Here is a 288358-nt window from a genome sequence, read left to right as displayed (position 1 = left end):
CTCTGGGTCCTCACCTGCATCTGAAACCAGATGAGATTATAGTAAAGGCTTTTATACAACCGTGCCATGAATTGTTAACGATGCCAACAATGGTTGTGACCACCTTGGGTTGGAGTAATGACTATTTAGTTTAGTTTACTTTAGAGATATAGTGCAGAAACAGGTCCACCAGATCCATGGCAACCAGCGATTTCTGTACACTAACACTATCCTACACACACTAGGGGCACGTCACAAATATACCAAGCCAATTAGCCTACAAACCTGTACGTCTTTGGAGTGTAGAATAAAACCGGAGCTCACGGAGAAAACCCATGCAGGAGAGAATGTACAAACTCTGTACAGACAGCACCCGTAGTCGAATTGAACCCAGGTTTCTGCCATCGTGCTGACACTTATTTTGGCAATACTCGTGAACAGCCTATTACTAATTTCCATATCCTAACCCTATTTGTAAAGAATACATAAAGAACTTGCAGTGTTTCGACACAATGTCCTCCGGATGTGCTGAGGTACTTTGCACCCAATTAAATGCTTTTGAATTAAATGACCATTGATACATGGCCAAACCTGGCAGTATCTGCACAAAACAATTGACTAATAATAGAGGTGAAATAGTATTCAGTTTTGTAACCGCTTTACTGGCAAATGGTGTTCTGGCACCTCTTTTAATGTGGATAAAATTCGAGAGAACACTTGAAATCACCCCCCCCCCCCCCCCCCAAATGTGATGCCTAGGAACGTGGGTGTCTGATCTCGATCTCATTGGGGCATGGGACTTCCGCAGCTAATTTGGGTCTCATTGGGACTTATTCTGCTCGGAGTGGGACTTCCACAGCTAATCGGTGGGTTGAATTTGCCCCCCCCCCCCCCCCCGGAACAAGCCCGACTATGGGGCAGTGTCTCAACACCCTCCCACCTCCCAGGCCATGACCTCTGTGGGTCCAGTAAAATGGATAATATGGCAAGGTTCAGGAGCCAAGGGTGCCGGGAAATCAGTGGTGGACCTGAATTTTTGGGCAGGTTCAAATATTAGCCACATTATTGGGGGAAGCACCCTTCGCTTTTCAACAGCACTTTTCACCTGAGAGCCAAACAAGATCTAAGTTTGATATTTCATCTGCAGAGTAGAACATCCAATAATTATAATGCCAAATGCAGAGCTGAGACTCGATGGGGACGCTGGTCCAAGTTGCCGAGAGTATTTTACACTCTTGTACTTAAGTATGATTGTGCTTATGTACAGTAAAACTTTTACTGAATTGTGTGAAAATTTCACTGTATATGTTCACTGTACATGTGACAATAAACTTCCATTGAACCAATTGTGTGTTGCCCCGAGCTTTGATGTGGGGCTTAAAACCATTTCTTCTTATTGAATGGAGACTGCTACCTGGGTCAAAATGAAAGTTGAAAACTTTGACCTTACTGAAGTACATTTTTCTATCTATGGTATAATTTCCGCTATTTTATTGAAAAGCTACAAACACATTGAATTAAAGGAGATAGAAACAAAAAACTGGATTAACTCAGCGGGACTGGCAGCATCTATGGAGAGAAGGAATGGGTGATGTTTCAGGTCATGACCCTTCTTCAGACCTGGAGTCCTGATTTTAATCTCAAGGAATCATATTTGGGCCAAGTAATTTTGGCCTTACAAAAGAACAGCAGTGGTTGTATATTATTTGTCTCATTCCACCATTCAACATCATGGCTGGTTTCACCTTGGATTCAATTCCACTTTCCCTCCTGATCCCATTACCATAGTCTAATGCTCCATCTACAGTTTAGAAATACAGCGTGGAAACAGGCCCTCGGCCCATTGAGTCCACGATGATCATCGATCACCAGTTAACACTATTTTATCTTATCGCACTTTCTCTCCCATACCGTATCCATAGAGGCGAAATTGCAGAGGAGTGTTGAGGAGTGTTTACCCGACGCCGAAGTTCCAGCTTTCCGGCAAAGAGGGCCTGAAAACATCGGACTGGCTGCGGAGGCCACAAATAGGCCCCGACCTCGGGTGTTTCACAGGGGAAGAGGACTGAACCTTTTGATGCCTTTCCCCACAGTGGAAAATTTTGATTCTGTTGTGGGGGGGACGTTCTTGTTGAATTCTATAATGTGTTGTGTCATTTTTCTGATTTTTAATTTTTCTATGGATGTACGGAAACTTTATTATTTCTTTTTATTATTTCTTTTATGTAAAACACTTTGGTTTCAACGCGAGTTGATTTAAACGTGCTATATAAATAAAATTTACTTACTTACTTACTACTTTCAAAGACACGTCTTTGGGATATAGGAAACCCCTGTGGTCACAGGAGGAACGTTCAAACTCCACAAGAGATTATTTAACTTTTCTTTTGTTTATAATATTATCTATTGAGTACAAACCTGTTGGTCATAAGTCATAAGAGCAGAATTAGGCCATTTGGCCCATCTGGTCTACTCTGTCATTCAATCATGGCTAATCTCCCTTTTCCATTCTGCTGCCTTCCCTCTGTAACCTTTGACACCCTTACTAATCAAGAACCTGTCAATCTCTGCTTTAAAAATACCCAATGACTTTGCCTCCACAGCCGCATGTGGCAATGAATTCCACAGAGTAACCACCCTCTGACTAAAGAAATTCCTCCTCGTCTCCTTTTATTCTGAGGCAGTGCCCTCTGGTCCTCAACTCTCATTCAAACGCTCTCACTGTAAATAATAATTTTACTCTTCTGTTCCAGTGCATATGACAATAAAACACTCTTGAAATAATCTTTAAACAGATTATTTTGCAACCCTGTTCAATACTAGTCGGCCCAACTCACCCACAGTGGCCAACATGTCCCAGCTACACTAGTCTCACCGGCCTGCTTTTTGTCCATATCCCTACAAAGCCGTCTATCCATGTACCTGTCTAACTGCTTCTTAAATGTTGGGATAGTTCCTGCCTCAACTACCTCTGGCAGCTTATTCCATACACCCACCACTCTTTGTGTGAAAAAGTTACCCCTCAAATTCCTATTAAATCTTTTCCCCTTCATCTTAAACCGATGTCCTCTGGGCCTTGATTCACCTACTCTGGGCAACAGACTCTATGCATCTACCCGATCGATTCCTCACTAAATTTCTAAAGTGAGTATACCCACTAAATATTACTAAGTGTTTGAGCTATGCATTTAGATGATGTCTCAAATGGTCCCCTGCATATTAACAGTTGGCTGATTGAGCCTCAAAAGTGCGAGTGAGACTTGATTTTGGTCAGTTTCTGTCATTTCTGACAGTTTACACATTTTTTTGGACAAATAACGATCCAGGGGAAAGACCTGCTAGTCACAGAGTTTCTGCCTCAGACTGGGCCTAAACATTTGGGAACAATAAATGTATCCTTTTAGCTCCATAAATAAAATTATTAGTCGTACCTCGAGGATATTGTACATCTACTTCTTAAAAGTACTTTAGCCTTCCTTTAAATGTGTTGATTGGCCTAGATGAATCATACTTTCACACTCTCCTGTATACTTAAAGAATATTTAGTTTACAGAGACACCTAAGATATTCTTTGATTGTTCACCAGTAAGAGAAATGATCGAGGCTACTCGGTATTGCTACCAGCAGCGCCTGTTGCAACAGCGAGGCGGGGTCTGTTTCCCCATTGCTTAAAATGTGAACGTTTTCCTGGGTGTGGTGTCACATTCAGACATTCACGTTCCGTTAGCAGAAGTTGGACTTGTGCTTCATGCTAAATTTAAGTAGCGACCGTTCTCAGCGTGTGGTTTAACGCCGCTCCAGGTCCTTTTTTCCTAACTGTCTGCTGCGTCCGAGAACGTGTAATTGATCCGGTTTGTGGTGATTTTGCATTCGGCAGAGCGGCGAGCAGCCGATGGGCGGAGCGAACATCTGGCTTTAAGCAACAACCAAAAAAAAGCGGCGATTTGTAGAAAAGAGGAAAAAAAAAATAAGTCTCGGTTGGACCTGGCCTGGGAGTACATTAATACAAAATGCCCAAAACGGTAAGAAGGCAACCATTTGTATAGACGTGACATGGGTGTGCGCTGCCTTGCGTATGGTTGAATGTTAGTTTGGCTAAAGTGAGCGTTATCGGAGTGTAATCTTTATGGAGGCTTTGCATTTGTGAGCTTAGATCTTTGCTATTTTATTGCAAGTTTCTTCTCTTGTTCTACCCCCCCCCTCCCCCTCCTTCCTTTCCATTTACTTGCTCCACCTCTCATCCCCCTCGCTTCTCCCCACATTTCTCTCTCTTTCTCTCCCTCTCTCCTCACTCTCCTCACTCTCACTCTCCCTCTCTCCTCACTCTCCTCTCTCCTCACTCTCCCTCTCTCTCACTCTCCTCTCTCCTCACTCTCCCTCTCTCCTCACTCTCCTCCTCACTCTCCCTCTCTCCTCACTCTCCCTCTCTCCTCACTCTCCCTCACACCTCACTCCCCTCACACCTCACTCTCCCTCACACCTCTTCTCCCCACACCTCCACTCCCCCACTTTTCTCTCTCTACCCCTCTCCCCTTCTCGCTCTCTTTCTCCCTCTCTCTTATTCTACCTCTCCTTTGCTCTCCCTTGTTCTCTCTTATTCTACCTCTCCTTTGCTCTCCCTTGTTCTCTCTCCCCTCGCTCCTCTGCTCTCCCACCCTTTCTCACTCGCACAGACCTTTTTCCGCCGTCGTTATTAACTGTGAAGGCTGGTGTATTTGGCCGAGAGGCAGCGATACGGGCCGGGCTTCGGGCCGCTGTATTTGGCCGTGAGGCAGCGATGCGGGCCGGGTTTCGGGCCGCCCTCCCTCCCTCTCTCCCTCCCTCCGTCCCTCCCTCCGCTGTGTCCACGGCGAGACCGCGATGGGCAGCGCTGCCGTGCAGTGGCGGGAAGCGGCCGAGCGTGTTATTTCTTCTCAAGCTCGTTCTACATACATTCTCCCTGCTTCTACCAAATCGACTGGCACGACTTGTAACAGCCCTCATTCTTTAAAAAAAAAAAAAAGTTTGCATTGAGTCGAGCTAATTTTACATTTGTGGTGATTAGTGCAAGTTTTTAACTGCAGTTTCCTTTTGCTTTGGGAAGTGTATTAATATTTTAACAAAGCTCTTAATTCTACACTTTGGCCGTTGTCCAACTTATAACGGAACTCAAATGACTCAAAGCTTCCTGCAATGCGTCATGTACGGGATTCTTTCCTAACAGTAGTCTGGTGGGTAATGGAAGAACCTTATTTGGCATTCGGACTGCTCTGGGGTCACAGCCTCGGGACAATGGGTCTGTTTTATCTGAGTCTAACTTTGGTATAATCATTCTCCCCACCCTTGGCCACTCGCGTTTACTCAAGTCCCCGCTTCATTGCAACAGGGCAGTTTCTTGTGATCCACCCATTCTCCCTCACTTCAACTTTTTGGTTAATATTGGCAACGTGTACTACTTATGAACTGTTTCCGACTAAATAAGGTGAAGTTCGACAAGTTAATTTGAAGTGATGTAACTTACTAAGTTAGGTTGTGTCCCTGTTTTAATTATAGATCCGCGCGATCACCATGCTTTCATTGGGGTGCCAATTAAAAGTGCAATATCGAAAGGAAATTTAAAAAAACCTGCTACTTTAACGATTGTAAATTAACAAAGTGGCTTTATGTATTTTCAGTTGGCATGTCTATCATTTGGCTCCATAACTTTAACTCTGATGATAGAAGGGAAATGTTGCTAACATTTTAACCCATGTCGCAACAAAGTTGCAGTTCTCTTAAGAACTGGTTGTTGGCATCAACTATAATACTCGTCTGCCCGAGAATTTGCTTACCATTTCCATCACTACCTGTCTCCCTGTCAGGAAATGTAGCACTCTCCTCGTCCCCACCCCGCCGACTCATTTGTTTAAAAGTTGATGGGCCTCTTCCGTATCCTTCCCGAAGGTGCTGATTCATGGTCGAAATACCCAAGCAGCCAGACTTGTGTAAATCTCTCATTTGAGTGTGGATAGCTGAAGCTAGTTGGTAGCCAAATGTAGCATCATAAACGGCTGGGCAACAGGCCAGTTGAGCACTTTTCCATGAATCTTTGTGATTGCCATTGAAGTATACTGTTTTGATCAACTACTCTTTTGATTGATTCTTTAATATTGTCCCAAAGGACATGGCATTGTTTTTGTTACATTTTAAAAAATATTAATTGGATGAGTGCAGGACTGAGGAAGGTTTGAATTGCATTGTACATAGTATGACTATGAGGGCAATCTTTTTGTCTTTTGCAGTGGGGAATATAGGAAATGGTAGTGGGTGACAGGACATTGACTGCAGACTTGTCATTTGGCTTTTATCTGTCATCTTGAGGTTTTTCCCAACACTGTTAGGATACATTGGTTATTTTAAAACATGCTTTGCAAAGGGAGGTCCTATTTCATGATTGGATGATATCCACCACCTTTTGCTTTGCAAAATTTGAATTCTCTCCCACCAACATGTTGAACGGATTCCATGTTCAGCAATGAGTGGTAAATTCTTTCTTTACTTTCAGTGACACACCCAAAGTACAAACTGTAAAGTTGCTGACCACTGTGATAACATTTAGAATTGGTAATCTTGAAGCTCGGTGGCCCTATTTTCAGTTCTTTCCCAATACCTCTGTTCCAAGAACATAGAAACATAGAATTAGGTGCAGGAGGTAGGCCATTCGGCCCTTCGAGCCTGCACCGCCATTCAATATGATCATGGCTGATCATCCAACTCAGTATCCCGTACCTGCCTTCTCTCCATACCCTCTGATCCCCTTAGCCACAAGGGCCACATCTAACTCCCTCTTAAATATAGCCAATGAACTGGCCTCGACTACCCTCTGTGGCAGGGAGTTTCCAGAGATTCACCACTCTCTGTGTGAAAAAAGTTATTCTCATCTCCCTAATCTTCCTGCATCTAGCCTGTCCAACCCCTTAAGATTTGTAAGTTTCTATAAGATCCCCTCTCAATCTCCCTAAATTCTAGAGAGTATAACCAAGTCTATCCAGTCTTTCTTCATAGACAGTCCTGACATCCCAGGAATCAGTCTGGTGAACCTTCTCTGCACTCCTCTATGGCAATAATGTCCTTCCTCAGATTTGGAGACCAAAACTGTACGCAATACTCCAGGTGTGGTCTCACCAAGACCCTGAACTGCCGATAGTTTCCAGAACCACATATTACCATGCCATTCTGTGCCCTGTTTTCAGTCAACACTCTTGAAAATGCAGCTTGTCAGTCAGTCATTTTACACAAGCTAATGCTACACAACACTTGTTGCACCAGAACAGATTTCCATCATTTCCTCTCAGCAGGCTCTTAAACCTGAGGTGAGGAAATACAAATTAGTTCTGGGAGTGGTATAAATCATACATCTGCTAAAAAAGAAGACCTTGCGAGTAGGGGGCGTACGTACTGCTATTTCCTCCCAATTCCTGTTGCTTGATAGATGCAAATGCTGGAGTAATTCAGCGGGACAGGCAGCATCTCTAGATAGAATAAATGTGTGACATTTTGGGTCGAGACCCTTCTTCAGATTGAGAGTCCGAGGAGAGGGTGGCACAGAGATAAGGAAGTGTAAGGTGTGAAAGCTAACAGTCAAAGGGGATGATGGTCAAGGAAAATGTAGAGTAGACCATTGTTAGCTAGGAGAAGGCAAGAAGAAGCATACAGAGGTAAAATTAAACCAGTGGGACAGTCAGATTGGTTGCAGAACTGGGGGGGGGGGGGGGAGGAATGGGGAGAGAGGGAGAGCATGGATTACTTGAAGTTAGAGAAGTCAATATTCATACAGCTGGGATGTAAGCTGCCCATGTGAAATAAGAAATGCTGTTCCTCCAATTTGTGCTAGGCCTCGCTCTACCAATGGAGGAGGCCCAGGACAGAAAGATCAGGGTGGGAATGGGATGGAGAGTTAAGCAACCGGGAGATCAGGTAGGTTTAGGTGGGCTGGGTGGCAGTGTTTGCTCAGGCCAGTTTGGTGCTCCTGTTTTAGCTGATCTCACTCAGCACAAATAGTCGAGTCTGAGTGCTTCACCATTTCTGTTACATTTCTATTGATTGGGGTAGTGGAATTGATACTAAGACTTTTAATATCTTGCAGACCTATAGCTAGACAAAAGTGCTGGAGAACTCAGCGGGTGCAGTAGCATCTATGGAGCGAAGGAAATGGCAACGTTTCGGGTCGAACCCCTTCCGAAAGGGTTTCTGCTGCACCCGCTGAGTTTCTCCAGCACTTTTGTCTACCTTTGATATTCCAGCAGTTCCTTCTTAAAGACCTATAGCAAGCCTGACATCCTAGAGTCTCCCATATCATCACTTGCCATTATCACAAAGTAGTTGATATCCTTTGTAAACAGCTGAGTGATGCGTAATCTGCATTCTGTTTTTTTTATATATACAGGCGAGGCAAAGTTAGTAGATAGATTCCCAGCAAACTGTAGACACTGGGACGCTATAGTACCAGTTTATCACCAGCTTCTAATTTTGCACCTGAAATGTAGAAAGGTATCATCCGAGTGGGATATTGGCATAAGATTATCGTTTGAGGTAGTTGCAACAGAGGGGATTGTTTTCCTCATTCACAAGTGGCCTTAAAACTGCTTGCTCAGGTCCTCGAATGCTTGGAGTATTTATTCTGAAATAAATTATTATTTAGCAACTACTGGAATCTCTCAACGGGTCAGGCTGAGGAAACCAATTCAATTTTTAACCAAAATTAACATTTCTAGTTTAAGACTTTGATTAGAAATGGCATTTGTTTCGAATTACTTGTGATAACGTGCCTGCATCACTTGTATAGAATTTACATGTGGTACTAGTAAGTGTTAGGGCAGCATGGAGGCAAGTTCAAGTGAGTTATTGTCATGTGTCCCTGTATAGGACAATGAAATTCTTGCTTTGCTTAAGCACACAGAAAATAGTAGGCATTTACTACAAAACAGATAAATGTGTCCATATACCATGATATAAATATATACACACATGAATAAATAAACTGGTAGTGCAAATAACAGAAAGTGGTTGCTAATAATCAGAGTTTTGTCCGAGCCAGGTTTAATAGCCTGATGGCTGAGGGGAAGTAGCTATTCCTGAACCTGGTTGTTGCAGTCTTCAGGCTCCTGTACCTTCTACCTGAAGGTAGCAGGGAGATGAGTGTGTGGCCAGGATGGTGTGGGTCTTTGATGATACTGCCAGCCTTTTGAGGCAGCGACACAGAGGTAGAGTTGCTGCCTTACAGCGCCAGAGACCCGGGTTCGAACCTGACTACAGGTACATGTCTGTACAGAGTTTATAGGTTCTCCCCGTCACCGTTGTGGTTTTCTCCCACACTCAAGTTTGTAGGTTAATTGGCTTGGTGTAATTGTAAACTCTCCCTAGTGTGTGGGATAGTGTAAATGTGCGGGGATCACTGCTTGGTGCAGACTCAGCGGGCTGATGGGGCCTGTTTCTGCAGCGTATCCCTAAACTATAAATACTGGAAGGTACTATTTTTTTTTTTGTCATCGTATTTTGTTTGAAAATTAGTTGGATGCATTGAATAATCAGTCTGAAGAAGGGTTTCGGCCCAAAACTTTGCCTATTTCCTTTGCTCCATAGATGCTGCTGCACCCGCTGAGTTTCTCCAGCATTTTTGTCTACCTTCCTGCACATTTTCCAGCATCTGCAGTTCCTTCTTAAACGCATTGAATAATTAGTTGGATGCTGTCTTTTTTTTGCTCCCATTTTACTTTCTCCACCTTGGTATTAATCAAGGGTAAATGTCAATTTGTTGATGTAGTCCTCCTGTTATTATCTATGCTAACCCAGCTTGAGTTATCAGATGTTTATTTAGAGTAGGAATTCCTGGCATAGTTCTGGCATTTTACTGATTTTGGCCTCATCTGCTAAACCGACTGTCAATTAAATACGTAACAATAATCCTGAGGTCGTCCAGTTCAGAGGATCTGGTGGAATGTAACTCAACTGTACAATGTATTACTTGAACACAAATGAAAGATCAGTGAAGTTTTTGTTGTGTCACTTGATATGGTGAGGCTTGGTTAGAATCCATGTGACTTTATTGCGGGATTAAAGATTGCTGCAGGTGCTCTGTACGGTTTACCGATAAAATCAGGGAATAAATTGCTGTTAACTTTAGATAGCATCCACAAACTAAAGTATTTGTCAATAAGGATGTGAAAAAGGGTTCTGTCACCTATTCCTTTTCTCCAAAGATGCCGCCTGACCCACTGTTACTCCAACATTTTGTGTCTTGTCTTTGGTATAAACCAGCATCTGCAGATCACTTTTACACCCCTTCTCTGTTTCACTGTGATAGCTCCTCAAGCTATGCCTACTTTGAAGAAGTTCTCATCTTCTCTGAGTTCTGCAACACCCTCCCTCGCTGCTCCCCCTCTGTGAATCCTACTGCAGCAATCTGCAGAAGGCTTCTGACCCAAAATGTCAACTATTCCCTTTTCTCTAGAGATACCTGACCTGCTGAGTTACTCCAGCATTTTGTGTTTATCTGTGGTATATATCAGCATCTGCAGTTCCTTCCGACACACTGAGGTATCTGTCATCTGATATTGAAGATTTATAACCCTTCAATAAATTTAGGGTTTATAGTGGTCTTAGTTTTGACCTAAACCTTTGTGTTAAAGCTCTCTGCCTGATGATGTGGTTCAATGCTACCCTCCATTTTAATGAACTGTACTCGTACGCTACTGAAGATAGACACACAATGCTGGAGTAACTCAGCGGGCCAGGCAGTATCACTGGAGAGAAGGAATGGGTGACATTTCGGGTCGAGACTTCTTCAGACCAAACTCGAAATATTGCAACCCGAAATACCACCCATTCCTTCTTTCCAGGGATGTCCTGCTGACTTTCTCCAGCGTTTTGTGTCTATGTTCAGTGTAAACCAGCATCTGCAGTTCCTTCCTACCCATAACACTACTCTGTGCAGACCCACTTTAGATTACACTAACTTCAAATAGCCCTTGCTTTCCCTCTCTCTGCATCCCCCTCTCCCTTCCCAGTTCTCCCACCAGTCTCACTCTCTCCGACTACATTCTCTCTCTGTCCCGCCCACTCCCCTGACATCAGTCTGAAGAAGGGTCTCGACCCAAAACGTCACTCATTCCTTCTCTCCAGATATGCTGCCTGTCCAGCTGAGTTACTCCAGCATTTTGTGTCTACCTTCACTTTAGATTATAATGCAAATCCCAGTCAAGTCGAATGGATAATTTGAATTGGTTTAGACAATGGACAATAGGTGCAGGAGTAGGCCATTCGGCCCTTCGAGCCAGCACTGCCATTCAATGTGATCATGGCCCAATCAATACTCCATTCCTGCCTTCTCCCCACATCCCCTGACTCCACTATTTTTAAGACCCCTATCTAGCTCTCTCTTGACAGCATCCAGAGAACCTGCCTCCACCGCCCTCTGAGGCAGAGAATTCCACAGACTCACAATTCTCTGTGAGAAAAAGTGTTTCCTCGTCTCCGTTCTAAATGGCTTACTCCGTATTCTTAAACTGTGGCCCCTGGTTCTGGACACCCCCAACATCGGGAACATGTTTCCTGCCTCTAGTGTGTCCAAGCCCTTAACAATCTTATATGTTTCAATGAGATATCCTCTCATCCTTCTAAACTCCCGAGTGTACAAGCCCAGCTGCTCCATTCTCTCATTGTGGCACTGGACAGCATTATTTTGTGGCACTGGACAGCAGCCAAACAATGTTGACTTTTGCTGACTATACTTTTCTATTTTTCAGTTAAGATGCTAGACCACATCACACACCAATTTCCTTCCTACAATGTCTCTTATTGAGTGATTATATTTGAGAAATTACATTTGAATTGTTGGCTTGCATTTGCTTTCCCTACTCTTCTGTGTACTTCATGAAAATTTGTAACCATGACACATCAGCTAATGTACAACCAGACATGCAATCATCCATGATGCTACATTCTCAACACTGACCAATCTTTGGCAATATTTGTGCCGGTGGCCAACTTTATTACATTTGAACCAAACCATTGTTGGAATATTATTCTTCTGGTTGTGCATTTTACTAAAGATCTACAAGCAATACCAATTAAATGGTTCATTATAGTCGTTCAGTTTATATTATTTAAAAAATGAAAAAAAAAAAAAATGCTTTTATCATTTATGGACACATTTAAGTTGATCCAACTAATCAAAGGTTGTGATAAAAACACCATTGAGTTAACGTTGACATATGATGGTTTTAACCTTTGAGATTGTTCTTTATAAAATTCATTTACCTCAATTATTACTAATATTGCTGAGCATGTTTCGTCTATGTTTACTTGTATGTGCTTGGAATCCTCAAGGCTAACTAATTAAGTAACTTCATTTGAAACTTCCAAAAGGCTCCTTAACAATTCAATTTCTTGTCTGGTGTAATTTGTCTGCAGATGTATTTACTTAAGCTGTTATTTAATGGAGTGGCAGGGCAGCTAACTTGAACATATTTTCATTTCCTTGCCATATGAAAAGCACCCATTCAACTAACCGAGTCTCTGCAAGTTTACAAAGGAATCCCAGCTGCCCCATAAATGTTCCGACAATTTGTTCTCCCTATTTTCCCATCCCACCTACACTCAATTTACAGTGGTCAATAGATTTGCAAGCCTTGATGTGGGTGGAATTGACGTGATCGCAAGGAGAAATTCCACAAAGAGAGAACCGGACGTCACAATAAAACCCAGTTTGCTGGAGCTGTAAGGTTGAGACCGAGGCCCCATAACTGTGCCACCCACATCTGAGCATCCTTTGTACCTGGTATCCAAAGCAGACTTGCAACTAAAACTAAGGTTGGCAAAATTATAGCAGCTTTGTGTTAGGCATCCAAAATTATAATAGAGTTCATCAACTGTAGAATTATTATTATTTTTTTTCAAAGTATGTATGTGGTAGTAATCTTAATTTTGAGGAATGTGAATATTAAGACATGCATGTCAGGGCCCATTTTTTTTCCATCCTTCTACACCAATGACAGACTGCTTTTAAGTTTTTTTTTTTCTCTTTGCCTTTTAAAAGATAACATTTGAGAGAAGTTATGCTTTGCCTAACCATGCACATTAGAGTACAATGTTTACATTTCTACTTTGCTGTTGTAAGAAAGATTTTAATTGTTCCGTTTCGGGACATATGACAATAAAACACTCTTGACTCTCGAATTCAGTCTGCTATTCCTTGCTATCCCATGTGAGACCAGCACGTCCTAGATTAAGTAGTCCTGGGATCTTGAGTCAAAAATTCTTCAGAATGACATGCTTGATTACAGGGTTCCATTTCATTTGAGTTCTGGGTAGATTTTCATATTGTGGACAGTTGGATGGCTGTCAAGAATGAAGGAGGGGACCCTCATTTAGAAGAATGAGGGGGGGCTTTGAAACATACAGAATAGTGAAAGGCTTGGATTGAGAGGATATGAAAGGATGTTTCCAATAGTGGGAGAGTCTAGGACTAGAGGTCATAGCCTCAGAATTAAAGGACGTTATATTAGGAAGGAGATGAGGAGAAATTTATTTAGTCAGAAGTGGTGAATCTACAATACAAATTTATTTGTCATTTGAGCCCCAGTGAGACTCAAACAAAATTTTGTTTCCACAGCCATACAAACAAAAACAATGTCCTACAGACATACACACAATTAAGTTCACACAAACATCCATCACAGTGACCCACTGTGATGGAAGGCAAAAGTCTTTCTCTCCCCTGCTCTCCATGTCTCTCCCGATGTCCAAGCCCCAGGCGGGCGATGATAAGTCCCACGGCCATTTTAGGCCGTGCCGGGCGATTTACGGCCCCGCTCCCGGTCTAGAAGTCTCGAAGTTGGAGCCCCCGGCGGGCGCTGTAATGTCCCACGGCCATGAAGCCGTGCCGGGTGATGTACTTCCCCGCTCCGGGTCGTTCCAAACCCCGCGACACGGGCTGGAGAAGTCGCGTTGCGGGAGCTCCGCAAAGCGGTCTCTCTCTCTCCCCCCGGACCCGCGAGCTCCCGATGTCCCAGTCCACCGGACCTGCGGCTGCGTTGCTGGAGCCTCCGAGCCCCAGGAGTCGAGTCGCAGCAGCGAGTCACCACCGCTCCCCACGTTCCGAGGCCGGCCAGCCCCACGATGGTGAGTAGTCCGCAGCGCAGTCTCCCGAGCCCCCGGGTCGTTCAGGTTGGAGGCCGCTCCACGGTGCTAGGCCCCAACGACAACGGAGACCCGACAGGGAAAAGGTCGGGTCTCCCGGACAGGGAAGAGATTTTAAAACGGTTTCCCCCCTCCCCCCCCCCCCGCCCCCCACATATACACATTTAAAAACCAGTATTTAAAAAACACCAAACACTACATTTAACTAGACAAAAAATAAAAAAAGACAGACAGGCTGTAGGAGCCGCTGCAACGAGTCGCGCCGCCACCAGAATCTGTGGAATTCTTTGCCACAGAAGGCTGTGGAGGCCAAGTCAGTGGATATTAGGGCAGAGATAAATAGATTCTTGATTAGTACAGGTGTCAGAGGTTATCGGGAGAAGTCGGGAGAATGGATTAGGAGGGATCCAATCCAATCCAACTTTATTTGTTAAGCACTTTAAGACAACCAATGTTGACCAAAGTGCTGTACAGAAGAAAAAAACAAGACATCATAAACAGACAACATAACAGAACATAACATAACAGCTCACATAAGGCGCATAAATCACATATGAAATACTTTATTATCACATGTTTAAAAGAGGGAGAGGTGGATCAGCCATGATTGAATGGCGGAGTAGACTTCATGGGCCGAATGGTCTAATTATACTTCTATTCCTTATGCCCTTAGGACGTGGGGGGGGAGGGAGGGGGGGACTGCGGAAAACAAAGGGGGACTCAGGAGGTGGGGAGCGGGGCTGCTGCCACGTGCGACGGCGGACAGTAGATGGGTTTCTTCGGTGGACTCTTTGCAGCTTTGTTGGCGCCAAAATGTGGTGACACTTTTGAACTGTCTTGGTGAAGTCTGCTGTATGATTTTACTGGGTTGTATGCAAAACAAAGCATCTCGCTGTACCCAGGTACATGTGATAATAAAGTATCATTAAAGAATATGAAACCATTTTAAATTAGGTATGGTAGCTGAATAACATGGGAGGAAAGGGGGAGAGAAATTTATTAACAAATTCGATACTTTGCTTCTAAAGGAGGAAAATATTTAAATACTGGAATTTTTTTTAATGACAATATCAATGAACTGCAGAAAACAGATTTGATTGCTGGTAGCGCCTTTTTATTTAAAATCTCCAAGCTTAAAATCCTGTGCAAATAAGGTGATTGAAAACCTTTTGTGAGGTTCATGTTGAGACCAATTTAAGGTCTGTTTTAAAGCTTGATAGATTTTCATGAAAGTCAGTATATTGACGTTCCTGTCAAGTGACTTCAATCCTAGGTTTCTTTTGAGAGCTAAAGATTTTAAAACGGTGTTTCCATTAATTGTGAACGAGAATAAAACTGAACTGATGTTTAATTTAAAAAAATGTTTAGGATGCAATGGAGCAGTTTTTAACAACTCTTGTTTTATCACCTTTTTTCTTCTCCATCGTTAGAATCAATATCACAAGGTAAGAGATTAAAAAATAAAATAATAATATCTCGTAACATCTGAGAGTCCAATGTCCATGCAGTCTGACTTGCATTTAGGTGCTTTCAGAGTTGGGTTCTCACCTTCCTTTCTCAGTAGACTTTAGCTTGTACATAATTTTACCAAACATTTGAACTCTTCCTCATTTCAATGATATAAATCAGTGGTTCCCAACGTGGGGCGTACGCCCCACAGGGGGGCAATTTTATTTTTAAGGGGGGCAATTTGATTTTTCTTTTTTTTTTTAACAGTTTTTTAGTAATTTCTTGCTCAGAACTTTAATTGTCTTTTGTTTATTTCATTTTTCTTTTTCATGGATGCCATGTTCTTTTGAAGCTTGTTTAAACCAAGGTATTGGCGTTTTAAGCTTCTTCAGCTGAAACGGAGTTCACTTTTTAAATGATAAGAATTATATATCACCACATGGGGGGGGGCATCAGGATTTTAGAGGTGATTAGGTGGGGCATGGCCAAAAAAAGGTTGGGAACCACTGATATAAATGGTTGTAGTGCAAGAAGCAACCTTTAAAGATTTAAGGGCCTGTCCCACGAGCATGCGGCAAGCGCGACTAAACTGGAAGCGTGGGCCGCGCGGAGGTCGAGTGAGTGATGTGAAGTTTGAGCGAAGTCAGCGGGAGGTTCAAGCGTGACGTACGGCGTCAAGACGCTGCGTCTGGCGTTGAGACTCTGCGTATGCCCGTCGAGGGGGTGCGTATGGCGTTGAGGCGGCTGTGGGCCGGCAGGCCGTTGCCGAGCGGAATTTTTGAACACTGCCAGTTTTTCGGAGCCCCGCGCGATGTCGGGACCAGCTCCGCACAACTCCACACGGCTCCGGCGATCGAAGTGGGACCGCTCCCGCGAGGCCGTACGGCTCAAGCGACCACGTTAGGTGGCACTTGCCGCATGCAGACGCATGCTCGTGGGACAGGCCCTTTAGTTGCTGCTTTTCAGAATCGGTGGTTTGCAGAGAAGCTTATTTATTGTGTCTCTTTGTACTTGTTCATTGAGTCTGATCTACTTGCTGGGATTTCCTAATATGCTGATATGTCCTCATATCTTCCTCCGAAAGCTGTGACAGGGTGTTTGTTATCTGCAAGCTGCATATCGGTCTATCCTCCCCCCCCCCCCCCCTTGCTCCCCTGACACTTCCTTCTTTGAGCACCTATTTATCATACACCCTCATCTCAGAATTAAAGTTTGTTTCTCTCACCCATTCAAATCTGCTTGAATGTTTGAGGCAGCATCATGGATTCTAGATTAGCAAATGACAAATGGGTAGATGGGAATATAGAGTTTAGATGAGAATCACGATCCTCTTAAATGGCAGGACTTGGGCAGGGGGGGAGGGGGTGGGGAGAGGGAGGTGAGTAGCATAATTCTGGTTCATGTGTTTTATCAAAAAAGAACTTGTTATCAAATAAGTTCTCTTTCTGATTTCAGCTTCAGATCTCACTTATTTCCTTTCATTGTTTTCCTATCCTCTCTAATTTCTCCCTCTATGTAAGATCCCAGCATATTTATTCTACTCCCTCCTCCTAACATTGCTATCTGCAAGGCCTCGAGTCTATGTTCTCAACTGCTGTGGCTATCTCTGCTCACTTCCTAATCCTAGATCCTTCTTTGCACGGCCCAGAAACGCGTTCTCGATTCTCTGCTGCATTGCCTAACTCCTGAAGTGTTCAATTATACTGTGAGGATATGAATGGATGCTGCGGCATTAAGTTTGTTTCTCGTAATATCGGTAATGAATGAACAGAAATGCCATCCCATTAAGTATTGGGAAGACTAAAGGCAGTACCCTCTCTCTGCCTCCTTTAAGGTATTTCCTAAAATCCTCCTTCATGGGTCAGCTCTCCTTGTATTTAGTGCGACTTTGATGTACTTCAAGGAGATGGTGATCGAAAAAAAGCGCTACACATACCCCAGTTTACATTGATGGTGCCGAAGTAGAGATGGTCGAAAACTTTAAATTCCTAGGAGTCAATATCACCAACAACTTCTGGACCACCCATATTGAGACCAACGCCTCTACTGCCTTGGAAGGCCTGGGAAGTTTGGCATGTCCCCAACAACACTTACCAACTTCTACAGATGTGCCATAGAAAGCATTTAATCTGGATGCATCACAGCTTGGTTTGGGAGCAGTTCCACCCAGGACCCCAAGAAATTGTATCGAATTGTGGAGCAGCCCAGACCATCACGCAAACCTATCTTTCTCCTCTTCACTCCATTTATACCTCACGCTGCCTCGGCAAGGCCAGCAGCATAATCAAGGATGAGTCGCACCCTGGCCACTCCCTCTTCTCCCCTCTCCCCACTCCCATCAGGCAAAAGGTATAGAAGTGTGAAAACACACACCACCAGATTCAGGGACAGTTTCTTCCCAGCTGTTATCAGGCAACTGAATCATCCTACCACAACCAGAAAACAGTGCTGAACTACTATCTACCTCCTCGGGCTATCCTTGATCGGACTTTGCTAGCTTTACCTTGCACTAACCATTATTCCCTTGCATATCTATACACTGTAAATGGATCGATTGTAATCATGTATCGTCTTTCTGCTGACTGGTTAGCACGCAACAAAAGCTTTTTACTGTACCTCTGTAGACATGACAATAAACTAAACTAACTTCCTTTTATTGTGATGTACATTAAACTTTGCTGTATTACAGGTACGTGTATCTTTCCTTAATTATATATTCATACAGCATTTCAGCACAAAGTGAATGGGTGAGGGGGTCAAGAATTGTGGTGCTGAAAGCATTTTTTTATTTAACCATTTCCTTGATTTTAAAAGAGCTCACCTTGGAAGCTGTCAATTGTATTTTTTTCCACTTGTGGAAGTAATGACTATTAACAAAAAGGAATCACATCATTGTTCTTCCATTTACGTTATGTTATCACTAACATTTTTGGATGTGACTTGTTTCTCCTTCCCATTAGCCATCTAATGTTATTGTGATGACTTGTGATAACTACATTTTTTTTGTTGTTCATGCTCGGGGATAAAACCAAACCTCTCTTTAAACCTGAAAAGTGGTTTCTCATCAGGATTGCATTAGAGAATGTTTTGGGAAGCAGTGAAATCAAAAATGCTTTAATTCTGAAATGCTATTTCTCCATTCTATAAATGGACAAAAAGCACCAATTCACACTTTATGTGCATGCAACTATTGTTGTCTGAAGTTGTTTTTTGGCTAATCATTTCAATAACTACTTTCAATGTTCAATTGCTCCTTTATCCTATGTACCAAGGTACAGTGAAATTATTTTTTGCAGACAGATCAGTAAGATTATTGCCATCCATATGAGTGCACTCCCCAGTTGAGTACATAATGCATAGAAACAGCCCACTGAGTATATGCTAGAGTCACCAGGTTTTGGCACCATTTCGTAGTCATAGCTGCAGCTGGCCATCTAGGTTTGTTGGACCCATCACCTCCATCCAGTCAACCCATGAACCATCGTTCCTTGCCCTGCCCAATCTTCTTAAACCTTTGTGCCCTGGGCGTGACTACCACAGCTGACCTTGAGGGTGTGGGGGATACAACCCCCCCCCCCCCCCCCCCCCCCCCGTCACATAGAAACATAGAAAATAGGTGCAGGAGTAGGCCATTCGGCTTTTCGAGCCAGCACTGCCATTCAACATGATCATGGCTGATCATCCAAAGTCGACCCAAAACATCACATCTTCTTTTGCTCCATAGATGCTGTCTCACCCGCTGAGTTTCTCTAGCAATTTTGTCTACATCCAAAATCAGTAACCTGTTCCAGCTTCTCCCCCCCCCCCCCCCCATCCCTTGATTATCTTAGCCCTAAGAGCTAAATCTAACTAACTCTTGACAACAGGGGGACGACAGATGGCACAATGGGCTAAGTGTTCGGCTGGCAACCGGAAGGTAGCTGGTTCGAATCCCGCTTGGAGTGCATACTGTCGTTGTGTCCTTGGGCAAGACACTTCACCCACCTTTGCCTGTGTGTGTCCTTGGGCAAGACACTTCACCCACCTTTGCCTAATTATGTGAAGCACTTTGGGGTCAATGCAAGTTGACTAAAAATGTGCTATATAAATAAAGAAATTTAAATTTAAATTTAATTTAACATGTTCCATTACCCCCTCCCCCAGTTCCCTTTCTTCGGCGGCAAATGGGTGCCAGGCTCAACGGCATTCCTCTCCTGGTTCCATGATGAAGGTCGAGTGTTTTGTTGATAAACGGAACACTCGACCATCAACGGCCATTCGTGGGTCCAGTTGACGTTGACGTTATTAATTTGACGATCATTTGTTTGTAAACTGTCAGCATAGGCAGTCTTTGATTGTGTTAATACTCTATGTTTATTTTTATTTTTTGAATAAAAGTAGTTTCATAATAAAAAAAAATTAAAAATGGTGGGCAAGCCAGGCCGTGGCCCGCCGGGACCTTGTTTGCCTGTTTCCACGATGAGTGACTCTGATTCATAAGCCACCTATTTTTCTCAAAGGCAGGTTTCGATTCGGTGCCGGTGAATTACTTTCAATTTTCGTTCAGTTTCAGTGTTGTTGCAAGGGTAGGCTTTCCATTTCCTGCTGTAGCAGGACATTTGGGAATTGAAGCTGAACACAATAAATCCATTAAAGAAAGCGAGAAACTTGCAGCACTGTCCAAAAATGATTCTTGAAGTGTAGCACTTCAATTAACGATTGACTTTGTATCAATTCATAATCTTGGAACTTGGTCTTTTTTTGCAATCAAGTTGTAGCTGGGGAATTGCCTTCTACTTCCAATCTCATCTAATGGAATTGATCTCTCGCTCTTTGACTCTGATCTTAGCTTCGATCATGATGTCTTTCTGATGTCTGTCCACAGCCACATTCCCTTATTTCCAAAAAAACCCCCACCAATTCTGCTCTGCCTTTGCTCCTGCAGTTCTGAAATTAGACTTCCTAATTCTGATAAATTACACAATCGGTTCACTCTGGCTCAGATATTTAATATGGTCATCTGCTCTTCTGGTCAGCTTACCAATTTGTATGTACCATAAACTTTGCAAAGCCCTGTCCATATGCTAACTTGGCTACTGAAGAATATGCTTCTCGACTGCAATATCGGATTCTTGTACAAGTCTCATTCTTCTCTTCAAATCCACGCATGATCCTTTATCTGCAATCTCCTTTGATTTAGTTTTAGAGATATAGCATGGAAAGGGGCCCCTTCAGACCACTGAGTCTGCGTTGACCATCGATTCTCCTCCCCCCCCCCCCCCCGTACCCTAATTCTACCGTACACTCTAAGGACAATTTATAGAACCCAATTAACCTACAGACCTGCAGATCTTTGGAATGTGGGAGGAAATGGAGCACCCATAGTCAGGATTGAATCTGGGTCTCTGGTGCCGTAAGGCAGTAAGTCTACCACTGCACCACTACTGTGTGGCCCAGCAATGGTCCTCCAATCCTGACCTTTTTGGACATCCCTGAACACAACTCTGCTGGTCAACATCTATTGGATGTAACTCTTGGATTTTTTTTTTTTTCTCCTGTTTGTCCTTCTTTCAAAGTCTTTATGTAATCTTTTTTATTTTGCACAACTCAATGTAAAATCATGCTTAACTCCTGTGAGGTGTCTTGGGGATATAGTAATGCATAAAGGTGATGCATTTGCATTATGCAAATTTTTTTCTAGAGTGGTAAAATGAAAGGAAATGGTTTTGGTTCTGACTTGTGCAGCTTGCAAGTTTTTCTGTTTCTAAAAAAAAACTTACTCCGATCACTGTTTAATTTTGACTGGCTAATGCAAGCTTTGTCTTCCTTTCAAGATCTGATGGCAAAAGCCTTTTGAAGACCTTAAATAATGGATGGGAAAAGGGGCAAACCCTTCTGCATATATTGCCAGAATCTCCAATTTTAAAAAAAAAATGCATGCCTGTATTTGTTTTTTTTGTGTTTTTTTTAACCTCATCATAATGACAGCCTGTTGATCAGTAGCAAAATCCCCTTTTTGATACCGAAGCAGAGATAATTTGGTTCTTGTGCACTATACATTAGACTAATGAGTAACAAATTATCATTGAAGTATCAAACTGGATTTCAAGCACGCGGACTTGCAACATGGCTGTGTTTCATGGATGTGGTTTTTGAAGGCCTGATTACTCATTAATCGATTGTACAGTGTATACTATTTTGTTAAGAAATAACTGCAGATGCTGGAAAAATCAAAGGTAGACAAAAAGCTGGAGAAACTCAGCGGGTGAGGCAGCATCTATGGAGCAAAGGAATGAGTCGTGTTTTGGGTCGAGACCCTCCCCCCCCCCCCCCCCCCCTCCCCCCTCTCACATCAGTCTGAAGAAGGGTCTCGACCCGAAACATCACCCATTTCTTCGCTCTATAGATGCTGCCTCATCCGCTGAGTTTCTCCAGCCTTTTGTCTATACTATTCGGTTGCTCAGTCTGAGAGTAACAATGCTATATTTTATAAGATAAACTTAATTTGTTCCCATCCTGGTGCCAAAAGGGAGAAAGCAGGTGATTAATGTGCATGTTTCTGCGTTAAACAAGCCCAGGCACTAAGTCTGAACATAGTCCCATTCCGTACAGGGAAGGTTCAATTTTATACAATGCTCCAGGCATTTTTCTCTTCTGACGGCACCGTATTATATGCCATGTATCAGAAGACGTGCTCCCAGTACCAGCATATAGATAAGTATAAGCAGGAAAAAGCGTCCCACTTAACTGCTGAAACCATGTATCCAAGTTCCTACATCATCACACTTTCTTACAAGGGACTCGATTGTTAGAACTGCATATGTTGTAATGAATTTGCCATCTGGCTGAAGCAGCTGTTCTGCCATCCAGCAACACATTTTTTGCAACATCCTTGCCTACAGTAACATTGAACTTCCATTTAGATTTTATTTAAACTTTTTGGGTGGATAACTTGGAGTATTTTTTCTCGATTGCCATTTTCGTTTTGTGTTTACTAATTTCTGTACCCATTGTGTGCTTTTATTTTTTGCTGAGCAAGGGTTTAAATTAATGCAAGGATCAACAAATGGAGTTTTATTTTGGAGGAGGTGGGAGAATGTACAGCAGTTCTATTCTTTCGGTGTAGAGATTAGTCCTGAAGTAGTATTAACGGAGTGCCAAGTTGATGGTTTGCATAGTAAGAAGCAGTAATACCACCATACAATGGCAGTTTGGGATTTTAGCAGAAGAACACTATTGCTTAAAGTAAGCTGCTTCTTGGCACATGTAATGAAACTCTAACTCCAGTAGCTGTGGATATTTGCCAACTGTTCATGCAGGGCTTTCAATGCTCTGGTTCTGTGTGCGGTCTATAATTTGCTACTTTATATTGTGTTCACTTTAAAGTGGTCTGATACACCATAACAATGGCTGTTGCTTTGTATACAACAAAGCACTTAAAGGATGCATTTTTAATAGGCAACTCCCATGAAAATGCAAGCACTCCTGAAGGTTTGTTTATAGATTTGCTGTTCAATTTGGGTTATAAATGACCTTTTTAATGAATGTTTTGCATCAAAATGGTACCTTTATACATTTTAACGGTGTGCAATTGGATATTCCTATCCAATTTTTTTCAATAAAGTCACAAAAATAAGAACGTTTAGGTCAATAAATGCCATAATATTTGGCCCAATACATATCAGGCAATCTAGGTAACATATTAAACTCTTCTATTTTCAAACATTCAATGGGCGTGATCGGTTTAATGATCTAACGGGTAACCAAACAGTATTATATGAAGTACAAAGGTACACAAAATTGCTGGAGAAACTCAGCGGGTGCAGCAGCATCTATGGAGCGAAGGAAGAAGAAGGGTTTCGGCCCGAAACGTCGCCTATTTCCTTCGCTCCATAGATGCTGCTGCACCCGCTGAGTTTCTCCAGCAATTTTGTGTACCTTCGATCTTCCAGCATCTGCAGTTCCTTCTTGAAAACATTATATGAAGTACAAACCTGTGTTCTAGATTTTTTTTTTTTTTTACATTGAATTTTTGAATATTATACCTGCTTCCACTACCACCACTGGCAGCATGTTCCAGGCACCTACCCCTCTCTTCAACTTGCCCCCAGCATCTGCATATTTACTTTAAACTTTCCTCCTACAACCATCAATTTGATTATGGCCTGATTTTAAACTGAATGGACCTGGGTCAAATGCTGTTTGTGGAGAATGCGATGCTTCAGGTCAATGATCTTTCCTCGTGGTTTTTTTAATGAATGGTTTTGGTTCATTGACCGGTTGTTATTTTTGCTCTTTCACTCCAACCTGACCTGATTAATTTTCCAGTATGTGTGCAGTATTTAGCTTTTGCAAATTATCTTTCTTGCCTTGCAACCAAAGATAAATTTATCGGCCTCAAATATGTGATCATATCCTTTGCGCATTATCACTAAAGACACAACCTCTTCCCTAGGCCCGCCTGTTGACTGACGTTTCATTGCTTGTAAATATGTTGAGATTATTCATGATATGGAGTAACTTGGCAACAGTATGTCTGTCCCTTCTTTGTTGTTTTATAGTGTGGGGTAAATGTATGTTTTAGTGTTCTTTAGCTTGTTTTGTGTTGGGGGGGGGGGGCTTTTTAATCCCATACCTCGACGGAGATGAAATTCTTCCCCCCCCCCCCCCCCCCCACCCCATATCGTACCTCCGTCCGCACTGTGGCCTAGCGTCGAGGAGTTGACTGCTTTGGGAGCTCCAACCATGGGAGCCTGCTGGACTTAACATCGTGGAGCTCGCGGCCCCTGTTTAGAGACCGACTTCGGGAGCTCCAAGCATTGACCGCCGGCTGCGGGGGCATCGATCATCCCGACTGCGTATGGTTCGACTGCCCCGACCGCGGGAGAATAAAGAGGAAGAAGATTAGACTTTATTGCCTTCCATCACAGAGGAATGTGGGGAATCTGCTGTGGTGGATGTTTATGTCAACTTTTATGTAATTGTGTCTTGTTGCTCTTTTTAAGTATAGTTGTATGGCAATTCGAGTTTCACTGTACCTTAACTAGTGTACGTGACAATAAACAGGCCTTAGAACATTTGACACTCCACCAACACTGTATTTTCCAATGTGCTACTTGGTTCTGTGGCAAACTTTAGCAAGTCATTCAGCAAGGCCCTTTGCCCTTCTGTATCCATGGTAACCATAGGTTACCTCATCCCATTTTCCAGAACAATTCTAACTTTGGAGACACAATGGTTTTTATTAATATTTTTTAAAGATATTTTTAAGGTGGAGATAGACAAATTCTTTATTAGAATGGTGTTAAGGGGAGAAGGCAGGAAAATTGGTTTGGGAGGCAGAGATCAGCCATGATTGAATGGCGGGGTGGACTCGATGGGCTGAACGGCCTAATTCTACTCCTAGAACTTGTGAATGAATGGCAGATGCTGAAATCTTAAGCAAAACACCAAGTGTCTGAAGAAAGGTATCGACCTGAAACGTCACCCATTCCTTCTTTCCAGAGATGGTGACTGTCCCGCTGAGTTACTCAAGAATTTTGTGCCTATCTTTGCTGGATGAAGTTGCAGGCAGCATCTATGGAGGGAATGGGGAGATCGTATTTTGGGTTGGGGGCCCTTGATTCAACATTGATTGGCAATTTTGTTTTTGGAGGATCTGTTAGGATAATTTATTTTTTGGGGCTCACTTTCAGGTAAAGGACCCAAATTTATTTTCTCCCTCTGCCCCAAAAAGTAGAGTTAATAGTTAGCACTATTGATTTTTTTACATATTTCTGAAGAGTAACTTTGTTGGAACCTCATCTACATAGGTAATTAAAACATAGTACTGGAAATACTCGGGGCAGACTGTCAGAATTTATTGTTATTTTGCATGAATATTAACAGCTTTAAATTCCAATCATTGTATGAAGCAAAGCATTTATTGTCACTACTGGGGAAAAGAAGGTCACTGAGTCCGTCTACATTTGAGTACTTTCTGCACAAAAATATGGCGGAGGGAAAATTTTGCATTCTTAATTTCCTTCACAGAACACGCAAGGATAAAACAATTATATTTTTGCTATATATTGCAAATTGAACTTCACACCTGTGGGGGCAACCGATTTGTAGAATAACCGTAACCGAGTCATTCGTCGAGCAAAATACTCTGCATCAGAAGCGAATGGATGTGGAGGAAATCACCTGAGACTGAGCATTTGAGGGACCTTGCAGTCTAAGACTGTGGTCAGTGGCCAACCAAAGCAAGCAAGTAATTATTGAAGCCTCTAGAAAAGCTAATAATACACCCCAAAAGGTTGAACACCAGCGGAGGAGGCTGTGCCCAAAGGTTGCTGTTGTATTTGATTTGTTTTTATCCTTTTACCAAATGGCCTCCTATCTGCTGTCAGAACGTTCCGAAGATAGACACAAAAACCTGGAGTAACTCAGTGGGACAGGCAGCATCTCTGGAGAGAAGGAATGGGTGATGTTTCTTGTCGAGATCCTTCTTCAGAAAAGTCGGGGGGAGGGGAAAAGGGAACCGAGAGCTACAGATGATGTAGAGAGATGAAGAACAATAAATGAAAGATATGCAAAAACAATGTATGATAAAGTAAACCCTATCGGTCTCATTCTCCTACTTATATCTGACACATGCCTTGACTTCGCTGCCACCCACCCATACTAGGAGTACAAGCATGTTAACCTACTGACAAGTCTATTTGAGTTGAGGGGAAACAAGTGTGCTGGAGAAACCCATGTGACTGCTGGGAAAATGTGCAAACTCAATTCATAGCTCGCGAGGTCACAGTTAAACCTTGATGAGTGATGTGTACATGTATCACCCTGATGTATGTGCCATCACCAACATCACAGTATGCGATGGCACATCACCCACTGTGCCAATGTGCTCTGCTGCTTATTCATGCCCCAGTGCACCATTGTGTCACCTAATTTCTGTCGCAGGATACTGCCATTGAAATGGTTGACAAGTACAATGAAGAACAGTTTAAGAAAGAGCTGCAGATGCTGGAAAAATCGAAGGTAGACAAAAATGCTGGAGAAATTCAGCGGGTGAGGCAGCATCTATGGAGCGAAGAAGGGTCTCGACCCGAAACGTCACCTATTCCTTCGCTCCATAGATGCTGCCTCACCCGCTGAGTTTCTGCAGCATTTTTGCCTACAATGAAGAACAGGCTCATTTCAAAAGGACACAATGTGCTGGACTAACTTGACAGGGCAGGCAGCATCTTTGGAGAACATGGATATGTGACATTTCAGGTCAAGACCCTTCAGTCTCTCTGAAGAAGGGTGTTGACCAGAAACGTCGTGTATTCATGTTCTTTAGTGATGCTGCCCAAAGATCATAGAGCTCTCTATGATCTTTGATGCTGCCTGACTCGCTGAGTTACTCCAGTATTTTGTGTATTACCAGCATCTGCAGTTTTTTGCTTCACCCTAATATCAAAAGGATTGGCATTGAAGGACCGTCAACCGCCAACATTCCTAGCCCACCGCCAAAGTTCATAAGTTATAGGTGCAGAATTAGACCATTTGGCCCATCGAGCCTATTCCGCCATTCAATCATGGCTGATCTAGCCCTCTCAACCCCATTCTCCTGGCTTCTCCCCATAAACCCCTGACACCCTTAATAACCAAGTATTTTAGGCCTGGTAATAGGACAACACTGAGCTAGGTGACTTTAAATGGAATGTATAAAGTAAACTAAGGATTTACAATTGAGTGAACTGCAGTCTGGAATTTTGGACCAATACCAGCAGTAAGTTTTCTTTACAGGCTGATCAATATAAATAGAATAGGCTCCAGATTGCAGAGGTTGAAACTGAACTCAAATGAACACTGTGCCATGGATGAATGAATGAATAGACTTGCTTGAATAAAAACCGTAAATATTTAACTTTGAGCCAGGCCCTTTAAGGTGTTGGTAAAACAAAGACTTCTTAACAAAACAAAAGGTACTTGAAGTATGCTTCAAGCAGTGTGGAGTGTTTTTTTTAAAGAAAAGGATGAAACCTACTAAATTCATCAACCAAGATGGTGCTTGATAAGTTCAGGCATTTTTTAAAGCATACCCGGTCAGCTGTGTACAACTCGTCCCGATGTAACATTATATTTTAATCCTAAGAAACGTAATTGTGTCAATGGTATTGGCAAGGGGATGTTAAAGGCTGGTGATTTTCAGACTGAACAACAACGTTTATTTTTCCCACAGGATTTTCAAAAGGTGATTATAATAGCTATGTTTCTTTTATTGCTGCCTTTAACATTGTTCAATAGAGTATGTTTACACAAATATCAATATAAATGACTGCTTTTGTCAATTTCCAAAGTAACACTTAAATAGCATCCTGTTCTTAAGAGGCAATGGTGTCTGATTATTGCATGTATAGATTTTTTTTTTTCTCCTCCAAATCCACTTTTCACTACCTTTTCAATTTCCAAAATAACTTTCACCTCCCATGGTAAAACTGGCAGCCTGTGTCTAATATAGTGTGGGGCTGATTCCCAATCGAAACCTTTAAAAAAAAAAAAAAAAAAAAAAAAAAAACCCCAAAAAAACACATTTTCAGCCCAAGTAACACTGTTCGAGAGTCAAGAGTGGTTTATTGTCTTATGTCCCAGATTGAACAATGAAATTTTTACTTGCAACAGCGCAACTGAATATGTAAACATATACATACATACACATAAAAAACAAACAATAATAGCCTACGTAGTTCAGAGCTTATTTGAGGTTGTAGTGTTTCGTAGCCTAATGGCTGTAGGGAAGAAGCTGTTCCTGAACCTGGACATTACAGTTTTCAGGCTCCTGTACCTTCTTCCAGATGGCAGGAGTGAAATGAGTGTGTGGCCAGCATGGTGCGGGTCTCTGAAGATGCTGGCTACCTTTTTGAGGCAGTGACTCTGGTAAATGGCTTCAATGGTGGGGAGGTCACAGACAGTGATGGACTGGGCAGTGTTCACAACTTTTTTCAATCTTCTTCGCTCCTGGACATTTAGTTTGCTGAATCAGTCAGTATGCTCCCTACTGTACTCCTGTAGAGAGGCAGGTGGGACTGGCGTAGATGGGGGCATCTTGGTCGGCATGGATGAGTTGGGCCAAAGGGCCTGCTTCCATGCTGTAAGACGCGATGTATACTTTGTAGACCAAGGCATTTCACTTCTTGCCTTGTAAGGAAATGCTTTCCACTTCCAGACGTAACATGTGATTTTTAAGCTTTGTGTGATATTTTTCTTCATCTGTACTAGTCGGGATAATACCAAATGCTGGAGTAATTCAGCGGGACAGGCAGCATCTTTGGTGAGATGGAATGGGTGGCGGTTTCGGGTCGAGACCCTTTAGTCTGACGAAGGGTCTCGTCCCAAAACGTAGCCCATTCCTTCTCTCCAGAGATGCTGCATTGTTCTGCTGAGTTACTCCAGCATTTTGTGCCTACGTTTGATTTAAACCGGCATCTGCAGTTCTTTTCTACACAAGATGGAAAACGTTTTGTTTAAACGTTGCTGCTTTCACCTTTCACCTATTATTTCCTCCTGGATTGCTTTCCTGTGACTCCGTTGTTTGCTCCACAAGCTTTGAATATCTGGACTTGGAGTATTATTGAGAACCTTTCCTGAATCCTAGCAGAGAGAAATCAAAACGCATAGTATCTATACTGAAGGCGTATAGTTTTAACGAAGGAGGTTTGTGTCTGGCAGAATCCTTCACTTGATCTGGATTTGTAGGAATGAATAGTTTTTAAATCGAGCCAGAATAGGCATGGCTTTAATTATATGTAATCCTCACAAAAATTGAAAGCTCTTTCATGTGACTTAATTTGAGATTTGAGTTGGTCTACAAGCCTGTGTACTTCTGGAAATAAAAGACCAAGCGTCCCAAGGTTTGGCAGGGTATATATGTCTTGGAACACATTTGCGGAAAAGAAGTGACTATTTTAGTGGCTTTCAGTACTGCCATCTTTGGTAATCAAACACAGCAGTGATGATGGAAAGGGCGGGGGGGGGGGGGGAGAATCGTGGCAGAGACGAGAGTTGAATGTTATATATAGTGGCTTAGTAATTCTTGGCAGAATCAAGCTACTTGGTCTCCCCGCCTTGTCTACTTGCTACATCAGCTTCGATCGTCAATTGACGACTTGCAGAAAGCTGGCTCTAACCTGTTGGCAAGACTCTGTGAGGAGCAACCGTTTCCCGTCATAAACTAGATGGGCCTGAACAAAACCCATCGATAAAAGTTGAGTAAACTTTGATGTTAAGTTGCTTTCAGGCTTAGCCAGCTTTCAAGGATCTTGAACGTTCTTTATATTCACAAACCAGCATTAATAGCAAATTTAATCTCAAGCTATTAAAACAAAACAAATGTGAAGAGTTGTAAAATTCATGTATTTCACTCATTGTGGATCTTTACAGACGCGATCAAACTTAAACTGACACTGGGTTCGGTGACTAAATTCCATAGCTGACCAAAGTGCACGTTTGATGATCCTTTGGCAAGCATCTTCAGAAATTATAGACTGCCCATGGGCTTGCTCTGAGCTTCATGACGCTTGTGTAGAAACTAGTGGCATTTCTCAAACTCTCCATTTGGAAGGGACGTCAAAGCAAGCTGGGCGCTTGATAGCTCTGACCTCAATGTTTCATGAAGAAATGGGGTAAATAAATGGTGGTGTGCACCAGAATAGTCTTGGAAAATGTAATGTGAATAAAGATGAAAAAAATGTAATTTGCATAGAGAAGTCAGACTAATGTTGATAATCTACAGATAAAAATGCAATTAGGAAGTTGGTTAAGGTGTGGAGTGTTTTGGCTGCTGCAAATTTTAATTTTGGTTGGAAGAGTTACTAGGTTGAAGGGAGAGAATTCCTTCCATCAACAGCCAACCAAAATACTTTCTTCTGGAGAAAGTATAGAGCTGCTGAGCTGTTTTTAAAAGTAGAACATTCAAACATTTACAATCGTAACAAAACGCTGTTGGCAAGCTCGACCTTCGAAATGGGTTGGAGAATATTTTTTTTTAAATGGTGTGGAGGATTAAACTCTGATGTCAAATGGATAACATTGATGTACAGTGGTGTTGGAAGCAATGACAAGTCTAATAAATTATTTAACAAAGATTAGAAAAATACACTCCACTCAACACCAGGATGAATAAAGATCTATGTTGAGGAGAAAAGGATAATGAGGGACTGCATGCAAAGACACTACATTATTTTTTGTGATAAAATTGACCTTGAAATATTTTGATGCATTAACATTAGTAAAAACAATGTAAAGATGTAAAAGGCCTATGAAGGGATTGGCATGATAAAATTGCAGGCAAAGTGGCAGAACTATTTGGTAATTAGACAGATCCCCTCAGTGTTCATTTCCAATGGTCCTGTCTATTTCAACCAGTGACGGCTCTTGCAGTCATCGTTTCCTGGTCTATCTGGTTACAGAAATACTGGTTAAACCCACGAATGTGCAGCCGGAATATTGTCATATTAATCATCTGCCAGCTGTAGAAATCTAATTTTCCAAAATAGAAAAAAATAATTTAACAGTTGTTCTAATAACTGCATTGTTTTTAAAAACCCAACTGGATTGCTGATTGTCAAAGAAATGTGCTAACATTGCCAAGTGCAACCTATATGTGACTCCAGACTTTCCAAGAGAGGCACAAAATGCTGGAGTAACTCAGCGGGACAGGCTGAGTAACACGGCGGGACAGGCAGCATCTCTAGGGAGAAGGAATGGGTGACGTTTTGGGTTGCCATGTAGTTGACTATTATTTGCTCCCCCAATTTGGAGGTCAGGGGATAGACAATGAGAATCCACATCTCAAGACCACCGGAGGAAACATCTGGGTATTATTTACACCAGTCACGAGAAAAGTATCCTTTTGAATGAATGAGAGAGTTGCCTGCTGGAGGGAGAAGTACTTCTAACACTGAAACAAAAATCCAAAACTCTAGCATGTGTGAGTAATGTCTAATGTTAAATGTTCCCTTGGAGGCAGCTGTAGTACGGACATTTTGACAGCCACTGGGGCTGTGGTCTTGCCTGGTGTCAGAGTGGTTTTCTGCGCTGTGACAGCCCAGGTGCTGTGGAAGATTAGGACCACTTGCTGGAAGCTGTGGTCTAGAAAGAATGTGCTGGGACCACTAGTAATGATCTAGGATGGACTCAAAAAGTTGGAGTAACTCAGCGGGACGGGCAGCGTCTCTGGAGAGAAGGAATGGCTGACTTTTTATTTCACAGCTTAACAAATGAACTCCACAATTATTATAGATTAGAAATTATAACATTTTAAAATGGCAAATATTTTAATTAAATCATAAATGCACAAAACTAATCCTCTTTTGTGATGTTTACATCAGTGCATTTTGATAGAGAAGTGAAATGGAGAAAATGCTGCCTCACTGTGAAGTCCGATGATACTTTTGTTCATAACCTTATCCAAAAAAAACCTCTGAGCATCTTTTTGAAAGAAGAAAATCCCTGAAAACTGCTCTCTAAAGGTTTATCCATTCTAGCACCATTACATAGAATAGTGATTGTGTTAATTATCACCAGATCTGCAATGTAAAGTGTCAAAGATTGGGTAGTCTTGTACAATAGCAATTAATGCACCTGCATGCTGGGCCCTATTTAAGAATGTACATGCCTCACTTCCACTGGAGCTTCAAAGGCGCCAGTATTGCTCATTTAATAAGTTGGGTGGCTGATTTTCAGCAGAACCTGTGCACGGGCATAATTATCATTAGCTTGGCTAAGTCAGACATACGGCAAGAAAGCAGTCCCATGACTTTATGTCCATGCACCAATCTTCATCATCAGATTTTATTCTTCGACTTTTCCCGTCAACCCTTCTTGATTTGAACATTCACTTGGGGGGGATTGAGTCTCCATTCATTTCAACTGTGTGTCTGTGTACACAATTTTCCCATTTCTGAACATTTCTGAATGGTTGATGGGAACAGTGTTTAATCCATTTGGTGTTACAACAGCAAACATCGTTTCTTGTGGTTCCGTTGTTACTATGGCCCTGTACGGGCGGCATCACATTGAGCAGTAGCTCGACAGTGTGATCAAACACTGGTGATCTGCTATGTTACTGAATTTACTAGGATTAACCACTTCTGACATCCTGTGTGAGGTTATCAGTTCAACCACCTGTGCTCTTATCAGACATTATCTTTATGGAAATGTGCAACAAATTTGTTTCTGAGAGATGGAATATAGAAACATAGAAATTAGGTGCAGGAGTAGGCCATTCGGCCCTTCGAGCCTGCACCGCCATTCAATATGATCATGTCTGATCATCCAACTCAGTATCCCGTACCTGCCTTCTCTCCATACCCTCTGATCCCCTTAGCCACAAGGGCCACATCTAACTCCCTCTTAAATATAGCCAATGAACTGGCCTCAACTACCTTCTATGGCAGAGAATTCCATAGATTCACCACTCTCTGTGTGAAAAAAGTTCTTCTCATCTCGGTTTTAAAGGATTTCCCCCTTATCCTTAAGCTGTGACCCCTTGTCCTGGACTTCCCCAACATCGGGAGCAATCTTCCTGCATCTAGCCTGTACACTTAAAGGGCCGAATGGCCTAATTCTGATCCTATCACTTAGGAAGTTTGTTTCTTGCACCTTTTTTAATCTGGCTTCATGGACAAATGGTGGCATTTCTCAACTTTTTGGTTATGGGTCTGTGTTTTATTAGCAGGAAAGGACACGACTGTGGGGTAAAATTGCTCTTTTTAATTTCAAATATAGGTTTTCGAGATGCTGGAATTTTTTTTTGGGGGGGGGGGGGAGTGTTCTTGGTGTTTCGAGTCTTGGTGTGAGTTCCAATCTCGTGGATCTGGACATAAACGTGACCAGTGTACTAACTCAGTTTCGTGGAGTACTCTAAACTTCCCTTGAACTCTTAAAACTTTTAGGGTAAAGTACGAATAGATGTGAAACTGCAGGTTAATGTTTCAAGATTTTTGAATCTTAATTGGTGGTTTTTATTTCTATGGCATTCTGTAGCTTCAGGCTTGAAGTTTGTCATTCTGTAGCTTCAGGTTTGAAGTTTGTCATTCTTTGGAGATGTGGTATTACATAGAAACATAGAAAATAGGTGCAGGAGTAGGCCATTCGGCCCTTCTAGCCTGCACTGCCATTTAATATGATCATGGCTGATCATCCAACTCAGTATCCTGTACCTGCCTTCTCTCCATACCCTCTGATCCCTTTAGCCACAAGGGCCACATCTAACTCCCTCTTAAATATAGCCAATGAACTGGCCTCAACTACCTTCTGTGGCAGAGAATTCCACAGATTCACCACTCTCTGTGTAAAAAATGATTTTCTCATCTCGGTCCTAAAAGACTTCCCCCTTATCCTTAAACTGTGACCCCTAGTTATTGAATGAGGGTAATCTGTTCACTGCCCTATTACTGAAAATGAACACCACAAAAGGCCAGCCCTTTATTGAAACTAAGTGAAACCATAATTAACTTGACCGGAAGCTGCCTGGGTGTGGTGAAAGAAACACAAGTGAGCTTGCCAGCAGTTCTCTGAAAGTCATTTGAATAACTGATGCCATTGATAGCTGGACCACACTTCACTTACAAAAATACTACACGATTTAGTCATGGATGATTCAAACCTCGAAGGTCCATTTAGTTTCAGTAGATTATTAATGAATTACCATTTAAAATTGAGGCATTGTTTTTCAGTGATTGATCACAAGTAGTCTTTTTTCCTGATTTCTTCACATCCTTTCCTCGGGGCTGCCCTCATTGATTTAGGAGCGTTTACTGCTGAAATATTTTACTCCCAGGCACTACACAGCAACTTGGGTAATTTAATATCAGAATACCGTGGGAGGGATTGACAAGCACTTTATCTATTTTATTATTTTTTTCGAACAGAATAAAAGAATAAAAAGCAAGTGTGAAACAGCATACAAAAAACAAAACAAGAATATTTATAAAGTGTCATAAACAATATCTATAAATATAGCTGATTAAATATGAAATCTCCACTGTAGGTGGATACAGCAGAGTTGTCCCACTGTTGATGTGTTAAAAATGCGCATAGTATTTGAAGCAGGCCTGCAATGGAACAATTTTTGTCACTTCAAATCTGCAACAAAAAAAAACCCTGAGTGCTGCATTTACTTCCTGTTTGAATATAAAGCCGAACAAGTGATTTCCTCAACCTAAATTAAACTTGTCAATAGAAAGGAAACTGTCAAGCTGAGAATGCAAAAGGAAATGGCCACATTTTGGGGTGGAGGAAAAGTCCCCTTTGTGACCTTGCAGGTGTCTGTTGTTTAAGTTAATAATCGTTTTTGTTCTCTATTCTATCGATTCCAAACTATTGTATTGCAATTCCAGAGACCAACCATCCATGAACGCTCAAATTGATCTATTGATTATGGTGGGTTCGCTTCGCTGTCTGATTTGACAGCATTACTTCATTCAAAATGGAAGGGTTTTTTTACGGACCCTACCAAGCAATGTTTACTTTTCCCTCTGACTTGGAGTCTTACTTCTCCATACTTTAGTGAAACATCTAAGACTAGAGTATAGCTTGAGTGAGAGCTCACTATATGAGAGCGCGAAACAAAGTTTAAAGGAGATGTGCGGGGCAAGTTTTTTGTTTTTGTTTCCCCACTGGGTGGTGAGTGTCTGCAATGTACTGCCCCATGCTGATGGTTGTTGAAGCAGATATTTGGAGGTAGTGGTCATAATATGATAGGTTTTAATCAGCAATTTGAGAGGGAGGAGGTAAAATCATAAGTGTCAGTATTACAGTTGAACAAAGGGGACTATGGAGGCATGAGGGAGGAGCTGGCCAAAGTGACTGGAAAGGGACCCTAGCAGGGATGACGGTGGAACAACAATGGCAGGAATTTCTGGGAATAATCTAGAAGATGCAGGACCATTTTCATTCCAAAGAGGAAGAAAGATTCTAAGGGGAGTAAGAGGCGACCGTGGCTGACGAGGGAAGTCAAGGACAGTATAGAACTAAGAGAGAAGACGTATAACATAGCAAAGATGAGCGGGAAGCCAGAGGATTGGGAACATTTTAAAGAACAACAGAAGGTAACTGAAAAGGCAATATGGGGAGAAAAGATGAAATACGAAGGTAAGCTTGCCAAGAATATACAGGAGGATAGTAAAAGCTTCTTTAGGCATGTGAAGAGCAAAAGATTAGTTAAGACAAATGTGGGTCCCTTGAAGACAGGAACAGATGAATTTATTATGGGGAACAAGGAAATGGCAGACGCGTTGATCAGGTCCTTTGTTTGGTTCTGTCTACGTTAAAGAAGACACAATCTCCCAGAAGTACTACAGGACTGAAGACCTAGGGTGATGGAGGAACTGAATGAAATTCACATTAGTCAGGAAATTGTGTTGGGTAGACTGATGGGAGTGAAGGCTGATAAATCCCCAGGGCCTGATGGTCTGCATCCCAGGGTACTCAAGGAGGTGGCCCTAGAAATCATGGACAGTAGGCGGTGAAGAAAGCTAATGGCATGTTGGCCTTCATAACACAAGGATTTGAGTATAGGAGCAAAGAGCAACTTCTGCTGTTGTACAGGGCCCTAGTGAGACCACACCTGGAGTTTTGTGTGCCGTTTTGGTCCCCACATTTGCGGAAGGACATTCTTGCTATGGAGGCAGTGCAGTGTAGGTTTACGAGGTTAATTCCCGGGATGGCGGGATTGTCATATGATGAAAGAATGGAACGTCTTGGCTTGTATTCACTGGAGTTTAGAAGGATGAGAGGGAATCTTATAGAAACATATAAAATTATTACGGGATTTGACACGCTAGATGCAGGAAACATGTTCCCGATGTTGTGAGAGTCCAGAACCAGGGGTCACAGTTTAAGGTTAAGCGGTTGGCCATTTCGAACTGAGATGAGGAAAAACTTTTTCACCCAGAGTTGTTAATTTGTGGAATTCTCTGCCTCAGAAGGCAGTGGAGACCGATTCACTGGATACATTCAAAAGAGAACTAGGTAGAGCTCTTGGGGCTAGATCAAGGGATATGGGGAGAATGCAGGAACGGGGTACTGAACTGATCAGATTTCACATCTACTGATATTGGACTATCAGCCATGAATGGCGGTGCTGGCTCGAAGGGCCAAATGGCCTACTCCTGCACCTATTTTCTATGTGTCTATATGTTAATGGAATTTAGAAGACTTTTGGATATTTAGGGAATAGTGGGCTATGGGTTATGTACAGGTCTTGGCATCCTGTTCGGCACAGACATAATGGGCCGTAAGGCCTGTTTTTATGATGTCACTGCTTGAGATTCTCAGAATTCCTAATGCAATCTCTATACCCTGATGGAATTCTGTATGATTTGTTAGTACCATCATCTTTAAACCAATTAGACTATTGTGGGAAATTGTTTTGAAAATAATTAATTTTGGAGTGGGTGCGTGGACCTGTTTAGTGGAGTGGCAAAGAGCACTCCATTGACAAAAAAAATAGCTAAAATATCCTTTTGCATTTGTAGCTCTGAAAGATGTCGAGTTCGAGCAATTGCTGATTTAATTTTAGTTTCGAGCGACAGCATGAAAATGGACCCTTCGGCCCAGCGAGTCCACGCTGACCATCAATCACCTGTTCACATTAGGTCTATGTTACCCCATTTTCGCATCCACTCCCTACACACTTGCGGCCAATTTACAGAGACCAGTTAATCTACAAACCCAGATATCTTTGGGAAGTGGGAGGAAACCAGAGCACCTGGAGGAAACCCACACTGTCACCGGGAGAAAGGCCACCCTGGCAGCCTGAAGTCGGGATTGAGCATGGCTCACTGGCGCTGTGAGACAGCAGCTTTACCAGCTGTGCAAGCCTGCTGCTATGGTGGGGCAATTCAGGACTGGCAATCGGAATTAATCTGTTGTCACGTATGATTTAACATGAAGAATATTAATGCATCGATCATGCCAATTGATTCAATACCTATCGAGAGAACCCTGTTATGATGCTCACTATGTTGAGAACATTGTATAATTTGAAAACCTGATCTTTGCCAACAATTGTTTTTAAACTGGACGTTCATAATCTGTAAATGTCTGATTTGCTGAATTTGCCCAAATTTGTATTGCAAAGTTTGTGAAGCACTTTGAAGTGATTTGATTTGATTCGGTGTAAAGTATCCATTCTTAATTTTTTTTTCCAGTTCATGTTGCGTTTTCTTTGCCCAGTAGGGTTGAGAGGTAAAGATTGATCCGCCATGATTGAATGCGGAGTAGACTCGATGGCCAAATGGCCTAATTCTGCTCCTATAAACTTATGAACATTACTTCCACCAGGTGTTCACTGTAGAAACAATGTCCTGGAGGACAGTCATGAAATGTGTGGGAACTCTGGGGGACCTTCTTTGTCAGCAGTTTGACCAGGAGGGCTAAATTGTAAAATTCCAGTTGAAGGTCAGGGCTTCAGTGCAGTGTGCCCGTTGCTTCAGAGAAGAGATGCCCTAATATTTGGGACTAGGGAAATCATTTTAGGTCGGAGTAGAAATCTGGGCAAAAATTTATGATGATGGTGCTTCTTTGTATTGTAGTGTCCTATGAAGATGTGTAGTGACATTAACTAGTGCACAGCAAGCAATTGGTGCAAAGTATTACCTGCCCTGGCAGGGCCTGCAAGAAAATATAAATTGGGCCGTAATCAGAGATTATCGCCTGCTTTGTTCGTTGGAATGGTTCCTCTGAAAATAAGGGAAGGGATCCCACGGCAGTGGGCCACATGAGTGGCAAGGGTGGGGACAGATTCGTGAAATTTGAGCAATATATATATATAGACTGTATTGAACAATTTGTATAGCCTCCGAAAATGTCGGATGAATTTTTCGCACGGTTCATGTATTGTATATATTTATTACCTGAATAAAGTCTATTTTGAAATAAAATTTAAAAAAATCTCCATTCTTAGTTTTTTTTTCCCAGTCATATTATATTTTCTTTGCACACTAGGGTTGAGAGGTAAAGATAGATCAGCCATTATTGAATGCAGAGTAGACCCATATCAGTCAGGTAGTGTTGTGTGCCCATTTTTCTTTAAAAAAAAAAAAATATATATATTTCTAATGTTACACTTCGCACCTTGAACAACTAATGCTGATGTTATCAGCACGTTTCCCCCTTTCCTGCCCTTCGTCACCTTTTGAAGCCACCACCATTTTATCTCACCATCTCTCTCTCTCCCCCCCCCCCCCCCCCCCCCCATGACTTTACTGCCCAACACAGCCATTTGAGACTCCACAATAAAGGGAGGTTGCAGGGGAGGGCATAAATAATTGCATTGGCTCCTGCATTTATCAGAATATCAACATCTTTTGTACAATCCAGCAGTGTACAAAAACTGCAAAGCTTTGTTCTTTATGTGGTCACTGTTGCCAAATGTGTTCACCAGGCATACATACAGCCTTTACTTTTGTCTCCAATCCCATTAGTAACTATTGGCAGTGTCAACCAGTGCTTTTTAGATTTTTCTTCCCACACTTTATTTAGTATTTGAACCATTTCCAAGGAAGCTGAAATTCCTTGTTAATTGAACTGATCAGATTTCACATACTTGTGGAGATTTGCATAAAAAGATAAGCCCCTTCAGTTTCACGCACTGCGATAGCAAAACTGCAAAAGGCCTAGTCTCAGGCTTTGTGGTAGGAATATGACGGCTTTAATTGACCACTTAAAATGGCAATTCATTTATGAAAAAACTGTCAGCACTAGATTGAACTGTGAGGTAAATTTATATGTGTAGGAAGGAACTGCAGATGCTGGTTTTAACAGAAGATAGACACAAAATGCTGGAGTAATAACTCAGTGGGACAAGCAATATCTCTGGATACATAGAAAATAGTTGCAGGAGTAGGCTATTCGGCCCTTCGAGCCAGCACCGCCATTCAATGTGATCATGGCTAATCATCTACAATCAGTACCCCGTTCCTGCCCTCTACCCATATCCCTCGATTCCGCTAGGCCTAAGAGCTCGATCTAACTCTCCAGTGAATCGGCCTCGACTGCCTTCTGAGGCAGAGAATACCACAAATTCACAACTCTGGGTGAAAAAGTTTTTCCTCATCTCAGTTCTAAATGGCCTACCTCTGATTCTTCAACTGTGGCCCCTGATTCTGGACTCCCCTAACATCGGGAACATGTTTCCTGCATCTAGCGTGTCAAATCCCTTAATAATTTTATATGTTTCTATAAGATATCCTCTCATCCTTCTAAATTCCAGTGTATACAAGCCCAGTCGTTCCATTCTTTCATCATATGACTGCCCCGCCATCCCGGGAATTAACCTCGTGAGCCTACGCTGCACTCCCTTAATAGCAAGAATGTCCTACCTCAAATTAGGAGACCAAAACTCCTGTAGACTCAATGAGTATAGTTTGGATCTTTTTTTTGTATTTTTTCAGTGGGAGACCCTGGGGGTGGGGGGAGAGCGGGGAGGAGAGAGGGTCTCGCCTGAGCTCGGCCTCCTCTGTCCCGGCGCTCGACTGTGCCGTGCTTCGGGCAGCCTTCAGCCACGACCTGGAGTTGCTGGCCCAGACTCTGGGCTTGTGGCTGGACAAGGGATGGAGAGGAGGTTGCTGCTGCCACCAACACCAGGAGCTCCAGTGGGCACCTGGCTTGCCCATGACCGGCAGGAGCCCGTCCGCAGACTCTCTCTGACCAGGGCGACTCCAGGTCACTCGTCTTCGAGCAGGGCCGGCGGGTGCCCATCTTCAGCAGGATCGCGGTGTCGGACTGAGGGGAGGGGGGTGGGGGTGGAGGTGGAGGGCTGCCTGCCAACCCGGCGAGACAGGCAGAACCGAGCTGTAGCCAGCGGCTGCATCTAGGGACGCCCCGCCAGCCCAGGGCCACCCCGGACACCTCCGGACAGGGACGGGACGGGACATGGGGGACTGGGATGGCTCACCAACAACCGAACAGCACCCACAGCAATGGAGAACTGGCCCTGACTACTGACGAAATGCAAGCCTGCACTCAATCCAGCACCACCGTTGCCGAGACCTGTTGTATATCTAGTGATCTATGACCTGGGCATGCGCAGTCGGAATACCGAACTCGCTTATACTCCAGGTGTGGTCTCACCAAGGCCCTGTACAACTGCAGAAGGGCCTCTTTGCTCCTATACTCATCCTTTCGTTATGACGGTCAACATGCCATTAGCTTTCTTCGCTGCCTGCTGCACCTGCATGCTTACTTTCAGTGACTGATGTACAAGGACAACCAGGTCTTGTAGCATTCCCCTTTTTCCTAATCTGACACTATTCAGATAATAATCTGCCTTCTTGTTCTTGCCACCAAAGTGGATAACCTCACATTTATCCACATTATACTGCATCTGCCCACCCACCCAACTGATCAATTCACCCTGCATCCTCATAGCATCCTCTTCACAGTTCTTACTGCCACCCAGCTTTCTGTCATTGGCAAATTTGCTAATGGTACTTTTAATTCCTTCATCTAAATCATTAATATATATTGTGAATAGCTGTGGTCCCAGCACTGAGCTTTGCAGCACCCCACTAGTCACTACCTGCCATTCTGAAAGAAACCTGTTAATTCCTACTCTTTGTTTCATGTCTGCCAACCAATTTTCTATCCATGTCAATACCCTACCCCCAATATCCTGTGTTCTAATTTTGCCCACTAATCTCCAGTGTGGGACCTTATCAAAGGTTTTCTGAAAGTCCAGATACACTGCATCCACTGGCTCTCCCTGATCCATTTTACTTGTTATATCCTCAAAAACATCTAGAAGATTAGTCAAGCAAGATTTCCCCATTGTAAATCTATGCTGACTTGGCGCAATCCTGTTACTGCTATCCAAATACGCTGCTATTACATATTTAATAATTGACTCCAGCATCTTCCCCACCATCGATGTCAGCCTAACTGGTCTATAATTCCCTGCTTTCTCTCTCCCTCCTTTCTTAAAAAGTGGGATAACATTAGTGACCCTCCAATCCACAGGAACTGATCCAGAATCTATAGAACATTGGAAAATGATCACCAATGTGTCCACGATTTCTAGAGCCACCTCATTGAGTACCCTGGGGTGCAGACCATCAGGCCCTGGGGTGCAGACCTTCAGGCCCTGGGGTGCAGACCTTCAGGCCCTGGGGATTTATCATCCTTCAGTCCCAACGGTCTACCCAACACCATTTCCACACTAATGTGGAAGTGGCGGCGCTGCCTTGCAGCTGCGGCTTGCCTGCAGTCCGTTTGTCTTCTCTGTTTTTTGTTTTCTTTTGTCCTGTTTTTACAGTTTATTTCGGTTTATTTAGCTGTGTATGTGTGGGAGGGTGGGTGTAACATGTTTTTTGACTCTTCCTTCGGGGGGATGCGACCTTTCCTGCCGTATCCCCGTCTCCGTGTCCGTCTGCGCTGAGGCCTATCGCGGAGCTGGCGGCCTCCAACTGCGACCGACCTCGAGGCTGTGGAGGCAGAGCCAGGACTTACCAACGCGAGGCTGGCCGACTTCGGGGCTGAGGTTGCGGGGCGACACAGCTTCCGACCCGACTTTGGAGCCTCGGAGGCTCGGCCGCGGGCCAGTGGACGACATCATCGGGAGCTCGAGTTCTGTTTTCCGGAGCTCCCGCAGCTACAGCTGCGTCCGCTGGACTGGAGGACGGCAGCTTCGACCGCCCCGGGCCGCGGAGTTTGAACCGGCCCATTTGCGGAGCTCGGATTCAGCCGCGGGACTTACCTACCATCATCCGGCAGGGTCACAACATCGGAGGCTTGGATTGCCTCAGCGCAGAGGGAGAGCAAGGAGGGAAGAGACAATGACTTTGGGACTTTAAACTGTGTTGAATGTTTGTTATTTATTCTATGTTATGACTGCAGGCTAAACCATATTGTTTGTTTTGTTTTGTTTTGTTTTTGTCTCTTTTCTTATTGATTGATTGTGTTGTGTGATGTGTTTATCTTGTTTACCAGAGGGACTAAAGATGGAAATTAGCTACTGGCTACAATCTTGCGTATTACATGTAAATGTTTATTAATATGCACTGTCCATATACAAATAAATCAATTACCAATTACCAATTCAGTTCCTCCGTCACCCTAGATCCTTTGTCCCCTAGTACATCTGGGAGATTGTTTGTCTCTTCCTTACTGAAGACAGAACCAAAGTACCTGTTCATTTTGTCTGCAATTTCCTTGTTCCCTGTAATAAATTCACCTGTTTCTGTCTTCAAGAAATGTTTCTGACCCATATTTGTCTAGACTAATCTTTTCGTTTTTGCATACCTAAAGAAGCTTTTACTATCCTATATATCCTTGGCTAACTTACCTCCGTACTTCATCTTTTCTCCCCATATTGCCATTTTAGTTACCTTCTGTTTTTCTTTAAAAGTTTCCTAAATCCTCTGGCTTCCCACTCATCTTTGCTATGTTATACATCTTCTCTTTTGGATTTATATACTGTCCTTGACTTCCCTTGTCAGCCTGGTTGCCTCTTACTCCCCATAAAATCTTCCTCTTTGGAATGAAATGATCCTGTATCTTCTGGATTATTCCTAAAGAAATTTCTGCCATTGCTGTTCCACCGTCATCCCTGCTAGGGTCCCTATCCCGTCAACTTTGGCCAACTCCTCCCTCATGCCTCCATAGTCCCCTTTGTTCAACTGCAATACTGACACTTCTGATTTTACCTTCTCCCTCTCAAATTCCAGATTAAAACTAATGGCCCCTTTACCTTTAGTTCCCTTATCAAATCCGGTTCATTACACAATTGTAAATCCAGACTTGCCTTCTCCCTGGTTGGCTACAATACAAGCTGCTCTAAGAATCCATCTAGGAGGCACTCTCCAAACTCCCTTTTTGGGGGTCCACTCCCAACCTGATTTCCCCAGTCTACCTGCATAATGAATTCTCCCATAACCACCTAAGCTTTACCTTTGTTACATGCCAATTTAAACTCCTGATGCAACTTGCACCCTATATCCAGGTTACTGTTTGGGGGCCTATAGATAACTCTCATTAGGGTCTTTTTGCCCCTACAGTTTCTCAGTTCTATCCACAATGATTCTACATCTTCTGATTCTGTCACCTATCGCAAAGGACTGAATTACATTCCTCACCAACAGAGCCCCCACCCCAAGTTTGTTGTAAAGGAGAATGATTTAAGTGACATCACCTGGGAAGGGGGCAGGTGAAGGAGCTGATAAATGATGACTGTCAGGGTGATTATAATTTATTTGTTAAAGGGCAACAATTTGCGTTTGAACAGTAATTTCGGCACCATATAGAATAGATTGTTGTGGAAAGATTTCACTAATGTCTTGTAAAATAACTTGGATGTGGGATCTACATTGTGAATTGCAAGCACTTTTAACCATTTTAAATTGCACTGTAGTTCATATCCTACAGGTTAATTGGTTAGGACCTAATTTATCCCTGTCCTTTTAAAAAAAAAAAGACACAAGGTGCTGGAGTAACGGCACGTCATATAGCATCTCTGGAGAATGTAAATAGGTGACATTTTGGGTTGGATCCCTTCTTCTGGCTGAAGAGTCCCAACCCAAAACATCGCCTATCCATGTCCTCCAGAACTGCTGAGTTACTCTACCACTTTGTGCCATTTTGTGTAAACCAGCTTCTGCAGTTCCTCATGTCTACCTTTTCCCTGTGCTTGGCAGGCTGGCTATTACTACTGATTTTCTATCAAGTTAAATTGTTTAACAGATTACTAATATCTGTGGAGAGCCTCTGTATTTCGAAAGACATTTTTGTGCCAAAAACTGACTGACAAAATGCAGACAGGAAGACCTGCCGATGCTGATTTACAGACTTAAAAATAAACGTGCAAAGTATGGCAGGCGTGCAGGTTCAATGTATAAAAATCCTAGCCATGAGTGACCATTTTTCATGCAGGAGTCTAAGACAACACCAGTAATTGTATTTCCACACCTGGATCATGAATGTTGACCTCCCCAAGATCGAAGGGATCTACAGGAAATGCTGCCTCAAGGTAGCTAAAATTAATGAAGACCCACAACAGCCTGGCCACTCTCGCAACCAAGAGCAGAAACCTGGGAGCCATGATTTCTAGGTTTAAGAACAGCTAGTTCCCATCGGCTATCAGGCTTGTGTACCAAACTGCATCACCCTACCTCCAAAACTACCTAGTATGGACTTTATTTTGGTTGCAATATGTGCTTTGTCTCGCACTATTATGGGCTGGTTCCCTAGTATTCCTGACCATTTATTATATTATTGATTTTTGTATATTTATTTGCTGTGTTATTTAATGTGCTTGTAATGCTGCAGCAAGATTTCTCAGATTGTTCTCTCATTTCAAGTAACTCCTGCATTCTTTCCCCACCCCAGTCTGCCTACTGTTAGCATCCTTGTATCCCTGTTGATATCACATCTTACCCAGACATCAATGCACCATTATGGACTCTACCCTTCCTGAGATCATCTGTTGTCAGCCCTGTTTAGTTCTGGCATTCTATATCTTTCAGTCTGAAGAAGGGTTCCAACCCAAAACGTCACCTATTCCTTTTCTGCAGAGATGCTGCCTGACCTGCTGAGTTACTCCAGCATTTTGTATCTATCTTGGGTCTAAACAAGCATCTCCTGTTCCTTCCTACGTAAGAAAGAATTTCATTGTTTGTTTCCTGGTGGACATGTCAATGAAATACTCTTGAATCTGCAGAGGGTGCCTGCTCAAGTATTTACAGCAATTTAAACTGATTTACAGCATCAGAAATATCTTGTTGTATAACTTGACATGTTGGCTAGCAAAACAGAGACAAAAGAACTGGAGTAAAGGGCATATCCTACTTTGTGATTTTTTTCGGCAACTGCCGGTGTCATTGACTGATGCCGAAAAACCGTCTAGTTGTACGATAAGCTACGACACAGTTGACGACAAGCTGCAACAATTTACGTCAACTGACGTCATCATTTTTCGGGACCCGGGACGACCACAACAGCGACAACATATGACACCTACGACATCATGCGACCACACAGACATCAAACAATGACAACCGAGGTCAACATACGTCCACCCGCGACACGATTCGGCAAGATACCACACCGTCTGCGACATCTGAAGCCAAGTAACATCATTGTGATCCGTATCTTGACACGGGAACTGTCGCCGGTTGACGTATGATGACGCAGGTTGCCGCAAAGGGAATTCGCCGAGGTCATGACCTTGCGACATCGTACGTCATCTGACATCACCTAGCGCCATCCTGGCAACAGCCTACGACAGCACCTACAACAGGAGGCGACAGGCAACATTAAGCCCACTGTCGCTGCAAGGTTTTGAACATTTCAAAATCCAGCAGCGAGCAGAAAACAGTGACGACACTTGCGGAGACAGCTCACGACAACACGGGCGTCAGCTCGGGTGATGCCGCGACCATGAGGCGACAGCCTATGTTTCGGCTGTTGCTGAAAAAAGTCGCCAAGTGGGACAGGGGCTTAACTCAGTGGGTCCAGCAGCTTCTCTGAAGAGCATGGACAGGTGACGTTTTGGGTCTGGGCCCATCATCAGACTTCAGAGCGTCACCTATCCATGTTCTCCAGAGATGCTGCCTGAACCGCTGAATTACTCCACTGTATATTTTTTCCAACTAGCACATGCAGTTCCTTTCTATGTTGGCGAGTAAGACAACTTTAATTTGGTGATTCCATCTATTGAAACCTGATCCTATGCAGGAGGTTTTATAGAATACATTAAATGTTAGCTTACTAGGGCCTTGGCAGTATGACATTTATTGATGATTTCTGTTTGATAACCCTGTTTCTCTTTTTGGGAATTAAACAAGTCTCTCTTATTTCAACAGATTAATGTTCGGGTTACCACTATGGATGCAGAGCTGGAGTTTGCAATTCAGCCCAACACCACTGGCAAGCAGCTGTTTGACCAGGTATGTTGAACTTTGCACCTTGTTCTGCTTGGATAACCTGTCCTGTATCCGAGAACATTGTCTGAGGACATTGGTGCATTTCACTATTTGTATTCATTCTACCGAGGCAGAATCAAAATGGTTTGAAGTTCCGAACTATATCATCCCAGTTTCCCCTGAATTCAAACCCACCTTTGCTGTTTCCACCTTGTACTCCCTCCATGCTTTGAACCACTAAACTTGCAATACATGGCGTGTCTCATAATTGAATGTGGCTGACCTTCCAAACTTTGACAGTTATCAATCACTTTTTGGTGTACAAATTAATTTTTCAATTCAAAATCAATATATTTGATAAGCTGTTGTGCAAAAATGTATCTGATTTTTCTTTGACAGCAAAGTTACTTGATGCACAAGATTGCATTATGACTGGGAGTAGAGGTGAGATTTTGTATAAGAAAAGTAAAAAATGTTTGACATGTATTCTGACAACAGAACAATGAGATTCTTGCAGCAGCATAACTGGCCTGTAACACGATACACAGATAATATTTAATGTTAAAAAAAATCTGTAAATTAATAATCCCGATACTAGCGCATTGAATCAGTATTCAAAGTGAGTCAACACCATCTCTTTGAGCCTAAAGACCTAGACAGTTTTTGAGTCATCATGTTAGTTACCTTTTCTGAGTCCGGTGATAGGGATTTGGGGATTTTTAAAGTGGAGAACAATACATTTAAAAGTTCTTAATTTCTAATGCTGGAAATGACAAGGTATACAATTTGTCTCCAAAGCAATTGTCTAAATAATATCGGGTAAGCTGAATGTGTTGATTTCCTTGGTATAGTTTATTAACATTGCTTCTGGACTACTGCTTTCAAATAGCTGCTTTTATGGCACCTTTACTGCTTTTGTGGCACTTTATGTTTCAAAATTGGTTAGGTTAACTTTAAAAAGGATTTTTAAAAAAATCTTAATTCTGAAGCTGTGTAAAAAAAAAAATCATCATGGTTCAGGTACGACACTTAATTGTTCGATTATGCCATTATGCTCTTGCTTTTTCTAAATTGGGGTGGGATAAGCTAAATACTAAGTGTGCCAGTGGCCTGTACATTTGACAATTAATCTGATGCAACGTTAACTCATGTGGTAGTTTAAGGTTGCAATGGGGTTTCCCTCTTGCCTCTCAGTCAAGGGCAGGATGTGAGGATTTCCGGTGTATTAGGACTGAGTGGGGCCACGTTCATGCTAATTGTTGTTATCTTGTGTTAATAAGTTTAACATCCTGTTCTATTACAGAAACACTCGCGTTGTTCAACACATCTTTGTTCGTGGAAGATGGGGGATCTGTTACAGAAATTGGCCAGGACACCAAGTTCCTTGCACTGCACTTGAGAGAGTCAGAGTACTATTATCAACATTTAAAGCAGGTTGCATGCTGATCTGAAGAAGGGTCTTGGGCCAAAACATCAATCATTCCCTCTCTCCAGAGATGCTGCCCATCTTTGTACCAATTCAACTTTTTTTTCCCCTCACTATGTCTCCCATTTCTAGGATCCAAATCAAATGCTCTTTTTTAAAACTCTTTTGTCTCCAATAATATCTATTTTACATTTTTGTCTCTGGCTTGGTGGCCTCAATAACTTTTGGCATTTTGGAACAGTTGGGTGGAAGACATAATTATCAAATGCAGTCATACACACGATCTTTTGTCCCAATTTCTTCAGCCAATCTGTTCTCCCTGTATGTATTCAGGATGTCCATTTAATTGAAAATTACAAGTATCTGCACATTGGATTTTGATGGTGTCCTATCGGCATATTTGTCAATTCCAACACGGTGAAAATCACTCTGAACAATTTGGTTAACTTTTCTCCCTTGGCTCATTGAGAAATTAAATTTTCCGTTCACCATAGTTTTAATTTGGTTATTTAAAATCCTCTTTGGAACTGGCACAATGCCTGCCTGTCCTAAGAGTGAAGATCAAGTCTGGATTATCTAAAACAATGCTAGATTCTGCTGTTGCCAAGGACACGGATAGGCAATCTACAGCTGGCACCCTGGGGTCTGGCCAAGACATTTTCTACCAGTGCAAGGGACTGTCCATGGCTATTTCTGAGATCCATTGTTATATGCCGAAGAACATGCTGAAGCCTTAGTTTTGCAACCACAAAAGCTTATTGGGAAAGTGCACTGTTCAGGGCCCTCTTGTTGGAATTTGAGGTTCTCGAGAGGATGCTTTCCATTTTAATCTTTTATTTTACTTACGTATTCTCCCCTAGTCCCATATACCTGCGCTCAGACCATAACCCTCCATTCCTTTCCCGCCCATATAACTATCCAATTTATTTTTAAATGATAAAAACGAACCTGCCTCCACCACCTTCGCTGGAAGCTCATTCCACACAGCCACCACTCTCTGAGTAAAGAAGTTCCCCCTCATGTTACCCCTAAACTACTGTCCCTTAATTCTCAAGTCATGTCCCCTTGTTTGAATCTTCCCTACTCTCAGTGGGAAAAGCTTATCCACGTCAACTCTGTCTATCCCTCTCATCATTTTAAAGACCTCTATCAAGTCCCCCCTTAACCTTCTGCGCTCCAAAGAATAAAGCCCTAACTTGTTCAACCTTTCTCTGTAACTTAGTTGCTGAAACCCAGGCAACATTCTAGTAAATCTCCTCTGTACTCTCTCTATTTTGTTGACATCCTTCCTATAATTAGGCGACCAAAATTGTACCCCATACTCCAGAATTGGCCTCACCAATGCCTTGTACAATTTTAACATTACATCCCAACTTCTATACTCAATGCTCTGATTTATAAAGGCCAGCACACCAAAAGCTTTCTTTATCACCCTATCTACATGAGATTCCACTTTCAGGGAACTGTGCACAGTTATTCCCAGATCCCTCTGTTCACCTGCATTCTTCAATTCCCTACCATTTACCATGTACGTCCTATTTTGATTTGTCCTGCCAAGATGTAGCACCTCACACTTATCAGCATTAAACTCCATCTCCATCTTTCAGTCCACTCTTCCAACTGGCATAAATCTCTCTGTAGACTTTGAAAATCTACTTCATTATCCACAACCCCACCTATTTTAGTATCATCTGCATACTTACTAATCCAATTTACCACACCATAATCCAGATCATTGATGTACATGACAAACAACAGTGGACCCAACACAGATCCCTGTGGCACCCCACTAGTCACTGGCCTCCAACCTGACAAACAACCATCCACCATTACTCTCTGGCATCTCCCATTCAGCCATTGTTGAATCCATCTTGCTACTCCACCATTAATACCCAACCATTGAACCTTCTTGACCAACCTTCCATGAGGAACCTTGTCAAAGGCCTTACTGAAGTCCATATATACAACATCCACTGCTTTACCCTCATCAATTTCCCGAGTAACCTCTTCAAAAAATTCAAGAAGATTAGTCAAACATGACCTTCCAGGCACAAATCCATGTTGACTGTTCCTAATCAGACCCTGTTTATCCAGATGCTTATATATATTATCTCTAAGTATCCTTTCCATTAATTTGCCCACCACTGACGTCAAACTAACAGGTCTATAATTGCTAGGTTTACTCTTAGACCCCCTTTTAAACAATTGAGAATGTTCAGTGTCAGTGAGATCCTCAATATGCATGGATTTAAAAACCCCTTGAATGTAACGAGCAATATGTAATTTATTTAATCATGTACAAAGTTGACACGGATACCAATCTGAACCAAGGCAGCTCAGATGGTTTAGTGGTTCTTCATGTCAATGGGTGGAGGGATATGGATCAGGTGCAGGCACATGAGATTAAAATGTATCATATTATGGTCACTACCTCTTAATGGTTCCTTTACCTTGAGTTCCCTTATCAAATCCAGTTCATTACACAGCACTAAATCCAGACTTGCCTTCTCCCTGGTAGGCTCCAATACAAGCTGCTCTAATAATCCATCTCGGAGGCGCTCTCCAAACTCCCTTTTTTGGGGTCCAATCCCAACCTGATTTCCCCAGTCTACCTGCACATTGAATTCTCCCATAACCACCTTAGCTTTACCTTTGTTACATGCCCATTTTAACTCCTGATGCAACTTGCACCCTATATCCAGGCTACTGTTTGGGGGCCTATAGATAACTCCCATTACGGTCTTTTTGCCCTTACAGTTCCTCAGTTCTATCTACAATGACTCTACATCTTCTGATTCTGTCGCCCCTCGCAAAGGACTGAATTTCATTCCTTACCAACAGAGTTACCCCACCCCCTCTGCCCACCCGTCTATCTTTTCAATAGGACAGATTTCTCCATTTAGAAGGAATGGGTGACGTTTCGGGTCAAGACCCTTCTTCAGACCAGATTTGTATCTTGTGTCCAATATGCATTGTGACAGCAGTATAGGATGGTCAAGTTTGTTGTAAAGGAGAATGATTTCAGTGGGATCACCTGGGAATGGGGCAGGTGAAGGAGCTGATAAATGATGACTGTCGGGGTGATTATAATGTATTTGTTAAACACCAACAATTTGAGTTTGAACATTATTTTCTGCACCAAATCGAATAGGTTGTTGTGGAAAGATTTCACTAATGTCTTGTAAAGCTGAGGTTGTGGAGAGGATGGTTTCCTTTTAAATCTTTCATTGAACATTCTCAATACAAGTAAAATGTCGGTGAGATCCTCAGTATGCATGGATTAAAACCCCTTGAATGTAATGAGCAATATGTAATCAAACATATTTAATCATGTACAAAGTTGACGTGGATACTAATCTGAACCAAGGCAGCTCAGATGGTTCAGTGGTTCTTTATGTCAGTGGGTGGAGGGATATGGATCAGGTGCAGGCACATGAGATTAGTTTATCTTGGCAGCATGTTCAGCACAGACATTGTGGGCCGAAGGGCCTGTTCTATGCTGGAGTGTTCTATGTTCTGAACTGTTCTGCGACACTTTGCCTATTGCAGGGTATCTTTACGAACTTTTCTCGACAGTTGAAATGTGGGAAATTCCCTTTTAAAATTGCTACAGAAAATTTTAAATATTTGGGAATTGACATTACTAGAAAATATAAATCTTTATTTAATGCAAACTATATGCCCCTACTTAATAAATTAAACGCCCTGATTAAATTTTGGAAAACTCTTCCGTTGTCTTTAATAGGCCGAATAAATGCTATAAAAATGACCTTTCTACCACAAATTTTATATCTATTCCAATCAATACCAATATACTTACCAAAAACGTTTTTAAAAAACTGGATTCCGATATCACAAACTTTATATGGGACTATAAATCCCATAGAATTCAAAGAAGACATTTGTGCAAACCTAAAGAATTTTGTGGATTAACACTCCCTAATTTTTTGTATTATTATTGGGCAGCAAATGTCAAAAATGTGATTCACCTGTTGGACAACTCTGCCCAGCAGGTGGATTGGATAGTAATGGAGAGAGAGAATTGCTCCCCTTTTAATATAGGAGTGATCCTTCTCTCACCAATAAAATTGAATAATACAAAATACAGTAAAAATCCAATTATTCATAGTACAATTAGAATTTGGAAACAAATAAAATTAACCTTAAAATTAGGAAACCTATCGCTTCTTTCTCCAATAGTTAATAATCCGTCGTTTAAACCATCTATTATAGATAAATCATTTACATGCTGGGAAAGAGTAGGAATTAAAACGTGGACACTGTGGAAGGCATTTGACAAAGTCCTTCAAGGTAGGCTGGTTCAGAATGTTAAGGACATGAGAACATGAGCACATAGTGACAGGAGGTAGGTGGTAGTGGTCGAAGATTGCTCTTCTAATTGGAAGTCTGGTATTAGTGATGTACTGTTGAGATTGTGCCGGAGCTTTTGCTGTTCATGATATTAATGAATCCGATCTGAATGTAGGAGGTCTAATTTGGTGAATTTGTAGATGACCCAAAGGTTAGTAGTGTGGGTAGTGAGGAAGATGGTCTTAGAGCTACAGCAGATAGAAATCTGAAGTCAGGCGGAGCACTGACAAGTGGGAGTTTCTAACTGACACAAGGCGATATATTTTGTAAAGTCAAATAGAACGTACAATAAATGATGGGGCACTAAGGAATGTTGAAGAACAGCGGGACCATGGGGTTGAAGTGTGTGGCTCCCTAAAACTGCAACACAATAGGTAAATAGGGTATTGAAGAAAGCATATGGCATTATAGGCTTCATAACTTGTGCATAGAATGTAAAGGTTTACATTCCCATGTTACAACTTTATATAGCACTGGTTAGATCCATTTTGAGTAGTGTCGGCAGTTTTGATTGCTACCAATAGAAAGATTGAGTAACCTGGAAAGAGTGCAGAGGAGATCCGCAGGGCTGTAGCCTGGTTTGGAGGACTTCAGTTAAGCAGGAACGGGGTACTGATTGTGGATGATCAGCCATGATCATATTGAATGACGGTGCTGGCTCGAAGAGCCCAATGGCCTACTTCTGCACCTATTGTCTATGTTTCTATGTTATAGAGAGGGATTGGATAGGCTTGCTTTGTTTTCCTTGGACGAAAGGAGGCTGAGAGTTCTTGTTAGAAGTATATACATTTATACACAAGACCGATCGGGTTAATAGAAACTATTTCTCATGGTAGGAGTATCAAACATTTCTTCCATCGAACGTGTCCAAAGACAGGCAGCTCGATTTGTTACTAACACCTATGAGAGAGAAGCGAGTGTCACCAAACTTCTGAATTCTCTGGGGTGGAACCCTCTCCAAGACAGACGTGAAGCTCACCGTTTGGACCTGTTTTTACAAAATGTTAAGTGGTCCGCTCGACATAGATTACAAGACCTACAACAAACCCAAACCAATTAGGAGCAGACGAGGGCATTCGATCCAATTTGTGATCCCAGCTACAAAGACAGATGTGTACAGCAATTCGTTCTTCCCCCGTACAATTAAAGCATGGAATAATCTCCACCCTACTATAGTTACCCAACCAGATGCAACTAAATTTAAAGTAGCTCTTTCTTCCCAATAACCCTTTCTGGCTTAAGTCCTCCCTTCACCACCTCCAGTTTAAATTCCATTTGGAATATTTTGGAGGACCAAGAAACCAAGAACCAAGAAAACACAAGAGGGAATGGGTTGATGGTGAGAGGAAGAAGTTGTTTTATAAGGGAGTTAAGGGGAAAGTTTTATTATACAGAGTGATTGGCATCTGGAATTAATAGGAAAGACTGGTGGGGTTGTAAAATAAAAATCTAATTTGAGACATTTTAGAAGGGCACATGAATGAGTAAGACATTGAAGAATACTGAAGATAGACCAGGTGCTGGAGTATCTCAGCAGATCAGGCAGCATCTTTGGAGAAAAAGGATTTGTGACGTTTTGGGTCAGGATCCTTCCGACCCAAAACGCCACCATCCTTTTTATCTGGAGATGCTGCCTGATCTGTCAAGATACACGTTGTGTATTTTTTCAGTATAAACCAGCATCTCCAGTTCCTTTCTACACATTGAAGGATACTGACCAAGTATGGGCAAATGGTGGTAGTGCAGATGAGCAAAATAAGGTCAGCATGGACATGGTGGGCTGAAGGGCCCATTTCTGAGCTGTTCCAACCTTAACTTGACTTTCATGCAGTTGGGCGTGCCTGACACCAAATGACTGAAATGGGCTCTGTCTGTATTCGGACCGGCTCCATCATGGAAAGGGAGAACCAAGAAGATTGTGAATTTATGGAATTCCCTGCCACAGAGGGCAGTGGAGGCCAAATCACTGGATGGATTTAAGAGAGAGTTAGATAGAGCTCTAGGGGCTAGTGGAGTCAAGGGATATGGGGAGAAGGCAGGCACGGGTTATTGATAGGGGACGATCAGCCATGATCACAATGAATGGCGGTGCTGGCTCGAAGGGCCGAATGGCCTCCTCCTGCACCTATTTTCTATGTTTTTATTTAAGCCTGTGCTCAAAAACGTTTTGAGTGGTGGCGGGATGCAATATCCCCTCTGCCTTGAGAATCCCTGGCCCATGATTGTTGAAGGTGGAGGATGAGAATTTGGGATGGTATTGTCAGCTTCTATTCCATGTGTTAGGATCACATGGAGCCCTGTGTCAACAGCAGAAAGAGCACTCCTGCCTGTGTAATCAGTGAAAGAGCCTGTGATCCCCACAATGGCCTCATCAGTCAGCTCACAACCCACACAAACCAGAGTAGAAGCAAGTTGTCCTCTATACTGAAAGACTGGCTTCACCCCTCTGGTTTAGAGGTAGATAGAATTACTTCAGACTATCCTCCATTTAATCGAAAATGCAGTTAGAACTGTGCACATGAGTTACTTGGTTGCAATGGTATTGTGACTGGGAGTTATTTGTATACTTCCCTATGCCAATTGAGAACAACTTTGTGTTTCTTGCATGTTAAAATCTACTGAAAAAATGGGATGAGACATAGAGAGCCTGCCCCTAATGAATATTCAGTTTAGTTTATTATTGTCACGTGTACCGAGGTACAGTAGTGTAAAGCTTTTCTTTGCGTGCTATCCAGTCAAAGAAAAGATTAGTAGTCTGAAGAAGGGTTTCGGCTCGAAACGTTGCCTATTTCCTTCGCTCCATAGATGCTGCTGCACCCGCTGAGTTTCTCCAGCACTTTTGTCTACCAAAGAAAAGACTATATTTGAATACAGTCAAGCCGTCCACAGTACACAGATAAAGGGAACAACATTTAGTGCAAAGATATAACATTGATATTATAATACATCTACTCAATAACATTACCATTTAAACATAATCAACAGGGTTCTTAAGGCGCACTGAAGCTAGAATGTGTTTATTTTTCACCCTTACATTGGCATTGAATGTTCAGGAGGATGTGGTGTTGGGGGTGGAGGTGGTGTGTCAAAATATCAATTTAACAATGAGTTGGTGATTTTACACCTTTTTTTTACATTGGGTGTAATTAGATTTGTAGCAACAGTTATTCAATGTTCTATAAATGTAGACCATGGGTCAAGTCAAAAGGGAATGGTGGGGATGGCTTGGTGTTGAAGAATGGTTTAAAAGCATTGCACAATACATTGCATTTTATGAAACCATTGGTGCTGGCATCTATTGAATAAAATGAAAACTCTATATTGGTTGGGAAACTTGTGCGAATTTATATGCTGCTTTTTGACAGCAAGACTCAAATCTCCCACTGTTTGCTGCTTGTATTAGCATTTTACACAAGTCTGGGCATGCTATGCCTTGTTCAGCTGGCAAGTGTCCTTCAATCACCTTGATAAGGACAGCATTGTTACCTGGGCTTTGATCTGAGCTTCCAAGTTTCTGGATCAATGCAAGTGTGATGTTGCTAACTGAAAGTTATTAAACAGATGCATATAGTCAAGAATTGTGCATCTACCTTGTGCAAGCTAGCTGGCGTCCAAAAAGTGATATTTTTGCAAAGCAGCCAAGCATTTCCTGCCTTTGTGCTTTTGGAGTGCCTTGCAAGCTCACAATCTGTCTGGCCATATATGGCCTTGTACTTGTTGACTACCTCGGCCAAGAATATTAATGTGGTGCCAAAGTGACCACAGACATTCCAGTCTCTTCTGTTATGTCTGAATGGAAGTCCTGTGCAGATCGTTGGACTTTAGATTGCAGCAAAACAGTGTGAATGAATGACTTTTTACAAGATGACCACTTTGAGAACAATCTAAACCATATTACACTTAACCCCTTCTGAAATGTGTAGGAAGGAATTGGGGATGCTGATTTAAACCGAAGATGGACACAAAATGTTGGAGTAACTCAGCAGGACAAGCAGTATCTCTGGAGAGAAGGAATGGGTCTGAAGAAGGGTCTCTATTGAAACGTCACCATTCCATGTCTCCATAGATACTGCATGTCCCGCTGAGTTACTCCAGCATTTTGTGTCTCCCTTCTGAAACCTATTGTGAAAAGTGCTGATCAAAATCTATAATTGGTTAATTTTTAACTTTTTTTGAAAACAGTTTGGTTATTCTGATGTGTTTTCCACAGTTAACAGTGCCTCTCCCGTACCTCTTGTGTGAACTTGGGCAGTGAATGTATTCAGTGGGTGGGAGGGAAGGATCATGAACTCGTGATGTCGGCTGATATTTAAAAAAAAAAAGATACACTCTTCAAAAGAACTATGCTGCAAATGCACTGCAGATCAGTTGACATCTGTGGGGAGCAAGAGCGTGGGTGAGGAACTTCTTGATCGGAATCACTTTCAAACATTAATGTTTCCGCAGACACGTCTATAATGTGCTGTGTTTTTTAGCATTTTTCTGCTTTGTGGATTTCTGGTATCTACAGTAAATTGTTTGCTGTTGCAGTCACTTTATGTTTAGTGGGATTTTGAATGATTGGCTATTAAAAAAAAATTTTTTTTTAAAATTATTATAATGGCATGGTAAAAAGATCTGTACGAGAAAGATTTTCCAAAGTACCAGTGCAGTGAGGCCACCATTCTGGCCTCCTTATAAAAAGAAAAGGATATAATTGCATTGAGCACAGTCCATAAGCAAATAGTTCCTGGGTTCTGTCACAAGCAGTGGAAGAAATTAAATCTCCATACTTAAGAGTTTGGAAGAGTGAGGGGCGGGCTTATTAGAAACATAGAAACATAGAAAATAGGTGCAGGAGTAGGCCATTCGGCCCTTCGAGCCTGCACCGCCATTTGATATGATCATGGCTGATCATCCAACTCAGTATCCTGTACCTGCCTTCTCTCCATACCCCCTGATCCCTTTAGCCACAAGGGCCACATCTAACTCCCTCTTAAATATAGCCAATGAACTGGCCTCAACTACCTTCTGTGGCAGAGAATTCCACAGATTCACCACTCTCTGTGTAAAAAATGATTTCCTCATCTCGGTCCTAAAAGTCTTCCCTCTTATCCTTAAACTGTGACCCCTAGTTCTGGACTTCCCCAACATCGGGAATAATCTTCCTGCATCTAGCCTGTCCAACCCCTTAAGAATTTTGTAAGTTTCTATAAGATCCCCCCCTCAGTCTTCTGAATTCCAACGTGTACAAGCCGAGTCTATCCAGTCTTTCCTCATATGAAAGCCCTGCCATCCCAGGAATCAGTTTGGTGAACCTTCTCTGTACTCCCTCTATGGCAAGAATGTCTTTCCTCAGATTAGGAGACCAAAACTGTACGCAATACCTCAGGTGTGGTCTCACCAAGACCCTGTACAACTGCAGTAGAACCTCCCTGCTCTTATACTCAAATCCTTTTGCTATGAATACAAGATTCCTAGCAGATGTGAGTGGGTAGATATTGAGATGTTTTCACCAGTAGGGAAAATCTCAAACCCAGAGTGCTTTTTAAGGCTTGTTTAATAGGGTTTTTGTTTAAAGCAAGAAGATCTTCTTCTTTCGTGTCCATGTTTCAAATGTTGACATCGCTGTCATCGTCCGTCCTGAAAAGGACACAAGCTTCCGGCGACAATCAGTGGGAGCCATCACTTGTTGCAGTAGATGACGTTGGTAGCAGAATTAGCTCGGGGTGCTTCCAGTTTCCTGCCTCACGACGTGGATGCTTCTGCTATGGGGGATGCATAGATATGATGCGTTTTGTTTTTGAAAGATTGAGGTATTGAGCCTGTGAGGCTTGGGGCAGATCAGATTCAGATTCAGATTCAAACTTTATTGTCATTGTGCAGTGTACAGTACAGAGACAACGAAAAGCAGTTAGCTTCTCCCTAGAAGAGCGACAAAGAATATGAGCAATAAATAAATATATTTACGTGCATACAGTCATAGTGGTGCAATTATTTTTTTCCTGGTGGAAGGAGTGTCCGGTGGGGGGGGTGATTGGCAATCACCGAGGTACAGTGTTGAGTAATGTAACAGCCGCAGGGAAGAAGCTGTTCCTGGACCTGCTGGTCCGGCAACGGAGAGACCTGTAGCGCCTCCCGGATGGTAGGAGGGTAAACAGTCTGTGGTTGGGGTGAGAGCAGTGCTTGACGATGCTGAGCGCCCTTCGCAGCCAACGCTTGCTTTGGACAGACTCAATGGAGGGGAGTGAGGAACCGGTGATGCGTGGGCAATATTCACCACCCTCTGCAGTGCTTTCCGGTCGGAGACAGAGCAGTTGTTATACCATACTGTGATACAGTTGGTAAGGATGCTCTCGATGGTGCAGCGGTAGAAGTTCACCAGAATCTGAGGAGACAGATGACCTTCTTTAGTCTCCCCAGGAAGAAGAGACGCTGGCGAGCCTTCTTATCAGCCATGATATTGATTGCAGGCTAGGCTGGAGTGGCTTATCCCTGCTCCAGGTTTCAGGTGTGTTGAGCAGGGCAGACTGGGCAATGGTTGTCATTTGAACAATTAATATCATGGCTTACAACAAATGTAAATATTCCTTGGAGCACAGAAATCCAACTGGAAAAGTGGTCAGTCCGTGGCAAAGTTATGATCGTATAGGAGGATTAAAAATAAAATGCTCCCTTTGACGACAATAAACCTGAGGTTTGAAGATAATTAGCGATTTCATCAAAGGCCAAAGAAAGAATGGGATCTGGAGAAACCTCTTTTAGTAATGTTTCTATAGAAGAGTGAAAGGGTAAAATGTGTAGGAAGGAACTGCAGATGCTGGTTTTCACTGAAGATAGACACAAAATGCTGGAGTAACTCAGCGGGACATGGCACCCATTCCTTCTCTCCACAGATGCTGCCTGTCCTGTTGAGTTACTCCAACATTTTGTGTTTATATTCAGTGAAAAGGTAAAGACAAGCAATTGCTCAAGAGTTTCTTGCAGACTGTGACAGGAGTGATTTATTGGGGAATAAAAATTAATTTATAATTCCATTTAAGTAATTTAATTTATTTATTTAATTAATTCTATAAGATTAATTTAATCTTATAGAAACGTACAAAATTCTTAAGGGGTTGGACAGGCTAGATGCAGGAAGATTTTTCCCGATGTTGGGGAAGTCCAGAACAAGGGGTCACAGTTTAAGGATAAGGGGGGAAATCTTTTAGGACCGAGATGAGGAAAACATTTTTCACACAGAGAGTGATGAATCTCTGGAATTCTCTGCCACAGAAGGTAGTTGAGGCCAGTTCATTGGCTATATTTAAGAGGGAGTTAGATGTGGCCCTTGTGGCTAAAGGGATCAGGGGGTATGGAGAGAAGGCAGGTACAGGATACTGAGTTGGATGATCAGCCATGATCATATTGAAGGGCCGAATGGCCTACTCCTGCACCTATTTTCTATGTTTCTAATTCTTCTGACTGCATAAGAAACCTTCCTAAAAATGGAGAATGCGGGACAGGAGTGAACGAATTGAGGCGAGTATTAGAGAAAGGGTGGCGCAGCGGTAGAGTTGCTGCCTTGCCACAGCGACCCGAGTTCAATCCTGACTCCGGGTGCTGGCTGTACAGAGTTTGTACGTTCTCCCTGTGACTGCATGGGTTTTGTCCAGGTGCTCTAGTTTCCTCCCACACTCCCAAGACATACACTCTCGTAGATTAATTGGCTTTGGTAAAATTGGCTCTATTCATCATCGTTGAAAACATTAGCGACGCAGTGGTGCTGGTTTCCAATGGGAACGGTGACAGACGCACCACACATCTCTGTCCTCCAGTTCCTGTGGACTTCCGCCGCTGGAAGTATAGGATTTTGGTCATCACTCCTTACAATGCTATGTACGACAGTGATCGCAACTTCTACTGAAGTGTGGATGGCCGTTGGCTAGCTAGGAGCTCATCCGCCCTTTGACAGGTCTTGCTTTTGGTCCTGCTGGGGGTCTACAGTCCCCTCCTCACCTGGCAAACCAGGTGGAGGAGACGGTTTAGCCGCCGACTACCCGACCATGGAGCAGGTAGCACTGGATTACATGGTACCTGTGGTGGGGGGAACTCCCCCCGACCTGACCTGAAAAGGTTTTGAAAATTATTGCTATGACAATATTGGTGGCATTAGAAAGTGGTGAAATCATTGGACAAAGTCAGCATGGATTTACAAAAGGTAAATCATGTCTGACGAATCTTATAGAATTTTTCGAGGATGTAACTAGTAGCGTGGATAGGGGAGAACCAGTGGATGTGGTGTATCTAGACTTCCAGAAGGCTTTCGACAAGGTCCCACATAAGAGATTAGTATACAAACTTAAAGCACACGGCATTGGGGGTTCAGTATTGATGTGGATAGAGAACTGGCTGGCAAACACGAATCAAAGAGTAGGAGTAAACGGGTCCTTTTCACAATGGCGGGCAGTGACTAGTGGGGTACCGCAAGGCTCAGTGCTGGGACCCCAGCTATTTACAATATATATTAATGATCTGGATGAGGGAATTGAAGGCAATATCTCCAAGTTTGCGGATGACACTAAGCTGGGGGGCAGTGTTAGCTGTGAGGAGGATGCTAGGAGACTGCAAGGTGACTTGGATAGGCTGGGTGAGTGGGCAAATGTTTGGCAGATGCAGTATAATGTGGATAAATGTGAGGTTATCCATTTTGGTGGCAAAAACAGGAAAGCAGACTATTATCTAAATGGTGGCCGACTAGGAAAAGGGGAGATGCAGCGAGACCTGGGTGTCATGGTACACCAGTCATTGAAAGTAGGCATGCAGGTGCAGCAGGCAGTGAAGAAAGCGAATGGTATGTTAGCTTTCATAGCAAAAGGATTTGAGTATAGGAGCAGGGAGGTTCTACTGCAGTTGTACAGGGTCTTGGTGAGACCACACCTGGAGTATTGCGTACAGTTTTGGTCTCCAAATCTGAGGAAGGACATTATTGCCATAGAGGGAGTGCAGAGAAGGTTCACCAGACTGATTCCTGGGATGTCAGGACTGTCTTATGAAGAAAGACTGGATAGACTTGGTTTATACTCTCTACAATTTAGGAGATTGAGAGGAGATCTTATAGAAACTTACAAAATTCTTAAGGGGTTGGACAGGCTAGATGCAGGAAGATTGTTCCCGATGTTGGGGAAGTCCAGAACAAGGGGTCACAGCTTAAGGATAAGGGGGAAATCCTTTAAAACCGAGATGAGAAAAACTTTTTTCACACAGAGAGTGGTGAATCTCTGGAACTCTCTGCCACAGAGGGTAGTTGAGGCCAGTTCATTGGCTATATTTAAGAGGGAGTTAGATGTGGCCCTTGTGGCTAAGGGGATCAGAGGGTATGGAGAGAAGGCAGGTACGGGATACTGAGTTGGATGATCAGCCATGATCATATTGAATGGCGGTGCAGGCTCGAAGGGCCGAATGGCCTACTCCTGCACCTAATTTCTATGTTTCTATTAGTGGTCACTTTCCAAAATCGCATGATTTTGACTTCCGCAGATTGAAAGGCAGTGAATGTAATCCCCCAAACAGAAAAGTGATTGCCATAGATCTGTTAGCCTGAGGTTGAAATTATTACAATTTTGGGTGCTAAGCTTAAGAAAAAACTGCAGATGCTGGAAAAATCGAAGGTAGACAAAAAAGCCGGAGAAACTCAGTGGATGAGGCAGCATCTATGGAGCGAAGGAATAGGTGACGTTTCGGATCCGGTCCCTTCTTTAGACTGAAGAAGGGTCTCGACCCGAAACGTCGCCTATTCCTTCACTCCATAGATGCTGCGTCACCCGCTGAGTTTCTCTGGCTTTTTTTGTCTACCAGGCACTTGGAATTGGTAGTCACCATGGATTTGTAAAGACATATTATGTTTGATAAATCAAATGTTTTTAAGGGTGTAACCACGCGAATTGAAAGGAGACAATTATTGGTTGTGGACTTTCTGGACTTTCTGAAGTCTGCTGAATGAAATTGGAGCACATGGAATTAGGCACAATATTAGTACGAGTTTAGAAGATTGGTTCATAGACCAAACAGAAGGAATAAACGGGTGATTATTTTGGTGAGAGGCTGTGATTACTGAGTACATTGGGGATACTTGCAAGGATCCCTGATGTTCATCTAAATTACCAAATCTCTGTAGGGTGGATTATAGGTGGTCTGAATTAACGGGTGAGAATGTGACAAATGAAATATTAAGGAGGGGGGGAGGAATATGTCAAAAATCAAGAGTGTTTTATTGTCATATGTCCCAGATAGACAATTAAATTCTTAATTACAGCAATATGATGTGCACCAATTAAAGGTGTAGTAGTTACATGTTAGGATTGAAGATATTGGTGTTCAGAGGGAGTTGGGTGCCTTTAAACATCAATTAGTTGACATTCACACAATTGTACAAACGGTATGTTGGATCAATTAATTGGTTTAAAGTGAGGGGGGACAGATTTAATTGGAACCTGAGGGGTAACTTTTTATACATAAGGGTTGGTGGGAGTATGGAATGAGCTGCTGGAGGAGGTAGTTGAGGCAGGTGCTATCGCACCATTTAAGAAACATTAAGACGGGTACATGGATAGGTTTAGAGGGTCATGGGCCAAACGCAGGCAGGTGGGCTTAGTGAAAATGGGGCATGTTGGTCGGCATAGGCAAGTTGGCCCAAATGCCTGTTTCCACACTGTATGAATCTATGGTCATTATTACAAGAGAATCAGAGTACCAAAGTAAAGATGTCTCGGCAGTAGGGATATAATGTGACCATCTCTGGCATCCCACCTGAAAGGAAGATGTACTCGTGATAGGAACTCCCAAGATTTCCAGATTATCCTTGCATAGGAGATGTTAATTATGAAGGAAATTGAGGCTTTGGGCTTAATAGAGGAATGTAGTGTTGTGAAAGTATGGTGAGGTTATTGAATGGTGGAAGAGCCCTTCGGGGCTAAATGGCCTACTGCGGCTTCTATGTATGTACCTTTTAATTGTGTTTGGGCTACAATGGTAAAAGGAGCAATGTCAAAACAGACACTGTAAGAATAATATTGCAAGGGACTGGCTTTACATGGGCGGTATATCGGTACTCCTAAACTTGTGCAAAAGGTGACTTGTGTAAACTCTCATTTGTGCAAAACATTCTTTAAGCCCACTGACGCCCCCTGGTCTCTGCCTCAGTGCTCCCCCATGGTCTCTGAGTCGAATAGTAAATTTATGCGTGCGCAGTAGCACTTCTGTTTTCGACTTGTGTAGCATCGGACTTGCGCAAGGGTTTGTGGGACATCTGTGTAAGAGTTACTATCTCTCAGTATAGAGTGCAAAGAGTCAGAGATTAGAGTGCATTATGCATGTAACAGTACATGTGATACAGCACAGAAACGGGTCCAACTCATGCATGCTGTCTAAAATGTCCCATCTAAACTGGTCCATTTTGGCCCTTATCTTCATAATCTTTCCTATCCATTTAACTGTCCAAGTGTTTTTTTTAATTGTTATTATTACTACCTCGACCACCTCTTCTGGTAGCTCATTCCATATATCCACTATCCTCTATGTGGGGGAAAACTTGCTCCTCGTGTTCCTATTAAAACTTTCCCCTCTCACTTTTTTAACTTGTGTCCTCTGGACCCCTTATGTTCCCCTACCCTAGGTAAAAGGCTCTGTGCATTCATCTGATCAATTCCCCTCATGAATTTATACACCTCTACAAGAGCATCATTTTGATTCTTGTGCTCCAAGCAATAAAGTCTTCACCCATTCTCTCCCTATAGCTTGGGCCCTCGGGTTCATTATCTGGGTACAACTACACTCTGAAATCCGTGCTCCACTGCTGCTAGCCTTTGTTCGTTGAGGCTAACTATGTTCTAGTTTTTTTTTTAATATTTTACTACATTTGTGTTGCAATTAGGAGAGCAATGCCAATCATTTGGGGGCTTTCTCCTAAAAACATCTTGGAAGTTTCAGATTATATATTGGGTTTAATCCCCTTTGCTTTTGCAGAAGAACACTTCATTGCAGGTCTGTAGTTTCTCAGACGCCTCAATCCTTTGTGGGTCTGACAGTTCTGGGCAGGCAGTCTTCAACTCTGGGTAGTTTGGAATGTTACTAATATATGTGCATGAATTCTGCCTACTCCTGTCAGCGACTTGGTGATACTAAAATTTGAGCAGTCACCGCCACATAAATGCCCAACTAGACACAAATGCCAGAAATAGTTGTGTCCAGTAAAAGAAAGCATTCAATGTTTTCTGTAAATCATTTTCTTTTAAGACAGCTAGGTGAAAGATTAACTTTCCCTTTACAAGGATGCTGCTGGAGCATTTAAAGGATCAATTAACTGCATTCTTCTTTGGTTATGTGAATAGGTTCTTGTTGCTTATCACAATCTCTACAACCCTTTTATGCCTGCAGGTTGTGAAGACTATTGGACTGCGTGAGGTCTGGTTCTTTGGGCTTCAGTACCAAGACACAAAAGGTTTCTCCACCTGGTTGAAACTCAACAAAAAGGTATGTAGCTATGAAATATTCCAGGTAACACGCATATTAATGTGTTGCCAGTGTTTAATATATATTTGAGCAAAAAAGTTTTCATTGTCTCTAATGTTTATCAAGTTTGGCATTCTAACATGGATCAAAGTGGAGCATCACATGGCATGTGTATTTTAAAGCATGTGGGGTCGGGCATGATCTTCATCTGGACCCCAGGGGAAAGATTTTAAAAGGAAATGAGGGGCATTTTTCCCCCCACACAAGATGATGCGTACACAGAAAGAGCTGTCAGAGGGAGTGGTAGGTACAGGTATAACTATAGTATTTAAATGGCACTTGGACCGATACATGGATCAGAAAGTTGTTGGAGGGATATGGGCCAAGCATGGGCAAGTGGAACCAGCTCAACTAACTTGATTATTATGGACGAGTTGGGCTGCAGAGCCTGTTTCCATGTTTGTATTTGGACTCTTACATTCTAAATACTTCCAGAAAGTCACTGGTAAATTTTCTAAAATGCATATGAAATTGTGTATTTAAAACAAAATCAGCCAACCCTTTTCAGCAGTAACCCATGAGATGCCTAAAAGTTCTACAGATTGGACGGACCATTTGATCTAATTTTGCAATGATTTGAATTGGAAGTTATTCTGTGGTATAATTGAACCTACATAGAATAAAAATACCAGGCTTACTGGTGCTTTCATTTAGACGGGCTGTTTAGCACTTTCCTACAAGTGCTTATCCTTGCAGTCCTGATGGAACTGAGCTGATCGCACTTGTTGTTTGGGAGGGGGCGGTGAGGAGAGAAACGACCGTGCTTAGTAATGGAGAATTTCCAAGCTTGACATCTCCCAGTCATTTTTTATTTTTGCTTGACCTGGTTGTCTTGCTGTTTCAGCATTGTGCCTCCTGAGCCATCGATTGGCAATTCCTCTGGGTTTCTTACTTGCTGGTCTGCTGAGCAGGATGCTTGTTCAGTGTATGTCTGGCTGGTTAAATAATTGACTTGCTTATCTTTAGAAAATCTACCATTGGCATGTAATATAAAAATGGATGTACAGACTGAACAAAGACTTGCATATAAATATTTTCTCATGAATCACATGAATAAGCCAAAGATTTAAAGCTTCAAAGATTCGTTCTTCTTCTGAATTGAGATGTAGGCATCGCTGATCTCTGATTCACCAATAAAGTATTCTGAAGATCCATGCTTAGCACTGAAGGGGTAAATATGATGGTTGGCAGAGTAGTCATACAGTGTGAAAGCAGGCCCACTTGCCTGTATTTGCCCCATTAGAGGCTAGCGGAATCAAGGGATATGGGGAGAAGGCAGGCACGCGTTACTGATTGTGGATGATCAGGCGGTGCTGGCTCGAAGGGCCAAATGGCCGCCTCCTGCACTTATTTTCTATGTTTCTGTATCTCTCTAAACCTGTCCCATGCACATACCTGTCTAAATGTTTCCTCAACTTTGTGACGGTACCTGCCTCAACGACTTCCATAGCTCTTTCCATACAATCACCATCTATTGTATGAAAAGGTTACCCCTCAAGTTCCTATTAAATCTTCCTTCCCCCCCATCCCCCCCTTCACCCTTAAACCTATGTCCTCTGGTTCTTGAATCACCTACTCCAGGCAATAGACTGTGTGCATCTACCTGATCTATTCCTCCTCTATAAGATCACCCCTCATCCTCCTGAGCTTAAAAGAAAATAGTCCTAGCCTGCTCAACCACTCCCTATAGCATAGGCCCTTGATTTCTGGCAACATCTTTGTAAATGATGGCAGAATGGCCAACTATTGAACCTTGTATTTATTAAAGAGTTACATTTTAAACTTGTCTGACTTCTGCAAGTTATCTGAACTGACAGGTAATTCCTTTGAACCATGAGCCAATGTTTTGAAGCATTTCCTTTGTAACTTTTTTTCCCTTAGTAAACAAGTCAATCTATTACTGTTTGCTAAGACCTAATAAATGGAAATCCAGCCATGCTCTGTAATGGCAACAGCTGGTAATGGCATGTTGCCCTGCAATAACTGGCAGACAGTCAGGAAGGTATCTCATTTTAATCACGCCCAGCACATTAGCAATGACTTTATTGAACAAATAGAGTAAGAACTCAATGGAACATTCTTCTATTAAAGTATTTTCACGAATCTCATGGTATTTTAAGTTCGGCGGTGAAATGGGCAAAATATTATTATTTGAGAAATATGTTCTAACAAAGTGGTGTTTGCCCCAGTTCCAGCATGTCTCAGTTGGGTGGATGCTAAGATTCCATGTTGTCATTTTTTTTTAAAAAGCAGGAAATGTGCCCTTTACCTTGGCCAAGATACAGTTATCACATTGCTATTTTGGGTGTATTACTCACATTGAACGATTGCTATATTTGCAGAAATAATTCATTCACTTTAAGAGTTTCGTATTTTACACTACTTGTAATCGGGTATAAAACAATTGTGTCATTTTGTGTCACTTCCAAAACAATTATGGATAATAAAAAATCATCTATTGAAATGAGTCAGGTTTAAAATGGAGGGGAAAAGATGGGTGACTGAGTCAAATTAAATGCAAATAATGGATGATCCAAAAGTGTACAGATATTAACTGGTATAAGCAGTAGTTTCACCTCAAATCTTACACCTAATTTTCTGGTTTTGAAAGAATAGTTCCAGATTTATTTGTGAATAGACTGCTGGAGTTGGGAAGGTTCTTGGTGTGTGGGAGGTTGGGTGAATTTGATGTTTTTAAATCAATGGAGGGTTTAGCTTGGATGATTAAACTGTTTCCAAAACCCAAGTATGCACATTTTAATTGACTGGCATAAGAACCAGAGGCAGCATAAGGATAGTGCTTTGTGTAGTAATAGGTTTGGGTATCAAGGGCATTTCATGATCAGGTAATGGAAATTGGCAGTGGCCTTCAAAAGGAGTGGGGAGGGGAGGGGAGGGGGGGGTTTATAGGGGTCTTTCAGTTGACAAAGATGGGAGAGTGATTTTCAAGTCAGTAATGGCATGATGTGTAATTCAACAGCAAAGCACTAGAGCCTATTTTTTTTTTTTTCTTATTGAGCATATCCTGGTTACTTTCAAGGGCATGAACGGCACTTCCATACAATTCAAAGTACATCCAAGGTGATAGTGCTCAGATTTGTACTGTATTTGCCAATAGGCCATTATGATAGCGCTGACCTTTCACTGGCTTGTGGTGCTCCTGCCACACTATTTATTGCAGTTCTATTGCGTACACTTCCTGTAATTATTTTGCCAAGAAAATTAACTTATCCCAGATTAGTTTTTTATTGGACAATTGAGCTAGGATCTCTAATCCTCGTGTGATCTTGCACAAGTTATGATTAGGACATTAGTGTCCAAACAGGGACTGAGAAAATACTTAGTGAAATTATTCACTGGAATTTAGAAGGATGAGAGGATATCTTTTAGAAACATATAAAATTCTTAGAGGATTGGACAGGATAGATGAAGGAAAAATGTTACCGATGTTGGGGGAGTCAAGAACCAGGGGAAACAGTTTAAGAATAAGGGGTAGGCTATTTAGGACTGAGATGAGGAAAAACGTTTACACCCAGAGAGTTGTGAATCTGTGGAATTCTCTGCCACAGAAGGCAGTGGAGGCCAATTCACTGGATGTTTTCAAGAGAGAGTTGTATTTGGCTCTTGGGGCTAAAGGAATCAAGAGATATGGGGTAGAAGCCAGAACAGGGTACTAATTTTAGATGATCAGCCATTATCATATGGAATGGTGGAACTGGCTCAAAGGGCTGAATTGCCTACTCCTGCACCTGTTTTTTCTATGTTTCTATGTGACTTCTCTTTAAAATTACTTTTTGCTTCTTCCAGGTAACTCAGCAGGATGTCCGTAAGGAAAGCCCACTTCTTTTCAAGTTCAGAGCAAAGTTTTTTCCAGAAGACGTCTCTGAAGAACTGATTCAGGAGATCACCCAGCGCCTATTCTTCCTCCAAGTAAAAGAGGGTATTCTGAATGATGACATCTACTGTCCCCCAGAGACGGCTGTGCTGTTGGCCTCTTATGCTGTACAGGTCAAATATGGGGATTTCAATAAAGAGTCCCACAAGACTGGCTACCTGTCAAATGACCACCTACTACCACAGCGGTGGGTACCTGTGTTTCTAAAATAACCATGCTTTGAATTTGCTTCACATCAATGTGTGCTGCCTCATTTACTTCTGTCAAAGAAGCAAGATTGTAAAATCTATATTTCTAACGTGTGATCTAAATGTTCTTATTTTGCATCACATCTCAGCACAAATTTTTTTTTTTCGGGTACCAAAATAGTTCTGGCGATGTCTGGAGAGGCAAAGGTAAAAATACAGCTTTTGGAACTTTAAGTTTTGAGAATTTGCTTTGTTACCAATTTCACAATCAATCTGGTCAGTATTCAGATGAAATGAGATTATTACTTTAAAGTGTTCAATGGTCTAAGTCGCTCTTTAGACTTTAGAGATACAGCGTGGAAACAGGCCCTTTGGCCCACCGAGTCCATGCCGACCAGCGATCACCCCGTAACTAGCACTATCCTACACACTGGGGACAATTTACCATTTTTACCGAAGTCAATTCACCTACAAATCTGTATGTCTTTGGAATGTCGGAGGAGAACGTACAAACTCCGCACAGAGAGAACCCATAGTCAGGACCGAACCCGGATCTCTGGCATTGTAAGGCAGCAGCTCTACTGCTGTGCCACTGTGCTGCCAATCTATTGAGAACAGTGAACCGTGAAACCTCAACCTATGCAAACTAAAGGTCAAGTTATGTTTTTTTTTGTAATTTGCTGGCTGTGAAATTAATGGTCATCCATCAAGGCAAACAATGAAAGATTGTGTACCAGCATCAGTAACGGTTCTTGATCTGTAGTTACCAATCCATCCCTGACTAGGTAATAGTTGGGCACACGAGTTGGTCTTGGTGGATTTGCTTTCTTTAGAGGAACAACCTGCTGCACACAGCAAGAAATGAAGAATAGCTCCGTTAGTGCAGATGATATACACCATAGAGTTGAGGAGATCAGTTTTGCACAAATGACCATTTGAATTTCAAATTTAAGATTTGATATTATGTTGAAATGCATTTTAAATTGTTTAAAAATCTGAATCAGTTTAATGTAATATTGATGTAATTTCTTGTGCTAGTCCTTTGTTCATGATCGATGTCACACATCTATGTTTATTTTTTTAAACGTCCTATCGTAACCATCCATATCCCTATTTCATGTTGGTTAATGGTTTATTTTAGCTGGCTTTTGTGTGCTTGTTAGGATGCCTTTCTCTTGTTCATGCAGGCAAATCTCCATTTTTCTCTTGGACATTTTTTTTTGAAATTTTTCCTCTTTGTTAGTCTTGTTACAGCTGGTCTGTTGCCTTTGTTTTTGATTGCAGTTAATTATTGAAAAAGTTATATCTCTGTAAACCCAGATTGCTGCTCTGATTTATAATAAAGTTGAATGTTTAACTCTTTTTCAGTGCCAAGAGAAAGAGGTGACTTTTTTTCCCCCCCCTAAACTTTTACCCTCTATTGCCGTAGAGTAGGTCACTTCCCAAGGACACAGGTCCTGGTTCTCCATAGCTCTATATTCTCTACCAAAAAGTGGTTCTTAATTCCAAATCTTGGTGCGTAATGTGTAGGAAGGAACTGCAGATGCTGGTTCATACCGAAGATAGAAACAAAATGCTGGAGTAACTCGCCAGCTCGGGGAGTATCTCTGGAGAAAAGGAATAGGTGCCATTTCTGAAGAAGAGTTTTGACCTGAAACTTCACCTATTCCTTTTCTCCGCAGATGCTGTCTGACTCACTGAGTTGCTCCAGCATTGTGTGTCTATCTGTAGTGCTCTATGCTGTACTATTCTGCATAATCAAAAGGGGAGGTCTGGCATTTACCACTTAACGACTTTTAATGTTATTAGCCCATAGTTGCCTAGAACTGGAAACAAATTCCTTGGAACCTATTCTCCAAAACAAAAGATGCTGCTCTGAGAATGAAGCTATTCATTTTCATTATCCCAGCTGGGACAATGTAGAGCACCGTGAAATAGAAACTTGAAGTGAATTCCAGAGTTGGTACCTTGGAAGATAGCACCGCAAATGAACTTAGATTTGGATGTACATGAAGGGAGGAGTAGAGAATAATACAGGTGAGGACTGGAAGGCCAGATGTGGAGCAAATTAAGGTAGAGATTTGTGAGGTTAATACCTAGGGTTTTGTAAATGATACGTTAGTTCAAGTAATACATATTTTAAAATGGTAATCCTGGTGAATGGGTTTGGTGTCATTTGAGATTTAAGCAACAGATTTGGGTGATCTCAAACAGGGGCAGCCTGAGGGAGAACAGCTGAGATTTTTTTTATCAAAATAGTCAAGCTTATAGGTAACAAGGTAAGGATGAGAATTTTGATAGAAGACTAGCAGGGTGAGGGAAGACACTAAAGAAATGGAAATAGCTGGTATACTGTGATATATGGCACTAAGTGGCCCTAGGTGGCACAGTAGTAGAGTTGCTGCCTTGCGGAGCCAGAGGCACGGTTTCAGTTCCGACTACAGGTGCTGTTTGTACGGAGTTTAAGTATGTAGGAAGAAACTGCAGATGGTGGATGGACACAAATTACTGGAGTAACTCAGCGGGACAGGCAGCATCTCTGGGGGAAGGAATGGGTGATGTTTCAAGTCGAGACCCGTCTTCAGACTATAGTCAGGGGAAAGGAAAACGAGGTGTAGACGGAAATGTAGAGACATATAGAACAAATAAAAGAAAGATGTGCAAAAAAGTAATGATGATAACGGAAACAGTCCGCTGTTTGCTAGGTGAGAAAGAGAAGCTGGTGCGACTTGATTGGGGGAGGGATGGAGAGAGAGAGACTACAGGGGTTACTTTAAGTTAGAGAAATCAATATTCGTACCACTGGGTTGTAAACTGCCCAAGCTTGGCAGGAACAGCATCTCATATTTCACTTGGGCAGCTTACAACCCAAAAGATGGTAGATTGTCCCTGGTGTGTAGGATAGTGTTAGTGTGCGGTGATCACTGGTCAGCACAGATTTGGTGGTCTGAAGGGCCTGTTTCTGTGCTGTCTCTCTAAACTAAACTAAGTTAAAGGAAGTGGATTGCAAGTAGTTTGTTTTGATTTCTCAATTTTGAAGGAGATTTAGAGATGGCTGTGGAATGAATTAAATTTCATTTATGGAGGACATGTTTGTCCATCCAAAAGGGAATGCCAGATTTGGAGAAGGAGAAATCAAGGGAAGATAAAGAAAAGGCAGAGCCAAAAGTCTTCCATTTGGCCAAACAGTTAAATTGAGGTCAACTTCATACTTTGGGATTTAGGAGTTGAGATTACACATTCGAGGTCACTAATCAGTCGTTATGATATATTAATTTTAAACTGGATGCAGGAAGTTAATAGGTCACCCTGGACACTTTTGTCTTTGCTTTTCCAATGCAATCATTCAAGGTTTTAGCTTGTGTCTTCGTAATTGTCCAGACATCTTTTGTTCGGCTAATTTGTTATGATTCATTGAATAAGAATAATGGGTGAGCTGTACCACACCTTAAGTAGTGCCTTTCTTGGTTCCCTCCATTTGTCTATCTTTGTGTTTGTAAGTACCCCCTTTTCATTGTCCACCCAGATTTTTTTTAATGGTTCCTCATCCTCAAAAGGAAGGCAAATCCTCCCACTTCTTTTAGAAAGGAGATGAGGAGAAATTTATTTAGTCAGAGGGTGAATCTGTGGAATGTTTTTGCAGAGGCCAAGTCGGTGGATATTTTTAAGGCAGAGATAGATTGATTAGTACAGGTGTCAGAGGTTATGGGGAGAAGGCAGGAGAATGGGGTTAGGAGGGAGAGATAGATCCGCTATGATTGAATGGCGGAGTAGACTTGATGGCCTAATTCTACTCCTATTTCTTATGACATTATGACTTGGGGCATTGTCTTGTTTATCCTGCCACGTGGGGACATTCAGCTGCAGCTTGGCTGTGATGATTACTCCCTTTTGTCTGTCTCTGACTCACCCACAGGTTTGTCAAAGGTCTCCCTTCAGGGGAAACTCCACGATCCTGCTGCATGAAGTCTTTCTTCATGCACTTAAAACTTTTCAAAAGATTGTATCATAATCTAAGCACCACCTATGTTTATTCTTCAAATTTGGCATCCTTAGCAGAATTGGCTCATTAATTGTCATTGTGGATTTGGCATGTGGTAAATTGGTGGTTCAATTGTCAGTCAACAGCTGCTGCATTGTTGCTCCATTCATTGGGAAGAATAGGAACATTGCGAGCTGGCACCTGCCCCACCCCATACGAATTACTGGAGCTCCTGCTAATTAAGATGTATCCCAAATGCGATCTGTTTGTGCACATGAAATCCAATGCAGACTGACTCCTGAAACTCTTGTACAATTTGTGTGTGGGATTCTTTAATTGTTTGCGTGTGATAACTGTGTGAACCATTTGCCTCTCCTTTTCAGTGTCCTCGAACAACACAAGTTGAACAAAGAACAGTGGGAGGATCGAATCCAAATCTGGCACGAGGAACACCGAGGAATGATCAGGTCTTTATTTAACCTTTTTTAATTTAAATCCAAAATTATATAACTTGCATATTTACCAGAAGCGTTGAAATCGCTAACATTCAGTCGTTAGTCTTTCCCTCCTGATTTCCATCATTAGCATAGAAATGGGGTTTCCTACTTTACCTGAAGTGCCTTGTTTAAATCTAAAATAGTAACCCTGTATATTGATGCCAATGTTAATAACGGCACGGAATGTCAATACTGTAATTTTAGGATTTTAAATTTCGGGATGAGATAAGAGTGCACGTTTTGTGATGTACTAATATATGACGGGTTGTACAGGGTCTTGGTGAGACCACACCTGGAGTATTGCGTACAGTTTTGGTCTCCTAATATGAGGAAAGACATTCTTGCCATAGAGGGAGTACAGAGAAGGTTCACCAGACTGATGGCAGGACTTTCATATGAAGAAAGACTGGATAGACTCGGCTTGTACACGCTAGAATTTAGAAGGTTGAGGGGGGATCTTATAGAAACGTACAAAATTCTTAAGTGGTTGGACAGGCTAGATGCAGGAAGATTATTCACGATGTTGGGGAAGTCCAGAACAAGGGGTCACAGTTTAAGGATAAGAGGGAAGTCTTTTAGGACCGAGATGAGAAAATCATTTTTTACACAGAGAGTGGTGAATCTGTGGAATTCTCTGCCACAGAAGGTAGTTGAGGTCAGTTCATTGACTATATTTAAGAGGGAGTTAGATGTGGCCCTTGTGGCTAAAGGGATCAGGGGGTATGGAGAGAAGGCAGGTACAGGATACTGAGTTGGATGATCAGCCATGATCATATTGAATGGCGGTGCAGGCTCGAAAGGCCGAATGGCCTACTCCTGCACCTATTTTCTATGTTTCTAAGTCTTGCTGTGGAGTCATAGGCATCGTAATCATATAGCATGGAAACAAGCCCTTCGGCCCAACTTGCCCATGCCAACCAAGATGACCCATCTACACTAGTCCCACCTGCCCGCAATTGACCCATATCGCTCAAACATTTTCCTATTGTGTGTTCTTTATTATTGTATCGCTGCAGACAACCCAAATTTCCACCAGCCTGGCTGTGTGGCAATAAATTATATCTAATCTAATCTAATCTACCTGTCTAAATGTTGCTATAGCAACTGCCTCCTCTAGCAGCTCATTCCATGTATGGACCACCCTTTGAGTGAAAAGGTGGCCTCTCAGGTGCCTATTAAATCTTTTACCTCTCATCTTAAACCTCAGTCCCCTGGTTCTTAATTTCCCCTATTCCGAATTTACCCCATCTATTCTCCTCATGATTTTGTACAACTCTATAAGATCATGCTTTGGCCTCCCGCGTACAAGGAATAAAGTCCTAGCCTGCCCAATCTCTCCCTACAGCTCAGTACCTCATGTCCTGGCAACATCCTTGTAAATCTTCTCTGCACTTGCCACTGCAAACCTGTGCCCAATGCAATGCTCTTTGTGTTTTACTGCCCGCTCACTCCCCACAGCTGCCTTTCAGCTGCTCTGCATGCTAACCATAATATAGAGGTCCATAATTGCGAGGGTTTGCTGTATGAACAGAAATCTTATGATAGGAATTAAATCCATAAATCCTAAAATAAAACTGAAGTTATTTATACTTGAAGTAAAATGGTTCAACTCTACGCTACTTAATGCATTCATATTGATGTTTGTGGTTGCAATATTGTTTTTTTTCCATGTTTTGAATCTATTAAAAATAAGGCTATATGTAGGGATGTTATTATTATTTTTTTTTTTTTGCCCTAGCCAATTTCATTGCTCAATGCTGAACTAAAGCTCTTGCACAATTTTTTTTTGTTCCAGATTTAATGTTGCACACTAGTCCTTTGGAAAAGTTAAACCAAGTGCCAGGCACTTTGCCACGAATAGATTGTGTACCAGGCTCAATGAAGCAAACCTATTGTGAAAATTATCCTGGTAACTTTTTGTTTTCAGTCCGCAGTATAATTTTCCATTCTCTGATTTGCTTTTCAACAAGGTTTTATAAAGGACTGTAGCAATGTTATAGCAGAAAATATTTAAAGTTCTACCTCTGACCATGGGTCCTCCACCTGAAGCACAAGCTCTGTTCCTTATTCCACAGATGTGGAGTATTCTCAGCACTTCTAGCTATTTTTTTTTTCTCATATTTTCAGCATCTGAAGTTATTTGATCTTCTGCCCCTGCTGTGAATTTGTCGATCTTTTAAACATTATTATTGACTCTGGATTTTCTTCAACAGAGAGGATGCCATGATGGAATATCTGAAGATTGCCCAAGATCTTGAAATGTATGGAGTTAACTACTTCAGTATCAAAAACAAAAAAGGCTCTGAGCTCTGGCTTGGCGTTGATGCTCTTGGATTGAACATCTATGAACATGAAGACCGGTAACTTTGTCAAGAGATTGCACCTGTACTGTATGAGAGAGATATTTTGAAGGAACCTTTTAACAACCTTGTTTTTCCCTGATGGCCTTAACATAATTTGCCTTTTGTAGCAAAGAAAGGAGGGAGAGAGAAAACTGGGAATTATAAACTAGTTCGCCTGACATCGGTAGTGGGCAATAATGGCAGTACATTTGGAAAGCAGTGACAGGAACGGTCAAAGTCAGCATGGATTTATGAAGTGGAAATCATGCTTGACTAATCTGACATTTTTTGAGAATGTAACAAGTAGAATGGATAAGGGAGAGCCAGTGGATGTGTATCTAGACTTTCAAAAAGCCTGACACGGTCCCACACAAGAGATTAGTGTGCAAAATTAAAGCACATAGTATTGGGGGTAGGGTACTGACATGGATAGAGAGCTGGTCGGCAAAGAATAGGAATTAACGGGTCCCTTTTCAGAATGGCAGGCAGTGACTAGTGGGGTGCCGCAAGGCTCAGTGCTTGGACCCCAGTTATTTACAATATATATTAACGATTTAGACAAAGGAACATCTCTAGGTCTGCGGATGACACAGAGCTGGGTGGCAGGGTGAACTGGGAGGAGGATGCTATGAGGCTGCAGGGTGACTTGGGATAGGTTGGGTGAGTGGGCAGAAGCATGGCAGATGCAGTATAATGTGGATAAATGTGAGGTTATCCACTTTGGTGGCAAGAACAAGAAAGCAGATTATTTATGTGTCTCTTCGGTTTAACCCAGCATCTGCAGTTCTTTCTTACACATTATCTGAATTATGTCAGATTAGGAAAAGGGGAGGTGCAATAGCGAAAGGATTAGAGTATAGGAGCAAGGAAATCCTACTGCAGTTGTACAGGGCCCTGGTGAGACCACACCTGGAGTATTGTTTGCAGTTTTGGTCTCCTAATTTGAGGAAGGACTTTCTTGCTATTGAAGGAGTGCAGCGTATGTTCACCAGGTTAATTCCCGGGATGATGGGACTGACATATGATGAAAGAATGGATCGACTGGGCTTATATTCACTGAAATTTAGGATGAGAGGGGACTTATAGAGACATATAAAATTCTTAAGGGATTGGACAGGCTAAACCAGGGGTCACAGTGTAAGAATAAGGAGTAGGCCATTTAGGACTGAGATGAGGAAAAACTTTTTCACCTAGAGAGCTGTGAATCTGTAGAAATCTCTGCCACAGAAGACAGTGGAGGCCAATTCACTGGATGTTTTCATGAGGGTTGGATATAGTTCTTGGGGCTAACGGAATCAAGGGATATGTGGAGAAAGCAGGAACAAGGTACTGATTTTGGATGATCAGTCATGATCATTATGAATGGCGGTGCTGTCTCGAAGGGCTGAATGGCCTACTTCTGCACCTATTTTCTATGTTTCTATTGACACACAGTGCAGGAGTATATGCAGTCATTCAGCTGGTGAAAAATGGCCAGCAATATTTGAATGGGAATGTGGAACTATTACTATGGTTGGTTTGATTGGAATAAAATTCCCAAGACAGCTGTAATCAGTCTGGCCTGTAATGAGAGCAACCCGAACTGGGCATGTCATGGCAAAGGGCAAGCACGCAAGCAGTGGGGTTCTTGGCTTTCATAATGGTTGGACAAATGCCCAATTTTACATGAAAATGTACCTTTTGATTTTAATCAATATTTCACTATTGATTATTGGGGAGTCACCCCTCGGGTAGATGTTTGTGCATGTTTACACATGTTGAAAGTTTAGTGTTTTGTAATCGAGGAGATTGCATTTGGCTTCCGCTGCAGTGGTTGGTCATCAACTTCCATAAGACAAGAGGGGCATAGAGATGTATGCTGGGTTTTTTAAACCAGGAATTAATATCAAAACAAAAAGTCCACTCTTGCCCTTGCTTGGCCTCTCCATTCACTTCATAGTACCTTACTTTTAAGATACAGATACAGCGCGGAAACAGGCCCTTCGGCCCACTGAGCCCGTGCCGACCAGAGATCACCCCGTGCACTAGCACTATCCTACATACTAAGGATAATTTACAATTTTACAGAGACCAATTAACCGACAAATCTGTCTTTTGGAGTGTGGGAGGAAACAGAGCAGCCGTTGAAAACCCACGTAGATCACGGGGAGAATGACAACAAATATAATATAATATAATCTAATGTATAAACTCCATACTGACTGCACACGTGGTCAGGATCGAACCTGGGTCTCTGGCACTGTAAGGCAGCAACTCTTCCCTTTGCGTTACTGAGCCGCCCTGAGTTCTGAGTTAAACAATTTACCCTGCTCAGTCTGACGTTTTGCTTTAGACTCTCAATGGTTCTATTCCATAAGAGGAAACCAATGATCTGGTTATTTGGGGAAAAGCTTCACTTTTCCTTTTAGGATTTGAAACTAAATCTTCTGTTATTCCTTGTGTGGACTTGCTTCATAATATGGTTTCCTAACAGGTAGGGGAGAAAGTTGGTTAAAATCAATGTTGGATGCAGAATGTGGAATTGGAGTCGTTATCTATTTGGCTCAAATCTCTCTCCTTGTTTCAAGGTTGACACCCAAGATTGGATTCCCCTGGAGTGAAATCCGAAACATTTCATTTAACGACAAAAAGTTTATCATCAAACCAATTGATAAAAAAGCACCAGTAAGTACTAATGATATATGCAGATTGTTTTACAGTGGGTATGAATATGATGCATATTAGCATATGATGAGCATTTGACAGCACTGGGCCTCTACTCACTGGAGTTTAGAAGGTCGAGGGGGGACCTCATTGAAACTAACAGAATAATGAAAGGCATAGATAGAGTGGATGTGGGGAGGAACATCTTTAGTCAGAGGGTAGTTAATCTGTGGAGCTCATTGCCACAGAGGGCTGTGGAGGCCAAGTCAGTGGATATTTTTTAAGGCAGAGATAGATTCTTTATTTGAATGGGTGTCAAAGGTTATGGGGAGATGGCAAGAAAATGGGATTAGGAGTTAGAGCTCAGCCATGATTGAATGGCGGAGTAGACTCGATGAGCCGAATGGCCTAATTCTACTCCTATAACTTGTGAACGTGAATGGGGAGGACCTATACCATTATTGAGCTTTGCCTGAATACCAATCCTACCATTTCTTTGCAGCATTTAGTCTGTATCCACCACACTATTCCAGTGGTCCTGATCTAGCCTGAACAGAGCTTTCTTTGGATTACTGTGTCTGCTGAGGAGCTCAACTTTTTTTTGATTTGGTAATGCAATCCCCGTACTTGTTTTTCTTAAGAATGGAAAGGAGCTTCTGTTCCAAATTGGTCAGCATGGTGGTGATATGTCTTTATATTTTACTGTTGACATGATTACATGTCACACAGAATTTAACCCTGATTGTGACCAGGATTCTAAACTCAAACATGCGAACTGCACTTAAATCCATTTTCTGGATTTAAAAAAATCAAAAAAATCCTGATATTTGAGACTACCCACTGCATGTGGACTTTTTGTGCATAATGTGAAGATGGACATGAATTTGACACAATTGTTTTCCCAGTCCTCCCATGAATGTAGTGGCAATCAATTTTATTGCTTTTCACAGTCCTTCCTACCCATGGAAGCACTGGTATTGCATCCACCCAGGGTTCACCTGTGGAAGTTTCTCCAGTCTGTGCTGAATGCGGGGCATTGCCTGCAATAATTTATGTAACAGAGTCTTGTGCTTGCTCATTATAACGTTCATAGCTAAAAGGCGCAGGGAGATAGATGCTTGAAAAGCAAGAGATATAATCGTGTGGGAAGGGGAAATGTTGATGGTTTCTGTTCATAATGATGCGGTCACCCTTTGCATGATGCTGCCTGCAGAATGCATCTGTTTTCCTTATTGGAATTTAAAATACTGTATTTAAAATACTGAAATATGCCAAGCCCGCTTCTCTTTATTTTCATAGGATTTTGTATTCTACGCACCTCGTCTCCGCATAAACAAACGCATCCTAGCGCTGTGTATGGGGAACCATGAACTGTACATGCGTCGGCGTAAGCCTGATACAATTGAAGTCCAGCAGATGAAGGCCCAGGCTAGAGAGGAGAAGCACCAGAAACAGCTAGAAAGGTAAGGAATATTTTATGTGTAGGAAAGGACTGCAGATGCTGGTCTCAACCAAAGATTAGACACAACATGCTGGAGTAACTCAGCGGGACAGGCAGCATCTCTGGAGAGAAGGAATGGGTGACTTTTCGGGTCGAGACGTTTCTTCAGCCTAAGGAATATTTTGTTTTAGTTTAGAGTCCGCACCGACCAGCGATCCCCACACATTAACACTACCCTACGCACACACAAGGGACAATTTTACATTGGTACCAAGCCAATTAACCTACAAACCTGTCCGTCGTTTGAGTGTGGGAGGAAGCCGAAGATCTCAGAGAAATCCCACGCAGGTCATGGGGAGAACATGACTATGTTGCCTTGGGATAGTCTCTGCTGAGGCCTTTCTAGGTGAATTTATAACAGCATCCTTTTTTACACATTACAGCATGAACTCTGTTAATTTTTTGTATGTGTGGTTTGAAGAATGCTGATGCGCATTTGTTGGGGTCGGGGAAGTATGTCCAGTCATGATGATACTATTCAGACTTAGGACCATAAAGAAGGGTCTCGACCCAAAGTCAGCCATTCCTTTTCTCTCGAGATGCTGCCTGTCCTGAGTTAACTCCAGCATTTTGTGTTAATCTACGATTTAAACCACCATCTGCAGTTCCTTCCTACACTTGATGTATTAGAAGGATGATCTTATAGAAACATATAAAATTATTAAGGGATTGGTCAAGCTAAATGCAGGAAACATATTCCTGATGTTGGAGGAGTCCAGAACCAAGGGCCACAGTTTGAATAAGAGGTTGGCCATTTAGAACTGAGATGAGGAAAATCGTTTTCACCCAGAGAGTTGCGTATTTGTGGAATTCTCTGCCTCAGCAGGCAGTGGAGGCCGATTCACTGGATGCATCAAAAAGAGAGTTAAGGCCCTGTCCCACTTACGTGTCCTTGGCACGCAAATTACGCGACCTCGCCATTGCTTGGAGGTGCACGGGCATCGTGTGGCCGCACGGGGCTGGTCCCACTGAGCAGCGCGGAGGGTTATGGAGAGAAGGAATGGATGACGTTTCGGGCCAAGACGCTTCTTTCAGACTGAAGAAGGGTCTCGAACCGAAACATCATCCATTCCTTCTCTCCAGAGATGCCACTGGTCCCGCTGAGTTACTCCTGCATTTCATGTCTATCTTCAAATGACGTCACGCGCTCCAGACGGCTGTGCGGATGCATGATGACGCGCGTGACTCTCGCAGGACCGTTGCTCCTCAACGCGATGACGTGGTCGCGTAATTAACGTGCCAAGGACACGCAAGTGGGACAGGGGCTTTAGATAGAGCTCTTAGGGCTAGCGGAATCGAGGGCTATGGGGAGAAGGCTGAAATGGGGTCCTGATTGTGGATGATCAGCCATTGAATGATGGTGCTGGCTCGAGGGGCCGAAGGGTCTACTCCGGCAACTATTTTCTATGTTTCTATGATAATATTTTCTGTGTGTGTAATTGGTAAAATTCACCCATCCTAACCAATTCCAGTGTAAATTCCCACAAGTGTGTTGGTGCAGAAACGTGCAGGTTTGCATGCAAAAGAGAACATTTATGGTTGGGTTTGATGAAATACTATTCATAAGTTGTAGGAGCATAACTAGGCCATTCGACCCTTCAAGTCTATTCTGCCATTCAATCATGGTTGATCCATCTTTCCCCCAACCCCATTCTCCTGCCTTCTCCCCATAACCCGTGACACCCGCACTAGAAACATAGAAAATAGGTGCAGGAGTAGGCCATTTGGCCCTTCGAGCCATTCAATATGATCATGGCTGATCATCCAAAATCAGTATCCCATTTTTGCTTTTCCCCCCACATCCCTTGATTCCGTTAGCCCTGCACGTTTCTATACCAAATTGTTAATATATATTGTAAATAACTGGGATAGGAATAATGTGCTGTTTCTCGGAATGATGTGTATTGGTACATTATGGCCATTATTCTTCCCTAAGTTGCTGTTGAGGAATCATCAGATTCTGCATTTGCCCTTACATAACATATTCCAACGTAATTTTATTTGTGGGGACATGTTATAGATTATAGACAATAGGTGCAGGAATAGGCCATTCGGCCCTTCGAGCCAGCACTGCCATTCAGTGTGATCATGGCTGATCATCCACATTCAGTACCCCGTTCCTGCCTTCTCCCCATATCCCCTTGACTCCGCTATCTTTAAGTGCTCTATTTAACTCTCTCTTGAAAGCATCCAGAGAATTGTCCTCCACTGCTTTCTGAGGCAGAGAATGCCACAGACTCGCAACTCTCTGGGTTGTGCACTTCAGCTGAAAGTATAAGTGCAAATGTTGAGGTGATTTCTAATGGTGACTTTTGTTTAATGGTCTCCAGGGCACAGTTGGAAAATGAGAGAAAGAAGAGAGAACAAGCAGAAAAAGAGCGTGAAAATATTGAGCTGGAGAAGGAGGAATTGCTGGGAAGATTGAAACAAATTGAAGAGCAGACTCAAAAAGCTCAAAGAGGTAACGCTGGGAGGCAAAACACCACCAGTGGCAAACTTGTTCATAAGACATAGGAGCAGAATTAGGCCATCCCACCCATTGAATCTGTACCTCATTTCAGTCACGGCTGATCTATTTTTCCCTCTCAGCCCCATTCTTCTGCATTCTCCCTGTAACCATTGACACCCTTACTAATCATTAACCTCAGTCTCTGCTTTAAAAATACCCAAAAGCATGGTCTCCAAAGACGCATGTGGCAATGAATTCCACAAATTCACCATCCTCTCACTAAAGAAATTCCTCCCCAACTCCTTTCTAAAGATATGTTTTAGATGAGGCAGAAGTGGACAGATGGAAGACCATGGAACAAAATATTAGCTGAGGTTTAGTTTGGTGGGAAGAATTTGTCGATGCAGGTTCAATGTAGAGTGATGGGGACACAAGGGAATGTCCTGTCCTTGAGAATTTCTAAGATGAATGGGTATCATTCTACTATGTTAACAGCCTATGAAAAGACTGGTACATCAAACCTTCGCTGCATCACAACCACTCCTTTTTTTAAAACAATTTTAAAAAATCGTTTAGACTTTAGTGATACAACGTGAAAATAGGCCCATTGACCCACCAAGTCCACGCCAGCGACCACTCCATACACTAGCACTATCCTACACACTAGGGACAATTTACAATTTAAAGAAGCTAATTAACCTACAAACCTGCAGGTCTTTGGAGTGTGTGAAGAATCCGGAACATTCTGAGGAAACCCGCGCGGTCAAAGGGAGATCGTACAAACTCCACGCAGACAGCGCCAGTAATTGGGATTGAACCTGCGTACCTGGCGATGGAAGCCCACATTCTACCGCTGCGCCACCGTGCTGCCCAATGAGCCGACCAGTTCATGTTTGGGAAAAGTGAGCCTGCAGATGAATTTCCCAAGGTTGTCACTAGAGAGTAGCTAGAACACTTCGAGGACAGAGCTGAAATTGGTTAAAGCGACCCCTTGAATTTGCTTTCAATAGACAATAGGTACAGGAGTAGGCCATTTGGCCCTACGAGCCAGCACCGCCATTCAATGTGATCATGGCTGATCATCCCCAATCAGTACCCCGTTCCTGCCTTCTCCCCATATCCCCTGACTCCGATATTTTTAAAAGCCCTATCTAGCTCTCTCTTGAAAGCATCCAGAGAACCTGCCTCCACCACAACGTTAGCTTTGATTCGACCTACCACCTACTGCATTTATTCTCTACAGGGTCAGGTGGACAGGAGCAGGACAGTGGCCATACCAGTCAGAATACTTCCTATCGTGTCAAAGGAAGGTCAACAGTAATACATCTGTCACTGCACTGACAATACATAACTCATTTGATAACAGGATGGTACTGCCTTCCTTCCCTGCCATCACAAACCAGGGTCATGCTGTATTGTTTAGCACATTGGGCTAGGAAGGTTAGACCCCACTGAAGCTACAGCTTGCAGTCCATTTTAAATTCCACAAATCAGAACCTCAGAATGATGAGCAACATGATTAGGGGGGGCACAGTGGCGCAGCGGTAGAGTTGGGGCCTTGCAGCACCAGAGACCCAGGTTCGATTCTGACTGCAGGTGCTGTCTGTACGGAGTTTGTATTTTCCCCACTGTGACTGCGTGGATTTTCTCATGTTTCCTCCCACACTCCAAAGACGTACAGGTTTGTAGATTAATTGGCTATGGTAAAATTGTAAATTGTCCCTCGTGTGTAGGATACCGCTGGTGTATGGCGTGACCGCTGGTGTATGGCGTCGACTCGATGGGCCAAAGGGCCTGTTTCTGCGCTGTATCTCTAAGGTCTAAAGTAAAGTGTTGGTAGGCATCAATGCTATAGTTTGTTTTTGCAGTTAGACACGGAAGTGGTAACAGTGCCAATGTTACCCCTTTTGCCAAAGATGCATGGATTTTTGCTATTCATTTTCTTTTTAAAGGATAGCACATTTTCTGTTTATTTTAAATTTACCCTAACTCCCATGGCAGGGCTGAACCGCCCAGGGACTTGAGCGCTGGCAGCATAGTGTTATTTTTCCAAGAGCAAAACAGGGAACAGGATGATCATGGATTTAAAATAAACCAAAGTGTTGGAGGAACTTGGCAGATCAGGCAGCATCTATGGAAGGAATGGGCAGACGATGATTTTGCTGGGACCCCACAGATTGGAGAAAAGGTTTAAATCCATTCCGTTTGTAACGGCTTTGTAAAATTCCATTCCCTCCCTAGATGCTGCAGAACCAGCTAAGTTCCTCCAGCATTGTTTGTGCTCAAGATTCCAACGCCTGCAGCTTCTTAAAGGGCCTGCCCCACTAGCATGCGACTCCATGCGGCAAGTGCGACCTAAGTGACTCCATGCGGCAAGCGCTACCTAACGTGGTCGCTTGAGCCGTACGGCCTCGCGGGGCCGGTCCCACTTCGATCGCCGGAGCCGTATGGAGTTGTACGGAACTGGTCCCGACATCGCTTGGGGCTCCGAAAAACTGACCGTGTTCAAAAATTCTGAACGCCAACGGCCTGCCGGCCCGCAGCTGCCCCGACACCGTACGTCACACGCGAACTTCCCGCGGACTTCGCTCGCACTTCATGTCACTCACTCGACCTCCGCGCAGCCCCCGCTTCTGGTTAGGTTGCGCTTGCCGCATGGAGTCGCATGCTCGTGGGACAGGCCCTTAAGTCTCTATGGATTTAAAATGACGGGGTTGCTGATTGTGGAATGACGTAAATGGACCAGATATAATCAGTGCTGCAGGAAAGATGGGATGTGGAATAGAGCCCTACAGTGAACTCCGTCTATCAGAGACTTTACCGACCCAGACATTTCCCACTCTCACTGCAGTGTTACAGATGTCTTTCCTCTCCTTCCTAGTTCTGACCAAGGGTCTTTGGCCTGAAATGTTAACTCTGCTTCTCTTCCCGCAGACATGGCCTGATCTACTGAGCACTTTCAGCATTTCCTCATGTTAGATTTCCAACATAAAAGCAACACTAGCAAATTTGCAGATGACACAAAGCTGGGTGGCAGTGTGAGCTGTGAAGAGGATGCTAGGAAGTTGCAGGGTGACTTGGACAGGTTGAGTGAGTGGGTAGATGCATGGCAGATGCAGTATAATGTAGATAAATGTGAGGTTATCCACTTTGGCGGCAAGAACAAGGAGGCAGATTATTATCTCAACTGTGTCAGATTAGGAAAAAGGGAAGTGCAATGAGACCTGGGTGTCCTTGTACACCAGTCACTGAAAGTAAACATGCAGGTACAGCAGACGGTGAAGAAAGCTATTGTTCGCCTTCATAATGAGAGGATTTGAGTAAAGGAGTAAAGAGGTCCTTCTGCAATTGTACAGGGCCATGGTGAGACCACATCTGGAGTATTGTGTGCAGTTTTGGCCTCCTAATTTGAGGAAGGACATCCTTCCTATTGAGGCTGTGCAGCGTAGGTTCACGAGGTTATTCCCCGGGATGGCAGGACTGTTATACGAGGAAAGATTGGAAAGACTGGGCTTGTATTCACTGGAATTTTGAAGGATGAGAGGGTATCTTATAGAAACGTCTAACATTATAAAAGGACTGGACAAGTCTGAAGAAGGGCTTCGGCCCGAAACGTTGCCTATTTCCTTTGCTCCATTGATGCTGCTGCACCCGCTGAGTTTCTCCAGCATTTTTGTGTACCTCTGGACAAGCTAAAAGCAGGAAAATTGTTCCCAATGTTGGGAGAGTCCAGAACCAGGGGCCACAGTCTAAGAATAAAGGGGAGGCCATTTAAAACAGAGATGAGAAAAAACTGTTTCACCCAGAGAGTTGTGAATTTGTGGCATTCTCTGCCACAGAAGGCAGTAGAGGCCTATTCACTGGATGAATTTAAAAGAGAGTTAGATAGAGTTCTAGGGGCTAGCGGAATAAAGAGATATGGGGAGAAGGCGGGCACGGGTTACTGATTGTGGGTGATCAGCCATGATCACAATAAATGGCGGTGCTGGCTCGAAGGGCTAAATGGCCTCCTGCACCTATTTTCTGTGTTCCTACAGTGCATTCAGAAAGTATTCAGACCCCTTCACTTTTTCCATATTTTGTTACAGCTTTATTCTAAAATGGATTACATTCATTTTTTATCATTAATCTACAAACAACATAATAACAAAGCGAAAACAGGTGTTTAGAACTTTTTGCAAAGTGATTAAAAAGAAATAACTGAAATATCACATTTACATAAGTATTCAGACCGTTTACTCAGTACTTTATTGAGGCACCTTTGGCAGCGATTACAGCCTCAAGTCTTCTTGGGTATGATGCTACAAGCTTGGCACACCTGTATGGGCCATTCAAGGACATTCACAGACTTGTCATGAACCCACTCCTGCGTTGTCTTGACTGTGCTTAGGGTCATTGTCCTGTTGGAACGTGAACCTCCGCCCCAATCTGAGCTCCAGAATGCTCTGGAGCAGGTTTTCATCGAGGATCTCTCTGTACTTTGTTCCGTTCATCTTTCTCTCGATCCTGACTCATCTCCCAGTTTCTGCCACTGACAAACATCCCCACAGCATGATGCTGCCACCACCATGCTTCACCGTAGGTATGGTATTGGCCAGGTGATGAGCAGTGCCTGGTTTCCTCCAGCCCTGACGCTTGCCATTCAGGCCAAAGAGTTCAATCTTGGTTTCATCAGACCAGAGAAAAGAACTCTTTTGGCAAATTCCAAGCGGGCTGTCATGTGCCTTTTACTGAGGAGTGGCTTTCGTCTGGCCACTCTACCATAAAGGCCTGATTGGTGGAGTGCCGCAGATATAGAACCTTCCGGAAGGTTCTCCCATCTCTACAGAATCCTGGAGCTCTGTTAGAGTGACCATCAGGTTCTTGGTCACCTCCCTGACCAAGTCCCTTCACCCCCGATTGTTCAGTTTGGCCGGGCGGCCAGCTCTATGAAGAGTCCTGGGGGTTCCAAAGTTCTTCCATTTAAGAATTACGGAGGCCACTGTGCTCTTCGGGACCTGCAATGCTGCAGAAATTGTTTTATACCCTTCCCCAGATCTGTATCTCAACACAATCCTGTCTCGGAGGTCTACGGACAATTCCTTAGTCTTCATGGCTTTGTTTTTGCTCCTGACATGTACTGTCAACTGCTGGACCTTATATAGACAGGTGTGTGCCTTTCCAAATGATGCCCAATCAATTTAATTTTCCACTTGTGGACTCAAATCAAGTTGTAGAAACATCTCGAGGATAATCAATAGAAACAGGATGAACCTAAGCTCAATTCTGAGTGTCATAGCAAAAGGTCTGAATACTAGTGTAGATGTGATATTTCAGTTATTTCTTTTTAATTACTTTGCAAAAAAATCTTTGCTTCTTCATTCTGGGGTATTGTGTGTAGATTGATGATTAAAAAAATGAATTTAATCCATTTTAAAATAAGGCTATAATGTAACAAAATGTGGAAAAAGTGAAGGGGTCTGAATACTTTCTGAATGCACTATGTTTCTATCTGCATTTTTTGTTGATGTTTTACTTGAGTTCAGCACTTCAGCAGTTGTACCTTGTTTTGTTTTTGTCAGTGGGTTCTCATTGAACTGGAAAGGCTAAAGTAGGTCTTTTGGATTGTGTGGGAGAAGCTTGGGTCATTTTTTAAACAAGCCCGAAACATGGCAGTTTTTTTGATGGGGTCTGCAATTTATATTGTAGCTGACGTAATTGACATAATAGTAGAGGTTGAGAAGCATAAAAACCATCGAATATGGAAGATAGACACAAAATGCTGGAGTAATTCAGTGCGTCTCAGGAGAATAGACAATAGGTGCAGGAGTAGGCCATTCGGCCCTTTGAGCCAGCACCGCCATTTAATGTGATCATGGTTGATCATCCCCAATCAGTACCCCGTTCCTGCCTTCTCCCCATATCCCCTGACTCCGCTATTTTTAAGAGCCCTATCTAGTTCTCTCTTGAAAGCATCCAGAGAACCCGCCTCCACTGCCCTCTGAGGCAGAGAATTCCACAGACTCACCACTCTCTGTGAGAAAAAGTGTTTCCTCGTCTCCGTTCTAAATGGCTTACCCCTTATTCTTAAACTGTGGCCCCTGGTTCTGGACTCCCCCAACATCGGGAATATGTTACCTGCTTCTAGCATGTCCAAACCCTTAACTATCTTATATGTTTCAATGAGATCCCCTCTCATCCATCTAAACTCCAGAGTGTACAAGCCCAGCTGCTCCATTCTTTCAGCATATGACAGTCCCGCCATCCCGGGAATTAACCTTGTAAACCTACGTTGCACTCCCTCAATAGCAAGAATGTCCTTCCTCAAATTAGGGGACTAAAACTGCACACAATACTCCAGGTGTGGTCTCACTAGGGCTCTGTACAACTGCAGAAGGACCTCTTTGCTCCTATATTTGATTCCTGTGTTATAAAGGCCAACATGCCATTCGCTTTCTTCACTGCCTGCTGTACCTGCATGCTTACTTTCATAGACTGATGTACAAGGACCCCCAGATCCCGTTGTACTTCCCCTTTTCCCAACTTGACGCCATTTAGATAGTAATAGGTGACGTTTCGGGTAAAAACCCTCCATCAGTCTGGTCTTCTGTGTAAACCAGCACCTGCAGTTCCTTCCAACACATTTAATATATAGAGCTGTAACTAGAAATGGCAATGTGTTGTTCACTTTTTCTCCTTGCTGGTGTGACTGGGGAAAATGTAGCAGAGTAACAAACGTTTTTGTGTTCTGTGCATGCAATGCATGAGTTATGATGCAGTGTTTCTGACAAGAAAACCCCTTGTCACCTTCAGAACTGGAAGAACAAACTCGCAAAGCATTAGAGCTGGACCAGGAGAGGAAATCTGCCCAGGATGAGGCTGAGCGACTGGATCATGAGCGCAGGTCTGCCGAGGAGACCAAATTGGCCTTGATCGAACAATCCCAAAACCAGATGAAAAATCAAGAGCACCTGGTAAATAGCATCACATGACTTTTGTCCTCTGTAATAGTTCTGGATATCGTGCACAGGGTATTCAACCCAATAGGTGAATGGTTTATCCTGTTTCAAATTCTGGCCTGCCCACAAGGGGGGCTCACATTGGGGAGCAGGGCCACCACACCTGTTTATTGGGTGAGTTGCCTGGCAACCAACTTGCCGTGATACATTACTCAGCACATTAGAGGTGGCGCAGAGGGAGAGTTACTGCCTTACAGCGCCAGTGACCTGGGTTCGATCCTGACCGTGGCATGCTGCTATCTGTGCGGAGTTTGTACGTTCTCCCTGTGAACTGTGTGGGTTTTCTCTGGGATCTACGGTTTCCTCCCACACTCCATAGACGTACAGGTTTGTAGGCTAATTAGCGTGGTAGAATTATAATTTGTCCCTTGTGCGTGTGGGATACTGTTTGTGCGCGGGGATCGCTGGTTGGCACGGACTGGGTGGCCTGAAGGTCCTGTTTCCGTGCTGTATCTCTAAACTAAACTAGGCTAAACCAAAGAGGCTTAGAGCATCCTCTGAACATAATGTGTGTGATTTATACTGCCCCTTCTATAATATAGAGTCATACAGAACAAAAACTGGCTTTTTAGCCCACTAGTCCAAGCCAACCAAGATGCTCTATCTAAGCTAGTCCCATGTGGCTGCATTTGGCTCGTATCCCTCTCAACCTTTCATATAATTATACTTGGCCAAATGTCTTTTTTATGTTGTTATTGTTCCTGTCGCAACAACCTGCTCTGGCATTTTGTTCCATATACCCATCACTATCTGACTGAAATAAATTGTCTCTGTGGTTTATTTTAAATCTTGCCCCTCTCGCCTTAAAGCTATGTCCTCTGGTTCTTGATTCCCTTACCTTTGGTAAAAGACTCTGCATTCACCCAATCAATTCCCTCGTGATTTTATACACCTCTATAAGATCTCCCTTCGGTCTCCTGTGCCCCAAGGAATACATTTCTCCCTTGAGTTCAGGGCCTCAAGTCCTGATAATATCCTTGTAAATCTTCTCTGTGCTCTTTCCAGCTTAAGGACATCCTGCCAATAGCAGGGTGACCAAAACTGAGCACTGGACTCCAAATGCAGCCTTGCCAACATCTTGTATAATGCCTGATATAATGTCCCAACTTCTAGACTCTACCCTGATTGACGAAGGCCAATGTGCCAATGGCCACCTTTACCAGCCTATTTACCTCTGGAGCCATTTTCAGGGAACTGTGTACCCAATTCTCCTAAAACCCTCTGCCCTACAACATGCCCCAGGACCCCACCCATTCATCGTGAAGGTACTGCGCGGGTTTAACCTCCTGAAGTGTAACACCTTGTACCTATCTACATTAAGCTCCCATTGGCCGTTCTTCAGCCCACTTGCTCAGCTGATCAATATCCACATCTACGGCCTTGCCCTTGTTAACCTTCTTGATAACTTCATTAAAAAAACTCAATCAAATTCACGAGACATGATATCCTAAGTACAAAACCATGCTGACTATCACTAATCAACCTCTACCCAAATATGTTGTCCTTCAAAATCCACTCCAGTAACTTTTCCACAGATGTTGGGCTCACTGGTCTACAGTTCCCAGGCTTTGCCTTGCAGCCCTTACATAGAGGCACAACATTAGCCACCCCTCCAGTCATCCGGCACCTGACCAATGTGATGATTTGTATCATTTTGTGGGGCATTAGTTTTATGCTCTGTTCTTGAGGGCTTTGAACACTCTTGTGGGCAGGCAGGCATATCTGGACTTAGAAAACTGATCTCTATTGCTCTAAATATCAATGTTTACACTCACTTGTTTGTGACTTATTATTTCTTTGGTTATATTGCAGTTGATCCAAAATGGTGCACGAGGATTTGTTTACAAATGCATTTAATTGGTTTAAACCAATTTTTTTTAATGAAAAATAATGTGTGGCACATTGGTGCAGCTACTGCCTCACAGTGCCAGAGATCTGGGTTACACCCCGACCTCGGGTTAAATACAGTCCGTGTGGAGTCTGCGTGTTCTCACTGTGACCGCATGGGTTTCCTCCCACATCCCAAAGACGTGCAGATTGTAGGTCAATTGGCCTCTGTAATTTGCCCCTAGAATGTAGGGAGTGGATGTGACAACAGCATGACATTGAACTAGTTTACAATGAAGATAGACACAAAGTGCTGGAGTAACTCAGTGGGTCAGGCAGCATCTCTGGAGAAAAGGTGACGTGTCTGGTCATGGGCATGCAGGTGCAGCAGGCAGTGAAGAAAGCGAATGGTATGTTAGCTTTCATAGCAAAAGGATTTGAGTATAGGAGCAGGGAGGTTCTACTGCAGTTGTACAGGGTCTTGGTGAGACCACACCTGGAGTATTGCGTACAGTTTTGGTCTCCAAATCTGAGGAAGGACATTATTGCCATAGAGGGAGTGCAGAGAAGGTTCACCAGACTGATTCCTGGGATGTCAGGACTGTCTTATGAAGAAAGACTGGATAGACTTGGTTTATACTCTCTAGAATTTAGGAGATTGAGAGGGGATCTTATAGAAACTTACAAAATTCTTAAGGGGTTGGACAGGCTAGATGCAGGAAGATTGCTCCCGAAGTCCAGGACAAGGGGTCACAGCTTAAGGATAAGGGGGAAATCCTTTAAAACTGAGATGAGAAGAACTTTTTTCACACAGAGAGTGGTGAATCTCTGGAACTCCCTGCCACAGAGGGTAGTCGAGGCCAGTTCATTGGCTATATTTAAGAGGGAGTTAGATGTGGCCCTTGTGGCTAAGGGGATCAGAGGGTATGGAGAGAAGGCAGGTACGGGATACTGAGTTGGATGATCAGCCATGATCATATTGAATGGCGGTGCAGGCTCGAAGGGCCGAATGGCCTACTCCTGCACCTAATTTCTATGTTTCTATGTCTGGTCAAAACCCTTCTTCAGACTGAGTGTACATGGGTGATCCATGGTCAGTGTGGACTGAAATGCCCGTTTCATTGCTGTATGATTAAATCAATCAAAATATGAAGACTGAAATCCAGGGGAGAGCCATTGCTTCTTAAAGCTAGTGGAATTTTCATTGGTTTGCTGACATAAGCCAAAACTGAAACTGTTTTAAATATTGCTATGTAGTTTCCCGATTATCTGTTAGTCATCATTGTGCCTTTTCCTTTCAAGAATCGTGAGACAATGTTAATTCCTGGGAATGTTTTTTTACTCTTTGGAAAGAAATGGGTAATTGGTGGGAAAGTAACACTGTGAACATTCACTTGTAGGCTGCCGAGCTCACGGAACTCACTTCCAAAATAAATGTATTGGAGGAAACAAAGAAAAAGAAGGAGGATGAGGCTACTGAATGGCAGCAGAAGGTAAGGCTTTGGCATCTCCAAGTCAATTAATAAAGCTTTCCTTTCCTGAACGATATCTTGAGATTCAGTTCTGTGAGATGTTTATGTCAGGAGCAGAATTAGACCCTTCTGCCCATTGAGTCTATTCCACCATTCAATATTGGCCGATCTAGCTTTCTCACTCAACCACATTCTCCTGCCTTCTCCGTGTAAGGTTTTACATCCTTACTAATCAAGAACCTATGATTCTCTGCTTTTAAAATACCCAAATACTTGGCCTCCACAGCCGTCTGTGGCCATGAATTCCACAAATTCGCCACCCTCTGGCTAACGTAATTCCCCCATATCTCCTTTCTAAATATGTGTCCTTTTTATTCTGAGGCTGTGCCCTCCATTCCTAGACCCTCCCACTGGTGGAAACATCTCCACATCCACTCTATCCAGTCCATTTGCTATTTGGTAAGTTTCAATGAGATCCTCCTAAACTCCTGCAAGTACAGGCCCTGAGCCGTCAAACACATAATATGTTATCCCAATCATCCCCAGGATCATTCTTGCAAGCCTCCTCTAAACCCTCTCCAAAGCCAGCAAATCTCTCCTCAGATAGACACAAAAAGCTGGAGTAACTCAGCGGGTCAGATAGCATCTCTGCAGAAAAGAAACGGATGACGTTTTGGGTCAAGACCCTCCTTTCTACACATCCCTCTTCAGATATGGGTCCAAAACTGCTCAGGGTCCAAGCAGTGCCTTTATAAAGTCTTGGCATTACTTCTGAAGAAGTGCCTCGACCCGAAACGTCACCCATTCCTTCTCTCCAGAGATGCTGCCTGTCCCACTGAGTTACTCCAGCATTTTGTGTCTACCCTTGGCATTATTTTGCTGCTTTTGTTTTCTTGTCCTCTTATTACTGATTTGCCTTCCTTAGTACTGATTCCACCTGCTAATTAACATTTTGGGAATCATGCACCAGCATTCCCAAATCCCTTTGAACCTCCGATTTCTGAATCCTCTCCCCATACAGGAGCTCTTGCTCAGATATATTTCTTGATGACAGCAGATGACGGATACCAGAAGACTATGGACTACGTCACTGAGTAATTTTCTCCTTTCACAATGTGTACACGTTATCTAGTTTCCAACAGAATGTTTTCCTCCACAATCGTGTGGAATGTTGATCAAATAGTTGGCACGGATAACTTCATTATTAGTCATCTCAATACTCATGACTAGAAATGCATTGTAAGTTGTGAACAAAACCCGATTTAAAATGCGAATGTTCAAAGCAAATACTTAAGGATAAGCCTAGTTGTCTCTTTGTTGTTGTTGCTGTATCTGATGGAACATTACCTTTTTTTTTGTATGTTTAGCTGTACGTTTGCCTGTGTGTGAATGTGTGTGAGTGATTGGTGGTGGTCGGAGGGGCGGTAGGCGCAGATTGGCAGCCACGCTTCCGTCAGTCTGCCCCAGGGCAGCTGTGGCTACAGAAGTAGCTTACCACCACCGAGTGTGACTGAGGAGTGAATGAATAATGCGATGTAAAGCGCCTTGAGTATTAGAAAGGCGCTATATAAATCCCATCCATTATTATTATTATTACGTTTTAACACAAGATCTGTGGTTGTCACAAGTAACAAAGTTGCCGTGAGCGATTGAGATTTTGCCTTTTCAAAGAGTAGAAGGAGCAAAGGTTCCCTGCTTTTCTCCTGACACTATACTTGAGGATGGACGGGTGGCACAGCTTGTAGACCCGCTGCTTCACAGCGCCAGAGACCCCCGTTCAATCCTAACTTCTGATGCTGTCTGTGTGGAGTTTGCACGTTCTCCACATGACCTCGTAGGTTTCCTCCGGGTGTTCGGATGTCCTCTCCCACCCCAAAGACGTGCGGGTTTGCAGGTTAATTAGCCTCTAAATTGACCCCATTGAGTAGGGGAAGATCATCATAAGTGATAGGAGTAGAATTGGGCTATTCGGCCCATCAAACCTACTCCTCCACTCAACCAAGGCTGATCTATCTCTCCCTCCTAACCCCATTCTCCTGCCTTCTCCCTATAACCTCTGCCACTCGTACTAATCAATGATGAGAAAGTGGGTTAACATAGAACTAGTTTGAATGGGTGGATGATGGTCGGTGTGGGCCAAAGGATCTGTTTCCATGCTTTATCTCTAAACTAAAAACCATTTTCTGGAAGTTTTTTGAAAGAGTCTAGTGCTTGCCCCTTGGCCAGCGCAGCCTGCCAGGACTTGGTCTGCTATGCAATTCAGCTTTAAGGCTTCATTCAGAACTATAACCTAGAAGAGCACACTACTTGGTCGTATGAGGGTATAGTGTAGAATCTGTCCACACAGACCATGGCGTTATTCCCATTTACCATCACTTGTTCCATAGCCTTCATTGTTGTTCAAGTGATGGTCCGAATACTAAAATGTTGAGGGTATTTGCCCTTTCCTCTCACTCCAGTTACTTCCAGGTTCTAACCACCGGCTGGGTGGAGAAAGTTATACCTCAGAACCCCTCTCGTTCCCTTGCTTCAAACGTGTGCCCTCTTGTTTATGTTACCACTGTTGTGGAGAAATGTTGTATGACCAATGCTATCTCTGCTCTCAATGTTCTATACCTTGATTTGGGTATTCTCTCACTGCCTCTAATCCAAGGAAAACAAACCCACCTCATCGTCCTCCATTCATATGTGAAACGTTTCAGCCCAGGCCACACCCTCTATCTTCTCGAGTCCATATAATGGAGTGATTCCAGCTGTGCTCAGTTCTCCAGCAGTACCCACCTAATGTTATATGAAGTTGTAACATCTCTGCTCTTGCACTCTTTTCCCCGGCTAAGGATGGCCACTATCCTGTAAGCTTTCTTGACCACTTTACCTGCCTGTGCTACCACTTTCAGAGATGATATTTGTCCCACCATTCCTTGGTATTTGCCAGGATCCTATCGTTAATAGGCAGAATGGTGGTGCAGTGGTAGAGTTGCTGGCCTTGCAGTGCCAGAGACCCGGGTTCAATCCTGACTACGGATGCTGTGTGTGTGTGTGAAGTTTGTGCGTTCTCTCCGTGACCGTGTGGGCTTTCTCCAGGTGCTCCGGTTTCATCCCACGTTCCAGAGACAGACAGGTTTGTAGGTTAATTGGCTTCTGTAAAATTATAAGCTGTTGCTAGTGTGCACGATAGTGCAAGTGTACAGGGTGGTTGCTGGTTGGGGTGGACTTAGTGGGCCGAGGTGCCCGTTTCCGAACTGTATCTCAAGTCGAAACTGTGTGATTCTCAGTCCCTATTGATCTCTGGATAGCCTTCATACCAGGAGTAGAAGAATCCCAGAAACATGTTCTATTTTAACTACTGCAGTACCAGGTGTGCCCTGGTGATGCACAAAGGTTCTTCTGATAGTCATACAGTGTGGAAACGGGCCCTTTGTCCCAACTTGCCCATAGCGACCAACATGTCCCATCTACACTAGTCCCACCTGCCTGCGTTTGGCCCATATCCCTCTAAACCTGTCCTATCCATTGACTTGTCCAAATGTTTCTTAAAGGTTGTGATACTACTGGCCTCGACTACCTCCTCCAGCAGTTTGTTCCAACTGTGTATGTGTGTGATGTTGTCTGGGTTTTCGAATGAGATATTAAAATAAGGCTGTCTACTGTCCCTGTGAATATATGATTCCATGATTTGAGAATGCAGGGAATGTTGTCCCTTTGTCCTCGCCTATCATTACTCCACGCAACTCCACCAGTCGTCACATTGCTGTTTGTGGGTCCTTGCAAATGATCACATTTCCTTCACAACAGCAATTACCACTTTATTAGCTATAAAGTTCGAAGGCATTAAAATTACAACAAAGCCCAGAGGTTATGTAAATGCACCCAGTTAGATGCCATTGGGCCCAGTTGGTCGATACAATTTGACCTTTTGAGCAATATTAGTACCACATTAATGATGTTCAATATCTTGCACTGCAGTATATCATAGCTGGTAGTTGGACAAGTACATGGATAGTCAAACAGTTTATCTTCATGTACTTGAGTCGTTTAGGTTGTTAACTTGAAATGTGTGCGTGGAAAACATGCCTCTTCCTAAGCGGTTGCAGTTCTGCTGCATCATAATGCATGTTAGAGTTAACAAGCCTGGCCACTCTGGATGGCAAGTGGTCTGCTCATTGTTCTGTCACTAGCCATACCTTTCCTCCATTTACTGCCAAAACACTTAACTTATATTGGTAAATGCTGCCACAATCATTTTTTTTTATTAAACTGAAAACCATCAGCAACTTGTTATTGTGGTATTATTTTCATTGGCCTGTTGGCAAATTTGCTCATCAGGGGAAACAGTTGCACGTTTATGATCAAATAATCAAGCCCAGATTGATTCTGCTATATCTGGGCTGGAGGCCGAGTAAATAAAACCTCACTGGGTTACACTTTCTGTTACCACACAGAGCCAGAAATAGTTTTGTTGCAACTTCTATATTGCAAATTTGCAAGTCTTATAATTTCTCTGGGTTAGGAAAATGGTATGTGGCTGAAGGATCTGCAGTTGCTGGTTTAAACCGAAGATAGACACAAAATGCTGGAGTAACTCAGCGGGACAGGTAGCATCTCTGGATAGAAGGAATGGTTTGAGACCCTTTTTCCGACTCAGTCAGGGGAGAGGGAGATACAGAGGTAAGGAAGCGTAAGGTGTGAAAATGAGGCAAAGGGGATGGAGAACAAGGAAAATGTAGAATAGATCATTGTTAGCAGGGAGAAGAATACAACAAAGCAAACGGAGATAAAATGTAAATGAGGAAAGTCAGACTGGTTGGAGAACTGGGAAGAGGGGGAAGGATGGAGAGAGAGAGGGAAAGCAAGGGTTACTTGAAGTTAGAGAAGTCAATATTCATACCACTGGGGTTTAAGCTGCCCAAGCGAAATATGAGGCACTGCTCCTCCAATTTGCATTTGGCCTCACTCTAACAATGGAGGAGGCCCAGGACAGAAAAGGTCAGTGTGTGAATGGGAGGGGGAGTTTAACTGTGTTTAGCAACCGGGAGGTCAGGTAGGTTTAGGCAGACTGTGCGGTTCAGCCAAATGGTCTGTGAATCTTGCTGTTGAATTTGAGGTGGATGAAGTTCATCGTTTCTGTGGTATTAGCTGCAATAACTTGGGGTGGCACAGCAGTAGAGTTGCTGCCCTACAGCTCCAGGGACCAGGGTACGATGCTGACTTTGGATGCTGTTGGTTTGGAGTTAATACATGCTCCCTGTGACTGCGTGGGTTTTCTCTGGGGCTCCAGTTTCTTCCCACACTCCAAAAACGTACAGAGGAGTAGGTTAATTGTCTTTGGTAAAATTGTAAATTGCCCCTAGTGTGTAGGATAGCACTAGAGTACGGTGTGATTGCTGATCGGGGCCGAACGGCCTGTTTCCACGCTGTATCACTAGTCTAAGTTGTGTGACTCTCAATACCTACTGATCTTTAGATACCCTTCATACCAGGAATATAAGAATCCAGAAGCATGGTCCATTTTAACTATTGCAGTACCAGGTTACAGAGGTGCACAAAGTCCTTGATTTCAAATGAGATATTAAAGTAATGGTGTCCACCATCCTGTGAACATGTGACTCCATGTTTTGTGAAGTTGCAGGAAATGCTGTCCCGATTGTCCTCACTTAACATCATTCCATGCAATATGACCGAAGTCTAAACTAAAATATCTAACCTTGTTGTCTGGCAGGCTGCAGTGGCCCAGCGAGATCTGGAAAAGACCAAAGAGGAGCTGAAAGTGGCCACGGCTTCCCCTCCCATCCCACAAGCTGAAGACGAGCGTGCAGATGAACACGACGAGAACGACGCAGAGGCTAGTGCGGAGCTGAGCTCGGAGGGGACTGTGCAAGATCGCAGCGAGGAGGAGCGGCTAACTGAGGCAGAGAAAAACCAGCGCGTGCAGAAGCAACTGCAGGTAGGCCAGAACATTGTCCTTATTTACCCATTTTATGACTGAATCCTTCCATTTGTCTCTGTACCGAAAATATCCTGTTCAAACCAAAATTCGAAATGGTGGGATAGGGGAGAATAATGAAGGGCATGGTTAATGAAGAGGAGATTGATGCATTTTGGAGGGAAGAAAAGTTTCAGAATCGAGCAGCAGGACATGATATTTGTTGAAGTCAGTGATTTGAGTTGCTCAGTTAAATATCTTTCAGTACAGCTCTGGTATCAATAACCACAAGCTCCCTAACGTAACCTAACACACCCCTCAACATCAGTGGCACCACGGTGGAGAGCATAAAGTTCCTCGGAGTGCAAATTACAGACAGTCTCACCTGGTCCAGGAACAACACTGGGATTGTCAAACGGGCCCATCAGCGACTGCACTTCCTGAGGAAACTCAAACAGGCCTCACTTCCCACCAACATCCTCAGGACCTTTTACAGGGGCACGGTGGAGTCTGTACTCACGTACTGCATAAACACGTGGTACTCCAGCTGCAACTGCTCAGACAGGAAGGCTCTGCAGAGGGTAGTGAGGGGAGCAGAGAGGATCATTGGCGTCTCCCTACCCTCGGTACAAGAACTGTTCCAGAGCCGCTGTCTGAAAAAAGTTCTGAGAATAGCAAAGGACAAACTGCACCCCCTCCACATACACCTGGATCTCCTGCCATCAGGCAAGAGATACCGTAGCATCAAAGCCCGGACTACCAGACTGCTAAACAGCTTCCTGCCACAGGCTGTGAGGCTGCTAAACAGTCACTCCACCTGATTCTGCGGCTTTGCACTGACATGTTAATAACTCTGGCACTGGCCACTCAAATCAGCTGCCCTGGACATTTTAATGACTGTTTTTACTGTATTTTAATGTTGCTGTTTTACCTGCTTTTAACTATTTATACTGTTTCATCAGGGACTGGATTGTTTTTACTGTTATTATGTGTGAAATGTTTTAAGTTTCATGTGCGATGCTCCGGTATTCCCTGGGAAACGTCTTGTCATTTTGCACTGTACAATTGTTGCTTTGCAAGATGACAATAAAGGTTGATTGATTGATTATTAAGTTGGCACTTGGAGATGTCTGGAAGTACATTTTGGAAGTCATCAGATATAACGCCACAGGAGATCCTTCTAACCTGTGGCTATCAAACTGCAACTACTTCCCCCTTCAGTCGTGGAGTAGTCCTTTGCACATCCCCAATCCTTTCCACTCATCACTTTAATTTCTTGTGTTTTTATGACTGTTGACAGATCAATTTCCCTCCTGGGATAAATAAAGTTCTATCGTATCGTATACATATATGATGTTGGCTGATGAAAGTGTTTTTTTCTTTCTCCAAGGCATTAACTTCGGAGCTGGCCCAGGCACGGGACGAGACCAAGAAAACACGGAATGACATGTTACACGCAGAGAACATGAAGGCAGGACGAGACAAGTACAAGACTCTGAGGCAGATTCGGCAGGGCAACACCAAGCAGCGGATAGACGAGTTTGAATCCATGTAAATCCTCATTTCCTGTGACCTGCAAAGTCACTGTAAGGGAATGAATCTGGTTTCATTAGGAGTTACCGAGAAGCCCTTGCTTTTCTATTTAATATCTGGCTTGTGCAAATCGGCAATAGAGATGTATTAAATTGTTCCTGTGTAGCACAAAAGTCTTTGGCTATGAAGTTTGGAAAATTGTTTGTTCTATTTGTGATTACACCCATCAGATTTCTATAAAAGCCATGCTCTATTCATCTGGTTTGTTTTAAACCATCTTTTTTTCAGCTTTAGCTAAAATTAATATTGTGGCCCACTTTTAAAATGTCCATGTCCTAAGTTGTATATTTAATTAAACTTTTTTTTAATAAATCAAATTGGGTATGAAGCTAGGGGAAAATAATCCATTGTAACAAATCAATGTTAAATTTGAAATTAACACTTTTTAATTTACAATTGTAATCTCATTGGTGCCTTGTTTTCATTTTTGTTTTTTGTTGTAGTCTGAATATTAGTCTGAATATTGTTTTTTTTGTAGTCTGAATAACCCTTCACCAAATTACCCTCTGCTGCATAACTAATTCAGAAATGGTTGTAAATTCATGGAAGATCACTTAATGAATTTGTGACTGATTATTTGGGATATTTATTTTTTGCGTTATTTCCGCTGGAGGTATTACATGCACATATTTTGACTCTAGGTCGTGTGGCTTTTAAAGGAATCTGTTTTGAATTCAGCTGTGTAAACTTGTTCTGACTTGAGTATGTTGCACTAAAATTTTAAACGTGTAAAAAAAAAACCATTTGCTAAATTTGTAGAGGTCCTTGTTTGTAACCCTGTGGTACCTGGAAGGTGCCACCACTCGAGTGCAATGGCACTTTGTTAATAGGAAGAGTCAATTTGGAAGAATCTTGGCAATTTTGTAAATTGCAGCTCCACTAACCTCTGGATTTGAAGGTGCATGTCAGGGTTTGGCATGCAGTCTGCTACTGCAATGAAAATTGTGCAAGTTGTATATTAAAGTGTTATAAATGCAGATACTTATGAGCTTTATATTTCTAATTGAACATCTGTTGCCAAGAGCTACTGTTTGGTGCTGATTCTCATTCTTTTTTATTATATGTAGAAGTGCCAAAAGTCCTTTCAGTGTTACAGTGCATATGCTTGCGGCCAGGGTCATTCCTTGTGAAATTGGTTGCTCTATTTTCATAAATAGCGTTATGTACTTGATGGTAGTTACTTTGAAATAACTATGCAAAATAGGAAGAGCAGAATTATTGTGTTATAACTGGTTTATTGATTTGCAAACTATCATGTAACCTTTTGTATTTTGCAGGATAATGATAAGAAATATGCAGTATTATATCAAGGAGCCAACTGTTCATTTAGAACCCATTGGTTGATTTTTTTTTTTACGATGATTTATATTGCAATGACTTTGTAAAGTAGGCAATGCCATTTGGTAATTATTAACAGGGCTCTTCAGCTCATTGACAAAAGCTGCTTAATCTTCAGTGGTTGGAATTTTCTGTACATTGAAAATTGGCCAGTGTAAATTTTTTTTTTCTACAGTGAAATCTGCTTCCTATTTAACAATTATCAAAGGGTTCTCGGTAACAAACTATTTGCTGATTTTTGGGAGGTTGTACTCAATTTGTCCTTTCTGCTCTAATAAATTTTCACATTTTCTGCACTGATCTTGATCATTTTTCCCTTTTTGTTGATCCTTTAGTTTGGATAGGGTTTGTACTTTACTGAAATGAAGCTTGTTATGTGTGGGGGAATTTTCCGCTAATATTGACACAATGCGTTGACTCACTTCTCTGCTAAAGAGAGGATAAGTATCCGAAAGAAAGTTGCTAAAATACTGCTATTGTCATATTGCCTAATTAAACTCTGAGGATTGGGTAGGAAGGAACTGCAGATGCTGGTTTAACACAATAAAACTAACATAGAAACATAGAAAATAAGTGCAGGAGAAGACCATTCTGCCCATCGAGCCAGCACCGCCATTCATCGTGATCATGGCTGATCGTCCCCCATCAATAACCCGTGCCTGCCTTCTCCCCATATCCCTTGACTCCACTAGCCCTTAAAGCTCGATCTAACTCTCTCTTATATCCATCCAGTGACTTGGCCTCCACTGCCCTCTGTGGCAGGGAAGTCCATAAATTCACAACTCTCTGGGTGAAAAAGTTTTTTCTCACCTCAGTCTTAAATGACCTCCCCTTTATTCTAAGACTGTGGCCCCCTGGTTCTGGACTCGCCCAACATTGGGAACATTTTTCCTGAATCTAGCTTGTCCAGTCCTTTTATAATTTTATGTTTCTATAAGATTCCCCCTCATCCTTCTAAACTCCAGTGAATACAAGCCTAGTCTTTTCAATCTTTCCTTATATGACAGTCCCGCCATCCCAGGGATCAATCTCGTGAACCTACGCTGCACTGCCTCAATCACAAGGATGTCCTTCCTCAAATTAGGAGACCAAAACTGTACACAATACTCCAGATGTGGTCTCACCGGAGCCCTATACAACAATTAACATAAGATAAGCACAAAAAGCTGGAGTAAGCAAGGCAGGCAGCATCTCTGGAGAAAAGGAATAGGTGACGTTTTGGGACGAGACCCTTATTCAGACTGAAACGCAACCTATTCCTTTTCTCCAGAAATGCTGCCTGGCCTGTTGAGTTTCTCCAGCATTTGGTGTCTATCAAAGGAATTGGGACTTGGAAATACCCCTAAGATCACATGGTTCTTTTTTGTTTTTAAAGTGTGTGAGCTCTCTTTATAATCAATTTGGGGAAATAAATAGATGATTATGTTTCCTTGCTCTTTTTAGTAGAGTGTTGCAGTAAATACTGAATCTGTGAAGTCAATGACACTGATCTTCTGTCACTGGCCCCAGGGTCCTTCCAACCTCTCTCGCATGTCTACAATGAAACTCGGGACATGGAGGGTATCCCAGGGAAAGCCCATGCAGGTCATGGGGAGAACGTACAAACTCTTTACGGACAGCACCTGTAGTCTGGATCGAACCCGGGTCTCTGGTGCTGTCGGGCTGCAACTCCACAGCTGTGCCACCCTGGTAAAATACACTTCATAGAGATTCTGTAGGGCATCTTATGATCTATTGCAGCCAAGTCTTGAGCCAGGCTGCTTTGCCTGTAATGATCACTAGTTGTTAAGAACATCGCCTCTGGCTTTTTCTGCTGTAATGATTAGTCATTTTAGGTGCCCAATAGAATCTTCTACAGAAAATGAGCAGTTATAAATCTTGAGTAATTTGACCCTTTTTTTTTGGGAGAGTAAGTAGAGTTCTTTTGGAATTGGATAACTGACAGATTGGATGCAATTTGTAGCCACCTAGAGTATGTGATGCAACCAGTGATGCCTACAGAATATCCATTTAGTAATGCAGTCATTGCACTTCACTCCTTCAGCTGTCACAGAGGCACAGTCAAACAATGTAGAAACAGGCCCCTCGGCCCAACCTGATCATGCCGACCAATATGCCCCGGTAACCAATGGGATCATGTCAGGATCTGATGTGTCATTTCCTCCCGATATTAGCATTTGTTGCAGTTTGACCCTCGCAGTTCATAAGCTCTAGGAGCAGAATTAGGCCATTCGGCCCATCAAGTCTACTCCGCCATTCAATCATGACTGATCTGTCTTGCCCTCTCAACCCCATTCTCTTGCCTTCTCCCCATAACCCCTGACATCCGTACTAATCAACAATCTGTCAATCTCTGTTGTAAAAATAGCAATTGACTAGGCCTCCACAGCCTTCCGTGGCAATGAATTCCACAGATTCACCACCCTCTGACTAAAGGAATTCCTCCTCGTCTCCTTTCTAAAGATACGTCCTTGTATTCTGAGGCTATGGCCTCTGGTTCTACACTCTCCCAATAGTGGAAACATCCTCTCCACATCCACTCAATCCAGGCCGTTCACTATTCGGTGGCCAATTTGGCCAAGAGAATTACACCCAGCCTTATAGATAGAATATGTTTATTGTCATTGCACAAAACTGAGCAACGAAATTCCATTTGCTTCTCCTCCGTTAAAAGAAATACAACACGACAACCAATACACATATGTACAGTTAATAGTAAAATAATAAATACATTTTTAAAAGAATTTAGCGGTATTCCTCGAAGTTACTTCTTGCTTCCCAGTGTTCACTATTGGAGTTAAGCTCTTATCGCACATGGGTAGAAACTATTTTTTAGTCTACCGGTGCGAGCCTGCAGAGACCCTAGTCGCCTCCCAGAGGGTAGCAGAGTAAAAAGGTGGTTGGCAGGGTGGGATGTGTCCTTCTTGATATTTATGGCCCTGCGCAAGCATCGGGCCTTGTATATGTCATCCAAGGAGGGCAGGTTAGCGTTTGTAATGCGCTGCGCAGTTTTATAATTCCCTGCAGCGCCCTCCTCTCAGCCACAGTACAGCTGGCAAACCACACCAGGATTCCATAGGAGAGGATACTTTCCACGGCGCATCGATAGAAGGACAGCAGCAGCGGCTGTGAGACGTTAGCTCTTCGTAGAGACCTCAGGAAATACAGCCGCTGATGAGACTTCTTCAAGAGAGTGACGGTGTTCATTTGCCATTTGAGGTCCTGGGAGATGTTTATTCCCAGGAACTTAAAGTCGTTGACTCTCTCCACCATGTCTCCTTTGATGTATAAGGGAGCAGGTTCCTCTCTCCTCTTCCTCCTGAAGTCAACGACAAGTTCTTTTGTCTTTGATGGGTTTAGTACCAGGTTGTTTTTGGTACACCAGACGGTCAGTTTTTGGACTTCATCCCTGTAGGCAGACTCGTCATCGTTGTTTATCAGTCCCACCACAGTCGTGTCGTCCGCAAACTTGATGATCCTGTTTGTACTGTGTGTTGGTATACAGTCGTAAGTGTATATTGTATACAAGATTGGACTCAGCACACATCCTTGTGGCGCTCCTGTGCTAAGCGTCAGGACTGGGGAGTAATTGGACCCCATCCTGACAGTCTGTGGGCGGTCTGTTAAAAAGTCCTTAATCCATCCACATGTGTTTGCATTAACACCTAGATCAGACAGTTTGTCCACCATTCTGCTGGGGATGATAGTATTAAATGCAGAACTAAAATCTACAAATAACATCCGCACATATGAGCCAGGACGCTCCAGATGTGCCAGTGCAGAATGTAGAGCTGTGTTGATGGCATCTTCCGTTGACCTATATAACCATATAACAATTACAGCACGGAAACAGGCCATCTCGACCCTTCTAGTCCGTGCCGAACACGTATTCTCCCCTAGTCCCATATACCTGCGCTCAGACCATAACCCTCCATTCCTTTCCCGTCCATATAACTATCCAATTTATTTTTAAATGATAAAAACGAACCTGCCTCCACCACCTTCCCTGGAAGCTCATTCCACACAGTCACCACTCTCTGAGTAAAGAAGTTCCCCCTCATGTTACCCCTAAACTTCTGTCCCTTAATTCTCAAGTCATGTCCCCTTGTTTGAATCTTCCCTACTCTCAGTGGGAAAAGCTTATCCACGTCAACTCTGTCTATCCCTCTCATCATTTTAAAGACCTCTATCAAGTCCCCCCTTAACCTTCTGCGCTCCAAAGAATAAAGCCTTAACTTGTTCAACCTTTCTCTGTAACTTAGTTGCTGAAACCCAAACAACATTCTAGTAAATCTCCTCTGTACTCTCTCTCTATTTTGTTGACATCCTTCCTATATTAGGCGACCAAAATTGTACCCCATACTCCAGAATTGGTCTCACCAATGCCTTGTACAATTTTAACATTACATCCCAACTTCTATACTCAATGCTCTGATTTATAAAGGCCAGCACACCAAAAGCTTTCTTTACCAGCCTATCTACATGAGATTCCACTTTCAGGGAACTGTGCACAGTTATTCCCAGATCCCTCTGTTCACCTGCATTCTTCAATTCCCTACCATTTACCATGTACGTCCTATTTTGATTTGTCCTGCCAAGATGTAGCACCTCACACTTATCAGCATTAAACTCCATCTGCCATCTTTCAGCCCACTCTTCCAACTGGCATAAATCTCTGTAGACTTTGAAAATCTACTTCATTATCCACAACCCCACCTATCTTAGTATCATCTGCATACTTACTAATCCAATTTACCACACCATCATCCAGATCATTGATGTACATGACAAACAACAGTGGACCCAACACAGATCCCTGTGGCACCCCACTAGTCACTGGCCTCCAACCTGACAAACAACCATCCACCATTACTCTCTGGCATCTCCCATTCAGCCACTGTTGAATCCATCTTGCTACTCCACCATTAATACCCAACCATTGAACCTTCTTAACCAACCTTCCATGAGGAACCTTGTCAAAGGCCTTACTGAAGTCCATATATACAACATCCACTGCTTTACCCTCATCAATTTCCCGAGTAACCTCTTCACAAAATTCAAGAAGATTAGTCAAACATGACCTTCCAGGCACAAATCCATGTTGACTGTTCCTAATCAGACCCTGTTTATCCAGATGCTTATATATATTATCTCTAAGTAACCTTTCCATTAATTTGCCCACCACTGACGTCAAACTAACAGGTCTATAATTGCTAGGTTTACTCTTAGACCCCTTTTTAAACAATGGAACAACATGCGCAGTACGCCAATCCTCCGGCACTATTCCCGTTACTAATGACATTTGAAATATTTCTGTCATAGCCCCTGCTATTTCTACACTAACTTCCCTCAATGTCCTAGGGAATATCCTATCCGGACCTGGAGACTTATCCACTTTTATATTTCTCAAAAGTGTCAGTACTTCCTCTTCTTTGAATCTCATAGTTTCCATAGCTACTCTACTTGTTTCCCTTACCTCACATAATTCGATATCCTTCTCCTTGGTGAATACCGAAGAAAAGAAATTGTTCAATATCTCCCCCATCTCTTTTGGCTCTGCAGATAGCTGTCCACTCTGACTCTCTAATGGACCAATTTTATCCCTCGTTATCCTTTTGCTATTAATATAGCTGTAGAAATCCTTTGGGTTTACTTTCACCTTACTTGTCAAAGCAACCTCATATCTTTTAGCTTTTCTAATTTCTTTCTTAAGATTCTTTTTACATTCTTTATACTCCTCAAGCACCTCATTTACTCCATGCTGCCTATAATTATTGTAGATCTCCCTCTTTTTCCGAACCAAGTGTCCAATTTCCCTTGAAAACCAGGGCTCTTTCCTGATTTTTACTATTTCCTTTCAACCGAACAGGGACATAAAGATTCTGTACTCTTAAAATTTCACCTTTAAATGTACTCCATTTCTCTTCCACATCTTTCCCATAAAACAAAATGTCCCAATTTACTCCTTTTAAATCCTTTCGCATCTCCTCAAAGTTAGCCTTTCTCCAATCAAAAATCACAACCTTAGGTCCGGTTCTGACCTTCTCCATAATTATATTGAAACTAATGGTATTGTGATCACTGGTCCCGAACTGTTCCCCAACGCATACCTCTGCCACCTGACCCGTCTCATTTCCTAACAGGAGGTCCAGCACCGCTCCTTCTCTAGTAGGTACTTCTATGTATTGCTGCAAAAAACTATCCTGCACACATTTTACAAACTCCAACCCATCCAGCCCATTTACAGAATGTGTTTCCAGTCTATGTGTGGAAAATTGAAATCTCCCACAATCACTACCTAGTGCTTACTACTAATATCTGCAATCTCCTTACATATTTGCTCTTCCAATTCTCGCTCCCCATTTGGCGGTCTATAATACACCCCTATAAGTGTTGCTACCCCTTTCCCATTTCTCAGTTCCACCCAAATAGCCTCCCTAGATGAGCCCTCTAATCTATCCTGCCAAAGCACTGCTGTAATATCTTCCCTGATAAGCAATGCAACACCTCCACCTCTTGCCCCTCCAATTCTATCACACCTGAAGCAACGAAATCCTGGAATATTTAGTTTCCAATCACAGCCCTCCTGCAACCATGTTTCACTAATCGCCACAACATCATACTTCCAGGTGTCAATCCAGGCTCTGAGTTCATCCACCTTTCTTACAATGCTCCTAGCATTAAAATATACACATTTAAGAAACCCACCCTCTCTTATTCTCTGTTTATTGTCTTTTTCTTCTCTCTCCCCTACATTTTGGGTCGGAGTGCTACCATTCTCTGCCTCCTGCCTCACACACTGACTGCTAGCTTTCCCAATTTGAGTCCCTCCCCCCAACCATACTAGTTTAAAGTCTCCCCAGTAGCCTTTGCAAATCTCCCCGCCAGGATATTGGTCCCCCTCGAGTTCAAGTGCAACCCGTCCTTTCTGTACAGGTCACACCTTCCCCAAAAGAGGTCCCAATGATCCAGAAACTTGAATCCATACCCACTGCACCAGTCCCTCATCCACTCATTTATCCTCCACCTCGCTCCATTCCTACTCTCACTGTCGCGTGGCACAGGCAGTAATCCTGAGATTGTTACCTTTGCAGTCCTTCTCCTTAACTCTCTACCTAACTCCCTAAATTCTTCTTTCAGAACCTCTTCTCTTTTTTTACCTATGTCGTTGGTACCTATATGTAACACAACCTCAGGCTCCTCTCCCTCCCATTTCAGGATTTCTTGGACACGTTCAGACACATCCCTGACCCTGGCACCAGGGAGGCAAACTACCATCCGGGTCTCCTGTCTGCGTCCACCGAATCGCCTATCCGACCCCCTGACTATAGAGTCCCCTATTACAATTGCCCTCCTCTTCTTTTCCTTACCCTTCTGAGCAACAAGACCGGTCTTTATGCCAGAGGCCCGGCCGCTGTCGCTGCCCCCAGGTAGGCTGTCTCCCCCACCTTTACTCAAACATGAGTACTTATTTTCAAGGTGTACAGCCACCGGGGTACTCACCAGTCCCTGCCTCTGCCCGTTGCCCTTCCTAACTGTGACCCAGTTTTCTGTCTCCCGTGGTCTTGGAGTGACCACCTCCCTGTAACTCCTATCTATGACCTCCTCGCTCTCCCTGAGCAGACAGAGGTCATCAAGTTGCTGTTCCAGGTTCCTAACACGGTCCCTTAGGAGCCCCATCTCGACGCACCTGCCGCAGATGTGGACGTCTGGAGGGCACTCAGACTCCATGACCTCCCACATCTGACATCCAGAACAGTAAACTGCCCTGGCCCTCATTCTCCCCCTTAACCGAATACAATAAAGCCTTACCCGGGATACAAGCCAATCAGCTGCTTCCTCTAGTCCGTTTGACCAATCAGAGGCTTCCACCAGACTCCTTCTCTGGAAGTGAGATCTGCGAATGGAACGTTGCAGATTTTGGTCGCAACTCCCTCTGTCACGGCTCCCGGGCCTCTGTTGAGACAAGCCCCGCGATGGGTTTTTTAACTCACCACACGGAGGTCGCTCCTCCCTCTGTCACGGCTCCCGGGCCTCTGTTGAGACAAGCCCCGCGATGGGTTTTTAACTCACCACACGAAGGTCGCTCCTCCCTCTGTCACGGCTCCCGGGCCTCTGTTGAGACAAGCCCCGCGATGGGTTTTTAACTCACCACACGGAGGTCGCTCCTCCCTCTGTCACGGCTCCCGGGCCTCTGTTGAGACAAGCCCCGCGATGGGTTTTTAACTCACCACACGGAGGTCGCTCCTCCCCTCTGTCACGGCTCCCGGGCCTCTGTTGAGACAAGCCCCGCGATGGGTTTTTAACTCACCACACGGAGGTCGCTCCTCCCTCTGTCACGGCTCCCGGGCCTCTCAGACCTATTAGCTCTATGCGCAAACTGATGCTGATCCAGGGTGGGTGGGAGTGAGGACTTAATGTGGGCCAGGACCAGCCGTTCAAAACATTTCATCACGGTCGAAGTGAGGGCAACAGGTCTATAGTCATTCAAGCTCATAATGAATCTTTTTTTGGGTACAGGCACGATGGTAGCAGTCTTAAAGCATTTAGGGACAGTGCACGTTAACAGAGAGAGGTTAAAGATTTTGCTAAAAACCTCCGCTAACTGGTCTGCACAGTCCCGCAATACTCTCCCTGGGATGCCATCTGGTCCAGCAGCCTTCCTGGGGTTGACCCTGCGGAGTGTTCTTCTGACGTCCTCCGTACTCACAGCGAGTGGCGGGTTGTCAGTGCTGGGTGCGGCTGCAGGTGCAGGCTCTGCCTCATTCAGCTCAAACCGGGCGAAAAAATGGTTGAGCTCCTCAGCTAGCGAGTTGTTACTGCTGCAGATGATCGGCCCCCCCTTGCCCTTATAGTTTGTGAGTTGCTGAATGCCCTGCCAGACACGCCGAGGGTCCCTCTCGTTGAAATACCCCTCTATCCTTCTTCCATAGGCTGTCTTTGCCTCCTTAATGGCTCTCTTTAGTTTAGATCTGGCAGTGCTGTACAATTCATCACTGCCAGATCTAAAGGCTGAGTTCCGTTCTCTCAGCAGGTTCCTGACATCCCTGGTCATCCATGGTTTATTGTTTGGGTAGCACCTGACCTCCCTGTTGACAGTGACGTTGTCAATACAGTTCTGTATATAGAACACGACTGTGGATGTATATTCATGTATGTCCTGGTTTGCAAACAAGTCCCACTCGGTGCGCTCAAAACAGTCCTGAAGTTGGGCGGCAGCGCCCTCGGGCCAAGTCTTTATGCTTCTCACACTGGGCTTGGTTCTCATAATGAGAGGTCTGTATGCCGGGGTGAGAAAGAGTGATAGATGGTCAGACTGGCCGAGGTGAGGGAGAGAGGAGGCTTTGTATCCATCCCTAATGTTGCTGTACACGTGATCCAGTGTATTTTGACCTCTCGTCGGACACGTAACATGCTGGTGGAATTTAGGGAGGACAGTTTTTAGATTAGCCTGGTTGAAATCTCCAGCCACGATGAAAATCCCATCAGGATGCGCATTCTGTAATTTGTTGATTGATGCTAGCAGGGTGTTCAGTGCTAGTTTGATGTTGGCACTTGGTGGAATATATACAGCCAGAATAACAACAGCTGTGAACTCCCGCGGCAGGTAGAAGGGTCGACATTTCAGTGTAATAAACTCCATGTCTGGTGAACAATGTCTCTCGACAACGTTTACATTCGTACACCACTTGTCATAGGAGTAAATACATAGCCCCCCCCCCCCCCCCCCCCCCCCCCCCCTCTGCTCTTACCAGAGTCACTGTTCCTGTCGGTCCGGTATGCTGTGCGACCTACCAGACTGATGGCCTCGTCTGGGATCCCAGCGTGAAGCCAGGTCTCAGTTACCACCATGAGAGAGCAGGTTTGTAAAGTTTTGTTTTCTTCAGTGATCAGCTCCAGCTCGTCCATCTTGTTGTTGAGCGATCTGGCGTTCGTCAGAAAGATGCTGGGTAGCGCTGGTCTGTAAGGATCTTTCTTTAGCCTAGCTTGAATGCCGGCTCGACAACTGCGCTTCTGCCGCCTCTGTCTGCGCCGCCTCCCGCACCGTCCTTTCGGTAAGATGATCCACTCGGACTTCGCTGGGCGGGTGATTTCTGCCGGTATATCGTCGTTGTGGGAGCTCCTTGCGAACTCTAGTTCGCTACACAGCGTCCCAATCCTCAGAAGGTCCTGCCGGTTGTGTTTTGAGTCGCAGGTCCACGGACAGACGGACAAGACAGACAAAAACAAGAACATTCACACGGGGGAGAGCAAAGCCGCTGAATTCAGGTGCGCCGCCATTTTGTATGGCTTGATCCTCTATATTGGATGTCTTAGATTAGGACTAGGTTATTGTGCCCTTTTAAAGTTCGTATTTGAAGTCTGGCTGCACTGTATGTCTGAGAAGACAGGAGCAAAATTAATACCGCAGCCACATGGAGCAGAACAACCGATGACAAGCACGCCAGCATTAGATGTTTGTGTGGTTTTTAGTTTTAGAGATATAGCGTGGAAACAGGCCCGTCGGCCCACCGAGTCCGCAGCAACCAGCGATCCCCGCACATTAACACAAGCCTAGACACACTAGGGACAATTTACACTTATAGCAAGTGTAAAAATCCAAGCCAATTAACCTACAAACCTGTACATCTTTGGAGTGTGGGAGGAAACCCACGTGGTAAAGGGGAGAATGTACAAACTCCGTATAGACAGCACGCGTAGTCGGGATCGAACCCAGGTCTCCGGCGCTGTAAGGCAGCAACTCTACCACTGCGCCACCATGCACTTGGGACCCCAGATTTTTACAATATATATCAACGATTTAGACGAAATTAAATGTAACATCTCCAAGTTTGTGGTTGACACAAAGCTGGGTGGCAGTGTGAGCTGCGATGAGGCTGCAGGGTGATGTGGATAGGTTGGGTGAGTGGGCAGATGCAGTTGTACAGGGCCCTGTATTGTGTCCAATTTTGGTCTCCTAATTTGAGGAAGGACATCCTTGCTATTGAGGTAGTGCGACATAGGTTCACCAGGTTAATTCCCGGGATGGTGGGACTGACGTGTGATGAAAGAAGAGGTCGACTGGTCTTATATTCGCTGGAATTTAGAAGGATGATCTTATAGAAGCATATAAAATTCTTAGAGCATTGGACAGGGTAGATGCAGAAAAAATGTTCCCGTTCCGAATGTTGGGGGAGTCCAGAACCAGGGGTCACAGTTTAAGAATAAGGGGTAGGCTATTTAGGACTGCGATGAGGAAAAACCTTTTCACCCAGAGAGTTGTGAATCTGTGGATATGGGGAAAAAGCCGGAACGGGGGAATTAATTTTGGATGATCAGCCATGATGATATTGAATGATGGTGCTGGCTCGAAGGGCCGAATGGCCTACTCCTGCACCTATTTTCTATGGTTTCTATGAGATGAGGAGGAATTTTTAGTCGGGCTGCTGAATCTGTGGAATTCATTACCACAGCCAAGTCAATGGATATTTTTAATTTGGAGATTGACTGATTCTTGATTAGTTATGGGCCTGTCCCATTTAGGCGATTAAGTTGCCGGCAGTTGCCTGAAAAACAGCCACACACACATAACCCGACCGCTTCCTTCACCAGCCCGTTATGCAGGCAGGGGACTTGGCAAGCGGGGGGAGCGCTGTCTAAAACGGTGCAAAGCCAAAGTGAAACAGACACACACCACGATGAACAGGAAGATTGGCGCTGTAAAAAGACGGTTAAAGCACAGTGTACGGTAAGTCCTTTAAAAGGGGGGGGGGGGGGGATGGAGTGGAGACAACTTTTAAGAAGCCAGAGATACACGGCTGTGAAGCTCTGCACACATTTAACATTACCGGTCGGTTATCCTTGGTTCTGAAAACTAATGCTTACCTTTTTTTACCCCAATGCGTCCATGAAATTCACCGGTCAACACCGGCTACAACCTACAAGAACCTTCGACCTCCTGGCGACCCACCTACTGCTCGAGAATTCTCGCTATGTAAATATGCTCCTAAAGCCAACCCCTCCTTAGTCTGAGGTACACTAGTTCACTAGTTCAGTCAAAACACTATCAAGCACTGGAACAAATAAACGTTATTTTTGAGCGAACATCAAATCCCCCTATACGATACCTAAACCACCGTGGGTTCGATCCTTGTCTCTGCCTGGCCAAACCCTTCAGCCTCGTGCAAGCAGACACTACCAAAAGGTCACGCAGTCCCAAGCGCCCTTCCTGAAGATCGACACCGATCCAAATGGGGGCCACCTTTTATAGGCCAACGAACCCTGAGGGCCCAAACTACATAGGGGTCGTTGCCCTTACAAACCAATTACACATATTGATTACGTTAAAGTATTATTGACAGTCCCCCAACCCAATTACATAGGGTCCCAAACAATGTTGCTCCTGAAGCTTCTGGAAGGAAGTTAGTTAACTGATTAATGCAACATTTACCCTGGCAGTACAAACAATTCAGCCAGGGCTTCACACTTTGACCAATCACCAAACAGCAGGGCAACTATCTTGCAACATTATTTACAATCCTTTTGCAGCAATCCAATCAAACCCATGCATCTGCCACACCTTAAGGGCCTGTCCCTCTTGGCTGTCATTTACGCGACAGGCCGGTAGTAACTGATGCGCGATGGTTGCGCGCGTCATCACGCGTCTTCATGCGTCAGTACAGCCGTTTGGAGCGCGTGACGTCATTTGAATATCCAGTTTATGATATTTACCCCCAGTTTATGATATTTATGGTAATTTTCTAAAATGTTCCAGTTTCTTGAGTGGTGCTAGCAATTGGAAAACTGCAGATGTAATGCCCCTATTCAAAAAAAGAAGTGAATGAAAAGTAGCAAGCTGCAGACCAAATTAATCTGTCGGAAGGAACTGCAGTTGTTGGTTTAAATTGAAGATAGACACAAAATACAGGAGTAACTCGGCAGGACACGCAGCATCTCTGGAGAGAAGGAATGGTTGATGTTTCGGCGTGGAAGATTGCAACCTTCACGTGGTCCACCCTTTTTCGACGAATGGCGTGCACAATCAAATAAGATCAAATAGAACAAGTTGTCCTACAACTTTAGGCTGTGCATGCCATACGCAAGAAGAAGAAGAAGAACACTGTTCTCCTTTCCAAAAATGATGCAGCAGGTTTTTGGAATTCTAAAATGACCAGCTAATCATCGAGTATTTGTCCATAACACAGAAGACAGAGGATGTGTCTAGGGATGGATTGGTGTGAATTCTAAATGTATAGATGTTGACAACTTGCTGAAATATTATCTCCAATCCCAGTAATATACTTGTGAGAGATGATATTGATTCATTCAAATGCAAGTCGGAAATTTGGTAGCTGACGTGGTAAAAGAGCATTTGAATGACTGGGTATTTTTAAGGTGGAGATTGACAGATTCTTGATTAGTATGGGTGTCGAGGATTATGGGAGAACCTGAGAGGGAAAAATAGATCAGCCATGATTGAATGGCAGTGTAGACTTGATGGGCCGAATGGCCTAATTCTGCTCTTATGACTTATGAACGTGATATTTATTGAGCAGTTGACCAAGTTAAGGGGTAAAAAAGATTAAAAGTCAAGAGGAAAATCATGTGGCAGGGTTACAGAGAAATGAGGAAAGTGGAGGGAGGTGGGAGGCACGGACTTTGATGGGATTCACTCTACTGGGAGCTGACATAGACCCAAGGGGCTAAATTTCTTTGTTTGCAGTCGGCAGTGAATATTAGCCAATGATTCACAAAGCGCTCCTCTACTAACAATTCCCACGTGCCTTGTCCGTGTCTATTGAAGAGTAATTAAGAGATTTATTACCATAATTAGTCAACAGCTCCATTGCAGTATTGGGTAACAACTTGGCTGATGAAACATCCAGAGGGACGTTGGTTATTTTTCATTTAATTATTTCCCTTTTTCCTACAACACTGTTCATTAACCTCAAGCTTCCAGTAAAACTTTGCTTGCTACTGCAACCTGTGGTAAAAAGTGTAATTATAAGGGATAGTTTTCCATGTTGTGCAAAAGAACATGTTACTGTTTACAACATTTAAGCTGAGTTTCTGACAATAGCAGAATAGTTAACAGGTGGGACTAGTGTAGAAGTGAATGGACATGTTGGCCAGTGTGAGCAAGTTAGGCTGAAGAGCCTGCTTCCACATTGTAAGACTCTATGACTCTAGATTCCCTCGAACCTCATCTACTTCTGGATTCTACTCTAAAATAACGTCCGTCTACTTCCACACTTCACCCCCGACTTTCTTATCAGATTCCACCATTTGCACTCACTTGTCCTTGTCCTGGACTTCCCCAACATCGGGAACAATCTTCCTGCATCTAGCCTGTCCAACCCCTTAAGAATTTTGTAAGTTTCTATAAGATCCCCCCTCAATCTTCTAAATTCTAGCGAGTACAAGCCAAGTCTATCCAGTTTTTCTTCATATGAAACCTACAAACCTGTACGTAGAAACATATAAAATAGGTGCAGGAGTAGGCCATTCGGCTCAAAGGGCCGAATGGCCTACTCCTGCACCTATTTTCTATGTTTCTATTTGGAGTGTTGGAGGAAACTCGAAGATCTCAGAGAAAACCCACGCAGGTCATGGGGAGAACGTACAAACTCCATACAGAGAAGCACCATAGTCAGGATCAAACCCAGGTCTCTGGCGCTGTAAGGCAGTTCCTCCAGGGGTTTGTTATTTGGTCAAAGTTCCAGCATCTGCAGTTTCTTGTGTGTCTTGAAGGTTGTATTTTGGTTGCTTGTTACTGACCCCTGGTGGTAAACCTGGGTATTGATGTGATGATTATATGAGGGCAAGATTGGGATTGGGGTTGGGTAGGATGAGAGCTGATTCGTCTGTGAAGAATTCCGTTCGGAGATCAGGCAGATGAGACTGGGAGAAATGGCTCATCTCCATACCCCCAACCAATCTAAGCCTTCGAGAAAGCAGAGGAAATGGAAAACAAAAGTAGTGTACATTGTTTCTCTGGTGGACAGAATGTTCTCTCCCAACTGTTTCCTTTTACTACTTATATAGTAAGACATATTTATCCACTATTATGAGTAATGTGTAAAAAAAAAGTTTCTTTTAAAACCAATTTTAAGTTGGTCACTCCCAAAACAGGAAATTATACAATGAAGCTTCCCCTAAGAATAGATCGCATGACAAAAACAAAATGGCGCCTTTAGTAAATTTAACATCCCTGGGGAACTGCTTGGAATGTTTCCACCTTGGATAATATTAGATTAACTCATCAAGAATCTCACTGATGGAGAGGAACCAGTCGATCTAGGGATATGGAAACAAATCATAAACATGATTTGTGTGAAAGGCCTTGACCGGTGTGACGTGGACCTTATTTTTAGAAAGCCATTAAATAAAATACAGGCTCATTTCTGGTGAAGCAGGGAAGTTATATTAAGTTTGTATAGCATATATTGGGAATACCAGAACAAAGTATAAAACTTACAACAAATCAAAGACATTTTCTTGATTACAGTATAATTACTGGGAAAAAATTAATACTAAGATTTTGGAAAAATCCAACAACCCCCACAATTAAAATGTGGATTACAGAAATGTCTGAGACCTTACACTTGGAAAAAATTAGACTTGTCTTAGTTGACAAACCAGAATTATTTGTTAGAATATGTTCTCCATTTATTGATTTTTTTTAAAGAGGTAAACTGGTTCAACAGAGAAGCTGGACTAAAACCCGAGCTCAGGATTGGATGAATAACTACACCTTATAATCTATGGACCTAACTCCAAAACTGTTATTGGGAATTTTCTTTGTTTTTTTTTGTTATTTCTTTCTCTCCTTTTTTTTAATCTTTATCCCTTCCTTTCAATTAGTTTATATATCTTTCTTTTCAGTTCTATCATTTAAAAAATTCTATAAAAAGAACAGAATCTTTGTATGAATGTAATTGATAAACAAACCATGTTGCTATTATGTGTTTACGCTTCTAATAAAAATATTTTTACACCTTGGCAGGACAAATCAAAATAGGACGTACATGATAAATGGTAGGGAATTGAAGAATACAGTTGAACAGAGGGATCTGGGAATAACCGTGCATAGTTCCTTGAAGGTGGAATCTCATATAGATAGGGTGGTAAAGAAAGCTTTTGGTATGCTAGCCTTTATAAATCAGAGCATTGAGTATAGAAGCTGGGATGTAATGTTAAAATTGTACAAGGCATTGGTGAGACCAAATCTGGAGTATGGTGTACAATTTTGGTCGCCCAATTACAGGAAGGATGTCAACAAAATAGAGAGAGTACAGAGGAGATTTACTAGAATGTTGCCTGGGTTTCAACAACTAAATTACAGAGATAGGTTGAATAAGTTAGGTCTTTATTCTCTGGAGCGCAGAAGGTTAAGGGGGGACTTGATAGAGGTCTTTAAAATGATGAGAGGGATAGACAGAGTTGACGTGATCAAGCTTTTCCCTTTGAGAATAGGGAAGATTCAAACAAGAGGACATGACTTCAGAATTAAGGGACAGAAGTTTAGGGGTAACATGAGGGGAAACTTCTTTACTCAGAAAGTGGTAGCGGTGTGGAATGAGCTTCCAGTGGAAGTGGTGGCGGCAGGTTCGTTGGTATCATTTAAAAATAAATTGGATAGGCATATGGATGAGAAGGGAATGGAGGGTTATGGTATGAGTGCAGGCAGGTGGGACTAAGGGAAAAAAGTTGTTCGGCACGGACTTGTAGGGCCGAGATGGCCTGTTTCCGTGCTGTAATTGTTATATGGTTATATGGTTATATGGTTATATGGTATAGCATAGACCAAGATTGTGTAGGAAAGAGCTACAGATGCTGGTTCACACCGGAGACATAAAATACTGAAGTAACTCAGCGGGACAGGCAGGATCTCTGGAGAAAAGGAATAGGTGACGTTTGGGTCGAGACCCTTCTTCAGACTGAGAGTGGGGGGAGAGAGAGTCTCGAGATATGGAAGGGTAAGGTGTGAATACGATAGATCAAAGCATATGATGTTTTCAAGAAGGAACTGCAGATGCTGGAAAATCGAAGGTACACAAAAAAGCTGGAGAAACTCAGCGGGTGCAGCAGCATCTATGGAGCGAAGGAAATAGGTAACGTTTCGGGCCGAAACCCTTCTTCAGCTACATTTAGAATGGTTCATTGTTAGCTGAGGGGAAGGTGACAATGAAGCATACAAACAGTAAAATTTAATCAGGAGGGCAGGGTAACCAGTCAGAGGCCCTGGATGGGGGCGAGACGGAAAGAGGGACAGCAAGAGTTACAGCATAAGAACAGGCCCTGCACCCCACAATATCTGTACCGAACACCCGACCACTCTTATCCACCTGCACTTAATCCTTATCCCTCCATTCCCTGCATATGCATATGCCAATCCAAAAGCCCCATGTATACCATTATTGATACTATTGTATCTGCCTCAACTGCCAACCAAGAATCTTGGTTAAATTTATTATAATTTATATCGAATTTGGTACTAAAAAGGAACCGCAGGTGCTTGTTTCTACCAAAGATAGACTCAAAATGCCGGAGTAAGTCAGCGGGTCAGGAAGCATCTCTGGAAAAAATAGATAGTTAACGTTTTGGGTCAGGACCCTTCTTTGCTCTGAAGGACGAAACGACACCTATACACATTCTCCAGAGATGCTGCCTGACCTGCCAGTAATTCCAGCACTTTGTGTGTATGTATAGAATCTTGGTTGTATAATCCAGCGTACTTTATGACAGTTTTGAGCTTCCATCTATCAAAAAGAGTGATTAGCCATTACTGGATGTAGCCATTACAGGATGATTCCTCAGGCCAATATCATGATTATCAGATACATTATTAAGAAAGACTGAATGGGTAGAAACACTTTCAGCGGAAGAGGTTCATTTTGTCAGAGAAAATGTGGAAACTAATTGCATATAAATATAAAGTTATAATATCTATTGCAAGTAAATTCAATGGGAATGCATGAAAAAAATCATCACCCAAAGAATCATAAACATTTGCAGCTTGGGAGGACAATCTGTGGCCTGTGAGCTCCCGCTGACTGGAAGAAAATTCAACGAGTCCCTCTTCACTGCCTCTGCCCATAACCCAGCAGATTATATTTCCTTCAATATCATCCAGCATTATTTTGAGTGCACCATTAAATCACCCTTGTCTGGCATTCCAAGGACATATTTGAGAAGGTGACCAAAATCTTGTTCAAAAACAAAGCTTTTAAGAACTTTAAGAGCAGCAAAGAAAACAACATGGTTAAGGATGTTCATAAGTTCTAGGAGCAGAATTAGGCCATTCGGCCCATCAAGTCTACTCCGCCATTCTATCATGGCTGATCTATCTTTCCCTCTCAACACCATTCTCCTGCCTTCACCCCATAACCCTTGACATCCTTACTAATCAAGAATCTGTCAATCTCTGCCTTAGCAATATCCAGCCGTCTGTGGCAAAAAATCTGTGGAATTCATTACCATGGTCAAGTCAATGGATATGTTTAATTTGGAGATTGACCGATTCTTGATTAGTAAGGGTGTCAGGGTTTACGGGGAGAAGGGAAGAGAATGGGATGGAGAGGGGAAGATAGACCAGCCGTGATTGAATGGCGGAGTAGACTTGATGGGCCATATGGCTTAATTCTGCTCCAATCACATGAACTCCTTTGTCACCAGGAATAGACAAATGTTCTCATTTCCAAAAATGATGCAGCATGATTATGTGAGGTAAAATGTGTTTCCTTGCAGGAGAAGATCAAAGAATCAGGCATAACATTTTGATTCCCCCAATGCTTATAACAATTGTGAGAAATAAAAGCCCTTACAATATCCCAGTTTCTAATGTTTCCAATGCTCCTAATGTTCTCACCCAGGTCTCAAACTGAAAATGACATTTAATGGAGGTTTATGGGTATTGTTAAGGGCCTGTCACACTTGGGCGCCATTTGCGCATCATTTACGTGACATCATTTACGCGTCGTGATGCGCGTGGTGCGTGGTGACATAAGCAGTGACTCGCTCTCGCACGCGGTGCCCCAGGATTTTGTGATGTACAAAATCTTCACGTGCCATCTGCGTGACGCGCAAATGGTGCCCAAGTGGGACGGGCCCTTTAGGTTATACTGGAGTGTCTTTCTTAATCTTATAATGAATGAACTAGCATGCATTTCATTTTTGTTATCTCCTCTAACACTAGTTCTGTTCTTTTTTTCCTATTCTAAAACCTTCTGATTAGAAATGGCTGGAATCTGTAATTTGCTAAACAATAGAAATTGCTGTCAATAATGCCTACAAAGTTTATTCACTGAGGACGGTACCCGATATTCCAGGTCCCTCTGAGTCTCCATAGATGCCAGCAATTTGATCTCAACAGCTAATAGCACTTTACTTTACTTGACTTTAAAGATACAGCGTGGAAACAGGCCCTTTGGCCCACCGAGTCCACGCCGACCAGTGATCACCCCAAACGTTAGCATTATCCTACACACAAGGGACAATTTACAATTTTACTGAAGCCAATTAACCTGCAAACCTGTACGGCTTTGTGCGGTAGACAAAAATGCTAGAGAAACTCAGCGGGTGAGGCAGCATTTATGGAACGAAGGAAATAGGCAACGTTTTGGGCCGAAACCCTTCTTCAGACTGATGCAGGGTGGGGGGGATGGGAAAAAGAAAGGAAGAGGAGGAGCCAGAGGGTTGAAGGGCCTGTCCCACGAGCATGCGACTCCATGCGGCAAGCGCGACCTAAAGTGGTCGCTTGAGCCGTACGGCCTTGCGGGGCCGGTCCCATTTCGATCGCCGGAGCCGTATGGAGTTGTGTGGAGCTGGTCCGGACATCGCGCGGGGCTCCGGAAAACTGACCATGTTCAAAAATTCCACGCGGCAATGGCCTGCCGGCCCACAGCCGTCTTGATGGGCGTGCGCAGCGTCTCGACGCAGTACGTCACGCGCGAACTTCCCGCGGACTTCGCTCGAACTTCATGTCACTCACTCGACCTCCGTGCGGCCCCCGCTTCCGGTTTGGTCGCGCTCGCCGCATGCAGGCGCATGCTGGTGGGACCGGCCCTGTACAGGGATCACTCGACCTCCACGCGGTCCCCGCTTCCGGTTTGGTCGCGCTTGCCGCATGCAGGTCGCATGCTCGTGGGACAGGCCCTTGAGGGGGAGCCGAGGAGGGGAGGCTTTGGAGTGTGGGAGGAAACTGGAGCACCCAGAGAAAACCCATGCAGGTCACAGGGAAAATGTCCAAACTCCGTACTCAGGAACGGACCGGGTTCCCAGGCTCTGTAAGGCAACAACTCTACCAATGTGCTGCACAAAACCTGATGCTGTTTGAGCCAGTTTCTTCTCTTTGCACCACTTTCGTTTGCACTGTTCTCAGGTTTTGTACTGACAGTGTGGGAAGCTTAACTTCCACATCTTAAATACTGTGCTGCATTGCCACCTGGTGGGGAAGATGTATGGATCGCCAAACAGCAGAAAACAAAATCACATTACAACCTTCAGAACACCATTTTTATTACCCTAATAGGTATATATAAAAATATTTATATCATTACATCCTTTAAACTAGAGGTTTGAGTTTCCAGTAAGAAATTTGAAATTCAGGACTGAAATAAGGAAGGCAGTCTCTCAGGCCTTTATACATTAGATTTTAGAGATACAGCGTGGAAGCAGGCCCTTTGGCCCACCGAGTTCGCGTAGACCAGCTATCACCTCATACACTAGTACTATTCTACACACTAGGGGCAATTTACACGTCACAGAAGACAAGTTTTATATATTTTTTTTTAAATTTTAAACATTCGGCATATAAAATTATACAATTATTGTATAGCTTCAATTTTAACCTTTTAACTTGAAAATAAGGAAAAAGAAAAGAGAAAGAATAAGAAAGAGAAAAAGTGAAAGGTGAAAAGATAGGACCCCTAGACTACCAAAGTAGTGTGGCCAAAGAGTGAATAAAGATGTAAGAGAGGAGAAGGCAAAACAAAAGAAAGGAAAAAAATAAGAAAGAAAAAAGTGGAGATATACCTGCCACAGAAGCCAATTAACCTACAAACCTGCACGTCCTTGGTGTACAGAAGGAAACCAGAGCACCTGGAGAAAACCCACAGGGAGAACATACAAACTCCATAGAGACAGCACCCATAGTCAGGATAGAACCCAGGTCTCTTGTGCAATAAGAGAGCAACTCGACTGTTGCGCCACCGTGCGACCCCCAAAAAAAGGTTGAGGATGCTATATCGATTTCCTGGGCTCCACGATGGCTGATGCTGCTAATGTGCAATTGGGACTGTGACAGAAGGTGCTTGATGAGATGGATGGGTGGGAGATGGGACTTTCCTGCTGCTGTTTACACTGGGCCTCTGTGGCCCCTTGCTTTTGATGTGAGATTCTCAGTGCTCTGCCCCCTTTTTCACTTTGAGCAGACATGGGCTAAGGGAGCCACAAGCGTCAATGGGCATGTTACGCTTTTCCTCAAAGTCCATGAGAACACACTTGAATTGTTTCCTCGGCCTATACTTTAGGACCAGTGACCACAATTCTAACAGCTTTAAATTAGTATTGTATAAGGAGGAGACAGGTCCACCTAAAGTTCTAAATTAGGGCAAATCCAACTTTGAAGGTAATAGACAGGAACTTGCAAAAATTGAAGAGACACAAAGTGATGGAGTAACTCAATGGGTCAGGCAGCATCTCTGCAGAAAAGGAATAGGTGACATTCAGTTTGAAGGACAATATTACTGAGGCTGCCCATGGAGTGTTGTGTTCAATTTGGTAACAAAATCGGCCTACTATCACCTCAAAAACGTAGCAAGATTAAGAGGACTCATGTCAGTTCAAGACTTAGAAAAACTTGTACATGCCTTTATTACTAGTAGGCTAGATTATTGTAACGGTCTCCTTGCAGGTCTTCCGAAAAAAACTGTCAGGCAGCTACAGCTTGTTCAGAACGCTGTTGCTAGAGTTCTAACAAAGACCAAAAAATTTGAACACATTACACCAATTCTTAAATCCTTACATTGGCTCCCTGTATGTCAGAGAATTGATTTCAAAATCCTGCTGCTCACCTATAAATCACTACATGGTTTAGGACCAAAGTATATCACTGACATGCTTCCACTATATAAGCCTTCTAGACCGCTAAGATCTTCTGAAACCAATCTGCTAGTGTTTCCCAGAGTAAATACAAAACATGGGAAAGCAGGATTTAGTTACTATACAACAAATAGCTGGAATAAACTTCCTGAAGATTTAAGACTTGCCTCAACTTTGACCACTTTTAAAACAAGACTGAAAACTTTTATGTTTACTTTAGCTTTCAGCTAAATCTTAACTACATTGCACTTTTAACTTTTGCACTTTTTATAATGCATTTTTAATTTTGCTTTTCTTTTCTTTTAATTCTTCTATTTTATTTCATTTTATTATTTCATTTTATTGTATGACATGTTTTTATGTGAAGCACTTTGAGTCTGCCTCGTGTATGAAATGTGCTATATAAATAAAGTTGCCTTGCCTTGGTCACCCTGCTAGGTGAAAGATGCCATTAAGTTGGAAAGAATGCAGAGAAAGTTGGAAGGATGTTGCCAGGATGCATGCACCTGAGTTATAGGGAAAGGATGGGGAGGCTAGAACGTTATTCCTTCCGTGCTACAGTAGGACGGAATGAACCAGATATTGTGCCTAGGGATGGAAATCAAGGTCAGAGTCATGGCTGCCTGCCTCTCTGATCTTGATTTGTTCACCTGCATTCTTGATTCCAATGCAATGTTGGGATGGGGTGGCCTTGGTTGCTTTGTGCTTAAATAGCCTTGAAGGCTCTGAATAATCTGCAAATGTAATAATTATCAACAAAATGCTGGACTTCTCTGGCCATTCTTTATTTAGGGTACGCGTATTCTGTTGAACTTGGCCTTGGGGGCCTGTTGTGATGATTATTTACTATTGAGGCACAATGGAGTTTCGAATTCAAGAGCATCTTGTGCCCATCTAGCTCGGGATTTCATGATCAAACTTGTCAAATCGGGCTTTGTGTTTTCTGGCTGAAAATCCAAGTGTCTCCTCACTGGTGCTAATTATGGTGAACTGTCAGAGCTTCTCAGACAATGTGGACACTCGGCACCTGTGGTTTAGTTTAGTATGGAGATACAGCGCAGAAACAGGCCCTTCGGCCCACCGAGTCTGCACCAACCAGCGATCTCCACACACTAACACTACCCTACACACACACTAGGGACAATTTTACATTTTAATGATTTTAATCTACATATAGATTGGGCCAACCAAATTGGTAGCAGTGCTGAGGAGGAGGATTTCCTGTAATGTATATGGGATGGCTTTTTAAACCAATATGTAGAAGAACCGACTAGAGGGCAGGCCATCGTAGACTGAGTATTGTGTAATGAGGAAGGATTAGTTAGCGATCTTGTTGTGCAGAGCCCCTTGGGCAAAAGTGACCATAATATGGTGGAATTCTGCATTCGGATGGAGAGTTACATGGTTAATTCAGAGACTAGTCCTGAACTTAACGAAAGGAGACTTTGAAGGTATGAGATGGGATTTGGCTAGGATAGACTGGCAAATTATACTTAAAGGTTTGGTGGTAGAGATACAATGGCAAAGATTTAAAGACCGCATAGATGAACTCCAAAAATTCATCATAATAATCATAATCATACCTTATTAGCCAAGTGTGTTTTGCAACTTACAAGGAATTTCATTTGCCATACAGTCAGATCAATGAAAAGAAACACAACACACAAAATACCTTTTAACATCAACATCCACCACAGTGACTCCTCCACATTCCTCACTGTGATGGAAGGCGAAAAAAAGTTCAATCTCCCCCTTCTTTCTCCTCCAGTGGCCGGGGGTCTCTAACCTTCTGTTGTTCGTCCCTGTATGACGAAAAAAATATATAATGGGGAATGCGGCTCAACTGTGGCCAACGAGGGAAATCAAGGATAGTGTTAAATCGTAGGTAGAGGCATATAAATTGGCCAGAGGAAGAAGCAGACCAGAGGACTGGGAGAATCAGAGGACAAATTTAGAACTCAACAGAGGAGGACAAAGGGGTTAATTAAGAGGGGGGGAAAAGAACATGAATGAAAGCTTGCGGGGAATATAAAAACTGACTAAAAGCTTCTTTAGGTATGGAAAAAGGAAAAGATTAGTGAAATGTAGGTCCCTTACAGTCAGAGACAGGTGAATTTATAATGGGAAACAAGGAAATGGCAGAGCAGTTAAACGAGTACTTTGGTTCTGGCTTCACTAAGGAAGACACAAACAATCTCCCAGAAATACTAGGGGACTGATGATCTAGTGGGAGGGAGGAACTGACGGGAATCCACATTAGTCAGGAAATGGTGTTGGGTAAACTAATGGGACTGAAGGCAGATAAAACCACAGGACCTGATGGTTTGCATCCCAGAGTACTCCAGGAGGTGGGCCTAGACATCGTGGATGCATTGGTGATCTCCCGACTCTGGCTCAGTTCCTGTAGACTGGAGGGTAGCCAATGTAACTCCACTTTTTAAGAAAGGAGGGAGAGAGAAAACGGGGAATTGTAGACCAGTCAGCCTTACATCGGTAGTGGGGAAGATGCTTGAGTCAATTATTAAAGATGTTATAGCAGTGCATTTAGAAAGCAGTGACGGGATCAGTCAAAGTCAGCATGGATTTATGAAGGGGAAATCGTGTTTGACTAATCTTCTGGAATTTTTTGAGGATGTAACAAGTAGAATGGATACGGGAGGGCCAGTGGATGTGGTGTGTTTGGACTTTCAAAAAACCTTTAACAAGGTCCCACGCTAGAGATTAGTGTGCAAAATGAGAGCACATGGTATTGGGGAGAGGGTATTGACATGGATAGAGAACTGGTTGGCAGACAGGAATCAAAGAGTAGGAATTAACGGGTCCTTTTCAGAATGGCAGGCAGTGACTAGTGGGGTGCTGCAAGGCTCGATGCTGGGACCCCAGTTATGTACAATATATATTAACAATTTAGACAAGGGAATTAAATGTATCATCTCCAAGTTTGCGGATGACACAAAGTTGGGTGGCAGTGTGAGCTGTGATGAGGATGCTATGAAGCTGCAGGGTGACTTGGATTGGTTGGGTGAGTGGGCAGAAACAAGGCAGCTGCAGTATAAAGTGGATAAAAGTGGAATGCAGCTGCCCGACTCATTACCCACACCAAATCCTGGCACCACATCACCCCAGTCCTCAAAGAACTTCACTGGCTTCCCATTTCCCACCGGATCATCTACAAAATCCTGGTCCTCACCTACAAAGCCCTCAACCACTTGGCCCCCCCTTATCTCACTGACCTCCTCTCCCCCTACCAACCCTCACGGTCCCTCAGATCCATTTCAGCCGGTCTCCTCTCCATTCTGAAATCCAACCTCTGCACTTTTGGAGACAGAGCCTTCTCCAGGGCAGCTCCCAGGCTCTGGAACTCCCTCCCACAATTGATCCGAACTTCTGAGTCCCTCACCATCTTCCAGTCCCACCTCAAGAGCCATCGCTTCACCTCTGCATACCCTTAGTCCCATGTCCCCCTCCCCTTTGCATCTCTGTCTTACTGCTCTATTTTGTTTTGTTCTTGACTCACCATGTAAAGCGACTTTGAGTCCTTGAAAAGCGCTATACAAATAAAATGTATTATTATTATTATTATAAATGTGAAGTTATCCACTTTGGTGGCAGGAACAGGAAAGCAGATTATTATCTGAATGGTGTGAGAGTAGGAAAGGGGGAGGTGCAACGAGACCTGGGTGTGCTTGTACATCAGTCACTGAAAGTAAGCATGCAGGTACAGCAGGTAGTGAAGAAAGCTAATTCTTGGTCTTCATTGCGAGAGGATTTGACTTCAGGAACAAGGAGGTCCTACTTCAGTTGTACAGGGCCCTGGTGAGACCGCACTTGGAGTATTGTGTGCAATTTTGGACTCCTAATTTGAGGAAGGACATTATTGCTATTGAGGGAGTGCAGCGTAGGTTCACCAGGTTATTTCCCGGGATGGCGGGACTAACATATGATGAAAGAATGGCTCGACTGGGCTTGTATTCACTGGAATTTAGAAGGATGAGAGAGGATCTTATAGAAACATGTAAAATTCTTAAAGGATTGGACAGGCTAGAGGCAGAAAAAACATTCCCGATGTTGGGGCAGTCCTGAACCAGGGGTCACAGTTTAAGAATAAGGGGTAGGCCATTTTGGACTGAGATGAGGAAAAACTTTTCACCCAGAGAGTTGCGAATCTGTGGAATTCTCTGCCACAACAAGGCAGTGGAGGCCAATTCACTGGATGTTTTCAAGAGAGAGTTAGATTTAGCTCTTAGGGCTAAAGGAATCAAATATGGGGAAAAAGCAGGAATGGGGTACTGATTTTAGATGATCAGCCATGAACATATTGAATGTTGGTGCTGGCTCAAAGGGCTGAATGGCCTACTCCTGCACCTATTTTTCTATGTTTCTATGTTTATACCGAGCAAATTAACCTGTACGTATTTGGAATGTTGGAGGAAACTCGAAGATCTCAGAGAAAACCCACGCAGGTCACGGGGAGAACGTACAAACTCCATACAGACAAGCACCCGTAGTCAGGATCGAACCCGGGTCTCTGGCGCTGTAAGGCAGTGGCTATTCCACTGCGCCACCGTGACACCCTGATTGGTTGGAGGTCGTCAAGTTATCAGTAAGAGAAGAGCAGTCTGTGTGAACTCCTTGAGACCTTTAACATTGAGTTTCTTACGGCATCATTCACTGTTGTTCATGACCACTTCACTCTCGAATCTTCCCATCCGTGAATCCCATTTCCTTCAATGGTCACCATGCTCCTTACCTTCCTCTCGCCTCCTTCTGACCTGCCCCTCCAAATCCTACACCTCTTTCTCTCTCTGACACTTTCCCACTTCCCTCCCTCCACCAGGAATGCGGCCCCTTCTCTTTTCTCTGGCTTTCCGCATCATATATCAACAAGCAAAACAAAATGTAGACAATGTTTTATCCTCAAGGAATTTTTTTAACTCGACGCTCGCTGAGTGTACGTACCTGCTGACAAGGTCTTCATAAAAATGTATCAACATTCACCTGCCAAAGAACAAACAGTGAAATGATGATTAACCTCCAAACCTGTACATCTTTGGAGTGTGGGAGGAACCCAGAGCACTGGAGAAAACCCACGTGGTCACAGGGAGAACATACAAACCCCGTACTGACAGCGCCTGTAGTCAGGATTGAAAGCGGCTCTCTGGTGCTGTAAGGCAGCAACTCTACCGCTGCACCACTGTGCTCCCAAGCAAAGATTATAGAGGAACAGCATCTCTGGAAAAAAGGAATAGGTGATGTTTTGGGTCGGGACACTTCTTCTTCTGCCCCTAAACAAACTGGATCTAAGTCCAAATAAGATGTGGATAGGAGGGGATCTTGAGATGGGGGATTTCCCATGATGTTGCCTGAGGTGGTGGCAGTGGGAAGGTTGCAACATGCTGCTGAAGGATCCTACTGCACTGCATCTTGCAAATGCTGCAGACTGCAGCATTGGTACATCAGTGGGCAAAGTGCAGAATGTGATAATGGTACACCTATAGTCATGGAGCAGAATGTAGCAATGGGACACCAATGATAAAGCAGCCATAGGGAATTGAAGAATGCAGGTGAACAGAGGGATCTGGGAATAACTGTGCACAGTTCCCTGAAAGTGGAATCTCATGTAGATAGGGTGGTAAAGAAAGCTTTTGGTGTGCTGGCCTTTATAAATCAGAGCATTGAGTATAGAAGTTGGGATGTAATGTTAAAATTGTACAAGGCATTGGTGAGGCCAATTCTGGAGTATGGGGTACAATTTTGGTCGCCTAATTATAGGAAGGATGTCAACAAAATAGAGAGAGTACAGAGGAGATTTACTAGAATGTTGCCTGGGTTTCAGCAACTAAGTTACAGAGAAAGGTTGAACAAGTTAGGGCTTTATTCTTTGGAGCGCAGAAGGTTAAGGGGGGACTTGATAGAGGTCTTTAAAATGATGAGAGGGATAGACAGAGTTGACGTGGATAAGCTTTTCCCACTGAGAGTAGGGAAGATTCAAACAAGGGGACATGACTTGAGAATTAAGGGACAGAAGTTTAGGGGTAACATGAGGGGGAACTTCTTTACTCAGAGAGTGGTGGCTGTGTGGAATGAGCTTCCAGGGAAGGTGGTGGAGGCAGGTTCGTTTTTATCATTTAAAAATAAATTGGATAGTTATATGGACGGGAAAGGAATGGAGGGTTATGGTCTGAGCGCAGGTATATGGGACTAGGGGAGAATACGTGTTCGGCACGGACTAGAAGGATCAAGATGGCCTGTTTCCGTGCTGTAATTGTTATATGGTTATATGTTATATGGTTATAAAGATTATTAGGGTTTGGACATGCTTGAAGTAGGAAACATGCTACCGATGTTGGGGGAGTCCAGAGCAAGGGACCACAGTTTAAGAATAAGGAGTAAGCCATTTAGAACGGAGATGAGGAAATACCTTTTCACCCAGAGGGTTGTGAATCTGTGGAATTCTCTACCTCAGAAGGCAGTGGAGGCCAATTCCCTGGATGCTTTCAAGAGAGAGTTAGATAGAGCTCTGAAAGATAGCGGAGTCAGGGGATATGGGGAGAAGGCAGGAACGGGGTATGGATTGTGGATGATCAGCCATGATCACAGTGAATGGCGGTGCTGGCCCGAAGGGCCGAAGGGCCTACTCCTGCACCTATTGTCTATTGTCTATTGTCTATTACCACCCACTCCTCTCCAGAGATGCTGCCTGTCTCTCTGAGTTACTCCAGCGTTTTGTGTCTGTCTTCAGTGTAAACCAGTATCTGCAGTTCCTTCCTACACACCAATGGTAAAGGTGCAGAATGTGGCAATGGTACACCCGGGGTAAAGGTGCAGAATGTGGCAATGATACGTCAATGGTAAAGCTGTAGACTGCCACAATCAAGTCAAGTCAAGTTTATTTGTCACATACAAGATGTGCAGTGAAATGAAAAGTGGCAATGCTCGCGGACTTTGTACAAAAAGCCAAACAAACAAACAATCAAACAAACTACAAATAGAATCACATATTCTTTTACATATTAAATATTGTGGGTGGAAGGAAAAAGGTTCAGTAAAGTTAGTCCCCGGTGAGATAGGAGTTTACAGTCCGAATGGCCTCTGGGAAGAAACTCCTTCTCAACTTCTCCGTTCTCACAACATGGCAACGGAGGCGTTTGCCTGACCGTAGCAGCTGGAACAGTCCGTTGCAGGGGTGGAAGGGGTCTCCCATGATTTTATTGGCTCTGGAGTTGCACCTCCGGATGTATAGTTCCTGCAGGGGGGCGAGTGAAGTTCCCATAGTGCGTTCGGCCAACCGCACTACTCTCTGCAGAGCCTTCTTGTCCTGGGCAGAGCAATTCCCAAACCAGATGGTAATATTTCCGGACAAGATGCTTTCCACAGCCGCTGAGTAGAAGCACTGGAGGATCCTCGGAGACACTCTGAATTTCCTCAATTACCTGAGGTGGTAAAGGCGCTGCCTTGCCTTACTCACGAGTGCTGAGGTGTGTGATGCCCATGTCATATCCTCAGAGATGTGGACTCCCAGATATTTAAAACAACTCACCCTATCCACAGGATCCTCATTTATCCTCAATGGTGTGTACGTCCTCGGATGATGTGCCCTCCTAAAGTCCACGATCAGCTCCTTAGTTTTTTTGATGTTCAAGATGAGGCTGTTGTCCTGACACCAGAGTGCTAGACCAGCCACCTCCTCCCGGTAGGCCTTCTCGTCATTGTCTGAGATCAGGCCCACCACCACAGTGTCATCAGCAAACTTGATTATTGAGTTGGAGCTGAACCTAGCCACACAGTCATGTGTGTACAATGGTACACCAGTAACAATGGTGCAGACTGGAGGGAAGGAATAGGCTGGTGAATGGGTTGGCAATCAAAGCAGACTGGTTGAAAATGTTTCTCAATCTGGCATTGAGACAGAAAAGATTTAAATTTCAAGTAGGAACATAGAACGAGAAAATGCAGACAGATCTATCATGCGGATCCTAAGAGTGTTCTGACCAGGGCTCCTTGATGGAAATGCTGGTGTGTGTGCTTTCTTTTCTCACTTGCAGAACCTACCAGGGGCGGAAAACCCGGGGGGGGCCAGAGGGGACACGTCCCCCCCATGTTTTGAGAGGTGGGCGACATCCCCGCCAAGTTAACCTGCCTGGGCTTGCGGGAAATATGGCCAGCGCGGAGAAGCAGCGCTGGTGTCCCGTCAGTCCAGACAGGGCTGTTAGTTAACCCGGTGAGACAGGCAGTTGAGCTGCATTTAGCGCTGGATAGAATCTCCGAAGCCTCGCGCGCGTGTGTGGATGTGCGCATGCGTGCGCGGCCGCCAAAAAATTGCGTCCCCCGTCCCCTCCATGTTTTGATAGTTAGTTCCGTTCTTGGAACCTACTGTATCGTACAGTTTTCTCATTTAAACTGAAGTGCAACGCTCATTCCTAAACAAATCCTCTGTTCGGCTCTGAGTATTCGTTGTAGTCCAGTTAGCATGAGGAGCTGACATTGGCCTGGTGCCTTGTGTTGTCTGCAAACTTGGCCTTGAACATTCCATTTGAGTGGCTCAGGGCAGAATGCGAAGTCCTGTTCCATTACTACCTAAAAATGAGGTTAACGCTGGAGTCAATGGCAATGAAAATAAAATCCATGGTAACCATTTGTGTAATAACTTCACGGCTTTAGCGCAGTTTTTATTTTGTGCACATCAAAACTTTAGAGTTACAGACACAGCAGACACAAATGCAAGGGAAAAAGGTGTACTAATGTTTTAGATGAAGACCCCCATTCTGACCACTAACATTTCATGATAAAGAGTCCCTGCTTGACACATTAATCTGTATTTTGTTTTCCTTTCAATTGCTGGCAGATTTAGTGCTCCTCTCCAGCTTCACAGATTTACAGCACACATTTTGTTTAGCTTATCTCTCTCTGGCACCAGCACAGAATGACAGCGATAAAAGGAACGGACAAATCTATTACAATTGCAACACTTTCTAACCTTGGGGCCAAATCCGATATGCCCAACCCCCTTTCACTTAGTTATTATGTAAGTCTATTTGCTCTCCAAACAAGGCACAGGGGAAAGGATCCACAGACCGTCCAGAACAACAGCAGCAAACTCTCAGCGAGATTTCTCGGTATGATCAGCCATGCTGTTCTCAGGCCACAAGCTCTGTGTGGAATTCTTTGTGGGCGAGCGCGGTTTTTCAGCAGGATGCCGGTAGCTAAAGTTCCCCACGTACCGCAACGTGCCGTGAGTGCCGGAGTGGATGCAACAGTGCAACAGAAACGATCTGTGAGTCTGTCAGCTACATCCAGGAACAGCAGGTGAGGCACCCTTCCGATTGTATAGCAAAAAGCCTGGGTAGAGAGTGGATGTGGAGAGGATGTTTCCACTAGTGGGACAGTCTCGGACCAGAGGCCACAGCCACAGAATAAAAGGATGTACCTCTAGAAAGGAAATGAGGAGGAATTTCTTTAGTCAAACATAGAAACATAGAAAATAGATGCAGGAGTAGGCCATTCGGCCCTTCGAGCCTGCACCACCATTCAATCTGATCTTGGCTGATCATCTAACTCAGTATCCTGTACCTGCCTTCTCTCCATACCCCCTGATCCCTTTTGCCACAAGGCCACATCTAACTCCCTCTTAAATATAGCCAATGGACTGGCCTCAACTACCTTCTGTGGCAGAGAATTCCACAGATTCACCACTCTCTGTGTAAAAAATGATTTTCTCATCTCGATCCTAAAAGACTTCCCCCTTATCCTTAAACTGTGACCCCTTATTCTGGACTTCCCCAACATCGGGAATAATCTTCCTGCATCTAGCCTGTCCAACCCCTTAAGAATTTTGTAAGTTCCTATAAGATCCCCCCTCAATATTCTAAATTCTAGCGAGTACAAGCCGAGCCTATCCAGTCTTTCTTCATATGACAGTCCTGCCATCCCAGTCTGGTGAGTTGAGGCCAGTTCATTGGCTATATTTAAGAGGGAGTTAGATGTGGCCCTTGTGGCTAGAGGGATCAGGGGGTATGGAGAGAAGACAGGTACGGGATACTGAGTTGGATGATCAGCCATGATCATATTGAATGGCGGTGCAGGCTCAAAGGGCCGAATAGCCTACTCCTGCACCTATTTTCTATGTTTCTATGTTTCTATGATTGAATGGCAGAGTGGACACGATGGGCTGAATGGTCTAATTCTACTCCTATAACTTGCGAACTTGTGGGTGGTTTGTAGTGTGTTTTGCATTACAATGGACAGCATTAGATGCAGATCGAGCCCCTGAGTGAACGTTGAAGATGCCAATGTGGATTGCAACCAGAAATGGGCAGTACACCTTCCCAATTTCATTCAGAAGTGACAAGTTTCTAAAACATTCATTTTCATTGATCAATGTAAGGTAACAGAGTTTGCCATAAACTCACTAACTTGTCGCGGGGTGGATGTAGGTTGTCGTAGGTGTGGTCGTAGGTGGACATCCTAATGGGTCGGCGGTTGTCGGTATCTTGCCGTAGCTAACTAGGTGGTAGGTTGTTCTAGACATTGTCGTAGACATTGTCGTAGGCTGGTCCAGTCGCCAGTTTTTCGGTGACCTGTTACGACTATGACAGTCACCAAAAAAATCTCCTAAGTGGGACAGGCCCATTACTAATGAAGAACCTATCAATCTTTAAAAATACCCATAGCCTTGGTCTCCATGGCCGTATTGGCAATGAATTGCACAGATTCGCCAGCCTCTGGCTGGAGAAATTCCTCAGAATCTCCTTTCTAAAGGTGCGTCCTTTTATTCTGAGTCTGTGCCAGAATCTGGAGTGGTATAAGTTCTAGCAGAAGATTCCAGGGCATTATGCCAGAGTATCGTAGCAAGACCTAGCTCAGGGCTTGGAATTTTGAGCTTGGTAGCGTGTGGCCAACCAAATTGAAAGATGTTCTTACCCCAATGGTCAGTTCCTGCCACTTTGACTCAATTGTCTTCACCCTTTAATTGTCCACATCCTTGCAAAGGGTTCTGTCCCTGAGATTGTAGATGATGATGAGGAGGATAGCCAGGCTTCAGTATGAGATGGAGGAATCGATAAGAGCATTGGCAGATGGAATTTTTAACTGTGTGATGGGAGGTCTAGTAAGGTTAGGACAGACGCAAGGAATGCATGCGCTTTTGTGCGTATCGAGGAACCTGGGACCTTGGTTTGCCAGTGCAAGGATTCCTGAAGGATGTACCAAGGATAGATAAGGTGGTTAAGAAAGTATTTGAATATTTTACTTCATTAGGTAGGGCACAGGGCCCTATTTTTCATAGATTCATAGACGATGGGCCAAATGGCCTAATTCTGCTCCTATAATCTATGAACAGTTCCACTTTAAGCTAATTCCATTTTACTTCAGAGTCACGTGAGTGACTAAGTGAAGAACCCCGCCAGGACGCATGCGTGTATATCGCTACACGCATTGCAACGAGTCACAGCAGGGGGAACATTTGAAACCCGGGAACAGCAGGTAAGGAGACTCTGCGTTCCAGAATTTGAAAGTCGGGAACAGCAGGTTAGAAGACTCTGCGTTCCTTCCACTTACCTTTTAGGTGGAGACATGGACCGGATCCACGAAGGCTGCGGGAAAGCTGGCGGGGGAGAACCGCGGAGTTGCGGGCAGCCGGCAGCAGCAGCCAAAGGCACGCTAATCTCCCGTAATGGGAACAGCTGTGCCCGACTTTGCTCCCGCACCGGCCCCGGCCGGTCGGGGGAGGTAAGCAACTAACAGAGTCGTTGACTCCGAGGAGTCCGACTCTGAATAGCCGCGAGCGACCAGTGCCCGTGTGCATGGGGGTCGGTTTGAGCGGCTTTAGGAGCAGCCGCGAGAGGCCGGTGCTCGTGCGCACGGGAGCCGGTTTGGGCGGCTGGGAGCGAGGAACAAAGCAGCCGCGAGCGACCAGTGCCCGTGTGCATGGGGGTCGGTTGGAGCGGCTGCAGGAGAAACAAAGCAGACGCGAGCGACCAGTGCCCGTGAGCACGGGAGCCGGTTGGAGCGGCTGCAGGATGGGTCAACAGCAGCCGGGAGTGGCCTATGCCCGAGAGCATAAGAGCCAGTTGGAACGGCTGCTGGAGGAAATACCCCAAAGTGGCAGGAGATGGAGGCTAGCCACAGTGGGCAGTTAGTAAGCCCCACAGCAGTACCTCGTGTAGGGCTGCACAGTGTTTCTCCCTCATCAGAGGGGAACACCAAGGGTCAATCCTGGGCTGACTGCAGGAGCTGGAGCAGGAGCGGCTTCAGGAGCAGCCACGACGGCCAGTGCCCGTGAGCATTGGAGCCGGGTGGAGTGGCTGCAGGAATTGGAGCAGGAGCGGCCTCAGGAGTAGCGGCTTCAGGAGCAGCCGCGAACCAGTGACCATGTGCATTGGAGCCGGTTGGGTGCCCGAGAGCATCGGAGCCAGCTGGAGCGGCTGTTGGAGCAGGTAAGTGGCAGGCTCCGGGACATGGAGACTAGTCACAGGGGGCAGCTAGTAAGTCCTACAACAGTACCTCTTGTAGGGCTGCACAGTGTTCTCCCTCATCAGAGGGGGGTATAGGGGGTCCATTCTGGGCTGAACCTGAACAGGGGTGCAGAACATACCCCTAGTGCACATGGGGTGCAGAAAACCTATTGGAAGACACTTACCATCAGGGAACTGCAAAACACTGAATGTTCCCAGTATCAACCAGTGTATTTGAAAACATGGCAGGGCAGGGACTTGAAACGAAAGAAAGTTCCAAAAGTCCTAACAGCGGGTATTACGGGTTTCGCCCGCACAATAAACAAAAAAGACATGACACTAGATCACCAGGATGCACTGGCCTTATTTTGCTAACTACCGATACGAGTAAACAGCATTAGGAAGAAGTACCATCCAACCGGCTTTAGACCCTAATTTGCAGGCCTCTGCAAACCTGGAACCTCCATACCACCAATATTAAAATTTGGAGGCAACTTATCTAAACAGGTAAAGACCTTGACATAGAAGGAAACCCTGGGGCTAATTAAAGCAACGTCTAAAAACTACTTCCTGGGGAATGCGCTAACCCTCAACACAGACCCAACTACAGATCCAGACACCGGCACCTCAACGTCCACGGAGGATGCCGAAAAAGTAACAAATCTACTAATAGTAACCATGGAGGAAGAAGTATAGGGTTATACCATAGAATTATTCAAAACATAATCCTCCAGTTCAGCATGTACCGAACTGAATGTTCATGCTTACAGGCAAAGAAATAATCAAAACCGCATACTGAACTACAGTGCCCAAATAAAAAAAGGAGTAATGGAGGACATCCAACACGAATCACAGGAATTCGTGTCCAAAAATCTTTATCATAAAATAGATGGTGGTTGCCACATCATCATAGATTTGACTAATTTGAATACTTTCGTACTTTATATTTATTACTAGATGGGAACCTTTGTTACTGCAAGGGTATTGATCCTAGGTTACTACATGGCAAGCATCGTATTAAAAAATGCTTACTATACAGTACCCATTAGAGGTGACCACAGATGTATTTAACACAATGGATCATCTGCGGTTTCACTCTTAACTTAGTTCACATGTCAGTGACTTTGCCGTAAGAAAAGGTTACAACCTTAATGGAGGCTTGCAGTAAACTAAACCATCCATCAGACTGGTAGTAGAATAATTGGCATTATAGTGGCTGTGTTCCAGCCACATAAATCGGACCTTTACATTATCAAATTACTGTGCGCAAACATGCGTGCACTCAAAAATTATGAGGGTCATTCTGACAGACCTAAGAAGCTACCAACAGAGGCCACAATGGTACTAAAAATGGTACTAAAAATGGTAGAAACATAACATTAGGCATTGTTCCTATCCAAACATTAACAGCTACCCGTCTATGGAACTACATACTGATGGGCTGCTACCAATTCCATCTCCAGCTGTGGGGGAGATGGAATGCACAGGAGGCATCAATACATACGCTGGGCATAAATACCTGGGAAAGTTGAGTGCATTCCATGGCTTTAAGTCATATTGTTCTGGGTTATATCACCAGTATGTTAGACTACTAATTGACTACACCACCGTGGTAGCATATGTCAACCATATGGGTGGAAACATATCGACATCATGTGACTATCTGGCCAACACAATTTGGCAATAGTGTATCCAGAAAGATATTAGGATATCAGCTACCAACTTACTAGGTAAACTAGGCAGACAACAGGTCACGCTAAGTCTATGAAAACACTGTATGGATGTTGGATAAAATATGTATTGCTGGAATTACAGCACGGTATGGAACACCAGATAACGACCTATTCACATCCATGCTCTCACCAGTTATCGAATTAGGTTCTTGGGAACCAGAACCTGGGGCAGTGGCTACAGATGCATTTCGCTGCATTGGGGGGTAATTTATGCATTCCCTCCTTCTGCCTCATCAGTCGGGTATTTAGGAATAAACAGTAGACTCCGCGTCTGGTATTTTGATAGTACCCGATTGGCCTACTCAACCATCGGTCCCGGTGATATCGACATGGTTTTAGAACCATGCATCACCATCCATCATAGACCTAATTTACTGGTTCTTCCCACAACAAGGGGAGTTACCCATGTCATAATTATATAAACTTATTAATTTATAGAGTTGAAAGCACCTCTACTACACCTGGGACTGACGGACCGAACAGTGGAATTATTTCAGCGGGCCACAGACAGTCCACCAAAAAATCAGTACTTGGTGTCATCAAGAAATGGGAAGTATTGTCACAACAATAAACATCACCCACAGATCTATGAACATCCCGTCTGTTCTGGAATTCCTGGCAAGCCTCCATTACGATGAGAGGCTCAGTCACAGTGCCATCAACTGCGCCAGAAGTGCTCTGTCAACATACCTGGCGCAAGGAACAGAGCGGCATTCTGTTGGGATTCACCCTGGTAACCAAACTCATGAGGGGCATTTTAATATTAATCCCCCAAGAACCAGGTACTCCCAAATATGGGATGTGAGCATTGTACTGACCATGTTAAGAAACTGGTCTCCAGCTACAGCTCTGTCCCTACAGAAACTGACTATGAAAACAGTCATGCTGATGGCCTTGGTTACGGCACAAAGGGTCCAGTCACTACAGAAACAAAGGTTGGACAACATGATTATTTCATCTGGAAATTTAACTTTTCACATCAAGGAAATTGTCAAACAGAACAGACAGGGGTCAGCAGGCCTAAAAACAGAATTCAGGGCCTACCCGACAGATGGTCGTCTCTGTATTGTAACACACTTACTATTATATATGGAGTATACTAAGATCATCAGAGGGAAAGAAATGTCACTTTAATCAGCTACAAACAGCCACTCAAAACAGTCCAGACCATCTCTAGATGGCTAAAACAGGTCCTAATAAAGGCTGGAGTAGACACTAGCATTTTTAACAAACCAGTCATTGAACCTGGAACATTTGCAGAAACAAATTTAAGTTCTGTAATATAATTTACCCCATAAATAGGGGCAATAATTGGTGTTAATATTTTTACCTTTGGTTTTCAATATCGTATTGATGTCTAATGATGTTAACTCTATTCTCCCCAAAATCAAGGCAGATGTGATGCATGGACTCGTTCCACGGCATGAAATCACAGAGCTTTAAAATCTTCACGTAGTCATTCACGTGACTCCGAAGTAAAATAGTAAGATTAAACGAGAACTTACCAGTTTGAAGTTTGATCTTTATTTTATGAGGAGTAACGTTGAGGGAATACGTGCCCTCCGCTCCCACCCTTGATCATATCCTGAACTGGTATCTCTTCTCTAATCTTACTATGTTTAGTCATTACAGTTATCTGTGATTTCACACTGCTGCTTTGAAGAATGACACGCATGCGTCCTGGTGGGGTTCTTCACGTATTCCCTCAACGTTACTCCTCATAAAATAAAGATCAAACTTCAAACTGGTAAGTTCTCGTTTAATCTTACTATTCTAATCCTATTTTATTCGCTCTTCTTTCCCATCAACTGTCCCAGATTCAATCATTCACCCACGCCAGGGGTAATTTACAGTGCTTGATTGACCAATGGGCCTGAATCAGTGCCGAATGGTTCTATGACTCTGTAACTCCACAGTGGTGCAGTTGTAGACTTGGTGTCTTACAGCACTAGAGATCCAGGTTCGATCCTGACTGCGGGTGCTTGCCTGTATGGAGTTTGTACGTTCTCCCCGTGACTTACGTGGGTTTTCTCCAAGATCTTCGGTTTCCTCCCACTCTCCAAAGACGTATAGGTTTGTAGGTTAATTGGCTTGGTTGAAAATGTAAATTGTCCCGAGTGCAGGATAGTGTTAATGTGTGGGGGTCGCTGGTCGGTACGGACTAGGTGGGCTGAAGGGCCTATTTCTACACTGTATCTCTAAACTCCTATTCCCAAACTTTCTCTTCCAATGTATCTGATATTTGTTAACTCTGCTTCTTCTTAGATCTGCATTGATGGTTTTGTCTGCAAATATCAATGCCCAAAACACACGACTGCCATTCCAAACGTGTTTGGCTCTACACCACAATCTTCATCTATCAACTATTAAAACATCACTGATCGCAAATTAATAGAGGGAGAAACTGAATGAAGGCAGATTTAATTTAAAAAAAACACTGCCAGGCAAAACACCAGGTCTAAAAGGGAACAAATTCCCCTGAACGTGATAATCTACATACCTAAATATTAAAGGAGGTGGCCCTGACAATAATAAATTAATTGGCCTTTATTCAATGTCAAAAGGATCAAGAAATATGGGAAAAGGCAGGAACATAGAAACATAGACATAGAAACATAGAAATTAGGTGCAGGAGTAGGCCATACAGCCCTTCGAGCCTGCACCGCCATTCAATATGATCATGGCTGATCATCCAACTCAGTATCCCGTACCTGCCTTCTCTCCATACCCTCTGATCCCCTTAGCCACAAGGGCCACATCTAACTCCCTCTTAAATATAGCCAATGAACTGGCCTCGACTACCCTCTGTGGCAGAGAGTTCCAGAGATTCACCACTCTCTGTGTGAAAAAAGTTATTCTCATCTCGGTTTTAAAGGATTTCCCCCTTATCCTTAAGCTGTGACCCCTTGTCCTGGACTTCCCCAACATCGAGAGCAATCTTCCTGCATCTAGCCTGTCCAACCCCTTAAGAATTTTGTAAGTTTCTATAAGATCCCCTCTCAATCTCCTAAATTCTAGAGAGTATAAACCAAGTCTATCCAGTCTTTCTTCATAAGACAGTCCTGACATCCCAGGAATCAGTCTGGTGAACCTTCTCTGCACTCCCTCTATGGCAATAATGTCCTTCCTCAGATTTGGAGACCAAAACTGTACGCAATACTCCAGGTGTGGTCTCACCAAGACCCTGTACAACTGCAGTAGAACTTCCCTGCTCCTATACTCAAATCCTTTTGCTATGAAAGCTAACATTCCATTCGCTTTCTTCACTGCCTGCTGCACCTGCATGCCTACTTTCAATGACTGGTGTACCATGACACCCAGGTCTCGCTGCATCTCCCCTTTTCCTAGTCGGCCACCATTTAGATAATAGTCTGCTTTCCTGTTTTTGCCACCAAAATGGATAACCTCACATTTATCCACATTATACTGCATCTGCCAAACATTTGCCCACTCACCCAGCCTATCCAAGTCACCTTGCAGTCTCCTCGCATCCTCCTCACAGCTAACACTGCCCCCCAGCTTAGTGTCATCCGCAAACTTGGAGATATTGCCTTCAATTCCCTCATCCAGATCATTAATATATATTGTAAATAGCTGGGGTCCCAGCACTGAGCCTTGCGGTACCCCACTAGTCACTGCCTGCCATTGTGAAAAGGACCCGTTTACTCCTACTCTTTGCTTCCTGTTTGCCAGCCAGCTCTCTATCCACATCAATACTGAACCCCCAATGCCGTGTGCTTTAAGTTTGTATACTAATCTCTTGTGTGGGACCTTGTCGAAAGCCTTCTGGAAGTCCAGATGCACCACATCCACTGGTTCTCCCCTATCCACGCTACTAGTTACATCCTCGAAAAATTCTATAAGATTCGTCAGACATGATTTACCTTTTGTAAATCCATGCTGACTTTGTCCAATGATTTCACCACTTTCCAAATGTGCTGCTATCCCATCTTTAATAACCGACTCTAGCAGTTTCCCCACTACCGATGTTAGACTAACTGGTCTGTAATTCCCCGTTTTCTCTCTCCCTCCCTTCTTAAAAAGTGGGGTTACGTTTACTACCCGCCAATCCTCAGGAACTACTCCAGAATCTAAAGAGTTTTGAAAGATTATTACTAATGCATCCACTATTTCTGAAGCTACTTCCTTAAGTACTCTGGGATGCAGCCTATCTGGCCCTGGGGATTTATCGGCCTTTAATCCATTCAATTTACCCAACACCACTTCCCGGCTAACCTGGATTTCACTCAATTCCTCCAACTCCTTTGACCCGCGGTCCCCTGCTATTTCCGGCAGATTATTTATGTCTTCCTTAGTGAAGACGGAACCAAAGTAGTTATTCAATTGGTCCGCCATATCCTTGTTCCCCATGATCAACTCACCTGTTTCTGACTGCAAGGGACCTACATTTGTTTTAACTAATCTCTTTCTTTTCACATATCTATAAAAACTTTTGCAGTCAGTTTTTATGTTCCCTGCCAGTTTTCTTTCATAATCTAGTTTTCCTTTCCTAATTAAGCCCTTTGTCCTCCTCTGCTGGTCTCTGAATTTCTCCCAGTCCTCCGGTATGCTGCTTTTTCTGGCTAATTTGTACGCATCATCCTTCGCTTTGATACTATCCCTGATTTCCCTTGTTATCCACGGATGCACTACCTTCCCTGATTTATTCTTTTGCCAAACTGGGATGAACAATTTTTGTAGTTCATCCATGCAGTCTTTAAATGTCTTCCATTGCATATCCACCGTCAACCCTTTTAGAATTAATTGCCAGTCAATCTTGGCCCATTCACGTCTCATACCCTCAAAGTTACCTTTCTTTAAGTTCAGAACCATTGTTTCTGAATTAACAATGTCACTCTCCATCCTAATGAAGAACTCAACCATATTATGGTCACTCTTGCCCAAGGGGGCACGTACAACAAGACTGCTAACTAACCCTTCCTCATTACTCAATACCCAGTCTAAAATAGCCTGCTCTCTCGTTGGTTCCTCTACATGTTGATTTAGATAACTATCCCGCATACATTCCAAGAAATCCTCTTCCTCAGCACCATTAGGAACAAGTTTCTAATGTTTCAATCAGCCTTGAGTGTGTTACTCGGTGGATCAGGTCCAAAAGGCTGATTAAGCTACGCCCAATTCTATTCTTTGTTACATTGAATTGAGTTTATTGTCTGCAGAGGTACAATTAAAAACTTGCTTGCAGCAGCATCACAGGCTCATAGTGGATGGCACAGTGGCAAGGTAGAGTTGCTGCCTTACAGTGCCACAGACCCAGGTTCGATCCAGATCTCGGGCGCTGTGTGTGCGGAGTTTCCACGTTCTCCCTGTGACCGCGTGGTTTTCCTATAGGTGCTCCGGTTTTCTCCCACATCCCAAAGTCGTGGTTGATTAGCCTCTGGAAATTGCCCAGAGTGTGTACGAAGTGGATGCAACAGTGGGATAACATAGAACGAGTGTGAACTGGACATGGTGGGTCGAAGGGTCTGTTTCTATGCTGTATCAGCGAAACTATCAAACATAGACTCAGACGAAACATAAATTGTACATAAATTATACAAGACTGTGAAAATAAAGAAGTCTGCAAATACAAGATATTAGTGCAAAACACAATTAGAAAGCAAGTCACTGCAGTGCAAGACAGTGTAGTACAGTAGTTCTGTTCTGTAGTACAGTGTACTGTTGCTGAGGTAGGATTAGGGTTGTGCAGGTCAGTTCAAGATTGTTGGAGGAAAATAGCTGTTCCTAAAGCCAGTGGAGTGGGACAACAGGCTTGTATACCTCCTACCTGATGGCTGCAGTGCAGTGCTAAGATGACTTTAATGATAGATGCTGCATTCTTGAAGCAACTCCTCATGTGGATGCTTTTGATGGTGTCCATGAAGTACCAGGCTGATTCTAATGCTATGCAATGGAACAAAGTGTATCTCATAGGATCCAAGGAGAGATAGCTGAATGGATAGCAAATTGGCTCCATGGAAGGAAGCAGAAAATGGTGATGGAAAAAACAGATGGTGGAAGGTTGCTTCTCAGAATGGAGGCCTGTGACTAGTGGTGCGCCTCAGGGTTCAGAGCTGGGCCCGTTACTGTTTGTCATCTACATCAATGATTTGGATGAGAACATACAGGGCAAGATTAGCAAGTTTGCTGATGATACAAAAGTTAGCGGTTTTGCAGATAGTGAAGATGGTTGTGAACGATTGCAGCAGGATCTGGATCGATTGGCCAGATAGACGGAGGAATGGTTGATGGAATTTAATACAGAGATGTGTGAGGTGTTGTATTTTGAGATGTCGAACAAGGGCACAGTAAATGGTAGGCCTCTGGGTAGTGTTGTAGAGCAGAGGGATCTAGCAGTACAGGTGCATGGTTCCATGAAGTTCGAGTTACAGGTGGATAAGGTGGTCAAAAAGGCTTTTGGCACTTTGGCCTTCATCCGTCAGATAATTGAGTATAGAAGTTGAAAGGTCATGTTGCAGTTGTATAAGACGTTCGTGAGACTGCATTTAGAATATTGTGTTCAGATCTGGGCACCATGTTGTAGGAAAGATATTGTCAAGATTGAAAGGGTTCAGAAAAGATTTATGAGGATCCTGCCAGGACTAGAGGGTGTGAGCTATGGGGAGAGGTTGAGTAGGCTGGGTCTCCATGGAGCGCAGGAGGATGAGGGGAGATCTTATAGAGGTGTACAAAATCATGAGAGGAATAGATCGGGTAGATGCACAAGAGTCTTTTGCCCAGAGTAGGGGAATCAAGGACCAGAGGACATAGGTTCAAGGTGAAGGGGAAAAGATTTAATAGGAATCCGAGAGGTAACTTTTTCACACGGAGGGTGGTGGGTGTATGGAACAAGCTGCCAGAGGAGGTAGTTGAGGCTGGGACTATCCCATCGTTTAAGAAACAGTTGGACAGGTTCATCGATAGGACAGGTTTGGAGGGTTATGGACCAAGCGCAGACAAGTGGGAATAGGGTAGCTGGGACATGGTTGGCCGGTGTGGGCGAGTTGGGCCGAAGGGCCAGTTTCCACACTGTATTAATCTATTTAATAGTTTCAATCCCCGGTGCTTGTTTAGTTTGGTTTAGTTTAGTTTAGTTTGGTTTGGTTTAGTTTATTATTGTCATGTGTATCGAGGTACACTGAAAAGCTTTTCTGCTGCATGCTATCCAGTCACCGTAAAGACAATACATGATTACTATAAAGCCGTCCACTGTGTACAGAGAGGAACAAATGCTGTTGTTGGAGTTGAAAAAATCCACCGGGTGGCGCCACAGTGGCTGCCTCGCCAACGGTCTATCTTGTCCTTTTCCTCTTTGTTGTTTTTAGTATGTGTTAAATGTATGTTTTGGTGTTCTTTAGCTTTTCTTTATGTGGGGGGGGGGGATTTTTAAAAATAGACAATAAACAATAAGTGCAGGAGTAGGCCATTTGGCCCTTCCAGCCAGCACCGCCATTCAATGTGATCATTGCTGATCATCCCCAATCAGTACCCCGTTCCTGCCTCCTCCCCATATCCCCTGACTCCGCTATTTTTAAGAGCCCTATCCAGCTCTCTCTTGAAAGCATCCAGAGAACCGGCCTCCACCGCCCTCTGAGGCAGAGAATTCCACAGACTCACCACTCTCTGTGAGAAAAAGTGTTTCCTCGTCTCCGTTCTAAATGGCTTACACCTTATTCTTAATTCTCTCGAACTAAGAGAATGATTTGGGCTAATTCTCTTACCTCGACGGCGATGCGATTTTTTTCCCCGTATCTGCACTGCGGCCTAACATCGAGGAGCTGGCGGCGTCTTGCTAAGGATTGACTTTGGGAGCTTCAACCTCGGAAGCCTGCAGGACTTAACACCGTGGAGTTGGCGGTTTCTGCCGGGGATCGACCTCGGAGCTCCATCCGTGGGAGCCTGCGGACTTGGTTAGGGACCGACTTCAGGAGCTCCAACCGCAGGAACTTCGACCACCTCGATTGTGGGGGCTTCAATCGCCCTGACTGCGGATGGTTCGACTGCCCCCTCCGCGGGAGAATAAAGAGTGATGAAGATTGGACTTTATTACCTTCCATCACAGTGAGGAATGTGGGGAATCTGCTGTGGTGGAAGTTTATGCTAACTTTTATGTAGTTAGTATGACTGTATGGTAAATAGAACATCACTGTACCTTAATTGGTACACGTGACAATAAAATACCCTTTGAACCTATGATATTTAAAAGAGTTGAGCAATTGTAATAAATTATAGCAGATCCACTTCAGGGACCAGCATGCAGAGAGTGGCCACGCTTCAGTGCCATCTTGGGTATTTCCTTGGTCCATTTTGGCAATATGAGAATAAAACACTCTTGACTCTTTATATTCTATGAATGTAGAATACTTAGCTTTTGGAGCAAACAACAATCTGCCAGAATTTTATTTTCCATAATATATTTAAAATGGGAAATTGTGGATTTCATTTACTGTTGATGTTCAGTCAGAACTCAAGAGCCATTCAGCCCATCCAGTCTGTGCTAGAACTGCTGGAGCAATTGAATCAATCTCTGGGCCCCAGATTTTGATTTCTATCAAATCCTCTCTCTCGATCTGTGGGTGACACAGTAGCTCAGTAGCTCTTACCTCACAGCTCCAAGGGCCCGGGTGTGTTCTCACCTTTGGTGCTCTCTGTGTGGAGTTTGCATACTCTTCGAGTCCCTCCATTTTCCTTCCACATCCCAAACGTCTGCCAGTTTGTCGGATAATTGGCAATTGTGAATTACATTCTTTGCTTCTGCAAACAATACCAGGAGATTTCTAATGTTCATATAGATTACTGGAAAAATAAGATAGTTATTTTGACTTCTCAGTCACTCTGTTGGCCCAAGATATAGCCCAAATCATTCTCTCAGTTCGAGAGTCAGCATGTATTTTCTGGATTCAGGCATGAACAGTGCCATTTTGTTGTATGGGATGAGCTGCCGGAAGAGATCGTTGAGGCAGGTACTATTGTAACATTTAAGAAACATGTAGACAAGTACAAGGATAGGACAGGTTTAGAGGTATATGGGTAAACGCAGGCAGGTGGGAGCAGTGTAGATGGGACATGTTGGTCAGTGTGGGCATGTTGGGCCGAAGAGCCTGTTTCCATGCTGTATGGCTCGATTTCACTAGGGTAGTGGAACTCTCTGTGTCTGGTACCCACCGAAATTACTTCAACACAGAGAAAACTGAATCAGTAAAAGAAAATCTCGCGGCAATACAAATCATTTTGAACTGCGTATTTTTCTCTCAAACTATTTTTATCCAGCTTACATGGATTTCCACGCTAAAGGCATAAAAATGACAAACTTTCTCACTGCCTGCCTTTGGTATGAATCACCAATACATTTTACAGGCAGCCTTGCAGATAAAGAACGCTTTGCTTTCAAGGCAATGGTTCATGGTTTTGGTATCAAACTTATCAGGATACAAACTGATAGATAGCTAGACGTTGTCCTTATTCTGACGATACTGTTCACCTTCATTGTTAACCTTGCTCTCTCATATCTGTCTGCCCTTGTGTTCTACTGGTGTGCAGTGGCCAACATGTATGTTCATCTGCGAACTCCGGATCTAAGATTTCCAGGATAAATTCCCCCAGCATGTGCCAGATAACTGGTTTACATTCAAAGTTTAAACACAGAAAAAAATCCTTGGCATTGTCTTCTTTTTGTACGTAATTAGTTTTAAAATGAAGTTAGTTTCCAGAAAATATATAGAGACTTCTCATGTTGAATTGAGTCAGATAGCTGGCCTCGGCAAATCTGTTAAAAGCAGATATCACTTCAGTTAGCAGTGGGAGCAGGAAGCCCATTGACCAAAAATAAAGGATGACATTTCCCTTGAGAACAGTAGAAATGTATATATTTTATTTATCCTATGTTCCAAGGATGGATATTTGCCCTGAAACTACTATAAATCTACAATGGCAATGACTTCTGGTCAGATGGTGATTTATTGGTCACTAAATCTGTTTGGCAATAAAGCCAAAACCATGATTTAGTGAAGTCACAGAATATTATGGGATGGAGCTTAATATTACCAGCAAATAAATTACATTAAGAAGGTCTCCTGTTTCATCTCTGAACTCAAAAAATCAAAGACTTATCTAAATATAACATATACTGCAGCCTCAGATCATTCTAAATCTGTTTACAGGCAATAGTGTAGTTTTCGGAGTGCAGTAACGTAACATCTAGTTTATATAGAACAAACTCACACAAGCAGGGAAGTATAGCTATCTCCAGCTATTGGGAGATTGAAGGACAGCACGGTGACACAGCGGTAGAGCTGCTGCCTCACAGCACCCAGAGATCCGAGTTAGTTCCTGACTACTGGTCCTGCACGGAGTTTGTACGTTCTCCCCGTGACTGCGTGGGTTTTCTCCAGGTGCTCTGGTCTCCGACCACATTCCAAAGACGTGTTGGTTTGTAGGTTAATTGTCTTCTGCAAATTGTCCCAAATGTGTAGGATAGAACTAGTGTGCGGGTGATCATTGGTCGGAATGGACTCGGTGGGCCGAAGGGCCTGTTTCAACGCTGTATCTCTAAACTAAACTAAACTTATGTTTCCCAATTCCTCTCACGTGGAAGACTTGTTGGTTTTTTAGATGAATTGGCCTCTGTAAATTGCCCTTAGAGGGTAGGATGGGATAACATAGAATTAGTATACAGGTGATCAATGGTCGGCGTGGACTCAGTGGGCTAAAGGACCTATTTCCACGCTGCATCACTAAAAACAAACACTAATATGATCATGGTCAACAGGTTTGGAAAGAGGGATCATTATTTGGCAGAGCACTGAATATAATTCACTTTCATTTCTGCAAAATAGTGTACGGGATCTATCCTGTTAGAAGAACCCATGCATGGACCTGCAATGGTTGCAATGAACCTTTGCCTCTCTGCCCCACTTGCCCAAAGGATTGTTGCTCAGACACTAATGCCCCTGTCCCACTTCGGAAACCTGAACGGAAACCTCTGGAGACTTTGAGCCCCACCCAAGGTTTCCGTGAGGTTCCCGGAAGTTCCTGGAGTTTTTTTGTCAGTCTTCCTACCTGCTTCCACTACCTGCAACCTCCGGCAACCACCTGCAACCTCCAGGAACCACACGGAAACCTTGGGTGGGGCGCAATCTCTCCTGAGGTTTCCATTCAGGTTTCCTAAGTGGAACAGGGGCTTAAGCTGCCTTCAGCCAAACCAATCTGAATAAAATATGTATCTGAGTGTAGGGCTGTGAGAAGCCTCCCTACCCAATCCCAAATGGAAATCTGTTGGCCACAGTTGATCACCAATGGTTCAATGCACGAGTCGCCAGGAACCGATTTAAAAAATGTGCACCCTATAAGTATCTTAGTGGTCTTTGATGGTTCTGAACTTGGATTCTTTATTCAGAAGCCATATCTTTCTGTTTTGGGTGGGCAGAAAGAAGGATGGTACTTGGCATGAGGTGGTGACTACAATCACTGTTTAAATCCAGCATTGTATGGATGTTTACCTATTCAAAAAAAGCTAGAATTATACTGTGCATCACATGAAATGGTGCTTATTTAAGATTTTTGTGGGAAGAGGCTGTTATGGTGCATATGGATCTGGAGTCCAAATACATGAAGCAAATGTTGATGTGGAGGTATATCGGTTAAAAATAAGGCTCCTGAGATGTTGCTCGGCAGCAGAAGGATCAACACACCATATCGCTGCCAGATTCCACTCACCACTCCTCTACCACATGATAAACCTTGGTCTTATTGCCCCACAATTGCTCATCCTCGCTTTGTAACTGCTTCTCTCATTGAGTGCCACTGTTCTGACCAGGTCGTCTATAATCTAAGAACAATCATAGTTTTCCCATCACCTTGTTTACTTGCTGTTAATGAGGTTTGTGGCCCAACAGCTGAGACATGGGAATTAATGCTCTTCATTAACTTTGATAGAATCGACTATGTGGAGATGAGAATTAGTAGCTCATGGTCTCTGGCATATTTCACACTGTGGACCAAAGACAAATTTCTTGGCCATGTTGGGAAGAACCTGACTCTTTACTTTAGAGGTACAGCATGGAAACTGGCCCTTCGGCCCACAAAGTCCATGCCGATCAATGATCAACCCGTACACTAGACTATGCTACACACTAGGGACAATTATCAATTGTACCGAAGCCAATTAACTGAAAAACCTGTACGTCTTTGGAGTGTGGATGGAAACCGGAGCTCCCACAGAAACCCCACGCGGCCACAGGCAGAATGTACGATGTCTGTACTGCCAAGCACCTGTAGTCAGGATCGAACCCGGGTCTCGGGCTCTGCAAAGCAGCAACCCTACCGTGCCACCCTCATGTGTTGACTCATGAAGAAAATGGATGTTTCTTATTCCATACTTTATCATATTCCCTTCACTTACAACTTTAAAATGATTGATAAGTAGAACATTCAGTTTTGGCTAAACCAGAGATTTATTGACATTCTTGCTTCGTGTTCCAATAGGTCAGATGGGAAATTGACAGTCCACTTCATCAATCGACATAATGAGAAGCTGACTGCGGTGGCAAAGGAAGGCGACAGTCTGCTTGATGTTGTGATGCACCACAATTTAAACATTGATGGATTTGGTGAGTGACTCAGATGCAGAATGCCAGTTTGTAGACGACTTGTATTCCTATCCCATGCTATAATTGGGAGAAATTTTATGTTTAATTAGTTTTCAAAGAACTGGTTTATGCCATATTCCCTTTTTCTGGTTTCAAACTGAGTATCTTTGTGGAATTCGATCCTTCAGGACCTAGCCTTAGTGACAAGTCATCTTGCTGAAGCGGGTACATGAAACATCCTACCACAGTGTATTCCTTCCACAGATGCTGCCTGACCTGCTGAGTTTCTCCGGCATTTTGTGTTCTGTTCAAGGTTCCAGCATCTGCAGTTGCTTGTGCTATCACAGAGCAGGCCATAACAGTCCCTGGAGTGAAGATAGACACTAAATGCTGGAGTAACTCAGCGGGACAGGCAGTATCTCCGGTGAGAAGGAATGGGTGACGTTTCAGGTCGAGACCCTTCTTCAGACTTAATGGGTGATGTTTTGGGTTAAGACCCTTCTTCAGACTCTTGAATGAATTTGCTGCTCATCCTTGGGGACTGTTTCACCCACTAATCACTCCTTGCATGAATACCTTTGCTGAATTCCCGCACTTCCAACAGAGCAGAGGTGTACCGTCCAATCCTGGTGAATGTATAGTTAGCCTCAATGAGGAAGTTGGTTTGGTAATCTTCCTAGTATCTGTAAGAGTTAGTCAAGAGATACACAAATAATATTCATGGAGCAACTCCACCTGGGAAATAATATCATAAATGCAAGTAGCACGATGAGAGCATTCAGTGGTGACATACCTTATGATTAGAAACATAGAAACATATAGGAGTAGGCCATTCGGCCCTTCAAACCAGCACCACCATTCAATATGATCATGGCTGATCATCCAAAATCAGTTCCAGTTTTCTCCCCATAACCCTTGATTCCATCAGCCCTAAGAGCTATAACTCTCTCTTGAATACATCCAGTGAATTGTCCTCCACTGCCTTCTGTGGCAGAGAATTCCACAGATTCACAACTCTCTGGGTGAAAAGGTTTTTCCTCGTCTCGGTCCTAAATAATAATAAATAAATTAATAAATAATGGTGCTCCTGTGAATGAGTGGTGGGTTATCAGCAAGAGAGCAAAGGAAGTCTAACTTGTGTGTTATTACTGCAGGTGCATGTGAAGGTACTCTGGCTTGTTCAACGTGTCATATAATCTTTGACAAGGAGACTTTTCAGACTTTGGATACGATAACAGATGAAGAATTGGACATGTTGGATTTAGCCTTTGGATTGGCGAGCACGTAAGGAATATTTTGCAGAGTAGAGCATGTTCGGGATTTGCGATTGTTGTGCCTCATTTTCTTCAAGATCCTTTTAGCACATCCTAACAAGCCAAGTAATGTCCCGTCTCTAATGTATAAAATTAAAAGAGGACACATTTAGAGTATTGTGTTCAGTTTTTGGGTGCCCTGTTATAGGAAGGATGTTGTTATTTGGAGAGGGTGCAGAAAGGATTTACGAGGACGTTGCCAAGACACGAGGGCCTGCGCTATAGAGAGAGGTAGAGCAGGCTTGGACATAGGAGGATGAGGGGGTAGAAACATAGAAACATAGAAAATAGGTGCAGGAGTAGGCCATTCGGCCCTTCGAGCCTGCACCGCCATTCAATATGATCATGGCTGATCATCCAACTCAGTATCCCATACCTGCCTTCTCCGCATACCCCCTGATCCCTTTAGCCACAAGGGCCACATCTAATTTCCTCTTAAATATAGCCAATGAACTGGCCTCAACTACCTTCTGTGGCAGAGAATTCCACAGATTCACCACTCTCTGTGTAAAAAATGATTTTCTCATCTCGGTCCTAAAAGACTTCCCTCTTATCCTTAAACTGTGACCCCTTGTTCTGGACTTCCCGAACATCAGGAATAATCTTCCTGCATCTAGCCTGTCCAACCCCTTAAGAATTTTGTAAGTTTCTATAAGATCCCCCCCGCAATCTAATAGAGGTGATCTAATAGAGGTGTACAAGGTCATGAGAGGAATAGATTGGGTAAATGCACAGAGACTCTTGCACAGAGTAGGGGAATTGAGAACTAGAGGACATAGGTTTAAGGTGAGAGGGGGTAGATTTAATAGGAACCTGACGGGTAACTTTTTTACACAAAGGGTGGCGAGTGAATGAAATGAGCTGCCAGAGGAGGTAGTTGAAGCAGGTACCTTTGCAATGTTTATGAAATATTTAGATGGGTACATGGATAGGAGAGGTTTATAGGGATTATGGGCCAAATGCAGGCAGGTGGGACTAGCGTAGATGGGACATGTTGGTCGATGTGGGCAAGTTGTGCCGAAGGGTCTGTTTCTATGCTGTATGTCTCTATAAATTGCAAGTGTCAACGTGGAAGGCTCTGTGCAAGAAAGGATGACCCGCATGTCAGACTAAATAACATGGTCAAAGATAGACACAAAATGCTGGAGTAACTCAGTGGGTCAGGCAGCTTCTCTGGAGAACTTAAATAGGTGATGTTTTGGGTCGGGAACCCTCTTCAGCATCTGCAGTTCCTTATAAACAAATGCGAAAATGTGAAACCAAGTAACTGGGAATCTGAAACAAGGAAAAATGTTGGACATAGTTAGCAAACAGGGAGAGACAACGTTAGCATTTCAGGTCAATGAGCCTTCAGATGAAAGGTCATTAACTTAAGATCAGAAACATTTAACTTAAAAGAGATGTGGCCTTGAGCAACTGTTCCCATAGGTCAAGAACCTATTCATGCTGCCTTAGTTACAACCTTTAGCCACAACCAAAGTTAGACAAAAGGATTAGATGTTAGAGGTTCCACCAAAATGTTCAACACCCTTAAGAGACTTGGTTAGATGATCCTGCCAAGCAGCAAAGGGGCTGGAACTAAGGGGTGGATTCTCAGAACTGCATTGGGGGTAAAAAAATTATTACTTTTTTAAAATGGGGAACCTGAAATTTAAAAAAGAGAGAGTTGGAAACAGTCTGTTGTCAGGCAGAGAAGCAACTAATATTTCAGGCTAAAGAGCAATATGGGACTGAGATAGCACAAAAGAATTGTTCACAAGGTGAGTAGATAATCTTTGGACAAGACACAAAAGTCCTGCAATAATTCTGTGGGCCTCCATAGAAACATAGAAAATAGGTGCAGGAGGAGGCCATTTGGCCCTTCGAGTCTGCACTGCCATTCAATATGATCATGGCTGATCATCCACAATCAGTAACCGGTGCCTGCCCTTCTCCCCATATCCCTTGATTCCACTAGCCCCTAGAGTTCTATCTAACTCTATTCTAAATGTATCCAGTGAATTGGCTTCTACTGTCTTCTGTGGCAGAGAATTCTACAAATTCGAAACACACTGGGTGAAAACGTTTTTTCTCATCTCAATTTTAAGTGGCCTCCCCTTTAATATTAGACTGTGACCCCTGGCTCTGGACTTCCCCAAAATTGGGAACATTTCTCCTGCATCCAGCTTGTCCTGTCCTTGAAGGAAATAAATGTCCAAATGTCCCACCCAAAACGTCGCCTATCCATTCCCTCCACAGATGCTGCCTGACCCAATGAGTCACTCCAGCACTTCCACTTAGTGTTTTGCTCAATATTCTAGCATCTGCAGTTCCTTGGGTCTCCAGATAACCTTTTGGAATTCTCTGCCAGCAGGGGGCATAGATGTTCAGTTATTGAGGATATTCAGGCCAGTTATTAGTAGGTTTCTTGGATACTAAAGGCATCATTAAATAGGGGAATGATGTAGGTAAATGGAAACAATGCAGAATTCCAGTGTAGGCTCGAGGGGCTGAATGGCCAACTTCTATCCCTTGTTCTATTTTAGTTTAGTTTAGTTTATTGTCACGTGTACCGAGGTGCAGTAAAAAGCTTTTGTTGCGTGCTAACTAATTAGGGAAAGACAATACATGATTACAATTGAGCCATCCATAGTGTACAGATACAGGATAAAAGGAATAATGTGAATAACGTTTTGGGCAAGATAACTCTGATTAAAGATAGTCTGAGGGTCTCCAATAAGGTGGACTGCAGCACAGGACTGCTCTCTAGTTGTTGAGGGGATAGTTCACAGCCTGTTAACAGCTGGGAAGAAACTGTCCCTGAATCTGGGGGTGTGCAGGATTCTTACTTTCTCAATTTCTTATCAGGATCTGAAAACGTAATTAAACCACAGTAATCGTGGCCTCAAACGGGAAAACAAATGGAAAATAATATTGTCACCGCACAATTCTCGTTTCCAGGTCTCGGCTGGGTTGTCAGATTTGTCTGAAGAAGTCACTGGATGGAATTACTGTGAAAATACCAAAAGAAGTATCCGATGTCCGAAAGGCAGCTGATGCAAAAGAACAATTGTAAAAAGTGGCTGCCCATCCCAGTTGTACTGTCCCTCTCGGCAACAGATTTCAATCACAATTCACAAAGTTTATACACTGAACATCCCCATGTCAAGCCATTTAATTCAAGCCAGGACACAGACAAAGCTGCAGCAGCAAGAATATTTCCAACAGAAACTGAGTTTTTCATAAAGGATACCTTTCATAAACAGTTTGGTCTTGGGCTTTTGCATTTCACTAGTCAATAATACTGAAAGTTACTGTACTTACTCAGCCAGGTGTAAAATGCACACACATATGGTTTATGAATGTGCACTTTTGCATTGGGTAATGTACAAATGAAATTGACAAAATAATCAGGGAGCCACTACTATGGCTATATTGATCTGCATTGGATCTGCTTGGATCCTGTCCAACGGCAAGGGTTGGATAACCCTCTACCCCCTCCTGTTCTATCCAACCGGCATATCCCATTGTAATTATACTGTGACCTTGGCAAATAGGTCGCCACAGACATAGGTAACAAATTAGGATCAGCTGGTGTGGGCTGTCCCAAATGCATTGCACAGCTAGCTTCAAAAGAAACATTCCTCCCGTTCCTCTGAAATGGCATCGAGCCCAGAGCGTTTACGTGAAAGTTTAGTGTCTAAAGTACTGCACCTTTATGTGACCGAAAGAAATGTTGTCATTTATTAACCGGCAGCATCGTAGGCCCAACTGAGTCAACAGAAGGCAATGATTGCAAGTCCTAAACTTGAGTGAGCTTATGTTTGCAACTTATCTACGGCACAATGGGTGAAAAGCCAAACTTGCAATTCCTGTGACGGTCTCTGTTAAAGTCACCGGTTTCTCACTCCCCTCTCTCACAATACCTGACCTTTAATAGGAGCCCAGAAGAACTGGCTTTTTTCTCACACAGATGGAATTTTGTGCTCTCCGTTCTTGACGTTAGAAAGATTTTAGATGGAAATTTTGGGTACTTTACCAAAATAAATGTTGGCCCTATCTGAGTTTTTGTTTGAAACCCAACATTTTTTTGCTACTTACTGTACGATCTCCCAGGACACCAGAAAGGCTACTACCTGCTCATTGTTATAAAGGGAGGAGAGTCAGTCAATTGAATAGTGTATGAACATTGAAGCTGGGACAAGTAAAACTGTTTATTACTAGCTATCATATGACCCCCAACAACCCCCATTCTAATGTTTCTAGTTACAAACACGTTTAAAATGAGATTAAACATGAGAGTTCCACTCAAGCAAACACACTGAACATTTCACCTTAGAAACATAGAAACATAGAAACATAGAAATTAGGTGCAGGAGTAGGCCATTCGGCCCTTCGAGCCTGCACCGCCATTCAATATGATCATGGCTGATCATCCAACTCAGTATCCCGTACCTGCCTTCTCGCCATACCCTCTGATCCCCTTAGCCACAAGGGCCACATCTAACTCCCTCTTAAATATAGCCAATGAACTGGCCTCGACTACCCTCTGTGGCAGAGAGTTCCAGAGATTCACCACTCTCTGTGTGAAAAAAGTTCTTCTCATCTCGACTTTAACTTACTTAATCCAGGCATGAGAATTATGAAGATTACTATTAAAGACAGTGTTAAATACAACATTTAAATCAATGTTTTTATGACAATATATATGGTACCTGCATGTAGAAAGCAATAACAACAACAGAAACAGTGACAATGATGTCCAATATACTTTAAAGCACTCTGTTTTGGTGATGCAGGTAGACAAGGTGATGGAGAAGGCAATGACACTATTGTCTTTATAGAATGGGTCTCTGAGTTCAAAACTTGGTGCATCATTTTGCAAATGTACAACAAGCTGGTGAGACTGCACCTGGAATATTGTTTGCAGTTGTGGACACCCTATGGAGATAGGAAGGATGTAATTATGCTAGAGAAGATACAGGAAAGATTTGCAAGGCAGTTGTTGGGTCGGGAGGCTTCTTATAATTCAAAGCCTCTCCTTATGAGAGGCTGGATAGGCTGGGACTGTTGCCCTTCGAGTGACGGAGGCTGAGGGGTGACCGTGTAGAGGTTTATAAAATCAAGATGGACAGAGCTAACTTAGACTGTCACAGCCTTTTTCCCAGGGTAGGGGAGTCTAAAACCAGAGGGCAGAGGTTGAAGAGAGGAGGTGAAAGTTTTAAAAGGAACCTGACTGGCAGCAACTTGAGCCAACAGGCAATAAACGTAAAAATGTAAAAAAGCAGAAGCAGGCCACTCAGCTTCTTTGTTCAATAAGTTTATGGCTGATTCTTAATCTCAGCACCATAGTTTTTTACTTTGTTTTCGAGATACAGCGGGGAAACAGGCCATTCGGCCCACGGAGTCCGCATCGACCAGCGCAAACACCAGCCACAAATGACCTCAGGAAGGGCGTTGCCTGGTAGGTCCATTGTTGGCTAGGGAAGGTATGATCTCAAGAGAAACAATGTGGAGAACTATGGAACTGGTAAAACGACTTGGGAGCCAAATAATAGACATCATTTGACCATATTTTAGCTCAATGGCAATACATTCCCCACTGACCCAACGGCCTCAGGTAACTGAACATACAGTGAATTTTAATAAATTGGCATTGGGTAATGTATGTATTAAAATGTCTGACTCGTCAGATTGATGTAAAACATCTAATTGGACTATTGGACAATAGCTTTTCTTGTCGTAACTAACTTTTAGTTCTTACTCAAAAGCACCAGAATATACAAGTCTAGTCAAAGATGATCTTGCTTGCTACCACGTAGAAAGTTTTTGTGGATATTAGATTAAAGAATTACTCTAACCTACCACCGGTTCAAGCTGAATACATCTAGTGTGCATACATTGCAATAAGAGCTAGAACGACAACAACACAATACTTCCTCAACCAAGCAGGCTGAGGAATTCTCAGAGACTAAGACAGGAAACTTAATGCAGTAAATATAAATTGAATTTAAATGATTAACAAAGTGCAAAATGAAGATTGGGGAAACAGATGAGATAAAAGAAAAAGACTGAATGACATAAATATCCAGCACCAATTTTTTTCTTTGAGGACGAATCTCCATCCTCTACAATGTATTATTTCAGGGTGAGAGAGACTGTTCAGCTGCAAACAATATTCTTCAAGCTGATAAAAATTAAAACGTAGGTAACTTTCCTCACTATTTTCAGTGCCAAATCACTGGGCCAGTGAAACTCAAACTTTCGTTTTGGCACTTAATTTATAGACAAGCACCGTTTTAGCACATAATGCAGAGGGAATGAGGTTGTCAAACAAAAACGTCACCTTTTACTCATTTAGCGGTACATGAGAACTACTTCAAGAATTTCTTACCAATTCCCTGGATCATAATGATGAGCAATAATATTTTCATCTTTCTGATTACAATATCCCAACAATTACCTGGTTATTTATGTTATGGCAACATATGAATTGGCCATTGTGCCAGCATATTTTACAGCAGCAGGCTAAAATACTTCAAGTTAAAACTATCTCATTGGTAATGATGTGCTTTGAGATTTCCTGAAGATATGAAAGACAGCCTTTAACCCTGGTTCTTCCTTGCTTGTTCATTGATATTTGGCTATTCAATCCTTCATACCAGACACCAAGCATGTTCACTTAAACACAAGCCCATTTATTGCATTGGTGGAGAGGCAATGAAATAATTTGTAAGACTTGGTATAATTTCAAGAATTAATAAACATCTGTAGTCTCTTGCACCTCTATCTCATTTCCACTTTCCTTCGAGGCTACCTTTGACTTCCACCTCACATGCAGGGTAGTGAGTAGTCCACATGTACAGAATTAATCTCCTAGCAGAAATTATGCAACATCCTTAGTCATTTCCACTCAACATACATTGGTTTCAGAGATGTGCTCTGCTTCTGAAACGTAGGTCCTCGGGAAGCAGAATACATAGCCTATCTGCTGCATCCAATGTATGTTGAATGGAAATGATCGAGGATGGTGTTTAATTTCTGTTAGAAGGCAACAGATCTTGTTAACTTTTGAAAAAATGAATGGTGAGTCTTTATCACAAAGTACATTCATACTGCCTGAATTCTGGGCCGAAGCTTTATCCAGAGACTGACATGATGATGTGATGTTGCCTGGCAGATCAAATCCAGGTCTCTGGCGTTGTAAGGTACCAATAATGCTGTGTCACCGTGCCACCCTAAGTTGGCAGTTGAAACAAAATGACACTGGGATGTCAGGACTTTCATATGAATAAAGACTGGATAGACTCGGCTTGTACTCGCTAGAATTTAGAAGATTAAGGGGGGATCTTATAAAAACTTACAAAATTCTTAAGAGGTTGGACAGGCTAGATGCAGGAAGATTGTTCCCGATGTTGGGGAAGTCCAGAACAAGGGGTCACAGTTTAAGGATAAGGGGGGAAATCTTTTAGGACCGAGATGAGAAAAACATTTTTCACACAGCTGAGTGGTGAATCTCTGGAATTCTCTGCCACAGAAGGTAGTTGAGGCCAGTTAATTGGCTATATTTAAGAGGGAGTTAGATGTGACCCTTGTGGCTAAAGGGATCAGGGGGTATGGAGAGAAGGCAGGTACAGGATACTGAGTTGGATGATCAGCCATGATGATATTGAATGGCGGTGCAGGCTCGAAGGGCCTGAATGGCCTACTCCTGCACCTATTTTCTATGTTTCTATGACACCTGTGTGGTTGTTCCCATTTTGGTGGTTGGCAAATTTATAATTGCTTGTGCCACTTATATCAAGAGATGAGGAAATTGAATTGAGGTGATGACTTCTGCTCGCTTTCTTGCTCCATTATCATTGACAGTGAGTGTGGTTTTGTGCTGATTCTGTGCGACCCTGGATTGCTGGGTATGTTTCTTTGAGAAGCACTAGGGGGCAGCATTAGCTACCTGGTGTGTCCTCTCGCAGAACCAGACGGTGGGCTGTGTGGATCGAGGGCTTGGGCTGTAAATAGTATGGTATTGGCAAAACAGCACAGAAAAAGCACATGCATGCATTTTTTTTTTCAACTTATGTGTGAACTCAGCTGGTCACGGGGCTTTATCTGGTCAATGCCTTTCATTCTCGTGACAGGATTTCCTGCCTCTTGCCTGTGTTTCAGCTCTGTGTAGCCACCACAGATTTAGCTACACTGTGTCCAACTCTTAGCAATGACTCCTTTGCCCTTTGCTGTTGGCTCTGATCTACACTTTGAGCCTCGTGTTGAATAAGAGAAGAAATTCAAATTAATGTGTTTCTATTCTCGTTTCGAGTTTAGACTTTAAAGATACAATATGGAATCATTGTGAAGCAGCAACTCCACCAGTGGGGCCACTCTGCTGCCATGTCAATGTGCCTCATATCATGAACAAATAAAAAATCATTTAGCAATCACTTACAAGTGAGGATTGAGGAATTTCATTTAAAAGAGAAATAAAAGTTTGAGGAACATGAATAAGCCTTTGCGTAAAAAGCATTATGTTTACCACATCCTCCATTCCTAACATGACCATGAAATGTACACTATTTTTCTGAACCTTTTCTTAATTTCGATTTCAAGATTCTTGTCTGATAACTTGTCTGAAACTAGGGCAGCATGGTGGCACAGCGATAGAGTTGCTGCCTTACAATGCCAGAGGCCCGACCATGGGTGTCGTCTGTATGGAGTTTGTACGTTCTCCCCGTGACCTGTGTGGGTTTTCTCCGGGTGCTCCGGTTACCTCCCACACTCCAAAGGTGTACAGGTTTGGAGGTTAATTTTCTTTGGTATCATTGTAAATTGTCCCAGTGTGTGTGTGTGTGTGTGTGTGTGTGTGTAGGATAGTGTTATTGTACGGGGATGACTGGTCGGTGCGAACCCGGTGGGCTGAAGGGCCTGTTTCTGCACAGTATCGCTAAACGAAACAAAACTAAACTGAACTTATTTTACCAGTGAAACAAATCAGGTGCAAACTCTCTGCTCTCATCCCTTTCCTTTCATTTCTGAACCTCCTCATTTTTAAACTTACGTTTCCAGTTATTTGACCCAAACATCATTGTGAACAATTTGGCAAGATCAACTTTTTCAATCACCTTAAAATCTTGAAAGCTACCAAATGAGTGTAGTTGAAGATGCGCTCAATTAGACCAGTTGATTAAAGCCCCTGTCCCACGATGCGAGTTTTCCCAAGACCTCTCGCGAGTTAAAAAAAAATCAAACTCGTGGTAATCTACAAACTCCTACGACCTTCCACGAGTATGTTCACAAGCTCCTACGAGTAAAAAGTAACAATTTTTTCATCACAAGTATTTTTTTACTCGTGGACATTTTTCACAGTGTTGAAGAAACTTCACGAGTAAAAAAAATACTCGTGATGAAAAAAAGTCAAGTCAAGTCAAGTTTATTCGTCACATACACATACGAGATGTGCAGTGAAATGAAAAGTGGCAATGCTCGCGGACTTTGTGCAAAAAGACAAACAAACAAACAACCAAACAAACTACAAACAGAATGTAACAGAATGTAACAAAAAGTGTCACTTTTACTCGTAGGAGCTCGTATTGCTCATGAACATACTCGTGGAAGGTCGTAGGAATTCGTAGAATACCACGAGTTTGATTTTTTTTTAACTCGGGAGAGCTCTTGGGTAACTCATTTTCTGTTTCAGTGTACCTAATCTAAAGTTTAGTTTAGTTTAGTTTAGTTTAGTTTATTATTGTCACAGGTACAGTGGAAAACTTTTTATACATCATACGGCGTGGAAACAGGCCCATCGTCCCAACTTACCACAATGACCAACATGTCTCATCTGCACTAGTCTCACCTGACTGCATTTGGCCCTCCAATCTGTCCTATCCATATATCTGGCCAATTGTTTCCTAAACATTGCGATACTCCCTGCCTCAATTGCCTTTCTATTGCATGCTATACAGTCAAAGAAAAGACTATAGCCAGATATAACAGAGATGGTTGAAAGCTTCAAGTTCTTAGGAGTAAATATCACCAGCAACTTGTCCCGGACAACCCATATTGAAGCATGGCTAAGGAAACACACCGACACTTTGACTTTCTTAGAAAGTTGAGGAAGTTTTGCATGTCTCCGGCAACTCACCAACTTTTATAGATGCACTATAGAAATCATTTTATTGGGATGCATCACAATCCTGATTTGTAGTGCCTTCTGTGTGATGTTCACCCTGGGAATGTGGGGTATCCTCCAGGTGCTCCAGTTTCCCCCCACATCCCAAAGGCGTGAGGTTTATTAGCCGCTTTATATTGCCCCCAAACATTGTTAAATGTTAATGTTAATAGAAATTGTGTCAGGCAATATTTTTTTACATAGTGCTGCCAGAGCTGACGGTGAAGGTAAATACTATAGTGGCATTTAGGAGACTCTTGGATGGCACATGGATATGCAGGGAAAGGAGGAATATAGATTGTGTGCAGACAGGTAAGAGTTGGCCTTGGCATCATGTTCGGCAGCGACTGTGGGCCGAAGGGCCTGTTCCTATGCTGTGCTGTTCTAAGTTCTAAGAAAATATAACATTCTAATATATGACCCCTGACTTTAAGCTGTAAGCTGAAACTGTTCCGAGTTAAGCCCCTGTCCCACGATGCGAGTTCCCCCAAGAGCTCTCCCGAGTTTAAAAAAAAATCAAACTCGTGGTACTTCATCACGAGTATTTTTTTACTCCTGGAAATGTTTCACACTTCACGGGTTTCCGCGTTTCCCGAGTACCTGCCGTTGGCATTATGAGCCGCTACGAGACATCCACGAGCTCCGACGTACCCGCTGAATACATTCTACGTACTTACCACGAGTTTGATTTTTTTTTAAACTCGGGATAGCTCTTGGGTAAACTCGCATCGTGGGACAGGGCCTTTAAGAGATAAGTAGTGAAAGCCAAAAAGGCGAAATTGAAAGTGAACCAATGTCAGTAAACAAATTGCTGGATTCATCTGAGCCTGCAGCTATAAAGTATTTTCCCTTCTCAGATGCTAATGGGCAGGCCCTGCATCTTAAGCATGATCTGTTATTGTTGCACTTTGTACTCGAGGAATGTTCAAGGACGAGATTTGCGCAAACGAGCAACAGTTCCCGGCTTCAGTGCGTAATCCTTTCTGACGTTGTACCATCTATGGAAGGTTGGGACACACTAAGTACGGCATATTAAATATCACGACCGCTTGCTACTCCGGATGCTTGAAATACCAGCATCAGAGCTGACTTATGGTTCACAACTCTTTGTCAGGAACCAGAACGGTTACCTCCAACACAAAGGAAAGTTGTTGCCACAAATAAAGGAGAAGGAGGGCTCTGTCCATGAATATGAAGGGAAGAGTTACAGGGGATGTAAGTGACAAGGGTTGGGATGAGGTGGGGTGAATGTGTACAAGGTAACCTTGAGCTCAAATGCCCAGTGGGAAAGGAGTTTGTTTGTGTTCCACCCGACATGATTCCAGCTCCACCGGCCCAGCCCATTGCCACCAAGCAATAGGTTAAAATACCTTCTATGGTTTCCCATATCACAGAGTCATTCTTGGCATCCGTAATTGAGCAGATTCCAAATGTCTGTCAAAAAAGACATAGCCAAAATATATATTTTTAACCATCCAACACATCAGTAGCAAATGACCATAATGCATTTATTTATACGTTGTTTCAGCATTATTTTAAGGGGTGGGAGATTGCAACCTTCCCTGTTTCAACGAATGCAATCAATCAAATAAGATCAAATAGAACAAGTTGTCCTGCAACTTTAGGCTGTGCACGTCATACGCCAGAAGAAGAAGAAGAAGCATTATTTTATCATCCACCGACTATTCCACATGTAAATGTTTTGTCACAGATCATTGACATCTCAGATAAAGATTCGGTGTAATGTGATGCTTCAGTTCAGTCGCATGTCACAAGTTACACATCAGTTGAAATAATCCACAAAACGCTGCAGTTTCTGACTGGTTTGATCAAATGAAGACAAATTCAAACCCACAATCCATTTTCACAACTGATGATAGACACAAAATGCCGGAGTAACTCAGCGGGTCAGGCAGCATCTCTGGACAAAAGGAATAGATGACGTTTCGGGGTCGAGACCCTTCTTCAGACCGATCACTGATGACTTTGTTGAAGATGATGCCAATGGATTACACACTTTAAATGCAAACATTGCTCACCAAGACATGATCCTTTGTAGGTACACAAAAATGCTGGAGAAACTCAGCGGGTGCAGCAGCATCTATGGAGCGAAGGAAATAGGCAACGTTTCGGGCCGAAACCCTTCTTCAGACTGATGGGGGGTGGCGGGGAGAAGAAAGGAAAAAGGAGGAGGAGGAGCCCGAGGGCTGGGGGATGGGAGGAGACAGCCCGAGGGCTGAGGAAGGGGAGGAGACAGCAAGGGCTAACAAAATTGGGAGAATTCAATGTTCATGCCCGCAGGATGCAGACTCCCCAAGCGGAATATGAGGTGCTGTTCCTCCAATTTCCGGTGTTGCACGCTCTGGCCTTTGTACGTTAATTTGGAACAATGAAAGTGATCAAGTTCAATGGGCAAGCCTGATGATATTCCCATCCAAAACTCTCACCTCGGCACATTATACAAGAAAAACATCACTAAGAATTATGTTTCTAGATGATCCACTATCATCCTTCTAAATTCCAGTGAATACAAGCCCAGTCGACCCATTCTTTCATCATATGTCAGTCCCACCATCCCGGGAATTAACCTGGTGAACCTACACTGCACTTCCTCAATGGCTATAATGTTCTTCCTCAAATGAGTTGACCAAAATTGCACAGAATTCTCCAGGTGCGGTCTCACCATGGCCCTGTACAACTGCAGTAGGACCTTCTTGCTCCTAAACTCAAATGATCTTGCCATGAAGGCCAACATGCCATTAGCTTTCTTCACTGCCTGCTGTACCTGCAAGCTTACTTTCAGTGACTGATATACAAGCACACCCAGGTCCAGGGGCGGAAATCCCGGGGAGGCCAGGGGGGACACGTCCCCCCTCTGTTTTGAGAGGTGGGGGACGATCCCCCCCATTTTTTGTAATCCGGATTTTAAAACCCGGTGAAATCTCCGCTTTCCGGGAGACAATGGGAGTGGGACTGCTGATCGAGGGCATCGATTGGACGAGAGGGACGTCAGTCAGCAGGCAATGGGGGTGGGACATGATGATTCAGCGCGATGATTGGAGGAGGGAGGTGTCGGTCAGAGGCAGAAGTAGGGGGGGTGGGACTGAGGATAGAGCACGGTGATTGGAGGAGGGAGACGTGGCACAGACCTGCGCCTCATCCTCAGACAGGATCGATCCCGGCTCTCTGGCGCTGTCCCGTCCCCACCCGAGTGCCCCCCCCCCACCCCACGCCCGGGGATGGCCACAGACGTCGGGAGTCAGACAGGAGCGGTGCCCCCAGGCCCACAGCCAGCGAAGAGAAGCAGCGCTAAACACAGCTCAACTTTGCCTGTCCTGCCAGGTTAACCTACAGACAATACAATACAATACAATTCAATTTATTGTCATTTGGATCCCTTGAGGTCCAAACGAAATGCCGTTTCTGCAGCCATACATTACAAACAAATAGACCCAAGACACAACATAATTTACATAAACATCCATCACATCGCTGTGATGGAAGGCCAAAAAAACTTATCTCTCCACTGCACTCTCCCCCCCCCCGATGTCAGAGTCAAAGTCAAAGCCCCCGGCGGGCAATGGCGAATTGTCCCGTGGCCATTAAAGCCACGCCGGGTGATGCAAGGCCGCACACCGGGTCTTGGTGTTAGAGCCCCCGGCGTGCGCTCGCAAACTCCCGCGGCCATTCCAAGCCGCGCGGGGCGATGATGTAAGGCCCCGCTCCAGGAGCTCTTCAACCCCGCAACTCGGGCGGGAGAAGTCGCCGTTGCGGGAGCCCTGAAAAGCGGACTCCCTCCAGGGACCCGCGGGCTCCCGGTGTCACTGTCCGCCAAACCCGCAGTTGCAGCCACCGAATCTCCGGAGGTCGGGCCGCAGCAGCGTCCACCACAGCTCCACCCGCTCTGGACTCGGCCAGCTCCGCGACGGTGAGGTGAGCAGTCGGCACCACAGCCCCCGGTCTTCCTGTTGGAGGCCGCTCCTCGTTGCAGCCCCAACGACAACGGAGACCCGACAAAGAAAAGGTCGGGTCTCCCGTGCAGGGAGAGATTTAAAGTTACCCCCTCCCCCCCCACACCACCCCCACCCCCCCACACACATACCCCAACATAAAATAACAAAAACTACATAAAAACATAGACATAAAATAATAAAAAACGCAGACGGACTGCAGAGGCCGCTGCTGACGAGAGTCGCGCCGCCCACCAGACCTGCCTGGACCTGCAGGAAATATGGCCCAGGTTTACAGCCAGCGCAGAGAAGCAGCGCTGGTGTCCCGTCAGTCCAGGCAGGGCTGTAGGTTAACCTGGCGAGACAGGCCGATTTGAGCTGCATTTGGCGCTGGATTGAGCCTCCGAAGCCTCGCGTGTGTGTGTGTGAGTGTGCGCATGCGCGCGCGGCCACCAAGAAATTGGGTCCTCCCTGTCCCCCCGGTCCCCTCCATATTTTGATAGCGATTTCCGTGCCTGCCCAGGTCTTGTTGCACCTCCCCATTTCATAATCTGTCACCATTCAGACAATAATCTGCCTTCCTGTCCTTGCCATCAAAGTGGATAACTTCACATTTATCCACGTTATACTGCATCTGCCATGCATCTGCCCACTCACCCAACCTATCCAAGTCACCCTGCAGCCTCATAGCATCCTCCTCGCAGCTCACACTGCCACCCCCGCAAACATGGAGATTGAAGTCAAGTATCCTGAGCTGCGAGACAGCTGTTTTGCAAGCTGCAACATGTATGGTCAATTATTACAATGACACACTGTATTAATTAGTTTTTATTAAAGCTTCATATGTTTTTCAAAAAAAGCTTTAGTGTTCATTAGTTGTAATAAATATGGTGCTCTACAATAATCTTCATAACGAGTAACATTCAAGGTAATTAACAACTCAGATTAAAAATGATTGGAATAATTCAACATTTGCTTCAGCACTATCTATACACTATACAATCAATGTTGTTCATGTGGGAACAAAGAAACAGCAATTGTTTTCAAATAAAAAATTATAAACATCTTCTATGACATTGAGAAATGGGTACCATTTAAAAAAAATCAAATTGCAAGACACGTCAAAAGGAATGTACCAAAGTGATAGGTTTGTGAACTGTACCACCTCAGTCGCACTGGTTATTAACTGCGTAATTCATATAAAGTCGGGCAAAGAACTATAGATCTGAGGAAATAAGTAGCTAATTTAATGGCAAGACAAGTAATGGTGCCATTTTTAAACGAGCGTTTCCTTTCTCCGTTGTGTTTCCAGGCCAACATGTCTGCAGTCAACATTAGATAATACATTCAAGAGAATCATCAACCTATCTTTGCTCTTCCCTGATCCTCATGCTCACACACTGGATAACAAGCCAGTAACATTGGCTCTCCGTAGTCTCAGGAGAAGCCAATTATAATACCCAGCCACCTACTAGGGTGGCACGGTGGCACAGCAGTAAGTTGCTACCTTACAGTGCCAGAGTCCCGGGTTCAATCCTGACTACGAGTACTGTCCGTGTGGAGTTTGTATGTTCTCCCGGTGACCTGCGTGGGTTTTCTCCAGGTGCTCCGAATTCCTCCCACTCTCCAAAGACATGTAGGTTTTTAGGCTAGTTGGCTTGGTAAAATTGTAAGTTGTCCCTGGGTGTGTAGGATAGTGTTAGTGTGCGGGGAATGCTGGTCGGTGCCGACCTGGTGGGCCGAAGGACCGGTGACCGCGATGTATCTGTAAAGTAAACTAAAACTGAACTAGAGATGAGGTAATCCGCAACATATCAATAAATATACATGGCACATCCTAGTGGTCGTAGCGATGACTATACTTTATTAAACACAGAGCCATCAGGACCAAATGGTCAACTAAGCATTCCACAAATGAAAAGACCTGCGCATCTAGGATTTTTGTTTCCTCTTTAAGTTGTGCAGATGTATTCCCTCAAGGTGGATATCTATGGGGTGGCATGATGGCACGTAAAACTGCTATCTCACAGCTCAAGGCACTTGAGTTCAATCCTGACTTTTACTGCTGTCTATGTGGAGATTGCATGTTCCTGCTGTGACCATGCAAATTCCACTGGATGCTCCTGGTTCCTCTCATATCCCAAAGACGTGCAGGTTGTTGGGTTAGTTCACAAGTTATAGGAGTAGAATTAGGTCATTCTGCCCATCGAGTCCACTCCGCCATTCAATAATGGCTGAACACTGCCTCCTAATCCCAATTTTCCTGTCTTCTCCCCATAACCCTTGACACCCTTTCAGATCAAGAATTTGTCTATCCCAGCCTTAAAAATGTCAACTGACGGCCTCCCCGGTTACCTCTGTGGCAATGAGTTCCACAGGTTAACTACCCTCTGTCTCAAGAGGTTCCTCCTCACCTCTTTTCTAAAAGAGCACCCTTTAACTCTGTGGCCATGACCTCTGGTCCTCGACTCTCCCACCAGTGCAAACATCCTTTCCACATCCACTCCATCCATGTCTTCCACTATTCCTTAAGCTTCAATCAGGTACCCCCTCAACCTTCTAAACTCCAGCGAGTAGAGGCCAGTGCTGTCAAACGCTCATCATATGCTAACCCACTCATTCCTGGAATCATTCTTGTAAACCTTCTCTGGACCCTCTCCAGAGCCAACACTTCTTTCCTCAGATATGAGGCCCAAATGTGTTCATAGTACTGCAAATACCAGCACCTTATGGTGCATCAGCTTTACATCTCTGTTTTGGTATTCTAGTCCGATTAGTTGGCCACTGACAATTGCCTTCATTATGTAGCTGAGTGCAGAGTTTGTGGGGAGAGAATGTGAATAAGGGGAGAATACAATAGGATTTGAGTACAACTGATTGGAGTAAATGGATCTTCATGGTCAGTATACGGACTCAATGGGCCGATGAGCCTGCTTCTCAGTGACATTACTGCATGACCCTATGGCCTCAATTGTCAATATGTGCAGCATGGAACCTATGGGTCCAGTAAATGCTGTTCAATCAACTGAAAACCTGCAACTTCTCAATAATCTTCCCAATCCCTGTTCAGTCAGTGCAACGCCAATTTGTAAAAGCAAGTTGAATTGATTGTAAAAAGACAGAGTAGAAAGAGACAGTCTGAAGAAGAGACTCATCCCGAATCGTCACCTATCCATGTTCTCCAGCAATGCTGCCTGGCCTGCTCGAAGGGCCAAATGGCCTACTCCTGCACCTATTGTCTATTGTCTATTGTCTGCTGAGTTACGCCAACACATTGTATCTTGAATTGATTGGCCAATTCTGAAGTTTGGACCTGTTTGGTTGGAGTATCAGAAAAGACAATCTTGAACATTGGCTTGATAATATAAGAGAACATTTGTAAAAAACTGGATATGTTGGAGCCAGAGGAAAGCAAAGATATGAGAAACATTGTCATGATATAAATTCAGAAGTCGATGTTTTCAACATTAGCATGTAAAAGCTAAAAATGAGCCTCTACCCACTATTTTAAAAGGGTTTAAACAGTCAGCTTCCCCATTAAAAAATAATTGCTGGAGGAATATCCTCCATAGACATAGGAGATTGCTAATGGTTGAAAGAATAAAAGTACCACCCAAGCCATCTTATTTGCAGGAAGTGGATATATCAGTAGCAAAGTATGAAGAGCTGACCTGGTTTATCAAAGTGTAATGAAAACATCTGTATTATCTTAAATGTTACATTTTCAGACATAAGATTCATCTGTGAAAATCATCTTTTCAAAGTCTTCTAATTGTGTACTGCTGTACCGTTTGCTGTGCCATTCTTGCCTGGTCCTAATCAGTTCGCTCTCCACTGTCGAAGTGTCTCTGAGGCAGTGTTTTGCCTCATTGTGGAGGAAATAGTCCTCGACAGTGCTTTGAACAGAGGGGGGTAACACAATATGAATGGTACGTCTTTTATTACTAGTGCTATTGCTACATTGCTGAGGCTGACTCGAGGAGTCCAATAATCCCTGGTCGTTCTGTGAAGGAGAGTCTCTAGAAAGGCTTCTGTTTAAAATGTCCTCTGGCATAATTCTTTGCTTAGTTGCTTTGGACCTTTCAAAGATTTGTCTTCTTGCCACAGATTGGAGAACCAAGGGCGAATTCTGTCCATAAAACACAGATTGTGGGATGTGGACCTTGATAGTCTGCCCTGATTGTCTTGCATTCTCTGTTCTAGTTGGCAGAGCAGTGTGGTGGTAAGTATTTTCTTGTCCCGCTTTAGTAACTTCAAGGTTATGCTTCTCTTGGTCACCCTTGTGCTGTACAGAGACGATCTTTCCTGGTGCCATGTAGAATGTTATTTTAGTGCGTTTAATATTGCTGCAAGCTGGCTCCTCGGGTAATGTGACAAATTGCGTTGCATTAGGAACAGTCAAGCTATTTCTTTCTTGGTGACTTTCTCCGTTTAACGTCTCTGTGTTAATTTGGACAAGATTCGTCTCGGTCTGATCTTGTTCAAGATTTGTCACACTGGTAAAGCATCCAATATCATTCTCATAACTTTCAACCGCCAAAGACTTTTGACTTCTGTACTCTATTGATAGTTGGGCTGAGTTGACGCTCACGTTCTCACACTCCATGACCTTCTCCACTTCGTTGTACCAATGCAAGTCATCAATGCAACAAGCCGTTGAAAGTGGCAATTCCTCAGGCAATTGACCAGATAGCCTGTTGGACATACAAGATGAGGATGCCTGGTTTCTTCCAGAATTCCCCAAAGTACAGAGAAACGAGTCATTGCGACCAAACATCGAAGAGTCAGAATAAGAGAAGGCACTATCTATTGAACTAAGTGATGACTCTGAAGGTGATGTTGTCGGAGAAGATAGGCTAGACAAACTTGACCTTGTTGACAAGTTCAGCCTATGGGAGTTTGGCTGTTTCGTCTTGGTGTTAATCCGAGGAGACCTCCAAAATGCGTGTTTCGTTTTATTAGAAGCGGGTACTTTTCCATCATCTAATAGCTTCTGGCTTTCGATCTGAAGCATTTTCAACTGTTGTAAGTAGTCAATGTGGCCATGGGTCATGGTGGCATCACAGCTGGATTGGCGAGTCACTGGTTCATGGGACAAAGCAAGATGGTGTGGCAGGCAAACACTGGGCTCCGACGAACAGCGGTCTCGGGCCGAGTCCATTCGTTCAATAGCCGCAAGGGAAGATACTGAGGAGCAAGAGTACAAGGACTCATTCTCCGATTGCTCGCAGATGTCTCCGCTATCACTTTTCTCCAGCAGTTTCTTCAATGAAACTTCTTCACTGAAGAATCTTTGCTGCCTCCAAATGCTGTTGGCATCTTCAGCAGCTAACCGCTTGGAATCCTTCAAGGTGATGAAGATGGAGTTCCTTTGCCGCTCCTTTTGTAGTTGTTTATTTGGATCGGACAGCACAGAATCAGTATCATCAGACGAATACTGGGGCTGCAGCGAGTCCACATCTGTAAAAGTAACATTGAAAGAAAGATGATAATGCTGCCCTTTGTAATCACTGAGCTTTGATAAACACTATTCACTTTAAACAAATGTAAGCTGACTGCTGCGGGCTTTTACAGCTCCCTGTTCTTGAGCGTTTTATGGATGCGATTTTCACCTGATATACATTGTTTTAATCTTAAGAACCGGTCTAGCAACGTCCATGAAATAGTAATGAACAAAACACCACAAACCTAGAGAGTCCTCGGAATGACTATGCTGGACATCCTGTGATCCCCCAAAGAGAGAACTCAGCCCACAGCCAAAGATTTGGTGAGTGTTTTCAATCATGAACTGTACAAGAATGGCCACCTGAAAGAAAGTAGACGCACGTTGATGCATCATAAATGCAACTTACATTTATCTAATACATTTGATATAACAAGACACCCTGTTCTGTTTCACATAGGAAAGATGCAAAGAATCAAAGTGAATCAAAAAGTGGTAGCAATGATTTCTTCACAATAAGAGCACAGTGTGGAACAATCTGGGGTTTAATTTACCCCCAGGGGGTATATTTCGCCGACCCAGGGGTTAAATTTGTTGATTCTGGATTTGTACATATTTTTTCTCATTGACTGACTGTGTTTGGTTCTGGTATCTGTTCATCATTAGTTGTTCATAAATAAGTGAAATTACATTGTTATGTGCTATTAAAGTTGCCAGGGGTAAACGGGACGAAAAAGGTTGGGAACCCCTGGTTTAGAAGTATGCCACTTTGAGCAACGTTTTATGGAAAATATTAACATTTTGGACTGAGTTAACAAACGGTAACAGTCAAACAATATCCCGACCCGAAACGTCACCCATCCTTTTTCTACACGGTTGCTGCCTGACCCGCTGAGTTACTCCAATAATTTGTGTCTATCTCTGGTATAAACCAGCATCTGCAGTTCCTTCCTACACATTATCTATTTCATAGTTGTGATTAAGTTGCACCTTAACTAATAAAAGTATAATATAGTTTACAACCACTATGTTACTGTTTTAAGTAAATTATATTATTATAAAGCAGTAGTTTCTCTTTCTTTGAAAACCAATTGACAATAAATTAAACTCAACTAAACTAAACTCAACTAAACTTAACTAAATGATAGTTGAGTTAATCAAAGAAATACCAAAAATGGGTAAAGAAACTGAAGGACCTCATGCTAAGAACCATGCCAATGACACAACATGTGTGAATGAGGGAAGCCTTGCATGACTTAAAAGCTTTTGTTGAAAGGAAAAATAATCAATATCCCTAACCTAGATCTCTGACTGTCAAAATGATGAAACCCTTGTTTGTGAATCAATTAATTTTCTGGGAGATTCAAACTGAGGTCGGGCATGCAAGTACTTTCCAGATTTAGCCTTTCTCATGTATCTGTCTTGAGCCTAAGAGTAGCATGTTGTCCTATTCGGTAGAAGCAGTGAAAACGCATGAACTTTTGTGTGTTGGTATTAGAGAGTTAATATTCAGGAATTAATGATAGAAGGGTTATAGAAGAATGTTTTAACATTCAGAGCCAGAGGATAATTTTCTCCTGTTTAAGTGTCAGGTTACCTTACTTGGCGACATTCGCAACTCACTAGTGAGTTGAAAATGCCATCCCGTCAGACACTATGGAATGATACTTAATTCTAGCAGTGTAGAAAATCCTCCTTGGTTGCTTGTACCAAATGTGCTCAATAGCAGTGTCTGCATGTTGCATTCCACAACTCACGTCTGCACGGTGGCGCAGCAGTAGAGTTGCTGCCTTACAGTGCCAGAGACCTGGGTTCGATCCTCACTGCGGGTGCTGTCTGTATGGAGATTATACGTTCTCCCTGTAACCTGCGTGGGTTTTCTCTGGGAGCTCTGGTTTCCTCCCACACTCCAAAGACGTGCAGGTTTGCAGGCTAATTGACTTGGTAAATTTGTAAATTGGCCTTAGTCTGTGTAGGATAGTGTTAGTGTGCGGGGGCCGCTGGTCGGCGCGGACTCGGTGGGCCAAAGGCCCTTTTTCTTTGCGGCATCTCTAAACTAAACTGAACTAAACAGGAATTCAGTTCCAGTACACTGAAAAGAATTTCAGATGTAGAATGCTACAGACAGCGGCTAGTGTAACACACATAACATCGATGAACCTGAGGCACAGTTACCTGCTGTTATCTTGGCTGAGTATGAAAAATTCACAAACATAGAATCATTAAGTAGTGAATCCATGATCCCAATACTCAAGGGTAGCATTGGCAAGAATTTATAAATCTGATCTGATTAACCACTCGTGCTCCCATCAAAATGCCTTCAGAATGGAACTGCAACATTGTGGAATCATGCTATAAACAGTCCTCTGAATATGTGTCCAATAACTTGGATTGAACATTATCAGGCACTTGGAAACAAATCCAATTTCTAAATTTGTTAGACTTTATCAAATAATAAATTGCAAATATTTCATGATTAGAATCTACAACTGCAATGGACAGGGCAAGTACAAACTAAACATTTGAGTTTCATAATAACATCAATGAGTAGTCATTTCCTTTCTACTATTTGCCAAGAATGTGATTTATAATGAGTTTAGAATTTGTCTGTCTTTCCCTTCCCTCCCTTGTCGTTTTGATTCTCTATTCAGACAAGGGGAAATCATGGAGAGATCAGTGAGATAAAGCAGCCAATTCATAATCCAACAATCTGCTACTACAGCTCATAATCTGGGCAATGACTGAGCCTGATATCAGTACATTGTGCAATAGCATTAGACAGACTTGATGACCCCAGTTCATTTGCCAGTTTTTTGTTGATAAACTTTATTATAGATGTCGGGAGGACCATAGGTATAAGGAATCCCAAATGAAGGTTCTTCTGCAGTTGTACAGGGCTCTGGTGAGACCACATCTGGAGTATTGTGTACAGTTTTGGTCTCCTAATTTGAGGAAGGACATCCTTGTGATTGAGGCAGTGCAGCGTAGGTTCACGAGATTGATCCCTGGGATGGCGGGACTGTCATATGAGGAAAGATTGAAAAGACTAGGCATGTATTCACTGGTTTAGAAGGATGAGGGGGTTCTTATAGAAACATATAAAATTATAAAAGGACTGGACAAGCTAGATGCAGGACAAATGTTCCCAATGTTGGGCGAGTCCAGAACCAGGGGCCACAGTCTTAGAATAAAGGGGAGGTCATTTAAGACTGAGGTGAGAAAAAACTTTTCCACCCAGAGAGTTGTGAATGTATGGAATTCCCTGCCACAGAGGGCAGTGGAGGCCAAATCACTAGATGGATTTAAGAGAGAGTTAGATAGAGCTCTAGGGGCTAGTGGAGTCAAGGGATATGGGGAGAAGGCAGGCACGGGTTATTGATAGGCGACGATCAGCCATGATCACAATGAATGGCGGTGCTGGCTCGAAGGGCCGAATGGCCTCCTCCTGCACCTATTTTCTATGTTTCTATGTTTTTATGAAACTCCCCCCCCCAAAAAGTCATTACCTTTTGAGAAAATGATTGTTGTCATTAGGGGTGATTTTCAATGTCGGACCTCAACAACAACACCAACAATAATAATCTGTTTTAGCGCTGTGGCCATTAATGTAGCAAAATGTCCAAATTACTTCACATAAGTACAAATAAACAAAAGTTGAATAAAGAGATATTGTCGCAGAAGACAACAAGCATTGGTCAATGTGGTTGGTTTTATTCAGCATCTAACTAAAGGAAAGAAGGGTAGAGAGGCTAAAAAAATAGGAACAAGCTTTAAATCTTAAGGCCTTAGCAGCTGGAAAACAACAAACAATGGTGGAACTTTCAAAATCAGGGGTCTGCAACAGTGGAAGAGAGCGACCATGTCAGAGGATTGCAGGGTTGGTCATAAGGTCATAAGTGATAGCAGTAGAATTAGGTCATTTGGCACATCAAGTCTACTCCACCATGCAATCATGGTTGATCTATCTCTCCCTCCTAACCCCATTCTCTTGCCTTCTCCCCATAACCTCTGACATCTGTACTAATCAAGAATCCATCTATCTCTGCCTTAAAAACATCCACTGACTTGGGCCTCCACAGCCTACTGTGGCAAAGAATTCCACAGATTCACCACCCTCTGACCAAATAAATTTCTCCTCATCTCCTTCTTAAAAGAACATCCTTTAATTCTGAGGCTATGACCTCTAGTCCTAGACTTTCCCACTAGTGGAAACATCCTCTCCACATCCAGTCTATCCAAGCCTTTCACTTTTCTGTATGTTTCAATGAGGTCTCCCCTCATTCTTCTAAACTCCAGCGAGTACAGGCCCAGTGCCGACAAACGCTCATCATAGGTTAACCTACTTATTCCTGGGTAGTCACACAGAGAGTGGTGAATCTCTGGAACTCTCTCCAACAGAGGGTAGTCGAGGCCAGTTCATTGGCTATATTTAAGAGGGAGTTAGATGTGGCTCTTGTGGCTAAGGGGATCAGAGGGTATGGAGAGAAGGCAGGTACAGGATACTGAGTTGGATGATCAGCCATGATCATATTGAATGGCGGTGCTGGCTCGAAGGGCCGAATGGCCTACTCCTGCACCTAATTTCTATGTTTCTATGTTTCTATGTAGTGTGGTGGTGGAACTGGCAGTGCTGTCATACATCTCCAACAGCATGGCACTATCCTGACCTTGGATGCTCTTAGACTTCAGACTTTAGACTTTACTTTGGAGTTTAGAGATACAGGGCGGAAACAGGCCCTGCAGGACCACCGAGTCCCCGCTGACCAACCATCGCTACACTAGCATTGGTTACGGAGATTCGGCATGTCGAAGATTACGGAGATTCGGAATGTCGAAGAGGATACTCCTAAACATCTACAGGTGCACGGTAGAGAGCATTCTGACTGATTGCATCGTGGCCTGATTCGGCAACTTGAACGTCCATGGGCTAAGTGTTCGGCTGGCGACCGGAAGGTAGCCGGTTCGAATCCTGCTTGGAGTGCATACTGTCGTTGTGTCCTTGGGCAAGACACTTCACCCACCTTTGCCTGTGTGTGAATGTGTGTGAGTGATTGGTGGTGGTCGGAGGGGCCGTAGGCGCAGATTGGCAGCCACGCTTCCGTCAGTCTGCCCCAGGGCAGCTGTGGCTACAGAAGTAGCTTACCACCACCGAGTGTGACTGAGGAGTGAATGAATAATGCGATGTAAAGCGCCTTGAGTATTAGAAAGGCGCTATATAAAATCCCATCCATTATTATTATTATTACAAAAAGTCGTGACCACTGCCCAGTCCATCACCGGCTTTGACCTCCCCACCGTCGAAGGGATCCATCATAGTCGCTGCCTCAAAAAGGCAGCCAAAATCATCAAGGGCCCACACCATCCTGGCCACGCACTCATCTCACCATTGCCATCGGGAAGAAGGTACAAGAGCCTGAAAACTGTAACGTCCAGGTTCAGGAACAGCTCCTTCCCTACAGCCATCAGGCTAACACAACAACGAACACGCTCTGAGCTTTGAACTGCAAAAGACTAAATTATTATTGTACTATATTTGTTATTTATTGAACTTTTTTTTCTCTTCCCCCGTTATGTACATTGTTTACATATTCACATGTTCTGTTGTGCTGCAGGAAGTAAGAATTTAATTGTCCCATCCGGGACATATGACAATAAAACACTCTTGACTCTTGACTTGACTTGATCCTACACACTGGGGGCAATTTAGCGATAGAGCTGCTGCCTTACAGCACTTGCAGCGCCGGAGGCCCAACCACGGGTGCTGTCTGCACGGAATTTGTACGTTCTGCCCGTGACCGCGTGGGTTTTCTCCGAGATCTTTGGTTTCCTCCCACACTCGGAGGACGTAGGTTAATTGGCTCGATGTATGTGTAATAGTGTGTGTAGGATAGTTTTAACATGTGGGGATCGCTGGTCGGCGTGAAGGGTCTGTTTCCGCGCTGTATCTCTAAACTAAGCTAAGCTAAATTAAACCAATTAACCTATAAACCTCTAAGTCTTTGGAATGTGGAAGGAAACCGGAGCACCCGGGGAAAACCCAACGGTCACAGGAAAAATGTGCAAACTCCGTAGAGACAGCACCCGTAGTCAGGGTCGAACCCGGGTCTCCGGTGGTGTAAGGCAGCAACTCTACCGCCATTCCACTGTGCCTCTCTATTGATGCTGTCCATGTACATATGGTTAATGAGATCCTGGAAATGACTCCTCGTGTAGCTGTGTGATCAGAGAATCAGGAAGGAATTGATGGGCAAATGAGAGAGAATAGATTGCAGGAATGGGGTAGTGGGGGAATGGGATTGAAGTTCAGGGAATGGTATTCTTCCTGATGGTTGATGGTGATTGCACTGTGGAGTCCCATTCGAAGGTCCTTAGATGATGTTACATTTCAAGTGTGAACAGAGAATGAGCTCCAAATGGAACTCAACGTTGCAAACCATTTCAATCAGTAATGCAGGGAAAGTCAACTGAAGAGGTCAGATGAAAGTTGCTCACAACCCTTTCAATTTAGATTGTGCTCCCAATGGATGTGCAATGTAGAATAAAACTTTTAAACCACACAGAACATATCTCCCTGCTAACTTTACCAGATATTGGGCTGTTGCAAGTCCAAAGTTAATTTCTTACCTTACTTGTGCATTTGCTCTCTTCCTCTGCGCTCATGGGACTAGGAAGCCACAACATGTTTGGAGCGATGCAAAGTGCCAGGTTAAAAGCTGTCATCTGGTTCTCTTCTGAGTTTTTTTCAATGCGATGTAAAACCCCAAACAAGTGACGAAGGAGAAGAACGTTTGCTTCAGGAAGCTCCTCGATCAGACTGAAACGCATCAAAAACTCCTGTTACCTTTAGAGTTAGAACTGAAACGTTAACTCCTTGTCTCTACCCAAAGACATTTGAGGGCGAAACTGTGGCGCAGCAGTAGAGTTGCTGCTTTACAGAGACCCGGGTTCCATCCCAACTACGGGTGCTGTCTGTACGGAGTTTGTACGTTCTCTCCGTGACTTGCGTGGGTTTTCTCTGAGATCTTCGGTTTCATCGCACACTCCAAAGACGTTCAGGTTTGTAGGTTCATTGGCTTGGTATGAATGTGAAATTGTCCATGGTGTGTGTCGGATAGTGTTAATGTGTGCGGATTGCTGACGGCACGGACTCAGTGGGCCGAACGGCCTGTTTCCGTGCTGTATTACCAAACTATAGTAAACGAAGATCCGGCCTGACCTACTGTCTCTTTCCAGCATTTTCTGTTTTTATTGCAGATTTCCACCAAATGCAGTTATTTTCGAACAATGCTAGTATGTAATGACTGTGCATTGGCACAGCAGTGGTGTTACCGCCTTGCAGCGGCAGGGTTCGATCCTGACTATGGATTCTGTCTGTACAGAATTTGCACATTCTCCCTCTGACCACGTGGGTTTTCACTGGGTCCTCCGTTACATAGAAACATAGAAAATAGGTGCAGGAGTAGGCCATAAGGCCCTTCGAGCCTGCACCGCCATTCAACGGTGGAACATTAATGCTTTTCTCACCTCTTTATGGACAGTATCTTTCGCTCTTTATTGTCATTTTCCATTCGTTCCATCCACTTTTCGTACATCTCGGACGACAGAACACTTCCCGGGATATTACGAAGAAAATCCTACCCAAGGAAAAATGCAATCAAGTTCTTCTTAATTTTTCATCATTAACATTTTCATCGGAATATAGATCTAACATCCGGCAAAATATTGTAATCTGATTTTTGCTGATCTTAATAAAAGGTGAAAAACAGCAAAGGTGTCAAAATGAAACAGCCCTCACAAGCACAGAATGGTACGAATATTAAGGAAGAAAGTGAACAGAAATCTATAGTTTTTCTCTACAAAGCTCCCACTTCATCATTGAATCGTGATTGAAGAGTGTACAATTGTGTACATTGAAAAGCGTACAATTAGTTGTGCACTATTATACCTGATTTAATTTTGAACATAAAGCTAGATTATGGACATAGAACAATACAGCACAGAAATTGCCCGTTTGGCCTACAACGTCTGCACATACAAGTTAAACTAATGTCCTCTGCCGGCACATGATCCACAGCACTTATGAGCGTATAATGTATAAACCTGTGTAACTTATGATCCAATGGTATGAACAATGAATTCTCCAATTTTAGGTAACTAACCAACTACAACCCTTTCCCCTTCCACTTCCAGCTATATCTCTTCCTCCTACTTCACATTTCAAGGATTTCAAAGGTTTCAAAGGTCTTTAATTGTCACATGTACCAATTAAGGTACAGTGATGTGCGAATTACCATACAGCCATACGAAAAAAAAAGCAACAAGACACACAACTACATAAAAGTTAACATAAACATCCACCACAGCAGATTCCCCACGTTCCTCACTGTGATGGAAGGCAAAAAAGTCCAATCTTCTTCCTCTTTATTCTCCCGCGGTCGGGGCAGTTGAACCATCCGTCAGGGTGATCAAAGCTCCTGCAGCCGGTGGTCAAAGCTCTTGCATCGGAGCGGTCGAAGCCCTTGCGTCGGGGCGATCGAAACTCTCGTGTCGGGGCGATCGAAACTCCAGCATTGGGGTGGTCGAAACTCCCGCGGCTTGGAGTTCCTGATGTCGATCTCTGACCAGAGACCACGGGCTCCATGATGTTAAGTCCGCAGGCACGCTCAGTTGGGGCTCCGAGGTCGATCTCTGGCAAATGTTAAAGTTCCGTGGGCTCCATCGGTGGAGCTCTCAAAATCGGTCTCCAGCAAAGACCGCCTACTCCTCAATGTTACTGGCCTGTCCCACAGATGACTTTTTAGGACTGCAGTCGCCACATGGTCGTCAGGTGTTCGCGGGTGGTTGCCGGGGAGTCGCCTTCATGGTCGTGAGGCGTTTCCACATTCTGGGAACTAGTCGCGGCCTCCTTATGGTCGCCGCAAATTTTTCAACGTTGAAAAATTAGCGGCAACTAGAATGAAGCCGCCATGAAGAGTAGCGAGAATTCCCGTGTCGTAGGTGGGTCGCCAGGAGGTCCTAGTGGGTTGCCAGGAGGTCGAAGGTTCTCATATGTTCGTGTAGGTTGTAGCCGGTGCTGACCGGTGAATTTCATTGGCTCATTAGGGGGAAAAAAGGTAAGCAGTAGTTTTCAGAACCAAGAATAACCGACCGGTGATGTTAATGTCCACCGAGCTTCACACCTGTGTATCTCTGGCTTCTTAAAAGTTGTCTGGCTTCTTAAAAGTTGTCTCCATTCCTTCCCATCCTTCTCCCCCCTTCTCCCTCTCCCCCCTCCCCTCCTTTAAAGGACTTACCATACACTGTGCTTTAACTGTCTTAATTACAGCGCCAAACTTCCTGTTCATCGCGGTGTGTGTCTGTATCACCTTGGCTTTGCACCGTGTGAATTTCAGACAGCGCTACCCCCGCTTGCCCTGTCCCCCACCTGTGATGTGTTTGTGTGTGTGTGTGTGTGTTCCACATTGACAGTCGCCATTCCAGTTGCCGGTTTTTCAGGAGACTGCCGGCAACTTGACAGTCGCCGGCAGTCGCCTGAAAAATCGCCTAAGTGGGACAGGCCCATGAGGCCGCAGTGCGGACGGAGATATAATACGGAAAAAAATCACATCTCCGTCGAGGCAAAAGATTAGAAAACGTTTCCCCCAACTCGCCCTACCTCCAACCCCACACATAAAACAAGCTCAACAACACTAAAAACATACATTTAACACATACAATTAAAACGCAAAGAGGAAAGGACAGACAGACTGTTGGCGAGGCAGCCATTGCTGGATCCACCATGCTGGTCATTTCTCGCCTCTTCGCTCCTTATTTCCTTATCTCAGAGCATTTTGCTTCTTCCCATCTCTGGCCTTTGTCCATCCATCTTCCAATCCAACACCCCTCACCCACCTATCACTCGATAGGCTTTGTCCCGCCCACACCTATCTTCCTGCTTTCTCCCACCTACTACTATCAGTCTGTATCCCAAGCCCATGTTCTCCAGAGATGCAGCCTGACCAGTTGAATTACTCCATCACTTTGTGTCTTTTCTCATGATCCATATCCTTCCCTTCACTGCACATCCATTTAATCTCTCAAACGCCATTATCATGTCTGTTTCCATCATCATCCCTGGAAATACGCACCATAAATCCACCATTCCCCGTGCAAACAATACAGCCCGCTCATCTGCCCCAAACTATCCTCTCCTAATTTAAAGCCGTGCCCTTCAGTACTACACATCTCTCCCTGGGAAAAAGACTCTACCTACATCTCCCATAATCTTTAACAGCTTCGGCAGGTTTGCCCACATATTTAGAGAAGATGTTTGATAGCATTGGCCAAAGACATAGAAAATTTTAAAATCTTCCTTTCCATAATTTTAGTTTTCATGTAAATATATTTTAATCTATATCCATATTCATATGTATTTATATCCATATTGAAGATCTAATGCAAAAAAATGTACTTTTGACTGAAAAGGTACAAAATCTGGTACCGTGATGACAGCAGCTGCCACAAAGACCGATTCCCTGTCCATGTGCACCTCATTTCCAGAATTCAGTTTCTCTTTTAGTTCCTTGCAGGTCTTGGCATTAGCTGATCGTCTGAAAATGCCTTTGGTGGAAGGGCCTTCATGGTACAATAGAACAAGCATATCCTGTGGAAAAAATAGCACCCGTCTATTAAAACATTAATTCACAATCAGCCACGTTATTTTCACAGAGAGCAAATTCTTTTAGAGGCTTGAATAGATTTGTAAAGCCTGTGAACTGAACTGAATCTAGAGACTTTGGAGAGAGAGACTTTAGAGACATAAAACACGGAAACAGGTCCTTTAGCTCACCGAGTCCGCGCCGATCAGCAATCTCTGTATACTACACTCTAGGGACAATTTACAATTTTACCAAAGCCAATGAACCTACAAACCTGCATGTCTTGGAGTGTAGGAGGAAATCGGAGCACCCGGAGATAAAACACGTGGTCACAGTGAGAAGGTACAAACTCCGTACAGACAGCACCCATAGTGAGGATTGAACCCGTGGTCTCTGGCGGTGAGGCAGCAATTGGGCCACTGTGCCCCCAGTGAATTGCAGCATTAACTTTATCTCAAACAAGGTGATTTACTTTATTCTAATAAAGAGCAAAACTTTAAACATATCTTTTAAGTAAAGCATTACCTGAGCCCAAGGAGAAGGCTAAGTTTAACCTTAATATTAAGAACTCAAGAGGCAGAAGAATGAGCAGGTCACTTGGCCCTTTGGCTCAGCTCCACCAATGAGTTCAGAAGAATGAGGGGGGGGGGGGCGTTTCTTGAAATATAACGATTAGTGAAAGGCCGGGATAGAGTGGATGTGGGGAGGATGTTTCCTCTCGTGGGAGAGTCTAAGGCCAGATTAAAAGGATGTTCCTTTAGAAAGGAAATGAGGAGGAATTTCATTAGTCAGAGGGTGGTGAATCTGTGGAATTCATTGCCATAGATGGCAGTGAAGCCACATCATTGGAATTCTCTGCCACAGAAGGCCAATTCACTGGATGTTTTCAAGAAAGAGTTAGATATAACTCTTAGGGCTAACAGAATCAAGGGATATGGGGAGCAAGCAGAAATGGGGTACTGATTTTGGATGATCAGCCATGATCATATTGAATGGTGGCGATGGCTCGAAGGGCCAAATGGCCTACTCCTGCACCTATTTTACAGTGGAGATTGATAGGCTCTTGATTAGTAAGAATGTCAAAGGTTATGGGGAGAAGGAAGAAGAGTGGGATTGAGAGGAATAAATAGATCAGCCATGATTGAAAGGCAGAGCAGACTCGATGGGTCGGATGGCCTAATTCTGCTGCTATATCTTATGGACATGAGCCTATTTTATTCTGTACAATCCCCGTATACCTTGATTCCTATAATATACAAACATCTCTTGTTCTTAATATTAAATCTTGACTTGGATTCCTAACTCAGTTGACGGCATAAACCTAGTTTTAATGAAGCGTGGGAGGAAGTAGCAACAATAAAATAACAAAGGACAGGAGAAACATAGAAACATGGAAAATAGGTGCAGGAGTAGGCCATTCGGCCCTTCGAGCCTGCACCGCCATTCAATATGATCATGGCTGATCATCCAACTCCGTATCCTGTACCTGCCTTCTCTCCATACCCCCTGATCCCTTTAGCCACAAGGGCCACATCTAACTCCCTCTTAAATATAGCCAATAAACTGGCCTCAACTACATTCTGTGGCAGAGAATTCCACAGATTCACCACTCTCTGTGTAAAAAATGTTTTTCTCATCTCAGTCCTAAAAGATTTCCCCTTTATCCTTAAACTGTGACCCCTTGTTCTGGACTTCCCCAACATCGGGGACAATCTTCCTGCATCTAGCCTGTCCAACCCCTTAAGAATTTTGTAAGTTTCTATAAGATCCCCCCTCAAATAAAAGAGAGAAGCAAACAGAACATATAACATAGAACCAAGAACACAGAACACAGAACGTAGATCATGGAACACAGAACTCGGAAGGTAGATCATGGAACATGGAACACGGAACGTAGATCATGGAACACGGAACATGGAACATGGAACATGGAACATGGAACACGGAACATGGAACATGGAACATGGAACATGGAACATGGAACATAGAACATAGAACATAGAACATAGAACATGGAACATAGAACAGTACAGCGCAAGAACGGGCCCCTTCGGCCCACAATGTCTCCTGCTGAACATGATGCCAAGACCTGTACATAACCTACATCCTGCCATTCCCTCGACATCCATATGCCCAATCTAAAGTATTTTAAATGGCACTAATGTTTCTGCCTCATCCACCACCACTGGCAACACATTCCAGGCACTCACCACACTCTGTGTAAAACAAGAACAACAACCAAGAATAAAACATACATATATATTATCTGACATAGTGTCAAATCCCAGAGAATGTGCTATCAATTTTAGTAATTGATGAATGTCTTTGGGTGAGTAGCTGGAACCAGTTGCACTGCTCACCATGATTGGCTTTGGCAGGGTACCATTCTTGCAGATGGATGGCAGGGAGAGTCCAAACAGCTTTCTTGGTGTGATTGGGGACTCAGAGGTGGGACCACTGTCTGACTGGTTGCTGGAACTGCGTCGGAGAGCCCAATCTATTATTGACTTCTTTTTCCTAAGAGTTTTTGGAGTGGATTCTGGAACAAAGCAAGGAAACACAAAATGGAATGACATTGATCCAAACATTTCACAGTGAATTTATTTAAAATGAAACAGCAATATGAAACAAGAGTGTGAATTGGCACAAAGGAAGCTTAATAACATAAAAAAAAATGTTTTGTTTATTGTCACGTGTGCTGAGGTACAGTGAAAAGCTTTTTCGTTGCGTGCTAAGCGGAAAGACAATGCATGATTACAATCGGGCCATCCACAGTGTACAGATACATGATAACGAGAATAACTAGTGTCCAGTAAAGTCCAATTAAAGATAGTCTGACGGTCTCCAATGCGGTAGATAGTAGCTCAGGACAGCTCTCTATGTTGTTGTGTTCAGTTTCCTGCTAACAGTTGGGTAGAAACTGTCTCTTTACTAGTTCATTATTGTCTTCTTATTCTTCTTGCCTGCACATAATGTAATGCATACTCGCTTAGATTATTTAACATAGATTAGAAGTCGAAAGAAGGATCCCGAACTGAAACATTGCCTATCCATGTCCTCCAGAGATGCTGCCTGACTCACTGAGTTACTCCAGCACTTTGTGCACTACGCAAGATTCTTGTGTCTACTTTAACACAGATACAATACGGTGGTGCAAAGGTTTAGCTGCTGATTCTTCACTTCTAGTTGCTGGGCATAAAGCCACATTGGTTACAGATACACACCAGCGCCCCTTCAAAAGTGGTTGTGCTTAAATAGTTCCACACCTCCTGCTCACTATTGATGCAGAAACTGATGTACTCCAGGTACAGGTGCATGTATGGGGCTCAGAAGGCATAGGGCTCATATGTATAGGGCTCAGAACTTTACCAATGCACCACTGTGCAACCCTGTTCTAGAAACCACCACTAGACTACCATGTTGATACTGGTTTATGAATTATTTGTTATTTCTGACTTAATTTGGGAAACAAGCTAGAAATGCTAAACTATGCCAACATAGGCTGCAATGCAATGGGAATGTGGGCAGCAATTGGTGGGATGCTGTGATGTTGCAAAAGTTGAACGTCTTTGCAGACAGCTACAGAGGACCCATGGGACACCAGCAGGCCACTTCAATTAAAAATGTTACAATGGCTAAACAACCTCGTCAACTACAGCAACAGGAAGAAGTTATCTCCAAACACGCATGTTCTGTTCCAGCATTAAAATAGCAATCTTATCTCAAAGGATTTTCTTAATTACATAATTGTTTGACTTAAACCTCTGTATAACAGAATGACCTCTGCTCCAAGACCAGACAGAACAGAAGGTTCCAGTTTTGATTCCCTAATCTTTGCTAACTTGGATGGGACTGTACTTGGAATGCATACAACTGATCTCCGGGGTAGGGTGGGAAAAAACAAGCAAAATCACCAAGTCTGGTACACTTACATACTTTCTAAAATAAACTACCTAGAGTTTGACTCAGGCAACATTCCATGATTATGGGAAATGCTAAACTGGGCTGAGAATTCGAAAGGAGGAATTGATTTCCTTTTAATTCCTTTTCAACTTTTTTTCTCCTCCTTGGCCCCAGGGGAACAAAACCATTTGTGGTAGTTAACTGTTGCACTGCCTGAGAATGGTGACTCCGCGCTCTTGTGTTCTTCAGCAACCACTGGGTTTCTTCCCAGCTGTTATCCGGCAACTAGTACAGCAACCTCCAGATTCATGGACAGTTTCTTCCCGGCTGTTATCAGGCAACTACTGCAGCAACCTCCAGATTCATGGACAGTTTCTTCCCAGCTGTTATCAGGCAACTGGTACAGGGACATCCAGATTCATGGACAGTTTCTTCCCAGCTGTTATTAGACAACTATGTAAACCATCATCTCACCAACTAGAGAGCGGTCCTGACCTACCATCTACCTCATTGGCGACCCTCTGACTATCTTTAATCAGACTTTACTGGACTTTATCTTGCACTAAATGTTATTCCCTTTATCCTGTATCTGTACACTGTGGATGGCGTGATTGTAATTGGGTAGAGCCTTTCCGCTGACGAGATAGCACGCAACTAAAAAGCTTTGCACTGTACTTACATACACGTGACAACTAAACTAAACTAAACTAAACTAAAAATTGTCCCAAGCAATTACAGATGTTGATTCCAATCTTTAAAACTGAAACGAGAATCATCTCATCAATTGACTGTTCCTCCTCTAAGGTTTTCTGCAATGATTGACAACAGGCCTTTCAAACACTTAGGCCAAATCTGACCTTGATCCATTCATAGTTAATAAATATTGTTTGCTATTTAACTCCAGCCAAAAAAAAAATGAATTGTAGCAATGAAAGTGCTTGTCTGGGAGTCTAGTCTACGTTAGTTTAGAGTAGACACAGCAACGCTTCCTTTAAGATTCTGGTAAAATTGGAACCTGACAGAAAATGGACTTGTAATCAAAATAGTACATCTATAATGATGACAAGGAACGAGCTGATGACAACCAAAGCTGTCTTCTCCGATATTTTACCATTGCAATGAGAATTGTATCTGTGTTCAGCTTGTAGAAAGGGGCCAATGAGGGGTCCTAGCAATCTAGTACACACTAAGACAAAACATCTTATTTGTTGTTCATTTAAGAAAGCAGATTTCAACAACTTTTTGTCAATTTGAAGCTTTAAACTTTAGAGATACAGCGCGGAAACAAGCCTTTCGGCCCACCGAGTCCGCGGTGACCGATGATCACCCCGTACACCAGCACTATCCTACACACCGGGGACAATTTACAGTTTTAACGAAGCCAATTCTCCTGCAAAGCTACAAGTCTTTGGAGCGTGGGAGGAAATCGGATCACCCGGAGAAAATCCACGCGATCGCAGAGAGAACATACAAACTCCATACAGACAGCACCTGTAGTTAGGATCGAACCCGAGTCTCTAGCGCCCGCTGCACCACTGCGCTGCCCCATTTGGTGTATTTGGTTTGTTGTATTTGATGAAACCAAACCACCCATGCCCCATTGTTTGAGCTGCATTAGCTATGAGACCACAGTAAACCAAAGTGATGTACATGGCTAGTTGTGGCATTAAAAAGGAAAGGATAGCAGAGAACTCTCCTTATGCCTGACCCCCTCGCTTCATACAACAACCAGGGACAGATTAACCGGTTATTAATTTAGTAACTATCATATGTGTCCACATAACAACGTCTGCACCCGAAGCATTTTCACAGGGATTCAATCAGGCAGACTCTAAATGTAAACCTTTCCCCTTTGCTCAATAAATGTTGCAGTTTATTTAATCCTTTACTCACCTCTGGTCATATTAATATCCGGGTGGGGTCTTGGCTTCAGAATAAACTGACATTGTTTCGCCTTTGGGAGATCTTCAAGGAGGACAACCCTGTTACTCGGCTGGGAGTAAACGTTAAGATCAGATCTCTCCACATGTGCAGTAAAGTCTCTGAGACAGTTCATGACAACACTAAATGGCTGCTCATGACCTGAAACACAAATTGGAAAACTTTTATTTTGTTTGTAATAGCGAACAACCTAAAGTGAAACAGTTGCTAATCCCATAAATTCCTAAGCAACGTCAATATGGTAGTAGAGTCCTCAGGCCATATCTGCCCAACGATGTGTAGGAAGAAACTGCAGATGCTGGTTTATACCGGAGAAAGACACAAAATGCTGGAGTAACTCAACGGGTCAAGCAGCATCTCTGGAGAAAAGGAATAGGTGATGTTTCAGGTCAGAACTCTTCTTCAGACTCAGTGAGAAGGAATCGCAGATGCTGGTTTATACTAAAGATAGACACAAAATGCTGGAGTAACTCAATGGGTCAAGCAGCTTCTCTGGAGAAAAGGAATAGGTGATGCTTTGGATCATATGATCAGAAGTGATAGGAGCACAATTCGACCATTTGGCCCATCAAGTCTACTCCGCCATTCAATCATGGCTGATCTATCTCTCCGTCCTAAAGGGCCTGTCCCACTTACGTGACCTTGGCACGCAAATTACACGACCTCGTGGTCGTGTTGTGCCGTGACGGTCCCGCAAAGGTTGGGCGCGATTTCATGCGTACACACAGCCGTCTGAAGCGCGTGACATAATTTGAAGATGGACACAAAGCTGGAGTAACTCAGCGGGACCGGCAGCATCTCTGGAGAGAAGGAATGGGTGGTGTTTTGTGTCGAGACTCTTCTTCAGTCTGAAAAGAAGGGTCTTGACCCGAAAGATTTTGCTCGCTTCAAAAATTTTGGAGCCCCGCCCGATGTCGTGCACAACTACATACCCCTCCGCGCTTCTCAGTGGGACCGGCCCCGCGCGGCCATACGATGCCCGTGTGCCTCAACGCGACCACGAGGTCGCGTAATTTGCGTGCCAAGGACACGTAAGTGGGACAGGCCCTTAGCCCCATTCTCCTGCCTTCTCGCCATAACCTCTGACACCCATACTAATCAAGAATCTATCTATCTCTGGCTTAAATATATCCACTGACTTGGCCTCCACAGCCTTCTGTGGCAAAGAATTCCACAGATTCACCGCCCTCTGAGTAAAGTGTCAGACCCCTTCTTCAGACTGAAAGAAGAGGTGGGGTGAGGGAGGTGGGGGGAATAAACGGCAGGCAAAAAAAGGTCAGAAAAAAAATTGGGGTCAGCAACAGATGACCTCCGGAAGAATGGAGCTCACAATGGCCATTGTTGACTGGGAAAGGTATGACAACAAGGATGCAAGCGGAAATGGTGGGATGTCCAAGGATATGGGTGTAATGCACTCCATGACACAATTCCAATGGATATCAGTATAGTTCTTCAGGTATTCAAATCTGAATTATCACTCAATTAACTAAATCTGAGCAAGTAATTAGCCATGCATTTCCTGCTTGTGGGATACATCACCAGTGCTTAGCAACAGTAAGATATTACTACTGCTTCATTAGAAAATAACTCTTTGGATCCATTTTTCATTTCAGAAACTTATGGACAACGCTATTTAAGTCAAGACTCACCAATCAGTGGGTAGGGTGCTGCCTCCTTTCCTGAAAGCACCCAAAGCTGGTAATGTCTTGCGCTGTCCTATTTGTTTACAAAAAGAAAGTGAAGAGTTATTACAAATGAATTACTGCCAGTTCATAGGAACGTATATTAGCAAACAGTAGCTTAAAGGGACACAAAGTGATGCAGTAACTCAGGCAGCATCTCTGGAGAACATGGATAGGGGACGTGTCGGGACAGGAAAAGGGCCAATCTGGAATGTCACCCATCCATGATCTCCAGAGATGCTGCCTGACCAGTTGAGTCACTCCAGCATTTTGTGTCTTTTATTTATAAACCAGCAACTGCTGTTCCTCGCATCTCCGTAGGACCTTAAATTGCTTGGGAAAAGCCCACCAAAAACACACAGCCATGATCACATTGAATGGCGGTGCTGGCTCGAAGGGCCGGATGGCCTACTCCTGCACCTATTGTCCATTGTAACTCAAAGAAAGATAACTCATTCTTCTTGAGGACATAATTTGCATTGGCAGGGCTAGAGTTGGAGCGAATGCTTTCTCTGCCCAGGTGGCAGCTGAAATTTTAGAGGGTAGATTTCCATTTAGTTGCAGAGTGCAGGGTGCTTCTGAGTTGCTTGTACAAGAGGGACAGGGCAGGATGCACACCTTCACTGAAGGTGTAGGTTAAAATATTCTACATTGCACACAATAAATTCTTAGCAGCACATTGAACAATTATCAAGCCTCGAATGGCAAGTAAATCCCCAAACATTATATAAATAATCTTTAAATCAAAATTGGTCAGATAGTAGCAGTAGGGTGAACACGGTGGCACAGTGGTAGAGATGCTGCCTTACAGAGATCCTGGCTTGATCTTGACTGCAGGTGATGTCTGTACGGAGTTTGTAAGTTCCTTCAACAGCATGGGTTTCCACCGGGTCCTGCGGTTTCCTCCCACACTCCAAGGATGTACAGGTTTGTAGGTTAACTGCTGCTGTTAAAGCTGTAAATTGTCCCCAGTGTGTAGGATAGTGCTAGTGCACGGGATGATCACTGGTTGGCCCGGACGGTGGGCCGAAGAGCCTGTTTCTGCACCGTATCTCTACAGTAAAGACTAACGTCTAAAGCTGAGACTATCAAATCCTACAGCTATTCAGATCCACTATGTTGGATTTTCCTCTGCTAAAAAAATATATAATATGTCATCTAAACCTCACATTCCTTCTCCAAACAGAGCCAAAATGCCCAAATGCCACATGAAATAATTGGGCAACACAAAACACACTCGTCATTTATTAAATATCACACTTGGTTACAAATGCAATGTAATCCTTACAAAATAATGTCAATCATTGAGGTGGCTCCTTAAGTTTACATGTTTACAAAGGCCCTTTGATAGAACAGCCGTAATTTGGGCACAGTTCCAGGTTAGTCACTGAACATCACTATTTTCAATGGGACTGGAATTTTCAATTTTCAATGTCTGTGGAATTCTCTGCCTCAGAGGGCGGTGGAGGCAGATTCTCTGGATGCTTTCCAGAGAGAGCTAGATAGGGTTCTTAAAAATAGCGCAGGGGATATGGGGAGTAGGCAGGAATGGGGTACTGATTTGGGATGATCAGCCATGATTACATTGAATGGCGGTGCTGACTCGAAGGGCCAAATGGCCTACTCCTGCACCTATTGTCTATTGTCTATTGTCTATTGAGACGTGACTTAAGTAATCTCTGGATTATTCAGTCTATATTATACGCTCATAACTGTACAGGCATTATACTTACTTTTGCGTTGAGTTGTTGAGCTGCCATTTTAATAACCTTTCTTGCTGTATCTGTGTTAGCCACCTTGAGTGTTAATGCCTAATAAATCAAAAAGAGTTTCATATGAAAGGTTGTTTACAAACCTTTTGCTTTTCAAAGTTAAAATAGTTCACATTAGGAAATGGAACACTTTATATTTCAATAATTCCCAAATCACATGTAGGACTTCCAATCTGATAACAATCTTTCTATTCTACCCCAGACGGTATATTACATCCAGCTGCAAGAAAGAGCCAACTGGGCATTCTTACACTGGTCACCTCTGATGGAACTAACATAATTTAATGAAAATAGCTAACTTCTGGGCAGCACTGGTTATACTGTGGAAGCAGGGCTCACAAACTCAAAATAAAGCCATTCAGGACTGAGTTGGGGGATGATGGACACACAATGCTGGAGTAATGCAGGACAGGCAGCATTTCTGGAGAGAAGGAATGGGTGACGTTTTGGGTCGAGACCCTTCTTCACACTGATGGCAGGGGAGTGGGCGGGACAGAGATAGAATGTAGTCGGAGAATGTAAGACTGGTGGGAGAACTGGGAAGGGGAGGGGATGGAGAGAGAGGTAAAGCAAGGGCTATTTGAAGTTAGAAAAGTCAATGTTCATACCGCTGGGGTGTAAGCGCAAATTGGGGTGCTGTTCCTCCAATTTGCGCTGGACCTCACTCTGACAATGGAGGAGGCCCAGGACAGAAAGGTCAGATTGGGAATGGGAGGGGGAGATAAAATGCTGAGCAACCGGGAGATCAGGTAGGTTAAGGCTGGCTGAGCGAAGGTGTTCAGTGAAACGATCGCCGAGCCTGCGATTGGTCTCGCCGATGTACAGAAGTTGACACCTGGAAGAGCGGATACAGTGGATGAGATTGGAGGAGGTGCAAGTGAACCTCTGCCCCACCTGAAAAGACTGTCGGGGTCCTTGGACGGAGTCGAGGGGGGGGGAGGTAAAGGGACAGATGTTGCATCTCCTGCGGTTGCAGGGGAAAGTACCTGGGGAGGGGGTGGTTTTGTTGGACGTGATATGTTAACCAGGGAGTTGTGGAGGGAACAGTCTCTGCGGAAGATGGAAAGGAGTGGAGATGGGAAGATGTGGCCAGTGGTGGGATCCCGTTGGAGGTGGCAAACGTGTTGGGGGATTATATGCTGAGTTGAGGGATGGCGCCTTCACTCAGACAGTGAAGCTTTGGAGTTGACTTCGGTAAAAATTGTAAATTGTCCCCAGTGTGTAAGATAGTGCTGGTCATGGGTGGAAATCGCTTTTAAAACATGGGGGACACACAAAGAGAGAGGGCATAGAGCGAAGAGAGAGGGGAGAGAGAGAGAGTGCAGAGAGGAACGATCACACGTTATAATGCGCCGCCAACACATTCTGACCACTGCCGCCACCGCCAAACACCGCCCCCCCGCCCCCCACCCCTCTCCTCCATTGCACCCTTCTCCACAGCAGCCCTGTGATGTCTGGGCTCTGACAATTCGAGGGACCTACCCAGTAACAACAGTAAGAGCAGCTCTGGGCCGCCGTGCTCCCCGACTTGAATCGACTCGACGCCTAACTGACACATTCCATCCTGCGCTGATCCCCCCCACCCGCCTCCTGGGATTTCCACCCTTGGCTAGTGTACATGGATCACTGGTCGCTGTGGATGCCTGTTGTCGTGCTGTATCTCTAAACTAAACTAAGCTAAATGATCTATAACATCATTAAAGCCTTTGCTGAGCAAAAGTCAACTATTGGGAAAACAATTAAAACAATGAATCTATTTTTTATTATTTGGTTGCATTTTATAAAAAAATACACATTAAGAAAAGACAATACATACTGAGGCTCCACTCTGTGTTGTCATCACCAATAGCTTCATAGATATTTTCTTTGGATGTTCGTCTTCTTTCATCTCTTTGATTTGCCTATACACAAATCAAACAATCATGATTGATATCTCCTCATAAACTGTTCAGAACAAGTTGAAATCTGTGAACAATCTGTTTTGATCTAGTTGAACCTAAGGAGGACTGCAATAACAATGCATTACACAGGTACATAACACATTTTACATATTAACCAATTGTTTCTTCCAATTAGCTTACCTCTTAACTCTCATTGTGAGCAATTTTGGGCTCCATATCTGAGGTAGGAAATGCTGGCACTGTGGAGGGCCCAAAGAAGGTTTACGTGAATGATCCCAGGAATGATGAGCGTTTGAAGGCACTGGGCCTGTACTCGCTGGAGTTTAAAAGGATGAAGGGACACGTCATTGAAACTTACTGAATAGTGAAAGGCCTGGATAGAGTGGATGTGGAGAGGATGTTTTCACTAATGGGAGAGTCTAGAACCAGAGGTCATTGCCTCAGACTAAAAGGACATTCCTTTAGGAAGGAGATGAGGAGGAATTTCTATAGTCAGATGGTGGTGAATCTGTGGAATTCATTGCCACAGAAGGCTGTGGAGGCCAAGTCAATGGGGATGTTTAAGGCAGAGATAGATAGATTCTTGATTAGTATGGGTGTCAGGGGTTATGGGGAGAAGGCAGGAAAATGAGGTTAAAAGGGAAAGATAGATCAGCCATGATTGATTGGCAGAGTAGGCTTGAGGGCCAAATGCCTAATTTTACTCCTATCATTTATGAACTTATGAACTCTCAAAAGAGTATAGTTCATAGTTCTAGCTCCTTAACCAAATAACCATGCTTCATGTGTCAGTTTTGACAGTGTGTACCAGAAGACCAGTTGACAATGTAATAAGAAAAGATTCTTTCTCAGATTATCATAGGTTCGCACAAGCTTTCGAGCATATGTCCTGAGGTGCCATGATAAAAGGGGATCCTAGCTATTTCCTAGTCTGATTCTACTATCACTACACTTTCAGCTAAAGGTGATTGGGCCAAGGACCTCCTGGCCCTGGGACTGATGGTACTTTAAAGTAATATTAAATGTGAACAATGAAGAGAATCCGCCCCGACCCGACCCAACATGTTACCTATACATTCCCTCCACAGATGCTGCCTTACCCCATGAGTTATGGACCTGTCCCACTTAGGCGATTTTTTGGGCGACTACAGGCAACTGCCACAAATTTTTCAACATGTTGGAAATTTTATTGGCAACAGTGGTAACAATTTTTGCTGTCGTAGGTTGATGTAGGTGCTGTCGTAGGTTGTCGCCAGGTGTCGTGGGTGAATTCCATTAAAACTTGTCCCTGGCATTCACCTAAAGAGTTGCCTAAGTGGGACAGGCCCATTACTCAGGCACTTTATGTTTTGCTCAAGACTCCACACCTGCAGTTCCTTATATCCCCATTTTGTTATCCACAGATCATTTTTTTCTATTTTTCGATTAGATTTTTAAATTATTCCATAATTTTACACTGCAGACTTTACTAAGAGTTACTCTTGAAAGTAGCTGAGCGCAGTTTGACTTTTTACGTAAGATGGCACAGGCATTTCGTTAGATTGAGATGAGAAGTGTTTATATGCTGATAGCTAAGGGCTGAAGTCCTGGCAAACTACACACACCACGACATGAATGAAACTTCAATAAGTAACCTGTGATGAGTTTTTGTGATGAGCATTGGACTGTGGAACTGAGCCACACCAACCACACTGTATAGATGGATTTCTTTCTTCAGTGGAGCTGACTGGTGTATTTAGGGCCACATAGTTGCAGGAATGGATGGCTGACCTGCCAGGTGCATTTCAATCAAATTAATGGGCAGATGATATTTTAAAAATCAGTGTAGATGATTTCAGTTTTTTGAATAAAATTTTAGGAATTTGTCCAGAATCCTTCCTCATACGTTTTATCTGCAAACCCTTCTCAAAGTATACCTACTTTGAAGAAGTTCTCCTCCTCTCTCTGATGAGAGTTCTGCAACACCCTCTCTTGCTGCTCCCTATCTGTGATTCCTCCTGCTCCCCTGCACCTTGATCATCATAGCTGGCTTTGATTTGTGCTTTTGCATTCATTTGGTCTATGTTCCTTTTCATATCTCTCGTTTCCCTCTCCCCTGACTCTCAGTCTGAAGAAAGGTCTCGACCCAAAACGTCACCTATTATTTTTCTCTAGAGATGCTGCCTGACCAGTTGAGTTTTTTGTGTCTATGTCCAGAGTGGGGTTTGGATTCAGTATTTCACCAGCACAGATTTTGTTGAGAGAGACAATTAACCTCAAAGGACATTGGGAACATTAAGGGTTGTACATTAGTTTGCCTCTAAAATTGTCCCTGGTGTATAGGGAGCATCAGAGAACTAGTGTGAACCAATGTTTGATGGTCAGCATGGTCTCGGTGGCCTGAAGGGCCTTTTTCCATCTATATCTCTAAACTAAATTAACAACAAGGAAAAGGTACTCATGATTCCAGTTTGCAGAAATGGTGCTTAATCCACAAATCCATTGTTTGATTGTTTTAATCTGGCATTAAGTAGCAACAAGGAAATTTAGCAGATGGCTGTAACAGAAATATGCTATCTCTGGCAGCAAGATTGTCCCACAGTGTGAAGCCACTTCATAACATTAGCATTGAAAGACATTGTGGCCTACAATTTGTTTAAGGACAACATCAAAGATATCATTTTCATCACAGCCAGTTTTATGCGCTCAGATGTATCAAGAAAATTTGTTTCTTAGTGCGTAGAAAAAGTTTATTACTTTGGCCACAATGGCAGGAATGATGTGAAAGGATAACGTTTTTCAAAAGTGCTGTATTTTCCAGAGAGCCATTAGTTAGAACAGGCCTTCGACCCATATTGAACCCATTTGGCCAAGCAGGTTTCTCTACAAAATGATGCAAAGGGTACTTTCTCAATTGTGCATGATATCTAACTTATTACTACAAGACACTTGCAATAGTCTGTTCGAACTTCTATCTTCCAGCAGACGTTACTTCTATCTTCCAGCCTTCTACGCCCGCACCTCCAGACTTAGGAACAGCTTCATTCCCAGAGCTATAGCTGCTCTGAACCGGCCCTGCTGAGTGCCCCTCCCCCCATGAACTGTCTCCCTCGGATGGTCACGTCGCACATCGACCCGGCACAGACCTATTTGCACTTTATACTGTTTTACTGTTTTACTGTTTTTTTTATAAATCATGTTTCTCTGGGTATCAAAATGTTTAGTTGTTTAAGTTATGACATCGGATGGAAGCTGCATACCAAATCTCGTTGCATCTTTGTGCAATGACAATAAAATATATTATTATTATTATTATCATTATTATTATTATCATTATCATTATTATTATTATTATTATTATTATTATTATTATTATTATTATTATTATTATTATTATTATTATTATTATTATTATTATTATTATTATTATTATTATTATGACCACACAGCCCACACGTGCTCCCTCAGACGCTCAAAATATATCCAGCTCCTTCCTTTTTGGGGTTTTAAGGCTGCAGTCAGGCAACATATGCCCACTAACAACCTCACGAGAAACCCGTCATCAGAAACGTCCATGGGGGTTGTGGTTGAGGGTGGGAGGTGGGAGGTGGAGGTGGAGGGATGCTGTGTACACGATGAAGCAGCGATATTAGGAGCAATTTATTCTTAATACTGATGGTGATCTTCAAGTTTGCGTGGAATCTTTCAAGACGTGCGGAAATCGAGTTAGGTCAGGTCTGTGTCAGGTTATGATGCTCTCAGACAGTAGACTGACTATACCTAGTATGAAGAATGTAGTCATGGCAAGCAGCCAACACTATTGAAACTACACCCATTTCAAGAAGGAATACTGTTTACCCACTTCAACTGAAATTAATATTAGAAATACAGTTGCCCATTTTAAGATGTTTTTTGCCATAAATACACCGCCCTATATAAAGCATTAAATATCCTATTGACAAATAATGATGTTTAATTCCTTACCATTGCAGAGCTGAAAGCCACTTCTCTCTTACTTCTGATGAACTGCAAGGAATTTAGAAAAAGACGAGTTCAGTTTTTGTCAAGTGGCATCTTTCCCAAACAACTTAGACAGATCAAGGCAATTTGATCTTATACCTAAAGGTGATCACGCAGTTAGTTGTGGGCCATCCAATAACAAAGGAATTTTCTGGACTTGTTTTCCTCTCACACACTTCATCATTGCAGAAGGCTGTCCACATCTCACACAATCTGACCTGCTTCTTCAGCTTCAGGTTTGTCGATGACCTGCACGATATTAAAGAAACAGAAGAGGAAGTTCAGAGCTGGTTCAGTTCAGTTCAGTTCATAGATGCAAAAAGCTGGAGTAACTCAGCGGGACAGGCAGCGTCTCTGGAGAAAAGGAATGGGTGACGTTTTGGGTCGAGACCCTTCTTCAGACTCTTCGGTTTAAACCAGCATCTGCAGTTCCTTCCTCAGTTCAGTTCAGTTCAGTTTTAGTTAATTATCACGTGTACCGAAGTACAATGAAAAACTTTTGTTGAGTGCTATTCAGTCAGCGGAAAGACAATACATTATTACAATCGAGCTATTTACAGTGTATAGATTTATGGTAAGGGGATAACATTGTGCTGAATCTCCAGTGATGTCTCATGGAACGTATATGTCTGAAGGTCAGATGAGCTTTGCATTTGGCTATGAACCTTATAGCCCTGTCCCACGGTACGAGTTCATTCCAAGAGCTCTTCCAAGTTAAAAAAAAAATCAAACTCGTGGTAAGCACGGAGAATGAACGTAGCGGGTACGTCGGAGCTCGGGGACGACACTTAGCGGCTCGTTACGCTAACGGCAGGTACTCGGGAAGACTCGCTAACAGCAGGTAAGCACGGGAAGACTCGTGAAGATTTTTCAACATGTTGTTAAATCTCCACGAGATCCCCGAGTACCAACGAGTGGCCATTACCGTAAATCTCCGAGTTCGAATCAGGGCAAACTCGGGAGAACTCTTGGAATGATCTCGCACCGTGGGACAGGGCTATTACTCCTTTGAATAACAAATGAAAGATGGTGTGGAAACTCATACATGAAGAGTTGTGACTTGGGAATTGTAAGGAGACCTGCCAGCTTCCATGGAGTGCTTTGGGGTGGAAACAACTTGGAGGCAATCTGTTTCCCAGCCACCCGAACACAATGTATCTGTATTCTATTATTCTTGGTAGTCTTAAACTAGAGAGACCAAACTTCAGTCCTCCAGCACAATTTGTACAGTAGGAGAAGTAGGCAGCCTAACCTGTAAGTGTGCTTGGGTTCAGAGCAGAACTACATTCTCTGATTCAACTCACAACATTATATTTGGAGGGCGTCACAGTGGCGCAGTAGTACAGTTGCTGCCTTACAGCACCAGAGACCCAGGTTTGATCTTGACAACGGGTGCTGTCTGTATAGAGTTTGTACGTTCTCCCTGTGACCGTGTGGGTTTTCTCTGGGTGCACCAGTTTCCTCCAACATTCCAAAGACGTTCAGGTTTGTAATTAGCTTCTGTAAATTGCCCCCTAGAGTGTAGGACATAGAACTAGTGCACGGGTGATGACTGGTTGGTGCGGACACGGTCCACGATATATCTCTAAAACAACATTATGAGTTACAATTGTCAGGCACAACAGGGCTCCTAGTGAGAGTATTGAGAAAATAAATATTCAATTGTTTTGCTTTTGAAATAATTCAATATGCTAGAGAGAAGGAAGCACGTGAGTGGTGTTCCTTTTTTTTCCATGGTAACCTCATTTAAACATTGCCATTTTTTTGTCTACTCAAAAAAGATATTGGTAAGTAAATCAGTTGCCCAGCCAAGTAAAAGGTAAAGTTAAAATTACCGTTATTAAATAGCTTTATGATCAGTTTATTTTAATCTTTGCTAATCAAAACTCTGTCACAATTGAAGGGTTGGAAACCATTGAAATAGAGAACTACATAAGAGTCACAAGGAACGGGCATTGCTTCTCTCCAGAGATGCTGCCTGACCCACTGAGTTACTCCAGCTTTTTGTGTCTGAACTGGTGATGTTGGTCTCTAGAACAAAACATCGGTTGGGTAGCATTAGCACTAGTGATGTTTTAGGTCAGGACTTTCTTCTCCCAGCCATCTTCATCTGAGGAAGAGCCCTGACCTGAAACAGCATTGGAGAAACTGCAAATGGAGAGGCAATCCATTTCTCCACAGACACTGCCTGACCTGTTGAGTTCCTCCATCACTTTCTGTTTTGTTGACGTATTGATTGGAATTGAAAGATAGTGCATGGATACAGGCCCTTCGGCCCACAGGGTCCATGCCAACCATCGATCACCCGTTCACACTGGATCTATGTTAGCCCACTTTGGCATCCACACCCTGCACACTGGGAATAATTTACAGGCCAATTAACCTACCTCCCCGCATGTCTTTGGATATGGGAGGAAACAAGTTGAAATCCACGGGGTCCAAGGGAGAAGGTACAAAGTCCACACAGACAGCGCCCGAGGTTATGATCGAACAAGGGTCTTTGGCCCGGTGTGGGCAACAGTTCTACCTGCCATTTGAGTGGAGACCAAGGGAATCCAGTATCCTTCAGTGCGAATAATATCCCAGGTATTATTTTGCTTTGGTGAACTAGCTGGTGAGTGCTTGCTGGTGTCTTAAAGATACGCTACAGAGTCATAGTCATAGAGTCTTACAGTGTGGAAACAGGCCCTTTGGCCCAACTTGCCACGCCAGCCAACCCACCTGCATAGTTTTAATATTTTGGGTATTCCCATTGTTTATTTTATCACTTAAGTTACAATGTGATAGTTTAAAAGGAAGGAAGAGTGGTAGCGGTGTGGAATGAGCTTCCAGTGGAAGTGGTGGCGGCAGGTTCGTTGGTATCATTTAAGAATAAATTGGATAGGCATATGGATGAGAAGGGAATGGAGGGTTATGGTATGAGTGCAGGCAGGTGGGACTAAGGGAAAAAAAAAATTGTTCGGCGCGGACTTGTAGGGCCGAGATGGCCTGTTTCCGTGCTGTAATTGTTATATGGTTATATGGTTATATGGTTTGGAAGGAAATAAAAATTGTTGTTACATTTTTAAACTCATCATTGTATTTTACAGCCAGGACTCAATACAGGATCTTACCTTAAGATATGTAGGTATGTAGATGATTAATTATAAATATAAGGTTACACAAATTAAACAAGATACATGGTGAAATTACAACAAAAGTGTGCATAATATTCATTCCTTTGTTGTGCAAGGGAGTAGAATCTAAGGAACCATCACTTAAAAGCGACGCGTATGAAATCCTTACTTTAATTTAGTAATCACCAGGACATCACTGAAGAGGAAGAGGTGCCGTTCCTGTGTCTGCAGTCCTGTCGTGAGCTGGACCTGTTCATCCATGATGAAGGCCGTGGTGGGACTGCTGAAGGCCCGGACCAGAGCCTTACTGTCAGGAGACGTGGGGGAAAGCGGCCCATCTCTGCAGAGAAACAAACTGTTAAGATGGCCTGGGAGAGCATTGATATTGATTAGACAATGATTATTGATTAGTCAGGGCGTCAAAGGCTATGGGAAAACAGTGGGACAATGGGGTTGAGAGGGAAAAATAGATTAGCCATGCTCAAATGGCAAACTCGATGGGCCGAATGGCCTAATTCTACTCATACATCTTATCATCTTATCATGTCATTGTATTGATCCTAAGTAATAGATTTTTAAGATTTTTACCTTTGTACATCGTATCTTACCATTTTATATTATAGAGTACATAATCTCACTTCATAAGGTGCCTTATCATATGGAAGGTTTGTTTGAAATGTAATTTATTTATAATTACTGATTAACCCTTTAAAGTGTCCCACCTTACCCAGGATTTCACTTAAGAGGAAATCTAAAGAATGTTGCAAAACAGGGAGGATGCCTGTACGTGTGTGTTTCTTGATTTTTATCATGATTCTGGAGACAGGAACCATGTAGTCTGTAAGTACTTTCCCACGAAAGGGGAAGAACCGATATATCCTGTGAAACTGATCAGATTAATCTTCATTGAGTAATACCACAAATGAAATTAAGAAAGTAAGGGTAGTGTATTATTGAATGTTCTACAAAGTTAAAACCTACAATGGAAATTTTTTATGTAGCTTATTCAAATTGTCCCTGAGCCCTCTAAATAGGAGCTGATTGGTATTTGTTAAGAAGGGCATAGGGATATTCTTTCAAGAAAAGTAAAATGGAAATTCTTTGATAGTATTTTTGTACAAGACATTGGTGAAGCCACATTTGGAGTATTGTGTTCAGTTTTGGTCACCCTGCTACAGGAAAGATGTTGTTAAACTGGTGCAGAGTGCAGAGAAGATTTACGACAATGTTACCAGGGCATGAGGGCAACCTAGACTGAACAGTCTTTAATGAGCCACTCTCATGTCCTTGTACTTTATAAATAGATGCAATTCTGTTTTGACGGCTGCTATTGCTACTCTCACAGTGGCGCAGCGGTAGAGCTGCTGCCTTACAGCGCCAGACCCAGGTGCATTCTTGACTAAGGGTGCTGTCTAGACAGAGTTTGCACGTTCTCTCGGTGACCACGTGCGTTTTTTTCCAGGTCCTTTGATTTTCTCCCACATCCAAACACATGCAGTTTTGTAGGTTAATTGGATTCTGTAAATAGCCCCTAGTGTGTAGGATGCAAGACTGGGGTAATATAGAGCTGATGTATGGGGTGATCAATGGTCGGCGTGGACTCGGTGGGCCGGAGGACCTGTTTCCGCGCTCTATTTCTAAACTAAACTATCCAGCAGTGCATGTGGAATCCTTACACCTCCTTCAAGTTGCCACCATTTTGTTTGCTAATCATCATCATAAAATAGCCCTCTCCGTTCATGTACCCTTCCGCCATTAGAAACAGTTACAGCTTCAGCTACTTGCTCAGTTGTACTTGGGTAATTTAGCAGAGTACTGGAAAATTACGTGAACATCACAGGAGTTAACAACATCACCAAAAGTGGGAACAGCAAGAACAGCACAAAACCGAAGAAAGAACTAATGAGGCACAATAAAACCCGACTTCAATTTACAAGGTACACTGTCAATTATATAAAGATAATCTCTACTGTTTTAGCCGCATAGTTTGTGAGCGCAGAGTTTGAGTCAGTTTTGGTTTTCAAATTGAAAGCATTTGGACATTGTGCCAGAACTTGTAAAAGTTTGTGATTACCAATAATGGTTCTCGCACTTTTACCGTGCGTCAGTGCGGCATCGAGTGGCTGACAGGGAGAGGATGAACCTGCTTTTAGGTTGCATACATTCTAGCTTCTGTAAACAGATCAGAAGCATGAAAATTCCATCGATGCTCATGCAGTCTGGGCCAAACTGACAACAGTTAATTAGAGAGCAATATATCAAAGCAGCTGCTTAGATTTTTCCATCGTTGGTTCTCAGGATGGAGAGATTGTTTGTGCAGCCATTTGCCAAATAAAGTCAAGAATTTCTGAGAGAAGAGTGCGGACTGAAATCCCACACTGCGCCTGGCTACTGGGAACAATGCAGTGGACTGAGCAAGTGCAGTACATTCCATGGGATGCAATGACCAGGGATTGCTGCACTTCAGTGGAGAGCAGATGGTTTAATGTAAACTCCAGCATCAGTGAGTGCTACATACGCACAGAGTACTATGGATAGGTGTGCTTTGGTGACAGTCCATGACAATATAAAGAGACAATGAACAACCAAAAATAAACATTTAGTTATTAATGGAGAAAAAGAAATCACAAAGGGGACAATATGAGCCGAAGGCAGCTTAGTTTAGTTTAGTTGAGAGATACAGCGCGAAAATGGGCCCTTCGGCCCACCGAGTCCACGCCGACCATCGATCCCCACACACTGACACTATCCTACACACACTAGAAACAATTTCCAATTACACCAAGCCAATTAACCTATAAACCTGTACGTCTTTGGAGTGTGGGAGGAAACCGGAGATCACGGAGAAACCCCACATATGTCACGGAGAGAATGTACAAACTCCATACAGGCAGCACCTGTAGTCAGGATCAAATCCGGGTCTCTAAGCACGGTGGCGCAGTGGTAGAGCTACTGCCTCACAGCGCCAGAGACCCGGGTTCAATCCTGACCACGGGTGCGTGTTTTCTCCGGGATCTTCGGTTTCCTCCCACACTCCAAAGACACACAGGTTTGTAGGTTAATTGGCTTGGTATAAATGTAAATGGCCCCTGGGGTGTGTAGGATAGTGTTGGTATGTGGGGATCACTGGTCGGTGCTGACTCGGCAGGCCACAGGGCCAGTTTCCACGCTGTATCTCTAAGCTAAACTAAACGCGAAATTAAAACATTACTGGTAGGTGGAAATCACTGACTACATAAATGGATCAATAAAAATAATGCCAAAACATGCCCATAATTGGAGAGGAGTAGAATAGAGAAACTGGAAACCCTCCTCAACATTCCAACGACTGGAACACTCGAAACAAATTGGAAAAGTTTACAAATTGGTTGGACTGTTCCCCCATAGTTTTTGGGATGATGTATCAAGTATTCATAATAATTTAAACTTTAAAGCAGAGAAAGGTCTAATGTTAGACACAGCAGTGCACGTTTTTCCCAGCCAGTTCATATGTCAACAAAGTTAAATATCTGCTGACAAATGTATTGAACATATGACAGATATGTCAGTGGATATTCAGCCCACTCATTCCCGGAAAGGTGGGAGAGGACACAGAGTGAGGCAGGAGGAGTAAAAAGTCAGAGAGATGAGGCCAAAAACAGGGTGAGTTTCCGAAATGTGGGCAAGAAGGTAACGGACCAGAATGGGCCAAATATCCCCCTCGATCCAAACCTTCCAAAAATCAGTGACAGCTTTGAGGCCACAGTTAAAGGGATCTGTGAACTGCCCTTATCTGTTCACACTAGCATCAATCTGCAAACCAGCAAAGATTTTTTAATATAAATAAAAACTACAGGAATAACTTTTAACACATTAAAAATAATACCCCAGAGAGCATTTTAAATCATGCCAGTCCTACTATTTTTTATGTAACGCGCCCCTTGTACAACTATGAACTTGACATGAAAAAGAGAAAACAACATTTAATTTCACAGTCCTTTTGATCCAAACTGTCTCGGTCAGTAATGAAGGGCTGCGGAGCATATTGGTGATAACATCACAGCATGAAATAAGAAGGGGAAATGATAACAATTTTCATCATAGGCAAAGCCCACTTCAATTTCCCAAATGGCATAATTGCATACATTATGCATGCAAACATTCCAAAACATGCCCATAATTGTTTCTTTTACATTCTTTTTGTTTGCAGAAAGTGAAAATCATAAAAAAAAAACTGCAGATGTTGGAAATTGGAAATAAAAATGGAAAGAGACTAGGCAGGTCACGCTTCATCTATGGAAAGAGAATCAGTTAACAGTTCAGACTTTAGAGATACTGTGTGGAAACAGGCCCTTCGGCCCACTGAGTTTGCGCTGATCAGCAATCAACCCGTACACTGGCACTATCCTACAGACTAGGGACAATTTACAATTTTACCGAAGCTAATTAAACTACAACCCTGTACGTCTTAGGAGTGTGGGAGGAATCCGGAGCACCCGGAGTAATCCCACGTGGTCACAGGGACAACGTCCAAAGTTTCCTCGCTCTCCCTGTGACCTTGTGGCTTTCCTCTGCTTTTCTCTCACATCCCAAAGACGTGTTGATTTATAAGTTAATTAGCCTCTGTAAAATTGTCCTAGTGTTTAGGATGTGTGAATGAGAAAGTGGGATAGCATAGCACAAGTGTGAAAAGGTGATCAACGGTCGGTGTGGGCTTGGTGGGCCGAAGGGCCTGTTTCCGTGCTGCATCTCTAAACTACGTCTTTACTAAACTAAACTAAACTCTGAGAATTCCATACTGAATCCTGGATGATGCTTGGAACTACAACACGGGCATAATAATTGGTGACAGGGATCTGCTTCTTGGGTTCTCAGGAAGCCAATGCCGTGGCAAAAGCTAGCTTCTTCCAGCTTCGAACGATAGCAAAAATAAAACCTTTCCTCCGATTTGACGACCTCGAAAAGATCGTCCACTCATTTATCTCCTCCCGTCTTGATTACTGCAACTCCCTTTACACTGGCATCAGCCAATCATCCGTGTCCCGCCGGCAATTGGTCCAATACGCCGCAGCGAGACACCTGACGGGCACCCGAAAAAGGGACCACATCACCCCAATTCTGGCCTCTCTCCACTGGCTCCCAGTACGGTTTGGAATCAATTTCAAGCTCCTTCTTTTTGTTTACAAAGGCCTTAACGGGCTCGCCCATCAAAGGTCTGCTAACCCACCATACCATCTCCAGGTCCCTCAGATCGACCGACTTGGGGTTACTGACCATCCCGCGGTCTAGGCATAAGCTCAGGGGCGATCGCGCTTTTGCGGCTGCAGCACCTAGACTATGGAACAGCATCTCTCAGAACTGCCCCCTCCATCAACTCTTTTAAGTCTAGACTTAAGACTTATTTCCACTCTCAAGCCTTTCTTGAGGTCCCCTGAGGGAGCGCTGTATGTATTTATGTATGTATTGTCGATCTATGTACCACTGTTTGTAGCATGTTAGTGCCTGCACTAATGTAAAACACTTTGGTCAACGAGAGTTGTTTTTAAATGTGCTATAGAAATAAAATTGACTTGACTTGAATTAATGCATGCAGATTTGTTTGATGCTAACTTTCAAGTCAGCAACCTGTTTACAAAATTAAATGCATTCAATGGACACAGCAGAGTTATCAACTGAAAGAGAAAACCCACCTACTCTTTCTGGTTTAGTTTAGTTTAGTTTAGAGATGGAGCACGGAAACAGGCCCTTCGGCCCACCGAGTCTGGGCCGACCAGCGATCCTCGCACACTAGGGACAATTTACAATTTTACCAAAGCCAATTAGCCTACAAACCTACAAACCTGTACGTCTTTGGAGCGTGGGAGAAAACAGGAGCACTCGGAAAAAACCCTTGCAGGTCACAGGGAGAACGTACAAACTCTGTACAGACAGCACCCGTGGTCAGGATTGAACCCGGGTCTATGGCGCCGTAAGGCAACAACTCTACCGCTGTGCCACCGTGCCACTGTGGTTCTGTAGGACTCATGTTTTCCTTTTGTATCTTTATCAATTGATCATTTCTGAAATCTGAGACACTTCTTTTCAACGTTGTTAAATTTGCTGCGCGTTTTATCTGGTGTTCTGCATCCCTGTCTAAATTACGCCTAAATTACGTCTTTCAAATCACCAAGGTTTTTACCAGAGTTGTATAATTCAGAACATTTGAACTCCTACCTGGAGGGTAACCTGGATTTGTTGAGTGCTTTACTGAAGACCATGGTAGGTGCTGAGCGTTTCCTCTCCATCGCAGGCTTCATTTTCTGTGTGATAAAAGGGAAACCAAAAATTCAATTTCCTCAACTTTGCTTTTTAACATCAATCTGATCTGACATTTTTAGCCCATGGAATCAAAAGGCTACAACATATTTCTGCTCTCTATCATTTCAATCATATCATAAATTCAATACTATTTATAGAATTGCAACAGCTGCAAAATATGTGTAAACAGAAAGTATAGAAATGTTTTAAGGTTGAATTGGTGCAGTACTTTCCCTTTCAACATATCATTATTTGACCTGAAGCATTAAATCTTATTCAGTCGCAACAAAGTGTTCCCTGAACGTTTGTCACTTTCCAGCACCTCTGTGTTATTTCAGATTTCCAGCATTCATGATATTTTGCATCACTATATTTTGCTTTAGATAAACCTGACATTTTTTTCCGCTAATCTTTTATGCTCTTAAAGGTTATCAGATGTAATGACCACAGTGTGCCCTCTTCCATGGGGATGAAGAGAGAAAAGTTCAAAGAATGTGCAGGAAGGAACTGCATCCTATATGCTGGTTGAAACCAAGATAGACACAAAATGCTGGAGTAACTCAGCGGGACAGGCAGCGTCTCTGGAGAGAAGGAATGGGTGACGTTTCGGGTCGGACCCTTCTTCAGTCTGACCCGAAATGTCACCCATTCCTTCTCTCCAGAGATGCTGCCTATCACACTGAGTTAGTCCAGCATTTTGTGTCTATCCAAAGTTCAAAGAATGTTGAATTAAATGGCTTTAAGGTGAATGAGGAAAAGGAGCTGTGTGGCAACTTTTTCCACACAGATGATGGAGCATGTCTGGAATGAGCTGGCAGAGGAAGTGGTAGAGGCGGGTAGAGTTTAGTCCTTTAGACTTTAAAGTCTAAAGGACTAAACCTAAAGATACAACGCAGAAACAGGCCCTTTGGCCCACCAAGTCCGTGCCGTTCAGGGATCACCATGTACAGTAACCTACACACACTAGGGATAATTTTACACTTTACTGAAGCCAATTAGCCTACAAACCTGTACGCATTTGGAGTGTGAAGGGAAACCGGAGCACCCGGAGAAAACCCACACAGGTCATGGGGTGAATGTACAAACTCCATACAGACAGCAGCCGTAGAAATCATAGAATATGCAACCGAAGCAGCCTTTTTCGGCCAAGCAAACTATAATAGTACTATTTTAAACAAATGATTATAGTACTCTACCTCCAGGTTCTTGGTACTTTGCCATGAAGGCCATAACTCTTTAAATGCTTATGCAAGTATCTTCAAAATGTAATGATTTCTTCTTCCACTGCCCTGTCAGGCAGTAAACTGCAGACCTCTGTCGCTCAGTCATTAAACTAACTTTTCTCAGTCCCCCCCCCCCCTTAATCCTTCCACCAAATAACATAAATTGAGCATTTTACATTGACTTTTCTCACTTCAAATAACCCTTGCATCCCCTCTCTCTCTGTTTCTCCCCCACATTATTCATCCAACCAGTTTCACTGTCGTCCTCTTTAGTTTCACTGTTTGTATCATTCATTATCATCTTCTCCACAGCCAACAATGGACCATTGTGGGCTCCACCTTTCCTTGTTCAGCGTTGCTGGCTTTGATTTGTCCGTTTGCATAGCTTTCATTCAATTGTTATCTGTACCTTTAATATCTCTGGTTTCCCTCTCCCCTGACTCACAGTCTGAAGAAGGGTCTTGACCCGAAACGCCACCTATTCCTTTTCTTCAGATTTGCTGCCTGACCCGCTGAGTTACTCCAGCTTTTTGTGTCTATCTTTGGTGTAAACCAGCATCTGCAGTTCCTTCCTAAACATAAATCTATGCTCCCTAGTTTTTGTCCTTAGGATCCTCTCTGTTCACTAGGCCTAGGCCTCTCAGTTTTGCATTCCCTAATTGAATTTCCCCTCGGCCTCCTTTCCAAATAAAATAACCCCATTTTAGTCCGTTTGTGTTCACAGTTGTAATTCTTGAGCCTTGGCAATATCCTTATAAATATCCCTTATTTATGAAGGGCCATGGGGACAATCCATGTCACAACAGGCCAATGGGCCCTACATCAGTGTAGAGGAAATCCAAAGGGATAGGATTTGTGTACACGTGGAAAAGCAGGGATTAATAACGGGTCGTCAACATGGCTTTGTACGAGGGATATCCTGCCTCACTAATTTGATTGACATTTTTGAGGAGGTAACCAGCAAGATTGATAAGCAGTATAGATCACTTATATGGATTTTAGTAAGGATTTGACAATGCCCTGCATGGTAGACTGATCCAAAAGGTTAAAGCACATGATAACCAAGGTGAGCTCAACAATTACGATCCAAAATTGGTTTGGTGATAAGAGGCAAAGCATGAGAGTGGAAGGATGCTTTTCCGATTGGAAGTCTGTGACCAGAGGTAACCCGCAAGAATTGATGCTGGGACACTTGATGTTTGTGTCATATTTTAACAATTTGGATACAAATGTGAGAAGCATGAGATTAGTAAGATTATCAATGACACAACATTTGCTGGTGTTATGGATAGTGAGGGAGGTTGTCTGCAGCAAGATATAGATCAGATTGGTAGTTGGGTCAAGCTTTGACTGATGGACTTCAATTCTGCTGTGAGTTGATGCTTTTAGCAAAGTCAAAAAGTGAGAGGCCAAATGCAGTAAATAGCAGGGTGCTGAGAAAAGTTAATGAACAGAGAAATCTTGGGGTTCAAATCTATGGTTCCCTAAAGGTGACAAACAGGTAGATAGGGTGGTTTCGAATGCAACGACAAATATGCCATCATAGTGTCATATAGTGTGGAAACAGGCCCTTTGGCCCAACTTGTCCAAACCTCATCTGCCCTTGTCCCACCTGCATGTGTTTAGCCCTTATTCCTTTAAACCAAACCTATCCATGTACCTGTCCAAATGTTTTTTTTAAATGTTGTGATAATTCAATTCTTGATTAAAATGTATACAACAATAACCCCAATCACCCCATTCCAACCACTCATTACTCATGACTCAACCAAAATTATTTCTGAAATATTGGCCATACATTTGGTGCAGAAATGCTCCAAAATAAGGCTCAGAATGCATCAAAAAGCATCTAAAACCCCAGAGCTTCCAGGGCCGCAAGGGTCTTTGAGCTTCGCACTTGTGATATGTGCTGCGTGCACTTATTTCACATAAATTTTTTGTAATCCTGCCATGCCACCCCCCTTTTTGAAAAACTTCGTACGGGCCTGGTGTATAATATTTTTGACACTGTCATAGGTCTTTCTTACATATGCTGTTACAATGCACTGTAGCCTCTAAATAACACCAGTAATTGTCCTTGCCCTCCATTTCAGAATAATAGTGTTTTAAGCCGATAACTCGACACTAGCACTGGCAATAAATAAAAAGCGCAGCTTTCCAGCCCTTATCTCATTGGCCACGCTCGGCTGCACATCGGTGTCAATCTGGTGGACTCTTCCATCTTCCTCTCGTCGTGGGGGTGGGGGATTGGGAGGGGCCTCACAAGTGGAATAGCCTAGGGCTTCTCTTCATCTAAATCCGGCCCTGGTTATACCAAACTTCAGACTAGTCTGTACTGTTCCAGTTGCCACACAACAGGAAGGACATGTTTGCACTAGAGAGTGCAGATGAGATTCATCAGGAAGTTGCCTGGATTTGAAGAATTTAGTCATGGAGAGAGATCAGATAGACTGCATTTGATTTCCCTGGTGCAAACCAGGCAGGTAAGGGAGGGAGTGGGCGGTGATATAGGTATATATATTTATGAGGCATAGATAGGGTAGGTAACATGAATATTCTTCCCATCATAGGAGTATCAAAAACAAGAGGGTTTAAGAAGGAACTGCAGATGCTGGAAAATCAAAGGTAGACAAAATGCTGGCGAAACTCAGTAGGTTTAAAGTGATAAAGAGTTTCGTAGGGGGTTAGAGGGTAGAGTTTTTCCACAGAGAGTGGCTAATTTTTGAAACTTGCTAGCAGAGGAGGCGATGGTCAGATATAATCACAACATTTAAGATACATTTAGACAGGCATTTAAGGCACTAAGAATCGGACCTAATGCAGACAAATGGGATTTGTGTGGATGAGCAAAAAGGTTGGGATGGATACAGCTGTTTGAAAGTCCCTTTTCTGTGCTTTACAGTTCAACAACTCGTTGACTCCATCCTCTGCACCCTGTCTAATGTTATCATATAATTTTTATGGTAAGGTATCCAGAACTGTACTCAACACTCTGACTGGAGCCTGATTTGTGTTTTATACAGTCTAGCCAAGGCTAAATTATCATTTGCTTTTAGATGCTCGGATACATTTTATTTGGATCTGAAAACTATCCACTCTTAAAATGCTTGACTCCTTAATAGGTTCTCTCCCTCTGTGTTTTATCATTTCACATTCTTCCTCATTAATGCCAAAGGCTACATCATTCCCCTCTTCTGTGGAGACAACTGAAAATTATTCATTTCAAGCACTACATTCAGCCAAGTTTTGTTGTCTGATATACCTCATCTATGTTTTTTTAATCATTCTTTCTCTACCCTCGTGTTACTTCCCAATATTTTTTCAAGATTTTCTCTTGCATGTCTGCCTAGAATTGGAAGTTCGTGCACTTTTTTGTATTGTTTTAAACCTTCGCTGTCTCCTTCTTGAGAGCTTTCCAACTGGTTGTTTCCTGTCCACTTCTGTAAAATCTCATGGGGATAGAAATCTATTCAGATCAATTCAAAATAATTGCTCTGTGCTGTTGAAAATTATCTCAGTGCAGCAGTTTTGTGTAAATTCTTTGGGAATTTATGAGATTCTCTTTCTTCCCAGCACTGTTTTATCTGGTATAAAACTCTAAGCATGAATACAGGCCCATGAGTCCAACTATGAGTCCATGCCAGCCATTGCCTACTAGAGCTAGTCCCACTTGCCTATGCCTGTCCCATTCTTTTGTTATCGATGTACCTCTCCAATTGTCTTTAAAATGTCATACTTGTAAATGCCTCCATCACTTTACCTAGCAGCTCATTCCATATATGCATCACTCTCTGTGTGAAAAAGTATTTTTCTTCTCACCTTAAACCTTTGCTCATCATGGTTTTATAATCCTCCATGAGATCACTTTCTAAAATCAGATTCCATAAAATCAGATTTCCTAATCTGAGGAAAGACATTCTTGCCGTAGAGGGAGTACAGAGAAGGTTCACCAGACTGATTCCTGGGATGTCAGGACTTTCATATGAAGAAAGACTGGATAGACTCGGCTTGTACTCGCTAGAATTTAGAAGATTGAGGGGGAATCTTATAGAAACTTACAAAATTCTTAAGGAGTTGGACATGCTAGATGCAGGAAGATTGTTCCCGATGTTGGAGAAGTCTAGAACAAGGGGTCACAGTTTAAGGATAAGGGGGAAATCTTTTAGGACTGAGATGAGAAAAACATTTTTCACACAGAGAGTGGTGAATCTCTGGAATTCTCTGCCACAGAAGGTAGTTGAGGCCAGTTCATTGGCTATATTTAAGAGGGAGTTAGATGTGGCCCTTGTGGCTAAAGGGATCAGGGGGTATGGAGAGAAGGCAGGTACAGGATACTGAGTTGGATGATCAGCCATGATCATATTGAATGGCGGTGCAGGCTCGAAGGGCCCGAATGGCCTACTCCTGCACCTATTTTCTATGTTTCTATGTTTCTATGTATCCTCCAGCATTTCGAAAAAAAGTCCCAGCCTATCCAACCTCTCTTTATAATTCAACTCTCCAGAAATGGTAGCAACTTCATGAGTCTTTTTTACACAATTTCCAAATTATAACACCTTCCTATAGCAGGGCGACTAGAACTGGTCGCAGTACTCCAAAGGTAGCCTTATCAATGACTTGGCCATCTGTAACATAGCCTCCCAACTCCTGTACCCAATATCTTAACCAATTAATTACTTTGTCAAATGCCTTCTTCACCAGCCTGTCTACGTGTACCGCCACGTTCATGGAACTATGCACCTGAACCCTACAACATTCCTAGGGCCCTACCATTTACTGTGCCAGTCCTGCCATGGTTTATCTTATCGAAATGCAACTCCTCGCATTTGTCTGAATGAAACAGCATGTACCTTTCCAAGAGTCATTAATACCCAGTTGCACTTAAAGCAACTTGGACTTTGAAAATGGGGCCAAAACCTGGAGTCTCTTGTATATTGTCCCAGTGGACAATTTCTATACATTTTGTACTTAATCTATGCTTATGTACAGTAATACTTTGCTGCAACATTGAATTTCACTGCACCTGGGTACATGACAATAAAGGACCATAGTTCAGCACAAACAATGTGGGATGAAGGTCCCGTTCCTTCGCTGTACTGTTCTATGTTCTATGTTCTACCTCATTTCAATTTAGACTTTAACCTTTAAACTTTAGAGATACAACATGGAAACAGGCCCTTTGGCCCACCGAGTCCACACTGACCAGCAATCATGCTGTACACTAGTACTATCTGCACACAATACGAACAATTTAATTTTTTTTTACATAAGCCAATTAATCTACAAACCTGCACTTCTTTCAAGTGTGGGTGGAAAGCGGGGCACGTGGTGAAAACCCTCGCGGTCACAGGGAGAACTTACAAACTCCCTACAGACATCACCAGTAGTCAGGATTGAACCCGTGTCTCTGGTGCTACATCACTGTGTTGCCCTCACATGCTATTTCATGAGCCTAAAGGGCTTGTCCCACTGTACGAGGTCATTCAAGAGTTCTCCCGAGTTCTCCCCTGATTTGAGCTCGTGTAATGTACGTAGCGGGTATCTAGGGGCTCGTACGAGTAAAAGATTTTTCATCACGAGTATTTTTTTACTCGTGGACATTTTTCACAGTGTTGAAAAAAAATGTCACAAATTTACCGGATTTCCCGAATACCTACCGTTACTCGTACGAGCCGCTACGTGACATCCACAAGCTCCTACGTACCCGCTACGTACATTACACGAGCTCGAATCAGGGGAGAAGTCGGGAGAACTCTTGAATTACCTCGTACAGTGGGACAGGCCCTTAATGCATTCTTCATCCTCCCTGAGATGTGAGGCCTCCAACCACCTCAAGTATAGCCTCATCTGTCTGTCTGCCTTTCCTCAATCTATGTCACAGTCATTCTCAGCTTCCTCGGCTTAGGATCATTCCGAGCTCTGCTGCTAATCTCTGTCACACCTCTTTGATGTGTTTGGAAGAACAGTACACCATAAGCCATTCCTCTACTTTGCTTCAGCCTATAGGAGTAAACAACAGGAGAAACAGGTATTCACTTCTATGTTGATTTATACCAAAGGTAGACACAAAGTACTGGAGTAACTCAGTGGGTTATGCCCCTGTCCCACTTAGGAAACCTGAACGGAAACCTCTGGAGACTTTGCGCCCCACCCAAGGTTTCCGTGCGGTTCCCGGAGGTTTCTGTCAGTCTCCCTAATGGTCGAAAGTGGTTTCCGCTTCTTCTATGTTCAGGCAATTATTTCAAAAAATTCAAAACCGGCCGCGACTAAAAATAGGTTGCGGTTTTAAAAATCAGTCATTCTTTTAGTCGGTCGGTTGCGATGCTAGTTGAAGGTGGTTGCCGGAGGTTGCCGGACCTGCAACCTCCGGCAACCACCTGCAACCTCCGGCAACCACCTGCAACCTCCGGCAACCACCTGCAACCTCCGGCAACCACCTGCAACCTCCGGCAACCACCTTCAACTAGCATCGCAACTGACAACTTATTTTTAGTCGCGGCCGGTTTTGAATTTTTTTAAATAATCGCCGGAACATAGAAGAAGCGGAAACTGCTTTTGACCATTAGGGAGACTGACAAAAACCTCCGGCATCTCTGGAGAAAAGGGGATAGGGACCCTTCTTAAGACTATCATAATATTACCATGGGAACTTGACACAAATACGTCAGGAGCTGTGAATTTTTTGGTCCTTCGAGCAACTTCACGTGATCAACATGAGGATGATACACAATGTTGCTCTAATTGCCAGTTGCCAGGCCTTCCTCTTAGCCAAGGAACATTCATCTTCTCTCAGTCTGCAGTTTCTCCCTCTGAGTTTATCTTTGTCCTAGTTCACATCTCTGTTCTGCTGCCTCCTACAGTCAACATTTCCACTTGGCTGGGTTTATTCCGCAAAATTATCCAATCCCTCTCTTGGTTCACATATTATGTGGACATTGTCAGTACATTTGACTGTTTCAGAATCCTGCTCCTTTTGTGCTCTTTAATCTGTTTTTGGCCAAAATATTTAACTCAGCTAAAACAAACACAAACAATCCAGTTGATAGATTTGTCGACAGTTGTGAGATTTGGCTGTGTACTAATTGTCTCCTATGGAAAAGTGGCCACATTTCAAGACTCATTTGTTTATTTATTTATTTATTTATCTATCTACCTATATATCTATCTATCTATCTATTTATTTATCTATTTATTTATTTATTTATTTATATATATTTGTTTATTTGTTTGTTTGTTTGTTTGTTTGTCTGTTTGTTTGTTTATTTATTTATTTATTTATTTCAGACAGAATAAAAGAATAAAAAGCAAATGTGAAACAGCATACAAAAAACAAAACAATAATATTTATAACGTGTCATAAACAATATCTATAAATAAATGAAATCGTATGTGTCCGAATAGGAGCAGGAAGAAACCAAAGCTTATTAATTCCCACCCCTTATTCAACTGCTTGTAATTATCTCATACAAATTTAGCAGCTATATGTACACCATATGTACACCAGCCACTATATGTACACCAAATTATTTACATTTGAACACTAATCAAATATTTACAAAGCCATACAAATAAGAAGAAAAGAAAAAGAAAAGAAAAAACCCGCAAATACTATAGTATCTTAGTCATATATACAACCCATCACTCTATAATCACCCTTCCCAATACAATCAGTATAACAAATATCACAATCACCTATCCTCATCCCAATATCCTTTTAAACAAGTGTTTTTGTACATCTTTTTAAACTGAATTATGCTTGTGCTAAGTGTTATCTCCTGTTCCAGACCATTCCACAAATTCACACCACAGATTGCTATGCACATACTTTTAAGAGTTGTTCTGACACTGAGTTTTTTTAAATTATGTTCCCCTCTCAAATTATACCCACCCTGTCTTTCCATAAACAGTTTTTGTATATTTCTTGGAAGTAAATTATTTCTTGCTTTGTACATGATTTGTGCAGTCTTAAATTTAACCAGATCAGTGAACTTCAGTGTATGTGACTTTAAGAATAATAAATTGGTATGTTCAAGATATCCAACGTTATTGATAATTCTTATTGCTCTTCGTGAATGTCCTGACTTATTTTCACAATGCATCTGTTTTATTCTGTTTGTATTATAAACAAAATACAAGTGGAGAATCATTATGTACAAAATTCATCTAATGGGCTACTTATGTGTATCCTTCATGTACATTTTGGTCAAGTGAAGAGGACCTTATTGCAAAATCATATGTCTCACTACTTAAAAACTGTGAACATCTAACTCCTATACAAACTGGTGAATGATATACAATGTCTGAACGATATCTATTAACCAAGACGCACAAACTCAGAATCTCAATGACCTCTCCTGCAACCAGAAAGAAAGCAGGGAAAGCTGCCAACATAATCAAGGACCTTTCCCACCTCCAGTCATTCCTTCTTCTCCTCACTCCTGTCGGACAGAAGATACAGAAGTTTGACAGTGCATACCACCAGACTCAGGAACAGCTTCTACCCCTCTGTTACCATACTTCTGAATGGTCCCCCCATAAGCTAGGATATAGTCCTGATTTCCCAAACTACCTCATTGTGGACTTTTCCTCTGGAACTGTTACACTATAATGGTGAGAAACCATATTCTGCACTGGTATTTTTCTCTTTGCTCTACCTTATGTACTACTGTTCAGCTTAATTGTATTCATGTATTATAGGCAGATCCGTTCCCATAGCCGACTTCCACGGCCAACGTTGTGGGCCAGTATCTTGCCACCCCCCCCACAGCCATGACCTCTGTAGGTCCGGTAAAACTGATAATACGGCAAGCTTTGAAACCAAGAGTGCCAGAAAATTGGTGGTGGACCTGTATCTGATTTGATTGGATTCCACTGAACCTCGATATACGTGACAATATTAAATCTAATCCAAGATCTAAGAGACAGGAATGGAAAATTATGATATAATCACTGAGGTTCAAGGTCTCCTAGAAATCTGGGCTCAAACATTTTGACATTCTCTTGCACTCTCTCCCTTAGAATGTAAGATACACTTTTATGGAACTTGGCCATGCACAAATTGGCTGTTGTGAAGGATGAATAGTAAGTTATCTCTAAGTAATCCTGATGTCCTTTGTCTGCTGATTCAGTATGTGAGGGGCCATTGTAATACACAGTCGCGCTCTAGGAGTTTGTGTTAATTTGTTCAACTTGTTCCATTACATGAAAACAAAGAACATTGACATTATCCTGGCAGAGGAGGATACTCCACAGAAAGTCCAGAACGTAAAGAGCGGTGCATTCTGTGAGTATTGTAAGCAAGTGCGGGCTGTCGTCAGGAAGACTCTGACACTCTGACCAGGAGGCTGCATGTACACAGAGCAACATATGTAAAATGGCACGCTGGTGTCATTGTAAAGCCAGGTGAGCTTAACAAACCATGAGAAAGCTTCAGTGCTCACTACTTCCATGCCTGCAGCACCGTAGAGGAAATGACAGCAATAACAAAGACATTTGAGAGTTATCCTTTAGACTTTAGAGATACTGCGTGGAAACAGGCCCCTCAGCCCACCGAGTCCACGCTGACCAGTGATCACCCTATACACCAGCACTATCCTACGCACTAGGGACAATTTCCAATTTTACCAAAACCAATTAACCTACAAATTTGTACGTCTTTGGAGTGTGGGAGGAAACCGGATCACACTTGGCGAAAGCCCACATGTAGTTCCAACAACTTAAGAAGCTTGACCTACAGGGCATAGCAGTCTGCTGGACACCAGTCCCATTCACAACCATTCACTCGCTCCACCAGAGGACAGTAGCAGCAGTTTGTACCAGCTACAGCATGGATTACAGACATTCACCAGGACTCCATAGTCACCACCTTCTAAACCCACCGTCCCTACCAGCTAGAAGAACAAGGGCAGCAAAAGCACAGAAACATCACCAGCTTGATGTTATACCCAAAGCTACATTGATGAACTTTCACCACCATTGGGTCAAAATCCTGGAACCCCCTCCCTAACATAGGAACTAGCTAATAATTGGATGTACCCACATCTCAAGAACTTGCAGTAGTCCAAGAAGGCAGCCTATATGTAGCTACATTCTAAGGGGCAATAGCTACCTTCTAAGAGGCAATTAAATGTGTAGGAAGGAACTGCAGATGCTGGTTTACACCGAGGAAAGACACAAATGCTGGAATAACTTGTGGGTAATTAAATGCTGGTTCAACCTGTGAAGCCCACATTTCTTGAATGACTAGTAAAAAGACTGCAATGACGGTACGTTTATAAGCTCATAAGTTATAGGGGCAGAATTAGGCCATTCAGTCTACTCCGCCATTCAATCACGGCTGATCTATCTCCTTCGCCTCTCAACCCCATTCTCCTTCTTTCTTCCCATAACCCCTGACACCCTTGCTAGTCAAGAATCTATCTATCTCTGCCTTAAAAGTATCCTCTGACATGGCCTCCACGGCCATCTGTGGCATCACACTCACTCTTGACAGTATATTTACTCTTGACAGAGTACTTGACGGCACATTGCAGTTCTCAGTCCGTTCCTTGTGCCTTTGCAATGCACAAAGATGAAGTGGAAATGCACGCACTATCAGCACCTAGTAAAAGGCTGGAGCAGGAAGCAACATCTCAGGCCATTGGACAGATGCCGATAGATGCCGATAGTTGTGCTACATTGCTATCTGTCGGAAGCCTCAACTTGGTCAAGAAGTTTGTGGGACTTAAAAACGCAATGAGTAATTTTGGTCACTGAAAAGGAACTTCCAGTTATTGGCATTTAGCTATGTAGACTTTGAAACTGAGGAACCAGCTAAAGGGGGAACCAGAGTTCAAAGGAGCAAAATGCTGAGACAGGCTGCAACACATGATGAGGCAAGCAATAAGGGAAGCGAACAAGGTAACAGAAGATAAAAAGTTTGCAGAACGTTACTGAACAAGCAAATGTGGGATAGTCTCAAAGAAAGATTTGAAAACGATATTAGCATCAGAATTTAACACATGTTTGTTGAGCAATGCAAGGCATTGTGTATATTGAATTTGAAATAAAGAGGCAGCAGAATCAGCATTGAAATGGAAATAGATCACAGAGGTGCTGGAGTATTGGAGTATGACTCAAAGTAGTAGAGTAAAACACAAAGTGCATCGGACCACGGGTTTTGGGGTTAGTATATCATTGATGATTTCACTGAGTAAGTTCAATTCAAAATGGGCTCAAGGTGACACAAGTCCAATACTTACGTGTTAAATAAACAGGTACATCCTGTTGCAAAATTGATTCTTTGAAATATTTTTGAAAGATAACTATGGAGCAAAAATAGAAAAAGTAAGTTCACAAAGATGCAGAGTTGGTCATTATTCATTGTCAATCTGTTGAAGAAGCCAAAGTGATTCGGTTGCATTTTAGTCAGGTCCAAATTGACAGGAGAATTGTGAGGGCGGATTCCTTCAATCAAGGGCCACTGGTGGCAATAGTTTAGTTTAGTTTTAGTTTAGAGATACATGGTGGAGACAGGCCCTTTGGCCCACCGAGTCCATGCCGACCAGCAAAACCTGTACACTAGCACTATCCTACACATTAGGGACAATTTGCAATCTTTTTACTAAAGCCAGTTACCCTACAAACCTGTATATCTTTGGAGTGTTGGAGGAAACTGGAGTACCCGGGAAACACCCACATGATCAGGGGGAGAACGTACAAACTACATACAGACAGCGCCCGTAGTCAGAATTGAAACCTGGTCTCCGGCGCTGTAAGGCGGCAACTCTACCATTGCGCCACCGTGCCACCCTGGCAATAGGTCCTTTCTCATTGTCAAGTCTACCATTACTTTTTATGTCATCCATAAGCTTATGTTCACATCAAATCAAATAAATAACAAAAAAACAGCAGACTCAACACCGATCCCTGTGGCACAACACTTGTTAAATTCCTCCAATCTGAAAAGCAACTCTCTACCACCCTTTACCACCACCTTCTATGTTCTATCTTTAAGCTAATTTTGTATCCAATTGATTAGCTTACTTTGAATCCTATGTGATACATCATTCCAGAACAGCCTGCCATGCATTCTTAGGCATTACTAGTTAACGGACATGTGAAGAATGAGCATTTTGATGAGGTACTTTGATGAAACCAAGAACAGAACCATAACAAGGATGGAGAAAAAGTGAGGCCCATTATTTTCTGTAATATTTCTGCTTTATATATTTCCCATGCATTCCCTTGCCTTGCAGCATAGATCTAATGAGGTAGCACAGGCAGAAAATGCTCTTACAAATTTTAAGGTTTAAAAGTAACCTGAATTCTAGTGAAAGTAAGAACAATAAATCTTTATTTTATTTATCATGATAAATGATACCATGATACCAAGCCACAAGTGGAGAACATGCCTCAGTCTGTTTCAATAGTGACTTTGTCACTATTGACACTAGCAATTTGTCCTGGCTCAACCACATTGATGCATTAGTGAAGAAAGCACACCATGAAATTCAACATGATTCCAATGGCTCTTACCAATTTCTAGCAATGCACCATAGAAAGCATCATATCCAGATGTGCCACAGCATGTTTTGGCAACTGCTCCGCCCAAGATTGTAAGACGTTTCATCGAATTGTGAGTCCAGCCCGTTCCATCACACAATCACAATCACAATCAAAATAATACTTTATTAGCCAAGTTTGTATTGCAACATACGAGGAATTTCATTTGCCAAGTCAGTCGTACAAATAAAAAGCAACGGAACACACAAAATCCATGTTAACATAAACATCCACCACAGTGACTCCTCCACATTCTTCACTATGATGCAAGGCGGAAAAAAAATTAAAATCTCTTCCCTTCTTTGCTCTCCCCTGGTCGGGGGCCTGAAGCCCTCCATTGACGAGACGATCTTGACCTACTCAGCCGGCGGCGTTTTGGCCCTCCGCATCGAGGCAATCAGCTCCAGCATTGGGGGTATGTTAGCACAACAGCACCGGGCGATCGGACCCTGCGTCAGGGCTGGTCGAGCCTTCTGCGTCGTTGGAACTCCCAACTAGCATCTCCCGAGACTGCGAGCTCTTGATGTAAAGTCCACAGGCCGTGGTTGGAGCGATCCCAGGCAAGGGATCGGCTCCGATTTTAAGTCTACGCCCCACAGTCAGTCCGAGGAGGCCTCCAGCTCCATCGCTGGTAGGCCGCAGAGCGACCAGAGATGCGAACCGGAAAACAATCGCATCTCCGGCAAGGTAAGAGAATGAAAAAAAGTTTCCCCCGACCCCCTCCTCCTCCCCCCACATAAAACAAACCAGAAAACATTTACACAGACTTTTAAAACTAAATTTTTTTTTTTAAACGAAACAGCGGGGCTGCCAATCGTGGGGCGCCCCTGGTCCCCAAAAGTTTGCATTTCAGACTTTTCAAAAGCTATCACAGCTGAAAGAACTCAGTGGAGAGCAAAATAAGAATCATGGAAGAAGGTTTAAGTCTACTGAGATGCAATCCATATTGATTGGCGGTGCCAGGAGGTTAATCCTCATGAAATGTCAGTAACTTCTCCTGGAGGATGGCAAAGAAATATTATTGTCAGGAAGTAATGGCCAGACCAACAATTGTCTATTGAACAGGCGCGTGAGGTTACTCGGCAGCATCATACACCAAACATACTTGACTGGGTTGCCTAACCCATAGTGTTGTCTGCCCAACTATCACAACTCCCCATACCAAAGTCCCTACATAATTTCACTGCTCTATTCATACTTGTAAGCGTTGAAAATCTATAGAGGAAGATGAATACAAGACTCTTTGAAAACCTCCCCCATTTCCTGAATGCAAGATGAATCCCCCGAGCAAAGTCTGCAGGAAAACGTGATTCTTGCCATGACGGTGACATTAGCCTTCTTCCACTGCTGCTTATATTGGCCCAGTACCTTTCAGTGTTATTATCATCGACATCTTGAAAACGTTAACACCGTACTGGGAAAAGTAAGAATTGAAGAAACTGGTTGTGATTTAGTTCAACTAAATAGCCATTATCTGCCAACTCCCTCCCTTAAAGAGGTCTTGTAGCCAGTTTCCGAACATCAGCAATGACTTCACAATTAAACCTACTTCCCACAAACCGAACACTTCAATGCAATTGTGCCAAGAACTGAAAAAACTGAAAAATTGAATCTCATGTGCCAATGCTCAGATTAAATAAAGCACCTGAATTACCTCATCATTTTTCCTTTTCCGTTTAACAATCTATTTCCATAATTCTTGCCAGGATCATAGCACGTGTAGTTCATGCGATAAACTAGAAGGCTATCTTCTAGATGACACCGCTGTAGTGGGCCAGATCTCAAACAATGAAGAGATGGAGTACAGGAAGGAGCTGGAGAGCTTAGTAGCTTAGTTATGACAACAAGCTGAACGTCATCAAAACGAAGGAGCAGGTCATCGAGTTCAGGCCGTGGGATGGAGTACAAGCATTAGTCTGTAACAATGGTACTGCAGTGGTGAGGATCCAGAGCATCAAATTCCTAGGTGTAAATATCACCAGCAATGCTCCCTGATGCAATCATAGTTATGCTATGGCCAAGAAAATATACCAACGCCACTACTTCCTGAAGAAAACGTACTTACTCTACTTACTGAAACGTCACCCATTCCATCTCTCCAGAGATGCTGCCTGTGCCGCTGAGTTACTCCAGCATTTTGTGTCAGTCCTCTGCTTCCTCAGAGAGTTAAGGAAATTTGTCATGTCTTCAGTGAGTTACTAATTTCTTCTTTTGAACGCATCCTATCCAGATGCATCACAGCTTGGTATTGCAACTGGTCTGCCCAAGGCTGCAGAGAGTTGTGAACGCAGCCCATTCCATCCTGCAAACCAGACTCCCTGCCATTGACTCCATCGACAGAGGGTGGCATGATGGCACAGTGGTAAAGTTGCTGCCTTACAGCACCAGAACCCAGGGTCCCTGGTTCGATCTTGACCACGGGTGCTTGTCTATACGGAGTTTGTACGTTCTCCCCGTGACCTGCGTGGGTTTTCTCCGAGATCTTTGGTTTCCTCCCACATTCCAAAGATGTACAGGTTTGTTGGTTAATTGGCTTGGTATAAATGTAAAATTGCCCTTAGTGTTTATAGATAGCTAATGTGCGGGGATCGCTGGTCGGTATGGACTCAGTGGGCCAAAGGATCTGTTTCCGCGCTGTATCTCTAAACTAAACTAAACCGCACTTCACTTTGCCTCAGGAGAATAGACAGCGCAATCAAGGACCACTTACACTACAGTCGTTCTCTCTTCTCCCCTCTCCCTTCGCAGAAGACACTAAAACTTGGAAGCATGCACCACCAGATTCAAGAATAGTTTAGACGCTGTTGTTATCAGTTTCTTAAACAGAACACTCATGTGCTAAGGATGAATTCCCAGTCTTCTGATCTACCTTGTTGCAGTCCTTGCACTAACATTGTATCTGCATTTTCTCTGTGGCTGTAACATTATAGTCAGTACTCTGTTTATTCTCTCTTTGGCACTACTCGATGTACTCATGTATGGTATTATCTGACTGGTCAGCATGGAAAACAGTTTCTCGATGCAGGTGCCAATAATGAAAAAAGACCAATATAGATATAGGTATCGCTGGTGAACTCTGAATCAGTTTTCCCTACCCAGCTGTCCTGGTTAATATACAGTAACTAGGTGGTTTGTTAGGACATTTTATAGGACAATAATAAACGTAAATAATAGGGCAATAAATAAAAGCTTTGTCAATAGATTCATGGACCATAAAAAGGGCTTCCATGGTATCACGGTATGAAGGTTGGTTTAGTTCCAACATGAAGTCAGAACATTTAGTCAGAGGGTGGTGAATCTGTGGGATTCTTTGCCACAGAAGGCTGTCGAGGCAAAGTCAGTGGATATATTTAAGGCAGAGGTAGATAGATTCTTGATTAGTACTGGTATCAGAGGTTATGGGGAGAAGGCAGGAGACTGGGGTTAGGAGAGAGAGATAGATCAACCATGATTGAATGGCGGAGTAGACTTAATGGGCCGAATGGCCTAATCCTACTCCTACCACTTATGATCTTATGAAGACTAATGGTTAGGAATTCCTGTCATGGGTTGTATTGGCCATAGCAGTTTGGGCGTTAGCGAGTGTGAAGCAAATTGGTGCCAAGGTCGTAACAATTATATAATCAGAAAAAACGATGGCACACAGGAAGATTGTTTCCCTGCCAACCCAAAGGGGCCGTTCAATCTAATCCCACATTCCGAGCCTTGTAAGTTGTGGACTTTGGAGGAAGTCAACAAAATAAGCTCAGTGTGACATGCAATGCTGTTACATTGAGTCCTTGTTCACCAGCTAAAGCCCTATTATAGCCCTAAACATTGATCATACGTTGAGCAGCGTAAATGACCCCTTCCCAGTGTTTTTTTAAAGGGATCGTAAACTACTTAATGATTAATTATTGATTGTTTTCTACTTGATGATATTAAAATTCTACAAGTGTTTTCATACCCATCCATGTTTTCTGAAATTCTTTCTAGTTGTTAGAATTTTAGGATTGTGATGTAAAAATATAAAAGTGTTTTTCTTGGCTTAATGCTTCCATGCAAGATATGGAGGGGTATGGATCACATGCATAGGCAGAGGAGATTAGTTTAATTTGGTATCATGGACATTGTGGGGCAGAGGGTCTGTTCCTGTGCGATTCCGCTCTATGTACGTTCCATGTAGATCTTCAGGCATTGACTCCTCAAATGACTCCCACCACTTTGTGAAGATGAGTCCATTCCCACCAAAGTTCTCCCCCATAGACCATGAATGTTTGGCAGCTTATCATCCCTGACATCTGCCTCTTGCTTGTGCCACAACAGCGCACCTCCTCAACAGCCTAACTTTATGATACGTGTCTTATTTTAACTGGCAGCCGGGACTTGCAAAATTGGGGGCCTCCCCCCCCCGATGAGGAATGAAGACAATCAACGCCCAAGCTGACCGGACGATGAAGTCACGACAGCATGAATTTTCTCCCTGCAACCTGTCAGGGAGTTTGGGATGAGTGTTTGTTGCATTCCTGCAATATTTGGGGAGCTATCCAATCTAACCCCCTTGAACTCCCCATGTAATTTCTCTCCAACTTCTCTGATTGGAGCTGCAAAGTGAAGAAAGGAGTTTCAGTAAATAGTTACTGCCACTGGCACAGCGCACTGGTGACTTCAGAACTCAACCTTACTCCATCTGGTCTACATTACCCAAAGCTATTAGTTACTTGTGTCTCATAAGCAACGGATCAGTGTTATAATTCTTCAGGCTTGTTAAACAAAAAACCTTCAGCTTGTTGGAAACAACTGATTTATCTGCTACAATCTGCAGTGTTTCCATTTCAGTGGCAGATAGTTATTGTGTCAGAACATGGCCAAATGAGTTGGCTGAGATTGTTTTTCATTCCTTGCTCCCTGGCAGTTTTGTGCATTGACGTTTAAACATCTGTAATACTAGAGTGGAGAAATATCCAAGTCGAGAGCAACTGCACAAATAACGTGGGTGAAATTAGAAACTTGAAGGTGCACTGAGGCTTGGAGGTTGAGGAGGGGACGAGCTGAGAGTGTATTTGGTAAAATTGGGAATAGGACAATGAACTGAAGAGCCTGGAGAAGGGTCTCGACCTGAAACGTCACCCATTCCTTCTCTCCAGAGATGCTGCCTGAGTCACTCCAGTTTTTTTGTGTCTATGAACAGTCTGACAAGGCCATTACTGCTCGGAATAAGACACAAAGTGCTGGAGTGACTCAGGAGGAAAAGGAGCATCTCTGGAGAACATAGATAGGTGATGTTTTGGCTTGGGATCTTTCTTCAGTTCCCCCAATAATGGCTTTGATTTCACTAATGATTAACCTAAACTTGTGTTCTCAGAGTAACCTGATAGGCCAAGTGAAGTACTTTATACTTTGCAGCAGAATATTCATCTGACCATCACAACAAACAAGTGAGTTTGTCTTATAGTTCAACAAAGGTAATCTCTTTCTACTAACTGTACAATAACCCACGAGCCTAAAAATACAATGGGATCAAATTAACAAGACACAATTTACCTTAATGTCTTTATTTGGTTAGGTAAACCATGTCAATACTGAGTACCAACTAACATCGTGTTCACCTTTGTTTCATTTTTTTTAGTTTAGTTTAGAGATACAGTGCGGAAACAGGCCCTTCGGCCCACCGAGTCCACTCCGACCAGCGATCCCCGCACATTAACACCATCCTACACACGCCAGGGAGAACTTTACACTTATACCAAGCCAATTTACCCACATACCATGTACGTCTTTGGAGTGTGGGAGGAAACTGAAGATCTCGGGGAAAACCCACGTGGTCACGGGGAGAACGTGCAAACTCCGCACAGTCAGCGCCTGTAGACGGGATCGAACCCGGGTCTCCGGTGCTGCAAATGCTGTAAGGCAACAACTCTACCGCTGCGCCACTGTGCCGCCCGACATCAGGATAAATGGTGTCAGGTTACACATAAAACGGGTGCATTTGTCATCACAAGTACATCCATCTATATTCTACACATAGAACAAAAAATGATGGAACTAATAGAGGAGAAGAGATTTAGAAGAAAAAAACCACACAAAGTGCTGGAGTAACTCAGCGGGTCAGACAACATCTCCGGAAAACATAGATAGGTGATGCTTCGGGTCTGGACTCCAGACTCTGGATTTAGCAGAGAACAATTTCTTGAGGTTTAACTCAGAACTAGGATTAGGCTGCATAACTCGTTCTTGTCTTTCAGACTCCAGAGAAGCAACAAGCTGGAAGCTGTAGAGGACTGAAGACGACCTGGAAATTGGATCAATTCAAGAGTGCATGTTGAACTAGAAAAAAGGGTTAACCTATCACATTTTAAAGCTGATACCAGTGTACAACCTTGTCCGATATTTTGGACAAGGCAGAACATTGAATATTTGGCAAAGATTGACAAATATGTCTTGGGTCTATATCACATGGGGTGGAGGTCCACTTTAAGTTGCTGACAGTGAGGATTCTATCTGAAATTAAAATTAAAAGTTTCAATCCAAGTCCCAAATAGTGGCAGTCTGCCCTAAAATAAACGTTGGCTTGGGACGAGCTGTTGCCTTTGGAATGGAGGAGACTGACAGGAGATTTAATTGAAATGTTTAAAATGATGAGGGGCCTCAGCACAGTGCATGCAGGGACCCTTCTGATTTGGCAGATAAATCAATTTCTGGGGGTTTAACTAAGAACTAGGATTAGGCTGCATAACCTTTCTTGTCATGCATGGACTGGAGCAAATAGTCGACTTTTGTGCTGTAGATTGCCGCAGTTCAGGGATTCAGCTGGTGGAGGGCATTTCATTCTGGCCAAGGCTTTGTTAGAGACGTAGAGGTTTAATCGAAGAGGAGTATTAAAGATGAAGAATAGAGGGCTTGACTTTTCATCCAATTCCAGGATACTGGCCCAGGGTTTTTCATTATAGAGTCATAGAGTCATACAGTGTGGAAACAGGCCCTTCAGCCCAACATTCCCACACCGACCAACATGCCTCATCTACACTAGTCCCACCTGCCAGTACTTGGCCCAGAACTCGCTAAACCTATCCCATCCATATATCTTTCAAAATGTCTCTTGAATGTTATGATGGTACCAGCCGCAACTATTCTCTTTTCCATATACCCACCACCCACTGTGTAAAAAAAGTTACCCCTCAGATTTCTAGTGAATCTCTCCCTCCTCAACTTAAACCTATGTCCTCTGGTTCTCATTTCCCCAACTCTGGAGAAAAGACTCTGTACATCTACCCGATCTATTCCTCTCATGATTTTGTACACCTCTATAAGATAACCTCTCATGTTCCTATGCTCCAAGGAAATTGACCATTCTCCAAATGGAAATCTATCACATACTCATTTGATTAGCACAAAATCTAATAAACAGATTTTGGAAGTAAATTAGCACTGCCAACTAGATCACTGACTGAGAATAGATCTTTTTGGATGGGATGCAGATTTTTTTTTCAATACTTCCTAATAATATGAAAATACCACTGCAAAACACAGCTGTAGTGCCCTGATGTAACAGAGGTTAGTGTTTGTTTGTTTGTCCGAATTTTTTCTTAAAGATCTAAAGAAACGTGATATTCCTGATATTGAATAAGAAACTGGAGACAGGGAACACTGTTGGGTTCAAAAGGTTGTAAAATATCTAAGAGATGTTGAGGAAGAAAGAACAGATGTTTCAATCCTGATTATAACAAACCACAGTCTTTGTCAACGACATAAAAACAAAGAAAATGAAGGATTGAAACATGGAATAAGTTTGGACACATTGCAATCCATTAACTTCTCATGGATATGTGCTACACTATTAAACAATCTGGTTAAATGGTAAGTAACAAGAGATATTTGCTCTACTCCCCAAAAAAGTATGCCAACGCAGCAATAAGTGCCAAAACCTGAGGTAATTGTCGCTACTTTGTACCAAGTTAACTAGTCATTGGCAACCTCATGGTAGAAGTGATGTTAGTTTAGCAATACAGCATGGAAACAAACCCTTCGCCCTTCGCCCCACTGAGTACACACCTACAATTGATCACTCGTACACTAGTTCTATGTCCTACACGCTGGGGGTAATTTACAGAAACCAGTTAACCAACAAACCTCAAAGGTTTAACAATTGTAGGGCTTCCTTAAAAGTTGAATTGGTGGACTTTCTTAAGTTTAGTTTGGTTTAGAGACACAGCGTTGAAACACGCCCTTCGGCCCAGCGAGCCCTCTCCGACCAATGATCACCGTTACAACTGTTCCATCCTACACACTAGGGACAATTTACAGAAGGCAATTAACCTACAAACCTGAAATAGACACAAAATGCTGGAGTAACCCAGCGAGACAGGCAGCATCTCAGGAGAGAAGGAATGGGTGATGTTTCGGGTCGAGACCCTTCTTCACTGATTTCTCCTCTCCTCTGCCTGTCCCTTTGAGTTACTCCAGCATTTTGTGTCTATCTTCGGTTTAAACCAGCATCTGACGGGTTTTTTTCCTGCACATAACCTATAAACCTGTATGTCTTTGGAATGTGGGAGGAAACCAGAGCACCCGGGGAAAACCCACTCGGTCACAGGGAAAACGTACAAACTCTGCACAGACAGCACCCGAGGTCATGTTCGAACCTGGTTCTCTGGCACTGTGAGGCAACAGCTCTACTGGTGTGCCACTTGGCCACCCATAGGTTAGAAGCCTTTTTTTTTTTCTTCAAAAAATGTATTCAATTATTAAAAAATAATATTTACACTACAATAAATCAAGCCAGAACCCAACACCATAATACAATACAAACATGTATCCATACTACTATACAACTATGTTACAATCCTTATTGAGGATACATTCAACACCCTGCGGAGCCCAGCGGTCCCGGAACTCCCTCAGGGTGCCCGCAGACAGGGCGTATTCCCTTTCTAATCCCACCCGGGCACGGACGTAACCCCAGAAAAGGGGCAGGCAGCCGGCTCGGGTAGAGCCCTCCACCGTCTGGCGCCGTGACTCGCGGATGGCCAGCTTGGCCAGGCCCAGGAGCAACCCAACCAGGACATCTTCAGCCCCTCTCCCCTACGCACAGGGTGTCCAAAAATGAGGATGGTGGGTGAAAAATGCAGCCAGAAGGCAAGAAGCAGCCCCTTTAGATATTCAAACAGTGGCTGCAGCGGCTGGCGAGTCTGTGAACCGCGAGAGAAACAGGTTGCAGGGAACACCTCGGTGCAATACCCTCCACCCCAGGTCCCCAATATAGAGGGGTAGAATCCCTGCGTAGAGGGACCCCCACCGGGGGCCCCCCTCGCGACCGGAAGGCAACACCGACCGCCACTTGGTGTCCGGAAGGTGAACCAGGGAGAGGAAGTGCAGGGTGTGGAGGAGGGGCCTGTACAGGACACGCCTCCCTGCGTCTCGGAGGGAGACGAAGGGTGTCGAGGAAAGGCGGCTCAAATAGTGTGGGACCGGCTCCCGGGATGGATTACGGCGCCTGGGTCCGATGAGTACTTCCGGCTGAGCGGGGGCTTGCTCAACCACAAGTACTCCACACGTTTGAGTCCCCCCGACACCCGGTGGGGCGGGACAAGGACCGGCTGCTCTCACACCCGGGCCGTCACCCTCCGCCAGCGGAGGGGGGGCCCGGTCAACGGCAACCAGGTTCCAGACTAGGTTAGAAGCTTTGGCAGGGTGAAAGAAAACAACCAGCTGGTGAATCCAACTAGAAAGAGATAGATTATGAATATTAAGCCTGGCCTGGGCTGGACCCAGTTATATGTGGCTCGAGCACGTACTCGCAAATTTGGATTAACTCATAAAGAATATAAAAGTTCCTGAGGGTTATTGGCAATGGTATAACTAACCCAGGGAGATATCAGCACTTAAATTCAAGGACAAGAAAGGTTATTGAGTCTATTAAAACTTATAATTCCAGTACCCAAAATCTCCCAAGCAGCATCCAACTGTATTACTGTATTGGCACGACTGCAATGTCAAGCAGATTATTCCAAACATTTATCACTCTATAAATAACAATCTTCTTCCTAAACTGAAATTCACATCCTCCCGCTCTAGATTCCAGGCTTAACATATCATATAAGTTTCGATCTACTTATCTGCTTGAGTTTATTTTTAATGCATGGTTGAGGTTTATTTATTTTTAAACAGAGATTGAACGTTCAAATACCTTTCTCATAACTTCCCTTTCCACCTGGGATAAATCTCGAGCAAAAAGAAAAGTGCTGGATTAACTCAACGGGTCGGGCAGCATCTGTGGATGAAATGGAAAAGCAACTGTTTGGGTTGGAACTCTTCATCAGACTGATTGTAGTAGGGGAGAGAAAGCTGGATAAGGGAGGTGGAGGCAGGACCAAGCAGGACCAAGCAGGACCAAGCAGGACCAAGCAGGACCAAGCAGGACCAAGCAGGACCAAGCAGGACCAAGGGAGAGGGGCAGGATAATGGAAGAAAAAGGTTTGCACTGGAGTTGGGGAGGGTGGAGGATTGGGAGTACAGGAAAGAGAGAGGAGGAACGTGAAGTTTTACTTAAAATAGGAGAATTCATTGTTGATTTCATTGTTCATGTCAATGTTAATTTCAATCATTCTTGTTGTGCCTTTCCAGTGCATAACAGCTTTCTGTGTGATTACAAGCAAAAATAAATGCTACGAAAACTATTAGAACAACTAAAAATATCGGATTTTATAAGACCTTAGAATAAGTTCTGTAGAGCTCAGGTGTTCTGGCACCATATTTTTTAATTGTTTCCTCATATTATATTGACATTAGTAGTAACATCTTATACAAATGGGAATTATGCAGAGGCACTGCTGACACTATTATTCAGTGATCTAAATTTGATCCCAACCTTGGGTGCTGTTGATATTGAGTCTGTATTTTCTCCCCGGGACCATGTGAGTTGGCCCTGTAAATTGCCTCCAAGTGGGATTAATGCAGGGTGGTTGATGGTCAGTATGGACTGATTGGGCTGAAGAGCCTGTTTCCACGTTGCATCTCTCTGCAATTTCATTACTCTATATTACTCTGTCTGAAGGAGGGTCTCGACCCGAAATGTCACCCATTCCCTCTCTCCAGAGATGCTGCCTGTCCCACAGAGTTCCTCCAGATCTTTGTGTCTGTCTTTGGTTTTAATCGGCATCTGCAGTTCCTTTCTACACATATTATATTACTCCATATTTTTAGGATGGTGGAAGTTACACAGACAGATGCATAGAATAAGTGTGAATGGGTGATCGCTGGTCAGCACGGACTCGATGGGCTGAAGGGCCTGTTTCCTCACTGTATCTCTAAACTAAACTAAACTAAACTAAACCATACCCAAGGTTTGTAGGGAATAATGCCTGAACCTGTGAGATTTATTTATTTTTAAACAGAGATTGAACTTTCAAATACCTTTCTCATAACTTCTACACTATAGCCTCTATAACACCCATCCTGTTCACTCTTCTGGTGTGCTAGAATTTCTCAGCCTTGATCTGAACAATGGGCCTCACTGCATACATTACTCATGTGTGGCAAAAGCACAAATATTTAGTGAATTTTGGAGAACCAATTCCATTTGTACTTTGGCTTCTAAAGATATGAATTTTGTTCCACTTTGTAAATCAGTGTTATCTGCTACTTAGATTCTGTGTGAAATTATTTAGTGCATTTTAACACTGCACGTTCAGTTTAGTTATGTTTAGTTTAGAGATACAGCATGGAAACAGGCCCTTCACCACATCAAGTGGGGCTGGAAACTGGAAGTATCCTGAGCTAATTCTGCTACCACCATCATCTATAGCGACAAGTGATGGCTTCCACTGATTGTCACCGGAAGCGTGCGTCCTTTTCAGGACGGACGATGACAGGCAAGGCCAACATTTGTAACAAGATGGACACGAAAAGAAGAAGAAGACCCCCATCAAGTCCACTCTGACCAACGATCGCCCGTTCATTGTAGTTCGGCGTTTTCCCACTTTCACAACCACTCCCTGCACACCTACAGATGCCAATTAACCGTGAAACCCGTACATCCTTGTGCGAGGAAACTGAAGCAGCCGGAGAAAATCTACGCAGTCACAAATCGTGCAAACTCCACCCTAAAGTCAGAATCAAACCCTTGTGTCTGGCGTTATGAGGCAGCAGCTCTATCGCTACGCCACTGTACCACCCTGCATATTGTAGACATTTGGCACAATTGAGTTATCCTGCATGGAAACAGGCCTGACACAAATTATTTTGTAATTTTACATTCTTATTCACATCTTGCGTCATTAAATGTTATCCAAGCTCTTATCTGCTTTGATAGAGAGCAAAAAAATATATATTTTTGCTACAGGCCTTCCCATGGGTGATTATTTTCACAGGAAAGATTCTAATATGAACCACTTGCACCTTTTGGCTTCATCTCTGCAGTAAACAACCTTCGGCAACTTTTCATTTCTGACTTTGAAACGTAGGCAAGAAATGTAAAAGTAAATAATGGGTCAAATGTTTTCTGGAAAGGAGAGCAAAACACTTTAGTCACTACATTCTCATGGTGTTGAGGAAGTAACTGATTAGGAACTAGAATCGACAGGAAGCAGCATTCGGAGTTGGAAAGGAAGCACAGTTGTTTTTGGGAAGAAGGAATCCACATCTGTAGTTCTTTCCAAAGGCAAACAATATTGAAGCGAAATGCTTCAATCCGATGAAAAATAAAGACCAAACTGAAGGTAAAATGATTGAAATAAATATTGGTGATGAACTAAAAAGATGCTTTTTTTCAGTGAAAATAAATAAAGTCTGATAATGTGGGGTTTGCTGTGTGTGCGTGTTTCAATATATGTGATGGACTTACACATATGGTATTTGTAGTAGTCTAATTAGTTTTGTTTAGTTTAGAGATACAGCGCGGTAACAGGCCCTTCGGCACACAGAGTCTGCACCAACCAGCGATCCCCGCAAATTAACAATATCCTACACACACTAGGGACAATTTTACATTTATACCAAGCCAATTAACCGACAAACTTTGGATGAGGTAGTCATGTTTAAGACATAGTCTACAATAATGGCAATCACTGAAACAGGAAGTCTAAAGAAGAACTTATAGAAATAATATGTATGTCGTTTAAATGGTGAAATTTGCTTTTTTTTCATCATTATTCTGAAATCGTTAGGGTCATGGCTCCCGAGCCGAAACATCACCTATCCACGTTTTCCAGAGACGCTTGCTGACCCACTGAGTTACTCCAGCACTTTGGATCTTCTTTTGTAAACTGGCAGCTGCAATTCCTTGTGTCCAATCATTATTCTTTGATACTGGTTGCATCTTCTTGCATGTGTAAATATCATATGCAGAATACGTTACAATAGCCATATCTCAAATGAAGTAAGAATACAAAGCTAACGTGAAAGATAAAATTAAAGATAACAATGAAATGGCCTATGTGGCAGCATGCCCTCAGTACTAAAAAAAAAGCATAACAGAGACATAACTTATATTGATATTTTTTCATTATTTTGCATTTCCATTATAACACAGGAAGTAGATAGCAGAAGTTCCCACTTTAAATTTATTTATGGAAATGGTGTCAGCTTGGTTCTTTTGACATTGCCATTGGCCCCAGGCCAGAGTATTGTGGCTTCAAATCCTCTCAATACTGAATCCGTTTTTCAGGCCAAAACTCCAGTGTAGTGCAATCTTATTAGAGTCAATTCCCTTTCAATTTTCTGTTAAGCTGAGGTCTTATCCAACTACAGCTCTTTGCTGTTCTTTTAATTCAGAACCCAGAAGTTACTGAACATAGCTTAAGGAATTAAATCCATTTTTCATGGCTCAGTGATTGACTTGCAGAACCGTATAAAGTAAACTCTGTAAAGTTTTTCTCTTCCCAAGATGAGAAACAGATTGAACGGTATAAATTTTGGAAGCTGAACAATAGATGCCAAACCCCTGGAAATCAAATTACAAGAACAGCGGTATAAACGTAGCTGGGGAGATTTGCTGGGGATCTGTCCAACATATTTCCTCACAGTGAACTTTCAGAAACAAATGTACATTGGCTTTCGATTGTATTGGTGCTGATGAGGTTTGGTGTCTTTTTACCTCCTTTAACTATAGTTCAGGATACACTATACAATATACAATATGAGGCATTTTGTATATGTTTGATGTTGGGCACACACATAAAACCTGTTTATGTTTAACCCCATGGTTACTGACAAATCAATGGATGGAAAATTAATAAAATAATAATAATAAATACTTTATTAATCACCTTATTCAGGGGAAATTCAGATGTCCTTGCAGCACACTAATAAAAATACAACATAGCATTAAAGGAGAAGTTTAACATTAAAACATAAAAACATCCCCCCACAATGGTTCCCACTGTGAGGGAAGGCACAAAGTCCAGTCCCCATCCCCATGTCCCCCCATAGTCGGGCCTATTGAGGCCTCCACAGTCGCCGCTACGGAGGCCCGATGTTCCAGGCCGTTCTCGCCGGGTGATGGTGCTCCGGCGTCGGGAGAATCCTCTCAGCGGCTTGAGGTGCCAGGAACAGCCGCCTCCTTACCGGAGACCGCGGCTTCCAAGCCAACAGGTCGTGCTGGATGGAGCTCCACCACTGGCGATCTCGGCGAGAGATCCCAGGCTCATGTTAGTATTGTTAGGGTTACAAACTATGAAGCTAAAGAAAGCCTAAATATATATAGCACATGTCCAAATACCCTCTATCCATGATCCACAGTCACAATTCTGTTGATGCTGTATCCAGCAGTGTGATGAGAATCTGACCTGCGCTAGGTTTCTGGGGTCAGCCTATTTTGGGACATGCCTCTTCAGTCAGAAGCAGAGGGAGGGAAGGAGGAATCAAACAAAATTATCTGCCTACGTGCCAGCAGGATTAGTCAGGAGGGACAAGGAAATGCAGATGCTGAAATCTCAAGTAGAGCTCAAAGTGCTGGAGTAGCTCAGTGGTAGATAAAAATGCTGGAGAAACTCAGTGGGTGAGGCAGCATCTATGGAGTGAAGGAATGGATGACATTTTGGGTCGAGACCCTTCTTCAGACTGATGTGGGGGTGGGGGGGCCGGGAAGAGGAAAGGAAGAGGCGGAGACAGTGGGCTGAGGGAGAGCTGGGAAGGGGAGGGGAAGGAGGGAGAAAGCAAGGACTACCTGAAATTGGAGAAGTCTATGTTCATACCATTGGGGTGTAAACTACTCAAGCAAAATATGAGGTGCTGCTCCTCCAATTTGCGGTGGGACTCACTCTGGCCATGGAGGAGGCCCAGGACAGAAAGGTCGGATACGGAATGGGAGGGGGAGTTGAAGTGCTGAGCCACTGGGAGATCGGGTTGGTTAATGCGTACTGTGCGGAGGTGTTGGGCGAAGCGATCGCCAAGCCTGCGCTTGGTCTCACCGATGTACTTTTTAAATATCGACACTTTAAAAAAAAAACTTTTTATATATATTTATTTTACAGAACCATGCACATGAGGCATTTTTATGGACGCACCTAGCACTTTTACTTTTACTATTTACCTGATTGGAGAGTCAAATGCAACGAAATTTCGTTCAAGGTGCACTGTGTCTAGGTGTATATCTGAATGACAATAAAGTTTTCATTCATTCATTCATGTAGATCAGCTGACACCTAGAGCAGTGGATGCAATAGATGAGGTAGGAGGAGGTGCAGGTGAACCTCTGCCTCACCTGAAAAGACTGCTTAGGTCCCTTGGATGGAGTCGAGGGGGGAGGTAAAGCGACAAGTGTAGCATTTCCTGCAATTGCAAGGGAAAGTACCAGGGTAGGGGGTGGGAAGGGTGGGAAGGGACGAATTGACCAGGGAGTTACGAAGGGAGCGGTCTGTGCGTAAACCGAAAAGGGAGGAGATGGGAAGATGTGGCCAGTTGTGAGATCCCGTTGGAAGTGGCGAAAATGTCGGAGGATTATCTGTTGTATGTGAAGGTGAGGACAAGGGGGACTCAGTGCTTGTTACGAGTGGGGGGGGGGGAGTGAGAGCAGAGCTACAGGATATAGAAGAGACCCTGGTGAGAGCCTCATCTATAGTCAAAGAGGGGAACCCCCATTACATAAAGAATGAGGACATCTCCGAAGCCCTGGTGTGGAACACCTCATCCTGGGTGCAGATGCGGCATAGATGGAGGAATTGGGAAAGTCCTTACAGGAAGCAGGGTGGGAAGAAGTGTTGTCCAGATAGCCAAGGGAGTCAGTGGGTTGTAGTAGTTTGTTGTAATTTGTAGCAACTCAGTGGGTCAGGCAGTATCTCTGGAGGACATGGACAGGTGATGTTTCAGGTCAGAACCCTTCTCCAGATTTGTCAAGGAGTTCACTTCATATCAGACAAAGGTGATTGAGCGTGATGGGACCCCAATTACATTGCCTACCAACACAATACACTGGATTTCCAACTGTTGTATGTTCATCTCTATTTCACATATGATGTGTTACATAGAGTGTCACCAGCTCCATGAACCTAGCAACAGTAAAAAAAACTTTAGATGAGGGGAGCTAAATGGAAAGAACAATAATTAGAGTCTGCACGGTTTAGACAGGGTTTCACATCAAGCTTATGCTTCCAAGATGGTGCCCAATCCTGGCGACTGTTTGTGTGCTCGTCATAGAAGCAAATCTACAAACTCATATTACAATCGCTCATATTATAATCGCTCCACACTCTTAAATCACTATGTATACACTGTAAATGGATCAATTGTAATCATGTTTAAGAAGGAACTGCAGATGGAAAATCGAAGGTAGACAAAAGTGCTGGAGCACTCAGCGGGTGAGGCAGCATCGATGGAGCGAAGGAAATAGGCAACGTTTCGGGTCGAAACCCTTCTTCAGACTTGTCTTTACGCTGACTGGCTACAAAGCCTTTACATTGTACCTCGGCACACATGACAATAAACTAAACTGAAATCAGAATTGCATTAATGTAGTTGATTAAAATTGTACTTTTTCGCTGCCAAGAACCTGTCTCGTGTCTACGTTCAGTTCGGTCATGTTCCAGTGATTTTAATACTTTTGATTTTGCTGCCTTTCACATCATTACCTCTGTGGTCACAGAAGAAAACAACCTTTCTGACATTTAGCTACACATATTTAATTTTAACTGCAGACCTGAAGACTAATAGCAGCCAATCAGTTATCTGTTATACAATTTGCCTGCTTCACCTTTTTATTATAAATTTGGCATTGATAGTAAACGTTGAAACCTGCCCGATAAGGTTTCATTTTGATAACTGTGCCTTATTTTTATTTTTCTGTCTTTCTTCATTTCTCCATCCCATCGATTCTTTCTTTCCTGCTCTCCTTCCTCCTCATTATTCCCAGTTCCAGCAACATTCCACTGCTGGGCAGTGGCCAGGAACCAACAAATAAGGAGCCAATAGATGTGGTGACGACCACAGGAAAAAGAAAAGTGGCCTTAAACCAGCACTTTGGCCACAAGGTAATTGTTAGGATATCTAGAGAATAAATTATTTTCTTTACAGCCCAATTTCACTATTTGTAATACAGCATTCCTGAATACGGTTGTAATAGTACAGATCACTCTGTAATCATTTAGTCCTCCTTCTTTCAAACGTTTGGATAGAATTTTCACAATCAGAAACACTCTCGATACTCAACACAGGCCATGAGTTGAGTTTAGTTTATTGTCACGTGTACAGAGGTACAGCTTTTTTTTGAAACAAAATCATTATCTTCACATAAAATAAATCCAACTTTAAAAGTTTGAGCTTTTAGAAAGACCTTGATAAAAATTAAAAGAACAGAATGGGGATTTGTAACTTGCAAAATCAAAACATTGTCCATTTTTTTTCCAGTCTCCTCTTTGATGCCAAAATTGTAAATTGTCTTGCATATTCCTTCAGCATGAAGGACCCTTGACCCTTTATGAAAATATTGTGGCAGAGAAAATGTGCCCTTCCCAGCTACGGGGTGAATGAAGCAAATCTGTTAGCACTTCCTGGCAGAAGAGTCAAAGAATGAAGCTGTTTCCCAGTGACATTTAAAGGGACACATACTCAAATAGAGTAAGAGCAAGCAAGGTAAACTAATGTCTTCATTTTAATAGTAAGACAGAAATGTGGCCAGGTTAAAATAGTTCTTAATTCTCATAGCAGCTTTATCCGAGCATCCTTTTCCTTTACTCTCTCTCCTCTGAAGGGATTGACTTCCATAATGAGTGGTACTTCTCCCAAGTGGATATACTTCATGTTCTAACATTGATAAACAACGTTCTAACAAGTGTCTAGGTACATGGGGTGCTTCAAGAATGCTATATTTTATCCTGAACTGATGCCCATCCATGCATACTTTCAAGCAGAATATGAAGGGAGAGAATCGTGTCAGATTGTTTACAAAATGTGATACCTAGCCCATTTGTACCAATTCAATTGTTAACCTAGAACAGAACAAGATCAATAATGTTTCATATGGTTCAGCAGTTTATAACTTTAAAATTTAGAGAGAAACAGCATGGAAACAGGCCCTTCGGCCTACTGAGTCCATACTGATCATTGATCATCCATTCACGTTCTAATTTAGACCACTTTCTCATCCACTCCCTACACACTAGGGCCAATTTACAGAAGCCAATTAACTAACAAACCACAGGTCTTTCAGATGTGGGTGGAAACCAGAGAACCCAGATGAAACACATGCGGTCACAGGGGGAACGTGCGGACTTCACACAAACAGCACCCGAGGTGCATGTGACAAACAAATTTGGACTTGAATTTGAGGTCAGGATTGAACCCGGATCTCTGGTGCTGTGTGACAGCAACTCTACAGCTATGCCACGGTGACTACTTTAAATGTGTACTGATGAATAAAGAAATGCTCCACATTTTGTATATTAACGTTTCACCTTTCCTTGAGCACCCCATTCCTCAATTCCTCTTTGCTCACCGATTCAATTTTCCCCAACCCTTATAAATTAGTCTGTTATAGAAATCTCAGTCTGAACACTGGGTGCAGCGTACTTGTGACAAACTAGAACAATTTTCTAACATGTCCTTTTGCTGACTCTTTTCCTCAAGTCCGAATGCCTTAGCAAAGGTATACAATTCACCATGTGATCAATTACGAAAGGTTTATCCTTCTATTTCATGTAACAGTGGTAATGCATCAAAGCACGATAATGTCAAACAAGTATAACATACAAGTATAACAAACAAGTAGAGCATACACTTCATGTAGCACAGAGTCAAATAAACCAGTCATGAGGAACTTGAGAACCCAGTGATCCTGACCACGGGTGCTGTCTGTATGGAGTTTGTACGTTCTCCCTGTGACCCCATGGGTTTTCGCCAGGTGCTCTGGTTTCCTCCCACATTCCAAAGATGAGCAGGTTTGTAAATTAATTGGCTTCCGTAAATTATCCCTAGTGTGTAGGGTCGAACTAGTGCACGGGGTGATCATTGGTTGGAATGGACTCAGTGGGCCGAAGGGCCTGCTTCAACACTGTATCTCTAAAATAAACTAAACTAAAGAAAGGTTAACTATTTGTTTTAGGAAGCCCTACAATTGTTAAGCTTTTGATCAATGACAGATTTAAATTATTTTGTTTTTACAAAATGGGATTTGACGAGCTGGGATTAATGTCACAGAATGTCGCTGATGTCATAGATGATAACACTCTATAGGAACAAATATATCCAAATAAATATTTTGACACTTTTCAACCTCAGTTGCGTGGTGATGACTTGGCAGCATTGTTGAAGTACAGTCAATGGTGGTAGCTGTATAGCAATCTCTTTACTGACACCTTTCACAAAAGAGTCAAGGCTCAAGACCCTTCTTCAGACCACATTGTGGGCTCCACCTTTCCTTGATCGTTACGTTTTGCATACCGTTCATTAATTTGTTCTATATCTCTCCATATTACCATCTGTATCACATTTCCCTTTCCCCTTACTCTCAGTCAGAAGAAGGGTCTCGACCCGAAACGTCACCTGTTCCTATTGTCCGGAGATGCTGCCTAACCTGCTGAGTTACTCATGCTTTTTGTATCTATCTGGAGAGCAGACTGTGTACCTTTGAAACATCCATGACCTGGACTGTTATAGGTTCTGAGAGTTTCTGTCGAAGGCAAGAGAATGTTTAGGACATGTCCCACTGCCAAAGTGCAACAAAATCTAGGTTTGCGCAAGAGTGTCCATTACTCCGAGTCCCAACCACAACTCAGTAAAACGTTAACAGTGTTTTGACCCAGTGTACCATCCAGTACTCCCAGAGAAGGAAAGGCATGTTTAAATAAAATGATTCATCCAGCTGGGCCCCACAGCTCACCCTAGAATTCAGTGTTATTACAATGAGACCATTTGTCCCTCCCTTGGCACACAACTGAGAAAACAATGATTTGATGAGATTTGATTTACAGCAACAGTATTTTTACCAAACATTTTCCAGACACAAAAATCAAATCCAACACATTAATAAAAAGATGATGTTGATATATTTCCAGTGATGAGCATTGTTAACTCATTCACTCTGCACAGCTGGAATTTGGTACATCAACTCGAATAGCAGAGCCAGTCGATACACACTCAGTTCTTCTGAAATAGTATAAATATGGTGGTGGAGCAGAGAAATAAATATCTGGATTTGTTACATGTGTAATTTAATTTTAACTCTGGAATCACTAAACTAAGCTTCCCTCACCTTCACCTCTAGACTTTAGACTTTAGAAAAACAGGCCATTTGGCCCACCGAGTCCGCGCCGACCAGCGATCACCCCATACACTAACACTATCCGGCACACTAGGTACAATTTATTATTTTACCGAAGCCAAAGAATCTACAAACCTGCACGTCTTTGGAGTGTGGGAGGAAACCGGAGCACCTGGAGATAACCCACGCAGTCAAAGAGAGAACGTGCAAACGCCGTACAGACAGCATCCGAAGTCAAGATTGAAGCCAGGTTTCTGTAGCCAGTAAAACAGCAACTCTACCGCTGCACCACAGTGCTGCCCTCTACTATCACAACTGATCTAATCCACTACACTACTAGGTTGTTGTAAAGCCTATCTGGCCCACATTTGCCCTTCAAAGGTAGAGGTCTTCCATTTTCCATGAGTCTAGATGAAGCTCCAGACCATTGTGACCGACTCTGAAGTTATCCCGCAAGACATCGCATATTGCTCCATTTTAAAAAAACGATGAAACTGGATGATTTATCTGGCATTGAATTTGGACAGGACATAGTTACTCCCACAGTCCAATTGACCTTGCAAAATTATCCTCACTAACAGCTGGGGACTGGTGTGTAAATTGGAGAACTATCCAAGTAATAATCTGACATATTCATAGAGAAAATATGCTGGACTCCATCATCACAATCTCTGAGTGTGCCCTGTCCCAATGGCAGAGGTGGTGATCTGATGATGTACTGGAGAATGTAGCTCTGGGAATACTCAACTTCAAATCCCATAAGGTTTTACTGTGTAAGATGTGCGATGGGGAATGGTGGCTCACTACCACTATCTCAAGTGCAAATACGGATGTGCAATAAATAAGGTCAGGTGGATCAATATTGACACGAAGATCAATTGGACACGCCGCAAACATATCATAAGGAGAGAAGGTCTGAGGTTGGGTTTCCCATGGTGAGTGACTCAACTAGTAAGACTTCCCACCATCTACAAGGCATCATGTCAGGAGTGTGGTGGAAAACTCCACTCTTGCCTGGACAACATCCTCAAGAAGACAAACAACGTTGAGGACAAAATGTGTAGGAAAAATGTTGAGGCCAAAGCATGCCTCCCCATTGGAAAAACATTAACTGCACATGTTGTAATCTTCAGCAAAAGACAAAGTGCTGGAGGAACCATGTACAAGAGAAAGCATCTGGGTAGGTAATGGATAGACAATGATTTTGGCCAATACCTTTCCTCAATCTGAAGAAGGATCCCAACCCGAAACATCATCTGACTATTCCCTCCACAGATGCTGCCTGACCCGCTGTGTTTCTCCTGCACTTGTGTATCACTCAACTTTGTTTAACTCCCTACCCACACACTAAACATTCATTTGTTTAGTTTTTAGAGATAACAGCAGCAGCGGGAGCTACAATTATATCTTACCAGCTTTGTTACTTTTATTCGATTGGTACAATTTTTTATCCCTGGATCAGAAGAATTGAATCAATTCTTCAATCCTGGATAAAAATCTATAAACCTTCAATTTCTTCAGCACTGCTCTATGAAATAGTGTGCCAGAGTAAACTAAACTAAACCAATTTCAATAGTCTGTGCCTTGAATATATTATGTGAATGTATATTCGGAAACTTTTAAAAGAATTCTAAAGATTTTCAACCATTGAGTGAAGAAATACTTTCCTCATCTCAAATCTAAATGGTCAGCACCTTATTTTGAGACTTGATGTGGTCTCTCAGCATGACATGCCATTCCCATTCTTGTGTCTCTTATCAATTGTTCTGGATAAATTATTCTTGCCTATCAAATATTCTGGATTTCTTGTATCTTAAGCCAAGGATCTGAAAGATATATTTTTTTTACATGTCTGTTGCTGCAAGGAGAAAATCAAACGTATCATTATTGATGCACTTGTTATCTAACTAACCAGTTTAAAATCGGAACCCCTGGCAGAGTCCAAGGAATACGGTTTCAAACATGGTTATCTAAACACAGCTAAAATCACTGACACTTTAACTGCAGATGTGTCTTAACTGTAAGATAAATATTGGACTTGCTGTAATTGTATATATTAGATCTGCCCATATATTACATTTCCCAACAACAACTGAAAATCAATTTTAGCAATGTTGACCTTTTTTTAATTGATTTTTCCATCACTCCAAATGCTGAAAATGTTAACCGTTTATGAGCAAAATTGAAATAGGCTGATCAACTCATGATAGCTCCTTTATGTTAACCGTGTACTCAGTAAGTTAACAAATCAGTTCTACTGTGTAGGAAGGGATTGCACATGCTGGTTTACACCGAAGATTAGGCTATTAAACCTGGATCTGACAAAACTCTGAACATTAATAACCCATTATCTGTTATTTGCACTTTATCAGTATTTATTCATGTGTTTATATTTATATAATGGTATATGAACACACTGATCTGTTTTGTAGTAAATGCCTACTATGTTCTGTGTGCTGAAGCAAAGCAAGAATTTCATTGTCCTATCTGGGACACATGACAATAAACTCACTTGAACTTGAACACTTGAACTTGAGATAAGGCACAAAATGTTGGAGTAACTTAGCGGGACAGGCAGCATCTCTGGAGAAAAGCAATAGGTGACGTTTCAGATCAAGACCGTTCTTCAAACTCTATGTACACCAAAGATAGACACAAAAAGCTGGAGTAACTCAGCGGGGCAGGCAGCATCTCTGGAGAGAAGGAATGGGGGACATTTCAGGTGGAGACCCTTCATCAGACTGGTTAGGGATAAGGGAAACAAGAGACTACATTTTAGTTGATATTGATGAATGTGAAGTTTAAATGTGATGTTACAGAGGTTATTTTTCAAAACATGTAAGCACTAAATAAACATTTTTTTTTCCTTAGCAAGGTGAAAGATTTTACAAGCGGGAAATAGAACACTTTTTCCTGTTTAATGAAAGTGAGTTCACTAATTGTATGGAGTGTTGTGTGATGTTTTGGCATTGTAACACAGTGAGATCAGAGCACAGTTTTCTTTGCTTTGTACTCTCCATATTTGGAACCCTGCACCTGTATTAAACAATCTCTCTAAACATTGCCGAGGTTTGTGGTGGACTGATAGTTCTTCTGCTTGTGTCTTTGCCACCGCTTCAAAGGAATGTCTCCTCTGTAATGCTTTTCCATTCTCTCAGGAGCCAGTTTGTGACAGCTCTTTGAGGTTACTGGATGTTTCTCTTAACTGTTGTACTATATCCACAGGGAAATTAATTGACTTTGTTCATACTGAATTCATTCAAGATATCAACAGCAATGTGATGGGAAAGGAAGGCCCTTTATTTCATCCTTTAATCTAGATTTCAATTTGTCCCCCGAAGATAATAGTAATTGTTATAGAAACATAGAAACATAGAAAATAGGTGCAGGAGTAGGCCATTCGGCCCTTCGAGCCTGCACCACCATTCAATATGATCATGGCTGATCATCCAACTCAGTATCCTGTACCTGCCTTCTCTCCATACCCCCTGATCCCTTTAGCCACAAGGGCCACATCTAACTCCCTCTTAAATATAGCCAATGAACTGGCCTCAACTACCTTCTGTGGCAGAGAATTCCAGAGATTACCATCTGTTTCATTTAAACTTATGCCTCAAATTGGCTAATGTTCCTTATCTTTGCAAATATTTGTCATTGAACAATCTCATAAGTACATGTAAAGCATTTTCACACTGTTTAAAAGACCATTTTCTTAGATATCTGTGACTGACATTCTCAAATTTGCATTATTCTATACATCAGTAGTTGGTAAGTTTCATTAGACTGACATCATCGCCTTATATGAAGAAAGTTTTTCATCCTGAGAAAGGTGCCCAATTTGAAAGGTATGGCTCTACCAACAGAGAAAAGATTTCTTTGCAGTAGTTGGAGAACAGTGAATTCTTTCAGTTTCTTAAACATGTCCACACAATGTTAGTATATAGTATACTAGTTGAATGAATGTGAAGTTTAAATGTGATGTTACAGAGGTTATTGTATCCCGCATATAGTAGGGGAAATCCTATCCTTAAAGTATTCACCTTAACTCTGATAATATAACTATATGTTTTTATAATATTCTGCAGAATTGGCCTTTCGATATAAATATTAAATCAAGGCACTAACTGCCAGCAGAAGTTGTTATGAAACTGCAAGGCAATTTTTTAGATGAATTCAAAATGTGTCCTATCCGACATCTGACTCTAAATCAGTACTTCAAGAACAGATTATATGGGAACCTATTGCCAACTCGCCAGGTGCACTTTGGTTGATAGGCTACATCAATGACTAAACTTCAACCATAGTTGATAATGATTGAAGAAGTTTATGAAATCCTGAAGGCATGGAATTTGTCCAACAATGCAAGCTTTGCAAAATGTAAAATCACATGCCGCAACGGAATGTGACTTTTCTTCATGTCACATTTTTGCCTCCCTCACGGCCTAACAGCAGGATTGGTGCGGCCTCTCCCCGGCCTCTCCCAGAGCTTCAGCAGTGGGCGCAGCATGGACTTTCCATCGCGGAGCCGGGCGATCCCTTGTTGGAGAACGCCGGAGAAGAGCTCCGACCGCCGGCCTGCGGACTACAACACCCTGAACCCGCGGTCTGCAGAGCTTCTAGCTGCGGGTGCAGCGTGGACTTTCCAACGCGGAGTCTGGGATCCCTTGCTGGGGATCTCCGGAGAAGAGCTCTGACTGCCAGCCTGCGCCCTATAACATTGGTAGGAAGCGGCCGATTCGGGACTTCCAAGCCGTGGAGTGTCCGTCCGTCCCGAAGTCGGAGTTTCAAGCATCCCGACGAGAGGGCCCGTACATCGTGCCGTCCGTAGCGGTGACTGTGGAGGGTCCATGGCCCCGATCACGGATGAACAAAGAGGGAGGACTGACTGAACTTTATTGCCTTCCACCACAGTGAAGAATGTTGATTCCACTGTGGTGGATGTTCATGTTGTATTCTATTGTGTACTGTGCTCTTTTTGATTGTATGGCAGCATTGCAAGTCAAATTCCACTGTACCTTAATTGGTGCATGTGGCAATAAATGTGAACTTGAACTTGAACTTGAACATATCCCTCTAAACCTTTCCGATACATGTACCTGTTAAATGCTGTTATAGTATCTGCCTCAACTACTTCCTCTAGCAGCTCATTCCATATATCCATCCATATATCATGTGTAAATTCAGGTAGTTACAGAGCTCAAGCACAGAGTCGATTAATATCGAGCTTGATTCTATCTTTAAAATTCCCAGTACAGGATAACAATCAAGAATGAAATCCTCCATTCCCTAATAAGTGAAATTGAGAATCAGTAAATTATGGAAATCAGAAATAAAACTGATAATGCTGGAATCACTTATATCAGCTGGATAAGAAACAGGCAAGGATGAGTCCCACCCAGTCACTCCCCCTTCTCCTTTCTCCCCCCATCAGTCTAGATTGAGGGTTTTAAAAGATTAAATCTTAGATTCAGGGACAGATTCAGGGACTGTATCTTCCTGGTTTTTATCAGGCAACTGAATTGTCCTATCAACAACTGGAGTGGTCCTGAGCTGCTGTCCACCTCGCTGGAGACCCTCGGACTATCTTTGAATGGATATGACTTTAATTGGATATGAGAAAGGTACAGCAGGCAGTGAAGAAAGCTAGTGGCATGTTGGCCTTCATTGCGAGAGAATTTGAGTTGAGGAGCAAGGAGGTCCTACTGCAGTTGTACAGGGCCCTGTGAGATCACACCTGGAGTATTGTGTGCAGTTTTGGTCTCCTAATTTGAGGAAGGCCATTCTTACTATTGAGGGAGTGCTGCGTAGGTTCACTAGGTTAATTCCCGGGATGGCTGGACAGACATATGATGGAAGAATGGATCGACTGGGCTTGTATTCACTGGAATTTAGAAGGATGCGAGGGGATCTTATGGAAACATATAAAATTCTTAAGGGATTGGACAGGCTAGATGCAGGAAAAATGTTCCCCGTGTTGGGGGAGTCCAGAACCAGGGGTCACAGTTTAAGAATAGGGGTAGGGCATTTAGGATGATGAAAGACTTTTTCACCCAGAGAGTTGTGAATCTGTGGAATTCTCTGCCACATAAGGCAATGGAGTCCAATTCACTGGATGTTTCATGAGAGAGTTAGATTTAGCTCTTAGGGCTAAGGGAATCAAGGGATATGGGTAAAAAGCAGGAATGAGTACTGGTTTTGGATGATCAACTGTGATCATATTGAATGGTGGTGCTGGCTCGAAGGGCCAAATGGCCTACTCCTGCATCTATTTGCTATGTTTCTATGTTTATCTTGCACTAATCTTTATTCCCTTGATCATGTATCTGTACACTGCGGATGACTTGCTTGTAATCATGTATTGAATTGAATTGAATTGAATCCTTTATTTGTCATTCAGACCTTTCGGTCTGAACGAAATGTCGTTGCCTGCAGCCATACATGTAATAATAAACAACACACAATAAACACAAATTAACATCCACCACAGTGAGTTCACCAAGCACCTCCTCACTGTGATGGAGGCAAAAGTCTTAGGGTTGCTGTCTCTTCCCTCCTCTTCTCCCTCTGCGCTGAGGCAATACCCCACTGGGCGATGGTAAGTCAGTCCCGCGGTTCAAGCTCCGCGGCCCGGGGGTGGTCGAAGCTGCCGCCCTCCAGTCCAACGGACGCAGTTGTTGCCACGGGAGCTCCGGAAAATAGGCATCAACCTGTGACCCGCGAGCTCCCGACGATGTCATCCACTGGCCCGCGGCCGAGCCCCGGTTTCAGGTCACCGCCGCCAGAACGCTGCCTCAGCCACCGGAGCACCGTCTCCGCCCCGCACTGGCCCGCCCTCACGCCGCTGACCGATTAGGACACAACGAAAGCTTTTCACTGTACCTCAGTACACGTGACAATAAACGTTTTCTATTCTCACAGATACAGCCTGATCTGCTCAGTAGTTGCAGCATTTTCTGACTTCCTCTCCCTAACCAAGGTTAATAATACCTCAGGTGTCAGAAAGGATTCCAACCTGAAATATTACCTAGATACAAAATGATGGGACAGGCAGCATTTCTGGAGAGAAGGAATGGGTGGCATTTCTGGAGAGAAGAAATGGGATCGTACCTGGATCTCTGGTCCAACTCCCTCTTAAGTATAGCCAATGAACTGGCCTCAACTACCTTCTGTGGCAGAGAATTCCACAGATTCACCACTCTGTGTGTGAAAAAAAAAAATCTCATCTCGGTCCTAAGTTACTTCCCCCTTATCCCCCCTTAACATGATTACAATCAAGCCGTCCACAGTGTACAGATACAAGACGGGTATAACATTTAGTGCAAGATAAAGTAAGAAACGCTGCTGTTGAAATAAAGATTTGAAAGAGTGGAGTGATAGTAACATATAAAAGCATATCCGCTTCTGGGAGCTGTACGCAAAGAATTGCCTGGCGTTGGTGCCATCTTTGAATCAAGTGTTATTGTAACAGTATTAACAATATTGCAACCTGTGTTCAATAGTACATCTCTGTCCTCTTTTGGCCCGGCTTTGCACAACCATACCAGAGCACTAGAAATATTCCCGCCCCCCCCCCTCCCCACCTCTCCCCAACATTCAAATAAAGTATCACAAGAATACATAAATCCTGCACGGACAGTAAAACACAAAGTGCTGCAGTAACTCAGCGGATCAGCCAACATCAGTGGAACTCCTTGAGTCTGAAGAAGGGTCCCGAACTGAAACATCTTCTATCCATTCCTATAGATGCTGCCTGACCTCACTGAATTACTCCAGCATTTTGTGTTTTCCTCAAGATTCGAGCATCTGTTCCTTATGTCTTCACCTTGCACTAACAAAGGGCTCCAAGTTGTGAATTGTTTACATTTCACAAGGGCTTTGGAAGATTTTTATTTAGCTGTTACTTCATGGTTGGCTGGCTATATCCTGGAGTGAAATATGAACAAGTACTTTGAGAGCAACTGCATTCTGGATAGATAGATAGTAAGGTGCTATTTCCATGATCAGAATCACCTTTGAATCGTTCAATCTGCTTAATCCAAGCACACGATGACAAAAGTAAAGACTGATGAATGATATCATTCCTTCGCTGCTCATGAGACACTGAAGCATTGATATCAAAGTAATTGGCTTTTTTAAGTTGTTATTAGACAAAAGCAATATCCAATGCATGCACAATGCCGCTCCACACACATCAGTGGGATTAGTGTTCTATTGATGTTGGGTAAAACCTAGATAAATCTTTGTATAGAATCATGGTTCTCCCTGGTAGAGCAGCCAAACCCTTGGATTAGCATCTCATATAAAACATAATTTATACAGATGTGTAACACTACAGTATTTCCTCAATAATGTGCTGGATTGTGCGATTACAGCCCACAAAACAATCAACTATTGAGTCACATCTAACACTCAATGCATGACGATATAGAACTAAAAGTTAATAAATAGCCTCTTCACATAATGATAGAGGAACTAAAACCTCTACTAATTTCCGCTGTAGCTGCAGGTGGTGCAACATTTGTTCAAACACCTTCTCTCACAACACCATCCTGGGACCTATGCAGCCCTTCCAGATGAAGAGGAGATTTGCATGCATCTTATCTACTGCAGTCTGCACTCTCTACGTGGCCTCCTCTACAACGTGGCTGGAAGCCAAGCGCAGACTAGGAAACCAGTTTGCAGAGCACCTGCACTCTGTCCATAATGGCCATCTCGAGCTCCCAGTTGCATGTCCTTTCAACTCTCTTTCCCATTCCCACAGCAACCTGTCCATCCACGGTCTTCTCTGCTGCCAAAGTGAGACATAGAAACATAGAAACATAGAAAATAGGTGCAGGAGGAAGCCATTCGGCCCTTCGAGCCAGCACCGCCATTCATTGTGATCATGGCTGATCATCCCCTATCAATAACCCGTGCCTGCCTTCTCCCCATATCCCTTGACTCCACTAGCCCCTAGAGCTCTATCTAACTCTCTCTTAAATCCATCTGGTGACTTGACCTCCACTGCCCTCTGTGGCAGGGAATTCCATAAATTCACAACTCTCTGGGTGAAAACGTTTTTTCTCAGCTCAGTCTTAAATGACCTCCCCTTTATTCTAAGACTGTGGCCCCTGGTTCTGGACTCACCCAACATTGGGAACATTTTTCCTGCATCTAGCTTGTCCAGTCCTTTTATAATTTTATATGAGACCCAATGCAAACAAGAAGAACGCACTTTATGTTCCACTTGGGTAGTCTACAATCTAATGATATGTACATTGCACCAGGTCTTCACCTCCATGACAGTGACAACACTAGTAGACAGAGTGGTAAAGAAGGCATATGGTATGCTTCCTTTCATTGGTTGGGGTATTGAGTATAAGAGTCAGAAAGTCATGATGCAGCTCTTTAGGACTTTGGTTAGGCCATATTTGGAGTATTGTGTGCAGTTCTGCTCTCCATATTACGGGAAGGATGTTGTAGATATGCAGTCAAGAAGATTTTTATTATGTTGGCCTTCATCAGTCAGCGAATTGAGTATAGAAACTGGGACTTTATGTTACAGTTGAACAAGATGTTGGTGAGACCACACTTCGAGTATCGTGTTCAGATTTAGTCACCCTGCTATAGGAAAGATACCATTAAGATAAGAAGATTTGTGAGGAAGTTGCCAGGACTCACGGGCTTGAGCTATAAGGAGAGATTAGGCACACTTGGAATGCAGTAGGGAAAGGGGTGATCTTATAGGGATGGGTGAAATCATGGGGGGGAATAGGTATGGTGAATGCTCAGAGTTATTTCCCAGGGTAGGGGAATCAAGACAGGAGGGCTGAGTTTTAAGTTGAATGGGGAAGAGTTAATAGGAACCTGAGAGGCATCTTGTTCACACAGAAGGTAGTGGGCATCTGGAATGAGCTGCCAGAGGACAGTAGTTGAGTACAATAGCATTTAAAAGATATTCAGACGGGTACATAGTTTAGAGCGATATGGGCCAAATGCAGGCAACTGAGCCTGGCTAAGAGGGGACTTCTTGGCCAGCGTAAGTGGGTTGGGCCAAAGGCCCTGTTTCCATGCTGTTTGACTCTTGGACTCCATCAATGTAAGGCCTGCAGATAGCAAAGCCAACACTTGAGAATGTCGGTCTTCACATAGTTTGTGTGGTCTACTATTGTTTTAAAAGATCGAGCAATTCATAGTCCGTGGTTGGACTTCTTTAAGAACTTATCCAGCTTTTCCTCATCCCCCCCACCATACCATAGTTACACCTCCCTCAATCCTATCCTCAATATCGGAGGATCTCACAACCCCTCAATCTGTAATAATCACCTAACCACACCCACACTCACAGCCCAGTTCCAATCTTTACCACCCTGCCTGTCTGGCCTAACCTCAATGCCAACCTCCCTGGGTGACCTTTCTATAAACACTCCCAGACTGATCAGCCCCCTAATCAGACCCCTGATCAAACACCTGGGGTGGCACAGTGGTAGAGTTGCTGCCTTACAGTGCCAGTGACTCGAGTTCGATCCTGACTATGGGTGCTGTCTGTACGGAGTTTGTACGTTATCCCTGTGACCGCATGGGTTTTCTCCAGATGCTCCTGTTTCCTCCCACACTCCAAAGGCGTACGAGTTTGTAGGTTAATTGGCTTTGGTAAAATTGAAACTCTCCCTAGTGTGTACGATAGTCCTAGTGTACGAGGTGATTGTTGGTTGGCAGGATCTTGGTGGGCTGAAGGGCCTGATTCCACAATGTATCTCTAAACACTAAAGTCTAATAATCTCCTATTTTGACTGGCCTATTGAGTCAGTTCCCAGCCTGATCCCCATTAATCTCCCTGCACAATCCCATAACAGCCACTTGACCTGACCTCTCTATCAACTACCTGAGCCCTCTACTAACCTCTGAACTTGACCTCCATCAACCTCACTTTCCAAACCCTCAAACAATCTTCCACCCTGATCCTTCTACCAACTTGGACTTCTTGGTCCAACATGACCTCCATACATGTCTCCTTCCAATCACTCGCTCCCCAGTGATCCCCAGCCTGAACAACATTAGACATAGGCATAGATATAGAAAATAGACACAGGAAAATAGCCATTCGGCCCTTCGAGCCAGCACCACCATTCATTGTGATCATGGCTGATCGTCCCCAATCAATAACCCGTGCCTGCCTTCTCCCTTCCCCCTTTCTCATTCCCTTTACTGATTCCCATGGGGCTCTTTCTCACATGACAGCCCCCAATAAACACATCCAAACTTCAATTATTTGATTTCCTTTCTGTTTTTCATTAGTCTGAAGATTTGACCTTTTCCCTTTTCAGCAGTGAACGATATCTGTGCTGATGACACTCAATTTTGCAACAACATATGTCCAAACAAGTATCTGTTAATCCTCCATACACCAATAGTCCACAGCAACCAATTCAATTTTTACTCCATTCAATTTTTAAGTAACAACTTCAACCTGATGCAGGACTGTAGCGTGGAAGTCTGTAACATGGAGACATGTGCTGGAAGCTTAAGAAAACACAAAGTGCTGGAGTAACTCAGCATCTATGGAGGAAATGAGCAGGCAACGTTCTTCAGTCGGAATAAGGGTCCCGACCCGAAACGTCCGTGACTCTTAGATGATTCTACATTCTCCACATAAGGTTCCCGAAGATATTCCGAGAAGGATTCCTGACAATAACTGCGGTCGACAAAATGCGTAGGAAACATAGAAACATAGAAACATAGAAAATAGGTGCATGAGTAGGCCATTCGGCCCTTCGAGCCTGCACCGCCATTCAATATGATCATGGCTGATCATCCAACTCAGTATCCTGTACCTGCCTTCTCTGCATACCCCAGGAGGAACTGCAGATGCTGGTTTACACCGAAGATAGACACAAAAAGCTGGAGTAACTCAGTGGGTCAGGCAGTATCTCTGGAGAAAAGGAATAGGTGATGTTTCGGGTCAATAGCCATCTTCAGAGAGTCTGGAGAAGGGTCTCGACCTGAAACATTACCTATTACCTTTCTCTAGAGATGCTGCTTGACCCACTGAGTTACTCCAGTTTTTTTGTGTGTATATTCAATAACTGAGGTCCCTTTTCCACACCAGCTGTTCATTGGGTATATACTGAAAATTAGGTACTGGTCAATATATTGCAGCAGTGAATGCAGCAATCCCCTCTGTGCAGAATGGAATAATACAGAAGATGTTTGCAAATGCGGTTTAAAAATGAATACCATAGGTTACTGATGGGTCAGCCACACTAACAAGAGAGTCATAGTCATAGTGTCATACAGTGTGAAAATAGTCCCATTGGCCCAATTTGCCCACGCCGACCAACATGTCCCATCTACACCAGTCCCACTTGCCTGCATTTGGCTCATATCCCTCTAAACCTGTCCTATCAATGTACCTGTCTAATTGTTTCCTAATGCCCCTGTCCCACTTAGGAAACCTGAACGGAAACCTCGGGAGACTTTGCCCCCCACCCAAGGTTTCCGTGCGGTTCCCGGAGGTTCCCGGAGGTTTTTGTCAGTCTCCCTACCTGCTTCCACTACCTGCAACCTCCAGCAACCACCTGCAACCTGCAACTACCTCTTCCGGCAGCTCATTCCACACACCCACCTCCCTTTGTGTGAAAATGTTACCCCTCTAATTCCTATAAAACCTTTCCCCCTTCACTTTAAAAGTAATGTCATCAGTCATCAATGGGTTAACCACACTAACGGGCAAGTCCACAATGTTTTGCAGTCCACTGAATTTGTCCGTAAATTATCAATGAGTTTGGCATTTAAAAAGTTTAAATACTATCATCACGCTAGAAATAGGTAATAAAACTTTCATTTTTACCGTTAGTTTTCCCTGAAACCTTGTTGAAACATTTAATCTGATTGAGTTAATTAAAGCAACAGTTCAAAATATTGAAACAGATTCTTTCTGCGTCTCAATTAGCTGTGATCATCTCTGATGGATAGAGAACTGCTGTGGTACAGGCAACCTACAACTGATTTACTACTTCACTAATATTAGAAAGAATTGTTCATGGGGAAATCTAAATATACAACAGGAAAAAACTTAATAGTACATCAAACCCTGGCTTAATTCCTCATGTAAAACTCCCACCTTAATGCATAATCTTCTTAAAAATTTACCTCCATAGCTGGGAATTATCTTTTCAAACCAACCTTTTCTGCCTCTGATTTTCCAAACATTTCACTTCCACTTTCTGCTTTTTGTTTCCTCTGGTCTCCGTTATTCTGCTGTGGAGTCATGATGCTGACTCGATCCTTAGCTGCACATGTTTCTTGCTTCCCATGTCCAACGGGAGGAATGATTTGTGCACTGTGTTTGCTGTTGCAATCTGCATAAATCCCCCTGATAATGATCTGACTGGACCCGCTGTTTGATCTCTGGTGAGAGTTGCACAGTTTTTCTTTCCACTGAGCTGGGACAGCGTCCTATTCTGATCCATGGGCCGTTCCTCCTCACTGACTAAATAAGGGCATCCTCATCTAGCTGAGCCTCAATGACTGTAACCCTTTAGTGCTAAAGGCATACAAGTCCTGAATTACCAGCACATATCCTACTTTTAAGCGGGGTCGTTTTGTAGAATGTTTTATTTTTTCAGCGGCCCTTATTTTACCAACCCAGCCCTTTTTACTTCTAATATTGAAACTAATTAATAAAATTAAATTAAATTAAGAAATTCCGATCACAATCTAAGAATCCAAAAGTGTTAATTTACGAATAGAAATTATCTTTTGCTTCAATAGCTCTCAGTTCCATACTCAGCGAGTAGATTGCAAAGCATAGAAACATAAAAAATAGGTGCAGGAGGAGGCCATTCGGCCCTTCAAGCCAGCACCGCCATTCATTGTGATCATGGCTGATCGTCCCCTATCAATAACCCGTGCCTGCCTTCTTCCCCACTTGACTCCACTAGCCCCTAGAGCTCTATATGACTCTCTCTTAAATCCAAAAGGCGGAACAGAAGGATTTCACAGTGAACAATTGAACTATTCCACTAGATATCGATAGTGATGACAGAATGAAGGTATTAGGTGAGATCAGGATAAGGTTTGAGTGCTTAGCACTCCGTGAATGAATAGCCTATTGACACTTCAGGGTCAGTATTACCCCGTGTCCCCCCCGGCCACGAGTCTGGGAGGTTAATATCAGTCAGCTGGTTTATCCGCTGGTATGAATGCCAAGCCTTCCTTCTGGAATTTTAAACTGCTCCCCTGAGCAGGCATGGGCAGCAACGACAGCCAGCTAAAGAGAGCAGGAAGAGAACTAATAGTGTTTTGAACATAGCTTCTGGTGCTTCAGTTCAAAATCTTGATCGTAATCTCCCATCAAAGTAAACACTCGCCGGGTCAAAAGAAGACGGATTGCGATGATCTTTAAACTGCTGAGTTAGATGAATATATGACCATCCGGTATTCTTGTGGAAGTTGTTACATGTTCTGGGTTGTATACAAGGGGCGGCACAGTGGCGCAGCTGGTGGAGCCACTGCCTCACAGTGCCAGAGACCCAGCTTTGATCCTGACCTCAGGTCGCTGTCTGTGTGGAGTTTGCCCGTTCTCGCTATGACGACGAGGGTTTCATCCGAGTCCACCAGTTTCCTCCCACCTCCCAGAGACGTGCGTGTCTGCAGGTTAATCGGTCTCTGTAAATTGCCCCTAGAGTGGTCGAGAAAATGGGATAATATAGAACTAGTGTGAATGAGTGATCAATGGTGATCGATGGTCACATTTGATTGGGTGGGCTGAAAGGCCTGTTATCATAAGTTCATGTACATAAGTTATAGGAGCAGAAAATTAGGCCATTTGGCCCATCACGTTTACTCCACTATTCAATCATGGCTGATCTATCTATCTTTCTCTCTCAACTCCATTCTCCTGCCTTCTCCCCATAACCCCCTGGCACCTAGCAAAAATCTGTCAATCTTTGGCTTAAAATATCCATTGGCCCCCGCAGCCTTCTGTGGCAATGATATCCACAGATTCACCACCCTCTGACTAAAGAAGTATTAATGCTGTACCTTTCAATCAATTCAATCGATCAATTCTATCAATCAATTCTATAAACAAGACTATTTAAATAGTGCCTCGATTAAGTCATAGTGTGATGCATGAATTAAAATTTCCACTCTGCATATAGCATGTCCCCTGAAACAGCAATCCGATAAAGGCTAGCTTTGCTTTGTCGGGTGCTGTTTGGGGGATAAATCTTAGGTCGAGTCTTCTCGAATCAACCAGGCTGCTCGGAATGCCTGAAAGCACAGACTTCATATTCTGGATACTCAGGGTGCAACCAGCTGACCTTCAGTACTCATGAGGCATCCTGCAGGCCAAAGTGAGGTCCAAACAGGAAGTCACTGTATAGAAACATAGAAACATAGAAATTAGGTGCAGGAGTAGGCCATTCGGCCCTTCGAGCCTGCACCGCCATTCAATATGATCATGGCTGATCATCCAACTCAGTATCCCGTACCTGCCTTCTCTCCATACCCTCTGATCCCCTTAGCCACAAGGGCCACATCTAACTCCCTCTTAAATATAGCCAATGAACTGGCCTCAACTACCCTCTGTGGCAGAGAGTTCCAGAGATTCACCACTCTCTGTGTGAAAACAGTTTTTCTCATCTCGGTTTTAAAGGATTTCCCCCTTATCCTTAAGCTGTGACCCCTTGTCCTGGACTTCCCCAACATCGGGAACAATCTTCCTGCATCTAGCCTGTCCAACCCCTTAAGAATTTTGTAAGTTTCTATAAGATCCCCTCTCAATCTCCTAAATTCTAGAGAGTATAAACCAAGTCTATCCAGTCTTTCTTCATAAGACAGTCCTGACATCCCAGGAATCAGTCTGGTGAACCTTCTCTGTACTCCCTCTATGGCAATAATGTCCTTCCTCAGATTTGGAGACCAAAACTGTACGCAATACTCCAGGTGTGGTCTCACCAAGACCCTGTACAACTGCAGTAGAACCTCCCTGCTCCTATACTCAAATCCTTTTGCTATGAAAGCTAACATACCATTCGCTTTCTTCACTGCCTGCTGCACCTGCATGTCTACTTTCAATGACTGGTGTACCATGACACCCAGGTCTCGCTGCATCTCCCCTTTTCCTAATCGGCCACCATTTAGATAATAGTCTGCTTTCCTGTTTTTGCCACCAAAATGGATAACCTCACATTTATCCACATTATACTGCATCTGCCAAACATTTGCCCACTCACCCAGCCTATCCAAGTCACCTTGCAGTCTCCGAGCATCTTCCTCACAGCTAACACTGGCCCCCCAGCTTAGTGTCATCCGCAAACTTGGAGATATTGCCTTCAATTCCCTCATCCAGATCATTAATATATATTGTAAATAGCTGGGGTCCCAGCACTGAGCCTTGCCGTACCCCACTAGTCACTGCCCGCCATTGTGAAAAGGACCCGATTACTCCTACTCTTTGATTCCTGTTTGCCAGCCAGTTCTCTATCCACATCAATACTGAACCCCCAATGCCGTGTGCTTTAAGTTTGTATACTAATCTCTTATGTGGGACCCTGTCGGAAGCCTTCTGGAAGTCTAGATACACCACATCCACTGGTTCTCCCCTATCCACGCTACTAGTTACATCCTCGAAAAATTCTATAAGATTCGTCAGACATGATTTACCTTTCGTAAATCCATGCTGACTTTGTCCAATGATTTCACCACTTTCCAAATGTGCTGCTATCCCATCTTTAATAACTGACTCTAGCAGTTTCCCCACTACCGATGTTAGACTAACTGGTCTGTAATTCCCCGTTTTCTCTCTCCCTCCCTTCTTAAAAAGTGGGGTTACGTTTGCTACCCGCCAATCCTCAGGAACTGCTCCAGAATCTAAAGAGTTCTGAAAGATTATTACTAATGCATCCACTATTTCTGGAGCTACTTCCTTAAGTACTCTGGGATGCAGCCTATCTGGCCCTGGGGATTTATCGGCCTTTAATCCATTCAATTTACCCAACACCGCTTCCCGACTAACCTGGATTTCACTCAATTCCTCCAACTCCTTTGACCAGCGGTCCCCTGCTATTTCCGGCAGATTATTTATGTCTTCCTTAGTGAAAACGGAACCAAAGTAGTTATTCAATTGGTCCGCCATATCCTTGTTCCCCATGATCAACTCACCTGTTTCTGACTGCAAGGGACCTACATTTGTTTTAACTAATCTCTTTCTTTTCACATATCTATAAAAACGTTTGCAGTCAGTTTTTATGTTCCCTGCCAGTTTTCTTTCATAATCTATTTTTCCTTTCCTAATTAAGCCCTTTGTCCTCCTCTGCTGGTCTCTGAATTTCTCCCAGTCCTCTGGTATGCTGCTTTTTCTGGCTAATTTGTACGCATCATCCTTCGCTTTGATACTATCCCTGATTTCCCTTGTTATCCACGGATGCACTACCTTCCCTGATTTATTCTTTTGCCAAACTGGGATGAACAATTTTTGTAGTTCATCCATGCAGTCTTTAAATGTCTTCCATTGCATATCCACCGTCAACCCTTTTAGAATTAATTGCCAGTCAATCTTGGCCAATTCACGTCTCATACCCTCAAAGTTACCTTTCTTTAAGTGCAGAACCATTGTTTCTGAATTAACAATGTCACTCTCCATCCTAATGAAGAACTCAACCATATTATGGTCACTCTTGCCCAAGTGGGCACGTACAACAAGACTGCTAACTAACCCTTCCTCATTACTCAATACCCAGTCTAAAATAGCCTGCTCTCTCGTTGGTTCCTCTACATGTTGATTTAGATAACTATCCCGCATACATTCCAAGAAATCCTCTTCCTCAGCACACCCCTGCCAATTTGATTCACCCAATCTATATGTAGATTGAAGTCACCCATTATACACTATTTTGCCTTTGTCGCACGCATTTCTAATTTCCTGTTTGATACCATCTCCAACTTCACTACTACTGTTAGGTGGCCTGTACACAACACCCACCAGCGTTTTCTGCCCCTTAGTGTTTCGCAGCTCTACCCATACCGATTCCACATCCTCCAAACTAATGTCCTTCCTTTCCATTGCGTTAATCTCCTCTCTAACCAGCAACGCTACCCCCACCTCCTTTTCCTTTCTCTCTATCCCTCCTGAATATTGAATATCCCTGGATGTTCAGCTCCCAGCCTTGGTCACCCTGGAGCCATGTCTCGGTGATCCCAACTATATCATAATCATTAATGGCTATCTGCACGTTCAACTCATCCACCTTATTACGAATACTCCTTGCATTGAGACACAAAGCCTTCAGGCTTGTTTTTACAACGCTCTTACCCCTTATACAATTATGTTGAAAAGTGGCCCTTTTTGATTTTTGCCCTAGTTTTGTCTGCCTGCCACTTTTACTTTTCACCTTGCTACCTATTGCTTCTACCCTCATTTTACACCCCCCTGCCTCTCTGCTCTTGTATGTCATGTTGTCACTTGCGGGCGGAGCACCGAGGCAAATTCCTTGTATGTGAATACATGGCCAATAAACTTATTCATTCATTCATTCATTCATTCATTCATTCATACAAACAGGAAGGAGGATCCACAGCTCCCCCACCCACAAAGGAGTTTTGAACATTTAGTTATTTAGTTTGGTTTATTGTCACGTGAACCGAGGTACAGTGAAAAGCTTTTATGTTGCGTTATATCCGGAAAGACTACACATGATTACAATCAAGCTAATCAAATCTTTATTAAAGTCTCCAATAGTCAGAGATTTTTAAAAACTGTTCGAGTACATTTAAATAGTCAAGAAAATAAATGTAAAACAAATTAAAATGATTGCAAATAATTTTAAAAATGTTAAAATAAAGTAAGATAACTCAAGTGAAACCACTCTACACAGGATAGCCAACCATGCATCCCCTCACCCTACTGTTATGGCCGGTTGAGTTCCTCCAGCCCCTTCCTCCATCACATCAGTGCTCTGCAATTGGCTCAACGGTGAAGGAGGAGATCAGATACACTGGTATCTGAACCCCTACACTGGAGGTGAAGGCAGATAGATAGATAGATAAATACTTTATTAATCCCCTTATTCAGGGGAAATTCTGATGTCCTTGCAGCACACCAACAAAAACACAACACAGTATTCACAAAGAAATTCAACACCAAAACATCCCCCCACAGTGATTCCCACTGTGGGGGAAAGGCACAAACTCCAGTCCCCATCCTCCTGTCCACCCATAGTCGGGCCTATTGAGGCCTCCACAGTCGCCGCCACGGCGCCCGATGTTCTCGCCGGGTGATGGTACTCCGGCGTCGGGAGAACCCCCAGCAGCTTGGGGTGCCAGGAACGGCCGCCTTCCCACCGGAGCCCGCGGCTTCCAAGCCAACAGACCGCGCCGGATGGAGTTCCGCACACTGGCGACCTCGGCGAGATGCAAGTTCAACGTCGCAGCTGGCCGCTCCGCAGAACCGCGGCTCCACGATGTTTTCCCCGGCGGTACCAAGCATATTGGAGTCCCAGCGCGGCGACCCAGGAAAGGCATCGCCCGCTCCGCAATAGTGCTCCAGCGCTGCACCGCCGCCAAAGTCGATGTTCTGCGCCGCCGCCAACGCCGATGTTCTGGCCAGGTCCCCCCAGGGAAACGTCGCTCCAGGACCCGTTGGTAGGCCGCGAGGACAGGTCGAAGACGCTGCTCGGAGGAAGGCAACCCCTCCGACCAGGCAGGGACTTAGAAAAGCAGTTTCCCCCTTTCCCCCCACCACCCCCCACACACAAAAGATTTAGACCCCCTGACTGTACACTCAACGAACTAAAAATAATAAAAAAGAAGGGGAAAAAACGGACAGCTGCAGGACAGGCAGCCGTTCAGGACAGTGCCTCCTCCGACTGGTATCTGAACCCCAGCACATAACTGAGCAGGAGGAAGAGATAGATCAGCCATGATTGAATGGAGTAGACTCGATGGGCCGAATGGCCTAATTATACTCCTATCACTTATGACCTTATGAGATCACATGCGCCAATATCTGAATCCCAGCACAGGAGATGAAGATGAGATGCACCTGATTTTGAACCCCAGCACAAGAGGAGGTCAGATGCAATAGTATCTGAATCCCACAGCTGAACACATCTCGAGATCAGACTAACTATTGGTTCAACCCATTGGATGCAACACTGGAGTATAAAAGCTACCTCTGTTCTCTGTTGAGGCGTGTTCTCTGTTGCCTCAATAGCACCCACTCTACGCTTGGTGAGCTGTGTGTCAGAAAGATTCCACCATGAACAATTGAACTATTCCTCTTCATATTGAGTCAATGATGACAGAATGAAGATACTTGGTATGTTCAGGATAAACCTCCATTGCTCTGTTCTCCATGGGTCAACAGCCTATTGACACTTGAAGGTTAGCATCACCTAATCCCAAGGCCAATTGTCTGAAAGTCAGTTTGCTGGTTTATTCACTCATCAATTTTTCTTCCTAAAATTTTAAGCTGCTGTGCCATGCTGACAGTAAGCAGCAAGACAGCCAGCAAAAGAGAGCTTCATTGCAGTAGCAGTACTGTCATATTTACACACTACCTGAGAGCAGACATAGTCTATAACAATGCGGCACTTCCTCAGGTCGGGACTGGAGTGTCGAGCCAGAGTTTTAGTATTCATGCGTGCGGAGCGGGAAATGAACACACAACCTCTAGCTGAATGTTGGGAGTGCCACTGACTTAATCACCACTGGCACAAGTGTTAATGAACAGTGCCATTTTATTTTTATACGACACAGGGATATTCATCATCCGTGAGAATTGAAGGGTTCCCCAAATATCTAGTTTATAAAAAGAAACTGTTACCCATACACAGGAAGTTCAAGAATGTGAAGGCTGACCTTTGAGCCTCAGTGTGAACAGGAAAGCTGAACTGGATGACTTGCGTGTTTGGATTTGGCTGTGACTTTTATACCAGAGTATTTGATTACATCGTTCTGAGGCAGTGTAGAAAACGGTGTCCAATTTCACTTCAAGCTGTTTTGCTTGATTCATATTTCTTTGCAAAGTTCAAAATCCCAATTGTTGCATCTACTTCAAGTAACAGCTTACAATTTTGATGAACATGACGAGCTGTATGAATTATGCTATCTACTTTTCTAATTTATTAGTTTAGAGATAGAGCGTGGAAACAGGCCCTTCGGCCCACCGACTTCCCGCGGACCAGCGATCCTCGCACACTAGCACTATCCTACACACGCTAGAGACAATTTACAACTTGACCAAGTCAATTAATCTACAAACCTATACATCTTTGGAGCGTGGTAGGAAACCAAAGCTGCCGAGAAAACCCATGCAGGTCAAAGGGAGAACGGACAAACTCCGTACAGACAGCACCCATAGTCAGGATCCCCGGCGCCGTAAGGCAGCAACTCTACCACTGCACCACCATGCCGCCCTATTTGGTTGATTTTTTAAATAATATTTTTATTAGAAGTAGACATATTATAAAGTATAGTTACATATTATAGTAAAAAAACTTTTCATATACATCAGTCATACATTATTAAAATTTTCATTGGTCGATTACTTCTGCTTCTAATGTTTTTTTTATATAGAAAAAGAGAGAAAAAAGAGTTACAAATATTTAAAAAAACAAAAAAGGTGGAATGGATTACTTATAATACGTCATTGGAGATAGGTTCTTAGATTATAAAGTATGACTTTTCATCTAATCCTGAGTTCAAGTTTCAGTCGGGTTTTCGTGCTGGGCCAATCTATCCCGTCAGATAATTAATGAATGGAGCCCATATTTTATCAAAAAGTTCTTGTTTGTCCATTAAGACAAGTCTAATTCTTTCTAGATATAGGGTCTCCGACATTTCCACAATCCACATTTTAATTGTGGGGGTTGTAGGGCCTTTCCAAAATTTTAATATTAATTTTTTCCCGGTTATTATACTGTAGTCGAGGAAATTTATTTGGCTTGTTGTGAGTGTTAAACTTTGCTCTGATATTCCAAGTATTATTAATTTTGAGTTTGGATCCAGTTTTGTATTAATAACTTCTGAAATTATTTCAAAAATATCAGTCCAGAAATGTTTAATTTTTATACAATTTGCAAACGTATGTGTTAAATTAGCATCTAGATGTAGACATTTATCACAAATAGGAGAGATTTGTGGGAAGATTCTATTTAGTTTTATTTTAGTGTAGTGTAATCTATGTAAGACTTTAAATTGTATTAAAGCATGTCTGGCATTTAACGAACATTGATGTATATGTTGTAAACTTTCGTCCCACAAATCTTTCGTTATAGGATGACCTAATTCATTTTCCCATGTGTGTCTATATGGTTCCGTCGGTGGTACCTCGTTGTTTAGGAGGGTGTTATAAATATAAGCTATTCATTTTTCAGTGTTAGGATGCATGTTCAAACATTCATCAAGGATTTCTCGTTCCCTAGTCCTGTAGACTTGTGTGTTAGATTTAACATAATCTCTAATTTGTAGATATCTGAAGAAATTATTTGAGTGCAGTCCATGATTCTGTTGTAACTCCTGAAATGAAAGAAAAGTGCCTTTCCCGTAAAGATGTCCAATCTTTTTAATTCCATAATTTTTCCATTGTGTGAAACCCTTATCCAAAAAGAATGGTTTGAATAAAGGATTATTTACAATGGGAAGGCATAGTGGTAGTCTTCCTTTTCCATCCTTAACCAATCTGGTTGTTGATCCATTTCTTCCAGCCAGAAATTCATGTTTTTAATATGGACTGCCCAGAAATAAAACAAGAAATTTGGCAAAGCCAAACCTCCATTTATCTTTGACTTACATAAATGTTTTTTACTTATTCTATGATTCTTATAATCCCAGATAAAACTTGTAACAATGGAGTCGACTTTTTTGAAAAAAGTTTTTGGGATATATATCAGGATTAATTGAAATAGGTACAGTAGTTGCGGTAAGAAGATCATTTTTATAGCATTAATTCTACCAAGCATTGAAATGGGAAGTGTTTTCCAGTATTGAATATTCTTGTGTAGTTTATTCAGTAAGGGTGGAAAATTTAGTTTAAATAAAGAGGTATATGTCTTAGTTACATAGATTCCTAAGTATTTAAATTTATCTTTAACTATTTTAAAAGGGGATTGTTGTAATGTATGTAGATTGAATTTTGTTATTGGCATGATTTCACTTTTATTCCAATTAATTCTATATCCTGAGAACTGACCAAATTGAGTTATTAAATTTAATAGATTTGGAATACTAATTTCTAACTTTGTAATATATATTAGTACATCATCTGCATATAAGGAAATTTTATTCCTTGTTTCTCTAGTGTTATATCCGTATATTCCTGTGTGGGTTCTAACGCTTTCTGCTAAGGGTTCGATTGCAAGAGCAAATAATAGTGGGGATAGTGAACATCCTTGTCTACAACCTCTAGAGAGGTTAAATTTAGTTGATAACATTTGGTTTGTTAATATTCTAGCTGTTGGATTAGAGTATAACAATTTAACCCATGTACAGTACTTCTCTCCCAATTGAAATTTTTCCATCACCGAAAATAAATATGGCCATTCTACCTGGTCAAATGCTTTTTCAGCATCTAACGAAATAATTGCTAGATCTGCATTAGGAATTCTATTGGAGTATATAATATTGAATAGTCTTCTCAGATTATAAAATGAACAACGTTTTGGAATAAAACCTGTTTGGTCGGGGTGTATTAATTTGTTAATCACTAAGCTCAATCTATAAGATAGAATTTTAGTTAATATTTTCTGATCAGTATTTAAAAGGGCTATTGCTCTATATGAACCTGGGTCTTCAAGATCCTTATCAGTTTTTGGTATGAGTATGATTGTAGATTCATTTGCCGCCCTATTTGTTGATACCATTTCACAAATATAGAATGCAATATTGATTCAGCCAGGTTTGCGAGTTTTATTTCTTTAATCTAATTCAGAATCAAAGGTTCATGGTGCACGGCAACATATGGCGCAAAGAATATAATTAGCTGATGCCAAGATTATCTTTCAAAGCCTTATACATTGTACGAAGAAGGGATGATTTCAGCAAAGTTAAGGATTGTCCCAATAAATTTGGTCATCAGTTACCTTAATGCTCATTGCCATCATCATAGCTAAGTTCAGTGAGAATATTGAACTTGTCCAAGCAATTAGCTATCTGTAGACTTGGATTTGTATCTGTCTCGGTTGTCTCATGAATTTAATCCATTGGCGCTCTTTAAACATTGAATTTTATGTCTGATGCAGAGTCTCAACCCGAAACATCAACTGTCCCTGCCTTCCAGTGATGCAGCCTGACCTGCTGAGTTACTCCAGCACTTTGTAAACCAGCATCTGCAGTTCCTTAGTGTATCAGTTATTTGATTGCTGAATTTACATTCCCAGTGTATCCAGAAACAAAACAGCACAAGAATTGCTTTACACTGATTCTATGTTGAAGAGCAAGCATACCCATGCAATATGTTACCAAGTTCAGCATTTCTAGTTTTTATTCTTGTTTGCTTTTTAATTTTATTTCTAGTTCCAATTTTTTTTTAAAATAAGACATATTTAATTAGTATGGGTGTCTGGAGTTATTGGGAAGAAGCAAGGACAATGGGGTTGAGAGGAGGAGGAATTTCTTTAGTCAGACGGTGGTGAAACTGAGGAATTCATTGCCACAGACGGCTATGGAGGCCGTCAATGGATATTTTAAAGGCAGAGATAGATAGATTCTTGATTATTACAGGTGTCAGGGGTTATGGGGAGAGGGCAGAAGAATGCAGTTTGAGAGGGAAGAATTGATCAGCCTTGATCGAATGGCAGAGTAGACTTGATGGACCGAATGGCCTAATTCTGCTCCTATAACTTATGAACATAACATATTTAGGATTAACTTTGTTTGAATATTAGTGATATCATTTTTCATTGGGACTGCTGTGCAATTTTAAGGCCATTGATGTTGTCTCTCATGCAGAGATCCTGAAAATTACACTCTTTCCTTCCAGAATTTTGAAGGTTGCAGTGTTATGCCAGACTGTTGAATCACTATGTTACTTCCTGCCTCAACAGTCCATTGTTTACAAGTGAACAATATGGGGAAACTGCTGTGTTCACATGATGCCCCCTCCCCAGTCTCCCTCAAAATGCATATGTGTGAGCACACACACACACACATATGCAGACGAGAGCACGCACACACACAATACACACATACACACACACAATACATATATGCACACACAATACACACAATATACACATACACACACACACAATACACACAATACACACACAATACACACAATATACACATACACACACACACAATACACACAATACACACACACAAACACACACACACAATACACACACATACACACACATAATACACACACAATACATATACACACACACACACACACACGCACAATACATATACACACACACACACAATACATATACACACACACACACAATACACACACACAATACACGCAATACAAACATACACGCACACACACACACAATACACACACACAATACACGCAATACAAACATACACGCACACACACACATAATACACACACACAATACATATACACACACACATTACATATACACACACACAATACACACACACACACACACACACACACACACACACACACACACACACACACACACACACAGTTAATCTCTTCCTGTGACACAGCTGTAAGGTTTTGGAATTTCTGTGTCAGGTGTATGAATGACATGGCCTGTCCACAGAGCTGACTAAGAACAGATTGATATTGTATTGTTTAATAGAAACAGGATGGATGATATCTCAGTACATTGAGATGCATGCAGTAGTTGGTCCAAGTCTCAGAAGCACTTAGGAGGGGAAGGATCACTTCTGTTCTCATGTTCATAAGTTCTGGGAGCATAATTAGGCCATTCACACCTACTAATCAAGAATCTGTCAATCTGCATCTTATAAATATCCATTGACTTGGCCTCCACAGCTGTCTGCGTGTAATGAATTCCACAGATTCGCCACCTTCTGACTAAAGAAATTCCTCCTTATCCCCTTTAGAAAGGTATGTCCTTCTATTTAGTGCCTATGGCCTCTGGTCCTAGACTCTCCCACTTTGAGTTTCGTGAGTTTTGTGCTGGGTTTGAGGTCTTGAGGCTCACCAGTGTGTTGCATCACTGAGATATGACTCCTGAGATTTGAGAAGTGGTTCACATTTTGCAGTATCTTGCGGTGGGCCTCATTGACAAATGAACCATAGCACCTCTCTTTGCAATTGGATCTTTGACTTCCTCACTGCAGACCTCAATCAGTGAGGATCGGCAAAAACATCCCCTACTCACTGACTGACAACACAGGTGCACCTTTAAGGCTGCATGCTTAGCCCCTGCCCCACCCTCTCTACATCCAGGATTGTGTGGCTAAATGCAGCTGCAATGTCATCTACCAGTTCTCGGTCAACCCGTGGGTGGTGATGAGTTAGCTTGCAGGAGTGAGATGCAACACCTAGTTGAGAGGTGCTGCAACAACAACCTCTCGCTTAACGTCAACCAAACCAAGGAACTAATCGTTGACTTGAGAAGTTGAGAGACCAGGTGTCAGTTTCCATTGGTGGTCGGCACTGGAGAGAGTTAACAGCTTCAAACAGCCTAGGCATTAACATCTCAGATGACCTGTTCGGGGCCCAGAACATAGATGTAATCACAAAGAAGGTTCACCAAGGTAACACAGATGCATCTCAAGAAAGCAACACAACGATACAATTGCTGCCTTACAGCACCAGAAACCCAGGTTCGATCCTGACTCCAGGTGCTGTCTGTTTGGAGTTTGTATGTTCTCCCTGTGACTGTGTGGGTTTTCTCCAGGTGCTTAGGTTTCCTCCCACATTGTAAAGACGTACAGGTTTGTAGGTTAATTGGCATTGGTAAGTTGTAAAATTGGCCCAATAATGTGGAGGTTAGTGTACGGGATGATCGCTGGTTGGCATGAACTAGGTGGGCTGAAGGGCCTGTTCTATGCTGTATCCCTAGTCTAAAGTCTAAAATTCAGTATGTCACTGAAAACCCTAACAAACGTATGCAGATGTACTGTGGAAAGTGTCGCAGCCTGGCACGGCAATTCCAATGCACAAGAACACAAGAAACTGCAGTGGTCTCAGCCTGGTTCATCACGGGCACAGCTCAGTATCTACCTGAGGTGCTATCTCAGGAAGAGCTGTATCTATCATCAAGAATCCCCACCATCCAGGCCATGACTTCTTCTCGCTACGAGCATCGGGCAGGAGGTACACAAGCCGGAGGTTGCACAGATTCAGAACAATTATTTTCCGACAATTAGTCATAAGTTCATATGATAGGAGTAAAATTAGGCCATTTGGCCCATCAAGTCTATACCACCATTCAATCATGGCTGATCTATCTCTCCCTCCAAACCCCATTCTCCTTGCCTTCCCCCCATAACCTCTGACGCCCGTACTAATCAAGAATCTATCTATCTCTGCATAAATATATTCACCGACCTTGCCTCTACAGCCTTCTGTGACAAAGAATTCCACAGATTCACCACCCTTCATACATCTCCATTGTCCATAGCACAAGAGGACATGACTTGAGAATTAAGGGACAGAAGTTTAGGGTTAACATGAGGGGGAACCTCTTTACTCAGAGAGTCGTAGCTGTGTGGAATGAGCTTCCAGTGGAAGTGGTGGAGGCAGGTTCAATTTTATAATTTAAAAATAAATTGGATAGGTATATGGACGGGAAAGGAATGGAGGGTTATGGTCTGAGTGCAGGTAGATGGGACTAGGGGAAAATAAGTGTTCGGCACGGACTTGAAGGGCCGAGATGGCCTGTTTTTCGTGCTGTAATTGTTATATGGTTATACTCTCAGTCCATACACAGTCCAATCAGTGGAAAGATGATGTCTTTTATTGGCATATTGCTCAATCAGGAATGTAGCTTTGAAAGTTAAGTTACAATAAGTTAAGTTTGACAGTATATTGGCTTATGCTTATGATATTATCTTTTGCTAGGTCACAAAAGGGTAGCATCTATAATGGCCATTATCTCTCGGGAGTCAAGAGTCAACAGTGTTTTATTGTCATAGGCCCTGAAACAGAACAATGAAATTCTTACTTACAGGAGAACAACAGATATGTAAACATATCACTCTGTAAAACCCATAATAAACAACAGAAAAAGTTCTGTATATCATATACCTATTAAAAATCTGATCTTGGATGTGTGTGTGTTTGTTCGTGTATGTGTTTGTTTGGGTATAATCGCATCTTCTCAAAAAAACTACGCACTAACGGTAAAAGTTTTACATATTCCGGTAGAAATTTTCCTCCTGGAGCCCAATATCGCCTTATCTGAAAAACTCATCGTTTATTTCTTGAATTATGAATGAAAATGTTCAAAAATCTAAAAAAAGTTTGAAAAAAAACCTGCTGTCTCCTTGCTTGCGCTGCGAGTGACGTGACCCCCCCCCCCCCCCCCTGACCACTCCCCCCCCCATACTCAGGACCTGCCTGGAGCCTGGAGCCGGGCGCGAGGGAGTATTGCGTTCGGGAACCAGCCCTCCCCTGTAACGACGCGCCCACCCCTCAAACTCTACCCCCCTCCCTCTCTGCCCCCCTCCCTGCTCTCTATCTGCCCCCCTCCTGCTCCCTCTCTGCCCCCACACCTCCCATGGGGGCTACGGGTAGGGGACGAGTGCATTGGGGGAGCAGTGCACTTGGTCTAGCATATATATAAAAAACAAACAGAAAAATAAATAGACAATTGTAGTGCAAAGTCAAAAATAATGTCCCCAAGCCTACATAGTTTGGAGCCTATTTGAAGGTTGTAGTGTTTAATAGCTTGTTAGTTTTAGGGAAGAAGCTACTTCTGAACCTGAGCATTACAGTTTTCAGGCTTTCAAACCTTCTTCCCAATGGCAGGAGTGAAGTGAGAGCGTGGCCAGGGTGAAGTGGGTCTCTGATGATGTTGGCTGCTTCTTTGAGGCTGCGACTCATGTAGATCGCTTCAATGGTGGATTAGATTGTGTAGGCACAAAATGCTAGAGTAACTCAGGGGGAAAGGCAGCATCTCTGGAGAGAAGGAATGGATGACATTTCGGGTCGAGACCCTTCTTCAGACTAGTTAGGGAAAAGGGAAACGAGAGATATAGATGACGATGTAGCGAGATAAAGAACAATGAATGAAAGATATTTGAAAAAGTAACAATGATAAAGGAAACGGGCCATTGTTAGCTTGGTTGCTAGATGAAAATGAGAAGCTGGTGCGTCTTGGGTTGGGGAGGGATGGAGAGAGAAGGAATACCGGGGTTACTTGAAGTTAGAGAAATCAATATTCATACCACTGGTCTGTAAGTCGCCCAAGCAAAATATGAGATGCTGTTCCTTCAATTTGTGTTTAGCCTCATTGGTTGGATAACTTGCCTTGGTTGGAGCTGGTACTAAAATACTCACTTGGTGTATTGGACCACACCTCTGTCAGAGACATGGTATGGCTTGCGGGGTTGACGATTCTGTGGTGTGGGTGTAGGATGCGGTGGGCTCGGATCTGCAGACTGCTTAAATATGTGGTAACAAGATGGACTTGTCACCTACTATTATCCATCATCATTACATCTTTGAATTATAATCATAGGCAAAGACACTTGAATCAGTTTTTAATCGGTCAGGCCTTGCCACAAATTAAGCATTAGCGAATCATTCAGAGTAAACAACATTTTAAGAAAGTATGCAATAAAATTAACATCAACATTCACTTCACAGGCAATCCGCCTGTTCTGGGCACAGTCTTGCTTTCCAGAGGATAATATGTATAACAGGAAAGGGATTTGGATTCCTGTCAGCAGTATTCACAGTAATTATAAGAATTATTCATGTAGGCTATTGAATGTGTAGAGGTCAGATTGATGTGTCAATCCAGAGAAATGTTTGGAAATCGCAATCAAATGCGTCAAAGCCAAGTCCAGTACTTGCTAACTGAAACCGTGGTTTTATTGAAATCTTTACTTTAGACTTTAAAGATAGCATGGAAACAGGCCATTCAACCCACTAGGTCCACGGCGACCAACGATCACCCCGTACACTAGCATTATCCTAGACACTAGAGGTCAGTTCTAATTTTACCGAAGCTAATTAACCTACAAACCGGCCCATCTATGGGGTGTGACAGGAAACCATAACGCCCGAGGAAAAACCCGCGCGGTCACGGGGAGAACATACAAACTCCGTACAGACAGCACCCGTTGTCAGGATCGAACCTGGGTCTCTGGTGCTGTAAGGCAGCATCTCTGTAAGACAGTGACAATTGCAGGTCATCAAAACAGTATCATATTGAAATCTGATCTCTTCCATTTGGGAAAGATACCTACACCTCTAAAGTTGACCAATTTTGTGCAATGTAGTTGAGCAGCCTGTGCAATTTTTGTGCTTTACTTTAGACTTTAGCGGAAACAGGCCCTTCGGCCCACCGTGTCCGTGCCGACCAGCGTTCAACCCGCACACTTGCACTATCCTACACACTTGGGACAATTTTACGACTTACTGAAGTATTGAAACAGGCCCTTTGGCCCTTTGGCCCGCCGAGTCTGCTCTGACCAATGATCATCCGTACACTAGTTCTATCCTACGCACTAGGGACAATTTACAGAAGCCAATTAACCTACAAACCTGTACGTCTTTAGAAACTGGAGAACCCAGAGAAAACCCACGTAGGTCACGGGGAGAATGTACAAACTCCGTACAGACAGCACCCGTAGTCAGAATCGAACCCGGGTGGGTCTCTGGCGCTGTAAGGCAACGACAATACCGCTGCGCCACCATGCCGCCATTTTTTGTGAACTTTCTTTCAGCCCCTTCAGCCAGGAAAACCTCAGGACAATTGTAGATTAGATGAGATTGGTTTAGATCAGGAGCAGACAAGGTGCCCCAACTCAGCAATGCCTTTACTTTTGGTTGAAAATACAGCAGGGAAACGGGTCCTTCGACCCACCGGCCATCAATCCCCCATTCACACCAGTTCCATATTATCCACTTTCGCAATACAACCAATAATTTGGAGAAGCCAAGTCATCTATAACCACATGCATCTTCGGATGTTGGAGGAAATCGGAGCACCCAAAGGAAACCCATGTTGTCACAGGGGGAACATGGAACTCCACACAGACAGCGCCTGTGGTCAGAGTTGAAGCTGTGTCTCTGGCGTTATGAGGCAGCAGCTGTGCCACTGTGCCATCTTGTGCCTTTGAAGATAATTCATTTGAAAAACAACCAGTTTGCCCAGAGCACAACTTCACCACCATTAGATGATCCCCATTACAATTCTTCAAAATGCCCATTATTCATTTCCGATTCGTGGCAACATTGGAATTATATGACTACCAATTCCAGTCTTGTCGTTGTCCAGTAAATCCATGCAAACTGTACAGCAAGTTTCAGAAGCACTACTTATCTTTTCTCAACAATTTTAGTTCTTTGTCAGAGAAAAAATCTTGATGCCTTCCTCTGCTTCCGCTAGCACAAATTCAGATTAAGTTGTCGTACATCACTTCCAACTCAAAACTATTTACCAACAACTTATAAATGCGCAAGAATAGTGTTTATTGTGGGAGAGGGTCTATTTTAGTCTTTTGACTATTTTACTGTTGTAATGTTCTTTTTACAAACCATGTTCTCGGGGTATCTAAATCTAAATTTTATTAGTTATTTAAGTTATGACATCGGATGGAAGCTGCATACCAAATCTCGTTGCGCTTATGGGCAATGACAATAAAATATATTATTATTATTATTATTATTATTATTATTATTATAATAATAATAATTATTATTATTATTATTATTATTATTATTATTTGTGGGATCTCACACTGTGGGATCCATTCATGTTGGGCGTGAGTGAAGACTTAATATTATTAAAAGAGGCAAATGTTAAGAAATAAATGAAACTTCCTTCATCTGAAGAAGAGTCCTGACCCAAAATGGTGCTTTTCCATTCTGAAGAAGGTGAAAGTGTCGGAAGGAACTGCAGATGCTGGGTTACACTGAAGATAGACATTAAAAAAAAGCTGGAGTAACTCAGCGGGCCAGGCAACATCTCTGGAGAAAAGGAACAGGTGACGTTTCACCTATTCTTTTTCTCCAGAGATGCTGCCTGATCCGCTGAGTTACTCCAGCAGTTTGTGTTTTGCACCTGCAGTTCCTTCTGTCTCCATTTTGTTGCTCAGTTTCTTGCTCGATATCAAATATTGTGCTGATAACAAAATAAAATATGTCGTGCACAGGATGTCGCACCTGGGACATAACGTACTCTGAAGGGCCAGAGGCCTGACGGAATTCCAGCAGCCAAAGGGCATGTACTAAGTGTTTTTCCAATCTGTGTTTAGACTAGGTCTTCACTCACGCCCAACATGAATGGATCCCACAGTGTGAGCTGGTGGACAAACAAGGAAAGCAACAACATCCAATGAAAACCTTTTCAAACAGGAAAAGTAACACCATGAGGGTTGGTACTCTGAAGTGGCTCATTAATCATTTTCAACAATTATTTTTCTTCTGAGCTCTAATCACTAGTTCCTCATGCTGATCAGGCCAAACATGTTTGTGGAGCCAGAGTACAATGGGTTGACCAAAAGTTGTTCTGACCCATCTGTGACTCAACAAGCACTGGAATACGTTCTTAGAAGATCATAAGATCATAAGTGATAGGAGTAGAATTAGGCCATTCATAGAAAACAGGTGCAGGAGTAGGCCATTCGGCCCTTCGAGCCTGCACCGCAATTCAATATGATCATGGCTGATCATCCAACTCAGTATCCTGTACCTGCCTTCTCTCCATACCCCCTGATCCCTTTAGCCACAAGGGCCACATCTAACTCCCTCTTAAATCTAGTCAATGAACTGGCCTCAACTACCTTCTGTGGCAGAGAATTCCACAGATTTACCACTCTCTGTGTAAAAAATGATTTTCTCATCTCGGTCCTAAAAGACTTCCCTCTTATCCTTAAACTGTGACCCCTTGTTCTGGACTTCCCCAACATCGGGAATAATCTTCCTGCATCTAGCCTGTCCAACCCCTTAAGAATTTTTTTCAGCCCATCAAGTCTATTCCACCATTCAATCGTGGCTGATCTATTGCTCCCTCTTAACCCCATTCTCCTGCCTGCTCCCCGTAACATCTGACACCTGTACTAATCAAGAATCTATCTATCTCTGCCTTAAATATATCCACTGACTTTGCCTCCGCAGCCTTCTGTGGCAAAGAATTTCACAGATTCACCACCCTAGAACCATCCTACCAACAACAAGAGAGCAGTTCTGAGCTACAATCTACCTCATTGGAGACCCTCGGAATATCTTTAATCGGACTTTACTGGACTGTATCTTGCACTAAACGTTATTCACATGACTTCCTTTATCATGTCTCTGTACTGCACACTGCACAATGACAATAAAGTTGAATCTGAATCTGAATCTGTATCTGCACACTGTGGACGGCTCGATTGTAATCATTTCCGCTGACTGGTTAGCACGCAACAAAAGCTCTTCACTGTACCTTGGTACTCCTGACCATAAACTAAACTGAACTAAACCAAACTAAACTAGAATCAAATGGGTTTGCTCTGTAACGCATTGTCAGTACTTTTTTAATTAATTTGTGGCTTGAGGATATTTATGGAATGATAAGGGTTTATTACCCATATCTAATTGCCATGAGAAGAGGTGGTGCTGTCTTGCTTTCTTGAACTGCAGCCATGTGTTCGAGTCCATGTGATAAACAGTAGTCCATGGTTTGACCTATTTCCGGCATTGTTATTGAATTGGGACCTCCATAGTTTACAACTAGTGAAAACGAAGGGCTGATAATTTATTTCCAAGTTGGGGTGTTACTTTGAGTGGAATTTGTAGGTGGTTATATTCCCATTGGCCTGCTGCCCCTTGTGTTACTTGTATTAGAGACCAGAAGTTTGAATGAGTTTTCATAGTCATAAAGTCATACAGCTTCGAAACAGGCCATTCGGCCCAACTTACCCACACCAACCAACATGTCCCATTTACACTAATCCCACCTGCCTGTGTTTGGCTCGTATCCCTTTATCCCTTTGCATGAAAAAGTTACCTCTCAAATTCCTATTAAATCTTTCCCCCTTCACCTTAAACCAATGTGCTCTGGTCCTCGATTCCCCGACTCTCGGCAAGTAACTCTGTGCATCTACCCAAACTATTCCTCTCATGACTTTATATACTTTGTTGAATTTTTGCAGTACATTTTGTCACACCAGTAGTATGATGGAGGAATGTTTCGAGTGATGCATTCAATGCTAATCAAGTTGCTTAGATAACATTAAGTACATTGAGTACTGTTGGAGCTGTTTTCATTCAGTGAAATGGAGAGCATTACAATTGCTGGAAAGAGAGAGTGAGTCACTTGCCAAAGTTGAAGCCTACTATTGATACCCTAGTTTACACATGTCTGAACCAATTAAAGTTCCTGTCATTGTGACTCCTTTTACATATTTTTGGCAAGGAACCTCAGGAATGATAATATTATTCAATGTCAAAAGGTGATTAGTCTCTCAGTAAATAAGATCTGATCATTAAGTTGAATTTCTGGAGTGGAAACAAGTCTATTAGTTCTCCTAGTCTTGCACCATGCAGTTGCAAACCGCTTCATTATCCAAGGAATTGCAAATGGTTCTTGATTGTGCAATTGGCCACAGACTTTTCCATATCTGACTTTATGCTAGAGGTAAAGTTATTAGTGAAGATAGTTGAGGCTAGGACACTTTCCTGAGGAACTACTGCAGTGATGTCCTTAACCTGAGATGAATGTCACCCATAATCATAACTTTCATCTTTCTTGGAAATTTGGCCTCATTATTCCAGGATCAGCCGTTGTGGGTTAAGGGCCTGTCCCACGAGCATGCGACTCCATGTGGCAAGCGCGACCTAAAGGGCCTGTCCCACCAGCATGCGCCTGCATGCGGCAAACGCGACCTAACCAGAAGCGGGGGGCGCGCGGAGGTCGAGTGAGTGACATGAAGTTTGAGCGAAGTCCGCGGGAAGTTCGCGCGTGATGTACGGCGTCGAGGCGGCTGCGGGCCGGCAGGCTGTTGCCACGTGGAATTTTTAAACACGGTCAGTTTTTCGGAGCCCCGCGCGATGTCGGGACCAGCTCCGCACAACTCCATACGGCTCCGGCAATCGAAGTGGGACCGGCCCCGCGAGGCCGTACGGCTCAAGCGACCACGTTAGGTCGCGCTTGCCGCATGCAGACGCATGCTCGTGGGACAGCCCTTTAGGTCGCGCTTGCCGCATGGAGTCGCATGCTCGTGGGACAAGCCCTTTACTCTTGGTAAAAGCATGCTTCACACTGGGACCCCACTAATGTAAGGCTCATAGAGGCATTGAGTCATACAGCACAGAAACAGGCCCTTTGAGCAAACTCACCCATGCCAACCAGGATGTCCCATCTAAGCTCACCCCACCGGCCTGTTTGCCCCATATCCCCCAGAACCTTTCCTAGCAATGAACCAGTCCCAATCCTCTCCCATCCGACAATGATCTAGTCTACATTTTCCTTGATCTCCATTCCCTTTGTCATGTTTTCACACCTCACACTTCCTTATCTATGTACCTATCTAGGTACCTTATCTATCTATTTATGGTTGCAATGCTAGTTGAAGGTAGTTACCGGAGGTTGCAGGTAATGGAAGGCAAGACCTTTTTTTCACCCAGTTTTATTCCACCAGGGAGGTCTTACCTTCCACTACCTGCAACCTCCAGTAACAACCTACAACCAGCATCACAACCCGCTTCCACTAAAAAATTACCGATTTTTAAAACGGCAACCTATTTTTAGTCGAGGCCGGTTTTGAATTTTTTGAAATAATCGCCGGAACATAGAAGAAGCTCGACTATGCGGAAACCACTTTCGACCATTAGGGAGAGTGACAAAAACCTCCGGGAACCTCACGGAAATCTTGAGTGTGGCGCAAGGTCTCCAGAGGTTTCCGTTCAGGTTTCCGAAGTAGGACAGGGGCATTACCGTACACTGTGCTTTAGCCGTCTTTTTCCAGCGCCAAACTTCCTGTTCTTCGCAGTGTGTGTCTGTTTCACCTTGGCTTTGCACCGTGTGAATTATTTAGACAGCGCTCCCTCTGCTTGCCCTGTACCCCACCTGCATAACGGCCTGGTGAAGGAAGCGATGTGTGTGTGTGTGTGTGTGTGTGTGTGTGTGTGTGTGTGTGTGTGTGTGTGTGTGTGTGTGTGTGTGTGTGTGTGTGTGTGTGTGTGTGTGTGTGTGTGTGTGTGTGTGTGTGTGTGTGTGTGTGTGTGTGTGTGTGTCTCTCTGACAGGCTCCGTTCCAGTTTCCGGTTTTTCAGGCAACTGCCGGCAACTTGAGAGTCGATAAAAATTGTCCAAGTGGGACGGGGCCATTACCCTCCTTGCCCTCAGGTTTGGCTGCGGGAGGCACTTCCCCAGAAAACAAGGACTGAAGAAGGCCAGGTGTGGAGAGGGACATTAGTTCGCAGGACGACTGAAATGGAGGTGACTTTGGAGGCGAAATGGGCCTTTATGGACCACCTGCAGCTGTGACTTTAAAATGGTGCATGTGGACTCAGTGGACTGTTCTGTGCATGCTGTACTGACCCGGGCAATTGTGCTTATGTACGGAGATAGTCGTGCTGAGCTGTATGCAAAAAATGTATTTCACTATACCTGATACACATGACAATAAATAAACCATTGAACGATTGAGGCCTATGAAGCTGAGAACACCAGACAGGTACTGACAGATGTTTAGATCTTAAGGGAATCAATTGCTGTGGAATTATTGCAGGAAAAGTGGCACTGATATAAAAGTTCAGCCACGATCTTATCGATAGAAGAAGAGACCGTCTGGCCTATCCCTGCTTTCCTACTATTTCCTATGTCCTTATTTATCAGCTGACTCTTCAAATGGGATTTGCCCTGCTACCTCTTCACTGCCCAAGGCCACCAATAGTCAAAGAGATAGGTTTGGCTAAAAACCAGTGAAGATAGGTTTGGGGCTGGTGTTTGAAAAAATCCTTGCCAAGTAGCGGGTAATATTAAATAAAGTGGAAGCAAAGACATCTGATTCATGTACAATCCACTGACATGATGTCATTGGGAGGGAATATTGTGAGCTTTGTTTTACTGAAAGCTGAGATAAGATTTGCTCTCACACTCCCTCTGTCTTATTCCCTCCACCCAGTCTCTAGCTCCAACAGCCCTCACAGTTTTTTAAATCTCATATAGTTTGTGACCATGCCTTGCCGGCAAGTGCAGGTTAGAGCTTTGTCTCTAATCTACAGAAGGAACTCAACAGGTGGTGCAGTTGGTTCTATATAATCAGCATAGTTATTGTGATGAATATGTCCGTAGACTATGTCAAGAATCTCAAAGTTTTTAAGGGAGAGATTACCAGCGTAATAAAGATGAAAGTAGACACTGAGCCCCAGCATTGTCGTCAGAGGGAAGGGGGGGGGGGGGGGGGGGGGATGGGGGTGAAAACACAACCACACTGAAAGTGATGAGATAGAGATAAAGAGAAACAAACAGCAGATACAGGGTCTATTCCCTTCGCTCCATAGATGCTGCTGCACCCGCTGAGTTTCTCCAGCATTTTTGTGTACCAGCAGATACAGGGTACTGACTGCCTCAGACAAGTTAGGATCTAAGATGGCGTGGTGCATTGGGATATCATTTTCATCGTGGTAAACATTGGGAGCAGTCTCCTGGAGAGCGTCTGAACCAAATGGCAAACCCAAGCACATTGAGAATGGAAGAAAGAGAAAAGCAGCCTGGACAACAGTCTCTTAAACCAGAACCAAAAACTGCCGACCTGTTCAAGTGAATGTTGGAAATATTGAATGATGAGAGAAATTGTAGGAGATACATAAATTCATGCATGTTTTTTTAAATGTGGTAAAACACTAAATAAAAGTGAAAAATAGTCAATGCTTCTAATGGGCATGGTGAACAATGTGAAATTGAAATACTCACATCTGCACAACATACAGTGGCACACAATAATGTCAGTCAGGGTTACTCTGCATGGTATGTTTAACTTCAAAGCACTGTTATGCAATGACAGAACAAGATTGGGCTCAACCAGTAGATCATAATTTGTAGGATGATGGACAACTGAAGCATTGTTTAAAGAGACATTCCCCACCATAGTCATTGTTGGGAAGAAATCGTTGGAAGAAAGCACCTTTGATGAAGCAGATATGCATTGCAGGATGGCACCTTTCACCTTCTTTGGTGCGAGGGAATGTGGCCCCAACCACTCGAAAGCTCGCCCAATGTTGATCACCTCCACTGTGACAAAGACCATGGCCCTTTTAACAGTTATTTTATTAAGTTTTATTTATTTAAGAGGACCAATGCTAATAGATTTAATGTTGTTAAATGGCAAGTGTGTGTTAAATGGGTATCTTTGATGGGACAATGAATGTAATGTTCTCTCCAGATGCTGCCTGGCCCACTGAGTTCTTCCAGCACTTTGTGATCTGCTCAAGATTCTAGTTTCTGCTGTTCTTTATCTCTCCAGTGAATGTAGTTCAGTCAGTTAATTGTGTTAACCTATTCTGATATCCTCTCCCAAGAGAGAGTTAGATTTAGCTCTTCGGGCTAACAGAATCAAGCGATGTGGGGAGAAAGCAGGAATGGAGTACTGATTTTGGATGATCATATTGAATGGCGGTGCTGGCTCGAAGGGCCGAATGGCCTACCCTTGCGCCTATTTTCTATGTTTCTATGTTTCTATTCGAATAACAAAGAAAATATAACATAAAGTGGTACAGCACAAGCACAGGCCCTTCGGCCCACAATGTCTGTGCCAAACATGATGCCAAGTCCATCACTTACAGTATCTACCTGTGCATAACCTATATTCCTCCATTACCTATGTATACATATGCCTATCCAAAAGTCCCTTAAATGGCATTAATGTATATGCTTCAACCACCACCTCCAGCAGTGCTTGGAAAGCACTCGACATACTCTGTAAAAAAAATTCACCTTTAAACTTAGCCCTCATGTTTTAAAACCATGCCCTCTAGTATTTGATTTTTCAATCCTGGGGAAAAGATTATAAAGCCCCTGTCCCACTTAGGAGACCTAAACAGCAACCTCTGGTGACCTTGGCCACCACCCAAAAAAAAAAAATCAAGGTCGAGGTGACCTGCAACCTCCTACCACCTCCCACGCATATGTTGAAAACCTTCCTCGACTATGAAGAAAACCGGCTTCGACTAGACCTGCGACTAAAAAAATATCGATTTTTAAAACGGCAACCTATTTTTAGTCGAGGCCGGTTTAAAACATGATGAAAAAATAGCAGCAACCTAGATGAAGCCTCGACCATGCGGAAACCACTTTCGACCATTAGGGAGAGTGACCAAAACCTCCGGTGACCTCATGGAAACCTTGGTGGCGGGCAAGGTCACCAGAGGTTGCTGTTTAGGTCTCGTAAGTGCGACAGGGGCTTAACTGTCCACCCTATCTATGCCTGTCAAACTTTTATAAATTTCTATCAAATCTCCCCGCAACCTCCTTGGAAAACAATCCAAGTCTGTCCAACTTCTCGCTGTTGCTGCTCCCCCCAAATTCTGGTAACTATCATCTTTGATGATGGCAGAATAGTTTGTTAAGATGTAACTTAACAATTGCTTTTGTTGTACTTTGAGTGGAGCTGAAACTAGGGCCACATTGTTACAAAGCCTCAACAAGTAACAAGTGAGAGGCTTGTACGGAGGAAATGCATGAGTCACGGTGTCAGAATTTCAATGGACAATGCCAGATAAATGATCTTGTCAGAATACAAGTTGAGCTAAGCCTTGTTGCTGGGAATGGGAAGCGTTGCATTAAAAACCATTTGAAGTGTGCAGGAACCACTGGGAACGTTGTATTTGAAGAGCCACTCGACGTGTAATAGGTGCTGTATGTCTGAGAAAGGCTAGTGTGTATTACATTGTTAAACTTCAGGATGTCCATATTTCTCAAATGCCTCGATTCACAGGGTAACACAATGTCTCAACAATGAACAATGAACAATATTGTTTAGCAAAACTTGATTGCAAAGCCACAGAAGCATTACTACTGACTCCATTCTAAAAATACCATCTTTCATTTAGCCATCTGGAAAATACAGTGAGAATTTCTAATTGTTCTAATTTTTTTAGCACAAGCATGAAACTGAACACGAGTGGCAGAAATCTTCAGGACTGACCCCAATTTTACATACTCATCCTCATGTGTCCAAAATTTGTAATAAAACCTAGCATGGAAATTTACTTTAGACTTTAAAGATACAGCGTGGAAACAGGCCCTTCACCCCACTGACCAATGATCACCCCGGACACTTACACTATCCTACACACTAGGGACAATTTACAAATTTACTGGAGTCAATTGTAAACTACAAACCTGTAAGTCTTTGGAATGTGGGATGAAACCAGAGCACCCAGAGAAAACCCACGCAGTCACAGGGAAAATGCAGTACAGACAGCAACCGTAGTCAGGATCGAACCCGGATGTCTGGATCTGTGTGAACATAGAACAGTACAGCACCAGTAAGGCCCACAACGCATGTACTCAGGGGCGGAAAACCTGGGGGGGGCAGAGGGGACACGTCCCCCCCATGTTTTGAGAGGTGGGGGACGTCCCCCCCAAGTTTTTGTAATCCCGATTTTAAAATCTCCGTTTTTAGCGGTGGATTGAGCCTCCGAAGCCTCGCGCGTGTGTGTGAGTGTGCGCATGCGCGCGTGGCCGCCAAAAAATTGTGTCCCCCGTCCCCTCCATGTTTTGATAGCGAGTTCCGCTCTTGCATGTACTGAACATGATGCCGAGTTAAACCGATCTCATCTGCCTGTACATGGTTCATATCACTCTACTCCCTGCACTTCCATGTGCCTATCGAAAGCCTCTTAAACGCCACTATTGTATCTGCTTCCACCACCACCCCTAGCAATGCGTTCCAGGCACACACTATTCTCTGTGTAAATAACTGACCCCGCACATCACCATTAAACTTTCCCCCTCTCACCGCTCTGCCCTCTAGTGTTGGACATTTCCACCCTGGGGAAAAGGTTCTGACTGTAAATCCTATTTGTGTCTCTCATCATTTTATATACTTCTATCAAGTCCTTTCTCAACCTCCGACGTTGCAGAAAAAACAATCCAAGTCTACCCAACCTCTCCTCTCAGCTAAATCCCTCTAATCCAGGCAGTATTCTGGTGAACCTGTCCCTTTTGCAGTAGAAAAGGACTCAAGATTCAGCAAAAGCAAATGTGGAATGCTACACAACTAAAGCAGGTGTTGGTAGCTGCGGAGATTTTAGTGCCCAATCATTAACTGTGTCGACCTTGTTTCTGGTTGCAAAATAGATTCAGGTCAGTTTAGTTTACTGTCACATGTACCGAGGTACAGTGAAAAGCTTTTGTTGCGTGCTAACCAGTCAGCGGAAAGACAATACATTATTATAATCGAGCCGTCCACAGTGTACAGAAGCATGATAAAGGAATATCGTTTAATAATAATAATAATGGATGGGATTTATATAGCGCCTTTCTAATACTCAAGGCGCTTTACATCGCATTATTCATTCACTCCTCAGTCACACTCGGTGGTGGTAAGCTACTTCTGTAGCCACAGCTGCCCTGGGGCAGACTGACGGAAGCGTGGCTGCCAATCTGCGCCTACGGCCCCTCCGACCACCACCAATCACTCACACACATTCACACACATTCACACACAGGCAAAGGTGGGTGAAGTGTCTTGCCCAAGGACACAACGACAGTATGCACTCCAAGCGGGATTCGAACCGGCTACCTTCCGGTTGCCAGCCGAACACTTAGCCCATTGTGCCATCTGTCGTCCCCAAGTTTAGTGCAGTGATTCACAACCTGGGGCCATGGCAAATTTCAGGGAGGCCACAGAAAAATGTTGGGATTTAGGGGGCCACAGGTTCAATGAAGGGGGCCACAGAGCTACCATCCTGTTGCCTCCTAAATTTCAGGTCTAATAAATTAAAATCTATGTAGTTGAAATATTTTTGATGCTTGTGGAATAGAATAAAAGAGAATATATGTGCAATTAATAGACACTGATATTTTTATGGAAGGTATTATAATATTGAAGTACTTTTTTTCCGCTAATAATGTCAGGGGGGGCCACAGAAAAATTAAAAGATCCCAAGGGGGCCATGAGCTAAAAAAGGTTGGGAACCACTGGTTTAGTGCAAGGTAAAGCCAGTAAAGTCCGATCAAAGATAATCCGAGGATCCCCGATGAGGTAGGTAGTAGTTCAGGAGTGCACCCTGGTTGCGGTACGAGGCTCAGTTGCCTGTGGTCTATTGCTGCTACAGACCTGTTTTTGTGGGGAATGATGTTTGTGCAAAATAAGGGAGCAACCTAATTTCTAGGCTTTGCCACGTTGAAATCATTCCACATTTTCTTTCCCAAGGCGTCAAATTCATGGAACTCATTATCTCCTGCACCTTCCCTTCCTTCCTTTTACAATTCACAACAACCACATCTAAGTACAGCCTGTGTGCCTGACCAGCACTTACTGATGAACAAACACTTTTAGCTCCTTTCGCTCACTTCCCCCATTCAACCACCATTTCCTGCATCTAGCTGCTCCTCCGAATAATTAAAATGTCGGTTTCTGATTTAAAAAAAGGAACTACAGATTCTGGTTTATATCAAAAATAGACACAAAATGCTGCAGCTACTCGGCAGGTCAGGCAGCATCTCTGGAGAAAACAGATAGATGACGTCTCTGGATCGGGACTCTTCTTCATTACAATGTCGGGTTGTATTTCTGTCACTTTAAGAAGGGCTTTTGGCATAAGTGGAGCAAACTCAATCACCTGGGACAGGGCAGCAGAGAAGAGGCAACAGCAGTGTTATGGGAAGGGGATTGAAAGCAGTACAGCATCTATATTAATAGGGGGGGACACAATGAAGGCTGACCTAAATGAAGACCGATGAGAGCAGTACAAAATCATGCACAAATAAGTGGAAATGTAATCATAGTCTAATCATACTCTACGCTGTCCCGACTAGTAATATGAATTCTCTGAAATTATCCAGGGTGCCAACCCAAAACTGTCCATTTCCCTCAACCAGTTGAGTTCCTCCAACAGATTGCTCCAGATTCTAACCTTTGCAGTCCCTTGTCTCTTCCGGAGTCTGGGTGTGGATTGAGGATGGGATAAGGCTTGTTAGTCCAGGGTTGGGGAAGATGGGATAGAAAGTAGGGGCATTCCTGGTCAGTCTCTCAGGCTTGCAGTTCTGGTTTAGCCCAGTGAGTTGAGCAAAGATGTGGTTGCAAGAGTCAGGCCACAGATCAGGGTCATTAATCTGAGGTTGAGTGCTTAAGGAGTCTCAGAGACTGTCACCATGGCAACTATTTAACATTTAAAGAAGACTCACCCGAGGCTGGTTTTTGCACAGCCAAAGATCTGTTCCAACAGGTCCCCTTTAATTAGTATGTGGAAGCTAGACAGAAATTGGACAGAAGGAACTGCAGAGGCTGATTTAAACCAAAGATAGACACAAAATGCTGGAGTAACTCAGCGGGACAGTCAGCATCTCTGGAGAGAAGGAATGGGTGACATTCCAGGTCGAGACATTTCTTCAGACTGATGAAAGCTCTCAACCCGAAACATCATCCATTCCTCTCCAGAGATGCTGCCTGTCCCATTGAGTTGTTCCAGATCTTCTTCCACATCAGTGGACAGTACCAGTCATGAGCCATACATGCATGGACCCAAATCACAGAGGTAGCGCAGTAATGAGAACTGCATGCAATTGTGTACTTTGGGTTTTTCCATGAGCCAACATGTCAAATGGATAGATGACACGAGAAAAAACATGGACTTTGTGGGAGATATTAAATCTTTGATTTTCAGTTATTGAAACAGTATTGTATGTGGCACATATACACATTGTGTTACACGATACAATATCTAGGCCAGTGATCAGTTAGGGAGAAATTATTCATTCAATTTACATCATATTGAATGTGGAGTCAGTAAGCATGTCCAACGTTGACAGGACAAAAGGGGAAACTTACAGGATCCGACAGAGAACAGGAGCATCAAAGAATTCAGAACATCTATGATTTCAAGAAAAAAGAAAAGACTGCAGATGCTGGCAATCTGAGATAAAACCAGAAAATCCACAGGCCATTGACCTGAAATGGTAACTTAGTTCCTCTCTCCACAGATTCCATTGACACCAGCGGAATAAATTTCAGAGACAGTCAACAATGCCTTGACACAACAATGCTGGAATCAGGATGAGTAAGAGACTACTTTCTATTCAGTGAGCATTGCTAACAGCTATTACCAGCATATCAATGTGAAGACTGAACTACCTGTTGTCATTGTGAAAGACATCCGAGTTATTCTTCTCAGCTCTGTGCTCTGTACTGATAATGTACAATTCATCCAGAATTTTGTATGATAAACCTGTTTAATATTTCAATGAACTGCAGGAGTTCAGGAAAGGGTGGGTGTGGTGTGTTTTCGGATACTATTTTTGGAAAGTCTGTTTTTAAATGGATAAACCACATTTCAGAGGAATTTTATTTCTTCAGCTTAAATTCATATAACATACCTGAGTGCACTTTCCTAATGCTGCTGGCTGCCCTTTTGTAATGTTGTTCAAATAGTAAATGAAATATCCTATTTCACCCGGGTGCATATCCAGGTGTCGGGGGTTATAGGGAGAAGGCAGGAGAATGGTGTTGAGAGGGAAAGATAGGTCAGCCATGATTGAATGGCGGGGTAGTCTTGATGGGCCGAGTGGCCTAATTCTGCTCCTATCACTTATGAACTTATGAATCTTAAAGTAGGTACACAAAAATGCTGGAGAAACTCAACGGGTGCAGCAGCATCTATGGAGCGAAGGAAATAGGCAACGTTTCGGGCCGAAACCCTACTTCAGACTGAAAGTAACTGTGTGAAACAATGCGTTATCAGAGGACATAAAGCTGCATTGGCTGGCTGAACTTATCAGGTTCAGTTTTTTGTGACTGTCAAGAGGATATATGGCTGTGTGAGTTATCGCCACTCACTGCAAGTCCTCAAGCCATGTGTCGGCGTTATCATGTTTCAGTGAATTGCAAAAGGGGTGAGAATTCTTTTTCCCCTTGATCTCCCATCCAGGCAAGAGACTAAGAGGCCTAATGTAATGTTTTATCAGTGTAGGTCACATAATGAATTAATGTTATGAACATGGCAATGCCATCTGTAGCAATTAGCTGCCCACCATTAGATAATAGTATGGTGAAATAAAACTTTGCATTTCACTTGTCGGGTCATGGAGAAGAGAAGGAAAAGATAAATTCAGCAATGCCGACTCCATGATATGACACCTTGTAATAAATCTTCTTGTGTTTCCCATTTATTGCTTTAATGTAATCATTTTTTAACCTGATATATCAAAATTTGAGAGGCATGGAAAAGGTAAAAAGACAGCTAGAACCGTTTTTCCCAGGGTGGAAATGTCAAAGACTAGAGGGCATAGATTTAGGGGGAATGGGGCAAAATTTAAAGGAGATGTGTGGGCGTTTTTTACACAGTGGTGCATGACTAGAACACACTGCCAGGGGTGGGGGTGGAGGCAGATACGAGAGCCGCATTTAAGAGGTTTTTAAATAGGCATGCAGATATGCAGAGAATAAATGCATATGGATCATGAGCAGGCAGAGGAGATTGGTTTAAGTTGAGTCATGTTCAGCACGGACATTGTGGGCCGAAGGGTCTGTTCATATGCTGTACCTATCTATGTTCTATTTGTGTGGTTAGATTTCTTTAAATCGCAAGAATGGTAGGAAATAGTAGCAGGAGTAAGTCAACTGGCTCCTTCTAATCAATAAAATCAAGAATAATCTGCCCCAAAAGAAGTACTGTAAATGTCCTGATAGTACTTGACATCTCAAAATGCAATATCTCACACCTGTCTGTGTTAAATTCTATCTGCCCAACTTTCTAACTGAATTGTGTGTCTCTTTGTTCTTTCACTACTACTCCACTCATTTTTTGTGGCATCAGCAAACTTACTACTAAGACCACCCTCATCCATTTTCATCCATTCATCTGTATATATGTTAAACAACACTAGATCCCAACACCGATGATCGTGTATACCACTGGTTACAGGCGAGGAGTCAGAAAAACACACCCACAACCACTAGCCACACACCTCAAACTCAACCACAATAGACCACCATTGAACCATTGAACCCTTTGCCTTATATCTCTACATTTTGCATCCATTTTGCCAACACACCTTGGGTTCCATGTGCCCTAACCTTCAGGACCAGTCTACCATACAGGACTTTGCTAAAGTCCATGTAAACCACTGCCTTCATCGATTTTCTTGATTACCTCACTACTCATGTACTTCTCCGACAGATTAGTTAATCTGTCAACAATTTCACCAAAATTCAGCACAATAGACAATGGACAATAGGTGCAGGAGTAGGCCATTCGGCCCTTCGAGCCAGCACCGCCATTCACTGTGATCATGGCTGATCATCCCCAATCAGTACCCCATTCCTGCCCTCTCCCCATATCCCCTGACTCTGCTATTTTTAAGAGCCCTATCTAGCTCTCTCTTGAAAGCATCCAGAGAACCTGCCTCCACCGCCCTCTGAGGCAGAGAATTCCACAGACTCACCACTCTCTGTGAGAAAAAGTGTTTCCTCATCTCCGTTCTAAATGGCCCACTCCTTATTCTTAAACTGTGGCCCCTGGTCCTCGACTCCCCCAACATCGGGAACATTTCCTGCCTCCAGCGTGTCCAAGCCCTTAACAATCTTATATGTTTCAATGAGATAAGCACAACTATTTGCTTATCAGACATGACCCTTCCTGTCTGTGTGGGAGATTATGTGATCGCATTGGCAACAGGACTAAGAGGCATAACTGGTGGTGCCCCAGTCTTCCATCATTGCATTGGATCCAGAACTACTTGCAGCGAGCCCTGCAACTATTCTTGAGTTCACACACTCCAGTAAACTGAATCATTAAAATTTGTAAGGCTGAGTTTGAGTTTGAATTCAGTTCATTGCCACGCGTAACGAGGTACAGTGAAAAGCTTTTGTTGCGTGTTAACCAGTCAGCGGAAAGAGAGTACATGATTACAGTCGAGGCAGCCACAGTGTACTGATACATGATAAATGGAATAATGTGAATGACATTTAGTGCACGATAAAGTCCAGCAAAGTCCAATCAAAGATAGTCCGAGGGTCTCCAATAAGGTAGATAGTAGCTCAGACTGCTTTCTAATTAGGATGGTTCAGTTACCTAACAGCTGGGAAGAAACTCTCCCTGAAACTGGAAAATTGGAAAAAAGTAACATTGTAGGCATTTAATTACCACAAAACAAGTCAGGTCATTATGAGAAGATGACCTGGGAAATAATTCTCTGACTTACTAATGTAGGGAATTGGAAAAGAGTTTTGCCCATCTCCCATTACACTGGGAATTTAAGATCTTCAATTGTTTTCATATACACTTGTAAATATGTACCAT

At 43.2% G+C, this 288358-nt stretch overlaps 3 protein-coding genes across 6 annotated transcripts; 2 read left to right on the top strand and 1 right to left on the bottom strand.

The window, feature by feature from the left end:
- Nucleotides 1-3683: 3683 nt before the first annotated feature.
- LOC116979173 (radixin-like) lies at nucleotides 3684-100832 on the top strand. Its single transcript, XM_033030706.1, has 13 exons — nucleotides 3684-4001; nucleotides 46398-46481; nucleotides 64648-64743; nucleotides 68590-68864; nucleotides 73231-73314; nucleotides 75558-75704; nucleotides 78254-78350; nucleotides 79629-79792; nucleotides 82161-82291; nucleotides 89072-89232; nucleotides 92505-92597; nucleotides 98296-98520; nucleotides 99890-100832. The coding sequence occupies exons 1-13, from the start codon at nucleotides 3990-3992 to the stop codon at nucleotides 100052-100054; spliced, it is 1734 nt and encodes a 577-aa protein (XP_032886597.1). The 5' UTR covers nucleotides 3684-3989; the 3' UTR covers nucleotides 100055-100832.
- Nucleotides 100833-132434: 31602 nt separating this feature from the next.
- LOC116979172 (adrenodoxin, mitochondrial-like) lies at nucleotides 132435-154842 on the top strand. Of its 2 annotated transcripts, none has more exons than XM_033030705.1 (4): nucleotides 132435-132819; nucleotides 150182-150306; nucleotides 151440-151569; nucleotides 154539-154842. In XM_033030705.1, exons 1-4 carry the CDS (start codon nucleotides 132437-132439, stop codon nucleotides 154651-154653), a joined length of 753 nt encoding a protein of 250 aa, XP_032886596.1. In that variant the 5' UTR covers nucleotides 132435-132436; the 3' UTR covers nucleotides 154654-154842. The 2 variants fall into 2 exon arrangements, with proteins under 2 accessions (XP_032886596.1, XP_032886595.1); XM_033030704.1 differs by having other exon boundaries at nucleotides 150173-150306.
- Nucleotides 154843-169297: 14455 nt separating this feature from the next.
- Nucleotides 169298-254251, bottom strand: LOC116979170 (rho GTPase-activating protein 20-like). 3 transcript variants are annotated; one of them, XM_033030702.1, is made up of 16 exons: nucleotides 253958-254045; nucleotides 230291-230374; nucleotides 206276-206361; nucleotides 200253-200423; nucleotides 197067-197216; nucleotides 196932-196973; nucleotides 192884-192968; nucleotides 191029-191106; nucleotides 189263-189329; nucleotides 187566-187754; nucleotides 184130-184308; nucleotides 181613-181774; nucleotides 178657-178766; nucleotides 177757-177946; nucleotides 171378-171495; nucleotides 169298-171149 (listed from the first exon to the last, which is right to left on the bottom strand). In XM_033030702.1, exons 2-16 carry the CDS (start codon nucleotides 230297-230299, stop codon nucleotides 169414-169416), a joined length of 3372 nt encoding a protein of 1123 aa, XP_032886593.1. In that variant the 5' UTR covers nucleotides 230300-230374; nucleotides 253958-254045; the 3' UTR covers nucleotides 169298-169413. The 3 variants fall into 3 exon arrangements, with proteins under 3 accessions (XP_032886593.1, XP_032886592.1, XP_032886594.1); XM_033030701.1 differs by lacking the exon at nucleotides 230291-230374 and having other exon boundaries at nucleotides 253958-254251; XM_033030703.1 differs by lacking the exon at nucleotides 230291-230374 and having other exon boundaries at nucleotides 253925-254054.
- Nucleotides 254252-288358: the final 34107 nt, after the last annotated feature.

The sequence above is a fragment of the Amblyraja radiata genome, chromosome 12 (assembly GCF_010909765.2).
Source record: "Amblyraja radiata isolate CabotCenter1 chromosome 12, sAmbRad1.1.pri, whole genome shotgun sequence".
NCBI classification, from domain to species: domain Eukaryota; kingdom Metazoa; phylum Chordata; class Chondrichthyes; order Rajiformes; family Rajidae; genus Amblyraja; species Amblyraja radiata.
The sequence above is the reverse complement of the archived record's forward strand: the minus strand, read 5'-3'. Positions and strand labels throughout refer to the sequence as shown.

What these genes read in the sequence shown, in the direction of transcription:
- LOC116979173 (XM_033030706.1), top strand. An exon ending in ATCTATGAACATGAAGACCG is followed by an intron (nt 75,705 to 78,253) that starts GTAACTTTGTCA and finishes CCTTGTTTCAAG; the next exon opens with GTTGACACCCAAGATTGGAT. An exon ending in GACTCAAAAAGCTCAAAGAG is followed by an intron (nt 82,292 to 89,071) that starts GTAACGCTGGGA and finishes TGTCACCTTCAG; the next exon opens with AACTGGAAGAACAAACTCGC.
- LOC116979172 (XM_033030704.1), top strand. Translation starts at nt 132,437, where the DNA reads ATGACAGCGATAAAAGGAACGGACAAATCTATTACAATTGCAACACTT. An exon ending in TTTAAACATTGATGGATTTG is followed by an intron (nt 150,307 to 151,439) that starts GTGAGTGACTCA and finishes TTATTACTGCAG; the next exon opens with GTGCATGTGAAGGTACTCTG. An exon ending in GCCTTTGGATTGGCGAGCAC is followed by an intron (nt 151,570 to 154,538) that starts GTAAGGAATATT and finishes TCTCGTTTCCAG; the next exon opens with GTCTCGGCTGGGTTGTCAGA.
- LOC116979170 (XM_033030701.1), bottom strand. Translation starts at nt 254,044, where the DNA reads ATGACTCCACAGCAGAATAACGGAGACCAGAGGAAACAAAAAGCAGAA. An exon ending in CTGGTGATTACTAAATTAAA is followed by an intron (nt 197,217 to 200,252) that starts GTAAGGATTTCA and finishes AATATCGTGCAG; the next exon opens with GTCATCGACAAACCTGAAGC. An exon ending in TCATTCCGAGGACTCTCTAG is followed by an intron (nt 171,150 to 171,377) that starts GTTTGTGGTGTT and finishes TTACTTTTACAG; the next exon opens with ATGTGGACTCGCTGCAGCCC.